A 288,358-nucleotide genomic window follows, 5' to 3' on the forward strand; every position below is an offset into this window, starting at 1 on the left:
ACCCTCCCGCCAGATTTCCCAGTCATTGCCAACGTGAGCGTTGAAGTCCCCCAGCAGGACTATGGAGTCTGTAGGTGGGGCCCTGTCCAGAACCACACCCACCCTCTCCAAGAAAGTCAAATACTCTGAACTGCTATTTGGTGCATAAGCACACACAACAGTCAAAGTTTTCCTCTGTGTGACCTCTGTTTGACCTTCACCAGGATAAACTCCAACTGTATGGCAGCTAGCCGGGGGCTTGTGAGTATCCTCACACCGACCTGGTGTCTTTCACCCTGTGCAATTCCCGAGTAGGAGAGAGACCACCCTCTATCGAGGAGTTTGGTTCCAGGGCCAACACTGTGAGTAGAGGTGAGCCTAACTGTATCTAGTTGGTATCTCTCAGCCTCCCGCACCCGTTCCGGCTCCTTCCCCCCTAGTGAGGTTGCATTCCACGTGCCAAGAGCCAGTTTCTGCCGCGAGGAGCTATGACGCCACATGCCACTCTGCCCCCTCCTGCTGCCTGAAAAGCATTGCAGTTGACCCGTATGTTGGACCATGTGGGTAGTTGGCCCACATGTTCCCCCCACGTTACCTTTTCGGGCTGAGTCCGGCCGGGTTACGTGGGCTGCCAGGCCACCAGGTGCTCGCCTAGGAAGACTATCCCTAGGCCTGGCTCCAGGGGTAGGTCCCGGTGACCCTATTCTGGGCAGGGTAAACATTCTCTTGTCTATTTTTTTCATGGAGTTTTTTCATTGTGTTAGTCTGGATCTTCACTCCAGACCTGTTCACCTTGGGAGACCCGACGAGGAGCATACTTTTCCCGACGATATAGCTCTGGAGAGGGGGGTGGGGTGGCGCAGTGGGTTGGACCGGGCCCTGCTCTCCGCTGAGTCCGGGGTTCGAGTCCTGCTTGGGGTGCCTTGCGACGGACTGGCATCCCATCCTGGGTGTGTCCCCTCCCCATACAGCCCTTTGCCCTGTGTTGCTGGGTTAGGCTGCAGCTCTCCGCGACCCCGTATGGGACAAGCGGTTCAGACGATGTGTATGTGATGGAGATTCCTAGATTACGCAAGCCCTTCCGCCATGACAAGGCCCGATCCAGGAAGGGAGAACTACACTAATGAAAATGAATTTTGAATTAAATAAGAAATTGAATATCACATGAATCATGTATGTATGTGATGGAAATGTTTTCTGAAATGATTTATCCTGAATGGAATACATTGCTGGCAAAGGTAAAGAAGTTCACATCACTGTACATGTCAGCAAATGATTACATTAGTACCTTGTGATTTGTCCCAGTCCCCTGCTACTCACAAAGCTGGCAATCGCCTTGGCCTTATCTTCTCCTGCAACTGTGGCTTTCCTGTTCTCTCTGTTACTCCAGTGCATGTCTCCAATCAATTTTCATCTCCTTCCAACCATGCCTCATCACTAATCCCTCTCCTTCTTCTGCACCCATTGTCACCTTCCACTGTTACTTAAAATCTCTCGCCTTCCTGCCTTGCCTCTGCCACACTGTCCGCTATCCCTTCTGCAGCACAATTCTGAGATCTATCAACAGACAAAGCTACTAACATTTTCCTCTCTGTCTACCTTCATCTCTTGAATCTCTCTGTCCATTAACTTCCCGACCAGCTTGCCCTAATGCCACCCCATGGCTGACTGATACAGTACGTGCTAACAGAACCAAAATCTGGGCTGCAGAGTGACAATGGTGAAAATCCAAGACTCGCATGGACCAGGATGTCTAACAACTCTTAGCTACTTTTCACTCTGCTATCTTCTCAGCTGAAACAATCTTCTTCCACAACAAAATACAGTCTGCAACTAAAAAAACACAGACCCTTTGCCACCTTCTCATCCCTACTGTGTCTTCCACTGCCTCCTCCTCCTCCTTCTTTTCTCACTGTGGATGACTTTGCCTTGTTTTTAAGAGACGAAGTCAACGCAATTATGGACAAGTTCTCAGCATCACCTTGCCCTGTTCGCGCTAAACTTCCCTACGAAGTCACACTCTTCAAATTCAAGCCACTGTCAGAAGCTGAAATCTCCGACCTCCTGATATCACACAGAGCCACCACCTGCTCACTAGATCTGATCCCATCGACACTCCTACCGACTATCTCCCCGCAACTCTCCACTTTCATCCCCATGATCATCAACTCCTCACTCTCCTGTGGCTGCTTCCCATCTGCCTTCAAAACTGCCCTCATTTCATCTCTGGTAAAGAAACCCTGTCTGGGTCCTTACTCAGTCCAGAACTACAAGCCAGTCATAATCCTCTCTTTTACTTCTAAAACTCTAGAACGGGCCACCTGTGATTAAATCTGAATTCCTTACCCAGAACCATCTCCTCAAAGGATATCAGTCTGGATTCAATCTTGGTAACTCCACCAAGACAGCATTCCTGGCAGTGTCTGATGCTCTCTCCTTGACTAGAGTGGCCTCCCTCTCCTTGGTCCTCAGCCTCGTTTTCCTGTCTGCAGCATTCGACACTGTCAACCATTGGATTCTACTTTCCTGTCTTGGTCAGCTTGGGATCAAAGAAACAGCACTAAGATGGATCGAGTCCTATCTATCTGACAGATGCTATCAAGTGGTCTGGTGGGGCTCTTGTTCTTCTCCTTAGCCTTTCTCAACTGGTGCCCCACAGGGCTCAGTACAGGGCCCTCTACTCTTCTCAATCTACACCTCTTCCCTTAGCCCTGTCATCACCTCCCATGGATTCAACTACCACTGCTACACCGATGATAGCCAGCTCTTTCTCTCATTTCTACCTGAAGCATCAGACATTTCCATACACATCGCTGCCTGCCTGTTGGACATCTCTGCATGGATGTCTGATCACCACCTATAACTCAACCTCTCCAAAACAGAGATCCTAAACCTTCCAGCTGACCTATCTTCCCATCATGATCTCTTGATCAAAATGGACAACTCACTCATTCTGCCTACCTCCTCAGCTAAGAGTCTGGGAGTGATGATTGACTCATGTCTATCTTTCTGTCGGCACATTGAAGCCACAACCCAGACTTGCAGATACATCCTGCATAATATCTGCAGGATCTGTACTTACCTCACAAAAGACTCTGCGCAACTACAGGCAGTCCCCAGGTTATGAGCAACTTACGTACAACCTGGAGTTACGAACCACCCCCCATGAAGGCTGCTATATTAAAAATTCCAGTTACATACAATGATACGTAATAACAAACACACACTTTTTTGCGACATGCATCAAAACATTGTGCGTCTACAGCAGTTCGTCAGTTTGTGGGCATGTGAGCCTAAGGTAGGACAAGGACTTAGTTCTTTTCAGTCAGACTGTCACACCCACAACCTCACACCAAACATCTCCACCTGTTCGAAATCAGAACAGTGAGGTATAAAGAAGCTGCACCTGCACACCCTGGTTGCAGAATCTCATTTGAGAAACCCATCTCTCCAGCGCTCTTGAGTGAACCCACAGCAACATACCCATCCTTCCAAGTCTCTCGTTCTCCTCAATCCCTCAGTCCCGCTCCTAATGTCCACTGCTCCCAACACTTGCATCGCCTCCATAACTACCACTTTGGATTCTCTCCAAGACCTACGTTTGTACATCAACTGACCCAAGCCTGTCCCCGACCACAAATCTCACCTGCTCCCTTGTGTACTGACAATAAAGATCCCGCAACTGCTACACACACATACCTCAGTCTCCTGCCTGCTCAGTATGACATGGACTACGTTGCTGTTAATAGTGTCTTGTGTGTGTTACTGTATTTTGCTTAAAGCCAAATACAGTAACACACATGAAAATGGTCATGGTTGAAACTAACGTGGACATAATAAAGCAATTGGAAAAAGATAAAATGCCAACAAAAATGGGAAAAGCAAGCAAAGTTTTTTTTTAATGTTTTTCATATCTACATACACACACACACACACACACACACACACACACACACACACACACATTCTCTCTCTCTCCATCTCCTCTCTCTCTCTGTTATAAATACTGTAGTAACATTTATTATTATTATCTCTTTCTATGTCTCTCTATCATAAATAAGTTATATTTATTATCCTGTAGGGGGGTGCAGTGAAGCAGTGGGTTGGACCAGGTCCTGCTCTCTGGTGGGTCTGGGGTCCAAAGCCCATTTGAGGTGCCTTGCGACAGCCTGGCGTCCCATCCTGGGTGTATCCCCTCCTCCTTGAGCCTTACGCCCTGTGTTTCCAGGTTAGGCTCTGGTTCCCCGTGACTCCGTATGGGATGAGCAGTTCAGACAGTGTGTATTTGTGTGTTATTATCTTGTCCTGAGTGTGTCCCCTCCCCCTCCAGCCTTGCACCCTGTGATGCTGGGTGAGGCTCTGGTTTGCCACAACCCCACTTGGGACAAGTAGTTTCAGACAATTTGTGTGTGTTATCATTATTATCTCACACACACACACACACACACACACACACACACACACACACACACACACACGTTTTCAGAACCGCTTGTCCCAGACGGGGTCGGGGGGAACCGGAACCTACTCCAGCAACACAGGGCATAAGGCCGGAGGGGGAGGGGACACACCCAGGACGGGACGCCAGTCCGTCGCAAGGCACCCCAAGCAGGACTCGAACCCTGGACCCACTGGAGAGCAGGACCCAGTCCAACCCACTGCGCCACCGCACCCCCCTCATTATTATCATTACATTCTTATTATTATTATTATTATTACTGTATTGTTATATTAAAGATGTTTAAGTTTGTCCGGAAGGGTTTCTTAAATGTTTTTTATGCATGGAAAGGTACATGATATACTATATTCTAAGACAAATGTTTGACTAATTGATGTTATAACTGTTCTGGCTTACGTACAAATCTGACTTAAAGACAGAATTAGGAACGGAACTCGTTCATAACCCGGGGACTGCCTGTACTTATCCAGGCCATGGTTCCTGCTACTGCCATCAAACCTCTACAGCTGATACAGAATGCTGCTGCATGAGTTCTGTTTGACTTGCCATGTATCTCCCTTACTCATTTCTCTGGACTGGCTTCCTATAGTTGCACACATCAAATTTAAGACCCTGGTTATGGCTATCAATGCCATAATGCATCAATAGAACTGCTCCCAGCTATTTACAAAACTTGATCATCTGCTACACCCCAGCTAGACTGCTACCCTTTTCCAGATCTGTCCATTTGATAGTCCCATGCATGAAAGGTAAAACACGGAGGTTCTCGGTTCTGGCTCCGTTGTGCTGGAACAACGTCCCCCTTTCACTCATAATTGCTGAATCTTTGTACACATTTAAACGTCTTAAAAATTACCTCTTCCAAACTCACTTTGCCCATAATCTCTTAAGTTCATGTAAAATAGAAATGTCTAGTCAATCAGGAATCGTGGATATTCAGATAAAGTTTGATGCAACTTCTCGTGTGATAAACATTGGTTCATATGGTGGAAAGAAACAAACTAAATACACTTAAGAATCACGTGTCTGCATCTATGTCTCTCTTTCTGCTGATGTAATGTACACATTGCATTTTCCATGGGACGCAACATTATTACAGTATTTCTGTTTACGGAACTAGTTTACCCATCGGACTTTCTGACAGAATGATTTACTAGTAAAGATCATTTAAAAAATGCAGTGAAAAACAGCTGCAATGTGCTAATTTATTTTAATATAATTATGCTAGTGTTTTAAAATTTATGTAAAAGTGATATATATTGTATATTCCCCACAGCGAATAGCATATTGCTACTGTATAGACCCCATACAGGAAATATCCTCTGATTAGTCTTTAAAAAACTTGTAATGTTCTCACAGGAGCTATGTTGCCTGGGGCTATATGCCCCTGGTAGGGTCTCCCAAGGCAAACAGGTCCTGGGTGACAGACGAGACAAAGCGCGGTTCAAAATCCCCTTATGACTATTAAATCAAGGATCTCGTTCACCCCGCCCGGTATGGGGTCACCGGGGCCCCACCCTGGAGACAGGCCTGGCAGGGGGGCTTGCATGCGAACGCCTGGTGGCCAGGTCTATGCCCACAGGGCCTGGCCGGGCTTAGCCCAAAGCCAAGACGGGCTCACCACCTGCCGGAGAGGACATAAGGGGCCGGTGCGTTGTGATTTGGACAGTGGTCGAGGCCGAGTGCCCGGCCGACCCAAACCTCGGGCGCCAACTCTGGCTTTTGGGACTTGGAATCTCACCTCACTGGCAGGGAAGGAGCCTGAGCTAGTGCAGAAGGTTGAGAGATACCGTCTAGATATAGTCGGGCTCACTTCCACTCACAGCTTGGGTTCTGGAACCACTCTTCTCGACCAAGGGTGGACTCTCCACTATTCTGGCGTTGCCCAGGGTGAGAGGCGGCGGGCGGGCGTGAGCTTATTAATAGCCCCCCAGTTCAGCCGCCATGTGTTGGAGTCTACCCCGGTGAATGAGAGGGTCGTCTCCCTACGCCGTCGGGTCAGGGAACGGTCTCTCACTGTCGTTTGTGCTTATGCGCCTAGCGGCAGTGTAGAGTACCCGGCCTTTTTAGAGTCCCTGGGGGGCGTGCTGGAAAGCGCTCCCACTGGGGACTCTGTCGTTCTACTGGGGGACTTTAACGCCCACGTGGGCAGCAACAGTGATACCTGGAGGGGCGTGATTGGGAGGAACGGCCTCCCTGATCTGAACCCGAGCGGTGAGTTGTTATTGGATTTCTGTGCTAGTCGCGGTTTATCCATAACGAACACCATGTTCATGCATAAGGGTGTCCATCAGTGCACTTGGCACCAGGACACCCTAGGTCGGAGGTCGATGATCGACTTTGTAGTCGTTTCTTCTGATCTTCGGCCATATGTCTTGGACACTCGGGTGAAGAGAGGGGCTGAGCTGTCAACTGATCACCACCTGGTGGTGAGTTGGATTCGATGGCAGGGGAAAAAGCTGGACAGACCTGGCAGGCCCAAACGCATAGTGAGGGTCTGTTGGGAACGTTTGGCGGAGGCCCCTGTCAGAGAGGTCTTCAACTCCCACCTCCGACAGAGCTTCAACCAGGTCCCGAGGGAGACTGGGGACATTGAGTCCGAATGGACTATGTTCCACACCTCCATTGTCGGGGCGGCGGTTCGGAGCTGCGGCCATAAAGTTTCCGGTGCCTGTCACGGCAGCAATCCCCGAACACGGTGGTGGACACCGGAGGTAAGGGATGCTGTCAAGCTGAAGAAGGAGTTCTATCGGGCCTGGCTGGCTCATGGGACTCCTGAAGCAGCTGACGGGTACCGGCGGGCCAGACGGAGCGCGGTTCTGGCAGTCGCCGCGGCAAAAACTCGGGCCTGGGAGGAGTTCGGTGAGGCCATGGAGGAAGACTTTCGGTCGGCCTCAAAGAGATTCTGGCAAACCGTCTGGCGACTCGGAGGGGGGAAGCAGTGTTCCGCCAACACTGTTTACAGTGGAAGTGGTGTGCTGCTGACCTCAACTGAGGATGTCCTCGGGCGATGGAAGGAGTACTTTGAGGATCTCCTCAATCCCTCCGACACACCTTCCGTAGAGGAAGCTGAGGCCAGGGACTCGGAGGGAGCTGAGGCCATTACCCTGGCTGAAGTTGCTGAGGTAGTCAAAAAACTCCTCGGTGGCAAGGCTCCAGGGGTGGATGAGATCCACCCCGAGTTTCTCAAGTCTCTGGATGTTGTGGGGCTGTCTTGGCTGACACGCCTCTGCAGCATTGCGTGGAGCTCGGGAACGGTACCTCTGGACTGGCAGACCGGGGTGGTAGTCCCTCTTTTTAAGAAGGGGGACCGGAGATTGTGTTCCAACTATAGAGGGATCACACTGCTTAGCCTCCCTGGAAAAGTCTATGCCGGGGTACTGGAGAGAAGAATCCGACTGATAGTCGAACCTCGGATCCAGGAGAAGCAATGCGGTTTTCGCCCTGGCCGTAGAACACTGGACCAGCTCTATACCCTCACTAGGGTGCTGGAGGGTTCGTGGGAGTTTGCCTAACCAGTCCATATGTGTTTTGTGGACCTGGAGAAGGCATTCGACCGTGTCCCTCGTGGCATCCTGTGGGGGGTACTTCGGGATTATGGGGTTCGGGGCTCGTTGCTACGGGCTGTTCGTTCCCTGTATGACCGGAGTAGGAGCTTGGTTCGCATTGCCGGCAGTAAGTCAGACCTGTTCCCGGTGCATGTTGGACTCCGCCAGGGCTGCCCTTTGTCACCGATTCTGTTCATTATCTTTATGGACAGAATTTCTAGGCGCAGTCAGGGAACGGAGGGTGTCTGTTTTGGTGGTCGCGAGATCTCGTCTCTGCTTTTTGCGGACGATGTGGTCCTGTTGGCTTCATCAAGTCAAGACTTACAGCGTGCACTGGAGAGGTTTGCAGCCGAGTGCGAAGCGGCGGGGATGAGAATCAGCACCTCCAAATCCGAGACCATGGTCCTCAGTCGGAAAAAGGTGGATTGCCCCCTCCGGGTTAGGGGGGAGTTGCTCCCTCAAGTGGAGGAGTTTAAGTATCTCGGGGTCTTGTTCACGAGTGAGGGAAAAATGGAGCGGGAGGTTGACGGACGGATCGGTGCGGCGTCCACAGTAATGCAGTCATTGTACCGGTCTGTTGTGGTGAAGAAGGAGCTGAATCGTAAGGCGAAGCTCTCAATTTACCGGTCGATCTACATTTCTACCCTCACCTATGGTCATGAACTCTGGATCATGACCGAAAGAATGAGATCGTGGATACAAGCGGCAGAAATGAGTTTCCTCCACAGAGTGGCTGGGCGCACCCTTAGGGATAGGGTGAGGAGCTCAGTCACCTGGGAGGAGCTCGGAGTAGAGCCGCTGCTCCTCTGCATCGAGAGGAGCCAGTTGAGGTGGCTCGGGCATCTGTTCCGGATGCCTCCTGGACGCCTCCCTGGGGAGGTGTTCCGGGCATGTCCCACTGGGAGGAGGCCTCGGGGCAGACCCAGGACATGTTGGAGAGACTACGTCTCCCAGCTGGCCTGGGAACGCCTTGGGGTTCCCCCAGAGGAGCTGGAGGAGGTTTGCGGGGAGAGGGAGGTCTGGGGGGCTCTGCTTAGACTACTACCCCCGCGACCCGGTCCCGGATAAGCAGAGGAAGATGGATGGATGGATAGATGTTCTCACAGGAAGACAAGGCACAGCACATAGAAACAGTTCCTATGATAACAGCTGTTAAGCATTGTTTTTCAATCAATGCACACCTCGGTGCATGTAGGAATCACCTTCTTCTGTCCCACAACTTTTATTTAATATTAACAAGGTAAAAAGCAACTTCCAATGAACCTTATGTAATGTTATCAGCCCACACACCTTTTTCACCAGGGTAACTTACTAGATACACTACATACAATGGGTCATTCAGGCATACATCAGTGGAACACTCTCTATCACTCACACATTATGGGTGAACTTGGACAGCATATCTTTGGACTGTAGGAGGAAACCCATACAGATATGAGAAGAACATACAAACTCCACACAGACCAAGTAGGGATTGAACACACATCCTCTTGTACCACTCAGGCACTGTGAGACAGCAGCACTACTCACTGCGCCACCATGCCATCCAGATGCAATGAATACAAATGAATAAATACAATGTAAAGTGAATGGCTTTATATTTGTGTGTCAGTTGAACACACAAATACACACACACACACACATTTTCCGAACCGCTTGTCCCATATGGGGTCACAGGGAACCGGAGCCTACCCGGCAACACAGGGCGTAAGGCCAGAGGGGGAGGGGACACACCCAGGACGGGAACACACAAATAGTTTTTTTTAATGAAATTTTGCATAAATTTAAGGATTAGTCTCAATAATACTTGCTTCATTAAAATACAGCTTAGAAACACTCACAATAACAGCCTGAACTGGAACGGAGTAATATACAATAAATGTAAGCATCACAAGGTACTTTAGTGTCTTCCTTGTCGAACATAAATAAAAAGTTTCAATATGCTGCACTACAGTCAAGCAAATTCAACCTTTTTAGCGTAGGGTTCCCCTAATTTGGACCAAATTCATACCATTCTCCTTGTCACACAGAGGTAGCAACACTAGTTGCATACACCGAAAAAAAAGTCGTTACAGAGGCCTGCTTACACTGGATTTTGGCAGTTTTAGACATTTCCATTTTCTTTTTTGACTGTTTTTATTTCTTTATTTTTTTGGAACTTTCAGATGATCAGCTAATGTTATGACTGTGATTCTGCTGAAATGGCCATGGGATTTTTAGCATTTATTTAAAAACCTGGACAATTGACCTAGTTGTTTTTCTTGCTGTATTTATTTATTCATTATTTATTTATTGGTAACCGGGGGCGCGGTGGTGCAGTGGGTTGGACCGGGTCCTGCTCTCTGGTGGGTCTGGGGTTCGAATCCTGCTTGGGGTGCCTTGCGACGGACTGGCGTCCTGTTCTGGGTATGTCCCCTCCCCCTCTGGCCTTATGCCCTGAGTTGCCGGGTTAGGCTCCGGTTCCCCGTGACCCCGTATGGGACTAGAGGTTTGGAAAGTGTGTGTGTATTTATTTAGCATTTTGTCTGGACCTTTTGTCACAGTCACCATTACTAAGGGCAGTTGTCCACTCTTGTTTTGCTTTGATGACCTTTTTCGGTTGCTTATCAACAACTAGATTTTTTCTAAAGCAAAAGCATGTAGTAATTTCATTCTTTAATGCATGATTAAGTTGCTAATTAAAATCATTAACCTAAAGAATAATATGGTCACTACAGTCCATTGTTTAAACCTTTTGGAATAGTAGTGTTAGTAATAGCTATTGCTCTTATTTGGTAACTTTTCTTCTGCATTTATTCATTTAGCTGATGCTTTTATTTCTAGAGGGACTTGCAATATTAAGGTTACAATTATTTACCCAGTTGGGTAATTCTTTTCACTGGAGCAATTTAGGGTATGTACCTCACACAAGGGTACTATAGCCGAAGGTTACAGCAGCTGTAACTCCTAAGCTACCAGCTATCCCTTCTACCTCCTGCTGTTGTTCTCTAAGTATGCAAACACTTCCTTTTGCAATGAGGATACTGATCATATTCAAAACTGAATTTATTATTGTACCCATCTGGCCACAAATAATACAGTGCATTTAGACCCCTTCACCATTTTCACATTTTTTTTGCAGCCTTCTTTTCAGTTGATCATCTCTGAGATGTTTTTACACCTTGTTTGGAGTCCACCTGTAGTAAATTCAATTGATTGGACATGATTTGGAAAGGAACACATTTGTCTATAGTGAATGAATAAATGTAATCATGACAGAGTAGGAAGCCCAGATGGAGGTGTGCTGATGCAGTGCTGTCATCTACTGGCTGCTTGCAGTATAGTGATGATTCCTCCTTTGTTTGGACCCTTACACAACAGGAGTGATTTATGGTACCTGATGGTTGACACTCTTATTTTTATAAGCATTCCATTCTTGTTGACATCCTCTGGGAGGAAAACCATATGGGGCACCCCCTGCAGACCAGAACATGAAAGCTCTTGACATTTTTAACCATTCCTAACTGTGGCCCCTACAATTCATCAGTTCAGCAAAATCATAGACTTACTGGTCTAGGGCCAGATGGCTGGCTGTCTTGGAAGTGATCAAACACATTTCTTCTCCTTTTCCCCTCTTTTGTAAGTATAAGCTCTGACACTCAGTTTGGCCTTGCCTTGCTTTAGTGGAAATATGCTGCTGGATATTTTTAGCCAGGTGGTTATGGCTCTAAGCAGGAGCACATCTAAATCAGGCAGTAGTCATTGTCCACTCCCATGGTACACTATATATACCCTGACTTTACTCGCACTATCATTAGCCATGCCTCTACCACATACTCAAACCAGTCATGTGGTTTAAACTGGCTGTGCCTGTACCAGCTGCCAGTCTGTTTTTAATTTGTGGACTAGTAATACCCAAACAAACCAGTACACTTCTATTGACATTTGGGAGCACTATTGCCAATACCTGCACAAATATTTGGTAGTTCCTACTATTTCACGTTGGAACGAGGGTCAATAGCAATCAGAAGAATGCGGGGGCTTTTGAAATTCACATATTTAAATGAACAAGCAACATTATTGCACAGTCAGTGTTCAGAATAATACTTTTGTGTCTTATTTCAATCTGACAAAAAGTTTATATGATTTCATGTGTAGGTGGTCCCTGATTTACAGTGGGGTTACGTTCCTTGAAACCCATTGTAGGTCGAAAGTATTGGACGTTGAAAATACATTTAATACACGCACACATTGTCTGAAACCACTTGTCCCCAGCAGGGTTGCAGTGAGCCGGAGTCTAACCTGGCAACACAGGGTGTAAGGCTAGAGGGGAGGGGATACACCCAGGACGAGACACCAGTCTGTCACAAGGCACCTCAAGCAGGACTCGAACCCCAGACCACGCCACCACGTTTAATACATATAACCTACCAAACATCATAGCCTAGCGTACGTGCGATGCCCATTATAGGTTTACTGCCTTCATGCTGGGCAATTATCTTGAGTTTCTCCTCAAGAGTAATTGCCCTCCTCTTCTTCCCACCAGTAGCAGGAGACATAGATGGGCGTTTTGTAGACATGATGGATGCACAAAACACAACGTAGATAGAGAGGGGTATCTGTATAGAGACTGCGTGACAGATTAGGAGATGCACATTGCTGCCGCTGCCTAGCATTGCCAGAGTATTGCATATTGCTTGCCTGGGAAAAAAAATCTAAATTCTAAGTACAGTTTCTATGAAATTTCTATTGCCAGCTCACCATCGTAAGTTGAAGAGCATCTGTATAGAAATATTTTAAATATATAATAAGACAATAATAGATACTTACTTGGATCTGGTCCTGACTGTTCTTCTTTAAGTCTACAAGTGACTTTTTCCCAAATCAATTTTTATTGTCTTGACATTTATCTGTAATTTTTTACAGCTGGACATTATGTTTAGATTTAGAACAAACATTGTTTACATGAGGAAAAATCTATCAAAGGAGACATATTGCACACTAACTGATATCCTTCAATGCCAGTGAACTACATATTTTAAAATGTGGAAAATTAATTTAAAGCTGTTCTGAAGTTTTGAACTTTTAACAATGGTCACAGCAGGTTCATAATCTGTTTGTGTTGTGTAAGTGATTTGCACTGATGTTTTGCTATCATTTGGTAGCGATAGAGTCCCAAGGTTGTCTTGGGGTGTAGAGTGGTATAAGGTTTTTGTACCAAGTTATGAACAGACAAGACAACAAACACGGTGCAAAAACCGGAATGTGTGTTTTATGTTTTGGTGACGGGCAGATAAAGTGTACAAAAATAAAGAGCCAACAAGCAAACCTTGCAAAAGTGGGCAGAAAGCAAAGGGTAATCAAAAATACAAAGAAAAAGCATTAGCAACCTAACTTTTATAGACACCGCAAACACGCTGACTAACTGATTGTCCTGAGGGAGGTCATGGCAAACTGGATCCTAACCCTGCAACACAGGGTGCAAGGCTGGAGGAGGCAGGGACACACTGTGGTGTCCGAAAAGGAAGGTACACCGTTCTTTGGAGGTTTCCCTGAAACAAAGCACTGGAACACTTGAAGTGTGCAAACAAAGAGTTTATTAAGAACAGTAGCTTGCGTCACAAACTCACTTCACACCGCGGAACCTCATCTGCATTCGCGCGAAAAAGCCCCCGTTATATATAGTGCCCCCAATAACGGTTCCCGCTTCTTTTAGGAACTAACCAATAACAATTATCCTTTGTCAGCTTAAACCCTACAGGCCGGCAGGAACCTTTTTACAAAACTCTCGAGGATTTGTTCTTGGTGTAAAACACCACAGCTCCTCCCCTGTAGCTTCCAATCTCTTACTACCCTTAAGAGAACAAAATATTTACAATCTTTATCAACCACCAACAGAACACCCAACACACAATTTTGTTTTTTTCTCTCTTTCTGTTGGTTACAGGTTGAAATTTCCATTATAACCGTGGTTCCATTATTACTCTTTACAAATTCAACCTTTGGGGAGCACGCCTGCTACGAACAGGACGAGCTTTCACAAAAACTTTCAGTGGGGAAGGACGGTGATGAGGATGATGCTGATGAGAGCGGCACTGCTTCAGGTGTTGACTGTGTCTCTGAATCAGTCGCAGCGCTTTCTGATATGACAATTTCACTGCCCCCCTTAACATCCATGTCAATCTCATCATAAACCCAGTTCCTTCCCTTGTCAGGAACATGACCATGTTCAACATTACCCCTGTCACACCTAGATTTACTACTCAGCATCTGATTCACATGTCTCTTTACACAGTTTCCATTCACATCAACCATGTAAGTGACTGGACCCAGCACTTTTGAAATGACACCATGCATCCATTTCTCCCCTCCCCTGTAATTTCTTACCAAAACGTGTTGCCCAACAGTAAAGGTCCTGACTCTACAGGGTTCCTCAGGTTTAGCGGGGCTCGCACAATTCAGAGCCTGTGAAGTGTGGCCTGATCAGAGACAATCGCGTACGAACTGATCTCTTGATGAATAACTCTGCTGGTGTCTTGTGAGTAGCACTATGAGGCGCGTTGCAGTAATTATACAAAAAATTAGCAACACAGTGTTGAAGTGTTTTACCCCCAACCGCTCTATTCTTTGCAAGTGCTCTTTTCAAACTCTGCACCAACCGTTCAGCCAACCCATTTGAGGCAGGATGATACGCAGGAGATTTAGTATGTTTTACCCCATTCAGCAGTAAGAATTGTTCAAATTCTTGGGACGTAAACTGGGGTCCATTATCAGTGACTACTTCCTGAGGAAGACCGTAAGCTGCAAATAAATGTCTCAGCACTTCGATCGTCTTTGCTGAAGTAGTTGATTGCATAGGAACAATCTCAAGCCATCTAGCATAAGCATCCATTACTACCAAAAAACTGCTGGTGATCCTCAGCAAAATCTAAGTGAATTTGCTCCCAGGGTCCCGATGACCATTTCCATGTATGTACAGGAACAGGAGCAGGCATGCTACGCTGTTGCTGACACACGTCACACTGACTAACTACATTTTCAATGTCCATATCAAGGGCAGGCCACCAAAAAAAACTTCTAGCCAACGATTTCATCTTTACCATACCCCAATGACTGTCATGAAGTTCTGCCAGTAATCTGTCATGCAATTTTTCAGGTATTACTACACAATACCCCCAAAGAAGACAACCATTTTCCACAGAAAGTTCAAATTTCTTGGAAAAGTATGGCTTTAGTACTTCTTCAGATATATGCTTTGACCACCCACACATTACATGTTCCTTAACCCTTTTGAGCACAGGGTCAGCCTCCGTTTCTTGGGCTATTTCGTTCGCAGTGACAGGTAATTCTTCGAGATAAGACACCCTATACACTGGATTAGACCTAATGGCATTATCATCGTTCATAGGTAACCTCGACAAGGCATCAGCATTTCCATGCTGTTCTGATCTCTTGTACTGGATTTCATACTTGTATGCAGACAAGATCAAAGACCATCTTTGCATTCTAGCTGCAGCGAGAGTAGGTATCCCTGTTTTAGGACCTAGAATTTTCAGCAGCGGCTTATGATCTGTTACTAAGGTAAACAGTCTTCCAAACAGATAATCATGGAATTTCATTACTCCAAATACCAATCCTAAAGCCTCTTTTTCGATTTGCGAGTAGTTGCGCTCAGTTTTTGTCAGCATCCTTGAAGCAAATGCAATAGGCCTCTCACCACCATCACGCATTCTGTGGGAGAGTACCGCACCCACTCCTACAGGAGATGCATCACACGCTAAGACTAAAGGTAACTCAGCGTTGAAATGAATCAGAACTTGATGGGACATTAAATGTCTTTTTGCATTCTCAAAAGCTGCCTGACATTTCTTTGACCATTCCCAGTTCACATCTTTATGCAACAACTCTGTCATGGGCTGTATGATGGTGGAAAGATTAGGAATGAACTTGCCATAATAATTTAACAACGCTAAGAAAGACCTGAGTTCTGTCACATTTGTGGGAACAGCAGCCCTTTCTATGGCATCAGTCTTTTCTTTCATGGGGTGAATACCCTCCATATCAATGACATGCCCTAAGTAGGATACGCTGCTTTGGAAAAAAGAGCATTTTTCTCATCTGACTGAGATTATATGCTTGCAATCTCTTTAAAACTCCTTATAAAGCTGTCATGTGCTTTTCCGTATCACTTCCTGTGATCAAGATAACATATTACACCATCCATGCCCTGTAGTACTTGATCCATAACTTTCTGAAAAATGGCTGGAGCACTAGCAACCCCATAAGGTAGCCTATTATAGGTATACAACCCTTTTGGTGTATTTATGGTAAGGTATCTTTTGGAGCTTTCCTCTAGTGGTACTTGTTGATAAGCTTGAGACAAATCTAATTTAGTGAATCTCTGACCTCCTGACAACTTAGCAAACAAATCCTGTGTTCGAGGTAAAGGATGCTGCTCTACTTCCAACCAAGGGTTAATAGTAACCTTGTAGTCACCACATATCCTTACACTATTGTCCTTTTTGGGAATACACACAATGGGTGCTGCCCATTCACTAACTGACAGGAGAGATTACACCTTCTGCTTCTAGAACTCCTTTTCAACACTATCCCTCAAAGCATAGGGCACAGTGCGTGGCTTGCAAAATTTTGGCACCGCCTCTTTCACTACATGGAGTTTAGCACTGATTCCCTTAAGCATCCCTAAATTTGGTTGAAACACAGAAGAATCTGTCACACAACTGCTCCACGGTCTCACTAGTCACTTTGTTTATGCGTGACCAATCCAGATTCAGGTGACTAATCCAGTCTCTACCCATTAGAGAAGGCCCATTACCTTTTACAACCATCAAGTCCAGCATGTGTGTTTGGTCCTTACTTTTCACCCTCACTGTGATTTTACCCTTAAGCTCTAAGGACTCTTTACTGTATGTTTTCAAAACACAGTTAGCTGGAGCTAGTTTTACCTTGTAAAATCTACGGTGGTACAATTTCTCTGAAATGACAGAAACAGCTGCCCCCGTATCTACCTCCATTTTCACTCGCACATTATTAATTCGGACATAAACACAGTAAGGCTTGTTTACTTTGTGCACATTCGCGCCAATAGCAAACAATTCTGTCCCTTGTATGTCACTTTCTTTGGGACCATCACGGACTCGTGACTCCGTAGTGCGGGCAAGTCCGGCTTCCTATAGCTGGAGTGCGTGGTAATCTCCTCCTCCGTGTCCGCGCTCGTCGTGTGCGATGCAATCCGACCGATGCACAGAGTTCGTTGCTCCTCGCGGTTAGCGGCGATTTCGTACAGCGAAACGTGGTCCTGCAACGTGGCGGCATCCAGGTACTTCGTCCACTTCCACTTGGCTTGCTTGGCCGCGTCAGCTTGCCCTTCCGAACGCGTTCGGCAGGCTCGCGCAACATGTCCCCTTTTTCCACACACGTGGCAATTAACATCTTTGAACCTGCAAGCATCGGGCTTGTGCCCCTTACCGTTACATCTGTAGCACAGTTTTACAATGGCATCTTTTGCCTTCGTGGAACCCTTCTTTTCCACTAGTCCGTCGTGTTTTAAAAGTCTTTTGGAAAAACTGTTGCGAACTCTTAAAGTTTAAAGTCACTTCAAACGCCAGCCCCATTTCTATTGCAAGTGCAAGGGGTACGTCTTTAGAATGTGCTGCATTTATTTAACAGACGCGGTCTCTGAGCTCAGCACTTCACGCCACACACGAATCTATCGCGTAAAGCCTCATCTAAAAACTGTCCAAACTTGCACGTCGCTGACAATTTTCTCAAATTCGCAACGTACTCACTTATCGATTCGCCATCCAGTTCCTGGAGTGAAACTTGCATCTCTCCGCGATGAAATTTGTCCGGGGGACATAGTGGTTTTTCAGCAGCGCAATCAGCTCCGTTAAAGTCTTTTGCGCTGGTTTTAAGAGTGTGCATAAGTCCACATAGCATGCGGACGGGAGTCCAACACGGACGCGTGTTGCTATTACGTCCGAACACGGACGAAACGTAAAATGACCTCACGTGCAGGGTGATGTTAAAAAGTGCACTGTGCGTACTGTAAGGCACTCGGTGGAAATGAAACAGGAAACACACACGATGTTCGAACTACGGTGAACAGTGAAACGCTAGTCTGTGAGTATGACCACAACCTCGAGACGTGACGAAATACCGGACTGGAATACTGGACCAGGACTGGAGAACAAGAGGCAGGAACTGACAGGACGGGCACTCGGGACTGGAACATGAACACCTAGAAAACAGACTGAGGAGACTAGTACTCGCCAGGAGAGCGCAATGGAACCGCTTATTAAGAATCCACAATCGCTTCTGCTCCGCTGGCTCCTTTTATACCTCCGTGTCTTATGAGACTGTGAGCTGATACGTGGCTGTTCCCTAGCGGCAGTGAGTGGCGCCGCCTCTGACCAGGAGGGGCAGTGACCCTGTGGGACGTGACAACATCACATCAGATGAGCTGCAATCCAAATAAGCTAGATATATAAGAGTGGTGGAGAACTTGGTTTTTATGGAACGCAAGGTGAGGTGGTTCTTCCAGCTGAGCTTTTAAAACCAAACTGGCGATGACTTAAGTTCAGAGTTTGTTTCTGATAGTTAAATGGAGAAGGATATACACACACACACACATTTTCAGAACCGCTTGTCCCTTACGGGGTCACGGGGAACCGGAGCCTACCCGGCAACACAGGGCGTAAGGCCGGAGGGGGAAGGGGACACACCCAGGACGGGACGCCAGTCCGCCGCAAGGCACCCCAAGCGGGACTTGAACCCCAGACCCACCGGAGAGCAGGACTGCGGTTCAACCCACTACACCACTGCACCCCCCTCGAGAAGGATATAATACATGACAAAACTTAAACCAAGGCTTTTATATGTTAGCATGGCAGATCGATTTAGGGGCAATAACATGTACACAGAAAGGAAAACCTATCAAAAGCCTGCCATCTACTGGAGAGGACATAGACTTTTAACTTGGTGTTTGGCAGGGCTCTTCAGCTGGCTGCCCACAGGCCAGATCCACCCAGTAAATAATTCTTGTCCCAGTCCTTTAGCTGATTTTGAACATCCATCTATCATCAACCACCACTTGTCCCAAGCAGGGTCACGGTGAGCAAGAGCCTTACCTGGCAACACAGGGTGCAAGGCTAAGGGTGGAGGGGACACACCCAGGACAGGACACCAGTCTGTCACAAGGCACCCCAAGGAGGGCTTGAACCCCAAACCCACCACACAGTAGGCATCAGTTGCACCACCACACCACCTCTGAGTCTGAATATTTAAAACTGAAATGCATTTATCGCCACAATGGAAAAAAAAAAAAAAAAACTGGATCTGGCCAAAAATTCTATATAACCAATTTTTTAAACATTAAATTGGATACACACACACACACACACACATTTTCAGAACCGCTTATCCCAGTTGGGGTCACGGTGAGCCAGAGCCTAACCTGGCAACACAGGGCGTAAGGCTGGAGGGGGAGAGGACACACCCAGGACAGGACGCCAGTCTGTCGCAAGGCACCCCAAGCAGGACTCGAACCTCAGACCTACCAGAGAGCAGGACCTGGTCCAACCCACTGCGCCACCGCGCCCCCTTTCTAAATTGGATATTATATACCATATACTTTGCTTATTTTTAAAATAATTTTGTTTCAATTTTATTTTAAAAATGCCATTAGATGTCCAAAAGTCTAACGCATTTTACCCTTCTTCCTGTAAAGACGTTTGGAATCAATTTTCCTATATTTATCTGATGCTTTTCTCCAAAGCAACCTACAATGTTTGGTACTTAGATTATTTATCCATTTATACAACTGGATAATTTTACAGGAGCATTTTAGGGTAAGTACCTTACCCAAGTGTTGAAGCAGGCATCCCTTGGACGGATCAAGATCGCTTGACAGATCTAGATTTTGCCGACGACGTGGCCCTGCTCGCTGAAGACAAAACCCAGCTCTAAAACGCAACCGAGAGACTCAGCCACGAAGCCAGTAAGATTGGCCTGCGTATCAGCTCGGAAAAATCAAAGATCATGAAGACCGGACCCGTAGGCGTGCCAGCCAACATCACTATTGACGCGACACGACTGGAGACAGTAGAGAAATTCACCTACTTGGGGAGCATTGTTTGTCAAGATGGTGACGCCGAGACTGATGTCCGGTGCCGGATCGGGAAAGCTTCGACCGTGTTCCGTTGCCTCCAGCACATCTGGACATCAGCTTTAATCTCCCTCAAGATTAAGTTACGACTATACGCCTCCATTATCGTCCCGACCGCAATCTACTCATGCGAAACTTGGAAGCTAACGACGAACACTGTTCACAGGATAACGCATTCCACCAACGATGTCTCCGGCGGATTCTCAAGATCCGGTACATCGACCGCATTACCAACAAAGAAGTCTTGCGCTGGGGAAATTGCAGCAGCCTTCAAGTTACAATCACGCAACGACGACTCAGGCTAGCCGGGCATATTTTACGAATGCAACAACATCGCATTCCCCAGGTGGCAATGCACTGGTGCCCCCTGGGGGCCAGGCGTGGCCGGGGCCGTCCCCACACCACCTGGCGTCGAACTTTCATCAACGATCTTAAGTTTGCTGGCGTATCCTGGAACGAAGCGGAAGTGCTGGCAGAGGACCGGCAGAGGTGGAGAGATTTCGTCGCCCAATGTGCCCACCAGCAAGGGAGGATCTAAGACTAAGAAGACCTTACCCAAGGGTACTATAACTGAAGAGGGCATTTGAACATGCAACCTGGCATCATTCCCAATGGCAGCAACTCTAACCACCATGCCACCAGTCACGTAGGGGACAGTTTAGACCTAGCTTTATCCCACCATGTGTATTCCTTTAGTCTTGGATGTTTACATCCCCATATATCAATAAATTCATTGCCTACCCATCTGTGTGCCAGAGGGGGAGGCTTGAGCAGAGAGAGGGCATCAATTCATCATCCTATCAAATTTGTATTAAAATCTCCCCCTAAAATAATTTCTATATCCTAAAGCCTGGGCTTTATGTCATTAATCTCTTCTTTAGCTTCAGTATATTTGCTCATTATTGGAACATTTCTGTATTAATATTTCTCATTGTTGGAAGCATATATATTCTCCAACAAGAATAGTTTCCCTTCAAGAGTCACAACAATAATTATTAAGCTGCCTGTCTGGTAGACTTCGTTGTTAATAACTTTATCATTAAATTTACCCTTTAATATTGCAATTCCACCAGAATGAGTGTTGCTCAAGAGGGGCATGCTGTGATGGACTGGTGTCTCATGCTGGGTGTGTCCCCTCCCCCTCCGGCCTTACGCCCTGTGTTGCCGGGTAGGCTCCAGTTCCCAGCGACCCCGTATGGGACAAGCGGTTCAGAAAATGTGTGTGTGTGTGTGTGTGTGTGTGTGTGTATTGCAATTCCACCAGAATGAGTGCTGCTCAAGAGGGGCATGCTGTGATGGACTGGTGTCCCATGCTGGGTGTGTCCCCTCCCCCTCCAGCCCTGCGCCCTGCATTTCCGGGTTAGGCTTCAGCTTGCCGTGATCCCACTTGGACAAGTGGTTTCAGACTGTGTGTGGGTGTGTGTGAGATTGCGGCTCTTATTTCTACAGTAGGTGTCCATTTTGTTTTCTTTTTTGGTTTTCCCCTCCCTTGACATGGATTTTGAGTCACACCTGTCCATCATTCTCAGTCCAGGAGTGATGGACCTGATTCGCTGGACCAGGAAAGGTGGGAGTACACCAGCTATTGAACAGACGTTTCCTGGAGGCCATTTAGAAGCTTGTTCATTGATTTACAAACTCAAAAACTACAGAAGTGTGATTTTGACAGTGTTCTTAGGCTTTTTGTTTGTAGTTTGATAATTTTTGTTTTTCTTTGTTTGTGTTGTGGCACACAGTACTCTCAGTTTGGATGGGGAGAAGAAGGACTCACAGACAACATTAATTTCAATCATTTTGTTAGAACACCGGCATACAGGGAAACAATGCTCTCAGTCCAAGGACCTCGTTTCCTCAAGGACCTGCGCTACAAACCAGCCTACTTAGCTCCCCCAGGCTTTTTCTTTCCTTCCCACTGGCAAATACGGTGACCCCATCTTTTTCCATAAAAGTGCCCCAGTGGCTGAACACTACACTTTATTTACAATTTACCCATAATCTAACTATTTTCATTAAACACATTTTCTGCTCGAATTCGCAGTAACGCGGGTCGTTCCATTCTCTGCTGTCAAAAAGAATAACAGCGTCCCTGCTGCTGTCTGCCCAAATATCCCAGTATTCGCCGCTGTCTCAAACTTGCCTCCGGTCGAGAGTGCAGGTCTTGGATGCTCAGCACTGGTTGCTGAGGTGGGGACAATCGAAAGAGCCAGCCACGGCGGCGCGCTTGGGGGCTAAGGCGGCCATCCACATCCCTGTCCACCTGCACAGCTCTTTTCCACGTACCTGGCACATACCAGGCTTAGTGACACCCATGCCATGATGTGGTTTTTGCCGTCTGCTTTGTGATCCCCGCAGCTGACCGGCTTTCACGGGAACGCCGAGTCCACTCTCCGCAGCCGCTCTATACTATAGTTATGCTGCCCCAACTCCGCCGTCGGAGGCAAACACCCCTCTTGCTTGCCTGGCCACCTCGCCTCACCTCTCGTTTCTCGGCCACTTTGGCGGAGGACCCGGTCAGACCAACCTGCTTACCGCTCACGCCTCCGCCCCCTTGCAGCACGCAGCACTACTGGCGTGAGACCGGTTGCTTCCTGTTGCTTTTGCAGTGCTACATTTTACTCTGTCACATCGCCCTCTTTTAAGAAGGCTCTTCAGGGCTTGAAACAAACAGGCTGGGTGCTTTTTTATCAGGAAAGCGATGAAATCTTCATTCGCGGGCGAACTCGTGCTCGGTTCGGTCACCTCTGCTATGAATCATGCTATGCTATGATGCCCTGTCTGTCTATTTTTGAGGTGCGCTGTTCCGCGTCATGTAGCACGTCGTCCAACCTCCTCAGGAAAATGTCGCGCCCAGCGGGGCAACTTTCCTCAGCGGCGGTTCACTGCCTCTTTCTGCCGCTCCTACCGTGGGCGCAAGGAGATCCTCCCACTCGACCTGCTCGCTTGTCTTCAGTGGCATCTCACAGCTATTCTCCGCCGTCTTCACCACTGCATGCCATGCACTTCCCTAGGCCCCCCTGGACACCGTGCTCCACAACAGCTCCTCTGCGGCCTCGACCTCCACCTTCGCAAGCTGTTCTTTCAGCGGACACCGTTCTTCCATCATGCTGGCTTCTGTCCTCGCACCGATTTCCTCTTCGGTTTTCCACAGCTCTAAAACCCAGCCTTTCATCATCCTGCCCCATCCCACTCTAACACTAATGTGACATGCAACACTTAGAGCTGAGATGGGGTGAAGAAGGACATACAAGTAGTGCTCATTTCAAACATTTTATTGGAACACTAGCACCCAGGAAAATAATGCTTTCAGTCCAAGGACCCTAATTCTTCAATGATCTACACTTTTTTTTTTTTTCTTTTTCGCATCAGAATGGATCACCAACCCACCCAAGGGTGTTTGGCTCCACACACCGTCTTACTCGACAAGAATAAGTTTCTCCATTCATCATTTCCGATAATTAAAATCTTTATTCAATAAATAAATCCTAAAAACTGTCATGCAAACACACACATGCATTTTCAGAACCACTTATCCCATACAGGGTCACAGGGAACCGGAGCCTACCCGGCAACACATGGCATAGGGTCGGAGGGGACACACCCAGGACAGGATGCCAGTCCATCGCAAAGCACCCCAAGCAGGACTTGAACCCCAGACCCACCAGACAGCAGGACTGTGGTCCAACCCACTGCACCACCACATTCCCTGTCATGCAAACAATAAAATTTAAAATACTAAAATCAATAAGACCAACTAATATAAGAACCTCATGGCAGAACCTTGCTTTAAAACACTAAAAGACATACCCCAAGGCTTAAAACCATACCTAATAAATAATTAAAGGAAAACTTACCTGCTAACATTTACTGCTCAAGATGGGTGGTCCCCTGGCCTGTTCCCAGAGTTACCATATACCTTATCTACACTTTAAACCAACCTTCTCAACATGCTTTGGACCATCAGGTTTTTTTTTTTTGCTTTTCCATTGGCAAACATAATTTTCCCCAGAAGTTGAACTCTCACACACACACACACACACACACACACACACACACACAGTCTGAACTGCTTGTTCCATACAGGGTCACAGGGAGCCAGACCCTAACCCAGGGCATGGAGGGGGCACACTCACAACAGGACACCAGTCCAATCACAAGGCACCCCCCGCAGGACTCAAACCCCAGACCCACCGAAGAGCAAGACACAGTCCAACCCACTGTACCACCACACCCTCCACCTAGTTGAACACTTTATTTACAATTTACTGATAATCCAATAATTTACATTAGACAGATTTCCCACTCAAACTCTCAGTAACACGGGTTGTTACATTATCACCTTCATACTACTTATACACTTGTTTGGTTATTTGTTGGTTTTCTTTCTTTACATAAAGTGAAAGTATAGTGTTCTGTTGTTAGTAAGGTGAAAGAAGACTTTGTTTTGGGTTTTGACCCCTTTTTGCTTCCAATTCCAGGTTAGAAAGTGACTTGTCTATAAGCAATGTGGGGGGGGGGGCAGTCTGGGAGCATGGGGACACGGTGGGCTTGGCCGGGTCATGCTCTCTGGTGACTCTGGGGTTCAAGTCCTGCTTGGGGTGCCTTGTAATAGACTGGTGTCCCAACCTGGGTGTGTGTGGTGTTTTACACCAAGAACGAATCCTCGAGAGTTTTGTAAAAGAAAAGTTCCTGCCGGCCTGTAGGGTTTAAGCTGACAAAGGATAATTGTTATTGGTTAGTTCCTAAAAGAAGCGGGAACCGTTACTGGGGGCACTATATATAACGGGGGCTTTTTCGCGCGAACGCAGATGAGGTTCCGCGGTGTGAAGTGAGTTTGTGACGCAAGCTACTGTTCTTAATAAACTCTTTGTTTGCACACTTCAAGTGTTCCAGTGCTTTGTTTCAGGGAAACCTCCAAAGAACGGTGTACCTTCCTTTTCGGACACCACAGTTTTGGCGACGAGGATGGGATGTTTTACCGTAAAGAAACAGAGTTATGAGTAACTCTGGTGAAGCCTGGGACAGAGATACTAGTAGTGTGGAAGAGTGACGACGGACAGAGCTGGTAGAAAATGGCTTTTGGGAAGCCCGAGGATTTCCACTTCGACGAAAGTGAGGAACAATTCGATGCTTATTTGGAAAGGCTCGAGCAGTATTTTGCGGCAAATGGATTGGGAGAAACCGAAGAAAAGACAAAAGCAGTATTTCTGACGATTGTGGGGAAAACGAAAAGGACTCATAGTCTGCTAATCATGTCTTTGGCAGTTAGGGCCAGATACTAACCCCTTCCACCACAGAGAAGGTGTCCTTGTAACAAATTTCTATAATTAAACTTAATTTAGTACTGCAAATGACATGCTTGAAAGAGCACAAAAAAGAAAGCTACACATTATTTTTGCATTTTACTCTTTTCAGAAAAAAAAAGCTTTACAGAATGCCCCTTAATGTGAAACTTTTTTTTAACTTAAGTGTAATAAGTTCTATTAAGAGTCTGAACAAGTGGACAGCAGATAGCATGGCTTACCCACAGTGCTTGAGCATAGGTTCAAATCCAGCTCTGTCTGCTACAGCTATTCCCACAATGTGTGCATTTCTTCCAGTTGCTCTAGTTTCCTCCTATAGTCTGAAAATGTGTTTAAAAATTGCAGGAAAGGATGTGCACTACATAATTAAAATAAAGGAATCTTTACTTTGAAATTAAGGGAATAGTTACTGTGTGGCTAGAACTAATTGTCAAATTAAAACAGGACTGGATGTTTTTTCCATTTCTCTTTTAAGTCACTGATGAAAACTTGGACTCCTGTTTTCTTTGCCTGCAGTTTAAAAATGTAAATACTTACTTTGAACATTTATTTATATTATGTTCTGTATATTTTAGAAGATGAAGCCTCTGGTCTGACTTGTGGGGTGTGACTAATATGCATGGGCACCAAATGCACTCCAGCTTTTGGCTATATAAAAATAGTTTCAGTTGTCTTTTTGTTTGGTGAACTGCTTTAACTTTCTTCAGCTGTCTCAACAGGACACACCAGTGTTACCAGCTCTCTGTCCAGAGCGAGTATCGGACCTGGGATATCGAGGGATTTGAAAAGGTGTAACTCAGGTAATTTACCTCACAATGTGGCACTAATGAAGAATTATATTCATAAATGCTGATATGTTTAACAGAGACAGTCTTGGGCCTATTCTGCATTTAAAATTTTTGCATTGTATTGCTTTATTAAACTACTGTTTTGTACTTTTATCTGTGTGATAAACTACAAAATGTGTTATGGAAAATGCCATGTAAGCTGTGGTATTTTAACATGTTGAAAGTCTTCTCGCTGTGCTGAGACGCATAGCAGACGTAATATAGCATATTGTGCTTTGAAGTTTTATTTTAGCAGACTCCTTTGTTCAAGATACTGATAGCAAAGCACATTTAAAAGTGAAGATGGTATTTTGTGTGAATATAGTGCGGTGACTGTTCAATCAGTGATGTGCCTGCTAGCTGGGTATTGTAAAGCCACAAAACAAATGCATTTCTCAGTTTAAATGTCAGTGCTTTAGGGTATGACTTGCTCCATACTGCATGTATATAACTCATGTATACTGTAAGTTTACATAGCGCTCATATCTCAAATGAAGCTGGTTGAGCATGTGACATTAAAACACTCAACCAGCTCCTTCTTAGTAACATACTCAGTTCCCAGGTCTCCTGAGAGCAGTAGTGAAAACGAGGCTGAATGAGGCAGGCAACAAGATCGTGCCTTTACTCTTCTCTACTTTAAGAACTTTTTACAAAGTTTTCCTCCATCTTAATGTATAAAAAAAATCCTTAATTTAAATCTTCACTTTTTGAAAATGTTATTGCTATTAGTTTCAATTAACAAAATGATTTCCCTAACTACGTTATTGGATGTGGTAGTACACGTTCAATGAACATGTTTCGTTTCGTTTCATTTAATTTAGTTTTAGAGAGCGCTTTCCTCAGAGTGCTAAACGAAGGGATAAGATTCATGAATGAAGGGATTTCTTTCATGTTATACAAACATTTGGTCATAGCAAGTATAAAAGTTGGTGAGGTACTACTGTTTCCATGTGTATTCATTGGGCAGTTTATTGTTGCATTCAGAGGTCAACAGATTGTACCATATGCTTAACAAGAGAGTGGCATGTGTTGTATCTGTGTTCAAGTGAGCAGAAATGCCCCCACATGGGTTATTTCTGGAATATAACATGAGCTTAATGAAAATTATTACTCATGGGAGTAAAAGAATGAGGATTATTAAAGATAAAGCTGTTTGTGTGCATGGTGACTTCAGCTCTTGTTTGTATTCTAAGCTACATACAATGACTTGGCCACCAGCTGAATAATTTTGCTGGAGCTGGGTACCTTGGGATACTGTAGCAGGAGTGAAGATTGAAATCTAAATTCTTCCATTGCCAGATGACATCTTAAACTACTACAGTATGTATTGCCTATGAAACTTAGCTTAAAACAGTCAGAGGGGGTCTCCAAAATGCATAGTCCACAACCCCTTTTTTGAGCAGCCTCCCTTTTGGCAGTTTTTAAACTCCTGCTCTCAATGATGAGTCTGGAAGCTGAGCTGGAGCAGCTGGCTGAAATTGGTAAAGTACACACCTCTCAAGCCACACCACTCAAGCACCTGTGAAGGTGGCCTAGTCTGAATCTTTTTTTTTATGAATTTTACTGTTTAAAATAACCTCATTACATAATTAAAGATTGGTGGATGGTACCAATTTTTTTCTGGAAAATGTATAAAATGGAATTTTGGTGTCTTTCAATGAAATTTTTAGTTCTGCTGTGCACTTAGCTTGAACAAAAAATGGAATGGGCTGAGGTTAAACAGGATGTTAGGCACATGGCATGCGTGTGCGTCAATCAGCCACAACATTAAAACCACTGACAGGTGAAGTGAATAATGTTGGTTATCTTGTTAAAATGGCACCTGGGAAGGGGTGGGATATATTAGGCAGTCAGTTCTTGAATTTGATGTTGAAAGCAAAAATTGGCAAGCATAAGGATCTGAGTGACAAGGGCCAAATTGCGATGGCTAGATGACTAGGTCAGCGCATCTCCCAAACAGCAGGTCTTACGGGGTCTTCCTGGTATGCAATGGTTAGTACCTACCAAAAGTGGTCTAAGGAAGGACAATCAGTGACAGTCATGAACACCCAAGGCTCACTGATGTTCTTGGAGTAAAGGCTAGCCTGTCTGGTTCGATCCCACAAAACAGCTACTGTAGCACAAATTGCTGAGAACCTTAATGCTGACCATGATAGAAAGGTGTCAGAACAGTGCATCGCAGCTTGCAGCATATGGGGCTGCGTAGTCACAGACCGGTCAGAGTACCCATGCTGACCCCTGTCCACCACAGAAAGCGCCTACAATGGAAGAAGGTGGCCTGGTCTGATGAATGCTATCTTCCCCCAGGTAAATGATGCATGCGCAACAGGATGCACTATGGGAAGAAAGCAAGCCAGGAGAGGCAGTGTGACGCTTTGGGCAATGTTCTGCTGGGAAACCTTGGGTCCTAGCAGTCATGTTGATGTTACTTTAACATGTACCCCCTACCTAAAGATTGTTGCAGACCATGTATACCCCTTCATGGTAATGGTATTCCCTGATGGCAGTGGAGTCTTTCAACAGCATAATGCACCTTGCCACACTGCAGAAATTGTGAAGGAATGGTTTAAGGATTATGAGAGTTAAGGTGATGAATTGGCCTCCAAATTCCTTAGCTCTCAATCCGAGTATCTGTGGGATGTGCTGGAAAAACAAGTCCGATCCATGGAAGCCTCACCTCGCAGCTTGCAGGACTTAAAGAATCTGCTGCTAACGTCTTGGTGCCAAATACCACAGGACACCTTCAGATGTCTTGTGGAGTCCATGCCTCAACAGGTCAGAGCTGTTTTGGCAGCATGAGGGGGACCTTCACAATATTAGGCAGGTGGTTTTAATGTTGTGGCTGATACATGTACCATCTCAGCTACAAATGTAGTGGCTTTAGCAATTTTCCATGGGCCCCGACATTTATTTGTCAAATTCATTCTGCTTCCTGTCTACAGTCTGGCTTGGGGAATATGTGATTAATCAGATTTAGTTTGTAATCCACACTCGCGTCAGTATTTCCCTTCATATCCCTGCAGAACTCAAGAACGATGAACAGGAGCAACCAGAGGATTTTGTGCCAAAACATCATAATAGCCTTTGTGGCCTGGACACCTCCCACCCATACTATGATGTGGCACATCACGACATTCTCCAAATCACAGGTGAACCTTGGAGTTGCGTACCTTGTCTTTCATAAGAAATCATTGTAGTCAGTACTTCAAAATTCCTACGTCCATGTAGGCATGCATACTGCAGAGGTGCATTTTATTATTAGACATTGATAAAATTTGAAAATGGGGCCAGAGTTACATCAAGTAGATGACTGCTCAGTCTGGTCATAGGGGAATGGGAAGGATTGACACCAGTGATTAATTTCTCCAGAGAATGACAACTTTGGTAGGAAACTGATCATTTTCAGCTGCTGCTGCATTCCTCCATCCCACCAGCTCAAGCATCAACAGTTGCTGGAGTGAGTAAAACATGTTTTACCTATTTGCTTTCAGCTTCCTCAGAGGAGTTGAAGTGATAGTGTTAGGTAAATGTACAGTGGTGCCTGAAGGTTTGTGAACCGTTAAATTCTTATTCTAGAGAATAAATGACCTGACGTGATCAGATTTTTGCGCAAATTTGAAAACTAGCTAAAAAGAACTGACAAATGAGACAAAAACATACTTCAACAAATAAACACCATTGTTACCCTCCCCTGTTTTCATGGTTGATTGGTTTTCCAAGGCATGCAGTCTTGTTCCTCTCCCCAAGCTGCCTACAGCGCTGGAGACCGCAGAACTGCTGTTCAATCAGGTTTGCTTCTAGGGCTCCCAGAAGATGTCATTTCCGACCAGGGAAGTGAACTGGGGTCCCAGGTTTGGAAGGACATCCGAAAACAGAGTGCAGAGACATGGTGAACCATGCAGGACCACCTCCAGCACTGCACACGCAGGCATAACAAGCTGACGCCAGCATCTGCTCTCCTTTTTGCCAGGTTAGCGAGTGTGACCACCCAGGGTCTCCAGTTGAAACTGCCAACCAAAAAAATCATCCCTAGGTACATCCCTTGGCTAGAATGACCAAGCCAAGATCCTGTGGGACTTCTAGATCTAGACTGACAAACTGGTAATGGCTAACCAACCGGACATGGTAGTGGACAAACGGAGGAAGAAAGCCGTAGTGATAGATGTCGCCATCCCAAGCGATGGCAACATCAGAAAGAAAGAACATGAGAAGCTTGAGAAATACCAAGGACTGAGAGGAGCTAGAAAAAATGTGGAAGGTGAAGGCAACAGTGGTCCCCATGGTAATCGGAACACTTGGGGCTGTGACCCTTAAGCTGGGAGAGTGGCTCCAGCAGATCCCGGAAACATCCGAGATCGCTCCAGAAGAGCGCGGTCCTAGGATCAGCTAAGATACTGCGCAGAACCCTCAAGCTCCCAGGCCTCTGGTAGAGGACCCGAGCTTGAAGGAGTAAGACCGCCCGCAAAAAGGGGGGTGAGTGGGGAATTTTTTAATCTTGCTCTTTCTCCAAGCAGTATGGCTTTAAAGTGCTCAGAGACTGGGATACTGATTTGTAAAGTGTTGTAAACTTTTTTTTTTCCCTCTGATCTTTTGATTTAGCTTTTATCTTGCTACAAAACAATGCTGCTTTGACTTGTTGAGCAATGCTTTACAGATAATTTGTAAAGGTTGCCAAATTCAATGTCTGTCATCAAATATCCCTATAGCAATAATGGCATTTTCTAGAACTTATGTAATGAACTAGAATATCCACATATAACAAATTGTAAATTTGTTCAAGAAACAAGAATTCTTGAATTGCACTTCCCATGTGTGGACAGTTGCATTTGCCTTAATCTTCTCTCAGCAGCAAACTGGAGTTAAACTTTGTCAAAACCAGAAACTGGTTACAACGCAAATTCACTTGTAACACGGCATGAAAGTTTGGACGTCACCTTCCACGTTATATTTGGTCTAAAGTGTACTTGGGAGTATTAGTGACCATGGGCCAAAAATGGCACAACTGTGCTCCATTGTTGATTGCATTTGGTAATGGAATTAAGAAATGTTGGTCTACCAGAATATGTATGGAATAGTGGTCCGTTTCTTTAACAGGTTAACCTATGGAGACATCCACATTCCTGCTGTCATTCTGAAGACATTCCTGGGGGAGTTGCCCCACCCCCTGCTTTCCTTTACAGGCTGTGTGTGTGGTGTGCGCGCACACAATTTTCTGAAGCTGTTTGTCCCAAGTGGGTTGCAGCAAGCTGGAGCCTAACCTGGCAATGCAGGGCTGGAGGGGGGAGGGGACACACCCAGGACAGGGCACCAGTCCATCAGAAGGCACCCCAAGCAGGACTTGCACCCCAGACCCATGAGCAGGGGGTGATGTATGCATCCAGGTGTGTGTGTGTGTGTGTCTCTCTCTCTCTCTCTCTCTCTCTCTCCTACTACCTACAATGATTTACCCATTTATATAGATGAATAAGGGGGTGCGGTGGTGCAGTGGGTTGGACCACAGTCCTGCTCTCCGGTGGGTCTGGGGTTCGAGTCCCGCTTGGGGTGCCTTGTGATGGACTGGCGTCCCGTCCTGGGTGTGTCCCCTCCCCCTCCGGCCTTACGCCCTGTGTTGCCGGGTAGGCTCCGGTTCCCCCGCGACCCTGTATGGGACAAGCGGTTCTGAAAATGTGTGTGTGTGTGTATAGATGAATAACTTATAGAAACTTAAGGAAAGTACCTTGCTCCAAGATACTATAGCAATGTGTGAGGTTCAAACTGATGCCCATTAGAGCCAAAGGCAGCAGATCTAACCAGTACTCTAGCACCACCCTTGAAGTGTGGAGGTGATATCAGCAGCTCAGTGTTTGTTTGAGGTGGACAAAAAATAGCTTTAGCTGCTCTTTAATGAAATGATTTGGGATTTGACAAAGGAAAACTTCAGCTGGTGGTTTTTCAGATATGTATGCATTTTGGCTATAGTGCAAAGTTGTTGGAAATGATGCTCAGTAGATCACTCATCCTGTGCACAACTGATCTCTTCATTATCAAGAGAAACCAGAACTAGTGAGAAAGAAAACTGCTCTGGGTTCTCTGACCATTATGTGGAAGAAAGAGGAAGTAGCAGGTGTAATGTACTTTTGTATTGTTTTCTAAGATTAATGCTACTTTTAGATTAAAAAAATCTGCTAAATGATTAATGTGACTAACTGCAGAGTAACTTAGTGTTTTTTTTTTCCTTGTTTTTACAATCTTTCTAAAATGTACTCTTCAGTAATTTCTTACAGTAAGGATCTCAAACATTTCATAATCAAAACACTTCATGTCAGGCTGGAATCAAACGTTGATAGTTATTGTAGCAGTAGTAAGATGAAGCTTCGTGTTCATGTCCTCCGGCAATACAGTAAAGGTTGATAGTTGCAGCACGTGGATGTTATGTAGTGTTTTAGTGATATTTGGGAAAGTTGGGTTTTGGGGTTTCGGGTAGGCTGCGAACATTTTATTTTAAAATAATTGGAAATAAGCGCTCAGTATCAATTCAATATCTTATGTTTTCTGAAATGGATTAGTTTTGGGAATCGAGGGATATTGTCATGCCATCGAGTCAACACAGAACACCTGGGGCATGGCACAGACGGCTGCATAAAAGGCAGCGTCAGACAAGGAGCTGACACAGAACCTTGTTCAGCCTTGTTACGGCGAGATCCTAGCGACCATTCACCCCTTTCCTGACCCCTTAGTCCTCTCCCAGTCCCGTTACCCTGCTCCTTGAACCTCTGTCTCCTTTGATCAGCGACCTCTTGCCTGTATACCAACCTTGCTTTGGGATTGCCCCTTTACTGACGTCTGTGCCTCGAAGACCTTTCCGTCTGTCCTCTGACAAATTCTCCTGGATTTCCCATAATAAAGCCCTCATTCCGCTCCGCACTTGGGTCCAACAAGTGTTGCAATGCAAACACTCTATTGCCAACATGTATTTTATTGTTTATCAAAGAAATTCATACAAAACATGAGACTAAATTTTACCAGTCACCAACTTCTGTTACTGATGTTTAATGCAAGAACAAAAACTACAGGGGCATATGTAAGACAAACTTTCCTAACACATGAGCTGGTGGGCAGGTTATTTTTAATTATAAAGGAAAAACACCATTTTAACAGTCCCAAAGCACATCCTTTTAATTTCTTCAATGCTAACTTCTCTCTGCTTGCCACATCAATAGCAAAAAAGCACTGCAGGCCACTTCAGAATGCATAAGTGGCAAACATAATAGTTAAAATGTTTCTTTCCTTGTTATTTCTTCATTGATAGAATATACTTTTTCTTGTTCAGTGTAATGTCAAGTAAAATAGATCTGTATAATGACTGCACAGTTTCTTCCGGAGATTTATGAAAATGGTTGAAGGAGTCTGGAACATATTTGATTCACAAAGGGCACGTATGACTATTTTGTGTTGCAATTTTTACATCCACCTTCTCGTCCTAGTTTCCAGAGCAGGGCCTGCAAGTGTCCCTACAGAGGCTATTTTCTGTGAGACAGATTCAAGGGCTGAGACATTGATTCAGGTAGTCAAATGATATGTAGTGGATTTTGTATACATTCTGATAAGCAGGTTTATGTCTACCTTTCTAAATCTGAAATAATGAATTTCAAAGGAGTCCATTCAGTCTTTTGCATGAGAAGACACTAGATTGCTGACCCCTAGCCACAGTAACACTAAACCTGGATGGGAAAACTTTTTATAAATTTTATTTTATGGAATGTTTTTCAAATTTAAATTCAATAACTTATCCACAACAATTTTATCTTTAAACTTTCACATAAAGGTAACATTAAATGCCTTCTTTTCCACACAGCTTGTCTAATTTGTATGAGTAATTCTGTGACCCAGCATTGGATTAAAGCAGTTGTAGATAATGAATATGTATCTAAAATTTTAGACATGGTAATTTGATATGAAAGAGCTGACATAATGCAAAAAAAAAAAAAGATGCAAAAAAGGCCAGATTTTTCAAAGAACACAATAGTAATAGTGCTGCCTGATTAAGGACTGGAAAAGGTCTAACTGCTATATATTTTTCAATTGTCACCATTTTACTTGTTCTTCCAGTTCTGTTTTTTGGGAAAAAGTGCATCATCAAATATTTTGACAAGGAAGTAGACCATTTAGAATTCTTTGAATTCAATTTGAGTAAAATCTAGATGTTTCTCAACAGAATTTTGAAAGGCTAAACAAAAGGAAGGCCAAGGCAAATAAAAATTCCTAAGAAAATGCAGTAAATCAATGTCAGTTTATGCAGACTCCCCAAAAGAAAATCCTTTTGCATGCCTATGAAAATAGGTGCACTCTTTCTACGTAATTCAAAAGTTGTCTTCAAAGCGGCTATCTGCCATTGAAGTAGAGAAGGGAAGGATCCGTGATTTATTTTTGTCCCAGCAAATAACTGGATTTTGATTTTAGCTGAATGTGTTGTCCACACCGAAAATGGCCTTTTAGAGAGCAAACACAATGTGTGTTCATGAATATGTAAGATGAGATCAAAATGCTCAGAGATGAGCACAACTGCAGGTATTTATATGCTCGAGGTGGTGGGAATGGCAAAGCAGAGTCGTCGTCCGCCCCCCACCAATATTTCCTTTTCTGATTTTATTTTGTGTAAAATATGCCCTTAAGTCAAGATCATGCAATGTGTCTTACATGGTAACAACTAGATATGTATGTACCTGGAATTATCCACACTCAATTCACTGTTCATTCACAGTTTTAATTCAAGGCTGCTCCATTTTCTCCTGTTTATGTAACTTAGATTTGTAGTTGAATGCATGTACATATATTTTTATTCTTTTTGATCTCAACAGGGTTACTGCATTAAAAATTCTCTTCTGAATAACTAAAGATTTAAGTAACACACACACACACACACACACACACACACACAGTCTGAAGCCCCTTGTCCCAAGGGGGGTCGTGGCAAGCCAGAATCTAACCTGGCAACACAGGGCGGAAGGCTGGAGGGGGAGGGGACATACCCAGGCCGGGACACCAGTCCATCACAAGGCATCCCAAGTGGGACTCAAAGCCCAGACCCACCGGAAAGCAGGCCCTAGCCAAACCTGCCGCGCCACCGCACCCCCCTGTTTTAAGTAACTGTCCGCTAGAAATATTCCTTGTTGCCAGACTGGTTTAAAGCACATTACTGCCAGCTGTAACGGTCAAATGAAATACACAGAGCAAGAGAAAAAATCCTTGGCATAGTAGGAAGACAAACTGTAGAAATTGGCATGTTTTGACAAAAAAAAAAAAAAAAAAACTATCCCTTTGAAACAGATACTCCAAGTCCTTTGTTTGGTCTATATGATAAAATAAATATCAGAGAAACCCCAGGACTTTAATTTCTACTTGAAGCAGTGTTCATTTGTACTGTCTAGCAAATAAAAACTTTCATCAGTAAAATCACAAGTTGCATGGAAAATCTCAAGAGAAGAAGAAAAAAAAAAAAAAAAAAAAAACTGTTCAGACTGAAGCCAAACCAAAAGTATGAAAGGTGAGTTCCCAGTACAAAAATGTATTAGTTCTTGGCATTTTTTTTTCTACTGATGAAAGAAAGAAAATGAGAATACACATCTAAAAAGATGAAGATGAAGATGGATGCTGAAAATGTCTGCTTTTAAGTCTAAACTGCAAACAATGAAGATGAAAAATAAAAAATTCAAAACCAGTATTAGGAATTTAATATCTGTACAGCAACCCCTTTTCAAATACTTAATTTTGTATTATTGACAAGCATCAGCAGGAAAATACTATATTTTACTAAAAATGCTAAATTCTGTAGTCATTTTAAATACTTCTTTCAATTTCAACTATATTAATACTGAAAAAAAGTTATTCTGTATTTTTTTGGAAAGCTTGTAAGATGTACAGGTTACATACAACACTGAAAACCTTTCCCTCTCCCATTTTGACCTGAATTGATATGGCAAACACTTTTCATAAAGTAAGAACTACATGTACTGATATGCATGAAATTCTTTTTGATCTTATTTTTCATTATTCATTTATGTCTACTGCTACTACTATTTGCTAGTGTTGTCCCTCCCTATATTCAACAACATTATTAATGTTTCAAAGAACATACCTCAATGTACAGACCTCTTGCTTCTGTGGATCTGTGACACACATTTGATCTTTTTTCATTAAAATTCATAAATACATTAAGGCCAAGAACAATAAATATAGTAAAAAAAATCTCAAGCACTGAAGGTATTGGGTTTAAAAAAATATTTGCTGAAAACCTTGTGTGGGATATATTCTCCCACCACAGCTCTTAAAAAACCATACCAACTGAATGTTTAGTTTTTAAATGAATACATTTTGATATCACAGATGTGTTTTGTTAAAAAGTCTATAGCTGAAGCAGGGTATGGCCAGAGATTTGGCAGAAGGAGGCCGCTTGGCTCAAAGGTGCACAGGATGGAGATGAGACCTGGGGCGGAGTCAGTTGTTGTCCTCGGTCTGGGCAACACTCTTCTGAAACACCATGGAGGTTCCAGCATGGGCAACTGTTACTGTACTGCTGGGCTTGATCCATGGTAGTGAGAGTAAGGAGGCTCCTGTAGTTGTGGTTGCCGTCATGGTGACCTGGATCATCTGGTCCCGCTGGATCAGGCAAATCAGAGCCTTTAGCCGGTCCAGTGAGGCCCTCGTCTCCTTCTGCTTGCCCAGAAGGCTGCTCTTCATATCCATGCATTTCTGTGCCATAGAAATGAATTTGTGTGTTTTTCTGAAACAGTTCAAATGCAAACTAACTACTTAACATTTAAATTTTCTCAGATTTTAAGTAAGATGCAATTAAAGTTGGCAAGGTTGTAAAAAAATAGATATGAAAAATTGACTGCTAAAAGAGTTGGAGCCAAACAGGTGCAGTAATGTGACCAAAGTTGGGTACTGACCTAGGATGTTGTGGACTACACTTTGTGTGTGAATAGGTTAAAACTAATTTTGTGAATGGCTTAGAGATGTTCATATGATAAAAATTGTTGGTTCACAATACACAGGTAAAGTCACTAAGTGGGGTGGGGGGGACTGCTGTGAACAGCCTGGAATACCGTAAGTGACTCGCTGAGCTTCTGGTCCTGTTGTTCCAGCAGGGCACACTCTTTTTTCAGCTCACTGTTTCTCCTTATCAGCTTCTTCTTTTCCTCCTCTCTCACTGCAAAGCACAAGTCCGTCAAAACAACTGACAGAACCTCTGTACAGCCTTCTCTCCAATGACCCACCACCAAGTGTGTAGATAGAACGTCCCACAAAGTTACTTTTAAATGTGTTTCTTCTTTGAGTTCAACCCACTCACATGAGCAAGAAACTTTTAAATGCATGTATAAAGTACGGTACTGTATGTTTTTTTTAATTACAGTCAAGATGGGGTCTCGCTAAAGGGCAATTACATTAAAAAAAAAAATGTTTAAACTTGTATGATTATGAAAACCAAGTACAGCACAAAGTTTAATAGTCCCTTACCTCTCTTGTGTGTCACGTAAGACTGGACAAAATTCTGTGGCCAGGACAAGTTGTCTTTGTTCAGAACCTAATATGGGGAAAAAAAAAAAAACAATAAATTGGACTTCATACTAATGTTCAAAATCTGTTCAAAAGCATTCTTAATCTTTGGGAAATGGTAAAATTTATTGTTCTGAAACAGATTGTACTAATACTAGTCACGTGGAACCGAGGACGTGGGAACGACTGGACCCAAGTGCAGGATGATGTGTCAGAAACCAAGGGGTCAGGTTAGTTCTCGTTGTCGGGGACGGGCGAAAAGTCAGTCGATCAGCAGTCAGAGTGGGAGCGAAGATCCATGGACGAAGTCCGGAGACGAGGCGAATGGTCAGAAGCCGGGGAACGAAGAAAAGGAACTGGGAACGAAGGCAATTGGGACAAGAACACTAAGGAGTACAGTTGTCTCAATTAGATCCGGCGATTGTGAAAGAGCTGAATGGGTGACCAGCAGCTGGGGCATTATGTAGCCAGTGGAGCAGCCAGGGGCACATCTTGACACGAACATATTCCTTGCCTTCAGGGACGTCGGCCGCACTGGTTTCTGCTATTTGGGCCCTCTGGTGGTCTTGCATGAACTGCCAACGCACGGGAGCCACAAAGAAGGTGTCAGGCAGGATGGTCTTGGATGAGTCTGGGGTCGGGTCCTTGTCGTACAGCCGGGACAGAGCGTCAGCTTTTGTGTTCTTGGAGACAGAGGCAATATGAGAGAGTGAACCAGAACCTGGTAAAGAAAAGAGTCCAATGGGCTTGTCAAAGGTTGAGATGACGGGCTGCCCTCAGGTACTCCCGGTTCTGGTGGTCCATAAAGATCAAGAACAGGTGAATGGCTCCCTCTAACCAGTGTCTCCACTCCTTTAAAGCCAGCTTGATGGCTAGCAATTCCCTGTTACTGATGTTGTAATTGTGCTCAGCAGGCAAAAGCTTATGCGACAGAACCACCCCTACACCCACAGTCGAGGCATCCACCTCGACAACAAAAGGCAGCAACGGATCGGGGCAGTCATAAAACACTGCTTGAGGTTCTGGAATGCCTCAAGGGCTTCTGGCTGCCAGGTGAGCCGGGACTCTTTACCCTTGAGGAGAGAGGTGAGGGGAGCAGCAAGGCTACTAAAACCATGTATATACCGGCGGTAAAAGTTTTCAAATCCCAAAAACTGCTGCAGAGCTTTCATGGAGGTCGGGCAGGGCCAATCTAGCACCGCCTGGACCTTAGCCAGGTCCAACGCTACACCATCTGGACTAAGGATGAAACCGAGAAAAGCCACATGCTCTTGGTGAAAAAGGCATTTCTTACCTTAAATAAGGAGACCGTTGTCTAATAAGTGGCCAACCACCTGTCTCACGTGTGCCACATGCTCGGTCATATAACGCGAGAACACCAGGATGTCGTCAAGGTAAACAAGAACACACTTATTCACTAAATCCCCCAGCACATGATTTACAAAGGCCTGGAATACAGAGGGACCATTAGCTAGACACCGAAAGGCACGACCAGGTATTCACAGTAGCCCAGGATGGTCCTAAATGCTGTCTTCAATTCGTCCCCCTCCCTTATACGGATTACTGTAGATTATATGTGCTGCGCTGGTCTAATTCAGTAAAAACCTGTGCACTGTGGACCTGTTCTAGCACGGCTGTGATTAATGGTAAGGGATGAGGGTATTTTACAGTGATCTCGCTGAGACCTCTGTAGTCAATACAGGGGTGCAGGCCACCATCCTTTTTCCCCACAAAGACAAAGCCTGCCGAGGCTGGTGAGGTAGATGGCCTAATGATACCCAAGGATAGGGCCTCAGTCATATATTCTTCCACGGCTTTCTGCCCTGTTAGGGACAGTGGGTAAACCTGGTCCATTGGATGGGAAGTTCCCACAGATGTTGTGGAGGTAGGGCAGACACGTGTGATTTGCTAAAGGTCTCCGCTGGGTCTGTATATTCCTCTGGCACAGTCAGAGGCTGTGTGAACTCAGGGCTCTCAATCAATGTAACTCAACAGGATAGGGACAGGCAAGAGGAGGCGCACTGCTCTCCCCATGAAATCAACTCCTTAGAACTCCAGGAAAACAAGGTCATGTTTAGCCAGCCAGGTGTACACCAGAATGACTGGCGAGGCAGGAGATGCAATAAGAAAAAAAGAGAGCGTTTCCCTATGGCATGCCCTATTTGGAGCTCAATCCCCTGTGTGCAAGACTCCACCACGCCCTTCCTTAGTGGCTGACCATCAAGTGGGTTAATGCGTAACTTAACGTCACAGCTTCGTGTGGGAATGCCGCATGACCTCGCAAAAGCTATGTCCATGAACCTAGTCGCTGCTCCAGAGTCTATAAACGCACGCTTGACTATATGGTGGGCACTTCCCTCTCAGGACAGAACAATGAGAACAGTGAGTTGTGGGGCTGGAGGAAGGGGGTCACTCACCCAATGGTGGGTACAGGAGGCTCTGGTGGAGGGGTGCTCCAAACAGGTTGCTAGAAAGTGGCTGGAACCACCGCAGTAGAGGCAAAGACCCTTTTGGAGACATCGCTGTCTTTTGGTTGGGGTCAGGTGTCCTTGACCGACCCACAGGGGCCTTGGGGTTTCCCTTGTGGCTGGCTTGGGATATTGCAGATGCTCATGGGCCAGATTGTCCAGGTTGATAGCCTGCTGTATGAAGTGGTTCAAAATACAGTCTTTCCTTCGGGAGATGAGCTGAGGATTTGTTGGTGGAGCAAGGGTGACCTCTGGTGACAATTCAGAGTCTGGCAGTGAAGCTTGCGCCGTCTCAGCTCTCAGATCTGTTTCCAAATGCAACGAACATTGGAATTTCTGCAGAGTGCTTTTTAGGTGTTTGATCTCTCCTGGGTCCAAGTTTAAGGTGGAATCTTCTGTCACGCAGAACCAAGGACATGGGAATAGCTGAACCCAAGTGCAGGATCGTTTGTCAGAAACTGAGGGGTCAGGCAAGTTCTCGTTGCTCGATCGGCAGTTAGAGTGGGAGTGAAGATCCATGGACGTAGTCAGGAGACATGGCAAACGGTTAGAAGCCAGGGAACGAAGAACAGGAACTGGGAGTGGGAGTGGGAGTGGGAGTGGGAGTGGGAGTGGGAGTGGGAGTGGGAGTGGGAGTGGGCTGTGAATGCTAAGGAGGACAGTTATCTCATTGAGATCCCATGAGTGTGATGGAACTGAGGAGGGTGTTTTAAAGCTGAGTGTTCTAATTGTCATGAGGCGCTTGATCGTCTTTAGGTGCTGTTGATTGTGGTGTGGGCGTGGACGTGAAACTACTATTTCCACTAATACTAATACAACATTTTATTATGTCATATGCACTGGTCTGTTGTTGCAGATTGGAGTTACGAATTGTTAAAGGCACAAATATTTCTTGGTTATTAACATATTTGTAATTGCATTTTCTTCACCGTTCAATTTTTAAAAAATTTCTGTCTGTTCCAAAGTGAAAATTATCGGCCTTTCCACTTGCAATCATCAGTTGGGAGCAACATGCACTCAGACAAAAGCCAAAATAAAATAAAAAAAAAGAACACTCAAAGTTATCATCTGTCCTGTATAAATGGGTAAGTAATTGTATGTAGCTGTCACAGATGTAGACTCCTACCCCACAGTTCATGTCTGACATTGTGGAGACCTCAGGAGACATGATGCAAAGTTCACATCTGACATCATTAGTTGTTCAGTGTACAATACAGTGTTAATATGAATCCTTACTGTACCTTGTTAACTTTATTTCCAGAAGTTCAACACCTTACTCCTGTCTTGCTTAGTCTTTACATTAACTACCAGTACTCAAGTGTTTTCATTTAACTCTCCACCCGGGCCCACTGTCAGCACTGGTTTTACAACATGTATGTATGTATGTATGTGTTTATTTCCATGGATGATAGTAACTCAGTATAAAAACCCAAGTTGCCTTGGAAAAAACACACACACACACACACACACACACACACACACACACACTGTCTGAAACCACTTGTCCCAAGGGGGGTCGCAGCAAACCGGAGCCTAACCCGGCAACGCAGGACACAGGGCTGGAGGGGGGGAGGGGACACACCCAGGACAGGATGCCAGTCTGTCGCAAGGCACCCCAAGCAGGACTTGAACTCAAAGACCCAGCAGAGAGCAGGACCTGGTCAAACCCGCTGCACCACCACACCCCCCTTGGAAAAAAGTTTCAGGTAAATAATGGTTAATAACAATACCTTTCAGACTCTGATGATTTGTTTAATTAGCCAACTGCCTAATTGATAGAATCTAATTTTCTTTTCACAAACATTAACGGTTACAAGAGGCCCCTAATTTACAAACACAATAAAAATGGGAAGTTTGTTCCAGTTAAATTCCAGTGGTTGTGATTTGTTTTGTCTGTAACTTTGTGAAAGTGTTTCGAGTTTGTTTTCAGGATAGAAGAACAGATAAGAACCAACTGTACTGTACTGTTCTGGTTAGAAAGGACACAGAGCTTTTTACATTTACATTACATTTATTCATTTAGCAGACAGTTTTCTCCAAAGCGACATGCATCACAGAGAAATACAAATTGTGCATTACATAGGAGAAAGAGAGACATAGTTGCAGACATGTGTAAGAGTAATTTTTGTTTCTTTCCACTTTATAGACAGATGTCCATTGCACTAGTAGGTGCATAAAACTCAGAATAGACTATTCCTGATTACCTTCCTACAAACATTTTTTAAAGGTACACAGACATTTATCTACAATACAAGAATAGTGGCTGTGTAAAGGCTTATCTGGGCATGATCATAAAGTTATGGTGCATGAACATTACACCATACATGAGCCTGAGAGATCATGGGCAAAGTCCAGAAGAGGTGAGTTTTCAGACCCTTCTTAAATGTGGAGAGTTTCAGCAGTTCTGAGTGAGAGGGGGAGGTCATTCCACCACAACAGAGCCAGAACCAAGAACCATTGTGCTTTAGGCCCTTTCGTGTGCAGGACCACCAAGTGGGCAGAACTAGATGAGCGAAGCAGTCTGGTTGGGGTGTACTGGTTGATCAAGTTTTGTAAATATCTAGGAGCAGTTCTGTTGATGCACTTGTAGGCAATAACCAGGGTTTTAAATTTGACAAGAGCAGCTATAGGAAGCCAGTGCAGAGAAAGGAGTAGAGGAGATACATGGGAACGCTTTGGCAAGTCAAACACAACTCATGCAGCAACATTCTGTATCAGCTGCAGAGGTCTGATGGCAGTAGCGGGAAGGCCACACGAGAGAGTTGCAGTAGTCCAGACAGGATGTCACCATGGCCTGGACAAGTAGTTGGGCAGAGTCAGTTGTGAGGTAAGGACAGATCCTGCAGATATTATGCAGGATGTATCTGCAGGTCCAGATTGTGGCTTCACAGTGCTGAGAGAAAGATAGACTTGAGTCAGTCATCACTCCCAAACTCTTAGCCGAGGAGGTAGGCAAAATAAGTGAGTTGTCCAGTTTAATTGATAGATCATGACAAGTGGTCAGGCCAGCTGGGAGGTGAAGAATCTCTGTTTTGGAGAGGTTGAGTTGGAGATCAGACATCCATGCAGAGATGTCTGACAGGCAGGCAGCAATGCGTGTAGAAATGTCTGATGCTCTAGGAGGAAAGGAACGGATGAGCTGGTTATCATCAGCGTGGCAGTGGTATTTGAATCCATGGGAGGCTATGACTGGGCCGAGAGAGGAGGTGTAGATCAAGAAGAGAAGAGGACCCAGTACTGAGCCTTGCGGAACACCAGTTAAGAGAGGCAGAGGAGAAGAACGAGAGCTCTGCCAGACCACTTGACTGGGTCTGTCAGATAGGTAGGACTCAAACCATCTTAGTGTAGTTCCTTTGATCACAAGCTGACTTTACCTAGTGTTAACAAACTAGTGACACACTAGTGAACAGAACAGCAAGCCTTTGCTGTAACTTCTTTTTATAAAGTGGATATGGAGTTCATATAAAATGAAACTGACATCCTTTGGTAGAAAAATTTGATAGCACACAAGTGAAGTTTATGTGGATATGTAGCAAGTATATCCTTTAGGTTAGATAACCACACACTGCTGGTTGTAACAGGAGGGAGTGGTGTCAAAAAGGACCTAAGTGCGGAAGCACTATCCAGCTTTACTGTAAAATGTATTAACAGCATTTGAAAGAAACATTCGGCATTAAATAGCTATGAATGCCCAAAAAATTCAAAGAAATACATTTATCTGATATTTTTTCTCTAAAGTGACTTACAGTGTTAAACTACTTACCACTATTTATCCATTTATACAGCAATTCACACACACACACACACACACACACACACACATCACATCACCTGAACCGCTTATCCCATAGGGGGTCGCGGGGAACCGGAGCCTCCCCGGCAACACAGGGCGTAAGGCTGGAGGGGGAGGGGACACACCCAGGACGGGGCACCAGTCAGCCGCAAGGCACCCCAAGCAGGACTTGAACCCCAGACCCACCGGAGAGCAGGACCTGGTCCAACCCACTGCTCCACAGCGCCCCCCTACAGCAATTCAGTTCAATTCAATTAATGGAGCAATTCACAGTAAATTCTATGCTCAAATATTATTACAGCAATAGGTGAGATTTGAATTATAAGCCACTCTGAGTTTGACATGAAGCTCATGTCCACCTGGCAGCTCAGGCATCACCATTACCCACTGTTCTCATATGTCCCCAAATATTAATTTATCTTTGTTTAACTTTTCTAGAGCTGAGTTCTAACATTTGTGTAATCTCAACTCTCTCGTAGTCAATATTGTGATTAGCAGATGCTTTTCACCACAGTGACACACACATCACCTGAACTGCTTGTCCCATACGGGGTCGCAGGGAGCCCAATCCGGCAACACAGGGTGTAAGACTGGAGGGGAAGGGGACACACCCCGGACGGGACGCCAGTCCGTCACAAGGCACCCCAAGCAGGACTTGAACCCCAGACCCACCTGATAACTTTGCAGAATTTAGTAAAAAGGCATTTTACAGTCACCATTTCATCTGAAACACATCTCAGGACTGTGGGAGGAAACCCACAAGACCATGGGGGCAACACTGCAAACTTCAAACAGACTAGAAAGGGATCAAAGACATATGCAATTTGATGCAATTTGCACAACCCAGGTGTGGTAAAGCACTCGCTACACAAATTGCTCCGCCTCACATCAAATAATATGAATTCTGGCATTTTCATTTCAGTAATATTTCACAGTTTTTTTCAAACAGTATTTACTTGCTATTTACACATTAGCAAAACACAAAGACATTTTTCTTACCACAGTCAATATACTTAACTAGTAAATTGGAAGCAAGTTCCCAAATTACAATCAGAGTCATAATTCAATAAAACTATCAAACTTACATAAACATGTTATCAGTTTTACCATTATTTATAAATGTAAATAATGTTGGGGCAAAACACAAACAAAAAACTGACTGGTCAAGAATAAATGATATTGACTGAAATCCACAGAGGACAGGTGACAGTAAGGAGCTATTGCTACTTGTCTTTTGAGGCTGCAGAGTAGAAATGATTTTTAAGAATAGAAAATTATATACATATACACACACACACACACACACACTGTCTGAACCACTTGTCCCCTACAGGGTCGCAGGGAGCAGGAGCCTAACCCAGCAACATAGGGCATAAGGCTGGAGGGGGAAGGGACACACCCAGGACAGGACGCCAGTCCATTGCAAGGCACCCCAAGTGGGACTCGAACCCCAGACCCACCGGAGAGCAGGACCTGGTTCAACCCACTGCTGCCACACCCCCCTCGAGAGCAAATTAAAAAAAGTTAAATGTTGAAAATTCTTAAGTAACAAAAAAGGGTATAGAAATGTAGCAAACATTTTTTTTCCCTTTACAAATGTACTTTAGCCACAGTAAAAAGAATCAATGCTAAAAATTCTGAAAAGGACTACTTTTCAAGAAATTTACTTAAGCGAAAGTAACAATTTTTTAATTTACTCCAGTACTACCCCACATCTGGCAGTAAGTAACTGACAAATTCCTAGGTCAGTGATTCTTATGTAAGAAACACATTAAAATAACTGCCATCTCCATGATACAGGATACTGAATCTCAATCTTCACAAACTAATGCCTGCTTTACCCAAGGTCCTACCTTCTTTTGGCATTTGGGGCACATCCAGGAACCCTTAGGGGGCACTTTGAGTGCAGGATGGAGGCAGTCAAGATGGTAGGTGCGTGGACATTTATGGCAGGACAGCAGCTCTCCATCTTCTTTGCACACAACACAGCGTTCATCATGCTCCAGTTCGTCCTGTCACATGGAGTGCACAGCATGGTCACTGTTATGCCATACAGTCCTGTCACTCCATACGGCACTGTCACAACACATGGTGCACTGTAGCCCCCTGCTTCACTCCAAGCCCACATACACAAGTAGCGCTGCTGACAGAAACAGCCAAATGGGCAGGCTCAAGGTTCAATGAGCATTGGAGTCTAGTATAAGCGCACCGGTATGATTTAATAACATGTAGACATAGTGTAACAGCAATGCAAATGTATCACTAGCAGTGTTTTCTAGCCCCCTGCCTTAGTTGGCATTTAGTGTTAGTTGGTTTCAGCTATCATGTTATAGCATATAATCAAAATAGTTTGTATCCTTAAATATGCAAGCTATGAGCTGCTTATGAATGACAATCGACAACTGCCACCTGCCAATGGGAAGATGATTAAGCAGTCAAATTAAATGTAGAGGGTTAGTTTCCCTGAAACTACACAATTTTGATCACAACTAATTCATCCCATGGGGATTCATCTCATCTGAATTTTACCCAACCAATTGGGCAGTTCAAAGACTGAATTTGCAGATGTATATGTTTGCCTCAGTTCTGGAAGGCACCTTTCAAGATGAGAGGGAAAGCATCAACTTCTATGTTCACAATTCTGTGCCACTGATGTTATGAAAAGGCCTGTCTGCCTCCTTACAGTGCCTCCAAGACCTGAGCATTTTCTACACCCATGGTGAAGAACTTCAGATTCCCCAATAAAAGAGACCTTTATCAAAAGTAGCTGTGGCTGCAACTAGAGGAAAATAAAATTTGCAATGAAAGGGCAGAAATACAAAATTATTTATTTCATTTACACAAAGAACAGTAGATATTTTATGATATTTAAGCATTCTTACTGAAATGGCTATAAGCTAAAAATGAATCCTGGGAGCAAGACAGCAGGTGGCAGTTAGTGAAATGAACATGAAAAGGAAAGGAGCCATAGAGCGTACTCTAGTACAGTCTGCATTAAATTTACACTTAAAAGTAATAGTAAGGAATGCCAAATACAACAAAAACATATTTTCCAATTTTCCATGTTTTTATCCTAAATGTGTCATATATTTTCTCCCATGCTGGTCAGAAAGAATGCAGTTATTTAATAACTGTAAATATTAGGCAATACATAAATGTGAAATTTGAATAGGTTTTTTTTTCCAAGTGTATAAACTTTAATAAGTAGTTTTACATATAATAAACAGTGTGACATATATTGTTTCATATATTTAATGAATTAATTTATATTAACAAATATTTCATACATTAACCAATGATTTTGTTGTGTTTTTTTTTTTTTAAATTAAATGCTCAAAAATGTATCATTCCACAATATTTTCTTCAAAATTGGGTGGCAAGGTGGCACAGTGAGTACCACTGCTGTCTCATTGCCTGGGTGACACTAGAGGATGTGGGCTTGATCCCCAATTAGTCTGTGTGGAGATTGCACTTTCTCCCCATGCCTGCGTAGGCCCCTCTGGGTGCTCTGTTTTTCTCCCACAGTCCAAAGACATGCTGTTCAGGTGGATTGGTGACTCTAAAAGTCACCAACAGTATGTGTGTGTGTGTGAGAGAGAGTAATAAGGAGAAAGTGTGTTTCACTGATGTATGCCAGACTGACTCATTGTAAGTAGTGTATCTACCATTGTAAGTCATTCTGGATGAATAAGGTGTGGGCTGATAGTATTCACTGGAAATTTCTTTGGAAAAAAGGGTCTGCTAAATGAATAAATGTAAATGTAAAATATACTGTTAATTTATAACCATTTGGATAAGGCACAAGAATAAAAATGCAGACCTACAATCACTGTGGAATACCACCTAAATCTAATACTACATTGTTAAGTTTTCCCATCTAACTCTGACACACAACTGTGTTGTTATGATTCGCACACACACAAATGCACACACAATCACTGTCAGGCTAAAGACAAGTTACATACCTTCCAGCACAAATCCTCAGTATCTAGCATGTGAATAGGGAGCAGAAAATATGTTAGTAGCTTGCTACACATTCATACAGCCAAATCTGCTGTAGGGTTAGAGGGAAAGTCATCAGCTGCCTCGTGTACCTACAAAAGCTGCAGCATTAGTGCAGAGTACCAGTTCTGGTTTGCAATTTGCAACCAAAGCATTACAGGCCCCCTCACTTGCCTCAGTTTATAACTACTGCACCTCAGTTATTTATTTTATTACTTCATTCAAATATATCATTGCCAAATATTAATCCAGTTTGCGCAATTTTGCACATCTGTTGCAGTATTTCGCCCAACAGACTTGACAATTCATCTAAAGACTTTTTTGTGCAGAGGACTAGAAATGCTCAGCATAGCCAATATCAGATGCGTATAACAGTCAATCTGCTATTCAGCTATGATGTACCAATAAGATTACATACTTAAGGATAAAATACTTCACCTCTTGTTGACAGGAAGAGTGGGTTATTCAGGTAATTAGATGTATGTCGCTTGCGCTGAAAAAAAGAAAAAAACAACAGAAAGGTGGCATCAACAATCCCTTCTGGAGTGAAACAACTCCTAGGAGGCACTCACATACACGTCCATCATATTACACTGAGAAAGAATAACTTTTACAATCCACTGCACCCAGAATTCACCTCAGGTTCAAACTGGCCACTGTATGCTGGGTTGGCAGTGCTTCGTCTCTTCCTCTCCTGCCTTTTGCTCTGGATTTCTGCAATGTCACATGATTACAAGGCTCGATCATGGTGATGTTAAAAGCCATTGAAGCTCTTCAACCAGTCATTGGAACAGTAACAACACAAATTTTTAAGCAAATTACTCTCATACTGCACAAATAATTGAAAAGTGTATAGCCCCCTCAGGCGTGCATTGGTAAATTTCTGTGTCACACTAGCCATGTGAGGCAAGCATAAAGTGAACACAAATTGGCCTATGTTTCCTTGAGTTGGTAAAATGGCTGTAGTTCTCTTTTCCATGGTTTTTCATAGCAAAACCTATGGTCAGCAAGGGGCTTGTGGATGCTGTTGAAATCAGGTAAATAGCATTGTACTTTACTCACGTAATGCCACCGAAAAATGGATGAAAACATTTTTGTTTAACCTCTTTTTCCAATATAGCAACAATGTCTTTGTTATTTGTTAACTGGTTATAACTTGTTAACTTAGAATTGTTTCTTAATCTAGAATGCCCAGGAGGGGTGGGTAGCCACTGGCCCTTGGTCCCCCAGAGGTTTTTTTTAATCCCTCGATTTTCAGTTTGGAGTTTTTGTTCCTTTCCTCCGTGGCCAGTAGGCATATTTATAGCTCTATATAAGTACTGTATTATTATAGTTAATAGTCAACTGTCTTCTTTGTTTCCTATCTGATGTATTTGTTTTTTCTTGCCTTATGCCTGTGTTAAAGCATTCTGTGTCACTGTGTGAGAAGAGCACTCTATAAAAATAAAATGAATTGAACTGAACTGAATTTCAGCAAATATTATATAGAAAATACCAGTAAGGAAGAAATAAGCTGGGAAGGACCACGGATTTTGTCCCTATGGATACAGCACTCACCTTCTAAATGATCTGTGGTGACAAGGCCAAGAGCAACCATGAAGGCAATTTTCTGTAAGGAGGGGAGTGACACTAGTTAGACACTGAATACTGAGGAAAAATGATACTAGGCAAAGCTCTTGGAGAGGTCTGACATAATATAGGAGTATAGGACTCCAGGAGGTATCCTGTGATGAGCTAACTACAAACAGCTTTATTTAACCTTAATCAAGTCATGGAGAAGGACTACTGTCAACACCTCTGTAGTTGATTCACCTCAGTCTCCCAAACATATTGCTTGCTTCGGGTGGTGGAGCCATACAAGAGCATTCAGCAGGTCGCTGAGAGTTCATTGTGATAGGGAATCAGATTGATTACATTCAAGACAGGTTCTGAATATTCAGGTTTGCTTTGTTAAACCATACATTCCATTTACTTAATACAGGTAATATTATTAGTGTTCTAACAGATGCCACAGTTTTTCTTCACAATTATAAATTAAGATCAACATTAAAAATTTGAGGGAAAATACAATCAGTTGCCTCATATTGAAAAATGCAGGCATCATAAAGAGGGCACTTTGCTGCAAAATACCAGGTTGGGAGAAAGTTGAGAAAAGATCTGCTAGTTGTAGTTAAGTGGATGACTGGATCTGATTTCACAGACCTTGTGAAATCACATTAAACTTTTCTTTTAGTATACTCTGATTTATCAAATAAACCCCTTTTTTACTTTTTTTACTGTAGTTTTACTTATAAAATTATATACTAGAGTGAAGGTTATTTAATGACAAAGGTTGACATTTACATGTCCTGTACATCTTCAAAAAGCATTGCTGATTTGTCTCTCTTTGTAAGCCTAACAAGTCAAAGAAAGCAAGGGTAGTTGCTACTCAAAGAAAGTAGTCAAAGAAAATAATCTACCAGCAAGGAGTAAATGTACCTGACTCACCTCCACTTCTTCTTTTTTCTTCTCAACTGGAAGGGCAGGGGGAGTCATGGGCTCCTTGGTGGGGCCTTCTGCCAGCGGGCCTGGTGACTTCTGTGGGCTGCCAGTGGCCTGGGGCTGGATTATTATCACCTGGAGAAAACAGTACCACATTACAGGCAGCCAGAGTCTCCAATAGAAAATTATATGTATATATATATATGTGTAGCCTTAGTTACACAGTTGAAAAATAATGTAAATGATATATCACATACTTGTGTATTAAGCACACACACACATTTTCTGAACCACTTGTCCCAAACAGGGTCGCAGGGAGCCGGAGCCTACCCGGCAACACAGGGCGTAAGGCTGGAGGGGGACGGAGCACACCCAGGATGGGACGCCAGTCCATCGCAAGGCACCCCAAGCGGGACTTGAACCCCAGACCCACTGGAGAGCAGGACCTGGTCCAACCCACTGCGCCCCCCTAGATTATATATATATATATATATATAATATATATATATATCGATAAGAGATCAACTACTTCTGCTTGGAGAAGTAGACAGAGAGGATGAAAAGGTATTTGCCCCTTTCCAATTTTCTCTATTTTTGCTACTTCATGACATTTTGTTCAGTTCTTGAGCCTGAGACAGAAAAGATTACATCAGTATTAACTACTTTCTTTGGTGTGTCAATGCTGTGCTTATCTTATTAAAAATTATGTTAACTGTATGTGTTAAATTAATGTATCACTCAGGCCTGGAAGAAATACATTGAAATTGTGTCAATCTTCTTGACTACACTGACTGCAAGTCTGTTCAAAACTGCCTAATGAGAAGTCTACAGAAACAGTTGTTGTAAACTAAGACACCCAATGAGATTGTCTAGTGGGTACAGTAGTTTCCGTAAAAGGGAACTAACAATTTAGTATAGAAGCTTTACATTTAAGGGACCACAATGCAAATACTGAAATGAAAAGACAAACTAAATTAGAAAATCAGAGTAAGCCTTGAGTAAATCGACCAATGTCAACTATGAATGCTGGCTTGGCACTGACCTTGTTGTCAGTGCTGAACAACAGCGGCTGCACCTTAACAGCCTCACTGGCAGCAGAAATGATAGCATAGGCTACACCTCCACCACTGATAGCAGTGGAGACAGCAGGGGGTTGGGCCATGCTAACGGAAGTGGCCTGACCATTATGCAGCTCCACGGGGCCAGTAGTGTTGTTAGTGGTAGGCAGGGCTGACCCCTGACTCTTGGCACTGACTGCAGCTGGGGTTTTCTCTAGCTTGGTTAGCTTGCCGGAAACCTGTTCCTGGCCAGGAATGTGGGGAAGGCTGTCTGGGATCAATGTCTTTGGCCTAACCTAGGGATGGAGAAAAAGATGACACCACTGCAACAGCACACAGACAGGCAGAAGGCACTTTCATGGTAAAAGGCACAGTCATTTAACCTGAACTTCTAAGTACTTATACAGTAGTCCAGTAAAGACCTGTATAGTAGTCCCCTGTTTAAAAACTTGAGACTAAAAGTTGGTTCATCAAGAGAAAAAGTTTACAAATGGATTTGACATGGAGTGGGCCAGGGTTTCATCATCAGTTCTATGGCTGCTACTCATCACACGCAAAATCACATGCAAAAATGATAGCATTGGAGAAAATGACTGCCAACAGCTCTGTTGGCAAAATGCAAGTACAACCTGGATGAGACACATCAGTTTTTTTTTTTTTATTTTTAAAAACATTTTTTTATAATATTTGTAACAAAAAATTATTTCCACCTTTTAGTTTACTTTTCATTCATTCATTCTTAATTGTACTAATGCAGTGTGTAGCATGGAAAGGAAGGAGATAATAGATGGAGGTAATCTGAATCATGGAAGAAATATTGTGTAAAGAAATAAAGTTGACATGATCACTGTCTGTGTCTTTCACTCACATGTTTGATGTTACATGATCTTCATTTTATCACAAGATTAAGACTTAAATTACACTAGTGTAAGGGTACTCACATTGTAAGGACTGCTTAAATTATTTAAACAACTGAGTTAACAGTTACCTGTTCGTAATTAATTTCTACAAGTTAATATTAAGGGGTAGCAGAGAATGTAGTGGCTAGAGCCAATGCCTTGCAATCAAAGGACTCAGGTTTGAATCTTGCTCCTGCTGTAGTACCCTTGAACAAAGTACTTACCCTGAATTGTCCCAGTAAACACTGTCTGGCTGTATAAATAGGTAAATAATTTTAAGTATATTAAGTATAAGAATTTAAATAGTATAAGTATTATAATTTGCTTTTAAGAAAAGTATCAGCTAAATGATAAATCTATGATTTGTTACTGGCTGAGTGTCTATGTGGGTAAAAGGAAATATATCATTTATTTTGCATAAACATATAAATTAACTGCTAGTGTTCATTGTTTCTAGAGTAATTTAAAGGTCAATGCACCAGTAATAACCCAGGCAAAAGTGATGTAGTGCTGAATAATAAGCTGCTTACATTATAAAGGATGTACTGTATAGTCTTCATGAGTCAATGGAGTAGTTTTTCATTCTATGATACCCCACTAGATAAGGGATTAGTGTACTTTATTTTAAAAACCACTGCTTTTGGAAAGAATATGAATATGTCATTTGGATCCAGGACAAACTGCCAATGTCATATAGTGGTATCATAAAAAGGTTTAAGGCTAATTGAGACATTGAGTGCAAAGATAACAGATGTTTCAACATATATACCAAAATATGGCCACCACTACTACTAGATTATCTCCATAAACATTTAATTGACATGCTGGAGGGAGTGAAGAATGCGTGAGATGAAGATCCAGACAGGCCTGAGTAAGTGGAAATGGAGGTGTGAAATTATTACAGTGAGAAGGAAAGGAAGAGGAGGTGACTACTATAAGATTACCATGATGAACGAGATGTTCCATGCTGAGCTGGGGATCCAAGATACCATTTAGTAACAATATCATTATTACTTGTTAAACTGGCTTACAATTGTTACTTAATCTAGAATGCCCAGGAAGGGTGGGAAACCACTGGCCCGTGGAACCCCAGAAGTTTTTTTTCTCCCTCAATTTTCAGTTGGGAGTTTTTGTTCCTTTCCCCAGTGGCCAGTAGGCATCCTTATAGCTCTATAAAAGTACTTTATTATGGTAGCCATTAGTCAACTGTTTTCTTTGTTTGTATCTGTTTTTCTTGCATTATGCCTGCGTTAAAGCATTCTGTTTCACTGCGTGAGAAGAGCGCTCTATAAAAATAAACTGAATTGAATTGAATTATAATTTTATTACCTAATTTCTTCTGATCCTGAGTACATGAGTTATTCAGCCTGCAGATGTGTGTCAGTGTGCATAGGTTATGTGAAGAACAGCATGAGTACGTGTGTCAACCAGAGGTACCTGAGGTAGAACGGTAGGGGCCTGCCCTACCAGTCGATGCATGGAGCTGATGTGAGGCACCTTGATGGGCACCGCTGTGAGGGTCCCCAGGACCTATGCGAGGGACAACAAAAACCAAAAAAATGTTGAGTGCCTTCTTACTGAAAAAATTCAACATAAAGACTGCTTTCATCAAGTGGGGAAGCTCTGTCTTAAAACAGAACAACAAAACATAAATATAGTTCTGTGAATGTTGATCATAACTCACAGTGATGCTTCACACATTCTCTACCTTCACTATTTTGAAAAATACAATCCAGAAAGAACCTACTGTTATTATAATACAACCCCAATTCAAAAAAAATTGGGACAGTATGGAAAATGCTAATGAAAACAAAAATGAGTGATTTGTAAATTTACTTTGACTTGTATTCAAACAAAAGCAGTATTAAGACAAGGTATTACATGTTTTACCTGATCAGTTGCATTGTTTTCTGAAGATACACATTTATTCTGAAATTGATTTCTGCAACACAGTCCAAAAAAGTTGGGACAGGGGAAGTTTAGGACTAATAATGTGACAAGCTGAAATAACAAGGTGCTGTGAAACAGGTCATGTTAAACAGATGAAGCAATCATGTTACAGTATTTAAGGAGCCTCCAAAAAAGGCCTAGTCCTTCAAAAGCAAGGATGGGTCAAAGCTCACCAATTTATGAACAGATGAGTCAGCGAAAAATCCAGCACTTTGAGAACAACTTTCCCCAAAGACAAATCAGTAGGATTTTGGGCATTTCACCCTCTACAGTGCACAATATAATGAAAAGATTCAAGGAATTCCGTCAAATCTTGGTGCTTAAAGGGCAAGGCTAACAACCACTTCCGAATGCATATGAGTTCCGATCCCTCAGACGTCACTGTTTTAAAAACTGTCGTGTCTGTAATGATATTATGACATGGGCTTGGGAATACCGCAGTAAACCTTTGTCAGTCACCACCATTTGCTGCTACATCCACAGGTACAAGTTACGGACACACACACACACACACACACACACACACACACACACACACACACACACACACACACACACACACACACACACAGAAGCTGCTTATCCCAAGTGGGGTTGCAGCAAGCTGGGGCCTAACCTGGCAACACAGGGTGCAGCACTGGGGGGAGGGGACACACTCAGGATGGGATGCCAGAGTCACCCCAAGTGGGACTCAGACCCACCAGAAAGCAGGCACAGGCTCATCTGAGATGGACAGTAGCACAGTGGAATCATGTTTTGTGGGCCGCTGAGTCAACATTTCAAATAGTTTTTTGTAAAGACAGCAGTCGTATTCTCTGGGCAAAAGAGGAAAAGGACCATCCAAGCTGTAATCAGCTTCAGGTCCAAAATTCAACATCTGTCATGATATGGGGATGTGTTAGTGCCCATGCCATGGGTAATTTGCACTTCTGAGAGGGCACCATTAATGTAGAAAGATATATACAAATTTAGGAGCAACATATGCTGCCATCCAGATGCCATTTTTTTCGGAGACATCCCTGCATTTTCCAGCAGGACGATACCAAACCGCATTCTGCCTGGATTACAAGTGCATGACTGTGTAAGCAAAGAGTGTGGGTACTAGACTGGCCGGCCTGCAGTCCTGACCTGTCTCCGATTGAAAATGTGTGGTGCATTATGAAGTGCAAAATATTGCAACAAAGGCCCTGTACAATTACACAGCTGAAGACCTGCATAATGGATAAATGGCAGGAAATTCTGCTTGCTAAACTTAACCAACTGGTGTTTTCAGTGCCCAAATGCTTAAGTGTTATTAAAGCACATGGTGACATTACACAGTGGTAAACACTCGACTGTCCCAACTTGTTTGGAACGTGTTGCAGACATCAAAAAACAATGCAACTGATCAAGTAAAACATGAAAATACCTTCTCTTTATACTATTTTTGTTTGAAACATTATTTACAAAATCACCCCTTTTTGTTTCTATTCTATCCAGAATCAGAAAAATTTTACAAATCACTCCTTTTTGTTTCTATTAGCATTTTCCATACTGTCTCAACATTTTAGTAATTCGAGTTGTATCATTGAGGGGTTTGTGTACACTGAAATGTGTCATTTAAATGCTTTCTTTGGTTAACTGAAAATACAATTCTTTCATAATTTAGAAAAAGCAATATTTTTCCTATACATAGTTTGAAGATAATGTACAGTATCAAGAATTAAGCAGCGGAAGGGAGGAAAGACCTCTAACTCTTTCTTTGAAAAGCTTGCCAGACCCTTAAGTATCTTAAAGCAAGCGATTAAAATGGTCAGGGCTATTTAGATGCTATTTGTCACATTTTGCAGGCATTTAAGGCTCTCATTGTCCTCTCAGTGTACCCAGCATCTTACACTGGGGACCTCAAAACATGTAAATGGGTCTGCTGCAGAAACTGAATATGGGATACAATCTAAAAGGGAAGTTAACACTTTATATCTTCTAGTAAATTACTATGTGTCATGGCTGCCAAGGTGCGACGGACCCAAGCGCAGTTGCACAGGCTCACAGAATGCAGAAGCCAAGTAGGGACAGACTGAAGCGAGAGCTGAGGGACAAGCAGGAGGTCTTTGAGGAGTAAACGTTTTTTCTAGGAGGATCCAAAGGTCGTGGTCAGGAGGCAGGCGAGAGTCAGGGAGCCAGGGAAACACAGAGATGGGGTAGGCAAACGCAGGAAGAGGGAACTCGAGAAACTCGTAGGAAACACTAGGCATGAATGCAGTGGTGTGCTCAAAGAGGTTCCGTAACTGGAGGTGGCTGGATGCCATGCTTTTATGCACCTGTGCTCTGATCCGCTACAGGTGCGACAGCTCCGTGCGGAGGCATGACATTACGATTCACCTTTGAATACAAAAACTTCTTTATCTTAAAGATTTTGCATTGCACTGTTGAGGTTGACTGCATACTAAAATGTCTGTGTTGCAATTAAATGATTAAAAGCCTGTCTTTTCAAGAACAAAAAATAAATACTGGTTCAATATAATGAATATAGTGAAATTCAAAAATTATTGATTTTTATCAAGCTTATATTGGTAACATTTACTGTAAATTCAACTTCATAGAATATCTTGCATTTCTCCTAGAACAGATTGAACCACTTAAATGACACTTTCAAAACAACAGCCAACGTTTATTAATTTGGGTGTCAAAATGCTTGAAATATCTCTAATGGTTTAAGGTCTTCAAATCCAAACATAAGCATTAGAAGGTCAGTGATACATATTGATTCATTATATTTCTTTTTTCTTCTGTAGTATGTTTTTAATTTCAGAAGGGGTGCGGTGGCATGGCGGGTTTGGCCGGGTCCTACTCTCCGGTGGATCTGGAGTTTGAGTCCCGCTTGGGGTGCCCTGTGATGGACTGGCATCCCATCCTGGGTGTGTCCCCTCCTCCTCCAGCCTTGTGTCCTGTGTTGCCAGGTTAGGTTCCGGTTTGCCGCGACCCCACTTGGAAGAAGCTGTTTAAGACAATGTGTGTGTTTCTAATTTCTATTTTATTTGTAATTAGTTATTTTTTTTTATCTACTATTTGTATGTACCACAGACAGTTGGAAAAGTATTTCACTGCATGTTGTACTAAGTATGATTGTGTATGTGACAAGTAAAATTTGAATTTGAATTTCACGCAGTAAGGAACTGAGTAAGAAACTCGACATCTAGTCATTCAGATAGAGTAAATATATATCTTTCCCAGAATACCTTGGCAAGTCTGAATGTTTTTTGGTTAGACTGTCCTTGGACAATGGCAAGGAGGTCTGATGTGACCCACTACCTAACTCTTCTGAACCATAGTTTTAACTTTCAGAGAAATGCAAAAAATAAAATCTTACACTTGCATTTGTCTCATTCAAAGGAAATATCTTCAAGGTGGTATGCTGTGAGAAATATCACATGCTTGTATTCTTCAACCCCCATGCACAATGATCTAAAAACAGGCTGTACAATAAACACAGTAAAAAGTGTTTATTGTATCGAGTCAGTTTTTTCACTCCCTGCCCCCCTTTCTCCTCAAACCTGTTTGAAAGTGACAGTAAACCAGTTTGTAAACTTACAAACACAACCGGGACTGAAAGTTTGATCATCAATAAAATTGTTTGTAAATCCAACAAAATCGCAATCAATGAAAGTGTAATAAAACAGACATACTATCACTGGCTTCTGGCATGGCTGGCTCAGGTTCCCTATCATGGAGCCTACAAAACATGTCACCTTCTGTAGGTGGCACAATAACACAGCGAGTAGCGCTGCTGTCTCACAGTGACTGAGTCATGTGAGAGGACGTGGATTTGAACGCGTTCAGTTTGTGTGGAGTTTGCTTGGTCTTCCTGTGTCTGTGGGGGTTTCCTCCCACAGTCCAAAGACATGCAGTTCAGGTTCACACATAGTGTGTGTGTGACAGAGAGAGTATGTTCCACTAATGTATGGACGAGTGACCCATTGTAAGTAGTGTATCTAGCAGTGTAAGTCACCTTGGTGAATAAGATGTGTGTATCCACTGGAAGTTGCACTGGAAAAAAGCATCTGCTAAATAAAGAAATGTAATGTAAATGTAGTATTCCTGGAACCTGGCTGCTAAAAGAGAGTAAATAGTAACTGGGTAAAAACCAGGGACCATTGTGCCTGGCTTGGGCTGAGGCTGAGATAATAACACAGCCCCCACCCCAACCATGGAGGAATTTACCATCCATCCATCCATCTTCCTCCGCTTATCCGGGACCGGGTTGCGGCGGCAGTAGTCCGAGCAGAGCCCCCCAGACTTCCCTCTCCCCGCAAACCTCCTCCAGCTCCTCTGGGGGAACCCCAAGGCGTTCCCAGGCCAGCTGGGAGACGTAGTCTCTCCAACGTGTCCTGGGTCTGCCCCGGGGCCTCCTCCCAGTGGGACATGGCCGGAACACCTCCCCAGGGAGGCGTCAGGAGGCATCCGGAACAGATGCCCGAGCCACCTCAACTGGCTCCTCTCGATGCAGAGGAGCAGCGGCTCTACTCTAAGCTCCTCCCGGGTGACTGAGCTCCTCACCCTATCCCTAAGGGTGCGCCCAGCCACTCTGCGGAGGAAACTCATTTCTGCCACTTGTATCCGCGATCTCATTCTTTCGGTCATGATCCAGAGTTCATGACCATAGGTAAGGGTAGGAACGTAGATTGACCGGTAAATTGAGAGCTTCGCCTTACGACTCAGCTCCTTCTTCACCACAACAGACCGGTACAATGACCGCATTACTGCGGACGCCGCACCGATCCGTCTGTCAACCTGCCGCTCCATTTTTCCCTCACTCGTGAACAAGACCCCGAGATACTTAAACTCCTCCACTTGAAGGAGGAGCTCCCCCCTAACCCGGAGGGGGCAATCCACCTTTTTCCGACTGAGAACCATGGCCTCGGATTTGGTCTCATCCCCGCCGCTTCGCACTCGGCTGCAAACCTCTCCAGTGCACGCTGTAAGTCTTGATTCGATGAAGCCAACAGGACCACATCGTCTACAAAAAGCAGAGACGAGATCCTGCGGCCGCCAAAACAGACACCCTCCGTTCCCTGGCTGCACCTAGAAATTCTGTCCATAAAGATAATGAACAGAATCGGTGACAAAGGGCAGCCCTGGCGGAGTCCAACGTGCACCGGGAACAGGTCTGACTTACTGCCGGCAATGCGAACCAAGCTCCTGCTCCGGTCATACAGGGAACGAGCAGCTCGTAGCAGCAAGCCCTGAACCCCAGAATCCCGAAGTACCTCCCACAGGATGTCACGAGGGAGACGGTCGAATGCCTTCTCCAGGTCCACAAAACACATATGGACTGGTTGGGCAAACTCCCATGAACCCTCCAACAGCCTAGTGAGGGTATAGAGCTGGTCCAGTGTTCCACGGCCAGGGCGAAAACCGCATTGCTCCTCCTGGATCTGAGGTTCAACTATCAGTCGGATTCTCCTCTCCAGTACCCTGGCATAGACTTTCCCAGGGAGGCTAAGGAGTGTGATCCCCCTATAGCTGGAACACAATCTCCGGTCCCCCTTCTTAAAAAGACGGACCACCACCCCAGTCTGCCTGTCCCCGAACTTCACGCGATGCTGTAGAGGTGTGTCAGCCAAGACAGCCCCACAACATCCAGAGACTTGAGAAACTCGGGGCGGATCTCATCCACCCCGGAGCCTTGCCACCGAGGAGTTTTTTGACTACCTCAGCAACTTCAGCCAGGGTAATGGACAAGTCTCCCTCCGAGTCCCCGGCCTCAGCTTCCTCTGTGGAAGGTGTGTCGGAGGGATTGAGGAGATCCTCAAAGTACTTCTTCCACCGCCCGAGGACATCCTCAGTTGAGGTCAGCAGCACACCACTTCCACTGTAAACAGTGTTGGCGGAACACTGCTTCCTCCCTCCGAGTTGCCGGACGGTTTGCCAGAATCTCTTTGAGGCCGACCGAAAGTCTTCCTCCATAGCCTCACCGAACTCCTCCCAGGCCCGAGTTTTTGCCGCGGCGACTGCCAGAGCCGCGCTCCGTCTGGCCCGCCGGTACCCGTCAGCTGCTTCAGGAGTCCCATGAGCCAGCCAGGCCCGATAGAACTCCTTCTTCAGCTTGACGGCATCCCTTACCTCCGGTGTCCACCACCGTGTTCGGGGATTGCTGCCGCGACAGGCGCCGTAAACTTTATGGCTGCAGCTCTGAACCGCCGCCCCGACAATGGAGGTGTGGAACATAGTCCATTCGGACTCAATGTCCCCAGTCTCCCTCGGGACCTGGTTGAAGCTCTGTCGGAGGTGGGAGTTGAAGACCTCTCTGACAGGGGCCTCCGCCAAACGTTCCCAACAGACCCTCACTATGCGTTTGGGCCTGCCAGGTCTGTCCAGCTTTTTCCCCCGCCATCGAATCCAACTCACCACCAGGTGGTGATCAGTTGACAGCTCAGCCCCTCTCTTCACCCGGGTGTCCAAGACATATGGCCGAAGATCAGAAGAAACGACTACAAAGTCGATCATCGACCTCCGACCTAGGGTGTCCTGGTGCCAAGTGCACTGATGGACACCCTTATGCATGAACATGGTGTTCGTTATGGATAAATCGCAACTAGCACAGAAATCCAATAACAACTCACCGCTCGGGTTCAGATCAGGGAGGCCGTTCCTCCCAATCACGCCCCTCCAGGTATCACTGTTGCTGCCCATGTGGGCGTTAAAGTCCCCCAGTAGAACGACAGAGTCCCCAGTGGGAGCGCTTTCCAGCACGCCCCCCAGGGACTCTAAAAAGGCCGGGTACTCTACACTGCCGCTAGGCGCATAAGCACAAACGACAGTGAGAGACCGTTCCCTGACCCGACGGCGTAGGGAGACGACCCTCTCATTCACCGGGGTAGACTCCAACACATGGCGGCTGAACTGGGGGGCTATTAATAAGCCCACGCCCGCCCGCCGCCTTTCACCCTGGGCAACACCAGAATAGTGGAGAGTCCACCCTTGGTCGAGAAGAGCGGCTCCGGAACCCAAGCTGTGAGTGGAAGTGAGCCCGACTATATCTAGACGGTATCTCTCAACCTCCTGCACTAGCTCAGGATCCTTCCCCGCCAGTGATGTGACATTCCAAGTCCCAAAAACCAGAGTTGGCGCCCGAGGTTTGGTTCAGCTGGGCACTCGGCCCCGACCACTGCCCAAATCACAACGCACCGGCCCCTTATGTCCTCTCCGGCAGGTGGTGAGCCCACCGAAGAGCGGCTCCACGTCTTGGCTTTGGGCTAAGCCTGGCCAGGCCCCGTGGGCATAGACCTGGCCACCAGGCGCTCGCATGCGAGCCCCCCCCCCAGGCCTGGCTCCAGGGTGGGGCCCCGGTGACCCCATACCGGGCGGGGTGAACGAGATCCTTGATTTAATAGTCATAAGGGGATTTTGAACCACACTTTGTCTCGTCTGTCACCCAGGACCTGCTTGCCTTAGGAGACCCTACCTGGGACATATAGCCCCAGGCAACATAGCTCTTGAGATCATTCAGGCACTCAAACCCCTCCACCTCGGTAAGGTGGCGGTTCGCGGAAGGGTGAAGGAATTTACTTTAACCACAAATGGTATATTAGGAACAGGATGTCTGAGGATCACAGCTGTGATAAATCTTTCTTTTAATTCTTTGAAAGCATTTAATGCTGCTATGGACCACAAGAGTTTTGTGCTCTTGCCCTTCAGTAAAGTGGTCCGGGGTACTGCCATGGTGATGAAGCCACACATGAAGCAATGATAAAAGTTAGCAAACCCTAAAATATGCTGAAATTCCTTCACCAATCGGTACTGAAGCCTATTCATCACTGCCTGAACTTTTCTTTCCATTTCCACCTTGTTTTTCCTTAAGACAAAAACCTAAAAAATTAATTTTTCTCCCTTGATATACAGGTTATTGCTAAGCAACCTCTGGAAGCAGGTCAATAGCACAATCCTATTAACAATGTGGGGTAAAGGAGCGGCTTTGGCCCTACGGAAAACCTCTGCTTGGTGTTGATATGGGAGTGAAATATTAAGGATCTGTTCCCCCTTGGGGCTTTCTACAGAGTTGGTTTGACATGGGATGAGCTAAGCAATTCTTCGCCCGCTGTGGTCCCCAGGGCACCAGTTCCCCTGTGCTCCACGACAATACTGGATCATGTTTAGCTAGCCAGGTGTACCCCAATATAATGAGGTTGTCTGGGGATGTAATTAAATAGAAATATGGATTTTATATGGCAGAGAGTTTCTTGCAACATGATTTGTTTCATCCTGTTTCATCATGGATTCTTTTACTGCCGTCCCCAAACGTTGCCCATCGAGTGTTTAAAATACCTAAAGTAGTAAAGTACTTAAAGTTCCTTGTCTTACGAATATCCAAGTTATGAATTTTCATAACCACACTTCATAACCCATGAGGAAGTGGGGGTGGGGGCACAGCATCTCCTATATAGCTATACAGGAACAATTTCATCTAGCATTTTTAATTATATAGCTATATCTTGAAACTTTTACAAAAATTACCCATCAAATAAAGCATAATTGATTATGCTTTTTGATCGAAAACTGAAAATAGCCAGATATCAAACGACATGTTTCTGTGCTTCCGCTACGCCCTCACCGCCGGAGCGACGAGGCACACCTGATGCCACTCACGGACAGACGCATAAAAGGCTGAGGAAGGCAAGGAGCTAGGGCAGAACTTTGCTCAACCTACTGACTAGCGACTCCAGACTCAACCTATTGCGCCCTCCTTCCTGCTCACTCCTTTGCCCTGTTTCCTGATCCCTCTCCTTGCCCCTTTGTGATCATTTTGGATTATCGACCTCTCACCTGTTTACTGACCTCGTCTTTTTGGATTCCCTTGTTACTGACACTCGCCCCTCGGAAACATTCGCCTGCCCTTCGACTATGACTTTGGATTTCCAAAATAAAAGCCCTGTGTACTCCACACTTGAGTCCAACCACTTCCTTCTGGAGCTCCAAAATGGCAGCTTCTCATAGCCACTTTTGTTGAAGTTTACAATGAGACATGGAGTTAGCATTTAAGGTGACATGCTTCTTCAATATATTCTCCACGTGCAATCCTAAATTACATTGCAACTCAACCTCTTTCGTTTCATTCTCATGCTGCCCATTGCACAGATGCAATACTTGAATTAACATAGCTTGGTCTTGTGTATATGTACAGCTGACCAATACACTGAATAGGTTGTAGGAAACCTGTGTTTTATTTTTTGTCACTTAAACGTAGCCTCATTTTGATGTTGCTCTTTGCTAAAAAAAGAAAATAAAATAAATTGGTATCCCATCCATAGTGTTTCCTGTTTCATGCCCAATGTTTCCGATATACGGGAACACTGAGACCCTGCACTGTATGAACTGTTCATAAAAATAGAATGCAGGCAAATTACATCTACAGTTATTCATTTAGCAGACGCTTTTCTCCAAAGCGACGCACATCTCATAGAAAATACAATTTGTGCATTACCTTAGAAGAAAGAGACATAGCTGCAGATGTATAATTCTTAATTACAGTTTGTTTCTTTCACCATATGCAAGTACCTGCATAAAACTTTACCAGAATATCACCAATTCCTAATCACCTTCATAGTATTTTTTTTTTTTTTTTTTTCCGATTCAACACACAAACGACTGCTTCTAGTAAACCATACAACTACATTGTGAGAATGCACGGCGGGATATAGCTCTAGCAACAAATACACTTACCATAACCACAATGAACTGCAGCAACAATCCTCTAACATGAAGTATAAAGCACAAGGGTTTTAGCTAATTAATAATTCGCTGTAGTTGTATCGGGTGTCTTTAACAGAATCAAACAGGCAAAAAAAAAAAAGGGAGGTTAAACTGTGTTATTTATATTTTACTGACTTTGATAGTGAGTGGATTTACAAACAATTCCAAGTTGCAAAGAGAGTTCTAGTCCTAAGTGTTTATAAGATAAGGTACAACTGTACATTTTCTCTACAAACTTCTGTTCAGTGTTGACTGTTGACCATGAATACAAGCAAAATTCATCTTTATTATAACCAGGTTTCTTGAATAACTACAGTCTCATTTCTATTCTGTTTGGGCATGTTTTGCTGTCAACTAATGCTGGTTTGCGTAGAAGAAGTGACATTAGCTTTGGAATATTTTTTTTGAAAATAGATGTGTGAAGAAAATTCGATTAAAAATAAACTGAAAAACAAAAATAAACTGAAAATTTGTAACTCAACTGTATGTAATATGACCACCCACTGTATATGTGATGTCTGGAAAACACTGCTGAAACCCCATGCTTATCCTTCCCTTAAGGCTAACTTAACATTTCAGTTGAGAGCCACCCTCCGCTATGTCTTAAAGTAACTCATGCTCATTCAAGGCTGATACCCCTAACTACATTATAAAAAAAAAAAAAACTGGGATATCACTGTTGGCACCTTTACCTTGTACAAGTAATCATAAACTTTCTGGTTCCTCTCTTCTCTTGTTTGTAAGGACCCATAAGGAGTTATCACTTAATGTTATGACCTATATTTCTTCCTCATTGCTACTTGTTTTACCACTAGATTTTAATGTCTCTGAACATAAAAACATAAAGAGATTTTCACAGATTTTTTTTCTTTGTAGCATTCAGTTTTCCAACTTAAATCCCCTCTGAGTCTATATTTCTCACAGTTTTGACTAGCTAGTTTATACTTTCTTTGCTACAGTTCCATTTCAAACATTGCAAGCTGAAAGTTACAAATGGAATTTGAGAGCAGTGCTGCTTTTGTTTCGCTGATATACTTTGACCTAGTATAGTGGGGTTTGAGACCAAGGCTAATAGATGGATCATATAGGATGGAACATACAGTTTAAAGGCTTTTAAAAATATTACCTGCTCCAAAATAGTATGCAAAATACCTTTTTTTCAGTAGCATATAAGCGCATTAGAAGAAAAAGACCAATAAAAAACATTTCTATGCGTTCTCACTTTCTGGGTGCTGGAAGCTATTGGGTAATTTGAATGGATCTGGATGTCGGGCCTCTGGAGTACCATCTTAGCAGCCTCTCACTGTTGAACAGGCCTGAAACATGTGGGCTTGACAAACAGAGCATACTGTCCTCAGTATAGTCTGGGGTTGGTGGTTGGAAGTGTCACAGCACCAGCAGCAGTCAGTACTGCTAAATGCTACATCATCCTTGTGGAGTTGCATTCAGCATCTGGTACAGGGAGAGGGGTGGCAGAGGACTTAAGATGTGAAAACCAACCCCAAGGTTGCAAGGCTGCACTGCTTGTATTTTGAGGAGGACTCTGCTGGGCACTTTAGTTGTAAAAATGGGTAGCAATTACAGAAAATGAAAGCCCTTTCAGCTTAAGAATTTTATCTTAGCTGTTGCCACGGAAACAGTTCTTCCTTAACCTTCTTTTCCATTATGTGATGAACCAAAGGCACACATACAGTCGAAAGTCTTCTGTGCTTGTCTTAGTAGAAAGAGATTAAAATGTTTCTATTTTTTGGATTTTTTTTTATACAGGAGTAAATGAAACTCAATCTTATCTATGAGAAAAGTGTTCTTGCTTATAGTTAGTATTATTCAGACATTGTGTTTCACAGGTTCACATAATTTGGCCTCCAATTCCAATGGAAATATGCTAATTCCACTAAATTGCTTTTCATTGTTGTGGAATATTAATTGCAATACTCCATAGTTGTAGAATAAATGTGAACTCCTCAGTGCATCAGTATGGTCTAGTCAGCTTAGTAAACTTTGTCTCTCACTAGCTTTTACTAGCTAGCATTACCAGCTTTTATGAGCTTTGAACTTTTTAAAGAAGTTTAAGAACTGTATGTGCAACCCAGCAAAAACTTCATTTGAAAGAGAGACAGGTATATATATATGTTGTCTCCCAACCTGACTAACTGACCGATGTACACAGGTCAGCGTTAAATTAATATGATGGGCCTGTAACAAAACAATTAGCTCCATGGTACCTTTTACCTGCCACTCTCAATGTGATGCATTGGTGGGTGTGTATTTAGTGCTTCTTCAACTAACAGAGTAGACCAGACTGTCACCTCAAGTTTGGTTAACATATTGTACCTGATGAAAAAGAGAAGTAAGGATTTCTTTTCTAATGTGCATAGTCGCTCCACTGAGTGAACTGATATACAACAGCAAACTAATGGCTAAATTTCTATAAAAGCATGAATTGACATGTTTACTCTGTCATGCCCTCCACTTCCGTGCAACGGAATACCTGCTACTGATCACCAGATGCGCACATAAAAGGGGAGCTTGAAGCGCAGCAAGATGCGGAACCTCCGTTCAGCCTTGCTACTCGACTTTCTCTCATTGCCTTGATTACCTCTCCTGATCTCCCTTCTTTCCTTGTTCTTGCTCCCTGACCCGTCTCCTGAACCTTCGCCTCCTCCTCGTGTCCCTCAACCCACTGCGTGCTGTTTGACTTAGGGCTCTTGGATTCTTCCTGTACGACGTTTGCTCCTCGGTCAACCTCACTTGTTCCTCTGACAACGATTTTCGGATTTTCCTCAGTGAAGTACACCTATGCTCTGCACTTGGGTCTGTTTCATTTCCCAGACAGAATCATGACATACTCCCAGGGTGGTCCCCATATCATCACATAAACCGTTTTCGTGAAGGGACAAGCGGTTCTGAAAATGTGTGTGTGTGTGTGTGTGTGTGAATAGGGCTGTCTTAGTAGAGATATTGTATGTGATAATTAGAACAGAGGTAAATGCCATAAAAACTTCAGGTTCTGTGGTTTCTTGACTCTGAAAACACGTTTGTGTGTTCTGCTGAAACAGAATTACAGCCCCAATTCCAAAACAGTTGGGACAGTATGGAAAATTCTAATAAAAACAAAAAGGAGTGATTTGAAAATTTACTTTGACTTGTATTCAAACAAAAACAGTATAAAGACAAGGTATTTTATATTTTACCTGATCAGCTGCATTGTTTTTTGAAGATATACACACACACACACACACATTTTCAGAACCGCTTTGTCCCTTACGGGGTCACGGGGAACCGGAGCCTACCCGGCAACACAGGGCGTAAGGCCAGAGGGGGAAGGGGACACACCCAGGACGGGACGCCAGTCCGCCGCAAGGCACCCCAAGCGGGACTTGAACCCCAGACCCACCGGAGAGCAGGACTGCGGTCCAACCCACTGCGCCACCGCACCCCCTCTTGAAGATATACATTTATTCTGAAATTGAAGTCTGCAACACTTTCTACAAAAGTTGGGATAGTCGAGTGTTTACCACTGTGAAACGTCACTATGTCTGTAATAACACTTATTAAGCATTTAGGCACTGAAAACACCAGTTGGTTAAATTTAACAAGTGGAATTTTCCACCATTCATCCATTATGCAGATCTTCAGCTATGCAATTATACAAGGCCTTTGTTGCTGTATTTTGCACTTCATAATGCGCTACCCATTCTCAATTGCAGACAGGTCAGGACTGCAGGCAGATCAATCTAATACCCACACTCTTACACATTCTCGTACTTGTAATCCAGGTAGAATGTGGTTTGGGGCTGCTCTGCTGGAAAATGCAGGGATGTCCCTTAAAAAGACAGCACCTAGATGGCAGCATATGTTTCTCCAAAATTTGTACATATTTTTCTGCATTACAGGTGTCCTCACAGGTGTGCAAGTTACCCATGGCATGGGCACTAACACACCCCCATATCATGACAGACATTACATTTTGGACCTATTGCTGATAACAGCTTTGGTGGTCTTTTTCCTCTTTGGCCTGGAGAACATGACGGAATTTTTTTTCCAAAAACGGTTTGAAATGTTGACTCATCGAATCACAAAACACAATTCCACTATGCTACTGTCCATCTCAGATGAGACTGAGCCCAGAGAAGTCAGCGGCGCTTCTGGACAATGTTAATGTATGGCTTCTGCTTTGCATAGTAAAGCCTTAACTTGCATCTCTGGATGCAGCTGCAAATGGTGGCGACTGGCAAAGGTTTACCGCAGTATTCCCGAGCCCCTGTCATGATATGCATTATAGACACATGACAGTTTTTAAAACAGTGATGTCTGAGGGATCGGAACTCATACGCATTCGGAAGTGGTTTTTGGCCTTGCCCTTTATGCACCGAGATTTGACCGAATTCCTTGAATCTTTTCATTATATTCTGCACTGTAAAGGGTTAAATGCCCAAAATCCTACCAATTTGTCTTTGGGGAAAATTGTTCTCAAAGTGCTGGATTATCTGCTGATGCATCTGTTGAGAAATACGTGAGCTTTTACCCATCCTTGCTCTTGAAGGACTAGGCCTTTTTTGGAGGATCCTTATATACTGTAAAATGATTGCCTCATCTGTTTAACATTACTTGTTTCACATCATCTTGTTATTTCAACTTGACACATTAATAGTCCTAAACTTCCCATCCCAATGTTTTTGGAGTGTGTTGCAAACATCAATTTCAGAATAAACATATATCTTCAAAAAACAATGCAACTGTTCAGGTAAAACATGAAATATCCTGTCTTTATACAGTTTTTGTTTGAATACAAGTCAAAGTAAATTTTTTTTGGTTGTCACACTTTATAATGTGAACTGCTGCATACTGAAACAATGAAGAATTGCAAATCAGTTAATTATTTTGAGATCCCCATGATTGTTGTCCAAAACACGAGGGGCTTGATCCAAAATGTCGTAGTCCTGATCCAGGGAATGAAGTTCAAAATCCGAAGGGTCTTTTTCCAAATAGCAGGGGGCTTGATGCGAATGCTGGTGGCGTGGGTGTCAGCTCAAGTTGTACTTCAGGTCGTGGTCCAAAATAAAACTCTCGAAAACTGAAGAGTTGGATGAAGTTCAGTAATCATAATGCTAAGGGGTGTAGTTGTGGTCTGAGGAACGAGGGTCAAGATTCGAAGGATCTTATCCAAAAGGTTGTTGTCGAAGGAATGATGTTCTTAATCCATGAAGCAGGGAGCAATGAACAAGGAGTGAGGAAGAGTGTGTTCTCCCAAAAAGGTTCTGCAACTTGTTGTGGTCAGAGCTTATACTATAACATTGTTTTTAAATGCAGCACACCTGTGTGTAATGAACTTATATGTGGCTAGAGCCACGCCCACAGTGATCTTCTGGGGTATGGGGTTAATCGGGTTTTATATAAATTACTCCATGAAATCTGCCCACTAAAGACTCTTGTAGTGGCACAATTTAAGATGAATAAAGATTATAAATGCACTTTTTGTGAAAGCTGCCTTGAAACTACACACACACATTTTCAGAACCGCTTGTCCCTTATGGGGTCACGGGGAACCGGAGCCTACCCGGCAACACAGGGCGTAAGGCCGGAGGGGGAAGGGGACACACCCAGGACAGGACGCCAGTCTGCCGCAAGGCACCCCAAGCGGGACTTGAACCCCAGACCCACCGGAGAGCAGGACTGCGGTCCAACCCACTGCGCCCCAACCCACTGCGCCACCGCACCCCCTGCCTTCAAGCTATCCAACATATATTTTGGTTATGTCTCCTGGTGGTCTCCTGTCTCAAGGTCTTTTGATTGAACTGCAATCTTTGATTAAAAAAGAGGCAATATAAATTTTAAAGAAATGGATAATGATACTTTAATGCCATTGAAAATATTTTTTTTTAAAAAAACTGCTGTATCTGACTTAATTATGATATTGGTATGTTGGTGTGTACAGAAAATAAAATGGTCAAGGAAGCATTCTGTCTTTGAATACTTTAAATTAAAAGCAATGTTCTATTTGCAAGTAATTTCAAATTGTAAAGGTATGAAGGCTAGGTGTACTTTTTCATTTGCTCTTTTAAATCTGTTTATGTATGTGTTGTAATATGTTGAACACTGGCTCCTCTGGTTACAATCAAAATTAGCACTGGAAGTCTGTTCATAATTTGATTTGTTCATAAATACTAAATCTGTTTTAACACCAATCTTAATACTATATGGATTCCTTGTTTTCTCTGTAAAGGGTTTTGTAAAAAAAACAAAAACAAAAAACAAAAAATAACTTTTGAGCACCCATCCATCTTCCATCCCGCTTGTCCTAATAGGGTCGTGGTGGCAGCAAGGAGAGCAGAGAGGCCCAGCCGCGCCTGCCCCCCGCAACTTCCTCCAGCTCAGCCTGGGGGATCCCCAGCCATTCCCAGGCCAACTGTGAGATATATTCCCTCCAGCGGGTCTTGGGCCGACCTCAGGGCGTCGTGCTAGTTGGCCGTGCCCAGAATACCTCCAAAGGGAGGCGCCCAGGGGGCATCCTTATCAGATGCCCAAACCACCTCAACTGGCTCCTCTCAATGTGGAGGAGTAGCGGCTCTACTCTGAGCTCCTTCCAGATGTACAAACTCCTTACCCTGTCACGGAGAGTGAGTCCCAACACCCTGCGGAGAAAACTCATTTCGGCCGCTTGTATCCATGATCTTATTCTTTTGGTCATTACCCAAAGTTCATGACCACAGGTGAGGGTAGGGACATAGATCGACCGGTAAATGGAGAGCTTCACCTTATAGCTCAGCTCCCCCTTCACCAATACAGTCCAGTACAGAGACCGCATTACTGCTACTGCTGCTCCCAGTCTGCGGCTGATCTCAGGCTCCCTTCTCCCCCCACCCGCGAACAAGACCCCAAGATACTTGAACTCCTCCACCTGGGGCAAATTCCCTCCCCTTACCTGGAGGGGGCATGAAATCCTTTTTCGTGAGAGAACCATAGACTCAGACTTTGAGGTGCTGATCCTCATCCCAACCGCTTCACACTCGGCTGCAAACCGTTCCGGTGTGTGTTGGAGGCAACCTTGTGATGGTGCCAAAAGGACAACATCATCTGCAAAAAGCAGAGATGTCACCTTCCAACTCCCACACAGAATGCCCTCCTGGCCTCGATGGCGTCTTGATATCCTGTCCATGAAAACCACAAACAGGAGTCGAGACAAGACACAACCTTGGCGGAGTCCAACGTCCACATTGAACAGGCTTGACTTAATGCAGAGTATGCGGACACAGCTTTCGCTCCGTATGTACAGAGACCGAATGGCCCACAGTAATGGCCCCAGTACCCCATACTCCCTAAGCACCTCCCACTGAATTTCCCGGGGAACACAGTCATAGGCCTTCTCCAAGTCCACAAAACACATGTAGACTGGATTAGCGAACTCCCATGCCCCTTCAATTATCTGTGAGAGAGTGAAAAGCTAGTCCACTGTTCCACGGCCAGGGCGGAATCCGCATTGTTTCTCTTCAATCTGAGGTTCAACTATCGGTCGGAGCCTCCTCTCCAGCACCCCGGCATAGACTTCCCCAGGGAAGCTGAGAAGTGTGATACCCCAATAGTTGGCACACACTCTCCGGTCCCCTTTCTTAAAGATAGGGACCACCACCCCAGTTTGCCAGTCCAAAGGCACTGTCCCTGAGGTCCATGCAACATTGCAGAGGTGTGTCAACCATGACAGCCCTGCAACATCTAGGGCCTTAAGCAGTTCCGGGCAGATCTCATCCATCCCTGATGCTTTGCCACTGTGGAGCTTACCAACTACCTCAGTGACTTCCACCAGGGAACAGCCCGAAATCCTCAGGCCGTGACTCCTGTAAGGGAGGCATATCACTTGGGTTTAAGAGTTCTTTAAAGTGCTCCTTCCACCTCCCGACAATGTCCTCATCAGAGGGCAGAGTTTCTCCACTCCTGCTAAACACAGCCAGAGCGAAACTCCTCCGACCCCTTCTGAGCTATTGGGTGGTTCTCCAGAACCTATTCATAGCAGACCAATAGTCGTTTTCCATGGCCTCTCCAAACTCCTTCCATGCCCTGGATTTTGCTTCTGCAACTGCAGCCGCTGCTGCCTTTTTCGCCTGCCAGTACCTGTCTGCTGAGTCAGGGGTTCCCAAAGCCAACCAGTCCCTAAAGGTCTCTTTCTTCAGCTTGACAGCTTCCCTCACCACTGGTGTCCACCAGCAGGTTCTCGGGTTGCCGCCCTGGCTGGCACCAACAAGCTTTTGGCCACAACTATGCCTGGCTGCTTCCACAATGGAGGTTTTGAACAGGTTCCATTCAGACTCCATGTCCCCTACCTCCTCCGGGACATGGGAGAAGCTCTCCCAGAGGTGCGAGTTAAAATCATTCCGGACAAGGTCCTCCGACAGTTGTTCCCAGCACACCCTCGTTAAACATCTGGGCCTACAGGGTCTGTCCATCAGTTTTCCCCGCCATCTGATCCAACTCACCACCAGATGGTGATTGATTGACAGCTCAGCACCTCTCTTCACCCGAGTGTCCAGAAAATGTGGCCTCAAGTCAGATGAAACGATTACAAAGTCGATCATTGACCTTTGGCCCAAGGAGCTCTGGTACCAAGTACACTTATGAACATCCTTGTGTTCGAGCATGGTGTTTGTTATGGACAAACCATGGCTAGCACAGGAGTCCAATAACATTTCACCATTCAGGTTCAGATCGGGCAAGCTGTTCTTCCTAATCACCCACCGCCAGATTTCCCAGTCATTGCTGACGTGAGCATTAAAAAGTCCCCCAGCAGGACTATGGAGTCTGTAGGTGGGGCCCTGTCCAGAACCCCACCCACCCTGTCCAAGAAGGCCGAATACTCTGAACTGCTGTTTGGTGCATAAGCACACACAACAGTCAAAGTTTTCCTCTCTGCGACCTTAAGTCGCATTGAGGCGACCCTCTCGTCCACCGGGACAAACTCAAACTGTATGGCAGCCAGCCGGGGGCATGTGAGTATCCTCACACCGCCTGGCGCCTCTCACCTCATGCAACTCCTGAGTAGGAGAGGAACCACCCCTATCGAGGAGTTTGGTTCTTCTTTCAGTGGAGGTGAGCCCAACTATATCCAGTTGGTATTTCTCAACCTCCCGCACCAGTTCAGGCTCCTTACCCCCCCCCCCCCCCCCCATGAGGTAACATTCCACGTACCAAGAGCCAGTTTCTGTCACGAGGGGCCACGGCGCTATGTGCCACCCTGCCCCCTCCCGCTGCCTGGTATACATTGCATCCGACCTCAATGTTGGACGTTGCAGGTAGTGGGCCCACATGCCTCCCCTACCATGCCTTTTCGGGCTCAGCCTGGCCGGATTACGTGGGCTGCCCGGCCACCAGGCGCTCGCCTAGGAACACTACCTCCAAGCCTGGATCCGGGGGTAGGTCCCGGTGACCCTATTCCAGGCAGGGTAAATGATCTTCTGTTCCCATTTTCCATAGGGGTTTTTCGGATCGTGTTAGTCTGGATCTTCACTCCAGACCTGTTCGCCTTGGGAGACCCTACCAGGAGCATACTGCTCCCGACGACATAGCTCTGGAGATCCCTAGATCACGCAAGCCCTTCCGCCACGCCAAGGCCCCGATCCAGGAAGGGATTTTGAGCAGTATGAAAATTACAACTACGCTGATTGAAAATAAAAATACATTGTCTTGACAAACCTTTACTAAATCCCAACTGCTGACCATCATTTGCAGTGTTCTTCATCTTCTGGTATCCTACAACTTTATTATCTACACATTCGATGAATTCTTAAAAATACCAACATCTTGTAGTTTATTTACAGATTCTTTGAAAGTCTTGGATATAAATTTTGCCTCAAAAAAAGTATATAGGTGGAGCAGATCAAAAGGTATACTTCCCATGACAGGAATAAAAGACAGACACATTCACGGCTAACACTTAAATAGGAGGAGTTTCATTATGTTTTATCAGTAGACTTTACTAATATCTGAACTGTGGGAATATGGTCACTTTTCTCAGGGTCCACAAAGTGCTTTGGCTTTGCAAAAAGTAAACATCACACTGCGAGAATCTGTAGTGGTGCACCTATGTTACCTGTGACTGGGGCAGCTCGGTGGCTCTCCTGCCCAAAGAAAGGCTACTTGACGCCACTTTGTTTGCCATTTGGAGGTTGACGGGGGCAGCCTGCAGCGGCTCACTGCTCACTGCCTTTTGTCCATTAATGTGTGCAGTCACCATGGAGACAGGAGTCTTCGCCGGTACAACAGAGAAGGCGATGTTTTGGGTGGGCTGCTTGATGAGAGAGATGGGCTTGGCACTCCCCACAGGACAGCCCCGCAAAGCCAGTTTCTGTAGAAGGCATAAAAAGAGTTAAACGGCTGTAAAGATTACAATGGTAATACAAACAAGCGTTGGATCGAGCAACGTGCTGTAGGACTGGAGAGTTAACCTTTGAAGAACTAGTGGGAAGCTCTTCTAAAGGCTGCAGACTAACACTGCTGCTGGTGTAATTTACTGCATATTAAGGGATAACGTTGCTATGCAAGTAGTATAGTTAACAGCATATCATTAGTAATATGACCCATGCCCTGCTCCATGGTAAACAGGTTTCAGCGCAGCCTGGTTTTCACCACTATGCAGAAGCCCACAGGTTACAAAGCATCATCGTCATGCCCCACACACACACACACACACACACACACACACACACACACACACATTCATGTGTCCCCAAGTTTCTCCAAGCTAAGTATAGTTTGCTTTCTCACTGCCCTGACTTACACAATCAGACAGACTAAAAAAAAGAACATTCTAGATATTTGATATCCCATTCTCCTGTCTGTCCTTATTTCTTTCGATCTTTCATGGCCTTCTGAGAATAGGTGAGGGAGGGCCTTTCATTTTCAAACGTGTATTGAGATTTTGTTCCTCTCTCTGTATATTTTTCTGAGGTTGTACTGAAATAACCGGCCACAAACATTCAGAATTCAAACATTAAAAAATTAATCAAAGAGGTTCCCAGAGGAATCACGGAAACTGTGCATCTGAGGTTTAAATCTAAAACAAGTAACCTGCTTGAACAACCATTCAAACAACTCTTTGATATGAATCATATAGTGCTGGAATTCATTGCTGTACAGTATTATTTCATCTATCAGGCATCTTCTAAATAAGCACTCACGCATGAACATGTTCTTTGAACAACTGTTTGAGAAAAAAGAAACAATCCTGACTGAATAAATGGCTACATTATAACTTTATGACAGCATTCTGAAGAAAAACCCACTGGGATAAAGAACTGGTCACCTGCAGCTGGGTAAAGTGAGTGTTTGAGTGTTAGGTCTAGTGCGCAGGGAAGCTGATTACTGGCGCTTCATCATTAGAGAGCAATAACAAGCTGGAGAGGGTGGGAGAGTGAGGGAGGTGCATTCAAGATTAATTCTGAGGCTTCTTGCCAGGACAATGAGAATTTAATCAGAAAGCATACCATTTCTCAGGCGAGCTTTTTGAGATCTTGGAAATGGAAGGGCAATAGGAAGGGTTCTGGAGGATGACTTCCATGAACAAAGGAACAAATTTATGGAATCACAGTTAAGAAGGAGGAGAGAGATAAGGGGGTGGGTTTTTGAGACTGGGGTAGGTCTCCATGGAAACTGAAGTATTAGTTTCAAGCGTACAGATTGTGTCAAGGATTTGGGTGTCCTGTTGGATGGAAAGCTGCCATTTGTATCTCAAGTAAATGCTTTGACTAAGTCGTGCTTCCTTCAGTTAAGAAACATAGCTAAACTACGGCAATTCCAATGTAGACAGGATGCTGAGAAAATGGTTCATGCTTTTGTTTCAAGGAGGCTGGGCTATTGTAATGCTTTATTATCAGTTGTCCACACCAGACTGTATCCAGGCTACAATTGGTACAAAATGCTGCTGCGAGAATTGTTACTAGAACTAGGAAATATGACCATATAACACTAGTACTTAAACAATTTCATTGGCTCCCAGTCACATTTAGAGTTGATTATAAAATCCTGTTTTTGACCTATAAGGCAGTACATGGCATTGATCCAGCTTATCTTTGTGAGATCATTGATTCTTATATCCCAGGACGATATCTTTGTTAATTGGATGCAGGTTACCTTAAAGTACCTGTAATCAATAAGACCCAAGAAGGAGGTTATGCCTTTAGTTATAGAGCACCTAAACTGTGGAATAGTCTACCAGTTATTGTCAGAAATGTCCCGTCTGTCTCTGTCTTCAAATCCAGTTTAAAGACTTACATGTTTTCTCAGGAATTCCACCCTGAAATGTAATTTCACTTGCCTGTGTTTCTTATTACCACCTCTATACCAATGCAAATTATATTTACTTGTTTAAGTTACAAATAACTGACTAGTTCTTCGTGTTGAGCATTGTCTCCCTACATAAGACCTGCCAGCAGTCACAGATGCACCCCCATGCCGAATGAAGATGATGACCAACTGCCATGATGGACGAGACATACCATGCCGAGCTGGGGATTCAAGCTACTATACAGCAACAATAACATTATTACTTACAATTGGCTTAGAATAGTTACTTAATCTAGAAAGCCCAGGAGCGATGGGCAGCCACTGGCCCTAGGACCCCCAGAGGTTTTTTTCTCCCTCGATTTTCAGTAGGGAGTTTTTGTTCCTTTCCTCCATGGCCAGTAGGCATACTTATAGCTCCATAAAAGCTTTATATTATGACAGTCAGTAGTCAAAAGTTTTTTTCTTTATCTGATGTATTTGTTTTTTTTGCCATATGCCTGTGTTAAAGTGCACTGTGTCACTGCATGAGAAGAGTGCAATATAAAAAGAAATTGAATTGAAGTCTTGCTTTGTGTCAAAATCTATTCTGATCAGCAGGCAATTTTCTTTGAATGGAAGAAATGTAAATGTAAATGTAAGAAATACAAGCAAACAACTCTGAGGTGTCATTAGGAGCTACTGCACATTATAGTTTACTGTGAATTTTAACTGAATTCTAGCATTACATTCCTGCCTCTGCTCATTTTTCTCTTCAAAGAGAAACTAGAATGCAAAACTTTATATTTCAATAAGGGTTATAAGATTTGCAAATTAATGTGCAGGCAAATTTTTCTTTATAGACTTTTTTTTTCATAACCTCTAAAGAAATACTGTAAGTAGAAGACTTACTATGAATAAATGCAGTAAGCTGGATATTGTTACACCCCCCTCAGCACAACAAGGAGCACCTGTGGTTGATCAAGGAACAGGTGCATAAAATAGAGACGCCAAGCACACACAGACATGGAACCTTGCTCAGTGTAGATACTCACCTGCATACCTTGCCTTTGCTTTCCTGACTTCCCTGAGCCCTCGCCCACGTCCTCAACCTCAACCTCAACCTCATCCTCTTCCTCGTTTCCCCGACCCCTCTCCTGTATCTCCACAACTTCCTGGTTTACCACGACTCCTTGTCTGTCTTCGGATTACGTCTCTCGGATTCTCCCTTTCACCTTTGTTCGCACATTGGTGACCTTTTGCCTGTTTTTAGACCATGTTTCCTGGATTGCCCCCTGAAAGCCCTTCCTGTGCTCCACACCTGGGTCCAACGCTCCTGCCCTGGGGAAATTCCGTGACAGGTATGAAATAAAATGAGTTTTTAAACACCATGTGTAGTGATGGGCAAAAATAAATTTACTCAATGAATGCATCCCTGTGCGATTACAAATCTGCAGAACTAATTAAAATTAATCAAAATAATAAATAGTAAACCCAAAGTATACAGGTGAAGCCATGTGAAAACTACAGTGGAAAGAAAAATTTCTGAGCCAGTTATAATTGTGCTAATGGCTGAATGCTGTAAGAAAAATGAGCACTAAAGCAAAAGGCAATTTTGGAGTGAATGGGAACTCTGTTTCCCTATTATTTATATGTTCTCTGATAAGGTCCTCTGTAGCCCCATTGTTTCAGAGGATCAAAGTTATGCACAGGCAGCAAAATCACTGGCCATTGGCTGGGCTACAGGGCTGCTAGTGGTTGAAGCTCAGGGTTCCTCTGATGATCTCAAAGGTCACCCATTATTATAAGCTTAATTTTGGCATGGATGGCGCTTCCCTCCACCTTTCCACCACAGACAGAGAGAGAGAAATTGGGCCAGCAGTATTGTGGCAAGCCAGTACACAGCAATTAAATGCACCCAGACATAACAGCTGAATGGGACTGCCTTAATTAAACTTGCTTCAATAGTATATACAGCTTCTGTGTAGTTTTTATGAGTGTGGGTGATCAATAACACTATAAGGACAGAATAAGGACTTACAAGTCCTTCTTTATTTTAAGCAATTTATATTTTTATTATGGTTACATCCAAGAGGGGCGTGGTGGTGCAGCGGGTTTGGCCGGGGCCTGCTCTCTGGTGGGTCTGGGATTTGAGTCCTGCTTGGGGTGCCTTGCGACGGACTGGCATCCCATCCTGGGTGTGTCGCCTCCCCCTCCAGCCTTACGCCCTATGTTGCCGGGTTAGGCTCCAGGTCTCCGCGACCCTGCTTGGGACGAGTGGCTTCAGCTAATGTGTGCGTGTATGTGCACGTATGTGTAGTTACATCCAAGACCTTTACATAACTTAACCTTTAAATAATAAATCAATAAGCTGTACTGTTAAGCTTAGTTCAATAATGCTGATAAAGATAACTGAAAAATGACAGAATAACATCCAGATGTGACACAAACACGGACGTATTTTACTTTAACATCCGGACACGAAAGAATATAGTGAGAATTAAAATGCAGAGTGCAAAAGTGCTCAGTGCAGATTAACAACTTCAGTGCACGAGTGATACTGTCACGTTCTCCGCATCTGGCACATCTGCGACACCTGCCGTTCCCTGATGGGAACGACTATAAAGAGGGAAGCCGAGGAAGCCCAGATGCGGAACCTTGTTTTGCCTCCTTGTTTCCCTGCGAACCGTTACTGAGAGACCCATTCCGACTTCGACCCTTTGCCTGTTTCTTCCTGACCACGTTCTTTGCCTAGCCCTTTCTACGACGTTTGCTGATCGCCTGACCCTCGCTTGCCCCTCGACTACGATTATGGATTCTGATTCGGCTTCCGTGCACGTTGATCCGAACACTCTGCACTTGAGTCCGTCCGCGCTACGCGCAACCGTGACAGAAGGTTCCGCCCACTACCAGGACTCAGCAGAGTACGCGCAACTGCGTACAGCGCTCACCAAGCAAAGCGAGTTTTTGGGAACGCATTCCCAGTCGTTGCAGCGCATAGAAGAAAAGGTCGACGGATTAATCCAGGTCCTCCAAACCGGAGGTATTCTCAACCCCGCCTTCCAGGGTGCACCCGCGACTCCTGCTGAGCCTGTCCCGCCCACACCCCCCGAGGCTTCGGGGACGGTCACAAGGATCGCAACCCCAGAGAGGTATGACAGTTCGCCCGATCAATGTCAGGACTTTCTGATGCAGTGCGAGTTGGTTTTTGAGTGTTCTCCGCGCATGTATCAGACTGACGCAGCTAAGATCGCTTTTGTCCTGTCGTTGTTAACCGGTCCAGCCTGGGCATGGGCCGCCGCTGGGTGGCGCACTCACTCTAGAACTACCTATGACATTTTCCGCGAGAAGTTCGAAGCGGTTTTTGACCACCCGCACGCGGGACGCGCGGCGGGTAATTATCTCATGCGTCTCACCCAGGGGAGTAGAAGCGTGGCTGAGTATGCTCTTGAGTTCAGACCCCTCGCGGTCAAGAGTGGCTGGAACTCCCCTGCCCTCCTCACCTGCTTCTTCGAAGGGCTGAATCCCCGGATCCAGGACGAGCTCACGTACAGGGGTGAGGAGGGGGACTTCGACCGGTTTGTGGAGACAGCCATCGCCATCGACAATCTTGGCAGGAGTCGACAACCCCTGGGGACCAGCCCAGCGGAGGACCGGCTCAAGAAAGAAGAAAGGAGACGGCGCCAGGTGGGGAGACTGTGTCTCTATTGTGAGTCCCCGGAGCATCTCCGTGCGGCGTGCCGCGAGCGACCACCTCAGGGGACCTCCACGGAAACGAAGGCGAGCCCAGGGGAGCACCGGGGACAGCTACGTCTACCGGTGAGTCTTTCCTGGGGGGCAAGCCGGGTGCAGATGAACGTCCTCATAGATTCCGGAGCCGCGGGCTGTTTCATGGATGTAGGCTTTGCCCAAGCGCACCATGTCCCTATTAAAACATGTGAAGTCACCCTGAGTGTGAAAGCCCTGGATGGTCAACCCCTGGGTGATGGGGTGGTTGATTCCCGGACGGCACCTCTCGTGCTCGAAACAAGCGTGTGTCACCACGAGAAACTCACCTTCTTTCTGATCCGAGCTCCAGACACCCCTGTCATTTTAGGTTACCCCTGGTTGGCATGACATGACCCCGTCTTTAGGTGGAGTACCAAGGAGCTGGTTTCTTGGGGAGGATCCTGTCACGCATCCTGCCTCACGCTTCCTTGCCGGGCCACGTCGGTGGAAGGGGTAGAGGGCCTTTCCCCGCCGGTCATACCCCCGGACTATGAGGATCTACGAGAGGTCTTCAGCAAGGTCCGCACCACTGAACTGCCTCCTCACCGGTCCTGGGACTGTGCTATCGACCTCTTGCCAGGTACCACACCATCTCGGGGCCGAGTGTACCCCCTGTCGTTACCGGAACAACGGGCCATGCAGGAGTACATCAGGGAGGCCCTCGAAGCTGGTCTGATCCGGCCGTCAACGTCACCAGCAGCGGCGGGGTTCTTCTTTATCGGTAAGAAGGACGGGGGGCCGTGCATAGATTACCGAGGGTTGAACGCCATAACGGTCAAGTACCCGCACCGCTTACCGTTGATTACCTCGGCTCTGGAGGGGATCCATGGATCGACCTGGTTCTCGAAATTAGACCTCCGCAGTGCATATAACCTCATCCGGATCCGTGAGGGGGATGAATGGAAGACGGCCTTCTCCACTTCACTAGGTCACTATGAGTACAGGGTCATGCCCTTTGGTCTAGCTAATGCCCCCTCAGTTTTCCAGGCCTTTCTCAACCATGTGTTGTGCGATTTCCTTCATCACTGCGTCATCGTCTACCTGGACGATATACTGATCTACTCGAAGACCCGAGAGCAGCATATCCAACAGGTCCGGGCGGTCCTCAGGCGGCTCCTACAACATCGATTGTATGTGAAGGCAGAGAAGTGTGAATTCCACCAACGCCAAATCTCCTTCCTGGGCTACATCCTGAGCCAGGGGGGAGTTTCCATGGACCCCAGGAAGGTGGGTGCAGTATCCTCCTGGCCTCAACCTACCACGGTAAGGGCGTTCCAGTGCTTCCTTGGGTTTGCCAATTTCTATCGTCGATTCATACGTAATTTTAGCACAGTAGCCGCACCCCTTACCGCGTTAACAGCAAGCAAGGACCGAAGACTTCCTTGGGGGGCGGAGGCGGAGAAGGCTTTCCAGGAGTTAAAAACACGGTTCACCTCCGCCCCAGTGCTGAAACAGCCGGACCCTTCCTTGTCGTTTGTGGTGGAGGTCGACGCCTCCTCAGTAGGGGTGGGTGCAGTCCTGTCACAGCGGCAAGGGGACCCTCCCAAGTTGTACCCCTGTGCCATCTTCTCCAGGAAGATGACCCCTGCCGAACGGAATTACGACACTGGGAACAGGGAACTCCTTGCTATCAAGCTCGCGCTTGAGGAGTGGCGTCACTGGCTGGAGGGTGCGGTCCATCCCTTTGTGGTACTCACGGACCACCGCAATCTAGAGTACCTAGAGACCGCAAAACGGTTGAACTCCCGCCAGGCCCGATGGGCCCTCTTCTTCACCCGTTTTCGCTTTACTGTTTCTTATCGGCCAGGTTCCAAGAATGGGAAAGCTGATGCTTTATCGCGGGTTCATGACCCTGAACCACTGCCTCCCAACCCAGAGGAGATCCTACCCCAGGGATGCATGGTGGGTCCGGTCCACTGGCAACTCCTCCAGGACATCCAAGAAGCCCAGGACAGCGAACCAGAACCGCCCGGGAGGCCAACCGACTGTGTGTATGTCCCCAGTTCCTTCTGCGCAGCGGTGCTGAAATGGGCCCATGAGGCTCCAGAGGCCGGGCATCCCGGGATCCGCTGTACCTTATCCCTGGTCCAAGGACGGTTCTGGTGGCCCTCACTGTCCGACGACGTCAGGGACTTCGTCCAGGCCTGTGCCACCTGCACTCAGACCAGGACCCTGCCCGAAAAGGCAGTGGGTCTCCTACAACCCTTGCCTACGCCGACCCGACCGCTGTGCCACCATGGCACCGTAATTCCCTCAGTGAAATGTATTATTTGTCCCTTAGACTCAATCCCTACTAAATTATTTGAAGCTGCAATTTCTGTTCTTGCAGAATCTATTATTAACATCCTTAATAGCTGTTACTTAACAGTAATGTTGTGAACATTTAAAATTGCCATTATTAAACTTTTTGAATAAATCAGATCTTTACTGTAACGAACAATTAAATACATACATATTTCTAATCTGGTGTTATCAAATTTTAGAAAACATCGTAGCTTCTCAAATTGTTAAATGCCTTAATTATTACAATATATTTAGAGTTTCTGCAATGATCATAGCACTAAAACAGCCTTAACCCCTATTGTTAATGATATTCTTATCTGACGTTGGTCATGCCTTAGCCATGATGTTCAATTTAAATGCTGTATTTGATACTGTTGATCAGAAAATCTTACTCGGTAGACTTGAGCACCTGGTTGGACTAAAGGGAACTATTCTGAAATGGTTCTGTTCATTTTGCAGTTGTTCTCGATTGATTTGACATGTTACTCCAAGCTCAGGTCACTGCTCTCAAATCAATTAACACAGCCATCTGAACACTTTGTATTTGTCTTCAATAGATTGTAAATTTTTGTCGATCTCATATTACAGTTTTTCTCAATCGTTTTGACACATTTCTCCAAATGAATGTAATTGCTCTCAAAACAATTAACACAGCCAACTAAACATACTCTTACCTTGACCAGACAGTTCAATTCCACTGCATAAAGAAGTACTGCCTTTTCTTCTACTAATGCACACACACACACACACACACATTTTCTGAACCGCTTGTCCCACACAAGGTCGCAGGGAACCAGAGCCTACCTGGCAACTCAGGGTGTAAGGCCGGAGGGGGAGGGGACACACCCAGGACGGGGCACCAGTCCACCGCAAGGCACCCCAAGCAGGACTCGAACCCCAGACCCACCAGAGAGCAGGACCCAGACCAATCCACTGCGCCACTGCGCCCCCCACTTTGTACCAATGCATTTACTAAAATTAAATACTAACATCAAACGTACAACTGTGCGGTCTATTGATTGTATAACATAGTCTGATGTACACACACAAATACATGAATGCAAATACATGTTTATTGTGAAGTTCTCTACTGAGGAGTTCTGTTGTATAACAGAAGCTACTGCCTCAACATCTCCACAGGCCTCTTCCATTGCTTGAAGAAGACTGTAAGGGTTGCGATCATACACTTTCCATTTCCAACACGAGAAGAACTCCTCAACTGAATTCAGGAAGGGATAATGTGGTGGAAGGAACACCATCCTAAATGTGGGTGATGCTCAAACCACTCCCGCACCAGCGCCGAATGGTGGAATGGCACATTGTTCCAAACAGCTACAAAATTTCGATCAATTTGCTTCTGGTCAACCTGCGGGAAGAGGATTTCATTGAGGGAGTTCAAAAAAATTTGTATCCTTTTGGTGTTGTATGGCCCCAAGACAGCATTGTGTGCCACAACACCAGTAGTTGAAATTGCGGCAGACATGGTGATGTTGCCTCCCGCTGTCCAAGTACATTGACTGTGACATGATAGTCAATCACATTTCTCCCTCTTCTAATTATTTTGTTACAGTTTTTCTCGATCGATTTGACACGTTACTCCAAACTCCGGTCACTGCTCTCAAAACAATTAACACAGCCATCTGAACACTTCATTCATTGTCCTAAATAGATTGTAAGTTCTTGTCAATCTAATACTAGTTTCAAATGACATGTATACTATTCCCAAAACACTGTGCACAAAATTCTGCAATGTTTGCACAACAGTTCATACAGCCAACCAGAACTGTAATATATGAGGAAAAAAGCAATTGCATGACTTTCATTGGTTTAACACAAATCACAAACATTTATGTACCTTTTGCTAAACACAACAAGCAAAACTCTGTCATTTGTTCAATTCTCAGTTGCACAATATATGTTCTCAATGAGCCCCAAATTGATATCTGATGATTTAGTAATACACACAACACAGGAAATGCAAATTTCCAAATTGATTACACAGTTATCACAATTCCTACAGCTATAAAAGGGGAAAGGAAAAAAGACAAAGAATAAGAACAAGAATGAGAAGGGGAAAAGGAAGACATGTAAGAGTGAGAGGTGGTGGAGAGGGTAGAGGAAGACGAAGAGTGGAAGAGGTAGAAACAGATGAGGGGACAGGAGGTGAGGATGTAGGAAGAGGAGAAGAGGGAGGAGTAGAGGGAGAAGAGATGGGTAGAGTGGAGGGCAATGGTGTAGTGGAAAGAGCAAGAGAAGAAAATGTAACAAGACATGAACAGAGAGGAAGGGGGCAGCAGGGTGGAAGAGGAGGGAGGACAGGGAGAAGGACTGGGTACAGACGGGTTTCAAATGAAATGAGGGCCACCCTAATTGACCATGTCATAAATCATGGTCTCTCCTTCAGAGAAACTGGGCAGAGAGTTCAGCCCAACATAAACAGATCCACAGTGGCTTCAATTATCCGCACATTTCAGAGTGAAAACCGACAAGTAACCATACCATTGCACTCCTGTGGTTAGAATGTAGTACTCTAGTTCTCTGCTATAAATGTTTGTACTCATCCAAACATTCTTAAGAATAGAAGTTCAACAACATTCAGGTGGACGAACAAGACTCTTTTTAGCTGAACAAGAGCATGCCATTGTTGACATGGTGGTCCAGAACAACACCATCCGCCTCAAAGAAATCCAGCAAAGAATAATACAGGACAACCAAGTATTCCAGAATATTCAGCAACACAGTCTTGCCACAATTGATCGTGTTGTAAGGAGAAATGCCATCCGGATGAAGCAGCTACAGAAAGTGCCCTTTGAGAGGAACTCTATCAGAATGAAGGAGTTACGATTCCAGCTTGTTCAAGTACGTGTAAGCCACACAATTACTGCATTTTTACCGTAAATACAAAGATATTGTCTATATACTATTCCACTGTAAGTGGAAAAATTCAGGTGTCTCTGGGCATAGTGCTGTGTCAAAGTGGGAACCCAGACTGTTCTGCAACAGTTACAGTATAAACTTTGCAATCAATGGCATTACTTTAAAAAACACTAACTTATTGTACCTTCTGTTCTTACTCTAGAGGAGTTTGGATATGGATACCAGTGATACTCATTTTGAGTACCTGTATATTGATAAAGCTGGCTTCAATCTTAACAAAAAAAAGGAGAAGAGGGAGGAATGTGATTGGCCATCGTGCCACAGTCAATGTCCTTGGATAGCGGGGAGGGAACATCACCATGTCTGCCGCAATTTCAACTACTGGTGTTGTGGCACACAATGCTGTCTTGGGGCCATACAACACCGAAAGGATACAAATTTTTTTGAACTCCCTCAATGAAATCCTCTTTCCACAAGTTGACCTGAAGCAAATTGATCGAGATTTTGTTGTTGTTTGGGACAATGTGCCGTTCCACCATTCGGCGCTGGTGGAGGAGTGGTTTGAGCATCACCCACATTTCAGGATGGTGTTCCTTCCACCATATTCTCCTTTCCTGAATTCAACTGAGGAGTTCTTCTCTTGTTGGAGATGGAAAGTATATGATTGCAACCCTTACAGTCTTCTTCAAGCAATGGAAGAGGCCTGTGGAGATGTTGAAGCAGTAGCTTCTGTTATACAACAGAACTCCTCAGTAGAGAACTGTGGTGTTTTACACCAAGAACGAATCCTTGAGAGTTTTGTAAAAGAAAGGTTCCTGCCGGCCTGTAGGGTGTAAGCTGACAAAGGATAATTGTCATTGGTTAGTTCCTAAAAGAAGCGGGAACCGTTATTGGCGGCACTATATATAATGGGGGTGTTTTCGTGCAAAACAGGAGATGAGGTTCCGCGGTGTGAAGTGAGTTTGTGACGCGAGCTACTGTTCTTAATAAACTCTTTGTTTTGCACACTTCAAGTGTTCCAGTGCTTTGTTTCGGGGAAACCTCCAAAGAACGGTGTACCTTCCTTTTCGGACACCACAGTGTTGGCGACGAGGATGGGATGTTTTACCGTAAAGAAACAGAGTTATGAGTAACTCCGGTGAAGCCTGGGACAGACATACTAGTAGTGTGGAAGAGTGACGACGGACAGAGCTGGTCGAAAATGGCTTTTGGGAAGCCAGAGGATTTCCACTTTGACGAAAGCGAGGAACAATTCGATGCTTATTTGGAAAGGCTCGAGCAGTATTTTCTGGCAAATGGATTGAGAGACACCGAAGAAAAGACAAAAGCGGTATTTCTGACGATTGTGGGGAAAAGAACTCATAGTCTGCTAATGGACTTATGCACACCCTTAAAACCAGCGCAAAAGACTTTCAAGGAGCTGACTGAGCTGCTGAAAAACCACTACGTCCCCCGGACAAATTTCATCGCGGAGAGATGCAAGTTTCACTCCAGGAATCAACTGGATGGCGAATCGATAAGTGAGTACGTTGCGAATTTGAGAAAATTGTCAGCGACGTGCAAGTTTGGACAGTTTTTAGATGAGGCTTTACGCGATAGATTCGTGTGTGGCGTGAAAAGTGCTGAGCTCAGAGACTGTCTGTTAAATGCAGCACATTCTAAAGACGTAACCCTTGCACTTGCAATAGAAATGGGGCTGGCGTTTGAAGTGACTTTAAAGAGTTCGCAACAGTTTTCCCAAAAGACTTTTAAAACACACGGACTAGTGGAAAAGAAGGGTTCCACAAAGGCAAAAGATGCCATTGTGAAACTGTGCTACAGATGTAACGGTAAGGGGCACAAGCCCGATGCTTGCAGGTTCAAAGATGTTAATTGCCACGTGTGTGGAAAAAGGGGACATGTTGCGCGAGCCTGCCAAACGCGTTCGGAAGGGCAAGATGACGCCAAGCAAGCCAAGTTGAAGTGGACGAAGCACCTGGATGCCGCCACGTTGCAGGACCACGTTTCGCCGTATCCGAAATCGCCGCTAACCGCAAGGAGCAACGAACTCTGTGCATCGGTCGGATTGCATCGCACACGAGCGCGGACACGGAGGAGGAGATTACCACGCACTCCAGCTACAGGAAGCCGGACTTGCCCGCACCACTACTACGGAGTCATGAGTCAGTGATGGTCCCAAAGAAAGTGACATACAAGGGACAGAATTGTTTGCTATTGACGCGAATGTGCACAAAGTAAACAAGCCTTACTGTGTTTATGTCCGAATTAATAATGTGCGAGTGAAAATGGAGGTAGATACGGGGGCAGCTGTTTCTGTCATTTCAGAGAAATTGTACCACCGTAGATTTTACAAGGTAAAACTAGCTCCAGCTAACTGTGTTTTGAAAACATACAGTAAAGAGTCCTTAGAGCTTAAGGGTAAAATCACAGTGAGAGTGAAAAGTAAGGAACAAACACATATGCTAGACTTGATGGTTGTAAAAGGTAATGGGCCTTCTCTAATGGGTAGAGACTGGATTAATCACCTGAATCTGGATTGGTGACAGAACTTAGGTCTTTCTTAGTGTTGTTAAATTATTATGGCAAGTTCATTCCTAATCTTTCCACCCTCATACAGCCCATGACAGAGTTGTTGCATAAAGATGTGAACTGGGAATGGTCAAAGAAATGTCAGGCAGCTTTTGAGAACGCAAAAAGACATTTAATGTCCCATCAAGTTCTGATTCATTTCAACGCTGAGTTACCTTTAGTCTTAGCTTGTGATGCATCTCCTCTAGGAGTGGGTGCAGTACTCTCCCACAGAATGCATGATGGTGGTGAGAGGCCTATTGCATTTGCTTCAAGGATGCTGACAAAAACTGAGCACAATGACTCGCAAATCAAAAAAGAGGCTTTAGATTGGTATTTGGAGTAATGAAATTCCATGATTATCTGTTTGGAAGACAGTTTACCTTAGTAACAGATCATAAGCCGCTGCTGAAAATTCTAGGTCCTAAAACAGGGATACCTACTCTCGCTGCAGCTAGAATGCAAAGATGGTCTTTGATCTTGTCTGCATACAAGTATGAAATCCAGTACAAGAGATCAGAACAGCATGGAAATGCTGATGCCTTGTCGAGGTTACCCATGAACGATGATAATGCCATTAGGTCTAATCCAGTGTATAGGGTGTCTTATCTCGAAGAATTACCTGTCACTGTGAACGAAATAGCCCAAGAAACGGAGGCTGACCCTGTGCTCAAAAGGGTTAAGGAAGATGTAATGTGTGGGTGGCCAAAGCATATATCTGAAGAAGTACTAAAGCCATACTTTTCCAAGAAATTTGAACTTTCCGTGGAAAACAGTTGTCTTCTTTGGGGGTATCGTGTAGTAATACCTGAAAAATTGCATGACAGATTACTGGCAGAACTTCATGACAGTCATTGGGGTATGGTAAAGATGAAATCGTTGGCCAGAAGTTTTTTTTGGTGGCCTGCTCTTGATATGGACATTGAAAATGTAGTTAGTCAGTGTGACGTGTGTCAGCAACAGCGTAGCATGCCTGCTCCTGTTCCTGTACATACATGGAAATGGTCATCGGGACCCTGGGAGCGAATTCACTTAGATTTTGCTGAGGATCACCAGCAGTTGTTTTTGGTAGTAATGGATGCTTATGCTAGATGGCCTGAGATTGTTCCTATACAATCAACTACTTCAGCAAAGACGATCGAAGTGCTGAGACATTTATTTGCAGGTTATGGTCTTCCGCAGGAAGTAGTCACTGATAATGGACCCAAGTTTACGTCCCAAGAATTTGAACAATTCTTACTGCTGAATGGGGTAAAACATACTAAATCTCCTGCGTATCATCCTGCCTCAAATGGGTTGGCTGAACGGTTGGTGCAGAGTTTGAAAAGAGCACTTGCAAAGAATAGAGCGGTTGGGGGTAAAACACTTCAACACTGTGTTGCTAATTTTTTGTATAATTACTGCAACGCGCCTCATAGTGCTACTCACAAGACACCAGCAGAGTTATTCCTCAAGAGATCAGTTCGTACGCGATTGTCTCTGATCAGGCCACACTTTTCACAGGCTCTGAATTGTGCGAGCCCCGCTAAACCTGAGGAACCCTGTAGAGCCAGGACCTTTACTGTTGGGCAACACGTTTTGGTAAGAAATTACAGGGGAGGGGAGAAATGGATGCATGGTGTCATTTCAAAAGTGCTGGGTCCAGTCACTTACATGGTTGATGTGAATGGAAACTGTGTAAAGAGACATGTGAATCAGATGCTGAGTAGTAAATCTAGGTGTGACAGGGGTGATGTTGAACATGGTCATGTTCCTGACAAGGGAAGGAACTGGGTTTATGATGAGATTGACATGGATGTTAAGGGGGGCAGTGAAATTGTCATATCAGAAAGCGCTGCGACTGATTCAGAGACACAGTCAACACCTGAAGCAGTGCCGCTCTCATCAGCATCATCCTCATCACCGTCCTTCCCCACTGAAAGTGTTTTTGTGAAAGCTCGTCCTGTTCGTAGCAGGCGTGCTCCCCAAAGGTTGAATTTGTAAAGAGTAATAATGGAACCACGGTTATAATGGAAATTTCAACCTGTAACCAACAGAAAGAAAAAAAAAAACAAAATTGTGTGTTGGTTGTTCTGTTGGCGGTTGATAAGTATTGTAAATATTTTGTTCTCTTAAGGGTAGTAAGAGATTGGAAGCTACAGGGGAGGAGGCCTGTGGTGTTTTACACCAAGAACGAATCCTTGAGAGTTTTGTAAAAGAAAGGTTCCTGCCGGCCTGTAGGGTGTAAGTTGACAAAGGATAATTGTCATTGGTTAGTTCCTAAAGAAGTGGGAACCGTTATTGGCGGCAATATATATAACGGGGGTGTTTTCGTGCAAACAGGAGATGAGGTTCCGCGGTGTGAAGTGAGTTTGCGACGCGAGCTACTGTTCTTAATAAACTCTTTGTTTTGCACACTTCAAGTGTTCCAGTGCTTTGTTTCGGGGAAACCTCCAAAGAACGGTGTACCTTCCTTTTCGGACACCACAAGAGCTTCACAATAAACGTGTATTTGCATTCATGTACATGTGTGTGTACATCAGACTACGTTATGCAATCAATAGACCACACAATTGTACGTTTGATCTTAGTATTTAATTTTAGTAAATGCATTAGCAGAAGAAAAGGCAGTACTTCTTTATGCAGTGGAATTGAACTGTTTGGTCAAGGTAAGAGTGTGTTTAGTTGGCTATGTTAATTGTTTTGAGAGCAATTATATTCATTTGGAGAAATGTGTCAAAACGATTGTGAAAAACTGTAAGGTTGAAGCCAGCTTCATCAATATACTGGTACTCAAAATGAGTATCACTGCTATCCATATCCAAAATCCTCTAGAGTAAGAACACATGATACAATAAGTTAGTGTTTTTCAAAGTAATGCCACTGGTTGCAAAATTTATACTGTAACTGTTGCAGAACATTCTGGGTTCCCCCTTTGACACAGCACTATGCCCAGAGATGCCTGAATTTTTCCACTTACAGTGGAATAGTATATAGATAATATCTTTGTATTTACAGTAAAAGTGCAGTAATTGTGTGGCTTACACGTACTTGAACAAAATGGAATCGCAACTCCTTCACCCTGATAATGTTCCTCTCAAAAGGCACTTTGTATACCTGCTTCATCCAGGTGACATTTCTCCTTACAACACCATCAATTGAAGCAAGACAAGTATGCATTGTGTTAAACCAATGAAAGTCATGCAATTGCTTTTTTCCTCATATATTACAGTTCTGGTTGGCTGTATGAACTGTTGTGCAAACATTGCAGAATTTTGTGCACAGTGTTTTGGGAATAGTATACATGTCATCTGAAAGTAGTATGAGATAGACAAGTACTTACAATCTATTTCGGACAATGCATGAAGTGTTCAGATGGCTGTGTTAATTGTTTTGAGAGCAGTGACCGGAGTTTGGAGTAATGTGTCAAATCGATCGAGAAAAAACTGTAATTACAAATTACATGCATAGTTTTCTCAAAACACTGTGCACAAAATTCTTCAGTGTTTGCACAATAGTTCATACAGCCAACAAGAACTTTAATGTATCAGGAAAAAAGCAATTGCACCTTTTTTATTAGTTTAACACAAATGACAAAAATTTAAGTACCATTTTTCCAAACACAACAAACAAAACTCTCATTTGTTAAATTTTCATTTGCAGATGGTATGTTCTCAATGAGCCCCAAACTGATATCTGCTGATTTAGTAACACACACACACACACACACACACACACACACACACACTGTCTGAAACTGCTTGTCCAAAGCGGGGCCGCAGTGAAACAGAGCCTAATCCGGCAACACCGGGCGCAAGGCTGGAGGGAGAGGGTACAGCACACAACACAGGAAATGCAAATTTCCTAATTGTTTACACAGCTAGCACAATTACACCTATAAGAAGGGAAAAGAAAAAGACAATGAATAAGAAGGGGAAAAGGAAGAGGGGTAATTGTGAGAGGTGGTGGAGAGGGTAAAGAAAGGGTATTAATGAGAGGGAGAGTGAGACGAAGAGTGGAAAAGGTAGAAAGAGATGAGGGGAGAGGAGGAGAGAATGTAGGAAGAGGAGAAGGGGGTGGAATAGAGGGAGATAAGATGGGTAGAGTGGAGGCAATGGTGTAGTGGAAAGAGCAAGAGAAGAAAATGTAACAAGAGATGAGCAGAGCAGAAGGGGGCAGCAGGGTGGAAGGAGGGAGGAGAGGGAGAGGGTACAGACAGGTTTAAAATGAAATGAGGGCCACCCTAATTGACCATGCAATAAATCATGGTCTCTCCTTCAGATAGTGGGCAGAGAGTTCAGCCCAACATAAACAGATCCACAGTGGCTTCCATTAGCCGCACATTGCAGAGTGAAAACGAGTAAGTAACTATACCATTCTACTTCTGTAATTAGAGTCTAGTAGTCTACTTCTCTACTATAAATGTTCTTAGTTGTCGAAACATTTTTCAGACTGGAAGTTTGACAACATTCAGAAGGACAAACAAGACTCTTTTCAAATGAACAAAAACATGCATTGTTGAAATGGTCCAGAACAACACCATCCACTGCAAAGAAATTCGGCAAAGAATAATACAGGACAATCAACTATTCCATAATATTCACCAATACAGTCCTGCCCCAATTGATCGTGTTGTAAGGAGAAATGCCATCTGGATGAAGCAGGTACAGAAAGTGTCCTTTGAGAGGAACTCTATCAGAGTGAAAGAGCTGCAATTCCAGTTTGTTCAAGTACGTGTAAGCCACACAATTACTGCACTTTTTCTGTAAATACAAAGATGTTGTTTTCCTGGATGTTATGTGTACTGCATAATGAAGCGCTGCATTTTATTTTAGTAATGCCATCCATCCATTCATCCATCCATCCATCCATTTTCTTGCCCGCTTGTCCTAATAGGGTCGCGATGGCAACAGGGAGAGCAGAGAGGCCCAGCCGCCCCTGTCCGCAAGTTCCTTCAGCTCAGCCTGAGGGATCCCCAGCCGTTCCCAGGCTAACTGTGAAATACAATCCTTCCAGTGGGTCCTGGGCCGACCTCGGGGCCTCGTCCCTGTTGGTCTTGCCTGGTATACCTCCAAAGGGAGGCGACTAGGGAGCATCCTTATCAGATGCCCGAACCACCTCAACTGGCTCCTCTCAAAGTGGAGGAGTAGCGGCTCTACTCTGAGTTCCTCCCAGATGTCCGAACTCCTCACCCCATCATGGAGAGTGAGTCACAACACCCTGCGGAGAAAACTCATTTCAGCCACTTGTATCTGCGACCTAATTGTTTTGGTCATTTCCCAGAGTTCATGACCATAGGAGAGAGTAGGGACGTAGATCAACCGGTAAACAAAGAGCTTTGCCTTATGGCTCAGCTCCCCCATCACCACTATAGTCTGGTACAGCGACCACGTTGCTGCTGCTGCTGCTCCCAGTCTGCGGCCGATCTCATGCTCCTTTCTCCCCTCACTCATGAACAAGACTCATGAACAAAACCTCAAGATACTTGAATTCCTCCACCTGGGGCAAATTTTCTCCCCTTACTTGGAGGGGGCATGCCCTCCTTTTTCGTGAGAGAAACATGGACTCAGATTTTGAGGTGCTGATCCTCAACCCAGTTGCTTCGCACTTGGCTGCAAACTGTTCCAGTGCACGCTGGAAGCAACCATGTGACGGTGCCAAAAAGACACAACATCATCTGCAAAAAGCAGAGACATCTCCTTCCGACTCCCGCATAGAATGCCCTCCTGACCTCGGCTGCGCCTTAATATCCTGTCCATGAAAACCACAAATAGGAGTCGAGACAAGACACAACTTTAGTGGAGTCCAATACCCACATTGAACGGGCTCGGCTTAATGCCAAGTATGCGGACGCAGCTCTCGCTTCGTGTGTACAGAGATCGAATGGCCCACAGTAGTGGCCCCAGCATCCCATACTCCCGAAGCACCTCTCACAGAATTTCTTAGGGAACATGGTCATAGGCCTTGTACAAAACCACAAAACACATGTAGACTGGATTAGTGAACTCACATGCCCCCTCAATTATCTGTGATAGGGTAAAAAGCTGGTCCACTGTACCACGGCGAGGACGGAATCCGCATTGTTCCTCTTCAATCCAAGGTTCAACTAGCAGCCGGAGCCTCCTTTCCAGCACCCTGGCATAGACTTTCCCAGGAAGGCTGAGAAATGTGATACCCCGATAGTTGGCAGACACTCTCCGGTCCCCTTTCTTCAAGATAGGGACCACCACCCCACTTTGCCAATCCAAAGGCACTGTCCCCGAGGTCCACGTAAGATTGCAGAGGCGTGTCAGCCATGACAGCCCTACAACATCCAGGGCCTTAAGCAATTCCGGGCGAATCTCATCCACCCCCAGTGCTTTGCCAGTGTGGAGCTTTCAAACTACCTCAGTGACTTCCACCAGAGAAATTAATTCTGATAGCCTGGAAGCCTCTGGCCCTGACTCCCGTAAGGGAGGCATACCTCTCGGGTTTAAGAGTTCCTCACAGTGCTCCTTTCACCTCGCGACAATGTCCTCATTAGAGGTTAGAGTTTCTCCACTCTTGCTGAGCACAGCTTGAGCAAAGCTCCTCTGACCCTTCCTGAGCCACCAGATGTTTCTCCAGAACCTCCTTGAGGCCAACCAATAGTCATGTTTCATAGCCTCTCCAAACTCCTCCCATGCTCTGGATTTTGCTTTTGCAACCGCAGCCCTCTTTCTTGCCTGCCAGTACCTGTCTGCTGAGTCAGAAGTCCCCAGAGCCAACCAGACCCTAAAGGCCTCCTTCTTCAGCTTGACGGCTTCCCTCACCACCAGTGTCCACCGGCAGGTTCTTGGGTTGCCAGCATGACTGGTATCAACAAGCTTTTGGCCACAGCTGTGCCTGGCTGGTTCCGCAATGGAGATTTTGAACAGGGTCCATTCAGACCCCATGTCCTCTACCTCCTCCAGGACATGGGAGAAGCTCTCCCAGAAGTGCGAGTTAAAATCATTCTGGACAGGGTCCTCTGACAGTCGTTCCCAGCACACCCTCACTAAATGCTTAGGTCTACTGGGTCTGTCCATCAGTTTTCCCTGCCATCTGATCCAAGTCACCACCAGATGGTGATTAGTTGAGAGCTCAGCACCTCTCATTTACATTTAAATTTATTCATTTAGGAGATGCTTTTCTCCAAAGTGACTTCCAGTGAACTCTATGTAGTGTCAGTATCAGCCCAGGCCAGGCACAATGGGCCCTGATTTTTATCCAATTACTATTTACTGTCTCTTAGCAGCCAGGTTCCAGGAATACTACATTTACATTACATTTATTTGTTTAGCAGATGATTTTCTCCAATGCAACTTCCAGTGGATACTATGTAGTGTTATTAGCCCACACACCTTATTCATCAAGGTGAATTACACTGCTAGATACACTACATACAATGGGTCACTCATCCATACATCAGTGGAACACACTCTCTCTGTCACTCAAACACTATGGGGGAACCTGAACCTCTCTTCACTCGAGTGTACAGAAAATGTGGCCTGAAGTCAGATGAAATGACTATGAAGTTGATCATTAACCTGTGGCCCAAGGAGCTCTGGTACCAAGTACACTTATGAGCATCCTTGTGTTTGAACATGGTGTTTGTTATGGACAATTCATGGGTAGCACAAAAGTCCAATAACATTTCACCATTCGGGTTTAGATCGGGCAAGCCATTCTTCCTAATTACCTCCCTCCAGATTTCTTAGTCATTGCCAACGAGAGTATTGAAGTCCCCCAGCAGGACTATGGAGTCTGTAGCTGGGGCCCTGTCCAGAAACCCACCCACCCTCGCCAAGAAAGTTGAATACTCTGAACTGCTGTTTGGTGCATAAGCACACACAACAATCACAGTTTTCCTCTCTGCGACCTTAAATTGCATTGAGGCGACCCTCTCGTCCACCAGGATAAACTCCAACTGTAACGAGTTTGCTTTCAGAGCCAACACTGTGAGCAGAAGTGAGACCAACTATATCTAGTAATGCATTTATCCATCCATCCATCCATCTTCCTCCGCTTTTATCCGGGGCCGGGTCGCGGGGGCAGCAGTCCGAGCAGAGTACTCCAGACCTCCCTCTCCCCGCACACCTCCTCCAGTTCCTCTGGGGGAACCCCAAGGCGTTCCCAGGCCAGCCGGGAGACATAGTCTCTCCAACGTGTCCTGGGTCTGCCCCGAGGCCTCCTCCCAGTGGGACAAGCCCGGAGCACCTCCCCAGGGAGGCGTCCAGGAGGCATCCGGAACAGATGCCCGAGCCACCTCAACTGGCTCCTCTCGATGCGGAGGAGCAGCGGCTCTACTCCGAGCTCCTCCCGGGTGACTGAGCTCCTCACCCTATCCCTAAGGGTGCGCCCAGCCACTCTGCGGAGGAAACTCATTTCTGCCGCTTGTATCCGCGATCTCATTCTTTCGGTCATGATCCAGAGTTCATGACCATAGGTGAGGGTAGGAACGTAGATCGACCGGTAAATTGAGAGCTTCGCCTTACGACTCAGCTCCCTCTTCACCACAACAGACCGGTACAATGACCGCATTACTGCAGACGCCGCACCGATCCGTCTGTCGACCTGCCGCTCCATTTTTCCCTCACTCGTGAACAAGACCCCAAGATACTTAAACTCCTCCACTTGAGGGAGCAACTCCCCCCTAACCCGGAGGGAGCAATCCACCTTTTTCCGACTGAGAACCATGGCCTCGGATTTGGAGGTGCTGATTCTCATCCCCGCCGCTTCGCACTCGGCTGCAAACCTCCCCAGTGCACGCTGCAAGTCTTGACTTGATGAAGCCAACAGGACCACATCGTCCGCAAAAAGCAGAGACGAGATCTCGCGGCCACCAAAGCAGACACCCTCCGTTCCCTGACTGCGCCTAGAAATTCTGTCCATAAAAATAATGAACAGAATCGGTGACAAAGGGCAGCCCTGGCGGAGTCCAACATGCACCGGGAACAGGTCTGACTTACTGCCGGCAATGCGAACCAAGCTCCTGCTCTGGTCATACAGGGAACGAACAGCCCGTAGCAACGAGCCCCGAACCCCATAATCCCGAAGCACCCCCCACAGGATGCCACGAGGGACACGGTCGAATGCCTTCTCCAGGTCCACAAAACACATATGGACTGGTTGGGCAAACTCCCACGAACCCTCCAACACCCTAGTGAGGGTATAGAGCTGGTCCAGTGTTCCACGGCCAGGGCGAAAACCGCATTGCTCCTCCTGAATCCGAGGTTCGACTATCGGTCGGATTCTCCTTTCCAGTACCCTGGCATAGACTTTCCCAGGGAGGCTAAGGAGTGTGATCCCCCTGTAGTTGGAACACAATCTCCGGTCCCCCTTCTTAAAAAGAGGGACCACCACCCCGGTCTGCCAGTCCAGAGGCACCGTTCCCGAACTCCACGCGATGCTGCAGAGGCGTGTCAGCCAAGACAGCCCCACAACATCCAGAGACTTGAGAAACTCGGGGCGGATCTCATCCACCCCCGGAGCCTTGCCACCGAGGAGTTTTTTGACTACCTCAGCAACTTCAGCCAGGGTAATGGACGAGTCCCCCTCCGAGTCCCCAGCCTCAGCTTCCTCTACGGAAGGCGTGTCGGAGGGATTGAGGAGATCCTCAAAGTACTCCTTCCACCGCCCGAGAACATCCTCAGCTGATGTCAGCAGCGCACCACTTCCACTGTAAACAGTGTTCGTGGAACACCGCTTCCCCCCTCTGAGTCGCCGGACGGTTTGCCAGAATCTCTTTGAGGCCGACCGAAAGTCTTCCTCCATGGCCTCACCGAACTCCTCCCAAGCCCGAGTTTTTGCCGCGGCGACTGCCAGAGCCGCGCACCGTTTGGCCCGTCGGTACCCGTCAGCTGCTTCAGGAGTCCCATGAGCCAGCCAGGCCCGATAGAACTCCTTCTTCAGCTTGACGGCATCCCTTACTTCCGGTGTCCACCACCGTGTTCGGGGATTGCCGCCGCGACAGGCACCGGAGACCTTATGGCCGCAGCTCCGAACAGCCGCACCGACAATGGAGGAGCGGAACATAGTCCATTCGGACTCGATGTCCCCCACCTCCCTCGGGACCTGGTTGAAGCTCTGTCGGAGGTGGGAGTTGAAGACCTCTCTGACAGGGGCCTCCGCCAAACGTTCCCAACAGACCCTCACTATGCGTTTGGGCCTGCCAGGTCTGTCCAGCTTTTTCCCCCGCCATCGAATCCAACTCACCACCAGGTGGTGATCAGTTGACAGCTCAGCCCCTCTCTTCACCCGGGTGTCCAAGACATATGGCCGAAGGTCAGAAGAAACGACTACAAAGTCGATCATCGACCTCCGACCTAGGGTGTCCTGGTGCCAAGTGCACTGGTGGACACCCTTATGCATGAACATGGTGTTCGTTATGGATAAACCGCGACTAGCACAGAAATCCAATAACAACTCACCGCTCGGGTTCAGATCAGGGAGGCCGTTCCTCCCAATCACGCCCCTCCAGGTATCACTGTCGCTGCCCACGTGGGCGTTAAAGTCCCCCAGTAGAACGACAGAGTCCCCAGTGGGAGCGCTTTCCAGCACGCCCCCCAGGGACTCTAAAAAGGCCGGGTACTCTACACTGCCGCTAGGCGCATAAGCACAAACGACAGTGAGAGACCGTTCCCTGACCCGAAGGCGTAGGGAGATGACCCTCTCATTCACCGGGGTAGACTCCAACACATGGCGGCTGAACTGGGGGGCTATTAATAAGCCCACACCAGCCCGCCGCCTCTCACCTTGGGCAACGCCAGAATAGTGGAGAGTCCACCCTCGATCGAGTAGAGTGGTTCCAGAACCCAAGCTGTGAGTGGAAGTGAGCCCGACTATATCTAGACGGTATCTCTCAACTTCCCGCACCAGCTCAGGCTCCTTCCCCGCCAGTGAGGTGACATTCCAAGTCCCAAAAACCAGAGTTGGCGCCCGAGGTTCGGGTCGGCCGGGCACTCGGCCCCGACCACCGCCCAAATCACAACGCACCGGCCCCTTATGGTTTCTCCGGCAGGTGGTGAGCCCACCGAAGAGCGGCTCCACGTTGTGGCTTCGGGCTGAGCCCGGCCAGGCCCCGTGGGCATAGACCTGGCCACCAGGCGCTCGCATGCGAGCCCCCCCCCCAGGCCTGGCTCCAGGGTGGGGCCCCGGTGACCCCATACCGGGCGGGGTAAACGGACGCCTTGATTTTTTTGTCATAAGGGGTTTTTGAACCGCGCTTTGTCTCGTCTGTCATCCAGGACCTGTCTGCCATGGGAGAATGAATACTAACATTAAAACTACATGTGTGTTCTCGGTTGACTGTATAACATATTGCTATATTGCAGTGCACATATATATATTTTTACTTTCAGACAACTCATTGTTATACAACAGAACTCCTCAGTAGAGAACTTCATCATAAACGTGTATTTGCATTCATGTATTTGTGTATATACATCAGACTACGTTATACAATCAACAAAGCACACACTTGTACGTTTGATGTTAGTATTTATTTTTAGTAAATGCATTAGTAGAATAAAAGGCAGTACTTCATTATGCAGTGGAACTGAACTGTGTGGTCAAGGTAATAGTGTGTTTAGTTGGCTTGTTAATTGTTGTGAGAGCAATTACATTCATTTGGAGAAATGGGGCAAAACAAGTGAGAAAAACTGTAATACCCTTCCTCTACCCTCTCCATCACTTCTCACTCTTACACCTCTGAAGCAGGCCTTACAACCAAGTAAGTCGTCTTCAAGCAATGGAAGAGACCTGTGGAGATATTGAGGCAGACGCTTGTCAAGAATGGATTCAATATTCACTGTGTTTTTTTCCCACAATGCATGGCTCGCGAGAATATATGCTGTCATGTAGATGAAATTCTCTGGCCAGATGTAAATGAAAGGCATGATCAATAAAGTTCAGTGAGTGAAGTCAAAATATATATATATATAGTTTATTGATAATTACTTGTTGTATTTAATTTTTTTATAGTGTGATTTTAATATAGGGGGTGTGGTGGCGCGGTGGGTTGGACCGGGTCCTGCTCTCCAGTGGGTCTGGGGTTCGAGTCCCGCTTGGGGTGCCTTGTGGCGGACTGGCGTCCCGTCCTGGGTGTGTCCCCTCCCCCTCCGGCCTTACGCCCTGTGTTGCCGGGTAGGCTCCGGTTCCCCGTGACCCCATATGGGACAAGCGGCTCTGAAGATGTGTGTGTGTGTATATATATATATATATATACACTTTTTTTTCTTTCACAGAACTCATTGTTATACAACAAAACTCCCCGTTAAAGAACTTAACAATAAGCATGTATGTACTTCCTTTCTTCTGCTGCCTTTGGATCAAAAGGTCACAGGTTTTATCCCCATCTCTGGTTGTAGTATCCTCGAGCAACGTACTTACCCTGAATTGCTCCAGTAAAAAAATTACCCAGCTGTATAAATGGGTAAATAATTGTAAGCTTGTCACTGTAACCTGAACATTGTAAGTCTCTTTGGAGAAAAGCATCAGCTAAATGAATAGATGTAAATGTATTTTCATTCAAGTATTTGTGTCTACAACCGAATATGTTATATAATCAACAGAGAATACACTTGTAGTTTCGATTTAGTATTTATTTTTAATAACTGCATTACTAGAATAAAATTCAGTGCTTCATTATGCAGTAAAATTGAACTGTTTGGCCAAGATAAGTATGTTTAGTTGACTGTGTGAATTGGTTTGAGAGCAATTATATTAATTTGGAGAAATGTTTGATTGCATGATCCTGTCAGAACTGTCTGCAGACAATAAAGCCACTTAAATGCCAATCATAGTGACCTGGAGTTTGATTTTCTGGGTGCATGCACTGAGATACCATTTACAAGATGGCATCTTACATGATCCACTCCACTCAAGAAGGGTTTGGAGAAGAAAGTAAACTTACATTTTGATACAAAGAGATGTTTTGTATCAAAGTTGTATAGAGGTGGGCCTAGAGCTTTATCTTGGAAGATACCTGAAATGAAAGGGTAAGTTGCAATTGTGCTCACACAGAACTGATCTACTATTCATCCTCATGCTCAGGTTGCTGACTGGAATGGCTCCCACATATCAACTCCTTTGCCTGAGGCTGCGGGAAAATACTGATATTAAATTTCCATGAGGAATCCTAATGTCTGCACTACCAGGGCCTTTCAGCCAACCAAGGCCTAGTCCATTCAATGAAAGACTGAGGGTCTGCAGTTCAGACTGGTCTTGCAAAGTGGCGGCATCATCAATACAACTACCTGGCAGTTACAGCCCTTCATCTAATATGTTCTGTCACGTTGACATATTTCTTCAGTTCTACAGATGTATGAAAACATTCAATAGCAAAGACACAGCTTTTTAGAAGAGAAGTACTAGACAAGATCCAAGGATTGGATTGCCTCTACACCATAACTTCAAAGCCAAATCATTGTCCTCCGAAGAGTTGGAGATTGCACAGCTTTGGAGGCCTGCTGGCACAAAGGTGAATCACTCATAACAGCTGTTTCACTGAAAAAATGGTCTAAAGAACATATCTCTGGGTACCAGTTTACATTAAGTGTCATAGCTGGATTCCCCCAAAACAGGGCATTAGCATGAATTCTCCAAAAATGGCCACCTGCCACACCATCAACACAGTCGTGCAACACTCAGTAATGCATACCTTGTTTTCCCACCTCTTCTGGATTTTTTGTCTAGTTGCTTCAAAACAGATCTCAGGCCAATGACAAGAATGAGTGATGGAGGTTAAGAACAGCAACAAGTGATAGTGATGAACAGCTGCCTCACCAGCTGAGCCCTGTAGCACCAGTATGTTGCAGATGGGATCAGGCACTGATCACCAAGATAAACAGAGTGACTACTGATATGCAGCTGTGTTTTCATCTTATTGCTGGAAAGCCCAGGGCTGTGGTGAAGCTTAGGAAAGACTCTAGAGCAGGGGTGTCCAAAGTTTTTTTTGGTGAGGGCCAAATACAGAAAAATAAGCAAAGGCCCGGGCCACACACAAGAGGTGACATATTGACACATGATTACTGTGTGTATTTCTAACTCACCTATAATGTGAAGAACATTGCTCTCAGTGGGAGCAGTGATGCTGTCCTTTGGATTGAAGGATGGCTGGGATGTCAGGAGAAAGTTTGGTGGTTGAGACACGAAGGACTTCACAGAAATGGCTATCAGTCATTCTGGATCTCAGTCTGCTTTTGTTCTGATTTAACAGAGAAAATGTTTGTTCACATATGTATGTTGAGCCGAACAGGCTCATCATTCTTTTTGCGTGGCGTCTCATCAGAGGAAACTTGGCATGATCCAAACTCTGATAGAAGTCAGGGAGGGAGAGAAGCTAAATATTAAATATTTAGTAAAAAAGTAAATATTTTTCTTTGCTTAATTTTGTTTAGTGGAGAAGCACCTTTTCTGTGACTGGCTCCATCTAGTGTTGAAACTGAGAAGTGCAACAGAGTTGAGCTCAAGCGCCATGTGCGGGCCATATTCAATTATATTTTCAGAATTTGCTGCGGGCCAATAAAAACTGACCCGCGGGCCGCAGTTGGCCCGCGGGCCGTAGTTTGGACACCCCTGCTCTAGAGAGACATTTAAGAGCCTGATGTTATTCTTTTTTTCCACCCTCTTCTTTAACTATATCTTAATGACACCTCCAGAAAGCCAACAGATGGAAATGTTACAAGCCCAAACGATTGTTGTCTAACAAAGACAAATTTGTTCATAAAGGTGCATCCATACTATCTACTGGTACATCCCACTCGTTATGATGTATCATTTTTTCACATTTCAGCATGAAATACCATTTAATGAATGGTATTGTCCTCTTGTTGATTACTAGCTCAGTGGAGCGAGTATCAGTTACTAATGTGCTTAAACAAAAAATGTAGGGTCTCAGAACTCATCTACAGGTGGTCCCCAATTCACAATGGTTCGACATGATTTTTTTGACTTTACGATGGTGAGCTGGTGATAGACATTCAGTAGAAACCATATTTTGAATTTTGATTTTTTCCCGGGCAAGCGTTATGCAGAGCAATACTCTCTCACGATGCTGGGCAGTGTAAGCTATCCGCACCTCTGTTTTGCGGAACATAACCCCATTGTAAATCGGGGACCACCTGTATGTCAGGCTCATTTCTCCCGTATTTCCCCTTAGCGCTCGATAAATATATACATGTATGCTATCTGTTTAAAAATTTTAATAATTTAATTGATTAGTTATTTAATCATTATTGCTTATATTCAGCTACTCGTGTAATGTGTTCTGGATCATATGGTGGTAAGTGATGAATTGACTGTACACATGCATCAAATGTCTGCTATTTTTGTATTATTCTCAGAGATGAACATCGCTTTGGAGAAAAGCCTCTGTAAAATGAATAAATGTAAATGTGTCAGGCTAAACATACATTCGGAGATAAATGGGTTTGGAGCCGACTCTAGAGGAGTCAAAAGATGAGTTTGTGAGAAAGGTGGTGCCGTCAGTGAGGACAGGTAGAGGGTAGAACCCCAGAGATGCTGTTCAGAGCGCAAAAGGGGCGCTGATGTTGTTGGACGTGGTTGGGCACGTGCAGAGAGGGAAGGCAGGGTTTGGCTCTGGCCATTTGCAGCACTTGTGGAGTGCTGCCCCGGAGGCAGACAGACGGAGGTTGGTTGTTGAGCAGGTCCAAGGGCAGGAAGAGGAGGTGAGGCGTGCAAAGGCATTCGCATTGGTGAAGCAGGGTCAGTGGGTGAACTGAGAAGGTGTGTAGAGGAGGAAGTTGCACTGGCAAGATGTCTGCGCAATGGAGGCAAATCGTCTTAAGTTTATTGTTGGAGTGACTTATAACGTGCTACCAGCGCCACAGAATGTTAAGCAATGGGCAGGTGGTGATGGTTCTTGTAAGTTGTGTGGCGGTGTGGCAATGCTGAGGCACATTTTGTCAGCGTGTAAGGTTAGTTTGGGGCAGGGGCGATATACTTGGCGCCATAATCAAGTTCTTAGATGTTTAGCAGGTGTGTTTGAGAGTAAGCGGCAGGTTGTGAATTCTCTGCCTGTTGGCAGTTTAACTAGAGCAGTTGGTTTTGTGCGGGCAGGAGACAGTAGCACTATGCAAGGGCAGACGTGCCCTGGTAGGTAGGGTAACGCACAGGACTTGCATTGGCTCCCGGTCTCTTATAGAGTTGATTATAAAATCCTACTTTTGACCTATAAGGCAATACATGGCATTGCTCCGACTTACCTTTGTGAGATCATTAATCTTTATATCCCAGGACGATATCTCCGTTGATTAGATGCAAGTTACCTTAAAGTGCCTGCGATCAATAAGACCTCAGTAGGAGGTCGCGCCTTTAGTTATAGAGCACCTAAACTGTGGAATAGTCTACCAGTTACTGTCAGAAATGCCCCGTCTGTTTCTGTTTTCAAATCCCGACTTAAGACTTACATGTTCACTCAGGCATTCCACCTCGTAATGTAATTCAACCTGCCTTGGTTATTTATTTTATCACCTTTACAAAAATGCATTTTAAATTTACTTAAGTAACAAATTACTAACTCTGTCCTATCTTCTCGTTGAGCACTACCTCGCTACATAAGACCTGAGGAGGCTGGCCAGTGGTGACAGACGAATCCCATGCTGACAGAGGATGATGTCCATCTGCCGTGACGATCGAGACGTTCCATGCCGAGTCGGGGATCCAAGATACCATTCACCAACATTATAATTACTTGTTAAACACTGGGTTACAAATTGTTATTTTCTAGAATGCCCAGGAGGGGTGGGCTACCACTGGCCCGTGGACCCCCAGAGGTTTTTTTCTCCCTCAACTTTCAGTTGGGAGTTTTTGTTCCTTTCCCCAGTGGCCAGTAGGTATACTTATAGCTCTATAATAAGTTCTTCATTATGGTAGCCATTATGGTAGCCAGACCGTCTTCTTTGTTTGTATCTGTTTTTCTTGCTTTATGTCTGTGTTAAAGCGCTCTGTGTCACTGCGTGAGAAGAGCGCTCTTTAAAAAATAAAATAATAATAATAATAATAACAGGACTGGAAGCTGTTGGCTGATGTGGGCAAGTAGCTCCAGGTTCTGCAGGTAATTGCTGTTACTTCACTGCATCCAGATATGGTGCTATATTCGGTGGGTGAGCGTACTATGTACTTTGTAGAGTTAACAGTGCAGTTCAAGGATGCTGTTTTACACCCCACACCCATTCTGACTTTCTCTCCATGCATCCACCAACACCTCCAGCAACCCCACTCTACCCCCCTCCTACACTTTGGGTTTGTGAAGAGGAGGTGCATCGGGTCTTCAGGAAACAGAAGACAAGGAAAGCACCAGGCCCAGACGGTGTTTCATCAGCCTGTCTAAAAACCTGTGCTGACCAGCTGGCCCCTATCTTTACACAGATCTTCAACAGATCACTGGAGCTGTGCAAAGTACCTTCCTGCTTCAAATGCTCCACCATCATCTCCATTCCAAAGAAACCCAAAATCACAGGACTTAATGACTACAGACCTGTCGCCTTAACGTCTGTGGTCATGAAGTAATTTGAAAGACTGGTTTTGGCCTACCTGAAGGACATTACTGGACCCTTACTGGACCCCCTGCAGTTTGCTTATCAGGCAAACAGGTCTGTAGATGATGCAGCAACATCTGGACAAACCAGGGACTTATCTGAAGATCCTTTTTGTGGACTTCAGCTCGGCCTTCAACACCATCATCCCACACTTCCTCCTGTCCAAATTAACCCAAATCTTTGTGCCCACCTCCATCTGTCGGTGGATCACCAACTTCCTGATGGACAGGCAGCAGATAGTGAGGCTGGGAAAATTCCCATCCAAGACTCGCACAATCAGTACTGGCGCCCCCCTGGGATGTGTGCTCTCTCCACTGCTCTTCTCCCTGTACACCAACGACTGCACTGCAAAAGACCCCTCTGTCAAGCTCCTGAAGTTCGCAGACACCACACTCATCGGCCTCATCCAGGATGGCGATGAGTCTGCTTACAGACAGGAGGTTAAAGAGCTGGCTGTCTGGTGCAGTCATAACAACCTGGAGCTGAACACTCTCAAAACAGTTGAGATGATTGTGGACTTTAGGAGAAACACCTCAGCATTTTCCCCACTCACCATTGTACTGTTCTCCCTGCGTGTTGTGCACACCCAGTACGTTAACGCAGTTTAACAGCAAGCCAAACTCGATTCTCACGAGCCAGGATTATGAGCGTCTTGCTCCTTTATTGTCTCCAAATGTGAAAATGCGAATGAAACTATAATAAACAGAAACAGTAAAGGAAACTTAGTCTAATTACAACAATCGTCATAATAACTAGTTAAATCGTTTGCCGATAGCACACTTAGCATGACACAGCGCGAACTCACACACGCATTTTACAAGACAATAACGTGGAGTTACGGCTGAATAAACAGAGTTTACATTACAAAGGTCAAACTTAAAAGCACGTAAACATTTTAGCCAATGTCTGCAAGAACTTCACAACTTACAGTTATTGCTTCCACGGGCGTAGGAAAGCACACAGAACTCAAGACGCTTCCACTATGCCTATTGCGACAGTAGCGCATCATGGAAATAGCGCATGTGCACAAATTGCGTATAACTTACGGAAATAAAGGTTCCGCTCAACAAAGCAATTAATCACATGAACTAAACAAATCTGCGGGCAGAACACTCCCCGTCTGGCATGACTAATGCCACTAAATTTAAGCTGTTTTCTCTCTGTCCTTTTCAATCCCGTTCTTCCCAGTCATTTTCCAGCAGGAGGACGACGTCGGAGATGGGCCGCAGGTAAGTCTTCGAGGTGCCCTGAGATGACGTCCGTACTTCAACTGTGCGGACCTTTCCATCGCTGCTTGGAGAGGTTGACGTGACCAGAGCCATTGGCCACTCATTCCTAGGCGCTTGACTTTGGTGTAACAGCACAATGTCCCCAGGTTGCAGGTTCCGATGCGTTCTGTGCCACTTGCGTCTTGAATGGAGCGTGCTTAGGTATTCGTTTCTCCAACGGCCCCAGAATTCATTCGCAAGCGCTTGCACTTGCCTCCACTGGCCTTTCAGGAGATCTTTTCCAGTGAAGATTCCTGGTGGAGCATGTAGGCCTGGCTTTGAGTTAGGAGCATGGCAGGGGATAGCAGAACTGGTGAGGAGGGATCCGATGAGATGGGGACCAGCGGCCTTGCGTTGATTATTGCGGAGGTCTCTGCCATCAGGGTACACAGAACCTCATGTGTCAGGTGAGTGCGTTTGTTTTGTAAAAGCATAGAGTCTAATATTCTGCGTGTCACTCCAATCATACGCTCCCACACTCCCCCCATGTGGGAGGCGTGCGGGGGATTGAACTTCCATGTGCAGCCGTTGCTGTGGAGATACTTCAGGATGCTGGTCTGCCTCTCATCAAGACACCCCATGCCCAGTTCCGCGCTGGCAGCGACGAAGTTAGTCCCCCTGTCTGACCTAAGCTGCTTTGCGGGGCCTCTAACTGCAAAGAATCTCCGCAATGCATTGATACAGCTGGTGGCATCCATAGACTCTATAACTTCGATGTGTACTCCCCTGGTACTCATACATGTGAACAGAATGGCCCACCTTTTGCTTTGCGCTGCACCTCCACGAGTGCGTCGAGTGACCACCGACCATGGTCCAAATATGTCCAGCCCCACGTACGTGAAGGGTGGAGATGTGTTGAGCCGCTCCGGAGGGAGGTCAGCCATCTTTTGCACTTCTACCTTCCCCCTGAGCTTTCGGCATATTACACAGCGATGAAGGATAGAACTCACCAGCCTCTTGCCAGCAACAATCCACAGTCCAGCCGCTCTGATGGCCCCTTCTGTGAACTGACGCCCCTGGTGTTTCACTTCCATGTGATGGTGTTTCACAAGCAGCTTGGTAACATGGCTATTCTTTGAGAGGATGATTGGGTTTTTTACCTCTGATTCAAGGGAAGCATGTCTGAGACGCCCTCCGACCCTCAGGAGGCCATCACTGATGTAGGGGTCAAGGGTCAGGATTGGACTTGAATTAGGGACTTCTGTGTTTGCTTGAAGAGCAGCATATTCGTTCGGATATGTGTCTCTTTGAACAGACTCTAGTATGAGCCTCCTGGCTGCTTCGAGTTCTCCAGGAGTGCGAGGCCTGCTAAATTGATGCCATCCTTTACACATGTGCTGCGATGTGTCGGTGGAGCCTGACTTGTGGGAACGTGCCTGATGTATCAAGAGGGAAACAGCTCTCAACAAGGAGTTCCATGTGGAAAAATGCTGGAATCTTTCAGAGCCAAGTCGCTTAGCTTCAATGTGGGTAGCGAGAGCCGTTACTTGCGGTCTGACGTCCACGTCCATTTCAGGGTCTATCAGTTCAAAGTGCTCGTGCTTCTCTGGCTTTGGAGGCTTATAGAGGAAGTCAGGTCCCTTGAACCACATTGTGTTCATGAGCTGTGATGCAGCCACAGATCTGGTGGCTAAGTCGGCTGGGTTCTCTTCTGAAGGGACGTAATGCCACTGCTCAGGGGACGTTGACTGGCGTATGCGATTCACGCGATTGTGTACGTAGACAAAGAATCGCTTTGAGTCATTACAGATGTATCCGAGGACCACCCTGCTGTCGCAGTAGAATTGTACAGCGTCCGGCTTGTGGTCCAGTTCGTCTAAGATCAGCTCCGCTATCTCAACCGCCAGGACGGCCCCACAAAGCTCAAGGCGTGGGATTGTGGGCTCCGGCTGCGGTGATAGTTTTGCCTTTCCCAGGACAAATCCAACTTCATAACGGCCATCTTCAGTGACAGCTCTTAGATAAGCTACTGCCCCTATGGCCCAGTTTGAGGCATCGGAAAAAAGACACAGTTCCGTGTACATAGGTCTTGAGAGTGACTTGGGTATATAGCAGCGAGGCACGTGGAGGCTGCTTAGCTCCTCGAGTGATGATTTCCACACTTCCCATTTGCTCATCTTTTCATCTGGCAGAGGAGCATCCCAATCCTGAACTCCCCTGGACAGCTCCCGCAACAGCAATCTGCCTCTGATCGTCACTGGTGCTGCCAGACCCAAGGGGTCAAAGATGCTGTTGACGACTGATAGCACCCCACGACGGGTGTAAGGCTTGTCAGTGACAGCTACTTTAAAGGTGAACATATCTGTGCTGATGTCCCAGCATAGGCCTAGGCTCCTTTGGGCAGGCAGAGTCTCATCATCTAGACCCAGGTCTTGGATGCCTGAGGCCAGTTCTTCTGGTTTGAAGGCTTTCATCACAGTGATGCTGTTTGATGCGATTTTGTGCAGCTTCAGGTTAGACTCTGCAAGTGATGCACAAGTACGCTTCAGTAGGTCTATAGCTGTAGACTCTGTAGGAAGGGATATGAGCCCATCGTCCACATAGAAGTGTCTTTCAACAAAGTGCCTTGTGTCAGCTCCATACTTTGGTTCTCCTTTCTGAGCAGCTCGCCGCAGACCGTAGATAGCAACCACCGGGGATGGGCTATTGCCAAAGACATGCACTCGCATGCAATATTCTTCTATCTCTTTGGATAGGTCATTGTCTTTATGCCACAGGAATCTCAGGTAGTCTCTGTGGTCGTGCTTTACCAGGAATCCATAAAACATCTGTTGGATATCAGCAGTGACTGCGATGAGATCCTTCCTAAACCGTAACAGCACACCCAGGAGAGTATTGTTCAGATCGGGGCCTGTAAGCAGCACTGAGTTGAGGGAGACACCGTGTTGTTGGGCGCTTGAGTCAAACACGACTCGTATCTGCCCTGGCTTCTGCGGATGGTACACCCCGAAAATGGGCAGGTACCAACATTCTTGCTTCTCATGGATGGGCGGTGCCTTCTCTGCATGTTTGTTCTCGAAGAGCTTTTCCATGAAGGAGGAAAACTGTTGCTTCATCTCCGCGTTTTTGCTCAGAGTGCGTCTTAAAGACCTAAGGCGGGACAGTGCTTGCTCTCTGTTGTTCGGGAGTGGGGGACGAGGTGACTTGAACGGTAAGGGAGCTACCCAATTGTTCTTTTCATCCTGATGGACTTCTTTCTCCATAATCTTTAGAAAGATCTCATCCTCGAAGGACATGGCACATTTGTTGTCATTGTCTGTACGCTGAAAGACCATAAGCCCGAGCTTGTCTTCAGGTTGCATAGGGTTTGACGTGGATGTAGAGAGACCATACCTGCGCTCCCCGCCGTAGCACGGTTTTTCCTTTACCCTGATGCTGTTATGACAAGGAGTGAGGAGAGACGGGCGTCCGTTCTGTAGGATGTGGGTTCTGAAGACACTCAGAGTTGGTTTATGAGCATTGTCAATACACACGTCACCTACAATTACCCAGCCTAAGTCTAGACGCTGAGCAAAGGGTGCATTATGTGGTCCATTGAGTTGCTCTCGCACCTTGTGCACACGTATCATGTCTCTCCCTAGCAGGATCATCATCTGCGCGTCAGGATCTAGCTTGGGAATGTGGAGAGCAACGTGCCTTAGGTGAGCGTGTGCGAGAGCGACCTCTGGAGTTAGAATCTCAGATCTATTGGTCATTATCTCATTGCACTCAATGAGTGGTGGAAGGTCCATGCACACACCTCCATTCACTGCTTCAATTTGAAAGCCTACCGCCTTTCTTCCAGTCATCTCCGTGGTGCCTGCGCATGTCTTCATCAGGTATGGTGACAGGTTGCTCTCAACCCGGAACAGGTGGAAAAATTCAGAGCAGGCCAGTGAGCGGTTACTCTGATCGTCAATGATGACATACATTTTGATGGAGTGCTCCGGTTGACCCCGGGGGAAGACACGCACCAGGCACACCTTTGAGCAGGACCGCGTGAGGCTGCCCTTTCCACAGACCTTGGTGCATCGTGATGTCACCTCGAGTGGAGGACTGCCTCGTGCTTCTGCGTCTGGTTCTAGAGTGGTCGGTGAAGCAGGAGGTTGGGAGGTGAGAGGGTGCATTACAGAGCAGTGTCTTTCGCTCTCACACTCGCCGCATTTCAAAGTCGCTTGACAATCCTTGGCCTGGTGCCTTGGAGAGCAGCACTTAAAACAGCGTTTGTGTTCCTTTAGGATGCTTTTCCGTTCCTGCAATGTTTTCATTCTGAATAACCTACATTTTTCCAAAGGATGAGTTTTCTTGTGCACAGGACAGTATCGGGCTAGATCATTGTCTCTTCTCTCAGCCTCTGTAGTGCTTGTGGAGTCTGCGTCAACTGTGGCAGACACGTCTGTCTTTTGCACAGATATAGCAGTCTTGAATCCGTTGTGCTTTGACTGAGTTCTCTCACCTTTGTTATAAGACTGACCGCTGCCAGACAAGATGAAACTTGGGTCATTTCTGGCCTTAGCCTGGTCATAGACAAAGTCAACAAAAAATGAAAAAGGAGGAAAAGTTACTCTGTGCTGTTCCTTGTATAGTGAGCCGGTGAAGAGCCATTTGTCTTGCAGGGCTGGAGGCAACTTTTCCACTATGGGCTTTATCCCACGAGGAGTATCGAGGTAGGCCAGGCCAGGAAGATAGCCATCATTTTTAGCTGCGAGCAGCTCCATGAGAAGATCGCTGAGCTCTCTCAGTTTTGTGTTGTCCTTAGCCGACAGACGGGGGAAGCTATCCAATCTTTTAAATAGGGCATTTTCCACTATTTCTGGTGTAGCATAGCATTCCCGAAGTCTTTCCCAGGACAGATGGAGGGCAGCTCTGGGGTCAGTAACGTAAACAGCGCGGATCCTTTTCACATGCTCAGATGACTCTTTACCCAGCCATTTCACGAGAAGGTCCAACTCTTCACTATATGTGAGCCCTAAGCCCTGTGTCGCGTTGAGGAATGAGGACTGCCATGCTCTGAAGTTCTCTGGCGTGTCATCGAATTTGGAGAGACCAGTGGTCACTAATTCTCTGCGTGCTAGGAACTTGGCAAAGTCTAACATGGTTGAAGTGTTAGCATGAGAAGGATGCTGACCATGTTCTCTGCGTGGGTAATCCGATGGTCGTGAAGTAAGTATGCGTTCAGTTGCACATGCGTGCTGATCTGCTGAGGGTCTGAAGAGATTGAGCGGAGGCTTCTCCTCTGCAGCTACAGGTGTTGTTTGCTGAGTATCATTGTTCGCAGCGTGCCGGATTTCATCGTGATGCGATAAAGCAGGAGTCTGAGTACTGACCTGTGACCGGCACCGCACATATTCTTCCGTGCGCTGCTGAATCACTTGTGGCGAGACAGCGCTCCTCACACTTTGCATGTCACCATTTCCCATAGCTGCGGCTGCTTCTAAGATTTCAGCGTTTACTCGCGCAGCTTCCGCTTCCTTTTCAATCTCCAACGCTTCTAATTCTAGATCTAGCCTAGCTCTCTGCTTTTTTATTTCTAGCTGTCTTTTAGCATAAGCCACCTTGGTAAGAGCTGCTTCAGCTGAGGCTCTAGCCTTGGCAGCAGCCTCCATGATAGATGACTCGGAAGAAGATGAGCGCTTAGAGCTCGCTCTTGATGCTGCATGGACTGAAGAGTTAGGTGAAGATGGACGCTGCATGCTTGCGTTCTTGTATTTTTTCCCGGCACCCACCGCTGGTGTAACTTTTCACTGTACTGTTCTCCCTGCGTGTTGTGCACACCCAGTACGTTAACGCAGTTTAACAGCAAGCCAAACTCGATTCTCACGAGCCAGGATTATGAGCGTCTTGCTCCTTTATTGTCTCCAAATGTGAAAATGCGAATGAAACTATAATAAACAGAAACAGTAAAGGAAACTTAGTCTAATTACAACAATCGTCATAATAACTAGTTAAATCGTTTGCCGATAGCACACTTAGCATGACACAGCGCGAACTCACACACGCATTTTACAAGACAATAACGTGGAGTTACGGCTGAATAAACAGAGTTTACATTACAAAGGTCAAACTTAAAAGCACGTAAACATTTTAGCCAATGTCTGCAAGAACTTCACAACTTACAGTTATTGCTTCCACGGGCGTAGGAAAGCACACAGAACTCAAGACGCTTCCACTATGCCTATTGCGACAGTAGCGCATCATGGAAATAGCGCATGTGCACAAATTGCGTATAACTTACGGAAATAAAGGTTCCGCTCAACAAAGCAATTAATCACATGAACTAAACAAATCTGCGGGCAGAACAACCATCATGAACAGCACTGTGGCAAGAGTGGAGTCATTCAGGTTCCTGGGCACCACCATCTCACAGGACCTGAAGTGGGAGTTCCACATAGACTCCATTGTGAAGAAGGCCCAGCAGAGGTTGTACTTCCTTTGCCAGCTGAGGAAGTTCAACCTGCCACAGAGGCTGCTGATGCAATTCTACTCTGCAGTCATCCAGTCTGTCCTCTGCACCTCTATAACTGTCTGGTTCTGCTCAGCTACAAAATCAGACCTCAGAAGATTACAGCAGATAGTCCAGACGGCTAGAGGAATCATCGCCCCCCCTCCAAGAATTGTACTCGTACAGAGTGAGTAAAAGGGCTGGCAAAATCATCCTAGACCCTTCACACCCAGGCCACTTCCTCTTTGAACTTTTGCTGTCTGGCCGGTGCTACACAGCACTGAGCACCAGGACAGCCAGGCACAGGAAAAGTTTCTTTCCTCAGGTCATCTACCTCATGAACAGCTAAATGTAGGGAGTAAACTGGTGCAATAAACAATGCTATTTATATTTATTTTTCACATCATATCTGTTCTTTACTTTCCCTTGCATTGTATATAACATACCTGTACAAATATATAATGTCTAGTGTCTATTTTGTATATTGTATACTTTATACTTTATATATATATTTTTTTATCTTTTATTAGCCCACTCTACTTTTATTATCTATGTCTTGTCACTGTCATTCTGTCTGTGCTGTGGAAGTTTCTGTCACCAAGACAAATTCCTTGTATGTGTAAACATACTTGGCAATAAAGCTCATTCATTCATTCATTCATTCTATTGAGAAGGCTTACGAGCGGAAACTGTTAAAGTATGCTGATCTGGTGGCAGAGGCAAGGGACTGTGGTTGGCGGGCTCATGTGAGGCCAGTAGAAGCTGTAGAGGGTTTGTGGCTACATCAGCTACAGTATTGTTGGGGGAGTTTGATATTAGAGGCCGCTCGTTAAAGGTGGCGAAGGAGCTGTCTGAGGCAGCTGAAAAGGCTGTGGCTGTGGCTGTGGCTGTGGCTGTGGCTGTGGCTGTGGCTGTGGCTGTGGCTGTGGCTGTGAAGAGAGCAAGGTAGTTGGGGTTAGAGGCTGGAGGGAGGAGTGTGATGGTGGAAAATTAGTGGCAGGTTATGAGTAATGGGAGGCAGCTGGTGCTAATTAAGGAGGTGTGGCCTTGTTAAGTAGGCTAGTTTAAATTTGTGGAGTGGGACATTTCCAGTTGGTTGGGTGGCTGGTATGAAGATAAGGTCAGAAGGTATGTATAGAGCTGTGGTTTAGCTGGTAGAGTTAGTGGGGTTGTGGTAGTTGTTGAGGGTGAAGGGTATCGAACACACACACGTGCACACGTGCACACGTGCACACGTGCACACGTGCACACGTGCACACGTGCACACGTGCACACGTGCACACGTGCACACGTGCACACGTGCACACGTGCACACGTGCACACGTGCACACGTGCACACGTGCACGTGGAGGGGGTGCGTCTGGATGCTGGATTGCACTGTTGAGCCTTCTGGAGGTGTTGTTGGCCTAATTCAATGAAACACCAATGAAGGAGGTGCCCATTTGATAACCTGAATGAAATATTCATGTTGGTGCCTGGCTGGTGTGGTGTGGTTTGGTTTGGTTGGTGAGTTAGGCTTGGTCTGGTGATTTGGCATTGTGGGGGTTGGTTGATGGTTTTTTTGTGTTGGTGGTTAGCTTTGGTTTGGTGGTGGATCAGATGTGGTTTGTTGGTTTGGTTTTGTTTGTGGGTGTGGTTTGTTGGTTTTGTTTGTGTGGGTTAGACTTGGTTTGGTTTTGCTGGTGGTATGGGTGGATGGTTCTGAGTTGATGTGTTAGACCTGGTCTGTGTGGTTAGTTGGTTAATTTTTGTGTTGTGGGAGTAGGCTTCGTTGGTTTTTGTTGGTGGTTGTGACTTGGTCTCTAGGTTTGGCTTTGTTGGATGTGGTTTGGTGGTTGGTTATTGTTAGTGGGTTGGCTGGATGGCTGGTTTGGGTTAGGCTTGCTTTAGGTGTTTTGTTGGTGGGTGTGGCTTGGTGTTTTCTATTGGTTGGTTAGGCTTAAATTGGTTATTTGTTGGTGGGTTAAATTTGGTTTATTTTTTTGCCTAACCTGGCAACACAGCCTTGCGAACTGTGTTACTGTATTTGGCTTTCATTTTTTTTTTTTTTTGTTTTTACCCTCCTTACCATAGCACCAAAGTGAAAATGTGATGCAAGTGATGATGGCGATGCACTCAAGAAAAGTGAAATGGTCACGATTGAAACTAAAGTGGAAATAATGAAGCGATCAGAAAAAGGTGAAATGCCAACAAACATTGGAAAAGCAACCATTAAAATTTCTTTAATGTTTTGCATGCTCTCTCTCTCGCGCTCTCTCTCTCTCTCGCGCTCTCTCTCTCTCTCTCGCGCTCTCTCTCGCGCTCTCTCTCTCTCTCTCGCGCTCTCTCTCTCTCTCTCGCGCTCTCTCTCGCGCTCTCTCTCTCTCTCTCGCGCTCTCTCTCTCTCGCTCTCTCGCTCTCTCGCGCTCTCTCTCTCTCTCTCAATTATAACTACTGTGGTTGTCACAACATGTGGGGGTGCGGTGGCGCAGTGGGTTGGACCAGGTCCTGCTCTCCAGTGGGTCTGGGGTTCGAGTCCCGCTTGGGGTGCCTTGCGATGGACTGGCGTCCTGTTCTCGGTGTGTCCCCTCCCCCTCTGGCCTTACGCCCTGTGTTGCCGGGTAGGCTCTGGTTCCCCGTGACCCTGTCTGGAGCAAGCGGTTCAGAAAGCGTGTGTGTGGTTGTCACAACCATGCCCGCACCTCAACCTGCAGCTTAAATCGGAGAACTTGAATATAAAAGACTCCTTCGGAGTTGTAGAATCTCACTCAAGACAACTGCCCCCCTGCATTCTCAGACCCACCTTGCTTTGCTTTTCCAAGTCCTGTCCCTCATTGTTCCTCAGTCCCACTACATGTCTCTAACAACTGCCTGGCTTGTCCCACGACCATGATTTTGGATCCTCACCTCTTCAGTTTGCTGATCGACCGACCATTCGCCCGTCCCCGACCACGAGAACAAGTCTAGTCCTTTGATTCTGAATAAACGATCCTGCACTTGGGTCCAGCCTCTTCCGTGTCCTCTGTTCATCATGACAGTAGTAACATTTATTATCTCTTTCTATGTCTCTCTATTAGAAATACTGTAGTTTTATTATTATATCATTACATTGTATTACTGTATTGTGTTGGCAGAAGATGTTTTAGTGTATCCAGAAGTGTTTCTTTAATGTTTTTTTTGCATAGAAAGGTACACGATATGCTATATACTAAGACAAATATTTGACTGACATTAGATACGCACCATACCTAACTGTTCCGACTTACATCAAAATCTGATTTAAAGACAGATCGAGGAACAGAACTCTTTCGTAATCCAGGGACTGCCTGTACAATACATTTTTATGCACGAAAAAGATATATTTCTTATAATTTAATTTTTGTTAGAAAATATTTATCTCCAATCTAAAGTATTAAAAAAGGTACCATGAATTATGCGTGAGTGTAAATTTTTATTTTTTTTTTTATATCTGCATAAACATTAACAAACACAATGTGTACAATCACTTTTCTCGAGCGGGGTAACACTCATGCATAATTTAAGGTACCATTTTACTTCTAAAATGTAAAATGGTGCTCATCTAACTTGCAAAAGTTAGTATGGAATCTGATATTTTACATGTGTTTGGCTTATGTTCTGACTGGCTGATCTTCTCAGTGTACCCTTACAGGAAGTTGGTTAAGAAGGAAACATAGTGTCAGTGTACGTTGTGGAATAAAGTGACTTAAAGTGGATAAAAATAAAATTGAAAAAGTGAACAAAATAAATACTTGCTCCAAGGGTAAACTTACCAGCAATATGTCATATTAATGAATGTCTCATTTTTTTTATGGAATATATCTCCATAAATTACTATAGCTTTGATGTAAATTTAAAAAAAAAAAGACCCGGCTATATGAAGGATGTAGGCATATGGGGGATTAAATTCTGGTTTAAAACCAATACATTTTACCAGCAAATGCAGGTAATGTCATACACATTACAAAAAACAACCTTTATATTTTCACTTAAGAAGAAACACATACCAATGGTGACACTATCATATGATATTTATTATTGCAAAAACAGCAACTATTCCTATGACATGTAAATAAAACTTGAGATTTAAGATTACCAGCAAGCATGTCAAACTCCAGTGAAATAAAAATCTAATTCACCATTTTTTAAGATAAACCAGCATGAGAATATAGTAATAAACAAACAAAACCAGTTTTAATAACACAAGTGAATGCTTCAATAAAATTATCCTCCCAACATGGAGCATACAGTTCTTAATAAGGTTCTTCAAGAAAGTTGCACATACTAAAAGGTGAAAAGTAATGTTATTTGAAGAACACAGCTTACCATGAAGCATAGTAAATTGCTAAAATACAATAAATAAAAGTTCAGAAATTTTCATATCTATGCTTTCATTTTTATTTTAGTTGTACAGGATATTTCAGTTTTTCATATTTTTGTAGGCAAAAACACAATCCCAGCATATACAGAAGTGATTTCCATTTGTAGTCACTAAATGTCGCATGGTTAGTGACTAAAGTTGCATCCTTTGGATCCATTGTTGGTTCAAATCTCACTTACTGCTGCAGTACCCTTGAGCAAGGTATTTACCCTAAAATGCTCAAATTAAAGTTACCCATATGGCTAAATAATGGCAAGCAGCTACTGTAAACAATCCCTCTGGAAAACTGCATCAGCTACATGAATAAATGTGACTTGGGAAAAGCTTAATTTTAATCTAACTTCATATTCTAAGGATACCCCTTGCATTAAACATCTCAGAGTTTGTCCCTCTGAAGTAATTTGTGACTTCACCTTGTTCCGGACTCACTTCGACCATGATGTGTCATGTTCATGTAATGTGGAAATGTTCATGCGCTGTAACTTTGAGATCAGGCCTGTTCAACAACGGATAATCCTTTATGCAGCTTCTCCTGTAATGTAACAAATGCTCCATATAAATAAACAAACAAACAAACTAGGAGGGTATCGTTGATATTCGGATAGTTTTATACAGCTACGTGTGTGATGTACATTGATTCATATGGTTGAAAGAAACTATATTTGAGAATCAAGCGTCTGCATCTACAGTAAGTGTCTCCTTCTGCTATTTTAATGTGCACATTGTATTTTCTATGAGATGTACGTCACGTTTGAGAAAAGCATCTGGTAAATGAATAAGTCAAAGCTCTGTCAAGCTGCCCCCAACAATACAAATGGGGAAAAAAAAACCATGACTGGTTAGTTGTCATGTCCATGCCCACACCACAATCGGCACCTAACACCAATCAAGCACCTGACTGAATGCTCACCTTTAAAAGACCCTCCCCTCAGCTCCCATACACTCGCGGAATGTCATTTGAGACAACCGTCTTCCTGTGCTATTCTATGCTCTTTCTCATTCCTTGCTTCCTGTATCCATTCTCCAGCTTTCGACCTTTCGCTTCATCCCCTGACCACATCCTTGGATCCTCGCTCTCACTCTGACCACCGATCGACCGACTCTTTGCTGGTCCCCGACAACGAGAACTTGCCTGACCTCTTGATTCCTGATGAACGATCCTACGATCCTGCACTTGGGTCCAGCCGTCCTGGCGTCCTCGGTTTCGCGTGACATTAGTGCTCAATTTATGTCGTCTCGTGCAGTGAAAATTAGAATTTGTGTCGTTGTTAATGAGATAACATTTATTTTTTACAGGACATCACTCAGCCTCCCCCCAACACACACACAGCGGCATAGACAATAGAATTTGGGCTCATTCATTTGTGCTGGTTTGTGCCATTTAAACCGCGACTCAGAATCTCTTATGTTTTCAGATATAAACGATTATATGACACGTTATGTCAGCCCACTGCATCAAGTTGGTCCCTCTACAGAAGATGAAAACATGTTTCGCTAGTGCTGCTTGTCCAAACCATGATTCCATATCTTTTGGTTTTGATAGGCTGTTAGCATAGTGACGTCACCACCCCCACAACACCGTGGACAGCTGAATTCGGGCTCATTCATTTGTGCTGCCATTCATTGTGCCGTGGACGGGAGTGAGCTGCCGCCGAAAGCGGGTGTTTGTATCTGGGGAAGTGCCCGTGAACCCACGGAGGAGAGCTTTCCTGGAGATGCCGGATGACACGCTAGATAGCGTGGAACAGTGTGCACATGTACTCTGTTTACGCACAGACACACAGGGTTTCCCAGCGGACATGAGCGAACAAGAGATCACCCACATTAGATGTCGCCACTTTGGGGAAGAATGCCCCAAGGTTGTCTGAAGCGCCTTCAAGCTGGCCCTGGAGAGGGGTGACGCAGCAGAGCAAGCAACAACAGCGCCCCGAAAGCAGGGCTGTTGTCGCTTGCTCTGCTATGTCGCCCCTCTTCTGTCACTATAACTGTATCAACACAAAATACAATAGAATTTATAGTATTTATGGTAGGTATGGAATAAAATAATTTAATAATTTTCAAATGTTCTTGTGGTACCCATTAAATGAGATGGCAGGCCGCAGGTTGGACATCCCTCTATATGACTTCTGAAAACAAGTATTCTTCATTTTTATTTTCCACTTCTCAGCTGTTCTCTTGGTGAGTACACATGAAAGGCCAACATGGAAAGGAAACATCTTATCCCATGATAACCAGAGAAAAAGGGGAAAGGACACAGGATAAGATGTTTCCTTCTTTTTAAAAAGACTTGCTAGGTTGCTTCTCTGAGACATGTCAATACTCCAACAAGGTTTAGCATAAGGCAGAGCCATTTGTAAGAGGCTTGCATACTACAATTTTTAAAACTTTGGAATTAAAAAGCTAAGATTAATATAACGGAATTACAGATACAAAAGCATTGTAAGATTAACATAAAACTGTCTCAACACTGCTGTGGTCCAGTCACACCAAAAGCTACATTGTGAGATGTTGTATTGTAAGGCTGCCTTCTGAACACCACTAAAAAGACAAAAATGCATACTCTGGAACACTATAGTTATGTTGGACACACTGTATCATGAGAATGTTTCAATACATAAAGGCAAATGGATGAACACGATAATGAAGAAAAACACCTTCCATGATGAACAAGACGTATCTATGTGAACTGGGGCATTAAGTTAACACTCACCTACAATAATATTATTAGTTGTAAATTTACTTAAGTCTTTTTTTTAACTGAGAATGCCCAGGAGGAGTGGCCAGCCAATGGCACTTGAACCCCCAGAGTTTTTTTTTTCTCCACTGACTTTCAATTGGGAGTTTTTTGCTCATTTCCTCCATGGTCAGTAGGCATACTTACAGCTTTAATAACTGCATAGATAATGTAGTACTCTAGTATGTAGCCAACTATCTTATTTGTCTCATCTCTTTGTTCAGCGATCTGTGTCACTGTGTGAGAAGAGCGCTTTAAAAAATAAATTGAATTGAACTGAATTGAATTGTAGTACCCTTGAGCAAGGTACTTACCATGATAAACTGCTCCTTTAAAAATTACCCAGCTGTATAAATGGGTAAAATAATTGTAAATACCTTAACACTGTAAGTGGCTTTGAAGAAAAATGTCAGCTAAATTACAGTTTTTCTTGATCGATTTGATACATCACTCCAAACTCAGGTTACTCCTCTCAAAACAATTAACACAGCCATCTGAACACTTTGTAATTGTTCTAAATAGATTGTAAATTCTTATCAATCTCATACTAACTACAAATTACATGCATAATTTTCTCTAAACGCTGTGCAGAAAATTCTTCAGTGTTTGCACAATAGTTCATACAGCCAACCAGAACTGTAATATATCATGGAAAAAAAGCAACTATCTTTTTTATTGGTTTAACACAAATCACAAACATTTATGTACCATTTTTCCAAACACAACAAACAAAACTCTGCCATTTGTTAAATACTCAGTTACACATGGTATGTACTCAATGAGCCCCAAATTGATATCTGCTGATTTAGTAATACACACAACACAGTTATAATTCCTACAGCTATTAAAGGGGAAAATAAGAATAAGAATGAGAAGAAAAGGAAGAGGTGTAACAGTGAGAGGTGGTGGAGAGGGTAGAGGAAGACGAAGAGTGGAAGAGCTAGAGAGAGATGAGGGGAGAGGAGGCGAACATGTAAGAAGAGGAGAAGAGGGAGGAATAGAGGGAGAAGAGATGGGTAGAGTGGAGGGCAATAGTGAAATGGAAAGAGCAAGAGAAGAAAATGTAACAAGACATGAGCAGAGAGGAAGGGGGCAGCAGGGTGGAAGAGGAGGGAGGACAGGGAGAAGGACTGGGTACAGACGGGTTTCAAATGAAATGAGGGCCACCCTAATTGACCATGTAATAAATCATGGTCTCTCCTTCAGAGAAGCTAGGCAGAGAGTTCAGACCAACATAAACAGATCCCCAGTGACTTCAATTATCCGCACATTTCAGAGTGAAAACTGATAAGTAACCATACTATTGTACTGCTATAGGTAGACTCTAGTACTCTAGTTCTCTGCTATAAATGTTTGTACTCATCCAGACATTCTTCAGAATGGAAGTTTGACAACATTCAGGTGGACGAACAAGACTTTTTTTAGCTGAACAAGAGCATGCCATTGTTGACATGGTGGTCTAGAACAACACCATCCGCCTCAAAGAAATCCAGCAAAGAATAATACAGGACAACCAAGTATTCCAGAATATTCAGCAACGCAGTCTTGCCACAATTGATCGTGTTGTAAGGAGAAATGCCATCTGGATGAAGCAGCTACAGAAAGTGCCCTTTGAGAGGAACTCTATCAGAGTGAAGGAGTTACGATTCCAGCTTGTTCAAGTACGTGTAAGCCACACACTTACTGCACTTTTACCATAAATATAAAGATATTGTTTTCCTGGATGTTATATGTCTATATACTATTCCACTCTAAGTGGAAAAATTCAGGCATCTCTGGGCATAGTGCTGTGTCAAAGTGGGAACCCAGACTGTTACAGTATCAATTTTGCAATCAATACCATTACTTTAAAAAACACTAACTTATTGTACCTTGTGTTCTTTTTACTCCAGAGAATTTTGGAGTTGGATAGCAGTGCTACTCATGTTGAGTCCCTGTATATTGATAAAGCTGGCTTCAATCTTAAAAAAAAAAAAAAAAAAAAAAAAAAAAAAAAAAAAAAAAAAAAAAAAAAAAGAAGAGGGAGGAATGTAACTGGCTAACTCCCTCAACGAAATCCTCTTTCCGTAGGTTGACCAGAAGCAAATGGACCCAAATTTTGTAGTTCTTTGGGATAATGTTCCATGCATTTGTGGTTTGAGCATCACCCACTTTTCAGGAAGATGTTCCACCATATTCTCCTTTCCTGAATCCAACTGAGGAGTTGTTCTCCTGTTGGAGATGGAAAGTGTATGATTGCATGATCAATAAAGTTCAGTGACTGCAGTAAATATATATTTTTTCTTTCAAAACTCGTTATACAACAAAACTCCTCAGTAGAGAACTTTAGAATAAACGTGTATTTTCATTCATGTATTTGTGTGTCTACATCTGAATATGTATACAATCAACACAGAACACATTTGTAGTTTTGATGTATTTATTTTTAATAAATGCATTACTAGAATAAAAGGCAGTGCTTCATTATGCAGTAAAATTGAACTGTTTGGCCAAGATAAGTGTGTTTAGCTGGCTGTGTTAATTGTTTTGAGAGTAATTATATTAATTTGGAGAAATGTGTCAAATCGATTGAGTAAAAGTAATAAATGTAAATGTATACTTGGGGTGCATCCTGTGCAGGACAGGGCCCCATTACATTTCAGAGCAGGCACACACACACAAACTGTGGGCAATTCAGAGCATCCAATTCAATTTATTTTTATAAAGCACTCTTCTTGCGCAGGGACACAGAGCACTTGAACAAAGGCTGTTAAGAAATACAAAAATACGAAAACAAATACAACAAAGACGCTTGATGACAGACTAGCATAATACATTATCAATATATTTATCAAAGTTATAAGTATGCCTACTGGCCACGGAGGAAAGGAACAAAAAGCTCCTAACAGAGTCAAGGGAGAAAAAAACCCCAGCAGCAGTCCACCCTTCCAGGGCATTCTAGATTAAACATTTACATTTATTTATTTAGCAGATTCTCTCCAAAGAACTCTATGTAGTGTTATCATCCCACACACCTTATTCACCAAGGTGACTTACACTGCTACTGGTGACTCACTATTTACAATGGGTCACTCATCCATACATCAATGGAACACACTAGGGGGGAACCTGAACAGCATCTCTTTAGACTGTGGGAGGAAACCAGAGAACCCAAAGGAAACCCACACAGGGAGAACATGCAAACTCTCCACAGACTGAGCAGGGAGCAAACCCACATCTTCTCACACCACTCAGGCACTGTGAGACAGCAGTGCTACTCGCTGTGCCACCATGCTGCCCACAATATTTCTGAGTCAGGTTACAACTAATAGAATTGTTGCTGTATGATAACTCGATTTCCCAGTTCACCTACGTACGTCTCGTCCATCATGGCGGTCGGTCATCAACTTCAGTCAGTATGGGGTGCTTATGTGACGGCCAGCCAGCCTGTTAGTAATTTATAACTTAACGAAATTAGACAGTTTAATGCATTTTAATACAGAGGTGCGAAAAACAAACATAACCAAGTGGAATTACATTTGTTTGTGAAATGCCCGAGTGAACATGTAAATCTTTGGTCTGGATTTAAAGACTGAAACAGATGGGGCATTTCTGACATTAACTGGTGGACTATTCCACATTTTAGGTGGTCTATGACTAAAGGTGCACCCTCTTACTGAGGTGTTATTGATCATGAGTACTTTAAGGTAACCCGTATCCAATGAATTAAGATATTGTCTTGGAATGCAAGAATCAATAATCTCACAAAGTTAAGTCAGAGTAATGCCATGTACTGCCTCATAGGTCAGAAGTAGGATTTCAAAATCAACTGTAAGTGTAACTGAGCCAATACATTTTAGTAACGGTGTTCAGTACTTCCTAGTCTAGTGACAATTCTCACAGCAGCATGTTGTACCAACTGTAGCCTAGATACAGTCTGGTATGGACACCCGCTAATAAAAGATTACAATTGTCCAGTCTACTTAAGACAAAAGCATGAACCAGTTTCTCAGCATCTAACCTACATAGGAATCACCTTAATCTAGGAAGCATGACCTAGTCAAAGCGTTAACATGAGACACAAATGACAGCTTTTTATCCAACAAGACATCCAAATCCTTAACACAATTTGTATCCTTGAAGCTTATACCATTTGTGGTAAAGACTGGTGTGATTGTGTCAAGCTTTGGTGTCACAACCCACCATAAGTACCTCTTTCTTACAGAGGATTAGAGATAAAAAAAAATGTTTACTCATCCATAGATTTATATCGGTAAAACAATTAGCTAAAGACACCACATGTCATGGGTCATCAGGTAAAATAACTCAAGGAAAACAACCATAGCTGACAGGTTGTGTGAGTTTGGATGATTCTCCTTGAGTGTGCAGCATGCAGACATACATGAGAGAAGGCAGTGACAAGCCTCTTCTGTTTCTCCTTTGCATAGATAACCACACAAGCGGCTTTCATGAGTTGGACTTTATTCAATGGCACTTCCACACACAAGATATACTGAAGAACAACAACATAACTCTGGTCACTAAGGTGATTGGCATGTTTCACCTCCCACCAACTGCCCCTTAAGCCATTTACTCTACGCCATGGTATTTTTAGAAAGAAGCCTACCTGTGCTATATCGCTGTACAGACACACTGATGGAAGGTACCCCAGCAGTCAATACTAAAAACAAGCACAAGAGAATAAGGCCAAACTCAAGACCTTGGACTCATAAAAATGTCCCCACCCATGTTAAATTGGCAAAACAGCACAAAGATTCTTTATTTTCATGAAAGAACTTAACTAAAGGGGGATGCGCTGGTGCGGTGGCACAGCGGGCTTGGCTGGGCCCTGCTCTCTGGTAGGCTTGGGGTTTGAGTCCTGCTAGGGGTTCCTTGCGATGGACTGGCATCCTGTCCTGAGTGTTTCCCCTCCCCCTCCTGCCTTGTGCCCTGTGTTGCCGGGTTACGTTCCAGTTCACTGTGACCCTGCTCGGGACAAGCGGTTTTAGTCAGTGTTGTGTGAACTTAAACAGTTCTCAGCTTTTGCAAAAAAGTCAAGCTATTCAAATAGCTAATAATTTTAGACTCCTTGTTAATAAACAAAGCAAACAGAAAAGCAACCACAATCTGAAAAGTCCCAAAAAGATAAAAGGTTAATGCCAGTCACTGTAGGTCTTCACTGTTCTGCACAAGTCAGCCCAAGGGCTTCTATTTGTTTGCTCCAAAACTACAGACCCCTCCCAACACCCCAAAATTGTCTAGGACACCACAGATATTATGTGAGTGTGAGCTTCTGTTGTTTAACAGGGGAGCTGGATTGAAATGTCTGAAGTGTCATTGTTTTTAAGTTTAAGTTTATTGATTTTTATTACAACAGGGCAAATCAGCCAGCCACAGGGTAACTATACAAGAGGGAGTTTGTTCTCCAAAACAACTGTTTAAATCATGTTTATATCCCTACTAGATAAGAATGAAAATTTTAACAGCAGGTGTTGGACTGATAGCCAACGCTTTTCAGTGGCACTTGAACACCTCTTTTTGCTTTTATGTAGGGAATTCCCCCATTTTTAGAAAGGTATTTACAAATCAGTCTTCCCAGATCAAATCACTAAACACACACACACACTTTCTGAACCGCTTATCCCATATGGGGTCGCGGGGAACCAGAGCTTAACCTGGCAACTCAAGGCATAAGGCTGGAGGGGGAGGGGACACACCCAGGACAGGACGCCAGTCCGTCGCAAGGCACCCCAAGCGGGACTCAAACCCCAGACCCACCGGAAAGCAGGACCCGGTCCAACCCACTGCACCACCGCGCACCCCTCAAATCACTAAACACACACACACACACACACACTTTCAGAACCGCTCATCCCATACGGGGTCACGGGGGAACCGGAGCCTACCCGGTAACACAGGGCGTAAGGCCGGAGGGGCAGGGGACACACCCAGGACGGGACACCAGTCCGTCACAAGGCACCCCAAGCGGGACTCGAACCCCAGACCCACCGGAGAGCGGGACTGTGGTCCAACCCACTGCGCCACCGCACCCCCTCGCAATCACTAAACATTAGTGGTTATATACAAAAATAGAAATTCAATCAATTTTAATTTGATTCCATGTATTTAAATTAGAGGCCAATATTTAACTTCATTAATGCATGCAAATTAATTTTCTTTTGTATTTGCTATGAAAAACAACGGGAATGTAAACAAATACACAAGTACCAATGACCAATTAAAAGAAATGTGTGGACAAATGTGTCAAAGAGACATGTTTCATTATTCGTGGCGTTTTGAATGGTGTCCTCAGGCATCATTATACTAAATGTCAGGCTTTGCCCAAGTGGTCAAGGAAGATGGTGCGTGTAAAAACTTGTGAGAGCAGCAGAATATGTGCATATTTCTGAGTACCTGCATGAATCTTTATGCATTTTGCTATTTGTCTGTGTGTGTTTGTGAGTATATGTACTTGTACATAGTATACAGGTAGTCCTTGACTTATGGAGTGCATTTCCAACAACCTTCTCATAAATTGACTTTGACTGAAGACAAAAAGCCCCTTATACTGTATTATATAAACAATAAGGATACAGAAACAAACATGCATGAATGCTAAGTTCCATAACAGCTTTGAATAGTATTGTATATACTCAGATATTTCTTTCACCAATTTAACACATTCATCTAAAAAATATTCATGCATAATAATACATTACAGTATTATAATTAATAGGGTGACAGTGAGTACAGCTACAGTCTCACAGAGAGTACAATGACTGTACTATAGGTGTCCGAGTGTGCGTGTGGCTACCCTCTCATGGACTGGTGTCCCATCCAGGATGTACACCTCCTCAGCCTTGCACCCAGTGATTCAGGGATAGGCTTGGACCCCTGCAACACTGACCAGGGCAAGTGGTTAATAAAAATTGACAGATGGATTACAATAATTCACTGAGCTACTATTTTCAGTTTAATGTCTGTCTGCTTTTTTTCTGCACCTCTACAACACTTTTTTCAAAATAAAAATGTAACTTGATTGAAATAACACTATATACATAATTATGAAATAAAAATGATTAAATATACTATTATTATTATTATTATTATTAATACATCCTGGACAGCGCGCTACATCTGCCGGGCTTCCAGCTGTTCAGAGTGGATCGCAACGCGGAATCAGCGGGGAAATCACGTGGCGGTGGGACATGCTTCTACATCAACGAAAGGTGGTGTACAGATGTGACAGCGTTGAAGATGATGTGCTGTCCCGACCTAGAAGCGCTCTTCATCAACTGTAAGCCTTTCTACTCGCCGCGGGAGTTTTCCTCGTTCATCCTCGTAAATGTTTACATTCCACCGCAAGCGTGCATGAACGCAGCGCTGCAACAGCTGGGCGACCAGATCACAGACACAGAGCAACAACACCCGGACTCTGTTATAATTATTCTCGGGGACTTTAATAAAGCAAATCTCTCCCGTGAACTGCCAAAATACAGACAGCATATTACATGTCCCACCAGAGATAGTAATATACTGGACCACTGCTACACCACAGTAAAGGATGCATATCACTCTGTTCCACGGGCAGCTTTGGGGCTCTCTGATCACTGCCTGGTTCATCTTATACTGACCTACAGGCAGAAACTGAAATCAGCTAAACCTGTAATAAGAACTGTTAAAAGATGGACTGGGGAAGCAGAGCAGGACTTACAAGCCTGCTTCGAGTGCACTGATTGGAGTGTTTTTGAGGCTGCTGCTACTGATCTGGATGAGCTAACAGACTCTGTAACATCATATATCAGTTTCTGTGAGGATATGCGCATCCCTACCAGGACTCGTTTAACATACAACAATGACAAACCGTGGTTCACTGCAAAACTCAGACAGCTTCGTCAGGCCGAAGAAGACGCCTACAAGAACGGGGAGTCTTGTATAAACAGGTCAAAAACACACTGGCAAAAGAGATCAGAGTGGCTAAGAGAAACTACTCTGAAAAGCTGGAGCATGGAGCAATTCAAGGTTAGCACTGTGTTCAATGGCACTACAGCAGGAAGTGAATGTAGGTCTTTTGGGCCCAACGACATCACCTTGAATCACTACACTCCCTGCTGACTTGCTTATTATTTCATGAAGTAAGTGAAATGTTTATATTTGTTCATTTAGCTGGCACTGAAGTTCAAAGTGACTTGAGCCATTTAAACAGCTCAATAATTTTTCATGGAGCATTCATTCAAAATACACAGGAAAAGATGTTATACCCCGTGTGTATTTTTCAACGGCTGTACACAAGGACCCAGTCCAACCACCAACCTGAAGCCACAGAGAACAACACCTAGCATAGGCAACATACATCTTCATGCCCTGAAATCAAGATGCTTAACTGACCTAACCCACCCACACCACACCCACCAACACAAAACACCAAACCACACCCACCAACAAAACACCTAAAGCAAGCCTAACCCAACAAACCAGCCATCCAGCCAACCCACAAACAATAACCAACCACCAAACCACATCCAACAAAGCCAAACCTAGAGACCAAGTCACAACCACCAACAAAAACCAACGAAGCCTACTCCCACAACACAAAAATTAACCAACTAACCACACAGACCAGGTCTAACACATCAACTCAGAACCATCCACCCATACCACCAGCAAAACCAAACCAAGTCTAACCCACACAAACAAAACCAACAAACCACACCCACAAACAAAACCAAACCAACAAACCACATCTGATCCACCACCAAACCAAAGCTAAAGCTAACCACCAACACAAAAAAACACCATCAACCTACCCCAACAAAGCCAAATCATCAGACCAAGCTTAACTCACCGAACAAACCAAACCACACCAGCCGGGCACCAACACGAATATTTCATTGAGGTTATCAAGTGGGCACCTCCCTTCGTCGGTGTTTCGTTGAGTTAGGCCCACGACACCTCCGGAAGGCTCAACAGTGCAATCCGGCATCCCAGACGCAACCTCACTAACTCAACCAGTTAAACCACAGCTCTATACATACCTTCTAACCTTACCTCCACACATGCCACCAAACCAACTGCTAATCCACCACTCCACAAATTTAAACTACCCTACTTAACAAGGCCACACTTCCTTAATTATCACCACCTGCCACTCATTTTCCACCATCACACACCTCCCTCCAGCCTGTAACACCAACTACCCTGCTCTCTTTTCAACCACAACCACCCACTTGCCTTCTCAGCTGCCTCAGACAGTTCCTTCATCGCCGCCTTTAACGAGCGGCCTCTAATATCGAACTCCCCCAACAATACTGTAGCTGATTTAGCCACAAACCCTCTAACACCAACCTCTTCCGGCCTCAGATGAGCCACGGTCTCTTGCGTCTGTCACCAGATCAGCATACTTTAGCAGTTTCTGCTTGTATGCCTCCCCAATAGCATCCTCGAATGGCACAGTTAACTCTACAAAGTACACAGTACGCTCATCCTTCGAATATAACACCATGTATGACCGCAGTGAAGTAACAGCAATGACCTGCAGAACCTGGAGCTGCTTGTCCACACCAGCCAACAGCTTCCAGTCCCGTGCATTACCCCACCTTCCAGGGCACGTCTGCCTTTGCATAGTACGACTCTCTCCTGCCCGCACAAAACCAATTGCTCTAGCTCAGTGGTCTCCAACATGGTGCCCGCGGGCACCTGGTAGCCCGCGCATGTAGTCTGTGAGTCGCCCGCCAAGCACATTCTATAAATAGGCTCAATTTTAATTATTGATTTTAGTTTTTTTTTATTATACTTACAAAAAATGAAAAAGTGTTAACATTCCATATAACATTAAAACATCATATAAAATCATCATTTAAAAAATTTAAATACTTAGAAGTTTACGCTACGCAGTTATTAACGTGTGTAGCGTACGTTTCTCATAGGCTATTCTGTGAGTTGAGGCGGTAGTGAGCTGACGGCATAAACAAGGTGAAATCAACTATAACAAAAAAACACACACACACACACACACACTTTCTGAACCGCTTTTCCTATACAGGGTCGCGAGGAACCGGAGCCTAACCCGGCAACACAGGGCGCAAGGCTGGAGGGGACACACCTAGGCTGGGACGCCAGTCCATCGCAAGGCACCCCAAGCGGGACTCAAACCCCAGACCCACCAGAGAGCAGGACCCGGTCCAACCCACTGCGCCACCACGCACCCCAACAAAAAAACAACAAAGGATTAATTATGGCTGATGGTGCACCAGGTCCTGCAAAAAAACAAAAAGACTTATTACTTTGATGAGGAGTGGGAGACGGAATTTCTCGTCACAAAGACAAAAGTGTATGCCTCATCTGGGGCTAGCATCGCGGTATCCAAGAGGCACAACGCGGAGAGATATTTCACCACAATCCACAAGACCTTTCAATAGCAGTTTGTTATCCACCAGGTACATCACTTAGAAAAGAAAAAGTTAACGAGTTGAAAGCAACATTTTAAGCAGGCAGCAATCATTTCTTACCAGAGCTGCTAAGAAGTCACAGGCTGCAACCAAAGCTTCATTTAGGGTTGATCATTTTTTGACAAAACACAAAAAATCGTTCTCGGATGGTGAACTTGTCGGGAGCAATTAATCCACAAACACACTGTTTAAAGATCACAAGCACTGCGATAAAATCATGTCTGCACTCTCCGATGTTCAACTCGGGGCGAACACAATCGCAAGACAAGTCACTGCTATGTCAGCGAACGTAGCGAAGCAACTGAAGAAAGACTTAGGTTTGTGCAAACGGTTTTCCATCCAGTGTGATGAGTCTGTAGGGAAATGTGTTCAGTGCAATGTGAAAGAAAAAATTATAAATGTACATATTTCAATAAATTTTCTTGGAATATTTTCCAGGATTGATTGTTTAATAAAAAAATATTAAAACAGCTTGTGAGAAAGCATTAATATTTTTTATGCCAGGATATGAAGATATTTTATTATCCCTTTGACATAATGTTGTTAATTCAAAGTTAAAAAAGCACCATTGTGTTTATATTTATTATATTTATAACAATTTATATATTTTTTGAGTATATCAAACAAGTTGCCCTCTAGACTATTTTATCCCTTCAGGGAGCCCTCACTCACAAAAGGTTGGAGACCCCTGCTCTAGCTAAACTGCCAACAGGCAGAGAATTCACAACTTGCTGCTTACTCTCAAACACACCTGCTAAACATCTAAGAAGTTGATTATGATGCTAAATATAGCGCCCCTGCCCCAAACTAACCTTACACCCTGACAAAATGTGCCTCAGCATTGCCACACCACCACACAACCTACAAGAACCATCGCCACCTGCCCATTGCTTAACATTCTGTCGTGTTGGTAGCACGTCATAAGTCGCTCCAACAATAAATTTAAGGCGACTCGCCTCCATTGCCCATACATCTTGCCAGAGTAACTTCCTTCTCTGCACACCTTCCCAGTTCACCCACTGACCCTGCTTCACCAATGCGACCACCTTTGCACGCCTCACCCCCTCTTCCTGCCCTCGGACCTGCTCAACAACCAACCACCGTCTGTCTGCCTCCAGGGCAGGACTCCACAAGTGCCACAAATGGCCAGAGCCAAACCCTGCCTTCCCTTTCTGCACGTGCCCAACCACGTCCAAGAACATCAGCACCCCTTTTGTGCTCTGAACTGCATCTCTTGGGTTCCACCTCCTACCTGTCCTCACTGACGGCACCACCTTTCTCACAAACTCATCTTTTGACTCCGCTAGAGTCAGCTCCAAACCCACCTTTGCACACTTGTACTCCTCCACAAAACTTAATACCGGGAGCTCCAACATGCCCTTACCATATAGCGCTACACTACTCAAACAGCGTGGCACTCCCAGCCATCTCCTTATTGCCGTGCTAATAATCCGCTCAAGCTTCTCATCCCCCGGACAGAAAACTCATATACCGTAAGTGGCTACCTAACACGTGGCAAGAGGCCAAACTGCAAGCACCACAACTTTAATTTCCCAGGGAAGAGGGACGCATCAATGCTCTTTATGCCTTCCACAACCACCTCCCTGAGTACAACAACCTGCTCCTTATCACTTAACACAGAACTATACCATCTACCAAAACTCTTAACTGGCTTCTCCAGAAGAGAAGGAATTACTTCCTCATCGATACAAAAGTTCTTCTGTATCACCCTCCCACCAACAATTGAGAGACTCCTCGATTTACTTGGCTTTGCCCACTTCAAGTTATCGTTGAGCTTAGACAGCAAACAACGCATACAAGGAGCCGTAGTCGTAACGGTCGTCATGTCATCCATAAATGCTCTAATAGGACATAGGCGCGTCCTATCCTGCAGCCTCTCACCACCAACAACCCATCTGGAAGCCCTTATAATAACTTCCATTGCCATTGTGAAAGCCAATGGCGAAATTGTACATCCAGCCATGATCCCAACCTGCAACTGATGCCAAGATGTTGTATAGCTTTCCGTACTAAAACAAAACTGAATATCCACAAAGTAGGCTTTCACCAGCCTCATAATATTTCCAGGAACCTTAAAAAACCTGAATGCCTCCCACAGCAAACTGTGTGCAACCGACCCATAAGCATTTGCTAAATCCAAGAACACCAACCGGAGATTTCTTTTCTCCTTCTTGGCAAACTGAATCTGATGCAAATCATACTGGTGTGCTCCAAGCACCCTGAGCATCCCAGAAGCCCTGCTTTCCGCACGGAGGTATCAATCAGCCTGTTGGCTTTCACGTATGCTACCAACCTCCTTGCCACAACACTTAAGAAAATCTTCCCTTCAACATTCAGTAGGCCAATAGCCCTAAACTGGCCTACCCCAACAGCCTCCTTTTCCTTAGGAATAAAAATTCCACCTGCTCTCCGCCATGACTTGGGAATTACCCCTTCTTCCACACAACAGCCATCAATCTCCACAGAAATTTTAGTACGAAATTTACAGAGCACATTTAAACACCCGGTATGGTACCCCGTTTGGGCCAGGTGCCGAAGAGGCCCTTGTCCGCTGCACTACATCTGACACCTCTCCCCACCTCGGGGGGCACACATCCATTTCCCACTTTACCTCCCCTATAAGGGGGATGTCTACCGGCAACTCTAGTCCACCATCATGCTCTTCACCAGAGTACACCTCACGCAGATAACCATCTAGCTCCTGCTTCTCTACCCTTAACGTCCCAGGCTTCTCCTTACCAAACAGAGCCTTCACAAACTTAAAAGGATCTCTGAAAACCGCCACCCTGGCCCGCTCTTTATTCTTCCTCCTCCTAAGAGCCTCCGCCCTTCTAAATACAGCCAGTCTACCTTTTATACCTGCCTGCAAGACACAAATACCCTCCCTTTCCCCCTCCTTAGCTTGTCTCCATCGCCTTTTAAGCTGCCTTCTCTCCAGAACAAGCCTCTCTATTTCTACCTGCCGCCTTGGCTTCACAACACACAGCTACTCCTTCCTCCTCGCCTGCATTATCCCAAATCGCTCTACCCTATAGCTGTAAATAACTTCCACCAATCTATCCAACTTACTCTCTGCTGACCTCTTCACCTTACTCAAAATACCAACTAAATCATTATCTACAGTATCCCATACCCCAGCTTCTCTACCTGCTGGCCACTTAACCTTTGGCTGTTGCCCCCGTGATTTTTTCTTCCCCAGTTTAACACCTCCTGTATGCACAACCTCACCTGCCTGCCTTTCACCAACCTGCAACCCAGTGCCCAGTACTCCTTCCTCTACTGATATCCTGCGGACTTTGGTGTGAAACCTGCCGCTGGACTTCAACCAACTGACTTGAGCTACTTCTCAAGAAGTACTGATCAATGCGGGGCCCCTGCCCTCCCACAGTCAGGCACCTCCTCCTTCACTGGTGAATCCTCAGGCCTCTCACCAATGTCACCTTCCTCCACCCACAGACACAAATCTGCAACTGCCTTATAAGCATTATAAGACAAGTGTCTTGCTCAGGGGTACTAGAGCAGAAAACAGGATTCAGACCTGCAACTTTTGATGAGAAAGTGGCAGCTCTAACCACTACACCCCCTTGGGACAGCAGGTGGTATAGTGGTTAGAGCTGCTGCCTTTGGACCCAACAGTCACAAGTTTGTATTTCATCTCTGGCTGATGTACCCTTGAACAAGGTCTCTCCACACACACACACACACACCCTCAGGACAGGACACCAATCCATCACAAGGCACCCCAAGCAGGATTCAAACCCCAAACCTGCCAAAGAGCAGGCACAGGCCAAACTGCCACACCACTGCAGCCCCCCTCTTTGAGCAAAAGTGCTTACTTATCCAGAAGTGCTCAAAAAAAGTTAACAAAAAAAGAAATCCCAGCTGTAGAAATGGGTAAATAATTGTATATCTTGAAATTGTAAATCGCTTTGGAGAAAAGTATTAGTAAGTATAAAAAGTATAGTATCGATAATTCTAAAGTTGAGCACAATGTTGTGCATGCTTCTTTTGAAAAAACAATGTTAGTTCAAAAACACAGCTGTACATTCTGTTTATTGGCACTGAACTCAGAGTGACTTGGTATCTGTCACTGTGGTATAGACTGCCTGAAAACAATGGCTCTCCTGTGCAACTGCAATGAAGTCCACACTGTTGGAAAGTGATTCTGCCAGCAGCAGCCTCAAGTCTGTTTGTCATATTGACTTGACTGTGTAGCAAAGAATAAACACTAAAATTCACCCAGGGTGCCACCACAAACAGTGCTGACTGGGTTGACTGCCACACTCATAACCGGCTCACACTTTCCCTGGCCCAAACACAGAATGTTTCGTACTCCTAGCTCCTTTGGTCTCAGAACACAAATTTAACTTTACTTAGGAACTCCCCTATTAAGCCAGCAAAAAAAAAAAACAACTAGAGAACAAATCACAAACAGTAGGCAAACACCTTTTTGCAGTCATTTTAAGACGTGGCCATTATAGACCCTGAATTTACAGTCTTTTAGCATCAAATACAGACCTGACATTTTGGTCTGCAGATCATTCCCCTTCTTATAAAATTTTATAGGAACTGAGAATATGTAAAAACATATTAAAGTAAATAACTAGAGAAAGTGACTTACACAAAACCATGTTTTGGCTGAGCAGGTGCGTGTTTACATGGACATACACACATCTGTATGTTTGTTTGCATAAGGTGCTGTAACGATCTGGCTAATGAGTTAGCCCAGATCCTCACGTGGATTCCAAAGAAAGGTGTATAAACCCAGACGGACACAGAAAAAATGGAAGCTCTTCATTTAATATCTTGTAGGCAACTATGGATTACTTATATTTCACACAGCTGTCTTCACGATAAAATAAACAACATTAAAGTAAACTCCAAAACGTGCGAGGCACAAAATGTGTACACGGCCAAGTATATCAGCCTGCGCGTGCGCAGGAGAGAGAGGGGCTCGGTCTCCACCATAATACGTCATCATTACAGTGTGTGTAATATCCACAGTAAAAGTCATGATAGGTAGCTCTTACAGTGAATGAATTTACCTCTCTGCTGAACCATGCTGTTTAAACCCATATCTCTTCTATTAATAGCCTTACTGTCTCCTCTACAGTTATCGAGGAAAATACTTATGAACTATGCCATCTTCTGGCTACTCAGCTGTAACAGTGACAGAGACATCAGGAATGAACAGACTGCTTCCGCCCCAAATGTCAGAGCCAACTTACTAAACCTGAGAGATGGGTGCCGAGGAAAATGAAGTGTTGAATATATGGCCCATGTGTTGAACCAGTGCCCTATCTCTTCAGGAAAAACATGAATCGTATAATTGTTGCTCCAACAATACTTTGGGTTTCTCTTGACCTATTACAACAGCTCGAGAACATTTCTGCAGATTACCTTCTGTTATCTTTTCTGCGTTGGAAAAAAGCACCTGTGTCATAGCTACAGTACCTTGCAAAAGCCCTTTGAAAGTTAGCATCATTTTCTGAATTTCAAACAAAACATACATATATTCTTCTAATAAATATCTTTACTGTAAATCTAAGTTTATTTTCAAAGCCAATGGAAATAATGTCTCAAAAGATTTAATAAATACACACACACACCATCTGAAACCGCTTGTCCCATATGGGTTGTGGGGAGCCGGAGCCTAACCCAGCAACACAGGGCGGAAGGCTGGAGGGGGAGGGGATACACCCAGGACGGGACGCCAGTCCATTGCAAGGCACCCCAAGCGGGACTTGAACCCCAGATCCACCGGAGAGCAGGACCCGGTCAAACCCACCGCACCACCACACCCCCCACTAATAAATAAATAAATAAAGAAAGAAATAAAGAAATGAATGGACAAATGCTGTTTCAGAAGTATTCAGTCCACACACTTTAATATTAGGAGGTGTTTCATTTCCTTTCCTTTCCTTTTTCATTCAATTATGTCCAAATAAGAGAAATGCGTCTTACTTGGGAACAATTTGCTACTTTAAATTTTTGGAGCACAGGCATTTGAATACTTACTGTATTCAAATGGCACATTTCAGTTTTACACTTTACATCTGAAGACAAATAACTCATTTCCGCTTCTGAAATAGGCTGTTAGCGCGAAATAAGTCTCAGTAAAAATTGTGACGAGGAACATTCGTATCTTTAAAAATCCAGAAAATGGTGCTAATGTTCAAGGGGCCTGAATACTTTCACAAGGCACTGTGTATCAGCCACCTCCTCTCTTTTTTATGGGAGCTTAAGCCCATGTCACTTATTTCAGTTTGATATCTTCTCTTTTTGAATTTTTATAACAGCCACAGAACGTCCATGGCACAACTACAAATTAACAGTTTTCTGGCCAAAGATGACTCACAGGCCATCCACACTTGGGAACAGATTGCACTCCAACAACCTGTAGAGCCGATGCATGAGTATATTGTTCTAATAGGATGATTCAGGCTAGCATCTAGGTATACTTGTATGATTTACGTCATCTGTCTGGTTTAAAAAATGTTTCAACAAGATTTCCCTAATCTAGAATACTATAGCCTAATACAGTAACTCAATATCTGTCCTTTCATCAACAATAATGTGAATCACAAGTTCAGCTTTTTACCAATTTAAATGCTTACCTGTTGAATTATACATAAATACACACACACACTTTTTCAGAACCGCTTGTCCCATACGGGGTCACAGGGAACCGGAGCCTACCCGGTAACACAGGGCATAAAGCCGGAGGGGGAGGGGACACACCCAGGACGGGACGCCAGTCCGCCGCAAGGCACCCCAAGCGGGACTCGAACCCCAGACCCACCGGAGAGCAGGACTGTGGTCCAACCCATTGCGCCACCGCACCCCCTCTATACATAAATAATTGTGTGGAAATCAGATATGGTCCATAAACTGATATAAAAGGTGCTGAAGTGCCATAATAATACGTCTAGCATTCCCCCTATCGTCCCCTGATTGTAATATTTACAGAATTCATGAAAATCATTCTGATCAACTTTCTGTTCTATACATCTGATAATGTTAAGTCTGATAGTTCCTCTATAAAATTACCAGTAATTAATACATTAATAAATCCATTCAGACAGGTCTGGGGTCCAGTGTTTTATTAATCCTCTGGGGTCTGAACCGTACTGGGCAAAGGCTGGAATACTCTCAAAAAACACTGTGTTTTATTACATTTTTATAACTTCATCATGGGTTTCACGTATACTGGATGCCAAAATCAGCATGCAGCCACTTACATACACCAGGTGAATTAACTGTGATGCTAGATTAGTTTTTAGTACTTTGAAAAACCGTCGCATCAGTGTAGAATTTATAGAGAGTAATATGCTTTCCTAAACAACACCACGTAGGAAAATGTAGAGTGCACCCCATGTACCTCACATTTCAAATGTTTGGAAGCACCCAAAGTGCAGGTGTTATTGCCGCAAGGTGTAATACCAGATGGGTTTATTTAGGGGGTGTGGTGGCACAGGGGGTTTGGCCTGTGCCCGCTCTCTGGCGGGTCTAGGGATTCAAGTCCTGTTTGGAGTGCCTTGCGACGGACTGGCGTCCTGCCCTGGGTGTGTCCCCTCCAGCTTTGCGCCCTGTGTTGCCAGCCTAGGCTCCAGTTCACTGCGACCCTGCTTGGGACAAATGGCTTCAGACAGTGTGTGGGTTTGTTTACAGATTATTTTGTTTATGATTCAATGCTATGTTTTTAACAATGGTTCGCAAGGCAAAATATGAATTTTTTGGTGGTGCAGAGGAGAAAAAGCGAAAGAAACCAGATTTACAAATGGAAGTGAAAATAACAGAGCTGCATGCAAATCTAATACTGTATTGTCTTTATATTATTATATATTCATGATAATTCTATACTGTATGACTTTAACCTGAATAATGTTTGAAATTATTGAAAAATATAGCAAAGCCCTATTAGACAAAGTAACAATCATGCATGTTAATTATTTATATATCCTTGTGTTTTATATTATACAGTACAATGGCATTTGTGACTTATGACAAGGTCATCAGAAAAGAACATCGTCATAAGCAAGGACTACCTGTATTGTACAATGCCCCACGCAGTTATTAACCTCCCTTTCAGCACAGCCTATATTGGTTACTAAGAATGAATGACAAATCTCTAGAAACAGAAAAAAAAACATTAACAGACATGTACAACTTCTGTTTAACCCAAAAAGCAGTACAGTGCTTAACTTTAATTATAAAATTTTGTTATTATAAGTAGATTAATGCTGTACCTTTCAAACCTACTGAAAATGTGTTTCGGTGAAAAGTGTCAGCTCAGTGTAAATATGTAAAGTACGTAAATGTTGTCGTAACCATCGGGGGGAATTTTGTTGTCATTGCTAACCACATACAGTCCTAGGGGTTTATAAGCATTGAGTGGGGTGTGTATGTATTCTGTCACATTAAACTGCTGAAGTGCCATAAAGCATCTAAAGTGACATCCACAAGTCTGTCATTAATAACACTACAAACAGGGTGGTCTATTTCTACTACATAACTTGACAAAAGCAGATTACTTTTTTTTTTTTTTTTAAATCATAACACTTAGTGCATAATTGGAGTTTTTGGTCATTCCCTGCCCAGTTATGCAGGCTGGACAAAATGCTTCTAGTCAGATCCAGCCTTCTGGCCATATGTTCGACATCCCTGGTCTAGACAAAAGAACTGTCTAAGAAGAAGAAAGGAGACAACAGCATTTTTCTCTATGGACTTAATCATTTATTAAGATAACTCTATTATTATCAATTCATTTAGGTGACCCTTTTCTCTAAGAAAAAAAAAATCTTCTGCAAGAATGTTATTAAGCTTTTAAAAAGCTGGGCAATTTTTACTGGAGAAATTTAGGGTAAGCACCTTGCTCATGGGTAGAGCAGGGGCAGAGATTCAGACCCAGGTTCTTTCGACTGCAAAGTCATGGACCTAAGCACTATGCCAAATTAATGTTTTTAGTCAGTGAAGCAAATGATAAAAGAGATCTGAATTGATTTACTGTGGGCTTCAGTGCTGTGAAGTTTGAACTGAACTAGAAAGCTTTGATGTTTTTGTTTTGTTAGGCATTGTGAGAGCATATGTGAGAGTGATTTGCCCGGGCTTCAGCTTCACAAGATGAAGCTAATGGGAAAGAATGATTTCTGTAGGCTTCAGGGCTGAACAACACTCAGCATAACGAAGAAGGCCTTCATGTTGAACTTCATTCCTAGCTGCTCTGCCCACGACAAAATCTTGCAACCTGTCAAAACATCCATGGTATATTTGGAAGAGAAATAAGGCTTTTCCAGCTTCAGGTGCTTTTAAACAGTATAACTACTAGGGTGGATTTAGGAGCTTTAAAAATATGCCAGCTTACCCCATCAATGCAATAACCTGCAGTGTCCCTCCAAAAGCCCCATCCAAAATAAAAATGCAATCTTCTTACCATACTATTGCTATAAGAATTTATCAATCATTGGGATTTCAAAAAGTAATTGCTATCTTTCCCATTTGCACCACACTTCTTCCAGCTTTGTTCTACAGCCTTGGACATCAGGCATTATATTTCATTTGTTTTGTAGCTGTAATTTTATTGAACATTGTTTGTTCACGACAGTGCTGTGCTATTTCTCAAAGCAATGTTTGATTAAGGTGGATTTCCAGGGAATGTACCCTACCAAACCAAAGGACCATTTTAAAAACTATTTTAAGACAACAGTGATTTCAGCTATAGGGAGATCATCAGTGGATGCAGATTTCAGAGAAATACCAGGAGTAGAGGAAGCAGAATAACCCTGAGAATTCACCACAGTTTAGGATCATTTTGATCTCATCAACACCAACAAAATCCATGAATCTGTGTGTATTATGTTCTCCACTAAATTCATCAATGCATCTAGTTACACAGGAGGATGTGTGTCAGCACCGGAGAGAAGCTCAGTTAAGCCCTTGCCTCACTGCCTTTAAGACAAGGTTCTATATAAACTCATACTTGAAGAAACACTAGGTTAATGCACATGGATGTGATCAAAGTTTTCATCTACAGCTGATTAAAAAGTACAAACTTGGAGCTGTTTTTGTATTCTGGCAGGACAAGTCTGCCATCACATGAAAGAGTTTAATTGAAGGTTACGAAACAGCCTTGAAGCTCCCTGGAAGGTATGCAGAATGGGGATGTTTATTTTAGTGCCTCCTGGTTCACAGTAATGGAAAACCATGAGATGAGCATTCTGCAAACAACTGTGAAGGACTCTCACCATGTTCCAAGCTGCAGATGTGGGCTAAAAATAGGGAATTGAGCATTCACATGATACATTCATTTTGTGTCCATTACTCCCCAATAAGATGTCAGAATAGGCTGTAATCCAAGACAATTCCCTATGGCATCAACACAAATGAGGACAGGGTTCTGCACCTTCCAATTTGTGTACTTGTGTGCCCATCTGAGCACGACAGAACATGTAGGAAGAACATTATTTTTGAAGTGTTAAAAATTGTAGTGTTAAAGTGCTATATTCCTATTGGGCACATTATTCAAATGAAAAATTAACATTAAAACATATATTTATATACGACAAGCATATTTATTACAGATGCAGAATAACCACAGGAATCATTACACACACTATCTGAAACCACTTGTCCCGAGCAGGGTTGCGGTGAACCAGAGCCTAACCCGGAAATGCAGGGCGCAGGGCGGGATGGGGAGGGGACACATCCTAGACAGAACACATCCCGGACGTTCATGTATGTACATACTTGTGTGTGTGTCGTTCTGATTGGTTGTTGTTCTGTTTATACTCAGTGATCAAGAGGAGAATTCCGGGGAGTTCTGGGGGTGGCCCCTTAACCATGGGGCGCGGTAGGGGGGCTGGGAGTGACCCAAGGGGATTCTCCGGTGTTCGGTACCACTTGTATTGTCTGAAGTGTCTTTGTTAAGACTGCTGTCAAAAGACATGCACTCGTTCAATAAAGAGCACATTCCGTTTATCCTGACTCCTGAGCCAGTTTCTAGTAGCTCCATGGGGGGACGCTACAATACATTTATTATGTGTGTGTGCGCACTGCTCCTATTCCTGTTCCCATCTTTTTTCAACCACATATCAAAAGATTAATTTCCAAAAACAATACCAAATTAAATTCCAGTAGAGGTGACAAATCAACAATCATCTAACACTGATAAAAGTGGCCATATAAATTCATTCGAATTTTTGAAAATGCTATTCGTAATTTAATTAATTCAGAATACATGACTTTTATGTCACTTTTTTCTTATAGTGTGAGTAAAATGTACTCATATTCCTAATGTTAAGATTACTAGGTATTGTACTGATTATATGGTGGAACATTAACTTTTCTTAATTGACTCGGAGGGTATCAGGGATATGGAATATGGGATGTAGATATGAAAATGTGCTCCCTTTAATTTTTGCTACTATATAGAAATGTAGTAGTATTAGTGAAAAAAACACTTTCAACTGTTCAATACAAGCATCCCTCATATAACAAGTGTAATTAATTTCTGAAGATCTCAAAAAATAAATTCTTGCAGAAATAACTCTTCATTATTAATGATGTAAATGGGAAAAATACATAATGCATTCCTGTGCCACTGATGGGTCAGAATCAGAATCTGAATCAAAATAAGTTTTTTTTGGCCAAGTGTGCCGATCCACACAAGGAATTTGCTGTGGTTCTAGGTGCCTCCAATGTTTGCAGACAAACAAACAGCTGACACAGAATAACAGGTAAAATAAATAAGACTGCAACTGGAAGTGGATCCTGTGGCTGTGGATAGCTATGACATTTAAAGCACAGAAGGAGAACTGAGCTACGTAGTTAAGAGTGGAGCAAATTTTCCACTTTTTTAGATATCCTTTTTCTCTCACCATTTTCTTAATATTACACTTCTTTTACACTATCACTATTATTATGTTATTATTTTGCTGTTTACATAAAATATGACCTGGGTTTCAGGGCTCTGTATTTGTATTGGGGGGTTGGTGATGTCATAGTCTTTAAATAATAATAATATTTAAAAAGGAACAAATTCTAATTTTCACAATGTTACACGGGATACCTGCAGCATTAATGTAACATAAAGGATTTTATGCTGTTTGGGGGGTGGGATCTTCACAGAGCTTCAAGCAGCTCTTGTGTTTTGACTTAAAATTTGTCTTTGTGAAGTTTGTGCATAATATCACTGTGTTCGTCTGGGTTTTGTCTCACGGTCTGGTTTTATTCAGGAACTTTAAACTCTAAACTGCCTATAGTGCATTTATGTTTGCATGAGCATGAATACATCTGTGTGTGCATGCACATATAATGATAAAGAATGTATTCTGTTGTTTTACTGAAATAATTATTGTAAATTCTTTTGCAGTTATAACCTATACTGTGTATCTTTAGACTGTATTGTGAAATCCTTTGAGTAACAGTTTTTAAGCTATATCAAATAAAGATTATCATTACAACACTACTTAACAAGGCATTTCTAATAATTACTGTAATCACGGGTAATTCTCAAAGACCCTTTCTACTGTGCTATTTGTAAAGTATAATTCGCTTTAAAAGAATACTAAATAAAATCAGCCATTTTAATATTGCTCTCTGGGAGAATTCAAGGCACTTTATCAGATCAAGTTTTACTTATTTTGCTTCCTGTAAAATCCTAAGCAGACTTTGTCGAAAAGTAAAATAAAAACCCTTATAAATAGCATGCATGAACACTACAGTGTATAAAAGGGGCATTACTGTATTTCTTTCACAATTTTTTTTTGTTTTTTCCGCAAGCTTCAAAATGATTAATTTTAAAATAATATCCATAAACATGAACTGCTGTCAGCAAGCTGGGGCCTTGCCAGTTCGTCACAAGGCACCCCAAGCAGGACTCGAGCCCCAGACCTGCCAGAGAGCAGGACCCGGCCAAGCCCACTGCACCACCGGGCTCCCCTTCCCTGTGTCCCCCTCATCCTAAAACAATAATAATATAGAATTACAATCTTAGAATAAATACAGCACTCTATTTACAAAGAGGACACGATGGCACAGAGGGTGCCTTGCTGCTCGGCGAGTGTGGGGTTTGAGCCCTGTTCAAGGTGTGTGGAATTTGCATTTTGCTGTCCACTAGACATGCACAGGAGAAGGCAATGGCAAACCACTTACTTTCCTTCCTTGCCATGAAAACCATGTGGGTGGTTGCTATGAGTCAGAACTGACTCAATGGCACATACATACTATATTTTCATGCAGCACAATTACTTTCATTTTCATTTCTAAATCTATTGACTATGTTTTTTTTTTCTTTTCAGCACCATCACTCCCATTTTCACTTGCTAACTACTTTAAATAAAAAACAGCTTAAAGGCGCAGCGGGTTTGGACTGTGCCTGCTCTCTCATGGGTCTGGGGTTCGAGTCCCGCTTGGGGTGCCTTGCGATGGACTGGCGTCCCGTCCTGGGTGTGTCTCCTCCGCCTTCAGCCTTACACCCTGTGTTGCCGGGTTAGGCTTCGGCTCGCCGCAACCCCACTCGGGACAAGAGGTTTAAGTCAATGCGTGTGTGCAACTTAAAGGGGTGGCATGGTGGTACTGCGAGTAGCGCTGCTGTCTCACAGCACCTGGGTCTATGTGGAGTTTGCACGTTCTGCTCATGTCTACGTGTTTCTCCCACAGTCCAAAGTCATGCTGTTCACGTAGATTGGTGACTCCAAGTCACCCACAGTGTGTGAGTGACATAGAGAGTGCCTCACTGCTGTATGAATGAGTAACTCATTGTAACTAGTGTATCTAGCAGTGTAAGTCACCTTTGGTGAATAAGGTGTTGGCTGATAACACTACTTAGTGTTCACTGGAAGTTGCTTTGAAGAAAAGCATCTATTGAAAGCATCATTTATGTAAAATGAGGAACAACATTTTGTAAACAAAACAATGTTGAAACACAAGAACAATAACAAATAAGGCTGGCTTGCAGCACAGCACAACCAGCCACTGTTATCATACAGTAGAGGGAGCAGTTATGATTAGACCTTATGGCAAAATGTCAGTAATGCCTCTTGAAAATTAATACCTTTTGTCATGGTGCGGACCCAGAAGGAATTGGCGGACCCAAGTGCGGAGCAGAATGAGGGCTTTATTATGGGAAATCCAGGAGAGTTTGTCAGAGGACAGGCGGAAATGTCTTCAAAGCGCAGATGTCGGTAAAGGGGCAATCCATAAGCAAGGTCGGTATACAGGCGAGAGGTCGATGATCAAAGGAGACACAGAGGTTCAAGTAGCAGGATAAGAGGACTGGGAGAGGACTAAGGGATCAGGAAAGGGATGAATGGTCGCTAGGAGATCGTAGTGACAAGGCTGAACAAGGTTCCGCGTCAGCTCCTTGTCTGACGCTGCCTTTTATGCAGCCATCTGTGCCGTGCCCCAGGTGTTCCACATTGACTTGGTGGCATGGGCATGACAGTACCCCCCTACAGGAGTGGCCCCTGACGCTCGACAGTGGTTGGGAGGATGGCCCCATGGTCTGGGCATGGGCCGGTCCGGATGGTCCCTGTGGAAATCTGAGATGAGGTTAGGGTCGAGAATGTCCTGTGCTGCCGCCCAACTCCATTCTTCTGGCCTGTACCCTTCCCAATCCACCAATCCACCAGATACTGAAGGGCTCCACCACGACGCTGGGAATCCAGGAGTGCTCGAACAGCGTACGCCGGAGCGCCCCCATCCTGCAATGGCAGTGGAGTTGGCGCCGTCGGAGCGGGCTGGTGTAGGGAGGTGGCCATGGGTTTCAGAAAGGATACATGGGATGTGGGATGCGTGTGTAAATGCTGTGGCAACTGCAGGCGGTAAGAAACAGGGGTGACTCGATGGATGACATTGAACGGGCCAATGTATTTCACACTAAGCTTATTGGCCATGTACAGTCCTTGGAGACCCCGGGTAGACAGCCACACCCTCTGTCCAGGTGCTAAAGAGAGGGGACGTCTATGACGGTGTGCGTGCTGCTTGATTTGGGTCTGCCGCTTGAGTAGATGTCGCCACACTGCCTCCCACACCTCTCTACTGGTTCAGTAGCAGTGGTCCACCGCTGACACATCGCTGAAGCCAGGTTGCCAGGGAAACATTGGAGGCTGGTACCCTAGGACGCACTGGAAGGGGGACACACCTGTAGAGGTATGGGTAACTGTGTTATGCGCATATTCGGCCCAGGGAAGACACCGGCCCCACTGGTGCGGCCTTTCTAGACAGTAGCTTCTCAGAAACCGTCCAATGTCCTGTTGGAGCCTCTCCACCTGGCCATTGGCTTGAGGATGGTACCCGGAGGTCAGACTCACCAAGATCCTGAGTTTCATCCAAAAGGCATTCCAGACCCGGGAGGTGAACTGGGGCCCTCGGTCAGATATTATATCTTCGGGTAACCCATACCGGTAGAAGACATGGTGGAACAGCATTTCGGCAGTTTCCAGGGCCAACGCGAGCTTGAGCAGGGGAATTAAGTGACAACCCTTGGAGAACCGGTCTATGACCGTAAGGATGGTGGTCTTACCTTCGGATGGGGGTAGGTCCACCAGAAAATCCAAAGCCATGTGGGTCCATGGCCGTTGAGGCACTGGTAGTGGTTCCAGGAGTCCTGCTGGTTTCTGTGTCGAGACCTTGAACTGGGCGCAGGTTGGACAAGCCCGAACATAGTCTTGCACATCCTTGGTTAGAGATGGACACCAGTATTGCTGCTGTATCTTGGCCTGGGTCTTCCCAAATCCAGGATGGCCCGCAGCAGGATGGTCATGGGCCCATTGGAGGAGCTCGGTTCACAGACCTGGAGGAACATATTGTTTCCCGGAGGGCTTCCCTGGGGGTTCTGGGTTCGAAACTTGTGCTTGAGCTAGGTCGCAGGAGAATGGGAGACACGAAACAGGTGCAGGGCAGGATGCAGTCTGGGTCAGGGTCACACAGCTTCTCTTCATGAAGTAGGGACAGGGCATCGGTCTTGGCGTTCTTAGGACCAGGTCTATAAGACACAGTGAAATTAAAACGAGAAAAAAACAGCGCCCACCTGGCCTGCCAGGGATTGAGGCGTTGAGCCGACTGTATGTATTCCAGGTACTTGTGGTCGGTTAGCACCAAAAAAGGGTGCTTGGCTCCCTCCAACCAGTGTCGCCATTCTTCTAGGGGCAATTTCACAGCCAGCAGCTCACGGTTCCCGATGTCATAATTTTTTTCTGCTGCGGACAACTTCCTGGCAAAATAAGCACAGGGATACATCTTTCCGGGCTCACCTTGTCTCTGGGAGAGGACAGCGCTGACCCCCGATTCGGAGGCATTCACCTCCACAACGAAGGGTAATTCTGGGTCCAGTTAGTGCAGGATGGGTGCCGTGGTGAACTTGTCCTTGAGGGTGTCAAATGCCCTTTGCGCATCAGGTGTCCACGGGAGTTAGGGTGCCTTGTTTGCCGTTAGTTCCGTCAGCAGGGCTGCTAGTGAGCTAAAGTTTCTGACGAATTGGCGATAGAAATTCGTGAACCCCAGGAATTCCTGGAGTGCCTTCGTGGTGGTTGGGCGAGGCCATTGCTGGATGGTCTGTACTTTACCTGGGTCCATGGCGATGCCGTTCTGGGTGAGGATAAAGCCTAGGAACGAGATCTGCTTTTTGTGAAACTCACACTTCTCCAGTTTAAGAAAGAGGGGATTCTGCAGCAACCTTTGCAGCACCTGTCAGACTGCACGGATGTGCTGTTGCAAGGTGGGGGAATAAATCAAAATGTCATCTAGGTAAACGAGGACACCATTGCAGATCAGGTCCCTGAGAACATGATTAACAAAAGCCTGAAAAACACTTGGGGCATTAGCAAGACCAAAGGGCATGAACTGATACTCATAATGACCCAGAGTGGTACTGAAAGCCATCTTCCACTTGTCACCGTTTCGAATTCAGATGAGGTTATATGCATTCCTGAGGTCTAATTTCGTGAACCATTGTGTGCGTTGAATGTGTTTGAGGGCAGTGGTGATCAATGGTAAGGGGTGTGGATATTTTACAGTGATGCAATTCAAGCCTCGATAGTTGATGCAGGGCCGGAACCCTCCATCTTTCTTTTCAATAAAGAAAAACCCCGCAGATGCAGGAGACGTGGACGGGCGTATGTATCCGGCTGCTACAGCCTCTGAAATGTACTGCCGAAGAGCCATTTGTTCTGGTCGGGACAGCGGATAAATCCTGCTTCGAGGCGGTGTAGTACCTGGGAGGAGGTCGATTGCACAGTCCCAAGGCCGATGGGGTGGTAGCTCTGCTGCTTGTTCGTTGCTGAATACTCTGGCAAGGTCTTTGTATTTGAGAGGGATTGTCACCTATGGGTCAGAGTCTGAGCATTCTATTGAGGTGCCTCGACATGGGAGTTGCAGACACGCCCCCTCATACTGGGGCCCCCAAGAAACCAATTCTCCCGTACTCCACTGAAAAACAGGGTCATGGCATAAGAGCCAAGGGAACCCTAGAATCATCGGAACCTCAGGTGCGGTAATCAAGTAAAACTGCATAATCTCTTGACGGCAGACCCCTACACCGACTGAAACCGGTTCAGTCTGGTGGTCCACGTCGCCGCTCCGTAGGGGCTGGCCATCTAGTGCTTTCAACTTGAACCGCATTTTACAATCCTGTATGGGAATGCGGTGGGTGTTGGCAAAACTCCAGTCCATGAAGTACCCCGCCGCCCCTGAGTCAACCAAGGAGTAAGCCCTCACCTTCCCTGAATCCCAAGATATAACTATGGGTACAGTCAGGCGATTACAACAGAGGGTCCCACTTACCTTGGCGTCAGGGCGGACAGGGCACTGGACACGGAGGTGACCGGAGTTGCCGCAGTAGAGACACAGCTGTCCTTTCAACCTTCGTTGGCGTTCTGCCTTGCTCAGGCATCTGTGTCCCAGCTGCATTGCTTCACGTTCCTCCTGGACGGGACATGAGCATTCTGGAATAGGCTTAAGGCAGGGATCCCGGGGTCGGGTCAGATTATCCAGGGAGACTGCAGCTTCTATGAAACGGTCCAAGTTCCATCCTTCTCCTCGGAACACCAGTTCTTTGCGGATGCAGGGATTCAGACCGCAACGAAAACGGGCCAGCAATTCTGATTGGCCCCAACCACTGCGCTCCGCCAGTGTGCGGAACTCCAGGGAGTAATCTGACACAGAGCAGTTACCTTGTTGGAGGTCCAGCAGGTGTTCGCTCACAGTCTCATCCTGGTGCGGAAGCCCGAACACGGAGGTTTACCGGTTCTTGAACTGCGCATAGGTGCAGTGCGCATTGCTATCCCAGGCAGCGATGGCCAACTCCAACACTCTGCCCGTGAGCAGGGAGAGGAGATAGGTGATCCGGCTCCGATCTGTGCTATAAACATGGGGCAGACTAGAGAAGATGATTTCACATTGTAAAATAAAGCCAGCACAGCGGGCCGAGGTACCATCAAAACGGATCGGGGGAGCAAGTTGAGACCGTGCAGCTGAGATGGCGTGGTGTTCAGCGAGTCAGGTGCCACAGCAGAGGTTGCACGAGTCGGTACAGCAGGCACGAGCACTCCTGGCGTATCAGCGCGCTTACCACACCATTGTAGGAGGAGACAAGGTTGTAGAGCGTCCGTTCCAGCTCTTCCAGGCACACTTCGCGGGAATCTAACACCGCCTGTAGCCGATTCAGCTCCGCTGGATCCGTGGGTAAGGCGGAGCCTTCTGTCATGATGCGGACCCGGAAGGAAGTGGTGGACCCAAGCGCACAGCGGAATGAGGGCTTTATTATGGGAAATCCAGGAGAATTCGTCAGAGTACAGGCGGAAAGGTCTTCGAGGCGCAGACGTTGGTAAAGGGGCAATCCAAAACAAGGCCGGTATACAGGCGAGAGGTCGACGATCAAAGGAGACACAGAGGTTCAAGGAGTAGGGTAACGGGACTGGGAGAGGAGTAAGGAATCAGGAAAGGGTTGAATGGTCGCTAGGAGATCGCAGTAACAAGGCTGAAAAAGGTTCCAAGCCAGCTCCTTGTCTGACGCTGCCTTTTATGCAGCCGTCTGTGCTATGCCCCAGGTGTTCCGCGTTGACTCGGCGGCGTGGGCGTGACACCTTTCTTTGCTATCTGCCTCGATCCCTCCAGCTATAATACCTTTTTGTTAAAGCTTCTCTGACAAAACATAAAAATTAGCCTCTAAGAACACTTTTTTCTTATATTTTCCTACTCAAATTGACAAAAAACACTTCAAAACATATTGTGGTGTCAGCAACAGGAGTGGCAACACTCCCATAAATCAGCACTGCTGCTGTGGATGCAAACAGTTGTTGGGCAACCACTGTGAGGACTTATGTGAAATTAATAACTCCCATGTTGTTCTGTAGTGCAAGATCTTTTGGCTGGTTGTGTGCGTGCCTTGTGTGTTCTGTTTTCTAATGATGTGGAGGTGCAATAACACTCGTGTTTTGACACTTCTATCTCCTCTCAGAGCAAAAAAACTGTAAATAATAATTTTAACTATCATTATTATTAACAGCTTCCTGTATAAAAATTTACCAAGACTATACTTGCTAAACACTTTCAAAATAGGTGTAAAAGCGTTATCAACAGAAGCAAAAAATGTGACCACTTCTTGAAATAGAAAAAACCTCAAACAAAATGAAAAGTGGTACATCTATTTTAAAGTCACAGAGAGTGTTTTGAAATATTTTTAAATCAGCCTTTGAAGTTGTAAATATTAAATAAAAAAGATAATTTCATGTAAAGATTGAATTAGTATTTAGGGTGAATTTAGTATATTACTGTTAGTATTTAGGGTGTACAAATGTCTGTTTAACTTCCGAATACCCATTTACATTTATTCATTTAGTAGACGCTTTCATACATCTTAGAGAAAAATACAAAGAATACAATACATCAAAAGAAGATGAGATTTGGATGTAGATACATGATTCTACAGGAAACAGACACATGATTCTACAGCCAATGTGTCACATTCTCCCATATGAACCAGTATACATCATACAAGTAGCATTACACTCCACTTCTACTGTACAAAATATGACAGACACACAAACACACACACACAGTGTCTGAAACTGCTTGTCTCGAGTGGGGTCATGGTGAGCCGGAGCCTAACCCGGCAACACAGGGCGCAAGGCTGGAGAGGGAGGGGACACATCCAGAACGGACGCCAGTCTGTTGCAAGGCACCCCATGCAGGACTCGAACCCCAGACCCACGAGAGAGGGGGACCCAGCCAAACCTGCTGCACCCCTGCGCCCCCCTGCTACAAAATATAAACTAACCTAAATTTCAGATACACTGTTTTTGGTATAAAGAAAAGGAGGAAGAAAGGAGATGCTGTGGTCCCTCTGTGAAAGAACTTCAAAAGTTGTTAGGTTTGCACGTAAGTGACAATTTCTGCCCCTCCACCCCAAAACTACTGGTACTGCAGTATATGTAAACCGCACCTAATTTCCTCTTCCTGTCTCTATACTTTAACCCCCTTTTCCTTTAGAAGTTGTACTGTCCCGTGGCACACAAGTGTGAAACCCCTTCCCGTCAGGAAATGTATAAATGAGCCATGCGCCCTTTGTTCGTGGAGAATGAGCTCAAAGTTGAAGCTGCATTCTTCCAACGCACTGATATACTGAATCACTGCAAATAAAGGGAATCTATTCGCAGCCAAAGTATATCAGTTAAATTCCACAACACCTCCCATTCTGAGACAACAAAAAAAGATATTTTAGTCCATTCACAAACATAGAATAAGGTCAAACTGGCATTGCTGAACACACACACACTAGCTGAAACTGCTTGTCCCAAGTGGGGTCACGGCGAACCAGAGCCTAACTCGGCAACACAGGCCGCAAGGCTGGAGGGGGAGGGGACACACCTAGGATAGGCATTGCTAAACATTGCCCAAATAATAAAATACATTTTTATTGCATTTTGGGCAAAGATTTTTGTTCTACCATGTTGGTCAGTCAAGCATCAGTTGTGTCTGACCTACCAAAGTGCTCCCATGGATCCCCCTTCCTCATCTCTCTTCATTGGATTCCTATAGCTCCCCTCATCAAATTTTACACTGGGTACAGCCTACAAAAACAACCAAAGATCTACTCCCAGGTGTCTACTAGATTTAATCACTTGCTTCACCAAAAACCAGACTACACTCCTCTTCTGGCAAAGCAGGAAGCCTTGGAATACAGTGGGAAAAGAGTGTACATCTTCCCTGACCTTACTGTGATGTCTTCAAACAGCAGGAGTAGTACAACTCCATTAGGAGGAGATGCAAGGCACACAACATAAGATATGGATTTCGAATCCCTACTAAGGTCATTGTGACTGTGGGAGAAGAGGAAACTAACAGCTTCAACATGCCCAACAAGGCTGAGAAATACCTTGCTGAGGTCGTAGAAAGTTGGTTGATGTGATAAATTGGACAGTGTTGGTGTGAGGATTAAAGTATTGTACTCAATCTGGGCTTTTTCACTGAGATTACAAAGGAGAATTCATTTTATAAGCTTTATGCAGAGCAAATGGAGAGAGATGGTGTTTTGTTGCATAGATAGCAGAATGTTATGTAGCTTCAAAATTGAGTTTGCTAGCAGAGTGAATGTGGATCAGGAAGTGCCCCTGTCAGGAGCGCATACTGTTTGGGAAATACTTGGGATGGAGGGTTGGGGGTCTGTACAGTTCTGTTGTTTAGGGAATGGCGAAGGTGTTGTTGTAATTTAGGGTTATGGAAAGGCCTTCTGGTAGGCAGTTTTTTCATGTCAGATACCGATTATTTTCTTTTGTTTGCAAGACGAATGACTCGTCTGGAACAGGCACATGGGGACATGAATGAACAATCCGGTAAAAAGTGGGAAAGTTTTTGCACAGCTCAAGAGGATGCATACAACAGTTATATTTTTACAGGAGATACATGTGAAACAAACATGGCAGATTAATCTTAAACCCTTGTGGGCCACTCAGGTGTACCAAGCCAACTTCACGACCAAGGTAAGGGGAGTTGCCATCATAGCAAAAAAATTCTGTACTCTTTTTTAACGATACTATCTTGGATCTGAATGGCAGGTATCTGATTGTGTGCCGTGAGATAAATTCAGTTCCTGTGATTTTAGTCAACCTGTGTGGCAAAACCGTTACCGTTATTTATTGTTATTGTTATTAGCATTACTCATTGTCATTGTTTTTGTTTATAGTCTGTGGAGAAGCATTCAAGAAGAATTTCATGACACTTGTACACGGTACTTGTACCTATGAAAATGAACTTGAAACTTGAATTGAAAACTTTTATGACCTTTCCTATTTTAGAAGCTGTTTCTGTTTAGGGGGGGTGTGATGGTGCAGTGGGTTGGACTGGGTCCTGCTCTCCGGTGGGTCTGGGGTTCAAGTCACACTTGGGGTGCCTTGCAACAGACTGGCATCCTGTCTTGGGTGTGTCCCCTCCCCATCCAGCCTTATGCCCTGTGTTGCCGGGTTAGGCTCCAGCTCCCTGTGACCCCAAATGGGACAAGCGGTTCAGAAAGTGTGTGTGTGTGTGTGTGTTTCTGTTTATGATTATGCCTGACTTTACACAGTTGCACATCATTACAAAACCAAATGACTCTAGTGTCTCTAACTGTGATTCAGTTTTGGATGCACAGCCTACCCGCATTACATCAGTTAAATCCGCAAATGTAATTGTAATTGTAACTGGACTAAGAGTCTGGGAGTGATAACTGACTGAAGTCCATCTATCTTTCAACACATCTAAGCCACAACCCGGTCATGCAGATACTGTACATCCTGCATAATATTCATAGGATATGTCCCTACCTTAAAAGTGACTCTGCCCAACTACTTGTCCAGGCCATAGTGACATCCCGTCTGGACTACTGCAACTCTCTCCTGTGTGGCCTTCCTGCTACTGCCATCAAACCTCTGCAGCTGATACAGAATGCTGCTGCACGAGTTGTGTTTGATTTGCCAAAGGTTCCCATGTATCTCTTCTAGTCATTTCTTTGCACTGGCTCCCTACAGCTGCCCAGATCAAATTGAAGACCCTGGTTATGGCCTACAAATGCATCAACAGAACTGCTCCCAGCTATTTACAAGACTTGATGAACTGCTACACCCCAGCCAGACCCCTTCGCTTGTCTACTTCTGCTCGCTTGGTGGTCCCGCGCACAAAAAGTAAAGCACAGAGGTTCTCTGTTCTGGCTCTGTTGTGGTGGAATGACCTCCCCCTCTCACTCAGAACTGCAGAAACTGTCTACATTCAAGAAGTGTTTGAAAACTCACCTTTTCCGGACTCACTTCGCCCAACATCTCTCCAGCTCATGTATGGTGTAAATGTTAATGCACTCTAACGTTATGATCATCCCCAGATAAGCCTTTACACAGTCGCTACTCCAGCATTGTATGTAAATGTTCGTGTACCTTATAAAAAAAAAGTTAGGAAGGTTATCAGTATTCATCTGTCCTGCGTTTTACGCACCTACTCGAACGATGAACATCAGTACATCAAGTTGAAAGTAACAAACTAGGTTTAATTAAGAATGACATGTCTGCAGCTATGTCTCTTTCTCTTAACATAATGCACAAATTTGTATGTTTGCTAAGATGTACGTCAGTTTGGAGAAAAGCGTCTGCTAAATGAATAAATGTAAATGTAAACTGTAACTGTAATGAGGAACTTTGATGGATGTTTGGCGTCTTCTGCACCCAGCCAAACGTGACTACTCTTTTCACTCATTTTTCCATAAGTCGTATTCTAAAATAGATTTTTTTTCTAATAGACACTAAATTGATGCAAATGGCAATCTCTAATCAATACCACGATAAGATCCTGTCAAACCACGCCCTTTTTCACTTAGCCTAAAACCACCTTCACCACGGGAAGATATGTCTGGATTTGATAACATCTTCCTAGACAGAACATTCTGCAACTTGATGTCAGAGAAAATATCACTGTTTCCGACCAAGAATGACAAGGGTGGTTTGAAAGACTCTGTACTAACAAATTACTAACTCTGTTCTTTCTTCTTGTTGAGCATTGTCTCCCTGCATATGACTTGAGGAGGCCGGCCGGTGGTCACAGACGCATCCCATGCTGACTGAAGAAGATGACCAACTGCCATAATGGACAAGCTGTACCATGCTGAGCTGGGAATTCAAGATACCATATAGCAACAATATCAGTATTACTTGTTAACTGTCTTAGAATTGTTACTTAATCTAGAATGCCCAGGAGGGGTGGGCAGCCACTGGCCCTTGGACCCCCAGAGATTTTTCTCCCTCAAATTTTAGGATGGGAGTTTTTCTTCCTTTCCTCCGCGGCCAGTAGGCATACTTATAGCTCTATAAAAGCATTATATTATGATAGTCTGTAGTCAACTTTCTTCTTTGTTTCTCTATTGGATGTCTCTGTTTTTCTTGCCTTACACCTGTGTTAAAGCACTCTGTGTCACTGCATGAGATGAGCGCTCTATAAAAATAAATTGAATTGAATTGAAATCAATGAAGGCAGTAGTCAAGAGTGTCATCTCATACCAAATAGGAGAAAACAAACAAGATATGGCAAGAGTGAATGAACCTGACAGTCTAATCATGGAGATAGAGACAAACTCAGGGTTAAAAACTTGTCCAGTTATTCTTAAGAATTCTGTAGCACTAAAATGTTAGTACAGCTGTTTTCTCACTAAGAAAGTCACCAAATGACTCACCCAGATTAAACAGAGACAGTTTTTGCTTGGGGATAAGCCCATAAATTAACTCGACAGTTAAAACAAACCTAAGCATCCCAGGCCAAGTGTTATTTTCAATGTGAGGCAAAGGGCAAAATGTGGGCAGATCAAAAGGAAATATTGATCTTAATGCAACTGATATTTTTCTATTAGGTCTGTCTTTCCATATTACAAAGTGAGGTAGTGGAAACATTAGAGGTCAAAATCCCCCTGGAGGAAAACGTTTTAAATCACAACTACCCAACAACAAAGCAGCAGACCCTAATGGCTTCAATGAATAATTTTTTAAAAAGTTCAGTAATTTACTTTACTCCTTAATTCCTTGGATGACATATTCAACAGCTCAGTCCAGTTTTCCCCCAGCAACATATAAAGCCAGCATAGCCTTTATCCCCACACCAGGAAGGGACCTGACTCAGCTTTCCTAATATCGTCCTGTCACTCTTATCCCTATTCAGACAAAAACTGTTAACAAAATGTTTGCTAACAGGCTGGAAGATCAGAAATGTTCAGTGATAAATGATCAGACTGGCTTTATACCTAAGAGACACATATATTTTCAATCTGAGATGCTTATTTCACAACGAGGCAGGGCGTCCACAGCGCAGAGTTGAACACCAACAGCCGAGACAGCGCCTAAGGAACAATGGAGTCCCTGTTTGATGTAAGTTCTATCCTGAACGTTCTGTCAGATGGCATACCTACATGTTGTGTATCATGTAATATGTACTACTTAGATGCACCTTCTGGTGTTATTGAAAATTTCATCTGCTTGGAAGGCCTGACAAATAATGACTTGGTGTGTAAAGTCCCCAATTTAGAAGGGTGGATTAAAAATTTGATTTCTATTCAAAAGACGGAAAGCTGTTTGGACTCCCAGTGCCTCAGTGGTGTTGAACTCGGCTTCGACACTTACAGGCCCCAGTACAGTTAATAGGAAGCGGGTACCTCGGACCACTCTCATGACCACCATTAGGAGCAAGTTTAGTAAAGCTAAGCCTAAGCCACGGGTTTCTGGTTCTGGTTTTTCCCATCAAAACCCTAAGCAGATATTCGGCTCTTAGCAGTTTGTCTGCCGAGGTTGGAAATAATAATAATAATAAGAAGAAGAAGAAGAAGAAAATTGTGCTTATTTTGGGAGATTTGGCTGATCGAAATGTTAAGATTTGGGAGCTTGGGAATAAAAGTGTAAAATTTAAGTGTTTACCACACATGTGTGTCTGACATCAAGGCTTGTGTCAGGTCTCTGGCCGATAATGCGTTGTCAACTCTTATGGTACACGTTGGTGGTAATGAAATTTGTTAGATCCTTCACCTCCCAGGTCTCCTGTCTTCCTGTTGCAAACTCTCTATCAAACCATACAACTCACTCATTTTACCTACCTCCTCAGCTAAGAGTCTTGGAGTGATGACCGACTCAAGTTTATCGTTCTCTCAGCATTGAAGCCACAACCCGGACCTATAAATACATCCAGCACAACATCCGCAGGATCCGTCCTTATCTCACAACAGACTCTGCCCAACTACTTGTCCAGGCCATAGTGATGTCCCGTCTGGACTACAGCAACTTTCTCTTGTGTGGCCTTCCCATTACTGCCATCAAACCTCTGCAGCTGATACAGAACACTGCTGCACGAGTTGTGTTTGACTTGCCGAAGTGTTCCCGCATATCTCCTCTCCTCGTCTCTCTGCATTGGCTTCCTATGACCGCCCGGATCAAATTTAATACCCTGGTTATAGCATACAAATGCATCAATGGAACTGTTCCTAGCTATCTAGAAAGCTTGATCATCCACTACACCCCAACCAGACTGCTATGCTCCTCCACATCTGCCCACTTGGTGTCCCATGGACAAAACTGCCAAAAGCATGATGGTTCTCAGTTGTGGCCCTGTTGTGGTGGAACAACCTCCTCCTCTCACTCAAAACTGCTGAATCTTTGGCCACATTTAAAAAAGGTCTTAAAACTCACCTCTTCTGGCCTCACTTGACCATGATCTACTAAGTTCTTGTAATGTGTAGATGTTCTTGGAACTATAACTTTGAGATAATGCCTGTTAAACAATGGATAAACCTTTGCACAACTACTCCTGTAATGTAACATAAATGTTTTAAAAAAAATTACTTGGATGGAATCGTCGATATCCGGTTAAAGTTTTATACAGCTACTCGTGTGTTGTACATCGATTAATATGATGGTAAGAAACTAACTGCACTTAATCACGCGCCTGCATTTAAGTCAGTCATCTTCAGAGCCGCTCGTCCCATATGGGGTTGCGGGGAACCGGAGCCTACCCGGCAACACAGGGCGTAAGGCCGGAGGGGGAGGGGACACACCCAGGACGGGACGCCAGTCCGTCGCAAGGTACCCCAAGCGGGACTTGAACCCCAGACCCACCGGACAGCAGGACTGTGGTCCAACCCACTGCGCCACCGCACCCCCTCCTGCATTTAAGTCTCTCTGCTAATGTATTGCACACATTCTATCTTCTATGAGATGTACGTCGCTGTGGAGAAAAGCATCTGCTAAATGAATAAATGTAAATGTATATAAATGTTATCAGCAGTCTGAGGTGTTAAACAGCCACTTTATTTCTATGTTTAATAAAGTCAGAAGGAACTGTGATAAGCTCATAGTTTCTAGTCCTTTGCCTAGACTGTTCTTGGGGGACATAGTGTACACTAGAATGGTGTCCTTTAATGGGTGGTTCAAGACGTGGTGCCAACATACTCACATACCAACCAACCCAACCAATGTCAACAACCACTTATTCTGACAGGGTCGCGGCAAGCTGGAGTCCATCCCAGAACACAAGGTTCAAGGCTGAAGGGGGAGGGTAAACACCCTGGATGGGATGCCAGTCCATCACAGGGCACCCCAAGCAGTACTCAAAGCCCAGACTTACCACACAGCAGGCACCAGCCAAACCCACTGCGCCACCACACCCCACTGTACTCACATATCATACATTAACAACTGGGATGATGTCTGGGACGGGCCCAAGATTTTCAGGTGTGATGGTGTACTTCCCAACTGGAAGGCTTCATTTGTACTGTCCCAGAACTTGGCCTGCAAACTGCAGGACTGACTCAGCCAGGGGTCATCTTCTTTAGCTCTTTTGGGTATTGACAGATCTGCTATTTGTTCTGGTATCAGTAGTCAGTTCTCATGTGATGGGGTTTCTTGTGCCATGTTCAGAGTGAGCCTCAATACTATAAATAAAAGCGGTAATTTCAGCCAAAAAATACAAACTACTATAAGAACACAGCATTTAACCACACATAGTTAAAAGGAGTACTTGCGCCGGAAACCTAAAATATACTTACATTTATTTAGCAGACACTTTTCTCCAAAGCAGCTTCCAATGAAGTCTATGTAGTGTTATCAGCCCACAGACCTTATTCACCAAGGTGACTTACACTGCTAGAGACACCGCTTACAATGGGCTACTCATCCATGCATCAGTGAGACACACTTCTTGTGTGTCACTCACACACTATGGGGAACCTGGACTGTGGGAGGAAACCCACACAGACAGAGAGAACATGCAAACTCTGCACAAACTGAATGGGGATCAAACCCACGTCCTGTTACACCACCACAGCACTGTGAGATAGCAGTGCTACTTGCTGTGCCATTGTACTTCCATTAAGGTTCAAGATTCAAGAGTTTATTTTCATGTGTACAGTAAAGAGTTCATTACACCATACAATGAAATTCTTACTCTGTGAATACTCTCAGCAGCCTATGACATAAATTGTAAGAGCATAGGGAAAGAAAAAGACAAGGCGTAAATCACAAATTACAAAAATTACTATTAGTGCAAAAAAAAAAAAAATCACAAATTTACAAAAATTACTATTAGTGCAAAAATCCAAGAAACAAAGTTATATATGTATATAAAGTGTGCAGTATGCAATGTAAACATGGAAGTTGTACATGTGCAAAGTCCTGAAGAGGTAGACTGGGTCAATTCGCAGTTGAAAGGGGGTGTGTATTTGTGTGCGCAAGGTATGCGGAGGTAGTCTGTGGTCTCTGATGTTATTGGCATTGTGAATGTGTATGTGTGTGTAGGAGGGATGGGGGGTAGTTGACACCTCTCAGGCTCAGAGGGTAATCTGTGTCCGCTGTGATGGGTGGAGAGGCAGTGGATGGGTGTCGTACACAAGCCTGATGGCCTGTGGGTAAAAATAGTTTTTCAGCATTGAAGTTCTGGCTTTAACACTCCTGTAGCATCTGCTTGATGGTAAGGGTGTGAAAAGGCTGTGAAGGGGGTGACTATTGTCCTTGATGATGTTAATGGCTCTCCTGATGGTTCTGGCCTGGCCTGGTACAGACTCTCCAGTGATGTAAGGACGTTCATGTCTCTCTTAAGTTCTGTTGGTTTTACTCCAGTTCTTAATGGTCAAACTCATTCCCGTAATCATACATGCAACCTCAACATAACTTACGGCGTAGATGTTCATAATGTAAATATTATTCCTTTAAGCCAGACTATTTCCAATCATTACTTCTTAACCTTTGATCTATACTTGCTGGTCTCATTTGACAACAGTAAGACCAAAATCGTGAGATATATTGATGAAAACAGTACTGCTAAATTTATCGATTACATGAGTAAATCTGATTTTGGAACGAGTGCAGATATAGATCGTAATTCTGTAGTGAAATACACCTTAGATTCTGGAGCTCCATCAAAAACTAAACTTATTCTAATTATATTAAACCCGTTATGGTTCAACAAATCAACTCAAGTTATAAAGTTAGACTGTTGAAAATTAAAGTGTAAATGGCATTCAACTAAACTGCACATTTATTATTAAGTCTGGTCTGAGTGTCTAAAAAAATTCAGAAAAGCACTTTTTAATGCCAGATCCAATACTAGACGAAGTTAATTGATGAAAATCGGAATAATCCTCATTTTTTAATACCATCGCTAACTTCACTGGTAAACACCAAGATACAAAATGCAATTCTGCTTCTATTACTAACGACAAATGTATGTTGTTTTTTTCATAATAAATTACAGAATGACCAGGCATCCATCGTACCCTCTGCTTCTGTCCAGGTCAGTGTAAGGGGTTCTGGTGATGATAATATTAGATGCTGTCCACACCGTTTCAGTAGCTTTGACTTAATTACTAAATTAATGAATTAATTAATAAATTAATAAATTTGACTTAATTACTTAATACTGGGGGGGCGCGGTGGCGCAGCGGGTTGGACCGGGTCCTGCTCTCCGGTGGGTCTGGGGTTCGAGTCCCGCTTGGGGTGCCTTGCGACGGACTGGCGTCCCATCCTGGGTGTGTCCCCTCCCCCTCTGGCCTTGCGCCCTGTGTTGCCGGGTAGGCTCCGGTTCCCCGCGACCCCGTCTGGGACAAGCGGTTCTGAAAATGTGTGTGTGTGTACTTAATACTGTGCTAAATTGCTCAATGAATAAGACCATAGTTATAGACCGAAATCTAAAACCAGGGTCTAAAATTTGATTGACAGCGGAGGTTTTGAAGGTTGATACCTCCAACGAATCCTCAAGAGTCCGCTTGCTGGTAACAACATGTAAGTAACAGAAAAATAAGAGAATGGATAGGCATTACTCCTCCGTGAACCGCCACCTTACCGTGGTGGAGGGGTTTGAGTGCCTGAATGAGTCCAGGAGCTATGTTGTCTGGGGCTATATGCCCCTGGTAGGGTCTCCCATGGCAGACAGGTCCTGGATGACAGACGAGACAAAGCGCGGTTCAAAAACCCCTTATGAAGGAAAACTCAAGGCTTTCGTTTACCCCGCCTGGTATGGGGTCACCGGGGCCCCACCCTGGAGCCAGGCCTGGGGGGGGGGGGCTCGCATGCGAGCGCCTGGTGGCCAGGTCTATGCCCACGGGGCCTGGCCGGGCTCAGCCCGAAGCCATGACATGGAGCCGCTCTTCGGTGGGCTCACCACCTGCCGGAGAAACCGTAAGGGGCCGGTGCATTGTGATTTGGGCGGTGGTCGGGGCCGAGTGCCCGGCCGACCCAAACCTCGGGCGCCAACTCTGGTTTTTGGGACTTGGAATGTCACCTCACTGGCAGGGAAGGAGCCTGAGCTGGTGCGGGAAGTTGAGAGATACTGTCTCGATATAGTCGGGCTCACTTCCACTCACAGCTTGGGTTCTGGAACCACTCTCCTCGATCGAGGGTGGACTCTCCACTATTCTGGTGTTGCCGAAGGTGAGAGGTGGCGGGCTGGTGTGGACTTATTAATAGCCCCCCAGTTCAGCCGCCATGTGTTGGAGTCTACCCCGGTGAATGAGAGGGTCGTCTCCCTACGCCTTCGGGTCAGGGAACGGTCTCTCATTGTCGTTTGTGCTTATGCGCCTAGCGGCAGTGTAGAGTACCCGGCCTTTTTAGAGTCCCTGGGGGGCGTGCTGGAAAGCGCTCCCACTGGGGACTCTGTCGTTCTACTGGGGGACTTGAACGCCCACGTGGGCAGCGACAGTGATACCTGGAGGGGCGTGATTGGGAGGAACGGCCTCCCTGATCTGAACCCGAGCGGTGAGTTGTTATTGGATTTCTGTGCTAGTCGCGGTTTATCCATAACGAACACCATGTTCATGCATAAGGGTGTCCATCAGTGCACTTGGCACCAGGACACCCTAGGTCGGAGGTCAATGATCGACTTTGTAGTCGTTTCTTCTGACCTTCGGCCATATGTCTTGGACACCCGGGTGAAGAGAGGGGCTGAGCTGTCAACTGATCACCACCTGGTGGTGAGTTGGATTCGATGGCGGGGGAAAAAGCTGGACAGACCTGGCAGGCCCAAACGCATAGTGAGGGTCTGTTGGGAACGTTTGGCGGAGGCCCCTGTCAGAGAGGTCTTCAACTCCCACCTCCGACAGAGCTTCAACCAGGTCCCGAGGGAGGTGGGGGACATTGAGTCTGAATGGACTATGTTCCGCGCCTTCATTGTCGGGGCGGCGGTTCGGAGCTGCGGCCATAAGGTCTCCGGCGCCTGTCGCGGCGGCAATCCCCGAACATGGTGGTAGACACCGGAAGTAAGGGATGCCGTCAAGCTGAAGAAGGAGTTCTATTGGGCCTGGCTGGCTCATGGGACTCCTGAAGCAGCTGACAGGTACCGACGGGCCAGACGGAGCGCGGCTCTGGCAGTCGCCACGGCAAAAACTCGGGCTTGGGAGGAGTTCGGTGAGGCCATGGAGGAAGACTTTCGGTCGGCCTCAAAGAGATTCTGGCAAACCGTCCGGCGACTCAGAGGGGGGAAGCGGTGTTCCACGAACACTGTTTACAGTGGAAGTGGTGCGCTGCTGACCTCAGCTGAGGATGTTCTCGGGCGGCGGAAGGAGTACTTTGAGGATCTCCTCAATCCCTCCGATTCGCCTTCCGTAGAGGAAGCTGAGGCCAGGGACTCGGAGGGGGACTCGTCCATTACCCTGGCTGAAGTTGCTGAGGTAGTCAAAAAACTCCTCGGTGGCAAGGCTCCGGGGGTGGATGAGATCCGCCCCGAGTTTCTCAAGTCTCTGGATGTTGTGGGGCTGTCTTGGCTGACACGCCTCTGCAGCATTGCGTGGAGTTCGGGAACGGTGCCTCTGGACTGGCAGACTGGGGTGGTGGTCCCTCTTTTTAAGAAGGGGGACCGGAGATTGTGTTCCAACTACAGGGGGATCACACTCCTTAGCCTCCCTGGGAAAGTCTATGCCAGGGTACTGGAAAGAAGAATCCGACCGATAGTCGAACCTCGGATTCAGGAGGAGCAATGCGGTTTTCACCCTGGCCGTGGAACACTGGACCAGCTCTATACCCTCACTAGGGTGCTGGAGGGTTCATGGGAGTTTGCCCAACCAGTCCATATGTGTTTTGTGGACCTGGAGAAGGCATTCGACCGTGTTCCTCGTGGCATCCTGTGGGGGGTACTTCGGGATTATGGGGTTCGGGGCTTGTTGCTACGGGCTGTTCGTTCCCTGTATGACCGGGGCAGGAGCTTGGTTCGCATTGCCGGCAGTAAGTCAGACCTGTTCCCGGTGCATGTTGGACTCCACCAGGGCTGCCCTTTGTCACCGATTCTGTTCATTATTTTTATGGACAGAATTTCTAGGCGCAGTCAGGGAACGGAGGGTGTCTGTTTTGGTGGCCGCGAGATCTCGTCTCTGCTTTTTGCGGACGATGTGGTCCTGTTGGCTTCATCAAGTCAAGACTTGCAGCGTGCACTGGGGAGGTTTGCAGCCGAGTGCGAAGCGGCGGGGATGAGAATCAGCACCTCCAAATCCGAGGCCATGGTCCTCAGTCGGAAAAAGGTGGATTGCTCCCTCCGGGTTAGGGGGGAGTTGCTCCCTCAAGTGGAGGAGTTTAAGTATCTCGGGGTCTTGTTCACGAGTGAGGGAAAAATGGAGCGGCAGGTTGACAGGCGGATCGGTGCGGCGTCTGCAGTAATGCGGTCATTGTACCGGTCTGTTGTGGTGAAGAGGGAGCTGAGTCGTAAGGCGAAGCTCTCAATTTACCGGTCGATCTACGTTCCTACCCTCACCTATGGTCATGAACTCTGGATCATGACCGAAAGAATGAGATCGCGGATACAAGCGGCAGAAATGAGTTTCCTCCGCAGAGTGGCTGGGCGCACCCTTAGGGATAGGGTGAGGAGCTCAGTCACCCGGGAGGAGCTCGGAGTAGAGCCGCTGCTCCTCCGCATCGAGAGGAGCCAGTTGAGGTGGCTCGGGCATCTGTTCCGGATGCCTCCTGGACGCCTCCCTGGGGAGGTGTTCCGGGCATGTCCCACTGGGAGGAGGCCTCGGGGCAGACCCAGGACACGTTGGAGAGACTATGTCTCCCGGCTGGCCTGGGAACGCCTTGGGGTTCCCCCAGAGGAACTGGAGGAGGTGTGCGGGGAGAGGGAAGTCTGGAAGACTCTGCTCGGACTGCTGCCCCCGCGACCCGGCCCCGGATAAAAGCAGAGGAAGATGGATGGATGGATGGATAGGCATTAACATCACAACAGACGAAACCAAACAGAGACGCTGGAGATGGCTGGGCCACGTACTGTGCATGAATGTGACCAGACACCCCTATATAAGACTCAGATTGGCACAACACGGGAAGCGAAAGAGAGGCAGACCCCTGGGCACCTGGAGAAGGACAGTAGAAGAAGAATGAAGTACCTCATTATTTAATGGCTGTGTTCCAAACACTTTTAAAGTCACTGTTATTAGACTCCTGCAACATTAATCGGATCATGATTGTAATAACCCAAGTATATATGTGACTAGTATATACATGAGTAGTCTACCACACACACACACACACATACACACACACACATTTTCAGAACCGCTCATCCCATACGGGGTCACGGAGCCTACCCGGTAACACAGGACGTAAGGCCGGAGGGGGACACACCCAGGACGGGACGCCAGTCCATCGCAAGGCACCCCAAGCAGGACTCGAACCCCAGACCCACCGGATAGCAGGACTGCAGTCCAACCCACTGCGCCACCGCACCCCCTTAGTAGTCTACCATTTTTATCCAAAGTTTTAGAAAGATCATAGCTTCCCAAATATCTTAACCATTATAATACATTTGAAAAACTTCAGTCTGTTTCTGCCAGTTGTTAATATTTTCATCTCCTCTGATGCTGGTCATATCTCTGTTGTTACGTTATTGGACTTGAGTGTGGCGTTTGATACTGTTGACCATAGCATCCAATTGAGTAGACTTGAAAACCTTGTGGGAGGTGTGGTGATGCAGCAGGTTTGGCCAGGGCCTTCTTTTCGGGGGGGTCTGGGGTTCGAGCCCTCCTTGGGGTGCCTTGTGACAGACTGGCATCCTGTCTGGGGTGCCCCCCCTAGGGGGGCAGCCTTGCACCCTGTGTTGCCGGGTTAGGCTCCGGTTCACTGCTACCCCTCTTGGGACAAGCAGTTTTGGATTGGGTGTGAAAACCTTGTTGGACCAAGGGGTACTGTTCTGAAGTCGTTCCATTTGTATTTAGCTAAGCATAAACAATTGGTATTGAAATCTGATGAGTGCACCCCTTCCTTCTCATCTGTGGTTCGATATGGTGTGTCTCTGTGTTGGATCCATTATTGTTCTCATTCTATATGTTACCACCAAGTGATATTATTCGTAAGCATAATGTTAGTTTCCACTTATCAGAATCAGAATCAGAACGAGCTTTATTGCCAAGTATGTTCACACATACAAGGAATTTGTCTTGGTGACAGGAACTACCACAGCACAGACAGAATGACAGTGACAAGACACAGATGAGAAGATAGAGTATGTGAGCAAGGGATAAAAAATATTTAAAAAATATAAAGTACCCAATATACAAAAATAGTACAAAAATAGTCGCTAGATACAAATGCAAGGGAGTGTAAGAGAAATGTGATAAATAGTTATAAATATAAATAGCATTATGTATTGCACGGTTTACTCTCTAGGGGAGAGATTTAGGTGTTCATGAGGTAGATGGCCTGAGGAAAGAAACTTTTCTTATGCCTGGCTGTCCTGGTGCACAGTGCTCTGTAGCGCCGGCCAGATGGCAAGGGTTCGAAGAGGAAGTGGCGTGGATGTGAGGGGTCTAGAATGATTTTGCTCGCCCTTTTACTGACTCTGGACGAGTGCAGTTCTTGGAGAGCTGGGGGGGATGTGCCGATGATTCTTCCAGCAGTCCAAACTATCCGCTGCAGTCTTCTGATGTCTGACTTCATAGCTGAGCCGAAGCAGACAGTTATAGAGGTGCAGAGGACGGACTCAATGACTGCAGAGTAGAATTGCAGCAGTAGCTCCTGTGGCAGGTTGAACTTCCTCAGCTGACGAAGGAAGTACAACCTCTGCTGGGCCTTCTTCACAATGGAGTCTATGTGGGGCTCCCACTTCAGGTCCTGTGAGATGGTGGTGCCCAGGAACCTGAATGACTCCACTGTTGCCACAGTGCTGTTCATGATGGTGAGTGGGGATAATGCTGAGGTGTTTCTCCTGAAGTCTACGATCATCTCCACCGTTTTGAGCGTGTTCAGCTCCAGGTTGTTATGACTGCACCAGACAGCCAGCTCTTGGACCTCCTGTCTATAGGCAGACTCGTCGCCATTCCGGATGAGGCCGATGAGTGTGGTGTCGTCTGCAAACTTCAGGAGTTTGACAGAGGGGTCCTTCGCGGTGCAGTCGTTGGTGTACAGGGAGAAGAGCAGTGGGGAGAGCACACATCCCAGGGGGGCTCCAGTACTGATTGTGCGAGTTTCGGATGAGAATTTTCCCAGCCTCACTATCTGCTGCCTGTCTGTCAGAAAGTTGGTGATCCACTGACAGATGGAGGTGGGCACGGAGAGTTGGGTTAATTTGGACAGGAGGAGGTGTGGGATGATGGTGTTGAAGGCTGAGCTGAAGTCCACGAACAGGATTCTCGCATAAGTCCCTGGTTTGTCCAGATGTTGCAGAATGTAGTGCAGTCCCATGTTGACTGCATCATCCACAGACCTGTTTGCTCATTAAGCAAACTGCAGGGGGTCCAGCAAGGGTCCAGTGATGTCTTTCAGGTAGTCCAACACCAGTTTTTCAAGCGACTTCATGACCACAGATGTTAAGGCGACAGGTCTGTAGTCATTAAGTCCTGTGATTTTGGGTTTCTTTGGGATGGGGATGATGGTGGAGCATTTGAAGCAGGAAGGAACTTCGCACATCTCCAGTGATCTGTTGAAGATCTTTGTGAAGATAGGGGCCAGCTGGTCAGCACAGGTTTTTAGGCAGGCCGGTGAGACACCGTCTGGGCCTGGTGCTTTCCTTGTCTTCTGTTTGATGAAGACCCGACGCACCTCCTCTTCGCAGATCAAAGGTACAGGAGGGGGGGAGGTGGGGGTTACTTGAGTTGTTAAGTGATTGGTGGAGAGAGGGTCTGAATGGGTGTAGGGTGTGAGACAGGGTTTATCAAACCTGCAATAAAACTCATTCAAATCGTCGGCTAGTTGTTGAGTTGACACGGTGCCGGGGGGTGGTGTCTTGTAATTTGTGATGTCTTTCATGCCTTTCCACACCGACGCAGGATCGTTGGCTGAAAACTGTTTCTTCAGCTTTTCAGAGTAGTTTCTCTTAGCCACTCTGATCTCCTTTGCCATAGTGTTTTTGGCCTGTTTATACAAGACTCCGTCCCCGTTCTTGTAGGCGTCTTCTTTGGCCTGACGAAGCTGTTTGAGCTTTGCAGTGAACCACGGTTTGTCATTGTTGTATGTTAAACGAGTCCTGGTAGGGATGCACATATCCTCGCAGAAACTGACGTATGATGTTACAGAGTCTGTGAGCTCATCCAGATCGCTAGCAGCAGCCTCAAAAACACTCCAGTCAGTGCACTCGAAGCAGGCTTGTAAGTCCTGCTCTGCTTCCCCAGTCCATCTTTTAACAGTCCTTATTACAGGTTTAGCTGATTTCAGTTTCTGCCTGTAGGTCGGTATAAGATGAACCAGGCAGTGATCAGAGAGCCCCAAAGCTGCCCGTGGAACAGAGTGATATGCATCCTTTACTGTGGTGTAGCAGTGGTCCAAAATATTACTGTCTCTGGTGGGACATGTAATATGCTGTCTGTATTTTGGCAGTTCACGGGAGAGATTTGCTTTATTAAAGTCACCGAGAATGATTATAACAGAGTCCGGGTGTTGTTGCTCTGTGTCAGTGATCTGGTCGCCCAGCTGTTGCAGCGCTGCGTTCACGCACGCTTGCGGTGGAATGTAAACACTTACGAGGATGAACGAGGAAAACTCCCGCGGCGAGTAGAAAGGCTTGCAGTTGATGAAGAGCGCTTCTAGGTCGGGACAGCACATCTTCTTCAACGCTGTTACATCTGTACACCACCTTTCGTTGATGTAGAAGCATGTCCCACCGCCACGTGATTTCCCCGCTGATTCCGCGTCGCGATCCGCTCTGAACAGCTGGAAGCCCGGCAGATGTAGCGCGCTGTCCGGAATGGCTTCATTCAGCCAGGTTTCCGTGAAGCACAGAGCAGCAGAGTTGAAAAAGTCCTTGTTTCTTTGGGACAGGAGGAAAAGTTCGTCCATTTTGTTGGGTAAGGAGCGGAGGTTCGCCAGATGGATACTAGGCAGCGCTGTTCTAAAGCCGCGCTTTCGGAGCTTGACAAGCGCGCCGGCTCGCTTTCCGCGCTTGCGCGTCTTGGAGCGCTTGGAGCGCTTGAGCAGCGCTGCTGCACCTCCGACTACAATGTCCAGCAAAACGTCAGAATAGTCGAAAACCGGTAAAATGTCGGGTGGTGTGTACTGCCGAATGTTCAGCAGTTCTTCCCTGGTAAAGCTGATTGTCGGAGTATAACTAAAGACAGGGCAAACTAACAAAAACAGTAAAACAACTGTGGAGCTCCACACCGAACTCCACACCTACTTATGTGCTGATGACACTCAACTATATGTTTCATTTAAGCCTGATGACCCATCACATGTGGTGTCTTCAGCAAATTGTTTTACCAAAATAAAATTATGAATGAGTAATAATTTTTGATCTCTGAATGCCAATAAAACAGAGGTACTTGAGTCCATGGTGATGCGGAAACTGTTGACACAGTCACACTAATCTTCCATATCTCCAATGGTGTAAGCTTCAGTTGTACAAAGGGTGTTAAAGATGGGGGATGCGGTGGCGCAGTGGGTTGGACTAGGTCCTCCTCTCTGGGGGGTCTGGGGTTTGAGTCCTGCTTGGGGTGCCTTGCGGTGGACTGGTGTCCTGTCCTGGTTGTGTCCCCTCTGGCCCTATGCCCTTAGTTGCCAGGTAAGCTCTGGTTCCTCACAAGTGTGTGTGTGTTAAAGATGTTGATTTTGTTGGACAGAAAACTGTCCTTTGCGTCTCACCTGGCAACACTGACTAGGTTGCGCTTCCTTCAGTTGACACATATAGCACAATTAAAGCGAGACCTATACAGACAAGATGCTGAGATATTGGTTCATGCTTTTGTTTCAAGTAGGCTTGACTTTGTAATGCTTTTTTATTGGGCCGGTCGTACCAGACTGTATCCAGGTTACAGTTGGTACAAAATGTGTCTGTGGGAATTGCTACTAGAACTAGGAAGTATGACCATACAACACCAGTACTGAAATCGTTTCATTACCTCCCAGTTATGCTTAGAGTTTATTATAAAATCCTTCTTCTGACCTATCAGGCAGTAAATAGCATTACTCTGGCTTACCTATGTGAGATTAATTATACTTATATTCCAAGATGGTGTCTTTGTTTATTGGATGCGGGTTACCTTAAAGTACCTATGATCAGTAAGATCTCAGAAGGAGGGCATGCCTTTAGCTATAGAGCAACTAAACTCTGGAATAGTATATCAGTGACTGTCAGGATCGCCCCATCTGTCTCAGCCTTTAAATCCAAGCTAAAGACATGTTCACTTGGGCATATCACTAAGCAGTACTATACATTGCTTAGACTTAGCCTGTGCAGCTGGGCACATTGGGTAGCAAGCACTCTCCAATGATTTCGACAGGCGGCTATATTTTGTATATCTGTAAGTTGGAGCCCTTCCAAGGCCAAATCTGCCTTAAAGGTGCTTTGCCAAGTTTTTTGGGTCGGCCTCTTTTCCTCACTCCTTCTGATGGTGTCCAGGTCATTGCCGTCAAAGGGTGCCGATGGTCCATCATTCGCGACACGTGTCCTGCCAGCTGTAGTTGACACTCTGCCACTATTTCAGATAGCGGCCGTGCGCCAGTCCATGTTTTGATTTCTTTGTTGGTGACACGATCCAGGTACATTACCTGTAAGATTTTTCAAAGACATCTCTGGTGGAACACATCTAGCTTGTGGGCTGTTTTCACAGTGTTCCTCCACGTTTCGCTGGCATATATGGCTGTTGGTAACGTGATGGACAAGTCTAGCCGAAGTGTCAGTGGAGTGGTGATGTTTGATGCAGCCCAGACACTGCGCATACATTAGAAAATGGCCACAGCTTTCCCGAGCCATTGGAAGAAGTCATGCTCAACATCGCCATCTGCTGTAATCACGCTACCTAGGTAGGTGAAGCGCTCAACTGTTTCAATCACCTCATCAGCAACTTTCAGCGGTGGGTGGGTAGCTGTATTGTCACCAATTTTCATCAGCTTCGTCTTCTCTGCGCTGATTCTCAGACCAACCTTGTATGCCGTTTCTTCCAGTTTAGTAGTCAATTTCTGCAGATCTTCTTGGTTCTCAACCAGAAGGGCAATGTCATCAGCAAAATCGAGGTCTGTCAGCTGATTTTGATCTTTCCATAGAATTCCCAGGTACTCTGTGTCCACTGCTTGCCTCATCACGAAGTCCACCAGGAACTTCTGCATTCCATGATGTTTCCTTTCTTCGGCAACTTGACGATGAAATCATGAAATCAACTTCACATGTTCCGGCAAAGCTCTGATGACATCAACGAGTTTACGGAAGCGGTTGTGGGATTCATCAGGAAAGTAGCAGATGATACAATGAACAAAACAATCATCAGAATGTTTCCTAACCAGAAGCCGTGGGTGGACAAAACCATCCGCAACGCTCTGAGATCTCGCACCGCTGCCTGCAACATGGGGCTTGCTACCGGGAACATGGAGGAGTACAAGGCTGCGTCCTATAACGTGCGCAGAGTGGTGAAGGAGGCAAAGCAGCGCTATGGGAGGAAACTAGAGTCACAGTTCCAGAATAGCGACTCTAGAAGCCTATGGCAGGGACTAAGAACAATTACGGACTATAAAGCACCATCTTCCAGAATGGTGAATGCAGACGCTTCTCTGGCAGACGAGCTAAACACTTTCTACGCTCGCTTCGAAGCTGCAGCTAACGGCGCTAACAGTGCTGTCAGCGCTAAAGGCGCCAATGGTGCTAACAGCGCTGCCGTTGCTGAAGGCACTAATGGGGCTATCAGCGCTGGTGGTGCTAACAGTGCAATTGCCAGTTTGCATGCGGACAATGCCAGGGCAGATAATGCTTTCACCATCTCAGAGCATGAAGTGAGGAGGGCATTCAGGAGGGCGAATACCAGGAAGGCAGCAGGACCAGACGACATCTCAGGTCGGGTCCTAAGAGCCTGCGTGGACCAGCTAGCACCGGTGTTCACCGAGATATTCAACCTCTCACTGGAGCGGTCGGCAATCCCCACATGCTTCAAGCAGTCCACCATTGTCCCTGTCCTGAAGAAACCACAGCCTGCCTGCCTCAACGACTATCGTCCAGTAGCCCTGACTTCAGTTGTGATGAAGTGCTTTGAGAGACTGGTCAGAGACTTCATCACCTCTTCATTACCTGACACACTGGACCCACTTCAATTTGCATACCGTTCCAACCGTTCCACAGAGGACGCCATCGCGTACCTCCTTCACACAGCACTGAGTCATCTGGACACCAGGAAGGGAAATTATGTTAAAATGCTGTTTGTTGACTACAGCTCAGCATTTAACACCATAATCCCCTCCAAACTCACCACCAAGTTGGAGGACCTGGGACTGAGCTCATCTCTGTGCCAGTGGATCTCCAACTTTCTCACAGACAGACCACAAGCAGATCGGGTGGGCAGACATGTCTCACCCACCCTCACTCTCAACACTGGAGTCCCACAGGGTTGTGTTCTGAGCCCCCTGCTGTACTCATTGTACACATATGACTGCGTGGCCACTTCCAACTCCATCGCCATAATCAAATTTGCTGATGACACTGTTGTGATGAGCCTGATCTCTGACAACAACAAGAAGGCCTACCTGGAGGAAAAAACACGCCTGGAGCACTGGTGCCAGGAAAACAACCTCCTCATGAACGTCAGTAAAACTAAGGAGTTGATTGTGGACTTCAGCACAAAGCAGGAGACGAGCTACCAACCCCTCATGATCAATGGGACTCCAGTGGAGAGAGTGGACAGTTTCCGGTACCTGGGTGTTTACATCACGCAGGACTTGTCATGGTCCTGTCATGTTAACACCTTGGTGAAGAAGGCCCGGCAGCGTCTCTACCACCTTAGACACCTGAGAGACTTCAGACTGCTCTCTAAGGTGCTAAGGAACTTTTACACTTGCACCATTGAGAGTATCCTGACAGGAAGCATCACAGCCTGGTTTGGGAACAGCACCCAGCAGGACAGACGGGCTCTACAGAGGGTGATGCGTTCAGCTGAACGTACCATCCGAATGGAGCTCCCTGATCTGCAGTCTATCTACAGCAAGCGGTGCTGGAACAAGGCCAGGAAAATAGCGAAAGACCTCAGCCATCCAAGCAACGGACTCTTCTCTCTGTTGCAGTCAGGGAAGCGTTTCCGCTCCCTAAAGGCCAACACAGAGAGGATGAAGAGGAGCTTCTTCCCTCAACCAATACAACACCAAGGACTAAAAACCAGTCACCTCCAGAAACCACTCCACCTCTGCTATTCCATTTCATATATACAAACTCAAACTGAAGTACCTGCGCGATCTTGCACATTACATTGCACTGTTGCACACCATATTGCACTACATCTTATGCCGCACACATTTTTATAATTCATTGCACAACTGTTTACAGATATTTATATATTTTGCTCTTACATATGCATAAATACATTGTATATTTTTATTTTTTAGATTTTAATACCTGTTATTTGTCCTTTTAGATTGTTATGTTGGACAGCTGTATAAAGCATTTTACTGCACGTCGTACTGTGTATGGTTGAGTATGTGACAAATAAAATTTGAATTTGAATTTGATGACTCCTTGCCTCCATTCTTCAGGGACACGTTTCTTCCCAGCATCTATTTACGAACTGGTTCAATACATACTCTGTCTAAGCCAGTCCCAAGCCCGGTTGGAAAAGTGAGGAGGGTTGGGCGTTGGTGGTTTTTACAGGATCGGGTTGCTAGCTCACCGCTAAAGAAACAGCAAGCAAAAAAGGCAAAGACTATACACTGAAGAAACAGAAAATTCTGTTCCAGCATTGGTACATTTACTTGAAACTTTCAGTTCATTTTCAGGGTTAGTGAACTGGGAGAAAAGGAAATGAATCCATTCATACCTAACATATCATTTCTGAATACTGTCGGGTTCAAAATTGTACATAGATCGTTCAAATATCTAGGTATTGTCAGTACAAGTAAACTGGAAGTACTGCTCAAAGGAAAGTGGTAAAAGAAAATGAAGCAACTTAATCAAAATCAAGAATTGTGGAGGACTTCGTCCATGGTAGGGAGGATTAATGTAGTGAAAATGGTGATATTTCCTTAATTTTCATATCTGTTCCAAACCATTCCATCTTTTACACCACAAAAATCCTTGAAGACATTACACTCAATGATAATGTAATATGTATGGGATTGTAAAGCTGTTAGAATATCAAAGAGCACCTATGCAAACCAAGTAGTGAAGGAGGGTTTGGCCTTCCAAATTTTAAATATTGGGCAGCTAATCTGAAAAATTTTTTCCTGGAGGAAGACAAAGTTCCCAGATAATTCTGAAAATATCCCTGAAAGGATTTTGATTGAACAAACCATTTATAGGAATATGTCATTGGCTCCCTTACTTAATAGCCTAATAAAGTTAGATACGACTTTATACAGCAAAGTAATGTTGTCATACAGAATTCTCATAAGATATGGTCCTTGGTATTTATTTGGACAGCACAGCATGTAATAATCATGCATTCCCTGCTGCCTCAGAAGACAAGGTTTTTTTTTTGAGTGGGAACAGAATAACAATAAAAGACCTCTACACCGACAGCAGGTTCTCATGTTTTGAACAACTTAAACCTAAACATGCATTATCACCTTCTAATTTTAGGGATAATTACAAATTAAGGACTGCATAAGTACATTTATTACTAAGTTTGACTGTTTTCAGATGCACTGAATATTTTACAGGATCAATAAGCATAAAGATTTGGATGGCGCAGCAGTTTCTTTTTTCTTAAACATATTGGAGGATGTGGATACAAATGGAGACAAACATAAGCAGGAGCAGGGGAAATAATTATGTAGAGAAATATCAAGAGAAGCTTGGGAGGAAGGTGTGGAGAATATATGTAAGTTCTCTGTCAGTGCAGGCCACAATGTTATTCAGTTCAAAGTTCTGCATAGGATCTATTATTTTGAATTCAAGTTACACAAAATATATCCAGTGTGACATCCGGACATGAACTGAACATGGACGTGTTTTGCTGTACATTTACATTTATTCATTTAGCAGACACTTTTCTCCAAAGTGATGTACATCTCAATGTAATCAACATACTGTACATCTCATGGACATCTTGACAAATATCAACATACATCTGTAATGCCCAGACACAAACATAAAACGCAATGATCTCAAAACCAGAGTGTATATACCAATGCACAGTGCAAACCAAGAGATAAAGTGCATGGATCACACAGAGGACAGGGAATAAGACAGACATATAGTGTTCTTACATTAACAGTCCTGGTTCTAAATTCTGAGATACCCCACTCCAAGGTAGAACAAAGCACAACCATTATTTTTCATATCTTTGACCTTCATCATTCATGGGTTGGATGGTTGTGTAAAAGAAAATTTTTGTGAAAGTTAAAAAATAGTCTCTTTTTGATACCTACCCTTATCGGGCTGAGGCGGCCACACAGACTTGTTTTGAAGGTGGTGCCCACAAAGAAGCCAATACAAACATCCTTCTAATGCATGGGCAAAGATAAAAATCATCCTGTAGGTTGGCAGAAACATTTTCTATATCTAACAATTTGAGAAAAAAAAAAATATTGGTGAAGAAAAATACCCTTAGTCGGTATCTTTTCTATTGGAAAAAACTGCATGTAGAAGTATTATATCTTTTCTTTGGCAAAATGTAACATTTGCACAACTTTATTGGTGTAAACAGTTCTAGACAAAAAAATGAGTGCCCATGAATTAGGATAAAACTACTTGGAGCCCCTTTGGCTCTTTATAGTTTGGGGTAGTTGCGTATCTCATAATTGTGCATGCCTACTGCCTTATGTAATCTTAAGTATAGTGACTAAAACCTATGACTGCTGTAACTGTGTCTGCAAATGAATCAATGAAGAACATTGACACGGTCTTGTTAATTTCATTGGCTGCCTATCTCTTCCATCAAGTCAGTGTAACCAAAAGCTTTATTTTATTGAAGATTATTTATAAAACTTCCAGCATACTAGCACATCATTGTTACACAGGTATCAATGCATTGTTTCGTTATCCTCTTTCACCCATTTGGATATGTTTATTTGTCTGCATGACATTTTAAAATTAATTAAGATTCATTGCTGCACTGCTGAGAAACTTGGAGATATGTGCCAGAGTTTGCCTGTCTGTCATACATTAATTAGATGAGATTCCACTAGTAGTCTGTATAAAATTGGAAAGAACACAGCATTCACCAAGCTAGAAAAGAATGTAGAGGATCTCAAGGATTTGAAAAAATCTTGGATTGTCTGGATCCCTTGAGGAAGCACTCCCTGTGGCCAGGAAATTTGCCCTCCTCTTATATGGGAACAAGAGAAGAAATACTGAAACACTAGATGAACTCAGATACTGTATGCCCTTGCATCAACAGCAGACACTTTTGCAAGCAATCTGTTACTGACAGAAGATCCATTTGCACACCATTTTCAACAAGACATGTACCACACAGGAGTTTGGTGACACAGCCATCTTGCAAATTCTCTTCTGTGGAATCCAGCTGGAAAAGGTTGGAAACTGAATGATGATAACTACCTGGAGCCTGTGATGTATTACAAGGATGCAGCACCCACAAAATTCAGAGCCCTGACAGAATTGACCTGCATGGAAGAACAGTGCACGGAAAGTAAATGTGCCAATGTATGTCACTAGGTTTGCGGTGTACAGTTTTATGCATGAGCTTAACACATTTAACCAGGTGTTTAAGATGATACTTAATAACAGCAATTCTATTGTTAATAATTCTTATTTTTATTCTTTTGTTTTGCCAAAACATATATCTCAAGACCCACAGTGTTTATTTCAGACAAGCAGAAAGCTGTTAAGAGCAATTTGTAAGGTAATACTGCTATACCAACATGACAATGCAGCCACCCTAGGCTGTCTAAGGGCGGGTGTTAAAAAGAGGCTATTTTTTGACTTTTGCGTAAATTTTGTTTTACATAACCATCCAATCCATTTATGATAAACATCAAAGATATGCAAAATAATGGTTATGCTTGGTTCTACCTTGGGGTGGGGCATGTCGAAATTTCTGGTCCTGGCCAGAGGACTGTAAGTAAAACTGTGTTGCATGAATGGAGTTAATACAAAGAGACACGACAGCGACAGGGTGAGTACACAGGGCCTGGACAGGTTCACGAAAGACTGGTGTAGACAGGACAAGAGCTCGTGACTGGAACAGAAACACATGAACACTAACTGGAGGAACAAGTCAGTGAACAGGAACTGCTAGAGAAATGCAGGGAAAGTACTAAAGGGCTGATCAAGGATGTGCAAACTTCTGATATATATTACATTTACATTACATTTATTCATTTAGTAGATGCTTTTCTCCAAAGCGACGTACATTTCAGAAAATACAATTTGTACATTACATTAGGAGAGAGAAACAGTTGCAGACGTGATTCTTAAAGAGTTAGTCTGTTTATTTCCACCATATGCACCAATCACAAAAGCAGCTGCATAAAACTCAGAATAAACAATTCCCGATCACCTTCCTATAATATATTTTTTATTTTTTAAGGTACACAAACACACACTTTCGGAACTGCTTGTCCCATACGGGGTCGCGGGGAACCGGAGCCTAACCCGGCAACACAGGGTGTAAGGCCGGAGGGGGAGGGGACACACCCAGGACGGGACGCCAGTCCGTTGCAAGGCACCCCAAGCGGGACTCGAACCCCAGACCCACTGGAGAGCAGGACCTGGTCCAACCCACTGCGCCACCACACCCGGTACACAAACATTTATGTACAATACAAGAGTAGTGACTGTATAAAGCCTTATCTGGGCATGATAATAGAGTTATGGTGCATGAACATTTACACCTTACATGAACTTAAGAGATCATGGGTGAAGTGAGTTGGAAGAGGGGAGTTTTCAAACCCCTTTCAAATGTGGACAGAGATTCAGCAGCTCTTAGTGAGAGGGTAAGAACTTTCAATCATAACAGAGCCAGAACCAAGAACCTCCGTGCTGTACCTTTCGTAAATGAGAACACCAAGCGAGCAGATGTGGAAGAGCGTAGTGGTCTGGTTGGGATGTAGCGGTTGATCAAGTCTTGTAGATAGCTGGGAGCAGTTCTATTGATGCTTTTGTAGGCCATAACCAGGGTCTTAAATTTGATCCGGGCAGCTATAGGAAGCCAGTGCAGAGAAACAAGTAAAGGACATGTATGGGAAAACTTTGGCAAGTCAACAACTCATGCAGCAGCGTTCTGTATCAGCTGCAGAGGTTTGATGGCAGTAGTGAGAAGGCCAGACAGGAGAGAGTTGCAGTAGTCCAGACGGGATGTCACCATGGCCTGGACAAGTAGTTGGGCAATCTCTCTCTTTTTTTTTTTTTTAAACTCCCTTTTAAAGAATCTTTAGATTCTTAAAATAAAAAAAAAAGAGTATAGGGAGTAAAAAGAGTAACATTTATTTACACCTTTCATGGGCAAAGTATTGCTGATGAAATACAATCATATTTATAAGGTTTATCACTGCACAGTGTGGCAGAAAAGGAATGTTCTTTTCCAATGCATTGTTTATGCTTGAGAAGGGCTGGGACACTATCCAGTTGATGCCTTTGGAAAAAGCACGAGGGCATAATGGATTTCCAGTGGAATTTTCTAAGAAATTCTGGTCCAACCAATGCCCTGCAATTAATAACATGCTCAAAGGCCACATCTCTCACTTTCCGAATACAGCTTCAATTAGTTTAATTTTAATGAAAGAAAAAAATCAGAATCCTGTCCCTATTAGTGTATGTTCTACTAGTTTGCTGGATTTTAAAATTGATCACATGCTTATCAGTTAATACAAACAGCTTACTGTCAAAATTTCCATGTTGGAATATGGGGTTAACAAGGCTGCCCCCCTACCTCTTTACTATTCACACTTACAATTGAACCTTTGGAAGAAACTATTAGGAGCAATTTTGAACATATGCTGTAGAAGAGCAGGATTTCTCTGTATGCTGATGATGTGCTTTTTAGCTAAAAAATCTTGAAATATCAGTTTTGAGAGTTTCATAACACAGTCAAGTTTCAGGTTAGAAAATCAGTCTCTCTAAATCTCTGGCTATGCATCTGAATTCATCTATTCATCCAATTTGTGTTTCCCTTTTAAACTGGCAAACTCTGGCTTTAGACATCTAGGAATATTGCCTGTCTGAACCACGTGTCCAATATTGGGTCGGGGGGAGCCAGAGCCTAACCTGGCAACACAGGGCATAAGGCTGAGGGGGAAGGGGAAACACCCAGGATGGGACACCAGTCCATCAGAAGGCACCCCAAGAGTGACTCGAGCCCCAGACCCACCCGAGAGCAGGACCTGGTCCAAATCACTGCACCACCTCACCCCCCCATCTAGTAATAATATCTAGGAATTTAGACACAACTATTCACCACTTGTACAGAACATTTAAGATTTAAATTAATTTTAATGTTAACATTAATTTAACATTTTGTAGAATTAATTTTGTCTGGGTTAATGTTTTACCTTGTCTGAAACAGCTATTTCAAAATGTAATGTGTTCCTTTTTTTTTTTTTTTAATTGAACACCCAGGTTTCTAGATTTAATTAGAACAAAATACTCAGAATTCAGTGGGGGGTTGGAGAAGGTCCTGCTCTCCAGTGGGTCTGGGGTTCGAGTCCCGCTTAGGGTGCCTTGCGACGGACTGGCGTCCCGTCCTGGGTGTGTCCCCTCCCCCTCCGGCCCTACGCCCTGTGTTACCGGGTAGGCTCCGTGACCCCGTATGGGACGAGCGGTTCCGAAAATGTGTGTGTACTCAGAATTCGATTTTTTCTAATCTTTATTCATTTAGATGACATTTAACCCCAAAGCAACATACAACACTGAAGTATCAACAATTATTTGCCCATTTTTAAAGATAGTTTGTTTTCATTTGAGCAATTTGAAGACTCCTGCTGAAGAGTACTTTCACAATACATGGGATTTGAACCTGCAACTCTTGAGAGCCAAAGGCAACAGTCACTGAGATATTAGCCACCTCTGGCAATCTGCTCCACTTACATTCACACTTATTTATTTCGTAGATACGTTTCTCCAAAGTGACTTCCAATGAACTCTTTTGTAGTGTTATCAGCTCACACACTTTATTACCCTAGGTGACTTATACTGCTGGATACACTCCTTACAATGTGTTACTCATCTATACATCAGTTGAACACACTCTCTGTGAGTCATACACTATGGGTGAACCTGAAGAGCATGTCTTTGGACTGAGGGAAAAAACCAGAGCACCCGGAGGAAACCCACGCAGACACAAAGAGAACATGCAGACTCCACGCAGACTGAGCGGGAATTGAACCTATGCCCTCTCACACCACCCTGGTGCTATGACAAAGTGGCACTACCTGCTGTGCCGCTCACTTAAACTCCCCAAACTTTGTCCACTCAGAAACATGGGTGGGGCTTCTGTACCAGAGTTTAACTACATTTATTTGTTTAGCAGACATTTTTCTCCAAAGCAACTTCCAATGAACTCTATGTAATGTTATCAGCCCACACACCTTATACCTCAAGGTGACATACAACGCTAGATACGCTACTTTTAAAGGGTCACTCATTCATACATCAGTGAAACACACTCTCTCTGTCACTCACACACTATGGGTGAACCTAAACAGCATGTCTTTGGAGTAGGGGAGGAAACCCACACAGACACAGGGAGAACATGCAAACTCCACGCAGACTGAGCAGGGACCAAACCCACGTCCTCTCACACCCCCCAGGCCCTGTGAGATGGCAGTGCTACTCACTGTGCCACCGTGCCACCATGCCACCCTACTGAGAATCAGAATCAGAATCAGAATCAGAATCAGAATCAGAACGAGCTTTATTGCCAAGTATGTTCGCACATACAAGGAATTTGTCTTGGTGACAGGAACTACCACAGCACAGACAGAATGACAATGACAAGACACAGATGAGAAGATAGAGTATGTGAGCAAGGGATAAAAAATATTTAAAAATATAAAGTACCGAATATACATAAAATAGTACAAAAATAGTCGCTAGATACAAATGCAAGGGAGTGTAAGAGAGATGTGATAAATAGTTATAAATATAAATAGCATTATGTATTGCACGGTTTACTCTCTAGGGGAGAGATTTAGGTGTTCATGAGGTAGATGGCCTGAGGAAAGAAACTTTTCTTATGCCTGGCTGTCCTGGTGCACAGTGCTCTGTAGCGCCGGCCAGATGGCAAGGGTTCGAAGAGGAAGTGGCGTGGATGTGAGGGGTCTAGAATGATTTTGCTCGCCCTTTTACTGACTCTGGACGAGTGCAGTTCTTGGAGAGCTGGGGGGGATGTGCCGATGATTCTTCCAGCAGTCCGAACTATCCGCTGCAGTCTTCTGATGTCTGACTTCGTAGCTGAGCCGAACCAGACAGTTATAGAGGTGCAGAGGATGGACTCGATGACTGCGGAGTAGAACTGCATCAGTAGCTCCTGTGGCATGTTGAACTTCCTCAGCTGGCGAAGGAAGTACAACCTCTGCTGGGCCTTCTTCACAATGGAGTCTATGTGGGGCTCCCACTTCAGGTCCTGTGAGATGGTGGTGCCCAGGAACCTGAATGACTCCACTGTTGCCACAGTGCTGTTCATGATGGTGAGTGGGGATAATGCTGAGGTGTTTCTCCTGAAGTCTACGATCATCTCCACTGTTTTGAGCGTGTTCAGCTCCAGGTTGTTATGACTGCACCAGACAGCCAGCTCTTGGACCTCCTGTCTATAGGCAGACTCGTCGCCATTCCGGATGAGGCCGATGAGTGTGGTGTCGTCTGCAAACTTCAGGAGTTTGACAGACGGGTCTTTTGCGGTGCAGTCGTTGGTGTACAGGGAGAAGAGCAGTGGGGAGAGCACACATCCCTGGGGGGCTCCAGTACTGATTGTGCGAGTTTCGGATGAGAATTTTCCCAGCCTCACTATCTGCTGCCTGTCTGTCAGAAAGTTGGTGATCCACTGACAGATGGAGGTGGGCACGGAGAGTTGGGTTAATTTGGACAGGAGGAGGTGTGGGATGATGGTGTTGAAGGCTGAGCTGAAGTCCACGAACAGGATTCTCGCATAAGTCCCTGGTTTGTCCAGGTGTTGCAGAATGTAGTGCAGTCCCATGTTGACAGCATCATCCACAGACCTGTTTGCTCGGTAAGCAAACTGCAGGGGGTCCAGCAAGGGTCCAGTGATGTCTTTCAGGTAGTCCAACACCAGTTTTTCAAGTGACTTCATGACCACAGATGTTAAGGCGACAGGTCTGTAGTCATTAAGTCCTGTGGTCTTGGGTTTCTTTGGGATGGGGATGATGGTGGAGCGTTTGAAGCAGGAAGGAACTTCGCACATCTCCAGTGATCTGTTGAAGATCTTTGTGAAGATAGGGGCCAGCTGGTCAGCACAGGTTTTTAGGCAGGCCGGTGAGACACCGTCTGGGCCTGGTGCTTTCCTTGTCTTCTGTTTGATGAAGACCCGATGCACCTCCTCTTCGCAGATCAAAGGTACAGGAGGGGGGGAGGTGGGGGTTACTTGAGTTGTTAAGTGATTGGTGGAGAGAGGGTCTGAATGGGTGTAGGGTGTGAGGCAGGGTTTATCAAACCTGCAATAAAACTCATTCAAATCGTCGGCTAGTTGTTGAGTTGACACGGTGCCGGGGGGTGGTGTCTTGTAATTTGTGATGTCTTTCATGCCTTTCCACACTGACGCAGGATCGTTGGCTGAAAACTGTTTCTTCAGCTTTTCAGAGTAGTTTCTCTTAGCCACTCTGATCTCCTTTGCCAGTGTGTTTTTGGCCTGTTTATACAAGACTCTGTCCCCGTTCTTGTAGGCGTCTTCTTTGGCCTGACGAAGCTGTCTGAGTTTTGCAGTGAACCACGGTTTGTCATTGTTGTATGTTAAACGAGTCCTGGTAGGGATGCACATATCCTCGCAGAAACTGACATATGATGTTACAGAGTCTGTGAGCTCATCCAGATCGCTAGCAGCAGCCTCAAAAACACTCCAGTCAGTGCACTCGAAGCAGGCTTGTAAGTCCTGCTCTGCTTCCCCAGTCCATCTTTTAACAGTTCTTATTACAGGTTTAGCTGATTTCAGTTTCTGCCTGTAGGTCGGTATAAGATGAACCAGGCAGTGATCAGAGAGCCCCAAAGCTGCCCGTGGAACAGAGTGGTATGCATCCTTTACTGTGGTGTAGCAGTGGTCCAAAATATTACTGTCTCTGGTGGGACATGTAATATGCTGTCTGTATTTTGGCAGTTCACGGGAGAGATTTGCTTTATTAAAGTCCCCGAGAATGATTATAACAGAGTCCGGGTGTTGTTGCTCTGTGTCAGTGATCTGGTCGCCCAGCTGTTGCAGCGCTGCGTTCACGGACGCTTGCGGTGGAATGTAAACACTTACGAGGATGAAGGAGGAAAACTCCCGCGGCGAGTAGAAGGGCTTGCAGTTGATGAAGAGCGCTTCCAGGTCGGGACAGCACATCTTCTTCAACGCTGTCACATCTGTACACCACCTTTCGTTGATGTAGAAGCATGTCCCACCGCCACGTGATTTCCCCGCTGATTCCGCGTCGCGATCCGCTCTGAACAGCTGGAAGCCCTGCAGATGTAGCGCGCTGTCCGGGATGGCTTCATTCAGCCAGGTTTCCGTGAAGCACAGAGCAGCAGAGTTGAAAAAGTCCTTGTTTCTTTGGGACAGGAGGAAAAGTTCGTCCATTTTGTTGGGTAAGGAGCGGAGGTTCGCCAGATGGATACTAGGCAGCGCTGTTCTAAAGCCGCGCTTTCGGAGCTTGACAAGCGCGCCGGCTCGCTTTCCGCGCTTGCGCGTCTTGGAGCGCTTGGAGCGCTTGAGCAGCGCCGCTGCACCTCCGACTACAATGTCCAGCAAAACGTCAGAAAAGTCGAAAACCGGTAAAATGTCGGGTGGTGTGTACTGCCGAATGTTCAGCAGTTCTTCCCTGGTAAAACTGATTGTCGGAGTATAACTAAAGACAGGGCAAACTAACAAAAACAGTAAAACAACTGTGGAGCTCCACACCGAGGCGGCCATCCGCGGCGCCATCGTGTAACCGAGTCGTGTAACTGAGTATCACAAATTAAACTAATCACTAATTGGTTCTAGGCTAGACCAGATTTTATGTGGGTGAGTGTGGAGTCTGCTTCATGCTACGTAAGACTGATAAGATGTTTGCCTTTCATTCCGAAATTCCTTGAAATCTCATCTTAATCCAAAGTTTTGATCAAATTCAACACTTCTGCTGTGGAGAAACTTATTTAACTGGCACTTTTCTCTAAAGCAATTTTCAATTGTTCACCCATTTATACAGCTGGGTAATTCTTACTATATTATTTTTAGGGTAAGTATCTTGCTCAAGAGTATTACAGCTGGAGGTGAGCCTCCAAACTGTGACCTTGGGATCCAAAGAAACCAGTTCTAACTACTGCACTACGAGCTGCCCCTTGTTATTAGCTTCTTTCACCCTCAACGGAGACCTCCCCACAACTATTTGTCAAATTTGGCTCCAGAAATGGTTGACTAAAGGGGTACTGGATATATCATTTTTATTCACAGATCAAAAATGTTGAGTACCAATTTTCTGAGAAGTCTTCTTCTACAGACTTCTGCAAATACCTGCAACTACAACATTTTCTTGTAGCCCAAAAAGAGAAGAAACTTTGAACAGAATTTACTAAAGTTTATAAACAGCTCATGACACCAAACTCCAGAGGCATGATCTGAAGCATTATAGAGGCATTATACCACTGTTTTCTCAAGTGCCAGAACTGGTTCCAATGATGCATTGATGGAAACCTGGGAACAGGACCTTCACTTGTCTCAGAGATTAAGAAAGGTCACCTTAATGTGCTTAAGTCTTCCTTGCCCGCATCTTCCTATGCATCCAGGAACATAAGCTCATTCACAGAATCGATCTCACTCCATTGCACCTTCACAGGAGTTTTCCAGGGATATCTCAGTTTTGAAGGCAAGGCCTCTCTTGTCACTTTCATACATTTATTCTGGGAATGTGGTAAGATACAAGTTAAACTGGATCTGGATTCACACAATCATTCAAAAGTGGGGCACGGTGGTGTGGTGTGTTGACCCGGGTCCTGCTCTCGGCTAGGTCTGGGGTTCAAGTCCCGCTTGAGGTGCCTTGCGACAGACTGGCGCCCCATCCTGGGTGTGTCCCCTCCCCTCCAGCCTTATGCCTTGTGTTGCCGGGTTAGGCTCCGGCTCCCCGCATCCCCGTATGGGACAAGCGGTTCAGACAATCATTCAAAAGACCTTTGATTAAAAAATGTCTCAATTTATTCTTGTGACACAACCCAAATTCTTATTTTGATGATGTTATGGTAAGAGGGTTAATAATTTTATTCACTTGGCAAGGAAATGCATTTTAATTTTGTGGTCCCCCCAAGAAGTTCACTCTGTAAATACACGGATGATGTAAGTGTTTAAATTGGCAATAGATTTACATGACAACTATTTCTGAAAATGTTTGGATACCCTTTCTAAAGTCAAGGCACAATTAATATTAGTTTCAATGGAAAAAGTTATATTAGTAACTTTTAAAATAATAAAAGTTATTTTCTGCCAAAATATCACCAGATCTCACACAGTAACTTCAATAATTAATATTAGTTATAACAACACAACATAGCAATTTCATAAATTTAATCCATTATACTATGACTTTTGTCATTATGAATACTGTACGTGTGTCTATGTTAATATACCTTCAGTGCGTATGTTTAGTAATTTTTCACAATTTGTTCAGTAATTCAGTAACTAGTGCAGTGTATATTAGCTCATATGGTGGTATGTAACAAATTGATTGTACTCAAGAATCACGTGTCTGCATCCAAATCTCTCATCTCCTTCTGTTGATGTTCTAGTGTGATGTGAAAGTTAATATTTTCTGTAAATGTATGCTGTACCCTGGCTTCATGTTGTGTGACTGCTTAACGCAATGGGAAACAAGACGCAAAAGAAAAGAACAAAGGGGGCAAATTGTTCGGAGCAGATCACTTTTGCATTGGATACGGGAAGTTTCGAGAGTATTGTCATGCCTTATGATGACCAATGTCTGAGCTTACACATATAAGAAGGCAACGCAAACCGATCAGGGAGACATCCAGCTGTCCAGAGCTCTCCCATTGGCCAAAGGTGTCGTGAAAAGTCTCTACGTGTCTGAATGTTTTGTGCGGATTTCCTGCGACTGACTGGTCCCAGGGGAAGAAAGATACATTTTTCCACAACATGCACTTTTCGTATTTTCTCTGAGATGTACATTGCTTTGGAGAAAAGCATTTGCTAAATGAATAGCGCAAACATTCTTGCGCTCAGCTCTTCTGAGTTCCTACATACAGTACACTTCATTGCTTACCACCACATCATACACAGATGTAATATTCAGTGTTTATGTATTAATTCAGCCTTTAATGCAGAAAACAAAACAGTAAAGACAAAAGAAACGTACAAAGACAATGGAAATGAAATAGCACTCACTGAACTAACTGACATGGCGTCTCACAGTACCAGGGCTGCACGACTCTACACGAGTGCGATCTCCACTCAGACTGTGGGGACTTCACATGTTCACAGTGGTTTCCTCCCAAAGACATGTCTCATGTGAACTAGTGACTCTAAATTGTGTTTGTGTGTTTCCCCTTCCTTCTGATATTTTTAAACACTTGTTTAAGCCATGATGCATTAAAGAGTTGGAAAAATAGCAGAAGAGAGCGATGCCAACCAAACATGTACCCACACTGCAGTACATGTACCTCACAGATGAGAATAAAGAAGCCTTTGAAAAATGAAACGGGCTGCTTTTGACATAGCTGTGACTGCCCCCACTGCTTTTTGCGATTGCAAAATTTTTGCATAAATAAGAAAGTGGTATTAAATGTTGTTTCTAAATGCAAATTTTTGTAAGTTAAATGTTAATATCTCAGGGGATGACCATAATAGTTATTGACTGTTACTCCTTCTGTTTTACATTTACGTTTATTCACTTAGACGCAGTTCGCCAAAGCGACTTACAATGGATACTATGTAGTGTTACTAGCCCACATACCTTATTCATCAAGGTGACTTACACTGCTAGATACACTACTTACAATGGGTAACTCATCCATGCATCAGTGAAACACACTCTCTCTGTGTCACATTATGGGGGAACCTGAACAGCATGTCTTTGGACTGTAGGAGGAAACCTACACAGACACGGGGAGAACATGCAAACTCCACACAGACTGAGCGGGAATAAAACCCGCGTTCTTTCGCACCACCCAGGTGCTGAGAGACAGGAACGCTACTAGCTGTGCCACTGTGCCGCCCTGTCTTAATATGTTCATGTGATTTTCCTTATATTGGGCATCATTCAGGGAATTTTGGGGGAAATTTGGGATGGGGTTGGAAAAAATGTAATGAATAATGGAATAAGTAATTTCATTGTCCAGTTTTTTGATATTTGGTTGGTTTTGAAGAACAAATTAGGAAAAGTTAAGTCGTAAGCGTATAATGTACGCTTGTGTATAGCGATTCTAGGTAGGGGACAGGCAGGACCTCTGTTTGGGGTGAGTTGTCCTTTTTCGTTCTTGAGACCTGCTTTCCTCATGCCTTTGTTCCACCCATGAGCCCACCTACTGCCTACACCAGGCCATAATACTTTCGTAAGCTGGTAAAGCAATTTTTCAATACTGAGGACCCCATTATGTGAGGAATGGGTGTAACAGCAGGCTAATTTTCAGATTTCTATTTTTATTTTGACTTTGTAAAAGTTTGTCACTGGTTTTTAACTATAGTTAAAGAATGGTAAGCAGATTAGACAATGGATGGATGGATGGATCAACTGGTAACTAAAATTGAGAAGTCGCCTGAAGCATACTGAAACTTTGCCCAGTGAACTACTACTGCTGAAAACTCCTTCACTGTGAACATTATAGGACAGAATAACTCCAAACCATAACCATGAAGAAATATTTCAAAATTGATATAAAAAACATGGTTGTGTAGTGGTTAGAGATGCTGCCTTTAGACCCAAAAGATGCAAATAAATAATTTGGGTAAAAAACTAATGTAAATGACAGCTTATTTGGGATCTCCATACACCTCTACATATCAGAAGAGTATTGAATATGACCACAATTTTGGATTAAGATTCCATTAAATGTAAAGAATGGTTCCTGGTGTAACGAGAAGCAGATGTACCACAGGGACAAGTCAAATTACTGTAAGCATTTTTCACAATAGATGTATAGCTTTTTCAAAGGTTGGTATCAAAATACAGCACAGTCTCTCTTATGCATCTCTACCCAAAATTAAACACAAGTATATGAGACCAACATATTTTCTTTTTTTTTTTAAACTTGACAGGTCAGGTTTCAGCATAGGATAACAGGATATAATACTAAATTGTACTCAAGAGATACACCGATCAGCCACAACATTAAAACCACTGACAGGTGCAGTGGATAACTGATTATCTTGTTACAAGGGCACCTGTCAAGGGATGGGATGTATTAGGCAGGAAGTGAAGTCAGTTTTTGAATTCTATGTGTTGTAAGTAGGAAAAATGAGCAAACGTAAGGATCTGAACAACTTTGACAAGGGCCAAATTGTGATGGCTACACGACTGGGTCAGAGCATCTCCAAAACAGCAGGTCTTGTGGGGTGTTCCCGGTATGCAGTGCTAAGTACCTACCAAAAGTGGTTCAAGAAAGGACAATTGGCGAACCAGCGACAGGGTCACGGGCACCCAAGGCTCACTGATGTGCATGGGGAGCGAAGGCTAGCCCGTCTGGTCAAATCCACAGAAGAGTTACTGTAGCTGAAAACCTTAATGCCGACCATGATAGAAAAGTGTCAGAATACAGTGCATCGCAGCTTGTGGCATATGGGACTGTGTAGCCACAGACCGGTCAGAGTACCCATGCTAACCCCTGTCCACCGCCAGAAGCACCTCCAATACATTTACATTACATTTATTTACATATTTAGCAGATGCTTTCTCCACAGCGACTTCCAATGGATACTACGTAGTGTGTGGGCTGGTAACACCTTATTCACCAAGGTGACTTACACAGCTAAATACACTAGCATGTTCTCTCTCTGTGACTCAAACAATAGCAGCGTGAGCGTCAGAACTAGACCATGGAGCAATGGAAGAAGGTGGCCTGGTCTGATGAATCACGTTTTCTTTTAGATCATGTGGATGGCTGGGTGTGTGTGCGTCGTTTACCTGGGGAAAAGATTGCAGCAGGATGCACTATAGAAAGAAGGTAAGGTGGCAAAGGCAGTGTGATGCTCTGGGCAATGTTCTGCTGGGAAACCTTGGGTCCTGGCATTCATGTGGATATTACTTTAACACGTACCACCTACCTAAAGACTGTTGTAGACCACGTACACCCCTTCATGGCAACGGTATTCCCTCATGGCTGTGGCCTCTTTCAGCAGGATAATGGACCCTGCCATACTGAAGAAAATGTTCAGGAATGGTTTGAGGAACATGACAAAAAGATCAGGGTGTTGATTTGGCCTCCAAATTCCCCAGATCTTAATTCGATCAAGCGTCTGTCGGATGTGCTGGAAAAACAAGTCCGATCCATGGAGGTCCCACCTCGCAACTTACAGGACTTAAAGAATCTGCTGCTAATGCCTTGGTGCCAGATACCACAGGACACCTTCAGAGGTCTTATGGAGTCCATGCCTTGACAGGTCAGAGAACAAGGGGGGGACCTACACAATATTAGGCAGGTGGGTTTAATGTTGTGGCTGTTCGGTGTATAGTTCCAGTTCAGGATGTTTCTGTTGTGTTTTTTTTTAATAAACATACCATTTTACTGCGCGATTTATTCTGCTACAGTCTTTCAGTGAAAGAAAAATAAAACACTGCATTGTCTAGTACTGTCAATACAACAGCAAACTGGGTATTTCAGTAACAGGTTTCTTCCATAACTCTTGCCTTTTTCTCTTGTTAGCATCATTATTTTCCTAAGCAAAATTCCTGATATAATGCTGTGTGAAATGCACAGACGGTTTGACTTTCTTCATAAAATGTACAAGCTTTTGTCATCTCCAAAATACACAGAAAAAGCCACCAACAATGATGGGTGCATACCACAATGAAAAAGCTTGTGCTCTTTCAGCATGCTTTGGCACAGTTTTCCTGACAACCCACCATGAGCATAAGCATCCCACCTAAAGTGGCTATCTTTACCACCCACCTCCACCAAACGCTTGCCATCAGTAGAAAACTCTCAGCAGTCTTTCAGTTGTCACAGTTTCTGACATTTGGTAAAGAATGTCAATTTTCTTTCATGACAGAGTATCGATGAACCGTTCAGGGACAATGCACCTAGCTGCAGCCTGTTCATACTGAGGACTAGTAGTTCACCTCCCACTACAGAGACATTCCTCTCACAACAAAAACACTGTGTGTTTATGAATTTCAATGGCTTTCCTTTCCACAAACAATAGTTAACAACACCCTTCTCTGATACGCTCTATGATGTTATACTAATATAAGGAAACCCTGACCAGACCACTCACAAGCTGTATGAGCATGGTTACAGGTCTATTCACTGGATACATATTCAGCAGACCATCCTGATGTCATAGCTGTTAAACATAAAATTATTTTTTCATTTAGCAAATGCTGTTTCTCCAAGATGAATTACAATGGTATCATTTGTATATTAGCTACTTATAATTATTTACCCTTTTATACAGTTGAGTGTTTTTTTTTTTTTTATTGGGACGAGCAGTTCAGAAAATGTGTGTGAACCAGTTCAAAGTAAGTACCTTGCACAATAGCACTAAAGTAGGTAGTAACTGTAACTGGTAAATAGAAACTATAATAGTACAGTACTACAGGATTCAACCCAGGTCTCTGCCATCTTTCTGTATAAAATGTAGCTCATACTTGGCTGCATATAAGCAAGGTGGTAGCCCAAAAAAGCTCCATGGCACATATTACATACCTGAATCATGCTTTAGACAAGAGGAACAAATTCCTGAGCTTCAACTGAATGTTGTGTCCCTTTTCAGATTACTTACTTTTTAATACACACACACATTTTCAGAACCGCTTGTCCCATACAGGGTCACGGGGGAACCGGAGCCTACCCGGCAACACAGGGCGTAAGGCCGGAGGGGGAGGGGACACACCCAGGACGGGACGCCAGTCCGCCGCAAGGCACCCCAAGCGGGATTTGAACCCCAGACCCACTGGAGAGCAGGACTGTGGTCCAACCCACTGCGCCACCGCACCCCCTTTACTTTTTAATAATCCCATTAATATTGTAAAAATAGTAACTGGTGCCTAATAGTCTTTCATGTGTGTAAAGTCTTGTTCAACTTCAAAGAACACTTGGAATATGTGAATGTAGCATGTTTATGACAACTTTTTCATAAGTGTTCACTCTGGGGAGTGAAGGTAGGATTGACCTACTCCTTGTCTACCAGGGCTGTCAGCATGTCTTTAGACTGTGGGAAGAAACCATAATACCAAGAGAAAACCCACACAGACAAAGGGAGAACATGCAAACTCCACAAAAACTGGGCAGGGATCGAACCCATGTCCCCTTGCACCACACAGGCACCGTGAGACAGGATTGCTACTCGCTGTGCTGCCACACTCACTTAAGTTATGAGTATATGGGTTTAGTGTGCTACATTAAAGACAAAAGCACAACTACTTAGAATGAAAAATAAAATAATAGATGGAACTTCATTATTCTTTCAAGGCCAGATTCCTTCCCTTCGAAACCATAAGCAATAAAGCAGAGATCCCCCAAAGGAAGCTATGGCAGAGTGCTGAAACAGCCCCGTTAATTAAATAGGAAACTTTCAAAGGCCTTCCAGTAGTGATTAAAAAGATTCTGCCAACAAAGGATGACACGTGTGGCCGGTGGCAGAAGGAAACAAAAGGAGTTTTATCATCCTGGGATGTTTCCAAAGACCTAATGTGGATCTTTAGTGATGTGTAAATGCCTTCTAGCTGCCCCACTTACTTCCCTCTTCCTCTATGCTCTATCTTGCCAGTAGGCCCAGAGACCTGTGTCAGAGCCTGAGATGTCGAGGTGGAACCCAGCTGCATCTGTTCACCTTCCACTGAAAAGTCCTGGCAACTATAGAACCGAGTTTTCCCGATTAGGCCCAGGGGCTGCCTTTTTCAGTAAGATGGAGGCAAAGAACTGGCCCTGCATTGTCCAGGACCGAACAGACGGGGAAGCTGTTGGCAGACAGAGATCTGGAGCTGTAAACACACAGTCATATCCAAACACAGACACATAGAACCCCAAACAGCAAAGAGGCTAAGTATCCCCCAGAATATTTTAAACTTCATTAAAGCCATATTCAGAAGTATTAGCATAACTGACGACGTGGACGATCAATTTAATCTTGTAACAAGCCTTTTCCAGTTTACCTCACACTTACTAGAACCAAGATTTAATTATATTAAGACAAGCAATTGCAAATGACACAAATAACATTACATGGGCTGCCCACACATTACCTGGTGGCCAGGCAGCCCACGTAACCCGGCTGGGCTCAGCCCGAAAAGGCATCGTGGGGGGCCATGTAGGCTCACCACCTGCAAGGTCCAACATGGGGGTCCAGGTGCACTATGTACCAGGCAGCAGGAGGGGGTGGGGTGGCTCATGGTGTCACAGCCCCTCGCGAGAAAAACTGGCTCTTGGTACGTGGAATGTTACCTCATTGGGGTGGAAGGAGCCGGAACTGGTGGGGGAGGTTGAGAAACACCAACTGGATATAGTTGAGCTCACCTCCACTCACAGTGTTGGCTCTGGAACCAAACTCCTCGATAGGGGGTGGTCTCTCTCCTACTCAGGAGTTGCACAGGGTGAGAGGCACCGGGCGGGTGTGGGGATACTCACGAGCCCCCGGCTGGCTGCCATACAGTCCAAACGCGTCCCGGTAGACGAGAGGGTCACCTCAATGCGACTTAGGGTCGCAGAGAGGAAAACTTTGACTGTTGTGTGCGCTTATGCACCAAACAGCAGTTCAGAGTATTCAGCCTTCTTAGAGAGGGTGGGGTTCTGGACAGGGCCCCACCTACAGACTCCATAGTCCTGCTAAGGGACTTCAACGCTCACGTTGGCAATGACTTGGAAATCTGATGGGGGGTGATTGGGAAGAACAGCTTGCCCGACCTGAACCCAAATGGTGAAATGTTATTGGACTTTTGTTCTAGCCATAGTTTGTCCATAACAAACACCATGCTCGAACACAAGGATGCTCATAAGTGTACTTGGTACCAGAGCTCCTTGGGCCAAAGGTCAATGATCGACTTTGTAGTCGTTTCATCTGACTTGAGGCCACATGTTCCGGACACTCAAGTGAAGAGAGGTACTGAGCTGTCAATCGATCACCATCTGGTGGTGACTTGGATCAGATGGTGGGGAAAACTGATGGACAGACCTGTTAGGGTTAAGCGTTTATGAGGGTGTGCTGGGAACGACTGTCGGAGGACCCTGTCCAGAATGATTTTAACCTGTACCTCCAGGAGAGCTTCTCCCATGTCCTGGAGGAGGTAGGGGACACGGAATCTGAATGGACCCTGTTCAAAGCCTCCATTGTGGAATCAGCCAGACACAACTGTGGCCAAAAGCTTGCTGGTGCCAGTCATGGCGGCAACCCAGGAACCCGCTGGTGGACACCGGTGGTGAGGGAAGCCGTCAAGCTGAAGAAGCAGGCCTTTAGGGCCTGGTTGGCTCTGGGGACTCCTGACTCAGCAGACAGGTACCGGTAGGCGAAAAAGGCAGCAGCGGCTGCGGTTGCAGAAGCAAAATCCAGGGCACGTGAGGAGATTGGAGAGGCCATGGAAAACGACTCTCGGTCGGCTTCAAAGAGGTTCTGGAGAACCATCCGGCAGCTCAGAAGGGGTCGGAGGAGTTTCGCTCCGGCTGTGTTTAGCAGGAGTAGAGAAACTCTGCCCTCTGATGAGGACATTGTTGGGAGGTGGAAGGAAACTCTTAAACCCAAGTGATACGCCTCCCTTACAGGAGTCACGGCCTGAGGCTTTCAGGCTGTCAGAGTCCATTTCCCTGGTGGAAGCCACTGAGGTAGTTGGTAAGCTCCACAGTGGCAAAGCAAAGGGGGTGGATGAGATCTGCCCGGAATTGCTTAATGCCCTGGATGTCGCAGAGCTGTCATGGTTGACACACCTCTGCAATGTTGCATGGACCTTGGGGACAGTGCCTTTGGATTGGTAAACTGGGGTGGTGGTCCCTATCTCTAAGAAAGGGGACCAGAGAGTGTGTACCAACTATCGGGGTATCACACTTCTCAGCCTTCCTGGGAAAGTCTATGCCGGGGTGCTGGAGAGGAGGCTCCGGCTGATAGTTGAACCTCAGATTGAAGAGAAACAATGCGGATTCCGCCCTCGCCGTGGAACAGTGGACCATTTCTTTACCCTCTCACAGATAATTGAGGGGGCATGGGAGTTCGCTAATCCAGTCTACATGTGTTTTGTGGACTTGGAGAAGGCCTATGACCGTGTCTCCCGGGAAATTCTGTAGGAGGTGCTTAGGGAGAATTGGGTACTGGGACTACTACTGAGGGCCATTCGGTCTCTGTACACATGGAGCGAAAGCTGTGTTCGCATACTCGGCATTAAATCAAGCCCATTCAATGTGGGTGTTGGACTCCACCAAGGCAGTACCTTGTCTCCACTCCTGTTTGTGGTTTTCATGGACTGACTGCGCCTTGATATCCTATCTACCGGTCCATCTACGTCCCTGCCCTCACCTATGGTCATCAACTTTGGGTGATGACCAAAAGAATAAGATCGCGGATACAAGCGGCCAAAATGAGTATTCTCCGCAGGGTGACTCACTCTCCATGACAGGGTGAGGAGTTCGGACATCCGGGAGGAACTCAGAGTAGAGCCGCTACTCCTCCACATTGAGAGGAACCAGTTGAAGTGGTTCGGGCATCTAATAAGGATGCCCCCTCAGCACCTCCCTTTGGAGGTATACCGAGCACGGCCAACTGGGACGAGGCCCCGAGGTCGGCCCAGGACCCACTGGAGGGATTATATCTCAAAGTTGGCCTGGGAAGGGCTGGGGATCCCCCAGACTGAGCTGGAAGAAGTTGCGGGGGACAGGGGCGGCTGGGCCTCTCTGCTCTCCCTGCTGCCACCGTGACCCTATTAGGACAAGCGAATGGAAGATGGATGGATGGACGGACGGACAAACAACATTAGCATCTCACAATGATAGAGCAAAAAGGAAATATCTGTATGGTGGGATATAACTAGTACCAAAATGACAACCAAGTAAATTACAAAAACAACATTGAGCTTTATACAACCTTTATGTTTCTGACAAAAGTATGACAGAACACCTGTAGAAACTGTAATTTAATGTAAATTAAGGCACAGCTGGTAGTGTAGAGGTTAGCACTAGTGCCTTTAGATCAAAGGTCGCAGGTTTAATTCCCACCTCCAGCTGTAGTACGCTTGAGCAAGGTACTAATTCTAAAATTGCTCCAGTAAATTTACCCAGCTGTATAAATGGGTAAATAATTATAAATACTTCAACACTGTAAGCTGCTTTGGAGAAAAGTGTCAATTAAATGAGTTGATCTAATGTAGAAGAAGTGATGTTTGTTCCTGGTCTTCCAACATGTATTGAGATGTCAACTGACCTCCTGTGCAGATTTATGAACCAAATGGAAAAATTCCCTTCTTCCCATTCTACTCTTTTGGAACTAAATGCAGAAGGAAAAGTGAGGACCTGGATTTATTCTGATCTCCAAAAGACAAAGACACACAGACAAACCATCTAACAGGCCATAATGAGCAGCCCTAGGACATTTACATTTATTTAGGAGATGCTTTTCTCCAAATCGACTTCCAACAAACTCTATGTAGCGTTATAAGTTTACAAACCTTATTCACAAAGGTGACTTACACTGCTAGATACACTGCTTGCAATGGGTTACTCATCAATACATCGGTGGAACATGCTCTCCGTCACTCACACACTACGGGTGAACCTGAACAACATGTCTTTGGATTGCGGGAGGAAACCATAGCACCCAGAGAAAACCCACACAGACACAGGGAGAACATGCAAACTCCACACAAACTGAGCTGGGATCAATCCCACGCTCTCTTGCACCACCCAGGTACTGTAAGACAGCAGCGCTACTCACTGGACCACTGTGCTTCTGTGCCACCCACACCCATAGGAGATTAAGTCATTACAAGGAGTACTACCAGGATGGGGGGAATCTGACCTGCTGCAATAGTCAACTTTTGAAGCCTAGGTAGAGTATATGTAGGTAAGAAATCCTCTGTGGTTAATGTACTATGAAGAGTACTCTATGCATCATTCCAGTAAGTGCCTATCCCAAACAGGGTGATAAGTGAACCTGAGCCTATACTGCACGCATTGGAAACAGAACTGAGGAGAGGTACATCCTGGACAGAATGCCAGTCCATTCCAGGGTAGCAACACATGCACACACTCATTCCCCCATTACAGACAATCACCAAGCCACCTGAACATGTATTTGGAATGTGAAAGGAAACCTACACAGACAGCGTGAACATACAATTCACCACCCAGGTGCTGTGGAGCAGGCATCAAACCCACATTCTCTCACACCACACTACTCACTGCACCACTGTTGTGAGTAGTACTACCTGAGCTAAATACAGCTCCATTACAAATGTAAGAATATCTTGAAGGTTAGAGGAAATTATCGAAACCCACTGCTTAAAACAAAAACAAGCTTTTCAGATCTTCGCAGAAGTTCAGCAAATAAGTAGATGTCAGATTCCACTAGTGTGTGCAACCAAAACTGACTTATAAAATCAACTTTGACCCCCTGAAAACACAAGTGTTCCCAAAGCTGATTTAGTTTACTTAAGGCTTCACAATATGACTCACTATGCCTTCCTGAGTTGGAAAATTAAAGTTTTCAGCTGTTTTTTGCAGGGTGGGGGGTACACTTTTAAACCAGACTCTCTTTGCAAAAGTTTTTACTACTCCCAGTTGAAAATGGCTTACCCAACAAATTGTCTTCTTCCACATGGCATTCAAAGTGAACACCTCCCCCATCACCAGCTGGGTTCACTGGTCCTATAGCCCAAAGGACAAGGAGCCAAATTACAAAATAGGACATACTGTAATGAAGCAGACATCCTTCAACTGTCATCTAATGACAAAAGGAGAAGGGTCAACACTAACAGAGTTTCTTCCCATGGCCTCAGTTTTCAACCTGTTTACAATGTTGACTTCATGTTTTTTTTACAGGTCAAACAATCATAACTAGCGTGTGGCCACACAATGTAGCTGGGCTGGTCAGTATTAAAACTAATGAACCTTCTTCCATATACACACTATCTATGAAGGTGAGAGTAGTAATTATAGCAAATACACCAAGCAAAGAGATGGAATTATGGCTTAGGCATGTTTGGTCACTATCTACAGCCATTTGCACCTTCAATGCACACGTGTATTCTTATGACCCTTCACCCATCTGATAAAGACCAGTTCTTTCCCTCCAGCCCTCCATTTCCAACACTTGACATATTTGTTATCACCCAATATGTTTCGTCGCTCTCTAGAATCATTACCATCTTCTAAGCAGAAAAACGACATGTATTCCTATGCTTCTTCACCTGTCTGATATCCCCTTAGTTCTCACTGCCCTTCTGTTTAGCATATCTGTATCTCCCATTTCTCTTGGCACACCTGTATGGCATATTTGTATCCCCCACCCTCAATAAGTCCACACCAATGCAGGCCCACAGAGACCTATGGCTGATGCCATCAGCTCTGTAGTTAAATGTTTATTTACCTAAACTGGGTTATGTTTTTTCTGTCGACCACCCTACATCTTCAGTTATCTTCAGACTATTAACAGAGTTGAATGGTGCAGTTGGAAGGGGACGGATTTTGACAAATACATGCTGCTTGTAATCTAGACAAAACGAGCATAAGCAGAGAATAAACAACATAATGGGGAAGAAATTGGCAAATTTAAATATATAAATCCATCTAAGTTGTCCTTGCGAAGAAAGTGAGCCACAAAACCACAACTTCAGTTCAGCATGCCTATTACCTACAATAAAACTAGGCTCTCAGGTATGAATGTGTAAATAACACAGAACTATTAAACACATAAAAGGCTATGTTCAGCATGGTTCCTCGGGGCACTCAGAGGCTACATTTATCTGATGCTATTCTCTAAAGAAGCTTACAATGTTAAGTTACAATTATTTATCCACTTATACAGCTTGGTAATTCTACTGGAGCAATTCAGGGTATGCACCTTCCTCAAGGGGAATATAGATGGAGAGGGGATTTAAACCTGTCACCTTTGGGTTCAATGTCAGCAGCTTTAACCACTGCACTATCAGCTAGCCTATCAGAGAAACATGAGGAAAGAGCAGAGGTAGGTGTAAGTGTTTTAATGCCATGTGTGAAAAACACATTATGAAGAAAAAAGACCAAGCAGAGCTGCCTTTGAAATTCACACAGGTCAGATTCATGCAGAAAAATTAAAGAAAAATGTGCAGATCTATCACAGTTCACCACAACTTTGACATTTTGAGAAAGTCTTTGCAATGCTGCTGCAGGTCCTGCCTATTCTTTTGTAATGATTGGCACCAGTAATGTTAGGTACTGTTGTTCATTATTACCACAAACAAAAGACAAAAACTTTGATTTTGAGTAAAATCTGTGGTCTCTTTCTGTACAAGTTCAAACAACTCTCTTAAACAATACATGCAAATATCTTAAAAGTGCAATACTGAACAACTTTCAAAGAGATGGCAATATTTAGTGTATGCTGTCTTTACAAAATAAGAAAGTGTAATTGCCATCAAGTCCAACAGGGAAAACACTGGACTAATCAGGCTAAGAAAAACAGAAGACAAATCAAGCTAAAGTATAATACATTGTCTGTCTCAAGGAACCTTACTGCCACAAAATTATGTAATTTTCAGTGTGCACACACACAAATGTTCACATATTGAAAAAATAGCATCTAGACTGTTAAACAGAAGTTCTATGTACCCCAAAACCACTGCCAAATATGCTGATTTCTTTCAAAAAATCTGCAAACCATATAATACATATTTTTCAGTACTGCAGTTTTTGTTTCCAAACCCATGGAATTCCCACTCCTACAGCAGTGCCCTTGGTATTTGGTGCTTTCTCATTCCTTATGTATTTATAGTGTTTTTGATTAACATTTACATTTATTTAGCAAATGCTTTTCTCCAAAGTGACTTCCAATGAACTGTATGAAGTGTTATCGGCCCACACACCTTAACGAAGTGAATTCTTCAGGAGTTCTAGCCCCAGTAAATGCATACACAAATGTTAACATGATTAAAAACTAAAAAGGTTACAATTTGCTGCAGTGCATAAAGGAGAAGAAATGTGGAATGTGAGCTTTTACTGCCACTGGTTTACATTCAATGAGTGAACATGGCCTATGCTGTGCTGCGCTGACTCGCATTTTCTGTGTCTCTCTGCACCTTCCCTCCCCCTTCTCCGAAAACAGCATCAAAGCAATCAAAATGGTAATGCTGAGCATGAATGGGGCCCATCCCCCACCCACCCCCTCCGCAACATGGAGAGAGAAGTGCGGCACCCCTTACAGCACAAAATGGAAGCTTCCACTATCAAACGGGAGAGCTCTGTGAAAAACACAGCAGCAAACGCACCACATGAAACAGTCAGCCGAAAAAATACACAACAAAAATGAATAGGTATATAAATATTTATAAATAAACATGAGCATATTTATTGCCCTCTAAGAAAAATCCTCGGCCTTAAGAAAAAAGGAAAAAAATACTGAAGCGCAGTTCCAAGTGTCGAAAACTGAATTCTGAAAGAAACACCATGGATTGAAGTTAACGGGAGTCCGTAATCTTCGGTGTGATTGACCAACAACAACCAGCAGTAAATGTCGTCGATTTTTTTCTGGTTCTAACCCATTATTGTTCCAGGAACGTGGGAACTTTGTTTCACCCGGCATCATGTTTGTGGTGCTGAAAGACAGCGATTCTACACTAAACCATACTAAAACAACTTCTGTGTGCATGTTTTTACTGAATAATGTAAATAACAAAAAAAAAATAAAAAAATACAGCGGAAGCTAAATTTAAATCTAGTGGGAGATGATAAAAAGGGAAAAGTGTTCAGCTGAATTCGAATTATTAAACATCGTCGCGTCACGTGACCACAAAGACACGAGTGCTTGTGACAATAAAGTAACAATAAGTCCGTATAAAACATAAAAATGAATGTTCACGTTCTGAGATAAATCGTATTTATAGTTTTACCTGTTTCAACTGTGTTTAGTATGCAAAAAGTACTAACAGCTAGACACTTAACAAGCTCCCCAGAAACATGTCGACCCACTCAAAATGGACGCTAATATTGTAACATGAACGTTTTCGTTACGTGCAGCTACTCCGTGATGGGAAATAAACTACAAAATTATCTTACAAAGCGCTATCGCCATGGATGGAATCTTACTTGCTTGTTTGCGAAAAGGCTGTTATTCTCGTTTGATTTTCACGCTCTTTTTATGATCTCTTCTTATCATCTATAATCTTAGAACCGAAAAAAACACAATTTGAATTCAGCGAAAATGATGAGACTGAGTCGCAGGACTTTGTTTGTGTAAGAAACACAGTTAAGTGACGTTTCCCTGCAAAGTCACACTAAGGACAAAGCAATGGAGCCGAATGCGTGGACAGGAAGATGAAGGGGACATGCAGCCTCAAAGTTTCTCACTTGCCAATGCAAGTACAGCTGTCTTTTTTTCCAACACCGTATCATGACAACACTTCACCAACATCACTGATTTACCTGTGGGTCCTGCTTCATCTGTGCAACTAGTTTCTAAACGGGAACAGAATGAGAGGGAAAAAAGAATTAAAAAAGTGATTTTCAAGTTGGTGTGCCAGGGAGAAACAAAGCGCGCACCCCCCCCCCCCTCGCCGCCACCACCACCACCACACACTCAAACCCTACCAGTCCTTGCACCTCATAAATATTCAGGTCTCGTGCAGACCACCAAACATAGCCGCCGCATTACTGCCTGAAAGCCTCCGATTCTTCCCAAACACGCACGAAACCCCTAAACTCCTGCATAAAGTAAAGCAGAAATGTTTCACAAAACATCACCTTTTTACCGTCGCCGCACAATGAAAAGAGACAGTAAAGATCACCCACTTATTTCTTGTGAACAACCGATCACGTTTGATCCCATCACATTTTTCCTCTCCCATCACAGCTTTAAAAGGACAACTATGGGATGCAAATAAGGTTTTGTCGTTTACCTGATGGCACTGGATTTCTACTTTCAGCGTCTCTTGTAGGCCTTGCAATTCCATGTTCCTACTTTCAGATTACTTTTCTATCACTTTCGAAGCAAACGACGCGAAGTTTCTTGATAATAAAGAGTATTTTTAAGCAGCAATAACAATCGAAAGAAGAACTCAGTCTCCAAAGCAAGTTCTTGTTTCTTTGCTGCCAATGGGACTCATCACTCACTTTACGCCGATGAACAAAGTGCTCCAAAGACGCCGGAAAAAATCAGCACTTGGACAGATCCACTTCTACAAGAGCATCACGGTCGCTTATTCAATCAAAGAGGTCATTAGATTTTTTTATCGCTATTACTTTGTTGAAAACGAGGGACTATATTTTGTCCAAGTGCGCGGCTTGGTTTCACTGTGCCTCTGGAAAAGTCGTGGTTCGGCTGTCAACGCTAATTCGGAAGTTCCCGGATGGAGCAGTGAGAGACGAGTAGAACTCTCTCCTTTGTGATCTCTCCCCCCCCTCGCTGTAACACACATATAAGCACACACTACCAGTCATGCGCGCTTTCACACAAATGCAAAGGTGACTGACTCATCAACATTATAGAGAAAAGACTAAGAAACTCGAAGGGTGTTAAAATACAGCAATGCATCCTACATTACATATTTACTTAGAGATGATATTCCACGTTTTTGTTTCAGTTTTTGATTTGCTCAACACATATACTTTATACATTAATGTGTGTTTTTTTTTAATCATTCAGACTCAAGTTTAAATTATCTTACAAAAATATTATTTTACACCCAAACATGACAAGACTTGGAATTTAAAAATATATATTTCTTTAATCTGGGGGCACGGTGGCGCAGCGGGTTTGACTGGGTCCTGCTCTTGGCTGGGTCTGGGGTTCGAATGCTGCTTAGTGCCTTGCGACAGACTGGCATCCCCTCCTGGGTGTGTCCCCTCCCTTTCTAGCCTTACGCCTTGTGTGTTGCCGGGTTAGGCTCCGGCTTGACGCGACCCCACTTGGGACGAGCGGTTTCAGACAATGTGCATGTATGTGTATTTCTTTAATTATTCGTCATAAAATACTGATCACAAATGCAGTCGAAGAAATTGCCTTTTTTTTAGTGTTTGTTTTTTTACATTTATTTATTTAGCAGGGGTTTTTCTCTAAAGCGACTTCCAATGAACTCTATGTGGTGTTGTTACACTACTTACAATGGATCACTCATCCATACACCAGTGTAACACACTCTCTCTGTCACTCACACACTATGGGTGAACTTGAACAGCATCTCTTTTGACTGTGGCAGGAAACCAGAGCATCCAGAGAAAACCCACACAGACACAGAGAGAACATGCAAACTCCATGTTTGTTTGTTGTACATCCTTGTTGTAAAAACATCAGTTGCAAACACATATGTTACTTTGACTGCATTGACATTATTGTTTTGTTTTACAATTGTTCTATTCAATCTAGTAACATATGTAAATATATATAGTCAAACACATTTTTGGTAACTGATGTGGTGTCTCATCATGCTAACTGCAAGTCTCTATGCGTATTTATGTTGTCCCAGACCTAAGGTGATCAAATCATATGCCTGGTTTTGCTGACAAGACTATTAAACTTCTGATTTTTTGTATGAAAGCTGAAATTGGCTAGAAGCTGACAAACACTGGATATGATTAAAGGACAAATTGTTCAACAACCACGAGCATCAGGATAGGGGGTTGTGGATGTCATGACTGCAGGGAGGTGAAAACCCCCATGTCCACCAGAGGCACCACTAACAGCTATGCAACTAACCCAAGACACTAGTTTTCAATTAACCTCACAACCAGTTCTCTGTTCTAAAAAGTGGGTAAAAATACATCACCAGTTGCAAATCAGCTCTTTGCTGTTTTCCGCTGTGATTTTATAATGATGCCTGTGCACTCACCGGTTCCTCCGGTTAATGTTCCAGTCCCGAGCTCCCCCTGTTTACGCCAGTCCTTCGTGATCCTGTTCAGGTCCTGTGTACCCCGTTAATGTCCCATATCTTTGTATTAACTGAGCTCACGCAACACAGTTTCACTTACTGTAAAAACACTTTGTGTGTCTATCCATGTCTTTAGTGTCACCCTTGCACTTCATCTCTGGGTTTGCACTATGCAGTTGTATATACACCCTGCTGTTAAAATCATTGCGAGACATGACATGTCTGTGTCCTTACAGCAAGACAGGTCCATGTTTGTTTCACGTCCAGACGTCACCATGGAGATGGATTGTTTTTCAGTCACTTAATGTTTGAAATTAAAAATATTATTTTTTAGGGCATTTTTAATTAACATTTCATCTAAAGTTTTTACGGAACACAACCATCAAATAAACTAAGTGACACAGTATTTGGGATGTTACTGACTGTGACTTAGTTAGTGGCAAAGGCGACTTTGAATGTACAGAAATTGAGTTTCAGACAGATTCCAGTTCTTCATAATTTGAGGAGGTAAATATTCACTGCTCAAAAAAATTAAAGGAACACTTTGAAAACACATCAGATCACATCAGATCTTAATGGGGAAAAATCATGCTGGATTGTCAGCGTAGGGTCTGACAATGGGTCCAAGGATTTCATCCCGATACCTAATGGCAGTCAGGGTGCCATTGTCTAGCCTGTAGAGGTCTGTGCGTCCCTCCATGGATACGCCTCCCAGACCATCACTGACCCACCACCAAACCGGTCATGCTGAACGATGTTACAGGCAGCATAACGTTCTCCACGGCTTCTCCAGACCCTTTCACGTCTGTCACATGTGCTCAGGGTGAACCTGCTCTCATCTGTAAAAAGCACAGGGCACTAGTGGCAGACCTGCCAATTCTGGTGTTCCATGGCAAATGCCAATAGAGCTCCACGATGCCGGGCAGTGAGCACAGGGCCTACTAGAGGAGGTCGGGGCCTCAAGCCACCCCCATGAAGTCTGTTTCTGATTGTTTGGTCAGAGACATTCACACCAGTGGCCTGCTGGAGGTCATTTTTTAGGGCTCTGGCAGTGCTCATCCTGTTCTTCCTTGCACAAAGGAGCAGATACCGGTCCTACTGATGGGTTAAGGACCTTCTACAACCCTGTCCAGCTCTCCTAGAGTAACTGCCTGTCTCCTGGAATCTCCTCCATGCTCTTGAGACTGTGCTGGGAGACACAGCAAACCTTCTGGCAATGGCATGTATTGATGTGCCATCCTGGAGGAGTTGGATTGCCTGTGCAACCTCTGTAGGGTCCAGGTATTGCCTCATGCTACCAGTAGTGATACTGACCCTAGCCAAATGCAAAACCAGTGAAAAACAGTCAGAAAAGATGAGGAGGGAAAAAATGTCAGTGGCCTCCACCTGTAAAACCATTGCTGTTTTGGGGGTCGTCTCATTGTTGCCCCTCTAGTGCAGCTGTTGTTAATTTCATTAACACCAAAGCAACAGAAACTGATTAACAACCCCCTCTGCTACTTAACTGACCAGATCAATATCCCAGGAGTTTAATTGACTTGATGCTATACTCTGATTAAAAAGTGTTCCTTTAATTTTTTTGAGCAGTGTATATGTAAATGACAGTATGTAGGAAGTTTATTTGAGCATGTTCATTTATTCATGGTTTTAATATAAAATATCTGCTGTATTTGTGTCATGCCTTCCACCTCAGTAACGAGCAACACCTGCAGCTGATCAGGGTCCAGGCACATAAAAGGACAGCCTGGACTGCAGGAAGTTGCTGCTCCTTGCCCATGACTTCTTGGTTTGCCTCGACTTGTTTCCTGTTTATGGGACTACGACTCTCGGATTTGACCTTCGGATTCCAGTCACAGATCGGTGGCCATTTTGTCTGTTTTCCTGACCATGTCCACTGGATTGCCCCTTGACTTCACTTCCTGTGTTCCGCGCTTGGGTCCTACGCATCTGCCCCAGGGAAACTCCATGACAGAAGGTAGCGCCTGTACTACGGACCCTGTGGAGCTGAACCAGCTGCAGGCAGACCTGGATTCCCATGAAGCGCACCTCGACCAGTTGGAACAGATGCTCCACCACCTCATCTCTTCCTACAACAACCTGGTAGTTGCGCTAAGCACTCCAGGCAAGCCCGCGCCACCTGCATCAACCCGTGCAGCCGCTGCTGCGTTGTCACCGCCACCTGAACGCAACCCATGGCTTGCAGCGCCAATAAGGTACGATGGAACACCTTCCAAGTGTGCAGGGTTTTTGATGCAGTGCGAGCTCGTCTTTTCAAGTCAGCCACATTTATAACGCTCTGATCAGAACCGGATTTCCTACCTGATCTCTCTTCTGAGCGGGTGCATGTTGGATTGGGCCACAGCCATCTGGGAGAGTTGCTCCCAGTGTACTTTTAAAGATTTCAAAGCCCGCTTCATGGCTGTGTTTGGGGTCCCCTCCGCTGCTCAGGATACTAAGGAGTGTCTCTTCCACCTGAGGCAAGGGGACTGTTCTGCGGCAGAATATGCGGTGGATTTCTGGATTCTAGCCGCATGCAGGGGTTGGGGTCCGAAAGCCCTACTGGCCTGTTTCCGGCGCAATCTGAATCCAAGGCTGAGAAAGGAGCTGGTATTCCGGGGATAGAAATGGACGCTTGATCAGTTTATCCAAACCGCCATCACCATAGACAACCTCGCCCAGGACCGTGAATCCAGTATGAAACCCAGTACGGTAACACATGCCCTGCAACAGACGAACCCTGAAACCATTATAGTTAGCACATGGCCGCTTAACCGTGGAGGAACGACAGCGGAGACTACGGAGCTGCCTGTGTCTCTACTGCAGGGACCCCGGATATCTCTGCGTCGACTGCCCAGTAAGACCCAAGCCCCAAGTGAGTGGAATCCTCAAATGTAACTGTCTTACGGTTCCCATAATTCTGTCCTGGGGCAGCACGACGGTGGAGACCCAGGCATTGGTGGATTCTGGTGCCGCAGGCTGCTTTATGGACATCTCATTCGCCAAGAAGCACCAGGTCCCCAGGCATCAGTGTAAGATCTGGATGAGGGTAAGTGCCGTGGATGGACAGCTGTTGGGAAAGGGAATTGTTGATGTCCAGACCAACCGGTGCGTCTGGCCGTGGGGGTGTGCCATAAGGAAGATGTACGGTTCTATCTGCTTGCTTCTCCTGAGGACCGGATCATTCTTGGTTTCCCGTGGCTCTCCCTGCATGACCCTATATTTAAATGGAGCACAGGCGAACTGGTGTCCTGGGGGTCTCAATGTCAGGGAAAATGTTTCTCTCCCATGCCGGGACACGTCTGTTGAGTGTTCAGAATTGCCCCTACAGGTCGACATTCCCTCTGAGTACCAGGACCTGGCCGAGGTGTTCAGCAAGAAGCAAGCCGCAGCCCTTCCTCCACACTGGCCATGGGACTGCGCTACTGATCTCCTCCCAGGGACGACACCTCCCCGTGGCCGGATCTACCCCCGTTCATACCTGAACAGCAGGCCATGCAGCGCTACATCATGGAGGCCCTTTCTGCAGGTATAATACGCCCTTCCACCTCACCAGCTGCAGCCGGCTTGTTTTTCATGGAAAAGAAAGATGGGGGGCCTCCGCCCCTGCATAGATTATCGAGGTTTGAACAACATCACAGTAAAGTACCCTCACCCCATGCATTTGATCACCGAAGCACTTGAACAATGACATCAAGCGAACATCAAGCATAATTATACATGATGGCGCCGCGGATGGCCGCCTCGGTGTGGAGCTCCACAGTTGTTTTAATGTTTTTGTTAGTTTGCCCTGTCTTTAGTTATACTCCGACAATCAGCTTTACCAGGGAAGAACTGCTGAACATTCGGCAGTACACACCACCCGACATTTTACCGGTTTTCGACTATTCTAACGTTTTGCTGGACATTGTAGTCGGAGGTGCAGCGGCGCTGCTCAAGCGCTCCAAGCGCTCCAAGACGCGCAAGCGCGGAAAGCGAGCCGGCGCGCTTGTCAAGCTCCGAAAGCGCGGCTTTAGAACAGCGCTGCCTAGTATCCATCTGGCGAACCTCCGCTCCTTACCCAACAAAATGGACGAACTTTTCCTCCTGTCCCAAAGAAACAAGGACTTTTTAAACTCTGCTGCTCTGTGCTTCACGGAAACCTGGCTGAATGAAGCCATTCCGGACAGCGCGCTACAGCTGCCGGGCTTCCAGCTGTTCAGAGCGGATCGCGACGCGGAATCAGCGGGGAAATCACGTGGCGGTGGGACATGCTTCTACATCAACGAAAGGTGGTGTACAGATGTGACAGCGTTGAAGAAGATGTGCTGTCCAGACCTAGAAGCGCTCTTCACCAACTGCAAACCTTTCCACTCGCCGCGGGAGTTTTCCTCGTTCATCCTCGTAAGTGTTTACATTCCACCGCAAGCGTGCATGAACGCAGCGCTGCAACAGCTGGGCGACCAGATCACTGACACAGAGCAACAACACCCGGACTCTGTTATAATCATTCTCGGGGACTTTAATAAAGCAAATCTCTCCCGTGAACTGCCAAAATACAGACAGCATATTACATGTCCCACCAGAGATAGTAATATTTTGGACCACTGCTACACCACAGTAAAGGATGCATATCACTCTGTTCCACGGGCAGCTTTGGGGCTCTCTGATCACTGCCTGGTTCATCTTATACCGACCTACAGGCAGAAACTGAAATCAGCTAAACCTGTAATAAGAACTGTTAAAAGATGGACTGGGGAAGCAGAGCAGGACTTACAAGCCTGCTTCGAGTGCACTGACTGGAGTGTTTTTGAGGCTGCTGCTAGCGATCTGGATGAGCTCACAGACTCTGTAACATCATACGTCAGTTTCTGCGAGGATATGTGCATCCCTACCAGGACTCGTTTAACATACAACAATGACAAACCGTGGTTCACTGCAAAACTCAGACAGCTTCGTCAGGCCAAAGAAGACGCCTACAAGAACGGGGACAGAGTCTTGTATAAACAGGCCAAAAACACTATGGCAAAGGAGATCAGAGTGGCTAAGAGAAACTACTCTGAAAAGCTGAAGAAAGTTTTCAGCCAACGATCCTGCGTCGGTGTGGAAAGGCCTGAAAGACATCACAAATTACAAGACACCACCCCCCGGCACCGTGTCAACTCAACAACTAGCCGACGATTTGAATGAGTTTTATTGCAGGTTTGATAAACCCTGCCTCACACCCTACACCCATTCAGACCCTCTCTCCACCAATCACTTAACAACTCAAGTAACCCCCACCTCCCCCCCTCCTGTACCTTTGATCTGCGAAGAGGAGGTGCGTCGGGTCTTCATCAAACAGAAGACAAGGAAAGCACCAGGCCCAGACGGTGTCTCACCGGCCTGCCTAAAAACCTGTGCTGACCAGCTGGCCCCTATCTTCACAAAGATCTTCAACAGATCACTGGAGATGTGCGAAGTTCCTTCCTGCTTCAAACGCTCCACCATCATCCCCATCCCAAAGAAACCCAAGACCACAGGACTTAATGACTACAGACCTGTCGCCTTAACATCTGTGGTCATGAAGTCACTTGAAAAACTGGTGTTGGACTACCTGAAAGACATCACTGGACCCTTGCTGGACCCCCTGCAGTTTGCTTAACGAGCAAACAGGTCTGTGGATGATGCAGTCAACATGGGACTGCACTACATTCTGCAACATCTGGACAAACCAGGGACTTATGCGAGAATCCTGTTCGTGGACTTCAGCTCAGCCTTCAACACCATCATCCCACACCTCCTCCTGTCCAAATTAACCCAACTCTCTGTGCCCACCTCCATCTGTCAGTGGATCACCAACTTTCTGACAGACAGGCAGCAGATAGTGAGGCTGGGAAAATTCTCATCCGAAACTCGCACAATCAGTACTGGAGCCCCCCAGGGATGTGTGCTCTCCCCACTGCTCTTCTCCCTGTACACCAACGACTGCACCGCGAAAGACCCCTCTGTCAAACTCCTGAAGTTTGCAGACGACACCACACTCATCGGCCTCATCCGGAATGGCGACGAGTCTGCCTATAGACAGGAGGTCCAAGAGCTGGCTGTCTGGTGCAGTCATAACACCCTGCAGCTGAACACGCTCAAAACAGTGGAGATGATCGTAGACTTCAGGACAAACACCTCAGCATTATCCCCACTCACCATCATGAACAGCACTGTGGCAACAGTGGAGTCATTCAGGTTCCTGGGCACCACCATCTCACAGGACCTGAACTGGGAGCCCCACATAGACTCCATCGTGAAGAAGGCCCAGCAGAGGTTGTACTTCCTTCGTCAGCTGAGGAAGTTCAACCTGCCACAGGAGCTACTGCTGCAATTCTACTCTGCAGTCATTGAGTCCGTCCTCTGCACCTCTATAACTGTCTGCTTCGGCTCAGCTATGAAGTCAGACATCAGAAGACTGCAGCGGATAGTTCGGACTGCTGGAAGAATCATCGGCACATCCCCCCCAGCTCTCCAAGAACTGCACTCGTCCAGAGTCAGTAAAAGGGCGAGCAAAATCATTCTAGACCCCTCACATCCAGGCCACTTCCTCTTCGAACCCTTGCCATCTGGCCGGCGCTACAGAGCACTGTGCACCAGGACAGCCAGGCATAAGAAAAGTTTCTTTCCTCAGGCCATCTACCTCATGAACACCTAAATCTCTCCCCTAGAGAGTAAACCGTGCAATACATAATGCTATTTATATTTATAACTATTTATCACATTTCTCTTACACTCCCTTGCATTTGTATCTAGCGACTATTTTTGTACTATTTTTGTATATTGGGTACTTTATATTTTTTAAATATTTTTTATCCCTTGCTCACATACTCTATCTTCTCATCTGTGTCTTGTCACTGTCATTCTGTCTGTGCTGTGGTAGTTCCTGTCACCAAGACAAATTCCTTGTATGTGCGAACATACTTGGCAATAAAGCTCGTTCTGATTCTGATTCTGAATAGTTCACAAAGCACGATTTACGTAGCGCCTACAACCTCATCCGCATCCGGGAAGGGGACAAATGGAAAACCGCATTCAGCACCTCCCTAGGTCATTATGAGTACTTGGTAATGCCGTTGGGTCTTTCTAATGCCCCCAGTGTATTCCAGGCCTATGTTAATCACATCCTTGGAGATCTCATCAATAGAGGGGTTTTGGTCTACCTAGATGATATCCTCATCTACTCCCCATCCTTAAAATCACATATTGAGCTGGTGCGCCAGGTGCTATGCCGGTTATTACAGCATTGACTCTTCATTAAGGCAGAAAAATGCCTCTTTCATCAACAGCAGATCTCGTTTTTGGGGTTCATGCTTAGTAACGGGATCGCTATGGATCCGGACAAGGTTAAAGCGGTTCTCCAGCGGCCCCAACCTTCCACTGTGAAAGCCCTCCAATGCTTTCTCGGGTTTGCCAACTTCTATCGCCATTTTAATAGGGCTTTCAGCACCCTGGCTGCTCCTTTAACTGCCTTAACCTCCTCCAAGGTAGCACGGCTCAGCTGGACAGAGGAGGCACAAGGAGTCTTTGAGGCCCTGAAAAGTAGGTTAATCTCAGCCTCTATCCTCCACCACCCAGATCCAGACAAACCGTTTGTGGTGGAGGTAGATGCATTGGAGACCGGAGTAGGAGCTGTGCTGTCCCAACGGCTGGGAGATCCCCCGAAACTATATCCATGTGTTTTTTTTTTTTTTTTATTTATTTATTTATTTATTCTAAGAAACTTTCCCAGGCAGAAAAGAACTATGACATCGGCGACTGGGAACCGCTGGCCATGAAATTAGCGTTGGAGGAATAGAAACATTGGCTGGAGGGGGCCCGACACCCATTTGTCGTCCTAAGAAATTGGAATACCTACAAACAGCCAGACGACTCAACCCCCGACAAGTCAGGTGGGCCCTCTTATTCATGTGTTTTCATTTCACTGTAACCTACCGTCCTGGCAGCAAAAACACCAAGGCCGATGCTTTATCCCATCTGTACGAATGGGAACCTGCCAAACGAGACCCAGGCTTTATCCTACCCCGGACCTGCTTTGTCGCTCCTGTTCAATGGGACTTCTTTCAAGAACTCGCCCAGGCGACCGAACCAGAACCACCAGGTAAACCCTCTGGAAAGCAATATGTTCCCCCACAGATGAGAGCCACCATCCTGCAATAGGCCGATGACCATCCCGCCTCAGGACATCCCGGATTTAGCAAGACCCAGATGCTCCTACAGAAACATTTCTGGTGGCCCTCGATGACTGAGGACACCCAAGACTACATTCGAGCATGTCGGAGCCGCACCAGGCCAAGCCCTTGAACCAACAACCTGCTGGACTTCTGGAACCCCTGCCAGTGCCCAATCGCCCCTGGTCACACATTGCCCTGGATTTCTTGGTTGATTTACCTAACTCAGATGGTATGACCACCATCATGACTGTGGTTGACCGATTCTCTAAGGCCTGCCAGTTGATACCCCTCCACAGACTCCCTACAGCACTGGAAACCGCAGAACTTCTGTTTCTCCATGTATTTCGCCTATTCAGACTACCAGAAGACAGTGTCTGACCGTGGACCACAGTTCACCTCCCGGCTGTGGAACGCCTTCTGGCGAAAGTTGGGGGTATCTGTAAGTTTAACGTCAGGGTACCATCCGCAGGCGAATGGACAGGTGGAATGGTTACAGCAGGACATAAGCTGGTTCCTGCGCAGTTATTGTACCAAGCAACCACGACAGTGGGTGCAATGCTTACCATGGGCCGAATACGCACATAATTCTATGCCTCAGGCCTCCACAGGATGTTCTCCATTCTAGTGCGTATTGGGCTATCAAGCCCCTTTGTTTCCTTGGCAACCAGGCTCCAGCGACATTCCAGCAATAGACAACTGGTACCTGTCCAGTGCAAAGGTATGGCAAACTGTCCAACGAAACTTACTGCACAGCCAGGCCCAAATGAAACGGCAGGCAAACCGCCAAAGGTGTCCGCTCTCCTTCTTGCCCAAACAGAGGGTCTGGCTGACCACGAGGGGTCTCCATGGGGCATACATGTCCAAGAAACTCAGCCCCCCGTACATTGGTCCCTTCAAGGTCCTATGCCACATCACTCCAGTCTCCTACCGCCTCCAGTTGCCACATCACCTACGGATCCACCCAATGTTCCACGTATCTTTCCTTCCATCCTGCGCTACGTCCTTACATCAGCCGCTTCTGGACTCACCACCTCCGCTGCCCCTGCCGAACGGGGATGGCCCCGCTTACAGAGTGCGGGCCCTGCTGGACTCCCATCGGCAGGGTGGCATCTTGCAGTACTTGAGCGACTGGGAGGGCTACGGGCCGGAGGAACAGTGCTGGGTGGCCGCTTGTGATGTCCTGGACACTGAGCTGATCACCGAGTTCCACCCTGACCGCCCCATGCCTCGACCCTGAGGGCACCCGCCAGGTCCTCACAGAGCGGCAAGGGCCGCTTGTGGAGGAGGGGGTACTGTCATGCCCTCCACCTCAGTAACGAGCAACAGCTGCAGCTGATCAGGGTCCGGGCACATAGAAAGAACAGCCCGGACTGCAGGAAGTTGCGGAACCTTGTTCAGCCTCGCTACTCACGCGCGGTGCTCACTCTTGCATAAACCTCCTGCTCCTCGTCTATGACTTCCTGGTTTGTCGCGACTCCTTGCCTGTTTATGGGACTACGACTCTCGGATTTGACCTTCGGATTCCCTTCACAGATCGGTGACCATTTTGTCTGTTTTCCTGACCATGTCCACTGGATTGCCCCTTGACTTCACTTCCTGTACTCGGCGCTTGGGTCCGACGCATCCGCGCCAGGGGAACTCCATGACAATTTGCATATAAGCACAGAGGAAACCTCCTTACATCAATTTCTAATATTTCGTAGAGGTTGCTATTTCTTAATACATAACTCAGCACCACAGTTAAACTCAGCATTTGTAGCTGTAGTATAGTTTGTATAACAACTTCGGTTAGATTTTAGAGTAACAGAAAATGGTACAACTGTGTATTCATTCAGGTGTTTAAAGCTTTGTAGCAATTATCAGGTTTAAACCAGTAATTGCCTAGTATATGAAACTATATCAATTTTATTAAGTAAATTCCTCTTATCTAATGTTAGTTAGCAGCAGACCACAGAATTTTGTCTAAACAAATATATCATAAGCTTTTTTTGTTGGTTTTCTAAACAGCACAGGGTTACAGCATGCCTATAGTACACACAGAAACTGCAAATATATCCACATACTGTCATGCAGAATAGAGAACACAGAGGAGGCTGGACCCAAGGGCAGGGTCGTTTATTCAGTATTAAGGGATCAGACTTGTTCTCATGGTCAGGGACAGGCGAATGGTTGGTCAATCGCCGAACAGAAGCAAGGAGCTCAAGTTGTGGTCAGGGGACAAGGCAAATAGTCATTTACCAGAGGGATGTGGAGCGGGACTGGGGAACAATGAGGAACAAGATGTGGGATATTTAAAGCAAGTTGTATAAAATGCTAAAATCATACCCCTGGAGTTTTTTATTGTAAAAAGCTGGTTTTCAGGTTTTGCTAATTCTGCCTGCAATCTGTTCTCCTTTTTAAGGACTGTAATAAAAGGGGTTGTAGATCTCTTGTCACCGTCTCCCCCTGGAAGGCAGACGTCAGACCCAAGTGCAGAACACAGGATGGTTTTCTTAAGGGAAATCCTAAACTCGTCATCAAAACAAAGGCAAGGGTCACCGAGGCGCCAACGTAAGCTAAGGGGAGATCCGAAAGGTGTAATCCATAAAGACAGGCCGAGGAAATTCAGGGAGTCATAGAACAAAGGAGAAGGGTTCGAGGACAAGGAAATGGGGAACGGGGTGAGGAAGAGAGCAAGACACCAAATACACCACACAGGCAAGTAGCACAGCTGGGCTGAGGTTCCACATCTTTCTGCGCTCCAAGCTCCCTTTTATGTGCGTGTCTGGTGATCAGTCGCAGGTGTTTCCTGTTGCACGGAGGTGGAGGGCGTGACATCTCTGTAGAAGTCTATTTAGTAGGTTGTAATTACTTTTAGAAGGTTGAAACTCACCTTTCACTGATCTGCAAATAAAAATGAAATGTCCAACAGCCATTTCTGAAGCTGATTTGGCAAATAGTTGGAGGTAATCTGGGTTGAAAGAAATGCACCATAATGATAAACTGTTCGGGATCCCCGGGTCTCTTAACATCTTTCCCAAATAGACCAGTGTTGAATATGACATAATAGATAAGATGTTAAATGTCAATGGAAGAGAGATCTTAACCATCTCAGGTGGCATGAAGCAAACTGCATAACAGCCCACAGAGAGTCTGGTCTAGGCTGGAACCAATTAGTTTAATTTGTGCTTCCCAAAATTAAAATCTCATTTTGTACACAAGCCCCACCCTTGTCTTTTGGTTGATAGGCTGTATAATCTCATTTTTAGCCTTTTATGGTTCTAAACTCTTGTTTCACAAGTAACTGGATAGGTAAGACAATAGGTATGACAACCAAGGTAAAACATTAATTTGAACAATGTCAGTTATGCCAAATGTTGAAGTGAGTAAAAAGGTCAACAAAACCAGATCCTCTAATCTTCTTAGAGGTGGGAAGTTGGTGTTTAAAAAGCTATTAAGATTGAGAGTAGCAAAAATACTATAACATCCCCCTCATGGAGCTACTGGAGACAGCATTCTAGGAAAATGCAGTATTGAATGCATATATCTCCGTATTAGCAGTCTTGACAATGACACCACAGACCAAACAAGACGGACTGGTGAACACTCAAGAGTTCCCCCAGATTACTCTGAGCCCTCCTACTCCACACAGTGGTTAGAGGGTCACCCCTTGAACCTCCCATTAGTCCCCTGTGGCAGACTAAGCATCAGCAATATAACAGTCAATCAGAAAGGAACACAGGACTATGTACAGGAATAGACACAAACACCAACTATTTACATTAATTCACACCAGCCCCCCTCATTGCCGCTACAATACAAGGTACCTAAAACCAGAGTTTGCCTATTGAAAGGAGAAACAAAGTGGAATTAAGTTGGGTATTCAACTGTATGGCCAGAAATAGAGATTAATTTTATACCCTGAAAGTACTATAGTAGAACATCATCTTTAGTGCTGCTGGGACTCAAGTAAAACGATAGATTGTCAGCATGGAAACAAATGCAATGGTCCTCTTTACCTACCCTAATACCGTCTCTCTTGATTGCTCCTAACGGCTTCTGCCAAATGTTCAATCATAACTATGAACAGTAAGGGGGAAAAGGGGCAGCCTTCCTGGCACCATCTTCCAGCAGCTGGTAATGTAGAGGTTAGCACTGCTGCCTTTGGACCCAAAGGTTGCAGGTCTGAGCCTAACCTCCAGTTGTATTATTCTTGAAAAAGGTACTTACCTTAAATTGAAGTTAAAAAAAAAAATGACCAAGCTGTGTAAACAGTTAAGTACCTTAACATTGTAAGTTTGCTTTGGAGAAAAGCATCAGCTAAATGAATAAATATGAAGTGTGACAGAAGGCCATACGTTAACTTGCAGAAAGGGTTTTGAACATGTTTTATTTGACTGATAACATTATTACCCATCTTAAGTCTGGGTGGCACAGCGAGTAGTGTTGCGGGCTCACAACCCATGCATGGTGCAAGAAAACATGGGTTTGATTTCCCTACTCAGACTGTGTGGATGTTCTCCTTGTGTTTCCACCCACAGTCCAAAGACATGCTGATCAGGTTGGCTGGTGACTTGTAAGTCACCTGTAGTGTGAGTGTTTCACTGGTGTGTGGATGAGTGATTCATTGTAAGTCATTGTCATTCATTGCATCTCACAGTGTAAGTCACCTTGGTTGAATAATGTGTAGCTTGAGTACACTAGTGTTCTTTGGAAGTCACTTTGCAGAAAAGCATCTGCTAAATGGATAGACTTACATTTGCACCAATCAGCCACAACATTAAAACCACTGATAGGTGAAGTGATTATCTCCCTACAATGGCACCTGTCAAGGGGCGGAATATATTAGGCAGGAAGTGAACAGTCAGTTTTTGAATTGTATGTGTTGGAAGCAGGAAAAATGGGCCAGCGTAAGGACCTGAGCGACTTTGACATGAGCCAAATTGTCATGGCTAGCTGACTGAGTCAGAGCATCTCCAAAACAGCAGGTCTTGTTGGGTGTTCCCGGTATGCAGTGGTTAGTACCTACCAAAAGTGGTCCAAGGAAGGACAACCAGTGAACCGGCAAAAGAGTTATGGATGCCCAAGGCTCACTGATGTGTATGGAGAGTGAAGGCTAGCCCGTTTGGTCCGATCCACAGCAAAGCTACTGTAGCACAAATTGCTGAAAATCTTAATGCTGACCATGATAGAAAGGTGTCAGGCAGACTATTCAGAGTGCCCATGCTCATCCATGAGCGTTACAAAGGCAAAAAAAAACCTCTGCTTACTGCCACACCTTCCCTAAGTGAGTGCGATTACAAATTGATTAGAAACGGGTAGGGAGTGGCTCACGAAAGGTGTGCCATCTGGCCAACAAACAAGGATGAACTCATACAGTCATATTCAAGCAACCTGCCCTGAAAGGTAATGACAACACAAGCGCCACTGCTGTCGATTCATTGCCATATCCTGAAGAGTTTCTAGCCATTTACACTGTAAGTCTTTGGGACCCCATCCTGGAAGTCGCGAGCTGCCTACTTTTCCAAGGTTCTTTGCAGAACTTTTCATTCCACGTAGCCATGTAATTTTCTGTCCTCTTTGAGTTCTTTTCCATTCGGGATTTGGAATTGAGAAGAGCACTCACCTTGGCAGGCACGTCTGCTTCATACGCAGAACGTGCCCCAGCCAGCGTAGTCTACTGAGCTCTATGCTGCTAGAAACCGCACTTTCGTCAACATTTCTGCCAAGAGTGCATCTTCTCACTTCTTTGTTGCTGATTCTGTCATTCCAACCAATTTTAGCTAACTGGCACAGGCACCAGTGATCGAAAACTTCCAGGCAGCGAGAATCTTCATCACGAATTGCCCATGTTTCTGATCCATAAAGTAGGATGGCTTGAACCACGGTGTTATAAATGCAGCCTTTCACTTGCAGTGAGACATCCTTACTGCGCCAAAGATGTCTAAGACCGGCGAACGCCACTCTGGCCTTGGCGATGCAGGCACTGATTTCCTTTTCAACTGATCCATCATTTGTGACGCAGCTGCCAAGGTAGGTGAATACGTTTACGATGTCGCCAACTCGACATCGTAAACGTATTCACCTACCTTGGCAGCTTCCAGTTCCAGTCTTGAAGCATAACTTTGCACTTAGAGGGTGCAAATCGCATTCCGTAGCGAAGAACAGCCTTTCCAAGATTGTCAAGCATTGTTTGAGCACTCTCAGCTGACTCAAATAAGTAAATGATGTCGTCCGCGTACTCTAGATCACACAACCTTTGACCTAGTGCCCATGCTGACCCCTGTCCACCACCGAAAGTCCTACAATAGGCACATGAGCGTCAGAACTGGACCAGAGAGCAATGGAAGAAGGTGGCCTGGTCTGATGAATCACTTTTCCTTTTAGATCATGTGGACAGCTGGGTGCGCTTGTATCATTTACCTAGGGAAAAGACGGCAGCAGAATGCACTATGGCAAGAAGGCAAGTGAGCGGAGGCAGTGTGATGCTCCAGCTAATGTTCTGCTGGGAAACCTTGGGTCCTGGCATTCATGTGGATGTTACTTTGACACATACCACCTACCTAAAGATTGTTGCAGACCATGTACACCCCTTCATGGCAAGGGTATTCCCTGATGACAGTGGCCTCTTTCAGCAGGATAATGGACCCTGCCACGCTGAAGAATGTTCAGGAATGGTTTGAGGAACATGACAAAGAGTTCAAGATGTCGACTTGGCCTCCAAATTCCCCAGATCTCAATCTGATCCAGCATCTGTGGGATATGCTGGAAAAACAAGTCCGATCCATGGAGGCCCCACTTCGCGACTTACAGAATTAAAGGATCTGTTGCTAATGTCTTGGTGCCAGATACCACAGGACACCTTCAGAGGCTCTTGTGAAGTCCACGCCTCAATGGGTCAGAGCTGTTTTGGCTGCACGAGGGGGACTTACACACTATTAGGCAGGTGGGTTTAATGTTGTGCCTGAGCAGTGTTTATTTAGTCAAGACTGCATGTCAACTCCATTGTTCACTCCCAAATATCTTTTCATATTTGACCAGGTGTCAGGCATGAGGCCCGGAGACAGGTAAGTGGTGGACCCAATCACAGGTAGGTTTTATTCTTTGCAACCAGGTCCGAGGGATAAGACACGATCAAGGTCAGGAGCAGGCGAAAGTCTTTCCGGGCGCTAACATCACTGTGCAGGCAATCTAAAACTCGGTGGTCAAACGGAGAACAGGCAAGGGTCAAAACACAAGAACAGGCAAGACACAAAGACGCTGAGACTGCAAGGGTACAAGGTGATTGCAAGAATCCGCGTCTGATGTGTGAACACGGAGCTCCTTTTATCCTGGGTCTTCCTAATTGGTCACAGGTGTTCCCGGTTTGCTTGTTCCCGTGGGTTTGACAGTACCCCCCCCCCCCCCCCCCACGGACGGCTCCTGCCACCCGTTGAGGCCGAGGCGGACTTCCCCGAGGCCAAGGTGCTGGGCAATCCGGGTGTCCTTGGTGAAAAGAGGCGATCAGGTCCGGATCCAGGACATCCTTTGTCAGTACCTAACTGCACTCCTCCGAGCTGTACTCCTCCCAATCGACCAGATACTGTAGGCAGCCACGATGTCACCGGGAATCCAGGAGCTCCTTGACTTGGTATGCTGGGGTCCCCTCCGGCTACACTGGTGGGGGTGGCTCCGACGTCCTCGGGGCCTGAAGGTGTGATACTTTATACGGTTTGAGTAGGGACACATGGAACGACAGATGGACCCGGCGAGACGGGGGCAAGCAGTAAGTGACAGGAGTTACTTGGCGGACAATCCGATAAGGGCCTATGAAGCGGGGGCTGAGCTTAGGGGACAGGAGACGTATTTTCAGGTTTCGGGTGGACAGCCAGACCTACTTGCCAGGATGAATGGAGACTGATCATCGGTGACGTTCTGCCTGATGTTTGCACTTGCGTGTGCTACAGCGTAGCCGGGCTGTGACCGTCCTCCAGGTCTCTTCGTTGTTCCGGTACCATTCATCGACGTCCGGGATCTTGGTACATGCCGGATGCGAGGGAAAAAGGGAAGGGTGATACCCTAGGACACATTGAAAAGGAGTGAGTGCAGTAGAGGAATGCGGCAAGGAGATATGTGTGTATTCCGCCCAGGGCAGATATTGAGCCCACTGGTGCTGCTTTTGGCTGCAGTAAGACAGAAGGTACCGTCTTAGGTCTTGGTGCAGCCTTTCGACCTGGCTATTCACCTGTGGATGATACCCTGATGTAAGGCTCACCGCAACCCCCAGTTTCCGCCAGAGGGCCTTCCAGAGCTGTGAGGTGAACTGTGGGTCTCGATCAGAGACAATGTCCTCCAGAAGGCCATACAGGCGAAACACGTGTTGGAACAGGGCCTCAGAGGTCTCCAGTGCCAATGGGAGTTACGGCAAGGGTATCAGACAACAGGCCTTGGAAAATCTCTCGAGAACAGTGAGTATGATGGTGTTACCTGGTAACCAGGGTAGATCTACCAGGAAATCAATTGACACATGCGACCAGGGCCGAGCTGGGACGGGTAGAGGCTCCAACAGACCGTCAGGCTTCTGATTGGGGGTCCTGGCTTGGGCACACGTCTCACAGGCATTGATGTACTCCTGCACATCCTTCTCCATGGAGAGCGGCCAATAGTAGCCTTGGAGAAGGGACAGGGTCTGTCGGGCACCCGGATGTCCTGCTGCTGGGGAGTCGTGCGCCCACTGTAGGAGGGAAGGTCGGAGCCTGACGGGGACATATTCCTTACCCTCCGGTTGATCTGGTGGTCCGGGATCGTCCTCACGGGCTGCCTGGAGCTTCTGGTGGAGATGCCATTTAACCAGAGCCACCACCCATTGCTGTGATAAGATTGTGGGGTCCGGAACTTTTCCATGCATCCTCTTTCACAGCCTCTTCTCTCACCCCATAAGAGGGCTGTGAGTGGGGTGACCACTGAGCTGAACCCCCTAATGATCTGTTGGTAGAAAATAGCAAACCCCAGGAACCGCTGCAGGGACTTCACAGATGTGGGCTGAGGCCAGTCGAGAACTGCCGACACCTTCCTTGGGTCCATTGCCACCCCCTCCGTGCTCAATATAAAGCCAAGGAAGGCCACCTGTTTCTGGTGAAACAAACACTTCTCCCCTTTTATATACAGACAGCTCTCCAGAAGCCGGGTCAATACCTGTCTGACCAGATGGATATGTTGTTCCATGGTGTGAGAATAGATCAGTATGTCATCCAGGTACACGATGACCCCCTGATTCACGAGGTCCCCCAATACATGGTTCACATTGGCCTGGAACATGGACGGTGTATTTGCCAGCCTCAATGGCATGACTAAATACTCATAATGGCCTAGTGAAGTACTGAATGCGGTCTTCCACTCATCACCCTCCCGGATACGGATCAGATTATAAGCACTGTGCGGGTTTAATTTGGTGAACACTCGGACCCCGTGGACCTGCTCCAGCGAAGCGGTGATAAGTGGCAAGGGTTGTGGGTATTTCACCGTAACCGCATTGAGTCCCCAATAATCAATACAAGACCATAGTCCTCCATCCTTCTTCACCACAAAAAAAGAACCTGGTGGATGCGGGAGAGGTGTATGGCCAAATGAAACCGGAAGCTAAGGCTTCCTTGACATAGTCTTGGAGTGCCTGTTGTTCGGGAAGGGACAGGGGATATATACGGCCTCTCGGCAGAGATGCGCCTGGCAGTAAATCAATAGCGCAGTTCCACGGCCTATGCGGTGGTAGGACGGTCACCTTGCTCTTACTGAAGACCTCTGCCAGGTCCTGATACTCCCTGAGGACAACAAAGGAATCGGGTGTGTCAGGGCTCTCAACAGAAGTGGCCCGGCAGGGTAGGACCAGACACACAGTAGCACACTGCAGTCCCCAGGCTACTAATTCCCTCTTGCTCCATGAAAAAACAGGGTCATGTTTTGTTAGCCAGGTGAACCCCCCCAAAAAAAAGAAAAAAAAAAAAAAACTTACTGGCATCTCTGGCGATTTGATCAAATAAAACGCAAGATCCTCGGTGTGACAAGCCCCGACTCAGACCCGCAATGGTACGGTCTGTTTCTCCACTATGCCCGTGCCCAGCAGCTGACCGTCCAGGGCCTTGATTCGGTGAACGACTTCACATTCACATATTAGTATGCAATGGAGCTGTACAAAAGCTAAATCCATAAAACAACTCGCAGCCCCTGAATCAATCAATGTACGGGTTTGTATTTGGGAGGAACCCCAGCTTACCTCCACTGACACCATTAGTTGGGAGTCGGTACAGAGGACGGCACTCACCTTGGCTCTGTGCCGAGGCTGGCTGGGGGGGCCGCACAGGGCAGATGGCTCGGTAATGTCCAGCTCCTCCACAGTACAGACACAACTGGCCCCAGATCTGCTGCATTTGCTCCTCAGGGGAGAGGTGTCCCTGGCCCAGCTGCATTGGTTCCGGGGCTTCTGATGGTGTCACCGTCTCTGATGGGGGCAGCCATGGACGAAGCAGATGCTTCCAAGCGAGGTTGTCCACCAGTATGGCATTCTGAATGAAGCGGTCCAGTCCTCCCCGCGGTACACTAGCTCTGCCTGAATCCGGGGGTGCAGCCCACAGCGGAAAGAGGCCAGAAATACCATCTGGCCCCAGCTGCTCTTCTCAGCCAGCGTCCAAAACTCTAGGTAGTAGGCAGGTACGGTCTGGTTCCCCTGTTGGATCACTATCAAATGGTCGCTGGTGGCACACTCCAACAATGGGTGGTCAAACACCACCTGAAATTGCTCGAGGAAGCGCACATAAGTGGTGGTCTCCTTCTTATACCACGCCACCGTGGCCCAGTCTAACGCGGGTTCTGTCAGTAGTGAAATCATGTACGTAATGCGGCTTCTGTCTGACTGATAAATCTGCGGCTGGCTCGCGAACACCAGCACGCATTGAAGAATAAACCCCCAGCATTTTTTGGGCACCCCATCTTACCTCTCAGGTGTGGCCAGTTGGGGTCTGTCGCTGGTGCAGCTGGGGCGCTTGCTGATGACGCAAGGACGGCTGCAACGGCAGCCATGGGTGTTTGCATGACAGCTGGCGGAGGCACTGGCACAGCGGCTTCGGGCTCTGGAGTTGCTGGCCTCAGGTTCTAAAGCATTTCTAGAATCTTCTGCAGAGTCTGCTCATGCCATCCGAGCATCACTCCCTGCACGGACACCGCCTTTTGTAGGTGTTCCAGATTCACTGGGTCCATGTTGATTGGCGGATACTTCTGTCAGGCACGAGGTCCGGAGAAGGGTGAGTGGTGGACCAAGTTGCGGGTAGGTTTTATTCTTTGCAACCAGGTTCGAGGGACAAGACACAATCAAGGTTAGGAACAGGCAAGGGTCTTTCCAGGCATTAATGTCACTATGCAGGCAATCCAAAACTCGGTGGTCAAACGGAGAACAGGCAAGGCGCAAAGACACTGAGACTGCAAGGGCGCAAGGCAATTGCAAGAATCCACATTTGATGTGTGAACATGGAGGTCCTTTTATCCTGGGTCTTCCTAATTGGTGGCAGGTGTTTGCTTGTTCCCGAGGGCGTGACACCAGGTGCTTGCCTTCATCAATGAAGTTTGCAATATTTAAGGCACAATGTCCATTATCTGAGTTGAGATTCACTTTAACAAATACTTTCAGCAAGTTTAATAACTTTCAAACAGTCTCAAGCCTGTGTGCCAAAGTTTTAGCTACAGTTTTTTAGATACTGTATACTGTAACGACTCGTGTTACTGAGAGTCTGAGCGTGTGGTGTGAAAAATTTTTGTTCAAGTGTGGTGTGAAAATATGTTCAAGTAGTTAATATTTTCAAGTGATTAATATATTCTAATGTGACGTAAGAGTGGAGATGTTCAGAAAATGTATGCTGTCTGTTTAATGCAATGGAAACATGTTGCTAGGGAAAATGAAACGCAAAGAAAGTTAAACTTTTAGGATGCGTCCCGACACATTTTTTAAACGGGGAGAAATTGTTCAGAGTAAAGATCGCTTTTGCATTGGATGCAAGGGAAGTTTCGAAAGTGTTGCCATGCCTTACAATGATGTATGTATAAGCTTGTAAATAAAAGGAGGCAACACAAACCAGCATTTGAGGTTCTCCCATTGGCTGATGTTGTCATTAAAAGTCCGTATGTGTCTGAGTGTTTTGTATGGATCTCCTGCAGCTGATCGGTTCCAGAAAAGAAAATTTAATTTCTTTCACGCTGTGGAAATCGGCAACAGGAACAAGGTCCAGAACATCACGCGTGGCCACCCAACTCCGTTCCTCCAGGCCATAGCCCTCCCAGTCTACTAAGTACTGCAGGGACCCCTGCCATCGACGGGAATTCAGGAGCGCCCTGACGGCATAGGCTGGTGCTCCATCAACCTCAATGGCCTCGGCTGGCAGGTTCGGTGCGACTTCACCTGAGGCTTGTAGAACAGAAGTCCCACAGAGCTTGAGAAGGGAAATGTAGAAGGTGACATGAACCCACAAGTGCAGCAGGAATTGGAGCTTGTAGGACATAGGTATGACCTGACAGAGAACCTTAAAGGGGCTGGTGAAACTGGGGCTGAGCTTCTTGGACGGGAAGTGCAGCCTCAGGTCCCAGGTGGACAGCAACACTCTCTGCCGCAGATTGAAACAGAGTGTGCACCGGCGGTGGTCTGTCTGTTTTTAGCAGCGGGTGCTACACTGGATGTGAGTTCTGATGGCACGTCACGCCTCCCCACTACCCTGGTGCCAGGCATTGACCGCTGGTATGTTGCTCGGGCTGGGGCATGAAGGAAACAGAGCAGGCTGGTAGCCTAGAACACTTTGGAACGGTGACATACTTGTAGCAGAGTTGGCCAGGGCGTTGTCAGTATAATCGGCTCAGAGCAAGTATTTGGTTCACTAGTGTTGAACCCCTTATGACAAAAAAATCAAGGCGTCCGTTTACCCCGCCCGGTATGGGGTCACCGGGGCCCCACCCTGGAGCCAGGCCTGGGGGGGGGGGCTCGCATGCGAGCGCCTGGTGGCCAGGTCTATGCCCACGGGGCCTGGCCGGGCTCAGCCCGAAGCCACAACGTGGAGCCGCTCTTCGGTGGGCTCACCACCTGCCGGAGAAACCATAAGGGGCCGGTGCGTTGTGATTTGGGCGGTGGTCGGGGCCGAGTGCCCGGCCGACCCAAACCTCGGGCGCCAACTCTGGTTTTTGGGACTTGGAATGTCACCTCACTGGCGGGGAAGGAGCCTGAGCTGGTGCGGGAAGTTGAGAGATACCGTCTAGATATAGTCGGGCTCACTTCCACTCACAGCTTGGGTTCTGGAACCACTCTACTCGATCGAGGGTGGACTCTCCACTATTCTGGCGTTGCCCAAGGTGAGAGGCGGCGGGCTGGTGTGGGCTTATTAATAGCCCCCCAGTTCAGCCGCCATGTGTTGGAGTCTACCCCGGTGAATGAGAGGGTCATCTCCCTACGCCTTCGGGTCAGGGAACGGTCTCTCACTGTCGTTTGTGCTTATGCGCCTAGTGGCAGTGTAGAGTACCCGGCCTTTTTAGAGTCCCTGGGGGGCGTGCTGGAAAGCGCTCCCACTGGGGACTCTGTCGTTCTACTGGGGGACTTTAACGCCCACGTGGGCAGCGACAGTGATACCTGGAGGGGCGTGATTGGGAGGAATGGCCTCCCTGATCTGAACCCGAGCGGTGAGTTGTTATTGGATTTCTGTGCTAGTCGCGGTTTATCCATAACGAACACCATGTTCATGCATAAGGGTGTCCACCAGTGCACTTGGCACCAGGACACCCTAGGTCGGAGGTCGATGATCGACTTTGTAGTCGTTTCTTCTGACCTTCGGCCATATGTCTTGGACACTCGGGCGAAGAGAGGGGCTGAGCTGTCAACTGATCACCACCTGGTGGTGAGTTGGATTCGATGGCGGGGGAAAAAGCTGGACAGACCTGGCAGGCCCAAACGCATAGTGAGGGTCTGTTGGGAACGTTTGGCGGAGGCCCCTGTCAGAGAGGTCTTCAACTCCCACCTCCGACAGAGCTTCAACCAGGTCCCGAGGGAGGTGGGGGACATTGAGTCTGAATGGACTATGTTCCGCTCCTCCATTGTCGGTGCGGCTGTTCGGAGCTGCGGCCATAAGGTCTCCGGTGCCTGTCGCGGCGGCAATCCCCGAACACGGTGGTGGACACCGGAAGTAAGGGATGCCGTCAAGCTGAAGAAGGAGTTCTATCGGGCCTGGCTGGCTCATGGGACTCCTGAAGCAGCTGACGGGTACCGACGGGCCAAACGGAGCGCGGCTCTGGCAGTCGCCGCGGCAAAAACTCGGGCTTGGGAGGAGTTCGGTGAGGCCATGGAGGAAGACTTTCGGTCGGCCTCAAAGAGATTCTGGCAAACCGTCCGGCGACTCAGAGGGGGGAAGCGGTGTTCCACGAACACTGTTTACAGTGGAAGTGGTGCGCTGCTGACCTCAGCTGAGGATGTTCTCGGGCGGCGGAAGGAGTACTTTGAGGATCTCCTCAATCCCTCCGACACGCCTTCCGTAGAGGAAGCTGAGGCTGGGGACTCGGAGGGGGACTCGTCCATTACCCTGGCTGAAGTTGCTGAGGTAGTCAAAAAACTCCTCGGTGGCAAGGCTCCGGGGGTGGATGAGATCCGCCCCGAGTTTCTCAAGTCTCTGGATGTTGTGGGGCTGTCTTGGCTGACACGCCTCTGCAGCATCGCGTGGAGTTCGGGAACGGTGCCTCTGGACTGGCAGACCGGGGTGGTGGTCCCTCTTTTTAAGAAGGGGGACCGGAGATTGTGTTCCAACTACAGGGGGATCACACTCCTTAGCCTCCCTGGGAAAGTCTATGCCAGGGTACTGGAAAGGAGAATCCGACCGATAGTCGAACCTCGGATTCAGGAGGAGCAATGCGGTTTTCGCCCTGGCCATGGAACACTGGACCAGCTCTATACCCTCACTAGGGTGTTGGAGGGTTCGTGGGAGTTTGCCCAACCAGTCCATATGTGTTTTGTGGACCTGGAGAAGGCATTCGACCGTGTCCCTCGTGGCATCCTGTGGGGGGTGCTTCGGGATTATGGGGTTCGGGGCTCGTTGCTACGGGCTGTTCGTTCCCTGTATGACCGGAGCAGGAGCTTGGTTCGCATTGCCGGCAGTAAGTCAGACCTGTTCCCGGTGCATGTTGGACTCCGCCAGGGCTGCCCTTTGTCACCGATTCTGTTCATTATTTTTATGGACAGAATTTCTAGGCGCAGTCAGGGAACGGAGGGTGTCTGTTTTGGTGGCCGCGAGATCTCGTCTCTGCTTTTTGCGGACGATGTGGTCCTGTTGGCTTCATCAAGTCAAGACTTGCAGCGTGCACTGGGGAGGTTTGCAGCCGAGTGCGAAGCGGCGGGGATGAGAATCAGCACCTCCAAATCCGAGGCCATGGTTCTCAGTCGGAAAAAGGTGGATTGCTCCCTCCAGGTTAGGGGGGAGTTGCTCCCTCAAGTGGAGGAGTTTAAGTATCTTGGGGTCTTGTTCACGAGTGAGGGAAAAATGGAGCGGCAGGTCGACAGACGGATCGGTGCGGCGTCTGCAGTAATGCGGTCATTGTACCGGTCTGTTGTGGTGAAGAGGGAGCTGAGTCGTAAGGCGAAGCTCTCAATTTACCGGTCGATCTACGTTCCTACCCTCACCTATGGTCATGAACTCTGGATCATGACTGAAAGAATGAGATCGCGGATACAAGCGGCAGAAATGAGTTTCCTCCGCAGAGTGGCTGGGCGCACCCTTAGGGATAGGGTGAGGAGCTCAGTCACCCGGGAGGAGCTCGGAGTAGAGCCGCTGCTCCTCCGCATCGAGAGGAGCCAGTTGAGGTGGCTCGGGCATCTGTTCCGGATGCCTCCTGGACGCCTCCCTGGGGAGGTGCTCCGGGCTTGTCCCACTGGGAGGAGGCCTCGGGGCAGACCCAGGACACGTTGGAGAGACTATGTCTCCCGGCTGGCCTGGGAACGCCTTGGGGTTCCCCCAGAGGAACTGGAGGAGGTGTGCGGGGAGAGGGAGGTCTGGAGTACTCTGCTCGGACTGCTGCCCCCGCGACCCGGCCCCGGATAAAAGCGGAGGAAGATGGATGGATGGATGGATGGATGGATAGTGTTGTCACTGGGCACAGTAGCTGCGGAGGAAGTGACCCGATGTCCTGCTGTAGCCGATCCATCTGCCCGTTGGAATGGGGGTGGTAGTCTGCGGTGAGGCTCACCGAGACCCTTAGCTTATTCCAGAATGCTTCCCACACCCGCCTGATGAACTCAGGGACCTGGTCCAACACAATGTCCTTCAGTAGGCCATAAAGGTGGAATACCTGTTGGAATAGCGCCTCTGCTGTCTCCAGGGCTGTGGATAACTGTGGCAGGGGGATCAGACAGCAAGCCTTGGAAAACCAGTCAATGAAGATTTTTATCATGGTCTTACCCTTCAAAGGAGGGAGGTCCATCAAGAAGTCCCAGCGGGTTCCTGGGTTGGAGTCCAGGCCTTGGAGCAGGTTGTGCAGGCCCCCATGTACTCCTGGATGTTCTCTCGCATGGAGAGCCACCAGAGGAGGGGGAGAGTGTCCGGCAGGCTCCAGGTAACTTATGAACTCACTGTAAGAGTGTTGGTTGCATTCTCACTGGCACATACTCCTTACCTTCTGGTGCATTTGGCAGACCGGGCTTGGCTGCCTGTGCATCCTGGAGATCGTAGAAGAAATGCCAGCGTTCTGGGGCTACAACACAGTTCTTGGGTAGGATCAGCTCCGGGATTTCAACCACCTGCGCCACCACGCTCCTGTGCCCCTAATGCTCTGTGATACTAAATACTTCATTGCAAAATGGGGGCACACACACACAAGTCTGTTACTGTCACGTCCACGCCCACAACTCAAATCGACAGCACCTGACTCCAGTTCAGCACCTACCCTTTAAAAGACACTCCGCAACTCCCAGACTTTTGCGGAATCTCATCAGGGACAACCGCTCTTTCTCATGACTCTTCGTTCACGTCCTCCGGTTTCTGACTCTTTGCTTCGTTTCCCGACCACGCCCAAGGATCCTCGTTCCTGTCCTGTTTGCCATTCGACCGACCCTTCGCTAAGTCCCCTGACCTCGCCCATGGATCTTCGCTCTGACCCTGACCGCCGATCGATCGACCCTTCGCCTGTCCCCGACACCGAGAACTTGCCTCATCCCTCATCTCTGGACGAATGACGCTGCACTTGGGTCCAGCCATCCCAAACCCCTATGTTTCTGTGACAGTTACAAAGGAAAGTGTGGTATACATTCTACAACGTTGTAAACAGAGTATCAACAAACACATATCCACTTTTTCATAACGATTTTCTTAATCCAACTCTTCGTCAGTAGATATTTTGTATGTTCCGCTTTTTAATAAATATTTCAGTGGTGTCAGTTTTCCATTATTTTCAGTACCTTATTGCTCATTTAATGTGACACTGTTAGGAGTGTGCTCTATTAAAATAAATTAAATTTAATCTGTTAGTTTATTTTTCTACTTAATCCTTATATTTGGGCAGCTCTTGGGGTATGCTTACTATTTCATTTCTTTATATTCACCTGGAATGACTCTGGACCTTGCATTTTTTTCAACAGATGAGCAACAGAGGTACTATGCAGTCTTGGCAGTTACAGTTTGGCTCACAGACCTTTAGTCTCCATACCCACTGTTTTCTAGTTATATTCACCTGTTTTATTCTGGGTATACATGACTCCTACCTGATCATAATGGCAAGTCTGGACTATCCGAAAATGTCAAGTTGTTTGAATTCATTAGCATTGTATTTACTTTTTTTTTTGCATAAAAGCTTAAACTAATAAACATTGAAATTAGAATGTATGGATGTTTTGTTTGTGAGGATTTCTTAAGTGAAAAATCTAGAAGGGGCAGCAAACTTCACATACACTGCGTTCAGAAATTATTCAGATCCCTTCACTTTTCTTACATTTTTTTGTTGCAGCCTTATGCTAAAATTGTTTAAATTCTTTTTTCCCTCATCAGTTTGCACTCAATACCCCATAACCACAAAGTGAAAACCGAATTTTAGAAATTTTTGCAAATTAAGTATTCAGACCCTTTGTTATAACCTGTGAAATCTAGGTCAGGTGCATCCCATTTCTCTTGATCATCTGAGATTTCTACACCTTGTTTAGAGTCTACCTGTGGTAAATTCAATGGATTGGACATGATTTGAAAAGAGATACACCTGTCTACATAAGGTCCCACAAATGACAATCTGTATTGCTCAAAAGCCAAGTGATGAGGTCAAAGGAGTTACTAGCAGGGCCTACAGACAGGAGTGTGTTGAGGCAGGCTACAAAACAAATTCTGCAGCATTGAAGGTTCCAAAGAGCACAGTGGCCTCCACAATCCTTAAATAGAAGAAGTTTGGAACTATGATTCATCCTAGAGCTGGCCACTCAGCCAAACCGAACAACTGGGGGAGAAGGGCCTTAGTAAGAGAAGTGACAAAGAACAAGACAGAGATGGTCACTCTGGCTGAGCTCTAGAGATTCTGTATGGAGAAGGGAGGAACTTCCAGAGGAACAACCATCACTGCAACACCAGCGATTTGGACTTCATGGCAGAGTGGAAAGATGGAAACTTCTTCTCAGTAAAAGACACATGAAAGCCTACCATAAAGGACTCTCAGACTGTGAGAAACAAGATTCTCTGGTCTGATGAAACCAAGACAGAACTGCTTGGCTTCAGTTCTAAACATTATGTCTGGTGGAAACCAGCCACTGCTAATCACCTGTACAATACCCTCCCAATGATAAAGCATTGTGGTGACAGCATCATGCTATGGGACTGTTTTTTAGTGGCAGGGATTGGGACTAGTCAGCATCAAGGGAAAGTTGGATGGAGTAATCCTTAGTGAAAACCTTCTCCAGAGCACTCTGGACCCCAGACTTAGTCAAAGGTTCACGTTCCAACAATGCAATAATAAAATGCAGTTTAGTTGAATGCCATTTACACTCTAATTTAAGACATTCTAACTCTATAACACGTGTTGATTTGTTGAGCTCCAGAATCTAAGGTGAATTTCACCACAGAATTATATTCAAAAGCCATTTGAGCTATATTTGCTCTTGTTCCAAAATCAGATTTGGTCATGTAATCAATATATTTAGCGGTACTATTTTGATCAATATGTTTCATGATTCTGGTCTTATTATCGTCAAACAACACCGGTATAGATCAAAAGTTAAGAAGTAATGATTGTTAATAGTCTGGTTTAAAGGAATAATATTTACTTTATGAACATCTCTGCCACAACTTATTATGAGGTCGAGCATATGGTACGGGAATGAATGGGACTGTTAACAACTTGAGTAATCTGTCTGGAGCGACTTAGGGAGGTGCAATGGTGCAGCAGGCTTGGGTGGGTCCTGTTCTCTGGTGGATTTGGGGTTCAAGTCCTGCTTGGGGTGCCTTGTGATGGACTGGTATCCCATCCTGGGTCTGTCCCCCCCCCCCCCCCCGCCAACCCTTGCACCGTACGTTGCGGGGCAAGGCTCCAGCTTGCTGTGACCCTGTTCAGGCCAAGCAATTTCAGTGTGGGTGTGTGTATGTATTATTATTTCCTAGCTCAACAGACAAACTGCTTAGGACCAAATATCTACTTTGACTTTGGGCAGGAGAAGCAGGAACCCAGACTGCACACACAACAATTTTGTTGGTCTAGCATGGTGATTAGAGTTGTTACCTTACTAGCTGAAGGTCGTGAGGTTGAATCCCCACTCCTGCTGCAGTACCCTGAAGCAAGATACTTAGACTAAATTGCTCCAGTCCTCTATTTCATGTTGTTCTGAACAAACTGTAAAAACAATTTTGCTTGAATGCATTTTCTTCTGATTATTAATACTATTTGTTATTTATAACTATCATTGTTTTATAATGATAAATACAGCATAAGAAAACATGACTCAAGTATACAAGTGTGCACATTTCAGTAAACTGCATTTGAGGTTTTGGTTCCAAGAAATAAATTGATTTCTGATGTTTGGCATGTGTTGTCAGAAAACAGAGATGGTGATGAGATTTACAGAGTTTATTGACAACAATTGATTGAAAGCATTTGTGATCAGGAACTTGATAGGTTTTTTAAATTATTTTGTGGCTTGCAATTCTTAAGTGCAGTATAGTTAATTTTTGGACAAACCTTGAATAAAGCTAGTTATAATGTGCTGGTAAAACTGATTTTTCCTCACCATTTTAATGCTGCTTATCTGTGACCTAGGACAACAGATATCAATTTTGTTGTGTATTTATAAACATACAGCAGCACCAAGGAGTTGGCGCATGTGCATTGCGCTAAGCCTTATGTGAGCTGTGTGTGTAGAAATAAAGTTGATGCCTTCTGTTCCACTGAACCTCGTGCGAACCTGCTTGCTTCACGTATTGCGGACATAACAAGTTTCTGGCAAATATCTATACTGTCCTTTATCACACTCCCCTCAGCGCAACAAGGACCACCTGCGGCAGCTCAGGGAGCGATCACATAAAAGACGCTCCAGAGCACACACAGGCGCGGAACCTTGCTCCCTCGCCTGTCTCTTGGATTCTGTTTGCATATCGGTGACCCTTTGCCTGTTTTCTGACAATGTCTACTGAACCGCCGCATGACCAAGCTTCCTGTGCTCCGCATTTGGGTCCGACGCAACCGCGCCGGGGAACAGCATGACATCCTTGACCCTAAGGAGCCCTTTTATTTGTGCTCAGCCCAACCAGATTTCTAGGTCTTCTGAATCTCAGATGTGCTGCATTTGAAGAAGCAGAATATCCAGTACACATTTTTTTACTGTTGTAATGTACCACTGAAGAAGGTCTATGGATTGTCAATGTCCCTTAGCCTTGCACTCAGTGCTTCTGGGATATGCTGCAGTTTACCGTGACCCTGCTCAGGACAAGCAGTTACTGGAATTGGATGGATGGATGGATGGATGGATATCTGGTATTTGGAATACGTGATGTCTATTTGTTTTTGATGTATAACAGTATAATGAATGTGTTTGTTTCAAATTCAAGCTTCCTCGGTGAAGAAAAACACTTTATTTTGGACAGTAGTATACGTATATTATAGATGAACAATCTAAAAATGAGATACTAAAGAGGATTGAAATGTGGTTCAGAACAGGACAGCAGAAATATAAGGTGAAAATCCACAGAGAGACACATCAAATGTGTCTTGGCTTTCCTTGCTAATTAATGACCATTGTTACATGGCTAGGGGGGCGCGGTGGCGCAGTGGGTTGGACCGGGTCCTGCTTTCCAGTGGGTCTGGGGTTTGAGTCCCGCTTGGGGTGCCTTGCGGCGGACTGGCGTCCTGTCCTGGGTGTGTACCCTCCCCCTCCGGCCTTGCGCCCTGTGTTACCGGGTTAGGCTCCAGTTCCCTGCGACCCTGTATGGGACAAGCGGTTCCGAAAATGTATGTGTGTGTGTTATATGGCTATAGGGATGAAAGTAAAGGAGTTTTAAAGCATTTAAAAGGTTCAAACCAAAAAATGATCCCAGGAAGAAGACAGGCAAAGCCCTTGCTTTAACTAATGGCTACTAGAAGGTGGAAAATGATGGTGTGTCTATCTAACCCCTTTCCAATAGTTTTTTGTTACCTTGATATTTGGTGAGATTGTTGTTCACTAGGGTGGTATGGTGAAATAGTGAGAGGGCTACTGACTCACAGTGTATGGATGGTGGGTTTGATCCCTGCTTAGTCTGTCTGAAGTTTGCATGTTCTCCTTCTGTGTGGGTTTCCTCTAACAATCTAACAACATCTGAGTTGGTGACACTAAATTTTGTGTGCGTTTGTGTATGGCTACCCGACGATCCCGTCCAGGGTGTACCTTCTCTCAGCCTTGTGCCCAATGCTTTTGGGATAGGCTCTGGTTCACTGTGACTTTACTGAAGATAAGCAGTTATTGAAATTGGATGGATGTTGTTCACTAATAAAAATCCATTGTTTTATCCATTTTTATGTACTTCAGTGTTATCAACATTATTATTCTTAACTGCTTTATGAAACATCAACATTTTACTATTGTTGTTGGAGATTCTATTCAGTGTGCTCTCATGTTGGTGAAGTATCGATCACATGACCTTTGTTGTGCGTGATGTGTTCTGATGAAGCACGTATGTAAATAAATGTTCTCCCCTTCCGGTTTAAGCAAACCGATGGTGTGAGCGTGTACTTTGTTACCTCCATTAAGTATAATCTATTTACCACTTCTCAAACGCAGAGATGGCTGCGCCAACAGGTTATGGGCCCAGGAGAGAAGTAGGTAATAGACTGAGTAGACTGTGTTTCGACGGAGACGAAAAGAATTACGAACTTAGGGAGACAAAGTTTTTGGGGCGCCTGCGTTTGCTGGGACTGAAAGAGACCATATTGAAAGTCCCCACACCGAGCGATAGAGACAGCGCAGACGAAGATGAGATTGACGACACTGATAAAAATGAAGAAGTTTACGCGGAATTGATCCAGTTTTTGGATGATAAAAGTCTTTCCCTTATAATGAGAGAAGCCGCAGATGACGGAAGAAAGGCGCTGCAAATACTGAGGGGCTACTATGCAGGAAAAGGGAAGCCGCGAATTATTAACCTGTACACAGAATTAACATCCCTTCAGAAAACTGCAAAGGAAAGTGTTACGGATTACATTATTCGGGCAGAAACAGCCATTACCGCTCTGAGGAATGCTGAGGAGACGCTCACTGATGGACTGTTGATTGCAATGATTCTTAAAGGTTTGCCAGAATCATTTAAACCATTCGCAGTTCATGTAACAGAGAGTGATGAAACTATGACTTTTGCAGAATTTAAGACAAAGCTTAGAAGTTTTGAAAACACTGAAAAGTATGCTAGGTCAAATGACGACAACGTTATGAAAGCGAGTGGTGCAGCTTCTGAGAGAAGAGGAGGGAGAGAGAAAAACGCAGACCCTTATAATATTACATGTTATAATTGCGGTCAAAAAGGACATAAAGCCTGGAGATGTCCAAATGAACGTCGTAAAAGTCAAACACAGTGGTGTAGCTATTGCAAAAGCTCAACACACAAAGACGCATCTTGCAGACGCAAAAGAAGGGACGACGTAAAACAAGCGACGCATGAAGAGGACGCAGATAAACATGCATTTGTCTTCAAAACGTGTGATTATCAACTAGACGGGCTGAAACATAAAGGGCTAATGGTTGACACGGGAGCAACATCACACATAATTACCGACATCGGAAAGTTTAAGAAATTTGACCAGACTTTCCAAATGGGCAAACATTTCATTGAGCTTGCGGACGGGACAAGAGCGAGTGGCGTTGCGCTGAAGAGAGGTGACGCGGAGATATGTTTGATTGACAGTGAAGGAAAGCAAGTGAGCACAACGCTAAAGAAAGCACTGTACATTCCTTCATATCCACAAGACATATTCTCTGTCAAAGCAGCGACTGCCAACGGGGCTTCTGTTCGTTTTCGACAAGGACATGACGAGCTCATCCACAAGGATGGCACGAGATTTGAAATAAAAGAGTATAATAGACTGTACTATCTAAACACTATAGATAAGGGAGGAGATTATTGTAACGGCTGTTACGACATTCAAACTTGGCACGAAATCCTCGGCCACTGCAACTATGATGATGTTTCCAAGTTGCCAGATATTGTGGAAGGAATGGAAATCAAAGGAAAGATTGACAAGTCCAAACTGCACTGTGAAGTCTGCACACAAGGCAAATTTGCGCAAAGCAGGAACAGAGAACCCGATGCACGTGCCAAAGTCCCACTTGAACTTGTGCACACAGACTTGGCTGGTCCTATTCAACCAGAGGCTAAAGACGGTCACAGGTATGCACTTGTATTTGTTGATGATTTCTCAGGCAGAATATTTGTTTACTTCCTGAAAGCGGAAAGTGACACTGTAAAGGCTACGGGAAAATTCCTAGCAGACACTGCTCCTTATGGTACTGTAAAGTGCATTAGGTCAGATAATGGCACTGAATTCACAGCAACAGATTTTCGGTCATTGCTAAGCAAAAATCGCATTAAACATGAGACCTCTGCACCGTATTCACCCCACCAAAACGGTACTGCTGAAAGAAGTTGGCGAACATTGTTTGAAATGGCCAGATGCATGCTCATTGAGAGTAAATTACCAAAAGAGTTATGGACTTACGCTGTGATGACTGCTGCAGTAATTCGCAACAGATGCATTAATAACAGAGTGAAGCAGACTCCATACTACATGTTGACAGGAAGAAAACCGGATCTTTCAAAGATGAGAATTTTTGGATCCATGTGCTATGCATACAAACACAACAGAAAGAAGCTAGATTCACATTGTGAGAAGGGAATATTTGTTGGGTATGACAAGAATAGCCCTTCATACCTAGTGTATTACACAGACACTGGAAGAGTCCTTAAACACAGGCTTGTCAAATTTCATTTCAGAACCGCTTGTCCCTTACGGGGTCACGGGGAACCGGAGCCTACCCAGCAACACAGGGCGTAAGGCCGGAGGGGGAAGGGGACACACCCAGGACGGGACGCCAGTCTGTCACAAGGCACCCCAAGCGGGATTCAAACCCCAGACCCACCGGAGAGCAGGACTGTGGTCCAACCCACTGCGCCACCGCACCCCCGCTTGTCAAATTCTTCAAGAAATGTGCTGTCGAGCAGCAAACTCAAACTGACCCACAAATACCAGATGAGGATGTTTATGGGGGAAGTTGTTTGCCATCTAAGGTAACAACAAACATCACTGAACAGAGTTCAGGGAAGTCTCAAGATAGTGGAGGCAAAATAGAACTTCAAAATGATGATCAGACTGAAAATATTCAGAATAGATGCAACCCCAAAAGGAACAGGAAAGCTCCCCAATACTTATCCGACTACGTAACTGATATTGAAGATGATGATCAGATACTTACTAATATTGACTACTGTTACAGAATGTGTAATGTACCACAAACCTTCAAGGAAGCCATGAGTTCAACCAAATCACAGATCTGGATTAAAGCCATGGAAGAAGATATGGATTCTCTAAAAGAAAATGGAACTTTTACATTGATGGCTCTACCCGAAGGCAAACATGCAGTGGGGGGTAGATGGGTCTATGCAATCAAGAACAATGCAGATAACAATGAAACGTATAAGGCTAGATATGTTGCTAAGGGTTATAGTCAAGTAATGGGAAGAGACTATAAGGAAACTTTTTCTCCGACAGCAAATATCACATCAGTTCGTGTCTTGATGCAAATGGCAGCACAATATGACCTTGTTCTACATCAGATGGATGTGAAAACGGCTTACTTACATGCTCCAATTGATTGTGAGATCTATGTGGAACAGCCAGAAGGTTTTGAGGTAAAATCGGATACTGGTGAAAAACTTGTCTGTAAACTGAACAAGTCATTGTATGGTCTGAAACAGTCAGGTAGAAACTGGAATAAGGTACTGGATGATTACCTGAGTAAAAATGACTTTATGCAAAATCCTGCAGACTCTTGTGTCTACAGCAGACAAACTGGAAAAGAGAGAGTGATGCTAATAATCTGGGTTGATGATCTGATTATTGCTTCTAGTACCAACGAGTTACTAAATGATGTGAAAAGGATGCTGACAGCTAAATTCAAGATGAAAGACCTTGGTAAATTGAAACATTTTCTAGGCATTGATTTTGAGCAAATGGATGGAGTTGTGAAAATGAATCAAAAGGGGTACATCTTAAAAATACTGGAAAGGTTCAACATGTCGAATAGTAAGTCCAGGTCGACCCCATGTGAACAAAAGCTAGAGTATAACGGTGATGGAAACTCTGTAAACCACACAAAGTATCGTGAAGCAGTAGGTAGTTTGATCTATCTAATGACATGTACTAGACCAGATCTTAGTTGGGCTGTGAGTAAATTGTCTCAATCTATGTCAAAACCAAATGAGCAACACTGGTGTACAGTGAAGCATGTGATGAGGTATCTGAAAGGTACAGTAAACCAAGAACTGACGTACAAGAAGAGTACCGAGAAGCTGAAACTTACGGCATACAGCTATGCTGACTGGGCATCAGATCCAAATGACAGACGAAGTACGACTGGATACTGTTTTAGTCTAACCAAAAATGGTCCCCTCATTTCCTGGAAGTCAAAGAAGCAGCCTACAGTTGCTTTGTCAACATGCGAAGCGGAATATATGGCACTGGCTGCGACCACACAAGAAAGTCTGTACCTTGTACAATTGATGAATGGACTGGAAAATGGATGTCAGTATGCACCGGTGAAAATCTTTGAGGATAACCAAGGTGCAATTGCTCTTTCCAAAAACCCTGTTTGTCGACAAAGATGTAAACACGTTGACGTTAGGTACCACTTTATTCGATCAGCAATTAGTGATGGTAAAATAACAATTGAGTACTGTCCAACAACAGAAATGGTTGCTGATGTGATGACTAAACCAATCACGAAGTATAAGAAAGAAAAGTTTGAAAGCTTTATGTTTGGGGCATAAATGTTGCTGATACAGGAATGTAACTGTGTGTTGTATTGTAATGGGCCTGTAGAGAATGAGAGCAAGTGGGGGTGTTGGAGATTCTATTCAGTGTGCTCTCATGTTGGTGAAGTATCGATCACATGACCTTTGTTGTGCGTGATGTGTTCTGATGAAGCACGTATGTAAATAAATGTTCTCCCCTTCCGGTTTAAGCAAACCGATGGTGTGAGCGTGTACTTTGTTACCTCCGTTAAGTATAATCTATTTACCACTTCTCAAACGCAGAGATGGCTGCGCCAACAATTGTTACTATTATTATTAGCACTATCATAGTAATTTACTTTGTGAGACTTAATTTTCTAGTATTACATCTACGGTGGTTACAATGGTTCTGCATTAAGTCAAATGCAACCATGTAATTATTGCATGCTAAGTAAATTACTGTATGTCATTAATATGTGATAAATATGAACTTTAACATTACTGCCAAACAGTATGGCAGAGACATGATGCAACAATAGATAGATTGATCGATCCTTCCAATAACCTTTGCTTCCAGAGCTAGAGGTAACCTTCCCTACAACAGTGTGTCAAACACGAGTAATGGCTCCTAATACAGCAGCTTTAATTTCATGTTTAAGAGGCTACCTCAAAACAGGAATGCCAAAGTCTGCTATTTTCAAGAGATAGTCTTCATGCCATTTCTTGTTGTACTGTACAATAGGGCTAGCCAGAAACTGTGAATGAAGCCAAGTTTCAAGTTTTATTGGTCACCTACACAACCATTAGTACTATATACGGTGAAATGCTTTTCTGACTGTCTGTGGTACAGATAAGGCAATAGAAATAAGTGGAAATTAGGAACATATTACAGGAATATGAGAAAATATATAATGATGAAAATAGTAAAGAATAAATAAATAATAAAATACAGTAGGATACTGTAGCGTCGGGACGGGAGTCCGACACGGTCACGCGTTGCTATACGTCCGAACACGGACGAAACGTAAAATGACCTCACGTGCAGGGTGATGTTAAAAGTGCACTGTGTGTACTGTAAGACACTTGGTTGGTGGAAGTGAAACAGGAAACACGAGACCAGGAAACACACACAGTGTTTGAACTACGGTGAACAGTGAAACGCTACTCTGTGAGTATGACCGCAACCCCGAGACGTGACGAAATACCGGACTGGAACGCTGGACCAGGACTAGAGAACAAGAGGCAGGAACTGACAGGACGGGCACTCTGGACTGGAACATGAACACTGAGGGAACAAAAGACTACTAATCGCTAAGACAGCACAATAGAACCGCTGATTAAGAATCCGCAATTGGTTCTGCTCCGCTGGCTCCTTTTATACCTCCGTGTGCTGTGCGACTGTGAGGTGATACGTGGGTGTTACCTAGCGGCACTGAGTGGCGCCGCCTCTGACCAGGAGGGGCAGTGACCCAGTGGGACGTGACAGATATAAATATGTGTAGTCCAGTATTAAAGGTTAACTATAAGTGCAATGTGTGCAATGTTGTGTGGGAGGATCTGAGCAATATTCGGCTCAATTAATGCTCCTTGTGCATGCAGTCCAGTCTCTGCTCCATGGTGTAATCCTGGTTAAGAGCTTGAATGGCCTGCAGGAAGAAGCTCCTCCTCATTCTCTGTGTTGGCCTTCAGGGAGTGAAAACAGTTCCCTGACCGCAACAGGGAGAAAAGTCTGTTGTTCGAGTGACTGAGGTCTTTCACTATCTTCCTGGCCTTGATCCAGCACCGCTTGCTGTAAATAGACTGCAGGTCAGGGAGCTCAGTGCATATGATGTGCTCAGCTGATCACACCACCCTCTGGAGAGCCTGCCTCTCCTGCTTGGTGCTGAATTAATAGCTGCTCAAGAGCACAAGGTAAAGTTGTGCCCAAGCCTCAGCTACTGGCCACTGAACAATAAGACAGTATAACTGTCATGCCACCAAACTCCAACTAAAAGGTTAATACATGTTACATATTAAAGAATGAAATGAATAAATGTAAATGTAAGTGATGCATTACAAATAAATACTGCACTATTGAAAAATTAAATCATTATAAACCATTTTTCCCCTGAACATAATAACATTGTCATGTCTGGTTCCGGAAGGAAGCGGCAAACCCAAGTGCAGAGCGGTATACATGGTGTATTTGGGGAAATCCAAGAGAGGAGGCCAAAGAACAGGCGTTTAGTCTTTGAGGTGCGAACATCATTACAGGGAGAATCCAAAAGGCGAGGTCGGTACACAGGCAAGAGGTCGATGATCATAAAGAGGTACTGGATCGTGAGAACAAAGGACGGGATCTGGGAAGGCGTTAGGGAACAGGAATTAGCTAGGAGGTCGCAAACAAGAAGGCTGAACAAGGTTCCGCATCAGCTGCTGGTCTGATGCAGCCTTTTATGCCCCAGTCTGTGCTGCATCCCAGGTGTTCCATGTCGGCTCGGAGGTGTGGGCGTGGCAAACATGAAATTATATAATCTCAAATTATTGTAATTTTACATTTACATTTACATTTATTCATTTAACAGATGCTTTTGTCCAAAGCGACATACATCTCAGCAAAAATACAATTTGTGCATTACATTAAGATAAAGAGACATGGCTGCAGACATGTGACTCTTAAGTAAAGCTAGTTTTTTACCTTCCACTTGATGCACTGATGTTCATTGCTCGAGTAGGTGCATAAAACGCAGGATAGACGAATCCTGATAACCTCCTACCTTTTTTTTTGTAATAAGATACACACACAATCACATAGAATGCCGGAGTAGCGGCTATATAAAGGCTTATCTGTGTATGCTCATGAAGTTATGCTGCATGAATATTTATTCCATACACGAGCTGGAGAGATCTTGGGCGAAATGGGTCCGGAAAAGGTGAGTCTTCAGACCCTTCTTGAATGTAGACAGAGTTTCCTCAGTTCTGAGTGAGAGGGGAAGGCCGTTCCAGCACAACGGAGCCAGAACCAAGAACCTCTGTGCTTTAGCTTTTGTGCGTGGGACCACCAAGCGAGCAGAAGTAGACGAGCGAAGTGGTCTGGCTGGGGTGTAGCAGTTCATCAAGTGTTTTCAAATTTTCTCAGGAAAATCTTGACAAACAAAGACTGTCCCACATTAAAGCAAGTAGTCTCCTCAGCAGGTCCTCTCAGGAACATGAATCTTGGACAAGAACCTTGTTAACATGAGCAAGAATGAAAATTGAGATAGACCTAAGATACTACACATTGATCTTAGACGACAAGCGATAACAAGGAGACCTAAGATTGAGCCCTGAAAACAATATAACTTACAGGACTGGGAATGGTATTCTCACCAAAAATAGTGAAAGCAAATATATGTCATCTCATGCCCACCCAGTTGGCAGCTGCATACAGGTATCCCGGCATTCCTCACAGCAGTGGCACGTGCAAAAACCAGGGCAAGAACCAAACACAAACAACTACAAAAAAATTTATTCTATTCTATTTACACATTTATTTAATTCTATTTACACATACATCTCCAGCAGAGGTACAATATCCTTGAAGAGTATGATTAGTGGAATGAGTTATTCTATAGTGCTCATCTGCTGTGTCTCACCAGTCTATAACTTGGAATATATTCACACACACACAGAAACCGCTTGCTCCAAGTGGGGTCATGGCAAACTGGATCCTAACCTGGTAACACAGGGCATAAGGCTGGAAGGAAAGAGGACATACCCAGGATGGGATGCCAGTCTGTCGCAGGGCACCCCAAGCGGGACTTGAACCCCAGACTCACCAGAGAGCAGGCACAGGCCAAACCCACAGCGCTGCTGCAACCCCCCCCCCCCCCCCGGAATATATATTTACATTAATTTATCTAGCAGACACTTTTCTCCAAAGCAATGTACATTTATACTGCTGTGGAAGAAAATCAAGACTGGATTCAAGCAGACAAAGACCTTCTTCAGACGACAGAGTCTGAACCACAGCTGTCAGTTTTGCATTGACATCGGCTGACAGGAGAACCCTCCTTTTTTCATCTGAGATCAGAGTGTCTCCCCGTGCTGCTTCAGTCTCTGCTTTTTATTCAGTTCAAACAGACAATCACATAGCATGCTTTACTAAGCAAGCATTATCTTGCTACGCTGCGTAATTTGCTCTAATACAATACATGTTACACTGACTATATGTATACTAAAACAATAACTATAAATGCGTCATTAACATTTCACCCCCACACTTCACATTCTACATATTGATTATTTCTGAGAACTTATACCTTACATTGACCACAATCTTAATTATTATTTTATATGCATGTTACAGTGTGCATTTGCATTGCAGAAATATCTCAGTGTTTTAAAAGTTTCAAATAGTTAAAGAGGATATGTCGTAGGCTCAGCCTCACATTACCCAATCTCTCAATCGTTACTTGAGCTGTGGAATGGGAAAGAAATCCTCAAAATTATATTTTGGGTTATATTTTGCGTTGGAGGTTCATTGCTGCTGTTCGTGGTGTTCGCCGTTTGACCGACCCTCCCTAAGTCCCCTGACCTCGCCTATGGATCTTCGCTCTGACCCTGTCTGCCGATCGACCGACCCTTCGCCTATCCCCGACACTGAGAACTTGCCTCATCCCTCATCTCTGGACGAACAATGCTGCACTTGGGTCCAGCCGTCCCAGGCCCCTATGTTTCATGTGACAGATGCATGTTCTCCGCATCATTTCTGTGTCCTGTAACAGGGAGTAGGCGTGACTCTGTAGTTTGATTAATCGCGTCTGTTTTGTTGTTTGTTTTGGTTGCCATTGTTGGAGTAGTTTCAGTTTCAATTAGGAATCTCAGCTGATAGGCATTAGCCCAGTTTAAATAGCGGCTAGTGATCTGTAGCGGCAGCCTCCTGGTGCAAAGACTCAGGGTGCAAAGACAAGGGAGTCTACCTGTGGGAGTCCACCAAGGAAGGCCACCAGCACATTTGTTCACAAGGTATCATGTGCCCAACATGTCGACCATCAATGTCTTCTACAGCAAGCAAGCCGTGCGACTTCGCCACCACCGGGGACCTGGGCACTCTCACTGCTACAGTAACCTGGTCTATCCTCATCTGTCCATCCCAAAACCTTCCATCTTGCTTTACTTTCTCCATGGGACTCTGGAACTGCCAGTCTGCTGTGAGAAAGGCTGACTTCATAACAGCCTACACCTCCCATCTCTCACTGGACCTCCTGGCCCTAACCGAAACCTGGATCACCCCAGACAACTTAGCTGGACCTGCATCACTCTCAACTAACTACTCCTTCTCTCACACCTCTCGTTCCTCTGGCAGAGGCACAGGCCTGCTCATCACTCCCCAGTGGGAATACTCTATTCTTCCTCTTCAACTGTATGATCTGTTCTCATTTGAATGGCATGCTGTCTCTATCACTGCCCCAATCACTCTTGTTGTGGTTGTTCTTTATCGCTTTCCTGGCCCTCTCGGCTGCTTCTTGGATGACCTTGACATCTTGTTGAGTTTTCTGCCAGGGGACAACACTCCGTTGATTCTCCTGGGTGTCTTCAACCTGCATGTCGATGACATTCATGCAAGCGACCTTCTGTTGCTCCTACAGTCCTTTGATCTCTCCCTGTCCCAATCCCTTGCTACTCATAAAGTGGGCAACTGTCTTGACCTTGTATTTTCTTGCAACTGTGGCTGTCCTGTCCTCTTTGTCACTCCACTGCATGTCTCTGACCACTTCTTCATTTCCTTTCAACCCTGCCTCACCACTAATTCCTCGCCTCTTTCTACACCCGTTGTCACCTTTCACCGCAACTTAAAGTCTCTCTCACCTTTCTGCTTTGTCTCTGGTACTCTGTCCGCTCTCCCTTGTGCTTCACAATTCTCAGATCTATCCACAGATGATGCCACTAACACTTTCCTCTCTGCCCTATCTTCCTCCCTTGACTCTCTCTGTCCTCGGTCTTCTAGACCAGCACGCCCCTGTCCAATACGTTACGTGCTAACAGGACCAAACTGCAGGCTGCAGAGCAAGATGGTGTAAATCCAAAACTCCTTCGGACCTGGACGCCTACCAGTCAGTCTTAGCTGCTTTTCAATCTGCTGTCTCTTCAGCTAAAACCTCCTTCTTCCACACCAAAATACAGTCTGCAGCTGAAAAACCACACAGACTCTTTGCCGGTGTCCCCCGCCACCTCCTCCTTCCTCTTCTTTCATTGCTGATGACATTGCTTTATTTTTCAGAGACAAAGTTAAAGCAATCACTGACAAGTAAGTTCTCAGCATCAACCTGCCTGGTTTGCGCTGGACCTCCCTACAAAGCCATTCTCTCCAAATTCAAGCCGCTCTCTGAATCAGAAATCTCTGACTTCGTGATACTGCGCAGAGCCACCACCTGCTTGCTTGACTTGATCCCATTGTCACTCCTACAGAACATTTCCCTGCAACTCTCCACCTTCATCTCTAAGATCATCAACTCCTCACTCTCCTCTGGCTGTTTCCCAGCTGCCTTCAAAACCGTAGCGTTCGCATGTATCTCCTCTACTCATTTCTCTGCACTTGCTTCCTATAGCTGCCCAAATCAAATTTAAGACCCTGGTTATTGTCTACAAATGTATCAATGGAACTGATCCCAGCTATTTACAGAACTTGATCAGCCGCTACACCCCAGCCAGACCCTTTCACTTGTCTACTTCTGCTCGCATGGTGGTCCCACACACAAAAGGTAAAGCATGGAGGTTCTTGGTTCTGGCTCTGTTGTGGCGGAACGACCTTCACCTCTCACTCAGAACTGCGGAAGCTCTGTCTACATTGAAGAAGGGTCTGAAAACTCACCTTTTCCGGACCCATTTCTCCCAAGATCTCTCCAGCTCGTGTACAGTGTAAATGTTCATGCACCTTAACTTCATGAGCATCACCAGATAAAGCCTTTAATCAGCCACTACTCTGGCATTGTATTTGCTTGCTTGTGTATCTTATAAAATTAATAAAAACAAAACAAAAAAAAATGGTAGGATGGTATCAGGATTTGTCTATCCTGTGCTTTATGCACCTACTTGAACGATGAACCTCAATGCAGCAAGTGGTAGGTTACAAACTAGGCTTACTTGAGAGTCACATGTCTGCAGCTATGTCTCTTTCTTTTAATGTAATGCATAAATTGTACTTTTGCTGAGATGTACGTCGCTTCGGACAAAAGCATATAAATCAATAAATGTAAATGTAAAATATGAAAATCCAATATCATGGCACCAAGGTGTGACCATTACCTTATCTAGATTCAATTTTTGGTTGAACCAAATTGGGAGGGGCTGTTCCTTACTTTCCAAAATTTATAGACCTGGCTGCGTGATAAAAAAAAATTTATCTGAGAATGACTCTATATGTATGCTTTTGTGGTCATGTTTCTACACATTGCCAGCCCACCAGCCAAATTCCTGAACTTCTCGATGGCCACGCCAGCGTTGGTTGCGGTCATCAAGACTTTGACAAAGTCAGATATAAAAGTCACAACAACTTTTTGAAAATTGTGGGATGTTCTGAAAAGCCTGAAGTTTATTTACATTTACATATATTACATATATATTACATTATATATAGGTGGCATGGTGGTACAGTGGCACTGCTGCCTCACAGTGCCTGGGTGGTGCGAGAGAACGAGGGTTTGATCTTTCCTCAGTCTGTGTGGTGTTTGCATGTTCTTTCATGTTTGCATGGGTTTCCCCCGGGTGCTCCAATTTCCTCCCACAGTCCAAAGACATGCTGTTCAGGTCCCCCATAGTGTGTGAGTGACACTGAGAGCGTGTGTTTCACTGTTGTATGGATGAGTGACCCATTGTAAGAAGTGTATCTAGCAGTGTAAGTCACCTTGGTGAATAAGGTGTGTGGGCTAGTAACACTACATAGTATCCATTGTAAGTCACTTTGGAGAAAAGCATCTGCTAAGTGAATAAATGTATACACACTTTTCTCCAAAGCGACGTACATCTCATAGAAAATACATTTTGTGTGTTACCCGAGGAGAAAGAGACATAGCTGCAGATCTGTGACTCTTAAGTACAGTTAGTTTGTTTCCTTGACCATATACACTGATGTTCATCACACAAGTAGCCGCATAAAACCAGAATATCACAGAGTCCTAAGATCCTTCCTAGTCATTTTTTACTTTTTTGTTAATTTTTTTTTAGAGACTTATAAACATTTATGTTACATTGCAGGAGTGGCTTTGTAAAGGATTGATCCAAGCATGATCATGAAGACGTATACCTTATGGGCATGAAGATTTATACCTTACATGAATTTAAGAGATTATGGGAAAAGTGAGTCCAGAAGAGATGAGTTTTAAGACCCTTTTTAAACGTGGACAAAGATTCAGCAGTTCTGAGTGAGAGGGAGAGGTTGTTCTACCACAACGAAGCCAGAACCAAGAACCTCCATGCCTTACCTTTTGTGCAAGGGACGACCAAGCAGGCAGATGTGGAACAGCGTAGCAGTCTGGCTGGCGTGTAGCGAATGATCAAGTCCTGTAGATAGCCGGGAGCAGTTCCATTGATGCATTTGTAGGCCTTAACCAGGGTCTTAAATTTGATCTATGGGAAGCCAGTATGGAGAAATGAGTAGAGGAGATACATGCATACGCTTCAGCCAGTCAAACAGAACTTGTGCAACAGCGTTCTGTATCAGCTGTAGCGGTTTGATGGCAGTAGCAGGAAGGCCAGACAAGTGAGAGTTGCAGTAGTCCAAACGGGATTTCACTATGGCCTGGACAAATAGTTGGGCAGAGTCGGTTGTGAAGTAAGGATGGATCCTTTGGATGTTATGGAGGATATATCTGCAGGACCGGGTTGTGGCCTTAGTGTGCTAAGTGAAAAATAGAATTCAATCAATCACCACTCCCAGACTCTCAGCCGAGGAGATAGGAAAAATGAGTGAGTTGTCCAGTTTGATCAAGAAATTATGACAGGAAGACAGGCCAGCTGGGAGGTATAAGATCTCTGTATTAGAGAGGATGAGTTGTAGGTGGTGATCAGATAAGAGCAGAAGACCCAGTACTGAGCCCTGCTGGACACCAGTTGAGAGAGGCAGAAGAGAAGAACGGGATAATAGAAAAGACCCTAAACTAAAAGTTACACAAATACTGTCACGCCCCCAACTGTGTGCCCAACCACCACACATGCACCAAATCATGGAGACCGGGTATAAATAAGCTGGCCAGACACTCTCAGACTGTGGAACATCATTAGAGCAACTGCATCTCCGTGCGATTTTCCTGTGGTCTCCCCTGTACTCTTCCTCACTCCCTCCTCCCTTTCCCCTGGACACGACTCCCCTGGTTCCTCAACTTCTTGCTCTTTTCCTCTCGACTCTGGCTCCCGAATGCTTCCTCAAATGATGAACGCCAATCAACCGACCCTCGTCTGTCCCCGACTATTCTCTTTCCTATCCCTCAATAAAGAAGCACCAGCAATTGAAACCTGTCTGTAGGCTCTTTCTTGGACCATGGAAAATACATAATAAACAAATTTTGTTCAAATTTCATGCATATCTATAATATCTTAAGCATTAACTAAATGGGCGATGAAACACACAAGGTATACAATATTTACTCATCAGTCCTATTGCAATAATGGGGGCATGGTGGTGCAGCGGGTTTGGCCTGTGCTTGCTCTTTGGTGGGTCTTGGGTTCAAGTCCTTCTTGGGGTGCCTTGGGACAGACTTGGCTCACATCCTGGGTGTGTCCCCTCCCCCTCTAGCCTTAGTCACTCATGACTAGTCATCCATTCACATGCTGAGGGCAATTTAGAGTCACCAGTTCACCTGAACTGCGGGTCTTTGCACCGTGGGAGGAAACTCACTCAAACATGGACAACATGCAAATTCCACACAGAGTGAGCAGAAATCAAACACATGTTTTCTCACACTACCAAGGCGCTGTGAGGTAACAGAGCTACTTGCTGCACTACAATGCTACTGTACTCAATATTTTACCTTTTCTTTACAGGGTATATTTTCCTACATACATTAAAATTTATATCTATATTTATTCATTTAGCAGATGCTTTTGTCCAAAGTGATGTTAATCTCAGAGACAAATACAAAGAGTGCATTATATCAACAGACTACCAATATACTGAATATCAGCTTGATATTGTCAAGTTTAATTTGTGGCTGGAGGGCGGGGTGGCACAGCGGGCTTGGCTGGGTCCTGCTCTTTGGTGGGCCTGGGGTTCGAGTCCTGCTTGGGGTGCCTTGCAATGGACTGCCGTCCCGTCCTGGGTGTGTCCCCTCCCCCTCCAGCTTTGCACCCTGCATTGCCAGGTTAGCTAACAAGCAGCTTCAGTGTGTGTGTGTGTGTGTTTAATGAGAAGTAGTCTTTCTCATCTGATATAGTACGTGTGCAATTATCAGTTCCATATGTTCATTTAGAGAAAATCATGCATCTAGTATAACAATGAAAGTAGTGAAAGTGAAAAAATAAGTGAACCTCAAGTTGCATTGGTTAAACAAAGTATGTAAGTTAATCATTTATTAATTTTAATAAGTAAAAAATAATATAATAAAGTTTATTTTAATATTTTAAACAAGAATGATAACCATCCCTGTAGGGTTCACATACTGTACTTTCAAGCAGCACTGCATCACCACATCCACCTAGTTTTTGTGAAAGAATAATGTATGCTGCCTGGACTGTGGAGGTCACATTCACATGGCTGTCTTGAGCCCACAGCTGTCAGACACTTGGCACCATTTTGTTTTTTTCCTTATGTCCCTATCCCTTGTGTTTTGTCTGTCTTCTGTGTCTGTCTTCTGTTTTCATACATATCCCATGTCCTCATACTAAGCGCCATGTTTTTGAAACTACTATCTTTGGTTTAATAACTAAAACATGTTATGGAAACATATGAATGTGACCAATGAGAAGTTGTTAGTAGCCTACAAGCACTTCAAATGTATTTAAGGAGTGTACTGTTTTTGTTTGGGGAGCCCTGCCTCCTCAGTATTGCTCTGAATGATGAATTACTGTCTAGTGATGTGCTGGAAAAAACTTACTTTACTTTTTTAGCTAAGTGATACTAAGCATTAATTGAATTCTCAACAGTTTCATGCAGTGGTTAATCTGTTATTTTTAGAGTTGGATTAATCAAGTATCACTTCTTACTTATTCTGTTCATTGTTCTGAAATTTGAAGGTGATATTTAAACTCAGGGGGTGCGGTGGCGCAGTGGGTTGGACCGCAGTCCTGCTCTCCGGTGGGTCTGGGGTTCGAGTCCCACTTGGGGTGCCTTGCGGCGGACTGGCGTCCCGTCCTGGGTGTGTCCCCTTCCCCCTCCGGCCTTACGCCCTGTGTTGCCGGGTAGGCTCCGGTTCCCCGTGACCCCGTAAGGGACAAGCGGTTCTGAAAATGTGTGTGTGTGTGTATTTAAACTCAGCCTGTTGATGTACTATGAAGTTCATAGACTATTGTATTTCAGTAATGCAATTATTTGGCTGAAGTTAACAGAGCAATATTCAAGTTCATCTACTGTTGTGCTGTTGTGACGGCCCATGGGGGTAATGCCCCTCCTGGCCAGAGGCGGCGCCACTCAGTGCCGCTAGTCAACTCCCACGTACCAGTTCACAGTCTCATAGGTCACGGAAGTATAAAAGGAATGAGTGTAGCAGGACCGATTGTGGATTCTTAATCAGCGGTTCCATTGTGTTCTCCTGGCGATCAGTAGTCTCTTGTTTCCTCAGTTTGTCTCATAGGTGTTTATGTTCCAGTCCCGAGTGCCTGTCCTGTCAGCTCCTGCCTCTTGTTCTCCAGACCTGGCCCAGTGTTCCAGTCTGGTATTTCATCACGTCTCTGAGTTCCAGTCATACTCACAGAGTAGCGTTTCACTGTTCACCTTAGTTCGAACACAATGTGTGTTTCCTTGTCCCGCGTTTCCTGTTTCACTTCCACCGAGTGCTTTTTGGTCTGCACCGTGCACTCCTAATATCACTCTGCAAGTGGGGTCATTCTACTTTTCATCCGTGTTCAGACGTAATAGCAACGCGCATCCGTGTCGGACTCCCATCCGGACGCTACAGCTGTCTTATGCCTGGTCACTGCCCATACTTACTTGTTGTGTTCTCGCATGCCCTGGGTTAGGGTTAGAGTTAGGGTTAGGTGGGTAAGAATCGAGTAAATGATTTCGGTATAGAAGCCGAACATGATGCAGAACTTTGGGAAGAACAATGAAGGACATTAAACTAAAAGGGCAAACAGAGATTTCATTGGTGTCTTAGATGACACTGTGAGCAGCAGCATCTCGATGGGAGAATGGAGTGAGGCAAGTTTAACATCCTAGGTGTTGCAACAAAAAATTAAATCTTCCTCAGTCTTTGATTCCTCAAACATACATAGTCACCCTTTTCACTGGTATGTTATTGCACAAAGCAGGCTGGATACCTGGGTGTGGACACAATTGCGAGAGCTTTAGTTGTGAAAGTACAAGGAACTAAGCAAGACTCGTGGTCAGGGACAGGCGTGGTTCAATCTGAGGCACAAACATTGTTCAGGAGGAAAATCCAAAGATGTGGTTGATGAAGTGAAGATCAATGCTGTGGGTGAATGGAAGTAGGGATAAGGAGACGGGTAAGGGAAACAAGGAGGGTGATGCAAGGAGAAGGACAGGTAAGGCGAGGTTAATGTTTGGTGAGTGCATGAGAGATGGTGGTCTCAAAGAGATTCCACAACTGGGGAGCGATGGAGTGGCTTCCTTTATACCCAGCTCTGCTAATTACGGCCAGGTGCTGGTGTCAGAAGTGAGGTAATGGGCGTGACAGTACCCCCCACCTCACTGGCGGCTCTTACTGCCCTGTGACCTTCAGAAGTGGGACAAGGCACCGGCCGGTCCAGATAGTCCCTATGAAAATCAGAAATGAATGAGGAATCAAGGATATCATGAGCTGGAACCCAGCAATGTTCCTCTGGTCCATACCCCTCTCAGTACACCAGGTAGTGCAGCCCCCGTGCCAATACTTGGACTCCAAGAGCGCATGAATGGTGTATGCTGGAGCCCCATCAACCTACAGTGGAGGGAGTGGCGTTGTACCCTGAGGAGCATGAAAGAGTGAGGTCCTTTAAGGCTTTAGCAGGGACATGTAGAAAGCTGGGCAAATGCACTTATGTGGGAACAGTTGCAACCAGGAGGTCACCGAGTTGAGATGCCTGAGGACCTTGAAGGGCCGTAAAAACTGTGGATTGAGTTTTTTTAGGCGGGAGCTTCAGTTTCATGTCCGTGATGGATAACCATATTCTCCGCCCAGGCTGGAAGAACAGGGTATGACAATGCTGGTCCGCCTGATGCTTGTACCAGCAGATGTGCTTCTGATCCATCTTCTATACCTCCTTGCTGCTCTGGAACCACATGTCCACAACAGGCACATAGCTGGGGCCAGAGTGCCATGGAAAAAGGAGAGGTTGGTACCCTAGGATGTGTTAAAATGGGGACAGTCCTGTGGACAAGTGGGACAGTGAGTTGCGCACGTATTCCACCCAGGGCAGAAAACGTGACCACTGGTGTTGCTTTTGACAGCAATAGCTCCTGAGAAAGCAGCCTAAGACCTGGTTGAGCAGCTCTACCTGGCCATTCGCATGGGGTAAGGCTGAATGATACCTCCAGATTGAGCCAGAAGGCCCTCCACACCCTAGACGTGAACTGGGGCCCCTGATGACAAAATATATCCTCTGGCAAGCCGTATAGGTGAAAGTCATGGTGGAACAATGTCTCCGCGGTCTCTAGAGGGGTAGGGAGTTGAGGCATGAGGATCCCTGGAAAAGCAGATGATGATTACAAGGATAATGGTGTTACCTTCAGAAGGAAGCAGCTCCGTTAAAAAGTCAACTGCCATGTGGGACCATGGCCTCAACGGCACCGGGAGTGGCTACAGTAAAACTACAGTTTTCTGGCTCGAGGTCTTGACTGGGCACATACTTTGCACACCTCCACATACTTCTGTACATTGTCTCGGATGGAAGGCCACCAGAACCTCCCTTGTAGTAGGAAGAAGGTCGTATGGCTACCTGGATGTCTTGCAGCTAGGAGTTGTGCATGCACTGGAGCCAAGGAGGCCTCAACCATATGGGAACATTATCTTTCCTGGCTGGCTTGTCAACTCGGCCTGGTTCCTCTTCCTGGGCTGTCTTGAGGTACAGCAGAAACTACCACTGCACAGGGGCAATGAAACATGAAGTGGGAAAGACATGTTCAGGGAATCATGATTGGGTCCTTGTCGTGTATCTGGGATAAGGCATCTGCTTTGGTGTTCTTTGAACCAGGCCGGTATGACACGGTGAACCAGAAACGGGTGAAGAAAAGTGGCCAGCGTGCTTAGTACAGCTAAGTCAGCAGGCTGTCAGCAAATATTTTATATTACGATGGTCCGTGAGAACGAAAAATGGATGAGTGGCCTGCTCCGGCCAATGCCTCCATTCCTCCAAGGCCAACTTAGTGGCCAGTAATTCCAGATTCCCTATATCATAGCTATGCTCAGCAGGCAACAGCTTATTTGAAAAATATACACCGGGTGGCGTTTTGGTGAGGTTCCCTGCCTTTGAGAGAGCACTGCCCAGACTCTGACAACCGAGGCTTCCACTTCCACCACAAATGGAAGTGTGGAGTCAGGGTGTTGGAGCATCGGGGCTGTTGTGAACCGTTTCTTCAGTTCCTGGAAGGTCTCTAGTGCCTTCTGAGACCATAGTAGCCAGATTCCTTTTCCCTGTAGCAGGGAAGTGAGGGGTGCTGCTTTGGAGCTGAAGCCCCAGATGAAACGGCGGTAAAAGCTGGCAAACCCCATAAACTGCTGCAGGGCCTTGACTTAGGTTGACCAAGGCTAGTCTAATACTGCCTAGACCTTCTTGGGGTACACGGTTACTCCATTTGGGCTCAGGATGAAACCCAGGACAAGGACTTGTGTCTGATGGAAGACGCACTCCCCCCCCTTTCACAAAGGTTGTTGGTGAGCAATCTCTGCAGCACATGATGGACATGCTGCACATCCTCCTCCATTGAACCTGAAAATTTCAAAATATCATCCAGATACACCAACACACATTTGTCTACCAGATCCCCCAATACATGATTGATGAAGACCTGAAAGACTGAGGGCACATTAGCTAGGCTGAAAGGTATGACAGTATAGTTGTAAAGACCCAAGGAAGCCCTAAACACGACAGTATAGTTGTAAAGACCCAAGGAAGCCCTAAACACAGTCTTCCACTCGTCCCTTTCCTTAATCTGAATTAAGTTGTATGTGCTTTGCACGTCCAGCTTTGTAAACACCTGTGCAGCATGAACCTGCTCCAGTGCCACAGTAATGAGGGGCAAGGGATGGAGATACTTTACGGTGATGGCATTGCGACCGTGATAGTCAATACATGGACATAGTCCCCCATCCTTTTCAAATTCAAAGTTCACCCCTGACTCAGAACCACATCGCAACACACTCACCAGAGAAATTTCCACATCACCTGCACTTCCACACTAGACCCACAAGGTGGAGACATAACCGCAAAACAGATAAACAAAAAATCCTCTAATAACACATGAGAATCTTGGGTCACCTGTCTCCCACAACTGGATACCCCATACACAAACACACACATATAAAATGCTTTTACACACCTTCCAGAAACACATCTTTTACTAGCAACACCCCACCACACATTTAAAACAAAAGGGACATGTTACAACCTGGAGAACACAGTGTAGTCAGAGCAACTGAAACACAATTGTGTATACGAAGCCCATAATTTTCCTCAACCTAATCTTAACCCTATATTTATCCCTAACACTAACCTTTATTCTAACCCTATGCTTATCTCTAACCCCTTCCTTATCGTAAAACCTAACTCAACTTTTACCTTTTACCTAACGTTAGCCACATCCTATACCTAGCCCTTTCCTATCCATATCCCTCACCATATTGCTAAACCTAACCCTATCCTTATCTGTATCCCTAACCTCATTAACCTCATCCCTAACCCTATCCTTATTCCAATCCCTAACTCTTTTGCCATCTTTCACCCTCACCCTATCTCTTATCCTAATCCTAAACTGTAAAGTGTTTCTGTATCTAACCTTAACCGTATCCTATCCCTTTCCTACCCCTACCCCTATCCTTATCCTTACACACATACACACATTGGTTGAAGCCGCTTGTCCTGAACGGGGTCGCGGCTAGCCAGAGCCTGTACCCTGGCAACACAAAGGGTAAGGCTGGAGGGGGAGGGGACACCGGTCCATCACAAGGCACCCGAAGCGGGACTTGAACCCCAGACCCACCAGAAAGCAGGACCTGGCCAAGCCTGCTGCACCACCGTGCCCCCTCCTTATCGTTAACTATATCCCTAAATTCACACACACACACACACACACACACACACACACACACACACACACACACACACACACACTTTCTGAACCGCTTGTCCCATACGGGGTTGCGGGGAACTGGAGTCTAACCCAGCAACTCAGGGCATAAGGCTGGAGGGGGAGGGGACACACCCAGGACTGGACGCCAGTCCATCGCAAGGCACCCCAAGTGGGACTCGAACCCCAGACCCACCAGAGAGCAGGACCTGGTCCAACCCACTGCGCCACCGCGCCACCGCGCCCCCCTCCCTAAATTCAATTCAATTTATTTTTATAGAGCACTCTTCTCACACAGTGACACAGAGCACTTTAACACAGGCATAAGGCAAGAAAAACAAATATATTAGATATGAAACAAAAAAGACAGTTGACTACTAACTATCATAACATAGCACTTTTATAGAGCTATAAGTATGCCTACTGGCCACGGAGGAAAGGAACAAAAACTCCCAACTGAAAATCGAGGGAGAAAAAACCTCTGGGGACCAAGGGTTAGTGCCTGCCCACCCCTCCTGGGCATTCTAGATTGAGTAAAAATTCTAAGACAGTTAACAAGTAATAATGGTATTGTTGCCATATGCTATCTTGAATCTCCAGCTCAGCATGGTATGTCTCGTCCATCATGGCAGTTGGTCATCATCTTTAGTCATCTTGGAATTCGTCTGTCACCACCTGCTGGCCTCCTCAAGTCTTATGTAGCAAGACAATGCTCAACAAGAAGAAAAAACACACACACACACACATTTTCAGAACCGCTTGTCCCATACGGGGTCACGGGGAACCGGAGCCTACCCGGTAACACAGGGCGTAAGGCCGGAGGGGGAGGGGACACACCCAGGACGGGACGCCAGTCCGTCGCAAGGCACCCCAAGCGGGACTCGAGCCCCAGACCCACCAGAGAGCAGGACTGCGGTCCAACCCACTGCGCCACCGCACCCCCCGAGAAGAAAAAACAGAGTTAGTAATTTGTTAGTAATTTGTAATTTAAACACGTCAATTTAATTTGCATTGGTATAGAGGTGGTAAAAACAAACACAGGCAAGAGGAATTACATTTCGAGGTGGAATGCATGAGTGAACATGTAAGTCTTTAATCTGAATTTGAAGACAGAAACAGACGGGGCATTTCTGACAGTAACTGGTAGAGTATTCCACACTTTAGGTGCTCTATAACTGAAGGTGCGACCTCCTACTTAGGTCTTATTGATCACAAGTAATTCAAGGTAACTGCATCCAATGAACGAAGATATTGTCCTGGGATATAAGAATCAATAACCTCACAAAGGTAAGCTGGAGCAATGCCATGTACTGCCTTATAGGTCAAAAGTAGGATTTTATTATCAACTCTAAATGCGACAATTCTTGCAACAGCACTTTGTACCAACCTTAGCCTGGATACAATCTGGCATGGACAACCCGACAATAAAGCATTACAATAGTCCAGCCTGCTTGAAACAAAAGCATGAACCCGTTTCTCAGCATCCTGTCTACATACGAATCACAGTAATTTAGCTATGTTTAAGTGAAGGAAGCATGACTTAGTCAAAGCATTTACTTGAGATAGAAATGACAGCTTTCTATCCAACAGGACACCCAAATCCTTGACACAATCTGTATGCTTGAAGCTAATACCATTTGTTGTAAAGATTGGCGTGATTATGTTGAGAGCTTTGGCATCACCACCCACCACTAGTACTTCTGTTTCACTGGCATTTAGAGAGAAAAAATTTTTACTCATCTATAACTGGTAAAACAATTAGCTAAAGACACCACATGTGATGGATCATCAGGCTTAAACGATACATATAGCCATGTGTCATCGGCATACGAATGGAAATTCACATTCTGTTTGCAAATAATGACACCTAATGGTAACATATACAGTGAGAACAGTAATGGCCCCAACACAGAACCCTGTGGCACACCATACTGAACTATAGTTGAGATGGAAGGGGTGTCATCATCAGATTTCAGTACAAATTGTTTAGAGTTAGCTAAATACGAGTCAAACCACTTCAGAACAGTACCCCTTAGTCCAACCAGGTTTTCAAGTCTAATCAGTAGGATACTATGGTCTATAGTATTGAATGCAGCACTCAAGTCCAAGTAACATAATGTAACGGCGCTAAGGGGAGTGATACCAGCGTCGTGTGAATAGTTGATATTAGTGTTCATGTGTACATAGTTGTGTGTGTCTTGTATTGATTGGTTGTCGTTTTATTTATGTTCAGTGTTTGACAGTGGGATTCTGGGGAGTTCCGGGGGTAACCCCTTAACCATGGGGCGCAGCAGGGGCGCTGGGGGTGACCCAGGGGATTCTCCAGTGTTTTGTATGTCTTGTACTGTCTGAAGTGTCTTTGTTAAGACTGCTGGTGAAAGACATGTACGCGCCTAATAAAGAGCACGTTCCTTTTACCCTGGCTTCCGAGCCACTTTCTAGTAGCTCTATGGGGGGATGCTACAATAAGAACAGAGATCTGACCAACATCAGAAGAGAAAGAGAGGAGAATATCATTAACAACACGTGAGTGCCGTTTCAGTGTTGTGACCAGTGTGGAAAGCAGACTGAAATTTTTGAGATATATTCTGATGATTAAGATATTTTACAGTTTGTGAAGCTACAACCTTTTCTAGAATTTTGGATAAAAATGGTAGATTCAAGATGGGTCTATAGTTACATGGGTTATTAAAATCCAGATCCGATTTCTTTAGCATGGGTCTAATAATTGCGATTTTAAAAGCTTTTGGAACACAGCCATTAAGTTACAACATATTAACAATATTGACAATAGGCTCTGCAAGCACGGAAACTGCAGCTTTCGGTAATTTAGTGGGGACTGGGTCTAAAGGACAGGTAGTACTTTTCATAGAGCGAATTAGCACGGTAATTTCCTCTACAGTTATTACGTCGAAGTTGCTGAAACGGAACAGGCAACAAATATTATCATCGTCAGAAGCGCTTACACTGGCTAAAACTGAATTAGAGTACACTATGGATTCACAGATATTCTCTAATTTATTATAGAAAAACTACATAAATTCATCATTAATAATGGAAGTAGAAATGCATTGTTTATCTTTGTGTTTACCAGTTAAGTAAGCAATGGTATTAAGCAGGAATTTTAGCAGTAATATTTTCATGCCGCACGATTTTGGTCTTACTGTGGTCAGACGGCACCGGCAGGTATCAAAGGTTAATAAGTAATGATCGGAAATAGTCTCGTTTAAAGGAATAATATTTACATGATTAACATCTACGCCGTAGGTTATGACGAGATTGAGCTTATGGTTATGGGAATGAGTAGAACCGTTAACAACTTGTGTAAAACCGACGGAGTTTAAGAGAGACATAAAACTACTAGTGGGAGTATCCGACGACATGTCTATATGAATATTGAAATCACCCATCAAGATTATTTTGTCATGAGTAATGACTAAATCAGTTATAAAGATACTAAATTCCACGAGAAAAGAGGAATACGGGCCAGGTGGATGGTAGATAAGGGATATAATTACACTCGGTTTTGACTTGAAATCCAGCTCTATTCCTAAATTTCTAAATCTATTCTTAACCCTAACCCTAATGATATCCTTAACTCTATCCTTATCACTAATCCTGAGTTTTATGCAGCTACTCATGTGATGAACATTGACGCGTATGGTAGAAAGAAACAAACTAATTGTACTTAAGAATCATACATCTGCAGCTATGTCTCTCTTTGTCATAATGTACTGCACAAATTGTATTGTCTGTGAGATGTGCGTTGCTTTGGAGAAAAGCGTCTGCTAAATGAATAAATGTAAATGTAAATTCAGGCAGCAGGAGTGGGCAGGGTGGCACGTGGCGTTGCGGCCCCTCGCGACAGAAACGGGCTCTTGGCATGTGGAATATAACCTCACTTGGGGGGAAGGAGCCAAAACTGGTGCCGGAGGTTGAGAGATACTAACTAGATATAGCTGGGCTCACCTCCACTCACAGTGTTGGCTCTGGAACCAAACTCCTCGATAGGGAATGGTCTCTCTCCTGCTCAGGAGTTGCACAGGGTGAGAGGTGCTTGCCGGGTGTGGGGATGCTTACAAGCCCCCAGCTGGCTGCCATACAGTTGGAATTTATCCTGGTGGATGAGGGGGTTGCCTCAATGCGACTTAAGGTCACAGAGAGGAAAACTTTGACTGTTGTGTGTGCTTATGCACCAAACAACAGTTCAGAGTATTAGACTTTCTTGGAGAGGGTGGGTGGGGTACTGGACAGGGCCCCACCTACAGACTTCATAGTCCTGCTGGGGGACTTCAACGCAAGGACTGGAGGGGGGTGACTGGGAAGAAGGACTTGCCCAATCTAAACCTAAATGGTGAAATGTTATTGGACTTCTGTGCTAGCCATAGTTTGTCCATAACAAACACCATGCTCAAACACAAGGATGCTCATAAGTGTACTTGGTACCAGAGCTCCTTGGGCCAAAGGTCAATGATTGACTTTGTAGTCGTTTCATCTGACCTGAGGCCACATGTTCTGGACACTCAGGTGAAGAGAGGTGCTGAGCTATCAACCGATCACTATCTGGTGGTGAGTTGGATCAGATGGTGGGGAAAACTGATGGAGAGACCCGGTAGACCTAAACGTTTAGTGAGGGTGTGCTGGGAACTACTGTTGGAGGACCCTGTCCTGAATAATTTTAACTCGCACGTCTGGGAGAGCTTCTCCCATGTCCTGGAGGAGGTAGGGGACATGGAGTCTTAATGGACCCTGTTCAAAACCTCCATTGTGGAAGCAGCCAGGCATGGCTGTGGCCAAAAGCTTTTTGGTGCCAGCAATGGCGGCAACCCAAGAACCCGCTGGTGAACACCTGTGGTGAGGGAAGCCGTCAAGCTGAAGGAGGAGGCCTTTAGGGCCTGGTTGACTCTGGGGACTCCTGACTCAGCAGACAGGCAACAGCAGGCAAAAAAGGTGGCAGCGGCTGCGGTTGTAGAAGCAACATCCAGAGCATGGGAGGAGTTTGGAGAGGCTATGGAAAATGACTATCAGGCAGCCTCAAAGAGGTTCTGGAGAACCACCCGGTGGCTCAGGAGGGGTCGGAGGACCTTTGCTCAAGCTGTGCTCAGCAAGAGTGGAGAAACTCTGATCTCTAATGCAGACATTGTCAGGAGGTGGAAGGACCACATTGAGGAACTCTTAAATCCGAGAGATATGCCTCCCTTACAGAAGTCAGGATCAGAGGCTTTTGGGCTATCACAGTCCATTTCCCTGCTAGAAGTCACTGAGGTAGTTGGAAAGCTCCACAGTGGGAAAGCACTGGGGGTGGATGAGATTCGTCCAGAATTGCTTAAGGCCCTGGATGTTGTAGGGCTGTCATGGCTGACACGGCTGACATGGCTGACACATTTCTGCAATGTTACATGGACCTTGGGGACGGTGCCTTTGGATTGGCAAACTGAGGTGGTGGTCCCTATCTTTAAGAGAGGGGACTGGAGAGTGTCTGACAACTATTGGGGTATCACACTTCTCAGCCTTCCTGGGAAAGTCTATGCCTGGGTGCTGGAAAGGAGGCCCGGCTGATAGTTGAACCTCAGATTGAAGAGGAACAATGTGGATTCCGCCCTGGCAGTAGAACAGTGACCAGCTTCTTACCCTCTCACATATAATTGAAGGGGCATGGGAGTTCACTAATCCAGTCTACATGTGTTTTGTGGTTTTGTAGAAGGCCTATGACCGTGTTCCCTGAGAAATTCTGTGGGAGGTGCTTAGGGAGTATGGGGTGCTGGGGCCACTACTGCGGGCCATTCGGTCTCTGTACACATGGATCGAAAGCTGTGTCCGCAAAGTCGGCATTAAGTCAAGCCCATTCAAGGTGAGTGTTGGACTCCGCCAAGGGTGTGTCTTGTCTCGCCTCCTGTTTGTGATTTTCATGGACAGGATATCAAGGCGAGCCAAGGTTAGGAGGGTATTCTATGTGGGAGTCGGAAGGTGAAGTCTCTTCTTTTTGCGGATGATGTTGTCCTTTTGGTACCGTCACATGGTTGCCTTCAACACGCACTGGAATGATTTGCAGCTGAGTGTGAAGCAGTTAGTATGAGGATCAGCACCTCAAAGTCTGAGTCCATGTTTCTCTCACGGAAAAGAATGGCATGCCACCTCCAGGTAAGGGGAGAGAATTTGCCCCAGGTGGAGGAGTTTAAGTATCTTGGGGTCTTGTTCATGAGCGAGGGGAGAAGGAAGCATGAGATTGGCTGCAGACTGGGAGCAGCGGCAGCAGTATTGCGGTCGCTCTACCGGACTGTAGTGGTGAAGGGGGAGCTGAGCCATAAGGTAAAGCTCTCTATTTACTGGTCAATCTACGTCCCTACCCTCACCTATGGTCATCAACTCTGCGTAATGACCAAAAGAATAAGATTGTGGATACAAGCAGCTGAAATGAGTTTTCTCTGCAGGGTGTAGGGACTCACGCTCTGTGACAGAGTGATGAGTTCGGACATCCGGGAGGAACTCAGAGTAGAGCCGCTTCTCCTCCACATTAAGAGGAGCCAGTTGAGGTGGTTCGGGCATCCGATAAGGATGCTCCCTGGTCGCCTCCCTTTGGAGGTATACCAGGCAAGGCCAACTGGGACGAGGCCCCCGAGGTCGGCCCAGGACCCACTGGAAGGATTATATTTTACAGTTAGCCTGGGAACGGCTGGGGATCCCTCAGGCTGAGCTGGAGGAACTTGCGGACAGGGGCAGCTGGGCCTCTCTGCTCTCCCTGTTGCCACCATGACCATAGAAGGACAAGCGGGCAAGAAAATGAATGGATGGATGGATGGATGGATGGATGGAATCAATCCTAACCCTTACTCTTAACCTAATCCTCAAATTGTCACTATTCTTATCCCTAACTCTATCAATAACCATTTTGTTATCCCTAACAATAAACCTAACCCTATCCTTATGCTTGAATTACATTTATTTATTTATTTAGCAGAAGCTTTTCTACAATGGGACTTCCATTTAACTACGAGACATATTATGCCGAGTTGGGAATTCAAGCCACCATTTAGCAACAATATCATTATTACTTGTAAACCGGCTTACCATTGTTACTTCATCTAGAATGCCCAGGAGGAGTAGGCAGCCACTGGTTATTGGACCCCCGGAGGTTTTTTCCCTCAATTTTTGGTTGAGAGTTTATGTTCCTTTACTCTGTGGCCGGTAGGCATATTTATAACCTACAACTGCGCCTGTATGCCTAAATGCCAGCAAGAGTTAGTGCATCCCTGCTTGTAAGGCTGTCCTTATCCCTAACCATAACCCTATCCCCAACCTTATCCCTATCCCTATTCCTAACCCTATCGTATCCCTTTTCCTAACCATAACCCTGTCCTTATCCTTATCACTATCCCAAATCCTATCCCTAACCCTCTCCAAATCCCTATCCTTATCCATAACCTTCACCCTATCCCTATTCCCATCGCTATCCATAACCCTATCCTTACCCCTAACCCTCACCCTATCTGTCCCTCTCCTTCATCCTCCTCTTGGCTAAGATTAAAGTGTAGTACCAGTGAATTTTAGCGGGGGGCACAGTGAAGCCTAATATAGGATTGTGTGTGGCTTGACTGCAGCTTTCTTGGGATGAAGTTCTGCTCCTTGGTAGAGATTTATTTTATTTTTGGGTAGGCCATGGAAGCTAATGTGTAAGGTTTTGGGTTACTTATTGGGCTATCTGTATTATCAAGGGCAGCCTCCGTCCTGCCGTCTATGTTGGGGCTGAGGGTACACAGAGAAGAACTGTAAAGACATGATGTGCTGGCGATGTTTAGAAAAGACCACCTGGCTGCCAGGGACTGTGTAGGTCCTCGCCGCTGTTCTCAGTGCAGAGGTCATCTCTTCCGCAGTTGCCTCCAGCATAGGCTGCCCAGTGATGGTAAGGTGCCAGGCAGTGTGGCATCGGCACAGGATGGCCCAAAGGCACCTCCATTGTCAATGGGCACTCGGGGTCAGAGGGGAGTGGTGGCAGAGACTGAGGTAATGGACAATTTTGTAGTGGCCAGTGCTGGTGGTTCCAATTTGACCAGCACTACTATAAGGCCGAAGACAATTCTCGCTCTCCTGAGGACACGAACTTGAACTTTTCAAGGGTGACCAGGAGGAAGAAGAGATGAAGGAGGGAGGCTGGACTAGTCACCGGTACTACACTGGGGGTGCCTGTTTTAATGGGCACCCCACAAAAAAGCCAAGGAGATTACCCCTCCTCCCCAGTTGAGCCAGAACATTAAGGTGTGTTGATTTTTCTCGAGTGGGGTCCCCTCCTAGGTAAACTTTTTCAAGTTCAAGTGAGATGTCTCACCTGGGGAGGAGGTGATGATTGTCTAGAAAGATTAATATTTGATTTCACACACACACACACACACACACACACACTGTCTGAAACCACCGCTCCTGACGAGCCGGAGCCTAACCCAGCAACACAGAGCGCAAGGCTGGAGGGGGAGAGGACATGCGCAGGACGAGTTGCCAGTCCACCGCAAAGTACCCCAAGGGGGACTCAAACCCCAGATCAGACAGAGAGCAGGCCCCAGCCAAAACCGCTGTGCCACCTATTTGATTTCAGTGGGATTTTATTGAATTTTAATATTTGTTGATGTTCAATACTTTTTAGAGTGTTGTAGTTTATTGATAATTACTTGTTGTATTTAATTTTTTTATAGTGTGATTTTAATATAGGGGGTGTGGTGGCGCGGTGGGTTGGACCGGGTCCTGCTCTCCAGTGGGTCTGGGGTTTGAGTTCCGCTTGGGGTGCCTTGTGGCGGACTGGCGTCCCGTCCTGGGTGTGTCCCCTCCCCCTCCGGCCTTACGCCCTGTGTTGCCGGGTAGGCTCCGGTTCCCCGTGACCCCGTATGGGACAAGCGGTTCCGAAAGTGTGTGTATGTGTGTGAGATTTTAATATGACATTGATCGCAGATACTGAAAGTCATGTGTACTTTACATTGCAGTCTGATGATTTTTTCAGTATTGTAATTGTTTTTGAACATGTGAGTTGTGGAGTTTTTGGCTGTCAGTTGATGAGTGTGTTGAATTAAGGTGAAGTTGTCATGATTGGTATCTATTGTTTTGACTGGTGTATATTGTTTACTTTTTGATTTTTTATTGAACTTTGTTGATATGGTCTTCTTTTTCAAGTATATTGAGCTGTGTGTTAATATTTCGTTTGCAAATGGTGAATTGTGTATTTGTAAAGCGTTTCTGTTTTTTAAGTGGAGTTTATAAAGGAAATTAAAAAAAAACCTAAACCCTGTCCTTGTCCATAACCCTAAAACTATCATTATACTTATCTCTAACCCTATCCCTTACTGTAACTCCATCCTTGTCCCTAATCCTAACCCTATTCCTAACCCCCAACCTTATCCATATCCCTATTTCTAACCCTAACCCTATTGCTATCCCTGTTCCTGAACCTATCCCTATCTCTGTATCTAGCCCTAACTCTTTTCCAAACCATAACCCTATCCCGATACCTAACCTTAACTGAATCCTAACCTGTTTTCTATCCCTAACCCTATACTTATCCCAATCCCTATCCCTAACCTTAACCATATCCTAATGCTGTATGTTTCCCTTTCTTGACCCTAACTCTAACCCTAACTCAATTGCTATCGCTAATCCTAACTGCAGTTATTAACCACTTTGCAGACCACAGACTGGACAGCCTAAACATTACAGGTCTAGAAGCTAACATCACCTGGTCCACCGGGGACAGGTGTAGAGCGGAATGAAAGTGGAGTCGCACGCTCTGCACATGAAATCCCAAAGGGCTCATGAAAGGTAAGGTAGACCAAGCAAGCACACACACACACACACACACAAAATACATCACCAAACACAATTCCACAAAACCCCCACAATCCTTAACTATAACCATTACCTTGACCCCAGCCCTCACCTTAATCATCACTTGACCCCTCCAGCCCTCACTTCGACCATCACCCTGACCCCAGCCCTCATCCTAACCCTGTCCCCAGACCACACACGATTCATACATTCTCATCTTAAAAAATCTCCCTTCCAAAGCCCACCCCTGATCCAGAACATAAACCTTCCCTTGATACATAAACCCCCAACCACTTCACAGCACACTCACCACTGAAATTTCCACCCCCCACATGCAATTCCACACTAATCCCACAAGGTGGAGACATAACCCCAAAATAAATAAACAGAAAAATCCTTTGAAAGCACATGGGAATTTTGGTCCATCTTTCTCCCACAACCGGATATCCCATACGCAAACATACACATAGACATACACAACGCTTTTACACACCTCCCAGCAACACTGCTTTTACTAACATCACTACACCACACAGAAACACATTTAAAGCAAAAGGGACATGTTACAACCTGGAGGAGAGCAGGGTGTTGCCAGAGAAACCGAAACACAACTGTGTATATGAAGCCCATAATTTTCCTCAGTCTAACCCTATCCTTACCTCTATATCTATCCCTCTCCCTATCCCTAACCCTATCCTTATCCCCAGTCCTAACCCTACCCCTAACCGTAATCCTATTCTTATCACGAACCCTACCCTATCCCCAACATTCGCCCTATCCCTATGCATTACCTTTATATTTATTCATTTAGCAGACGCTTTTCTCCAAAGCGATGTACATCTCAGCAAAAATACAATTTTTGCATTACATTAAGAGAAAGAGACATGGCTGCAGGTATGTGATTCTTAAGTAAACCTAGTTTGTTACTTTCCACTTGATGCATCGATGTTCATCGCTTGCGTAAGTGCATAAAACGCAGGATAGATGAATCCTGATAACCTCCTACAAAACTTTTTTTTATAATAAGGTACACAAACAAACATTCACATACAATACTGGAGTAGCGGCTGTGTAAAGGCTTATCTGGGGATGATCATGAAGTTATGTTGCATGAACATTTACACCATACATGAGCTGGAGAGATCTTGGGCAAAGTGGGTCCGGAAAAGGTGAGTTTTCAGACCCTTCTTGAATGTAGACAGAGTTTCTGCAAACCCTGTTCGAAACCCTATCTTTATCCATGACCCTCTCCAAATTCTTACCCTTATCCCTAATCCTCACCCTTACCCTAACCCTTATAGGAACCATAACCTCAGGGACAGGAGGACAATGCTCCAAGTCCATCTGTGACATTTAATTTGGAGGTAATTTATAACTTAATTGTTTTCTGCTCCCTTTAGTTTTCAGTTCCAGTCTGATAAATTAACTCAGCAACAGCAGCATATTTTACAGTATACCTTTGTCTTTTTACCACATGATGAAACATTTGAAACAGGTGTTAACTCATATTCTATCTATCTATTGTGACAGAAAATTTTCCCATTCCCATTTCAGTCGTAGGAGACCCTGAAAGAAATAAACCCAGACACACAAAGACTTTTCACAACAACATCAGCCAAAGAGAGAGCCCGGGAAATGGGATGTCTCCTCGATCAATCTTTATTGCCTGCTTTTACAGTTTTTCTCGATCGATTTGACACATTACTCCAAACTCTGGTCACTGCTCTCAAAACAATTAACACAGCCATCTGAACACTTCATTGTCCTAAACAGACTATAAGTTCTTGTCTATCTCATACTACTTTCAAATGACATGCATACTTTTCCCAAAACACTGTGCACAAAATTCTGCAATGTTTGCACAACAGTTCATACAGCCAACCAGAACTGTAATATAGGAGGAAAAAAGCAATTGCATGACTTTCATTGGTTTAACACAAATCACAAACATTTATGTACCATTTTGCTAACCACAACAAGCAAAACTCTCATTTGTTCAATGTTCAGTTGCACATGGTATGTTCTCAATGAGCCCCAAACTGATATCTGCTGATTTAGTAATACACACAACACAGGAAATGCAAATTTCCTAATTGATTACACAGTTATAACAATTCCTACAACTATAAAAGGGGAAAGGAAAAAAGACAAAGAATAACAACAAGAATGAGAAGGGGAAAAGGAAGACATGTAAGAGTGAGAGGTGGTGGAGAGGGTAGAGGAAGATGAAGAGTGGAAGAGGTAGAGGGAGATGAGGCGAGGATGTAGGAAGAGGAGAAGGGAGAGGAGTAGAGGGAGAAGAGATGGGTAGAGTGGAGGGCAATGGTGTAGTGGAAAGTGCAAGAGAAGAAAATGTAACAAGACATGAGCAGAGAGGAAGGGGACAGCAGAGTGGAAGAGAAGGGTGGAGAGGCAGAAGGACTGGGTACAGACGGGTTTCAAATGAAATGAGGGCCACCCTAATTGACCATGTCATAAATCATGGTCTCTCCTTCAGAGAAGCTGGGCAGAGAGTTCATCCCAACATAAACAGATCCCCAGTGACTTCAATTATCCACACATTTCAGAGTGAAAACTGATACCACTGCACTCCTATGGTTAGAATGTAGTACTCTAGTTCTCTGCTATAAATGTTCGTACTCATCCAAACATTCTTCAGAATAGAAGTTTGACCACATTCAGGTGGGCGAACAAGACTCTGTTCAATTGAACAACAGCATGCCATTGTTGACATGGTGGTCCAGAACACCACCATCTGCCTCAAAGCAAAGAAAAATACAGGACAACCAAGTATTCCAGACTATTCAGTGCAGTCTTGCCACAATTGATCATGTTGTAAGGAGAAATGCCATCCGGATGAAGCAGGTATACAAAGTGCCCTTTGAGAGGAACTCTATCAGAGTGAAGGAGTTGCGATTCCAGTTTGTTCAAGTACGTGTAAGCCACACACTTACTGCACTTTTACCGTAAATACAAAGATATTGTCTATATACTATTCCACTGCAAGTGGAAAAATTCAGGCATCTCTGGGCATAGTGTTGTGTTAAAGGGGGAACCCAGACTGTTCTGCAACAGTTACAGTATAAACTTTGAAATCAATGGAATTACTTTAAAAAACACTTATTGTACCTTCTGTTCTTACCCTAGATGATTTTGGAGTTGGATAGCGGTGCTACTCATTTTGAGTACCAGTATATTGATGAAGCTGGCTTCAATCTTAGCAAAAAAAGGAGAAGATGGAGGAATGTGACCTGCCATCGTGCCACAGTCAATGTCCTTGGACAGCAGGGAGGCAACATCACCATGTCTGCTGCAATTTCAGCTACTGGTGTTGTGGCACACAATGCTGTCTTGGGACCGTACAGCACCAAAAGGATACAAATTTTTTTGAACTCCCTCAATGAAATCCTCTTCCCGCAGGTTGACCAGAAGCAAATGGATCGAGATTTTGTAGTTGTTTGGGACAATATGCCATTCCACCATTCGGCACTGGTGCGGGAGTGGTTTGAGCATCACCCACATTCCAGGATGGTGTTCCTTCCACCACATTCTCCTTTCCTGAATTCAGTTGAGGAGTTGTTCTCCTGTTGGAATTGAAAGTGTATGATCACAACCCTTACAGTCTTCTTCAAGCAATGGAAGAGGCCTGTGGAGATGTTGAGGCATTAGCTTCTGTTATACAATAGAACTCCTCAGTAGAGAACTTCACGATAAGCGTGTATTTGCATTCATGTATATGTGTGTGTACATCAGACTATGTTATACAATCAATAAACCACACAATTGTACATTTGATGTTAGTATTTAATTTTAGTAAATGCATTAGTAGAAGAAAAGGCAGTACTTCTTTATGGAATGGAATTGAACTGTTTGGTCAAGGTAAGAGTGTGTTTAGTTGGCTGTGTTAATTGTTTTGAGAGCAATTACATTCATTTGGAAAAATGTTTCAAAACGATTGAGGAAAACTGTATTTGCCAAGCTCATGCATAATTCATTACAGGGTGTTACAACAGGTGTGTTCAATGCTTTCCTGCCTTTTTGCCTAATAACTTTCCACTTCTTTTGTTCTCAAAACCCCTCACCCTAAAACTGAAGCATCCAATCCCCATCATCTATCTTACCTTAAACTGACCTCGCTCCAGGCAAGGCAGGACCACCAGCCATTTATGAGATGCTCTTGGTGTCCACAGCTTGCCTTTATCAGATAACCTCTGACCTGGTGCCTGGTATAGCCTGCTTCTTACACATTCCACAGCACAGCCTTAAATCCAGCACAAAAATATTATTAAAAATCGCCTCATCTCCCTCTACCTCTTCCACTCTTCATCTTCCTCTACCCTCTCCACCACCTCTCACTCTTACATGTCTTCCTTTTCCCCTTCTCATTCTTGTTGTTATTCTTTGTCTTTTTTCCTTTCCCCTTTTATAGTTGTAGGAATTGTTATAACTGTGTAATCAATTAGGAAATTTGCATTTCCTGTGTTGTGTGTATTACTAAATCAGCAGATATCAGTTTGGGGCTCATTGAGAACATACCATGTGCAACTGAACATTGAACAAATGAGAGTTTTGCTTGTTGTGGTTAGCAAAATGGTACATAAATGTTTGTGATTTGTGTTAAACCGACGAAAGCCCTGCAATTGTTTCTTTTCCTGATATATTACAGTTCTGGTTGGCTGTATGAACTGTTGTGCAAACATTGCAGAATTTTGTGCACAGTGTAAGGGGGTGCGGTGGCGCAGTGGGTTGGACTGTAGTCCTACTCTCCGGTGGGTCTGGGGTTCGAGTCCCGCTTGGGGTGCCTTGTGATGGACTGGCGTCCCATCCTGGGTGTGTCCCTTTCCCCCTCTGGCCTTACGCCCTGTGTTGCCGGGTAGGCTCCGGTTCCCCGTGACCCCGTAAGGGACAAGCGGTTCTGAAAGTGTGTGTGTGTGTGTGTGTGTGTGTGTGTGTGTGTGTGTGTGTTTTGGGAAAAGTATGCATGTCATCTGAAAGTAGTATGAGATAGACAAGAACTTACAATCTATTTAGGACAATGAATGAAGTGTTCAGATGGCTGTGTTAATTGTTTTGAGAGCAGTGACCGGAGTTTGGAGTAATGTGTCAAATCGATCGAGAAAAACTGTATATGAGTAACATCCCACAGTTAATTTAGTTCTGCTCTTTATGCTGAGACCCCATTAAAGGTGAGTTCATTGCCTGCAATGTGTCATTATCCCAGGATCACAATTGCTCACACAGACATTGTGCTTTCTGTACCAGTCTGTGCTTTCTGTACCTGTCTTGTGGAAGAGTGGTAAAGAGGGGTGGAGTGGGGTATGAAGGGACGGTGCTGATGGCACGATGGAGGAGACAATCCTGCATGGTTCTGATGGATCCAGGGATAGGCAGATTATATCTCTCCCTTTTTCTCCGTTGTGCTCCCTTCAATGACAAGGTACAAAACTTAATGCATATCAATGAGAGTGGGAATGTCTCGCAATATGACCTTCCTCGTGGTCACACAGTTGAGGAGTAAAAGACAGGGAAACAACTGCAGCCCACAGCAGCATGCCCACCCCCTGCCTCAGCCAATAAGATAGAGAGCACGCACACCCGCCTCTGTGGTGATGCTAACCTGTCATTGCCACATCTGCAATCCAAGATTTTCTCCTCCGGTATTCACAGGACAGTAGATGAACATTAATATTGTGGCACGCAGCGCTGGGTTTGGAGAGGGTGAAGAAGAACACACAGGCAGTGTTCATTTCGAACATTTATTGGAACACCCCCACACAGTGAAATAATGCTCTCCATCCAAGGACCTGTTTTCCTCAAGGACCTTTACCTCAAGCTCTCTAGCACCTCCCAGGCTTTCTCCCTCTCCTGCTGGCAAACACAGTCATGCCATTATATTCTCTGTGAATCCCCCCAGCGGTTAAACACTTTATTCACATCTTACCCACAATTAACTTTTTACAATAGACCTGTTTTCCACTCAAACTCTCAGTAACACCGGTCGTTACAATATTAATGAAGCTCTGTATTTTCCAAGTGTATAGTGCAAGTTTATATTTCTGAAGTATTGTGCGTATGTCTTTAACGCAGTTGAGGCCTCTTTACACTCCAGTCAGTAGCTAATCAGTACTATATATTGTAGTACTTTTCTCAAGACACACCATTTCAGTATGCCCAACCTAAACGAGGGTTGATCATTCCAGTTTAATTGGCTGGTTGAATGCTTTAATTTCATATCCATTTAAGAGGATGTTTAAGTATGTTGTGGAGATACAGGCCTTATCAATAATCACTACATTTACGGAGGTCTAGGCAGAGTGCTCTCTGTCTCTGACTCGATGTTCTGAGTGCATTTTAAGTGTCTGCATTTGTGAAATATAAATCCATCTACTACTCAAAGATCAATTAAACTGTACAATGTGTACATATAAAAAAGTGCAAGCTTAGAAGTAACCCAGCGTTGCATTCGTATTGCAGTACGTGTTCTTGGGTGTTTCTGCTTGGCATATTTGTTTTGACTCATATTGTCATGGATCTGTGTTTTACCTATGTGTGCCACAACATTTCGCTATGTTGTTGCTGAAAAAAAAAAAACGGGTGGGTCATATACATCATTGTATTTTATTTATTATTTTGTGATTTAGTGCAGTTCAACAACAAAATCTATCATTTAGGGTCAACTGCAAAATATTTTTTTTTTTAAAAAATGCTGAAAAATGAGGAAAATAAACAGATGCATAGAATGATACCTGACAAATCCTGCCTAGAGGTGAATACAAATTAAATAAATAAACTGGCAGTGGCCCATTTATTGACAGCTTTTTCAATGAGAATTTATTTAACTTCTGTGCCTTTGATATATTTGTTGTAATAATACAGTGGGTCCTTAACATAACTCTGATAGTTTATTTGTAACACAGTTTCATAAATCCAACCAGTATGTCTCAATCACAATTTTCCTTCCCATTAATGACTATTTGTGTAAGTTAAGAAAACAAACACATAAATAGCAGAAAAATGAAATCTTTGAAAGTGCATTGCTTGAATCATTCACAACATTGATGACACAGGGGCCCAGTGCATATCCGTCCAAATATTGCAAAAGGAATAACATTATAGTAATTGTCAGAATTTTGTGTTCGTACTATGATGCCCACAGCAATCCTCCACATTCATTTTGGGGCAGCCAAAACCTGACAGCAAGTGCTCTTAATTCAAAATTGTGATTCAAATTTTTTTCATACTTCACTCCTAAGCCTTTTAGGAGCTGTCTGGTCAGTCGAACGCTCCTTTCCAGAGTCCCCTGACACAAAACAAGTCTTACGTACATTCTGAAAGGAAACACAGGCATCAGGAATAATACCCACAACTCTGATATAAGCTACGTGTGAACGCTCTAGCTGAAACAAGAGGCTTCTACACTGTCCCTTGAATACATGAATCAAATTAGCACACATTACAGAAAATGAATAAACACATTTTGTAAGTGGCACACACACCATCCCTGCAGTTCTAAAAAGAAAAATGTAGAGTATTCTGAACTTTTCGAGGGTGTCCAGGTATTTGTCTCAGTGAGTTTCCTCTGAGGTCAAACCTGCCAACTGCCATTAGATTCTGTAATGAGTCCTCTTACTGTCAAGGTGGTACTGGCTTCTTATTGTCCAAATGGTACTGAACTGTTCCCACAACTCTTTTAGTATTTGAAACATCTATCTATCTATCTATCTATCTATCTATCTATCAGGGTTACTGTGTGGTAGTTACAGATACTCTCAGAAACATTTAAAAAGAGAGAAACCAGTACAGCTGTCTCAAAAAGAGCATCCTGCAGGTGGCACATGGGAGCAACAGTCTTACACTTTTTCAGATAGTGATCTTCAACCCTGAAGACTTCTGGTTAATCTGTGGTGGATCATAAACTGTGTTATTACCCGGGGACAGCTAGTAGTGGTCACAGCTGCTGCTTTTGGATCCAAAGGTTGCTGGTTTGAATCTCACATTCTACTATAGTGCCCTTAACTGAGGTACTCACCCTAAATTGCTCCAGTTTTAAAAAAAAGAATTGCCCAGCTGCATAAAAGAGTAAACAGCTGTAGGTAGCTTAAAACTGTAAATTGCTCTGGAAAGAAGCATGGACTGAATGAATAAATGTAATGTCAATCTGTCACTCCAAAGGAATGTGGAACTATGATACTTGCTGGAACACAAAGCTGTTTTTAACTGCATTAGCTAAGAAACCAAGTAATGAAATGAAAACACATGCTTTCTGAACCGCTTGTTCCATACAGGATTGCGGGGAACCAGAGCCTAACCCGGCAACTCAGGGCATAGGGCTGGAGGGGGAGGGGACACCCCCAGGACTGGACGCCAGTCCATCACAAGGTACCCCAAGCAGGACTCGAACCCCAGACCCACCGGAGAGCAGGACCCGGTCCAACCCATTGCGCCACTGCACCCCCCATTGAAATGAAAACTTTCTAGGGAAACACTTTATCTTTTTGTCCACTAGGCCACGCTGTCTCTTACAAACTGGATAGTAGCATGTGCTGTGCCAGTGTGGCATGTTAGTGTGTCAGCCTGCGTGTCAGAGTTGGGAGGCTTCACAGTACCTCTCACTGATGCTATCTGATGGGCTATAAATGGCAATACGTACAGTCCGAACCCTGTGCTCTTGCAAGTCCCTGAACCTTATCGGTGAACAGCCATCTGGGAAAATGCAAGATGCTGTCAGCCTGAAAGATCCCACAATAGCAGGAGGCAGGATGAACTCTGCAGTTGTACCAGTGACTTTGTCTTATCAATTAATCCACACCTGCCTGTCTTATTATCTCTTCAACAAGATAAAAGAGGAAGGGCGATGTGGTTGGCCCATATTTGCAGGAGCAAGATGAACTCTTGAGGCTATGAAGATAATCCTTAGTGGCTTCAATTCAGTGTGACATTCTACTAGTCCAGTATACTCTTCTGGCTCTCCTGATGCTCTGCGTGTCCATCATCACTCAGTCAAGCTTGGCTGATAATCCTAGAGGTGGGCGTGCCCATGACTGTATTCTTGTATTCTACACAAAACGGGTTGAGTTGTTTCCCGAAAATACAATACAAGGTGATGGACTGTGTCCTTCTTTTTCTAATTTTGGCTGGACCTGCCACCTCCTTCAGGGTAAGCCTGACCATTCAGCTCGAGGACAACCACAGAGCTTCATATAACCAGCTGTATCTCCAGCCTCTAACCACAATTCTTATGTGCCACTAAGTGAATCTTTTATTGAAAAATTTATTACATTACCAAAAAGTTATCCAAAAAATGATCAAAATTGTGTGTTTCCTGCACAAACATAGCTGATCATTATTATGATCACACAGAGATATAGGTTTTTGTTCAACTAAAGTGCAGTTTGTTTATAAGTACAAGAGAACTAAGAGACACAGCAACATGGGGACGTAGTGAATGGAGAACTAGGTGAAACAACAAGAAAAAGGTTTGCAGGATGTGAATACACAATACAAAGGCTCACTCTTTGTCTGTGTCATGTTCCCCAAGGACGCCACTTGAGACCGGACTCAAGTGCAGGTGCTCGTTTATTGAAGGGCGAGGCAAAGAGAGGTCGAGATTCAAACGAGAGTCAGGCGAGGTGCAAACGTTATCCAGGAGGTCGGTAGGAGAAATCGGAAGTCAAGGGACGAGTGGTGGTCAGGGAGCCAGGGACGCGTACTAGGGATTTGGAATAGGGAATAGGGAATAGGGAATAGGGAAAGCAGGCAAGACAACAGAGTGCGGGTTTTGGGAAAGCGGTGCACAAAAAAGGTTCCGTGGTTTGTCTCCCCTCAAGCTGCTCCTTTTATTGCCTGTTAATGGTCATCAGCTGGTGCAGGGGCAGGTTGCGCTGTCTGAGGCGTGACAGTCTGGAATCATAAGGAAAGCTTTGAGAATCCACAGCTCAGCAATGGCTTTTCTTTCCTCTTAATGAAGTTCATGGGGGTGTTGCTCCTAGGGAACATGACAATCATTTAGAGCAGTGGTTCTCAACGGGGGGCCGTGGTGCACTAGAGGGTCAATGTAAACTTGTGAAATAATATTTGGGTTTTAACTTTGCTAGTAACCTGCAAATCAACTAAAGAGACTTCTCAAAAACTACTGTTGACTTTAAAAATAAACATATATTATTTATGCTTTTATTTCTCAATAATTTGTTTTTTAATGGAATAATAGGGAAGAGGAAAATGCCATTGATACAGAAAATTAAAATACCAAAAAAATTCAGCTATTTCCTAAATTCATTTCAGTTGAACAGTTCTTCAATGTCATGATTGCATAATTTACAGTACTACAGAATTACAGAAATTGAAATCAAAGAAATATTACAATAGTTACAAAATGGGAATGTTGTTTTTTTTCTGTTTTATTTACTTTGTTTATTTAACTTGCTGGTTCACTCTCAGGTGAAGAACTGCACATTTGTCTGCTAAATTAATGCTTGTTTGTTCTGCCCCAGACCATGCAAGTTTGATGAAGGTTGTTTGGAGTGTATTAGTTTTTTAACCAGGTTGCCATGTTGGACATAGTCATTATAGGGGATTTCACCTGCGAAAGGTCAGGAGAAGCAGAGTTTACCTGACCTACCTGGAAATAGAGTATTCTGAGGCACAAAGCAGAGGGAGGTAGCCTAGTGTGAGGCCCGCACTGCGATCTGTGTGTCTGTATGAAATGGCTTCATCTGCCAGAGATCTTCAGCTTAAAGGAAATTGCCACTCTGCCAGTGGACTTCAGCTGATATTTGCAAAAGTCACTTCAGGACAGCACTGTCCCGTTTAATTTCTTACTCAAAGTTCACCTACTGTTCTTGTTGGACATAATGATGACTAACAGGCTGAAAAAGGGAACTAAGAAGAAGAACTTGTGTTTTTCACATCTTGAACAAAAAATGTGTATTTTATAATATATAATACACACACACACTCTTTCTGAACCGCTTGTCCGATACGGGGTCGCAGGGAACCAGAGCCTAACCCGGCAACTCAGGGCATAGGGCTGGAGACACACCCAGGACAGGACGCCAGTCTGTCGCAAGGCACTCCAAGTGGGACTTGAACCCCAGACCCACGGGAGAGCAGGACCTGGTCCAACCCACTGAGCCACTGCGCCCCCCCAATCTATAATATATAATAGCTATAATAGATTTATTTATATTGTTCACCCTCCTGGGGGGGGCGCGGTGGCGCAGTGGGTTGGACCAGGGTCCTACTCTCCAGTGGGTCTGGGGTTCGAGTCCCACTGGGGGTGCCTTGCAATGGACTGGTGTCCCGTCCTGGGTGTGTCCCCTCCCCCTCCGGCCATACGCCCTGTGTTGCCGGGTAGGCTCCGGTTCCCCGTGACCCTGTATGGGACAAGCAGTTCTGAAAATGTGTGTGTGTGTGTGTGTGTGTGTGTGTGTGTGTGTGTGTGTGTGTGTGTGTGTGTGTAATGATGTAATGATGATAATGGTAATAAATATAACTACATTATTTATAACAGGGGGGGTGCGGTGGTGCAGTGGGTTGGACCGGGTCCTGCTCTCCAGTGGGTCTGGGGTTCGAGTCCCGCTTGGGGTGCCTTGCGACGGACTGGCGTCCTGTCCTGGGTGTGTCCCCTCCCCCTCCAGCCTTACGCCCTGTGTTGTCGGGTTAAGCTCCGGTTCCCCGCGACCCAGTATGGGACAAGCGGTTCAGAAAGTGTGTGTGTGTGTGTGTATTTATAACAGAGAGAGACATACAAACAGATAATAAATATTACTATTGTCATGATGAACAGAGGACACAGAGGAGGCTGGACCCAAGTGCAGAATTGTTCATTCAGAATCAAAGGACTAGACATGTTTTGTCGTCGGGGATGGGCGAATGATCGGTTGATCGAGGAGCTAACAGAGGCAAGGATCCAAAATTGTGGTTGAGGGACAAGGCGGGCAGTTGTTATGAAAAAGATGTGGAATGGGACTTAGGAATGATGAGGGACAGGACTTGGAAGAGCAAAGTGAGGCTGATTTGAAAATGCAGAGGGAACAGTTGTCTCAAGTGAGATTCTGCAACTGAGAAGAGGTTGAGAAGTGTCTTTTATAACTGAGTGTTGTCTCAGAGAGAGAGAGTGTGTGTGTGTGTGTGTGTGCAAAACATTAAAGAAATTAATCTTCACTGTTCCAATGTTCGTTGGCATTTCACTTTTCACTTTATTTTTTCAAATTAAGTTTCAGTTGTGATAATTTTCCTTTTCTTTGATGCATCACCATCACTTGTATAACATGTACGCTTTGGTGCTATGGTTAGGAGGGTAAAAACAAAAAAAATAAAGCAAAATAAAGTAACACACAAGCCATTGGTAACAGCAACGTGGTCCGACTGTTCTACCTCAGGCTCACATGCCCTGCCCATGAGCCAGCGAACCACTGTAGGCGTGTAATGTTTTGATGCGTGTGGCAAAGTAGCGCCCATTTGTTATTACGAATCATTGTATGTAACTTAAATTTTTAATATAATAGGCTTTACGGAGAGTGGTTCGTAACTACAGATTGTACATAAGTCGGACGTTCGTAACCCGGGGACTGCTTGCACACTGTTTCAGGATGACTACTCACAAACATTCATAGGAATACACCACTGTCATCATATTGGCAACAAGGAAAACAAAACATTTCAATATCACAACATTTTGTTTGTGGATCCATTGTTGGGCTATATTGCTACAAATAAGAGTTACCATTATTGAATGTTTGGTGACAAATTTGCTCACTGTTTCTGAAACCATGTGAATATGTAGTAGTGCAGGACTGGCATTATAGTACCTCATAAGAAGTGCCCACGCTTGCCTTGGGACTGGACCTCTATCATGGAGGTGTTCAATATGTGTTGGCAATTGTGGGGTGCAATGTAAGTTTATTTATCTGTTTTGGTTTCTGATTATGCAATATGTGTCAAATGAATGTCAGTGTATTCTATTTTTAAGGGTTTTATGTTTAGGCATTTTCATGATATGTACTCTTGGAAGCTTTAAAAATTGTACAGTCTACCAAGGGTGAGGCTTGTGATGTTTATGGAGGACCTGAGTACAACTAAGAAGTTAGGGACTGATATACTTTTATTTCGACCTTGAATAACATGTTCAATAAAGATATGAGAATGTACCATTTTGCATGTGCTATTTGTTCATTCATTCATTTAAGATACACAGGAAAAGATGTTATACCCCATGCGTATTTTTCAACGGCTCTACACATGGACCCAGTCCAACCACCAATCCAAAGCCACAGAGAACAACACCCAGCATAGCCACTTAACCTTTGACTTTTCCTTCCCCAGTTTAACCCCTCCTGTCTGCACAACCTCACCTGCCTGTCTTTCACCATCCTGCAACCCAGTGCCCAGTACTCCTTCCTCAGTGGCAAGGGTACTGATATCCTGCAGACTTTGGTGTGAAACCTTCCACTGGGCTTCAACCGACTGACTTGAGCTACTTCTCAAGAAGTAGTGATCAATGCAGGGCCCCTGCCCTCCCACATCCAGGCACCTCCTCCTTCCCTGGTGAATCCTCAGGCCTCTTACCGATGTCACCTTCCTCCACCCACAGACACAAATCTGAAACTGCCTTCCATCACCATTCAACCCAGTTCCCCCATGCACAGCTTGCTGCTCGTAGCCATAACCGTTCCGAGATCAAAAGCCGTAAAATCCACCTGTGAGCCTCATTTGCATCCAACTGGCTTCCACAGCCAGCGATGCTGCTGCCCTGAGTTGCTAGCCCACAGCAGCCCCAGATGGGGTCTGTTCCCTCCTGCCAGCTCTCTTTCCATGCTGTCACATGGCCTTTCCCCTGTTGTCAGCTGCTCTTTTCACAGCAGTCACTAGCTTAACTAGACAAGACATTCAAGATACACAGGAAAAGATGTTATACCCCGTGCGTAATTTTCAACCACACCCACTAATAAAATCAAACCAACAAACCAAGTCTAACCCACCAACACAAAAACCATGAATAAAACCACACCCACCAACAAAACCAAACCAACAAACCAAGTCAAGAAAGAACCAAACCAAGGCTAACCCACCAACACAAAAAAACCATCAACTAACCCCAACAAAGCCAAACCAATAGACCAAGCCTAACTCACCAACCAAACCAACAAACCACACCAGCTGGGTACTAACATGAGTATTTCATTGCGGTTATCAAGTGGGCACCTCCCTTTGTCGTTGTTTTGTTGAATTACACTCAACTCAGCTTTATAAACTGTATCTGTTGTTATAACTGTGATAAACATCAGAAAGCGTTTTTAAACATCAGAAAGCGATTATCAGAAATATCCAGATAATTCCAAAGCGTTCACTTTTTTCCTCATGGCTGTGTATTATCCTCTTTTTTAAAACTCTTTACATACCTGACCATAAGTGTGTCCTTCAAATATTCCATCTGATCTTTCTTTAAAGCCAACATTGTTTTGCAAAGATAGGGGCTAGTTGAGATTATTGCCTTATTCATAAATAATAACTTTCTTTACACTAACATTATGAGTGGTGTGGTGACTGGGAATACAAGTGCGAGTAATCAGAGGATGAGAGGTTTCACAGCTCTTGCTCTGCTCCAGGCCAGTCAGGTCACTACTCCCATTGGTACACCAGAGCCAGGGGTTAGACGTGGGCTTTACATCACCAATGGGGTAACATGTCCCTGGCCCTTCCCCTGCCCTGTAGGGCACAGGAGAACAGTTGATAAAGAAAAGAAGTGGAGATGTTGTAAAATCACCAGTGTCAGTGTGTTCAAAGCAGCTACTTCATGGGACTGCAAATAAAATGAAGCCTTTCAATAAAGCAATCATGCATAACTGCGAAAAAATATTGATTTCTTTGCTGCTGACCAATGGATCGAACTGAATTACATGTAAATATCCTTTTGTATAAATGTGCTTTTTTACTTAAAATGATGCACAGCGGCTTCATTCGTCCTTCCATTGAAGTGTTTGTAAGGGACCTGGCTGTAGCTCAAGATGAAGTAAATATCAAAGGGTTTGGTGACTCATATAGGGAGTTGAGATGTAGAGGAGGGCTCTTTCTTTTGGAATTAATCACATTTTACATGCACATTTCAGTTTTTCCACGGAAAACGCTCTTTGAGCCTCTGAAGAGAGCTAACACTGGGCCCTGAGGCTGCAAACATGTTGTTTATGGTAACTATCTATTGCTGAATCTCAGCACATTTACAGATTTAGTATGTTTTGGGAAAAGGTACATAATAAACAGCATTTCCTGAAGTTAGTGGAAAGAGTTCCACTTTTACATTTCAGTGATGGAAAAATATTACAAACTTCATATATACTCTTTCATTACAAAAAATGCAGTTGAAAAGTTGATTTGTTTTTGTCTGTCTCTAAAGCATAATATTAAAAAAAAAAACAGCTATTTCTGGTTTGCTTTGACAGATTTTTGATAACAGTTTCAAAGTTCAAAATTCACTATAACATGACGAGTTGCTCATTATGAGGCAAAAAGTCTGTACTGCGCACATCGAAAGGACAATTTTGTCAGATATGAACAATACACCAAGTAAATGGTCGTATTCATACAAATCATGCATGATCATACAAATTTTTATCACAGAAACATAATCTTCATAACATTGCATAATATGTAAGTACATTTTTGCAAAGCAATCAGCTAGACAACAACAACAAAAATATAATAATAATAATAATAATAATAATAAGAAGAAGAAGAAGAAGAAGAAGAAGAAGAAGAAGAAATTATTGTTATTATCCATCCATCACCAACAACAGCTTCTCCCAAGTGGGGTCACGGCAAGCCGGAGCCTTACCCGGCAACACAGGGCACAAGGTTGAGGCGGGAGGGGACACACCCGGGGGGGACATCAGTCTGCCTCAAGGCAACCCACCACACAGCTGGCACCAGCCAATGACCAGTGTTATATGAGGTACAAGTACTATATGATGTTTAATCATTGCAGATTGTTTTTAATTAATATAAAAATGCTTCAGAAAATACAAAAATAATGCAGCAATATATAAAACACCTTATCGTGGTGGAGGGGTTTGAGTGCCTGAATGAGTCCAGGAGCTATGTTGTCTGGGGCTACATGCCCCTGGTAGGGTCTCCCATGGCAGACAGGTCCTGGATGACAGACGAGACAAAGCGCGGTTCAAAAACCCCTTATGACAAAAAAATCAAGGCGTCCGTTTACCCCGCCCGGTATGGGGTCACCGGGGCCCCACCCTGGAGCCAGGCCTGGGGGGGGGGCTCGCACGCGAGCGCCTGGTGGCCAGGTCTATGCCCACGGGGCCTGGCCGGGCTCAGCCCGAAGCCACAACGTGGAGCCGCTCTTCGGTGGGCTCACCACCTGCCGGAGAAACCATAAGGGGCCGGTGCGTTGTGATTTGGGCGGTGGTCGGGGCCGAGTGCCCGGCCGACCCAAACCTCGGGCGCCAACTCTGGTTTTTGGGACTTGGAATGTCACCTCACTGGCGGGGAAGGAGCCTGAGCTGGTGCGGGAAGTTGAGAGATACCGTCTAGATATAGTCGGGCTCACTTCCACTCACAGCTTGGGTTCTGGAACCACTCTACTCGATCGAGGGTGGACTCTCCACTATTCTGGCGTTGCCCAAGGTGAGAGGCGGCGGGCTGGTGTGGGCTTATTAATAGCCCCCCAGTTCAGCCGCCATGTGTTGGAGTCTACCCCGGTGAATGAGAGGGTCATCTCCCTACGCCTTCGGGTCAGGGAACGGTCTCTCACTGTCGTTTGTGCTATGCGCCTAGCGGCAGTGTAGAGTACCCGGCCTTTTTAGAGTCCCTGGGGGGCGTGCTGGAAAGCGCTCCCACTGGGGACTCTGTCGTTTTACTGGGGGACTTTAACGCCCACGTGGGCAGCGACAGTGATACCTGGAGGGGCGTGATTGGGAGGAACGGCCTCCCTGATCTGAACCCGAGCGGTGAGTTGTTATTGGATTTCTGTGCTAGTCGCGGTTTATCCATAACGAACACCATGTTCATGCATAAGGGTGTCCACCAGTGCACTTGGCACCAGGACACCCTAGGTCGGAGGTCGATGATCGACTTTGTAGTCGTTTCTTCTGACCTTCGGCCATATGTCTTGGACACTCGGGTGAAGAGAGGGGCTGAGCTGTCAACTGATCACCACCTGGTGGTGAGTTGGATTCGATGGCGGGGGAAAAAGCTGGACAGACCTGGCAGGCCCAAACGCATAGTGAGGGTCTGTTGGGAACGTTTGGCGGAGGCCCCTGTCAGAGAGGTCTTCAACTCCCACCTCCGACAGAGCTTCAACCAGGTCCCGAGGGAGGTGGGGGACATTGAGTCTGAATGGACTATGTTCCGCTCCTCCATTGTCGGTGCGGCTGTTCGGAGCTGCGGCCATAAGGTCTCCGGTGCCTGTCGCGGCGGCAATCCCCGAACACGGTGGTGGACACCGGAAGTAAGGGATGCCGTCAAGCTGAAGAAGGAGTTCTATCGGGCCTGGCTGGCTCATGGGACTCCTGAAGCAGCTGACGGGTACCGACGGGCCAAACGGAGCGCGGCTCTGGCAGTCGCCGCGGCAAAAACTCGGGCTTGGGAGGAGTTCGGTGAGGCCATGGAGGAAGACTTTCGGTCGGCCTCAAAGAGATTCTGGCAAACCGTCCGGCGACTCAGAGGGGGGAAGCGGTGTTCCACGAACACTGTTTACAGTGGAAGTGGTGCGCTGCTGACCTCAGCTGAGGATGTTCTCGGGCGGTGGAAGGAGTACTTTGAGGATCTCCTCAATCCCTCCGACACGCCTTCCGTAGAGGAAGCTGAGGCTGGGGACTCGGAGGGGGACTCGTCCATTACCCTGGCTGAAGTTGCTGAGGTAGTCAAAAAACTCCTCGGTGGCAAGGCTCCGGGGGTGGATGAGATCCGCCCCGAGTTTCTCAAGTCTCTGGATGTTGTGGGGCTGTCTTGGCTGACACGCCTCTGCAGCATCGCGTGGAGTTCGGGAACGGTGCCTCTGGACTAGCAGACCGGGGTGGTGGTCCCTCTTTTTAAGAAGGGGGACCGGAGATTGTGTTCCAACTACAGGGGGATCACACTCCTTAGCCTCCCTGGGAAAGTCTATGCCAGGGTACTGGAAAGGAGAATCCGACCGATAGTCGAACCTCGGATTCAGGAGGAGCAATGCGGTTTTCGCCCTGGCCGTGGAACACTGGACCAGCTCTATACCCTCACTAGGGTGTTGGAGGGTTCGTGGGAGTTTGCCCAACCAGTCCATATGTGTTTTGTGGACCTGGAGAAGGCATTCGACCGTGTCCCTCGTGGCATCCTGTGGGGGGTGCTTCGGGATTATGGGGTTCGGGGCTCGTTGCTACGGGCTGTTCGTTCCCTGTATGACCGGAGCAGGAGCTTGGTTCGCATTGCCGGCAGTAAGTCAGACCTGTTCCCGGTGCATGTTGGACTCCGCCAGGGCTGCCCTTTGTCACCGATTCTGTTCATTATTTTTATGGACAGAATTTCTAGGCGCAGTCAGGGAACGGAGGGTGTCTGTTTTGGTGGCCGCGAGATCTCGTCTCTGCTTTTTGCGGACGATGTGGTCCTGTTGGCTTCATCAAGTCAAGACTTGCAGCGTGCACTGGGGAGGTTTGCAGCCGAGTGCGAAGCGGCGGGGATGAGAATCAGCACCTCCAATCCGAGGCCATGGTTCTCAGTCGGAAAAAGGTGGATTGCTCCCTCCGGGTTAGGGGGGAGTTGCTCCCTCAAGTGGAGGAGTTTAAGTATCTTGGGGTCTTGTTCACGAGTGAGGGAAAAATGGAGCGGCAGGTCGACAGACGGATCGGTGCGGCGTCTGCAGTAATGCGGTCATTGTACCGGTCTGTTGTGGTGAAGAGGGAGCTGAGTCGTAAGGCGAAGCTCTCAATTTACCGGTCGATCTACGTTCCTACCCTCACCTATGGTCATGAACTCTGGATCATGACCGAAAGAATGAGATCGCGGATACAAGCGGCAGAAATGAGTTTCCTCCGCAGAGTGGCTGGGCGCACCCTTAGGGATAGGGTGAGGAGCTCAGTCACCCGGGAGGAGCTCGGAGTAGAGCCGCTGCTCCTCCGCATCGAGAGGAGCCAGTTGAGGTGGCTCGGGCATCTGTTCCGGATGCCTCCTGGACGCCTCCCTGGGGAGGTGCTCCGGGCTTGTCCCACTGGGAGGAGGCCTCGGGGCAGACCCAGGACACGTTGGAGAGACTATGTCTCCCGGCTGGCCTGGGAACGCCTTGGGGTTCCCCCAGAGGAACTGGAGGAGGTGTGCGGGGAGAGGGAGGTCTGGAGTACTCTGCTCGGACTGCTGCCCCCGCGACCCGGCCCCGGATAAAAGCGGAGGAAGATGGATGGATGGATGGATATATAAAACACACACACACACACACACACACAATGTCTAAAACTATTTGTGCCAAGCAGGGCCGCAACAAATTGGAGTCTAGCTCAACAACACAAGGCGCAAGTCCGAAGGGGGAAGGGACATACCCAAGATGGGACACCAGTCCATTGCAAGGCACCCCCAGCAGTACTTCAGCCCCAGACCAGCCACACAGTGGGCCCCAAATAAACCTATCATGCCCCCTACATATAAAACAGGACATTTTAAATGTCTTTAGCTATTACATGATTTATATTATCTTGTTTATATTAATCTAAGCAGGTTTGGAGTAATTTATTGGCAGTGTCAGGAAGCACAATGCTCCTTTTCATTATAAGCCATTCACACACAACGTAGGCAGTATATTTGTCCCTGAAACTGCACATGGTTTCTTCGTATGTCACAAACAGTTAATTTTCCTAAAGATCCCATAGTTAAGAAATTATTAAAAATCTGTGCTGTTCCTCAGCTGAGAAAGGCTGCTGGCCAGGATGATGTATGTATCTAAATGCATGTTATATCAACAGAGTCAGCTCCATATGTAGTAACTTCTATCAACATTCAACTTATGCTTCTAGAGAACTGTTTTTTACAGTTTTTTTTGAGCTTGGCATTTATTTACCCATCCACTTATCCAGCCATCATTATTAAATGCTTCTCCATTTCAGGGTCTGGACTATATCCCACTTTTGGTTCTTTTAACATTAGCAAATGGGGAGGCCATATTAAGTTGAATCCACATAAGTAAACATCTAATTATAGCAAAAGTTTTATGCCACTGTCATCTGTTCCAGGGAAGATTAAAGGGCTTTGAAAATATGTGGTTGTGTTTACTGAATCACTGCAAAACTGATCATTATCTCTGTACATTTTGTGCATGAAAGCACCTACATACTGACACCCCGCTAAGACTATTGCCAGCAGTAATGGCTGTCATTATCCTGATCTGGAATTAATTTCTTCTGACAACTTCCCTTTATTTCTGTGGCTAGATTTACCGTAAATTTTCTCAGCTCAAAATTAAGAATATTTTGACATTTACAGTAATACTCCAAGAAAAAACATTTACAGTATGTTTTTGCAGTCCTATTTGTTATGTAAACATTTTGAAAATGCCCTAACACTTTTTAACCAGTTTTCAAAATATATTTGTGATATTAATGACTTCAGTGATCACTTCAATATGACCATGGTATGAAATCACGTTCTTGCCTTATTCATTAAGATGCACTGAAAGTGAAAGCGCATTGTTGGCTAAAGTGATCCGTCACCCAGCAACCACCTTGTTGCTTGGAAACAAAGTGTTCCTTATTTTCAGGGATCAGAGAAGCCTGTATTGTTTGAAGTCTTGTATTGTTTGAAACAGGAACAAATGGAGCAACGTAAATAGAAACAATCTAAGTATATGTATGGTGCAAGTGAAATGGCCACTACATGGTTCCTACAAAGCCACGCAAGGCATGCAGCGGCAGTGTTTCGTGTTCTTCCATAAGTTCCCAAGGACCATCTCATTGCAGCTCAACAAAAAGGTTTTAGTGAAATCATTAGTAACCAGTAATTTGCCATCAGCATGGAGTCTTATCATATTGAAGTCTTAGTGCAGAGATATGCTTCTGAAGCCATGCGATTAAATTCTCAAGTTAATCTTTGTGACCTGGGGTGATGATGAAGACAGTGAAAGCATAAAGGAGCAGGCATTGTGGAGAACATTAGTGATCTGCCTTACCTCTTCCATGGGCTCCCTACACCCTGGGATCTCATGTGAGAAGCAGTCTAGGAGAGGGTAAATAGAGATTGCAGCAGGCCCAACTAACCCCACCCCTCCTTGTGTTGGATACTGTTTATAGAGGACAGGTGCTGACTCTACACTTTACTTTGGAGGACGGGTCACTGTTTGGAGCGTGGGACAATAATGGCAATGGACTGTAAAAATGTTGAGAAGTGCATAAGTCAGAACATCGTAGGACAGAGTGACCTCATCGTCAAATTCTAGAGGAGAAGCCCACCTGAGGATCATACTGTGACACAAGATGCCAGAGACCTCAGGTGCATGCGCTTCTGTCGTTTATTGGTCCCTTGAGACAGACAGACAAACAGGGCACCAGATCACGAGGACGGAGAGGGAGGAGAGGGGGGGAACCAGAAACTGGTACAACGAGAGGAAGGCTTTGGGTGCGGTCAGGGTAGGGCGAGGACATCTCTGTCTCGTGCTCTGCGTGCGTGCTCTTGGCTTCCTTCCCCGTCTCTCTCTCTTTCACTTTCGGCCACAGGGTTAGAAATAGCATTCGTTATTAGGCCCAGAGAACGGGGGTGCGGTGGCGCAGTGGGTTGGACCGCAGTCCTACTCTCCGGTGGGTCTGGGGTTCGAGTCCTGCTTGGGGTGCCTTGAGACGGACTGGCGTCCCGTCCTGGGTGTGTCCCCTCCCCTTCCGGCCTTGCGCCCTGTGTTGCCGGGTAGGCTCCGGTTCCCCGTGACCCCGTAAGGGACGAGCGGTTCTGAAAATGTGTGTGTGTGTGTGTGTGTGTGTGTGTGTGTGTGTGTGTGTGTGTGTGTGTGTGTGTGTGTGTGTGTGTGTGTGTGTGTGTGTGTGTATTAGGCCCAGATGGGGGGTGTGGTGGCACGGTGGTGTGGTGGGTTTGACCAGGTCCTGCTCCCCTGTGGGTCTGGGGTTCAAGTCCTGCTTGGGGTGCCTTGCAACAGACTGGCGTCCCGTCCTGGGTGTATCCTCTCCCCCTCCGGCCCTACGCCCTGTGTTGCCGGGTAGGCTCTGGTTCCCTGCGACCCCGTATGGGACAAGCAGTTCAGAAAGTGTGTGTGTGTGTGTGTGTGTGTGTGTGTGTGTGTGTATTAGCCCCAGATGTAGCAAATCCTCTCCTCTGCCCTCATATGTCACACATACTCTTAGCTCAGCGTAGTATTTTTTGTGTATATTATAAGACACTACATCTTTTCCATAGCTAAAAATAAAAGCTTATGCAAAGAGTAAGAGAATTGATCCATGTTGTTTTCCAACACTGCTGTTTATTCATCTTCAATCAATTTGTTTATCACTGTTTTGGCTATTCTTATTAATCTTCTTGAAGCTCTTGACATGACTGGTGGGGCCATGAGGAACTGCATTAATTAAATATTAAATCTTAAATTCTGAAGTTCCTTATTTTAATGAAACTTGAAAAGATTAAATGAACTTTGGTTTTAGAAAAAAGTTACAACATCCATGCCTTTCAGATGGGAGTTTTTTTTAGTTGGCTTACAGCTTTAATAATTACATAGTTACTATAGTAATTTATTGTATACGCATGTATTTGTATTATGCTTCTGATCCTTTGTTCAGTGCTCTGTATCACTATGTGAGAACAGCACTCTATAAAAATAAATTGAATTAAAGAGAACTAAAAAGCCCTTCGTAATGGCACAAGCACCAGGTTATTAATATTCTCATTGAGTGTTGCTTTAGGTGGTGCAGTGGGTTGGACCAGGTCCTGCTCTCCGGTAGGTCTGGGGTTCAAGCCCTGCCTGGGGTGACTTGTGACGGACTGGCATCCCGTCCCGGGTGTGTCCCCTCCCCTCCATCCTTACCCCCAGAGTTGCCGGGTTAGGCTCCAGCTCCCCGTGACCCCATATGGGACAAGCGGTTCAGAAAGTGTGTGTGTGTTGCTTTACAACCTCACTTTGTTGCTCTATAGAATGCAACATTTCAGTCTCCTTATTTTTGTCTGATAATTTTGTAAATATTTATGTCTCTATTCATACAGAGGTTTCACATATTGGTTCAATGCTTTTTGTTACACAAAAATCTAGGGTCTTGTCTAGGATAACCCCCTGCCAACATCCACATAACGCTTTGTGTCAGCTTGTCTGTGCTGCTCTGTTCTCCTTATGTAAACACAGTGTACTGTGGATCAGGAAGGTCCAGTCCAACTGCTGACAAAAACAGATGCACTCTCGTTTAAAAGACTGCGGGATCCAGAAGAAAATTATGTTCAGTGTGATTCCCTCTGTGAGGAATAACTGATTTATCCATGCCTGAAATTTGTTTAAACAAGGAAGCATAGTTTGGTGATAAGCTGGCAAAGTTTAACTCCAGAGTTGAGGGCTGGTTTGAATCCAGCTTTGGTAAACTGCTCTGTACAAAATTTCTAATATTTTGCAATGGGAAAAATAGATGACAATGGATGTGAATAGCAAACACCTGTGCACTATACAGCTCAGGGGTTCAGGATACAGATTTCATGTAATATTGTTGAGCAAGGTAATGGACCACCTGGTGCTAATTTTTTCCCAAGCACTAGCTCCCTGCCTTACTCACTTCCGGCTCCCTGTACCCAGTCTCCCATGGTATTGATCGCTGCCTTGCTCCTTCAACTATGACCTTGCATCTTCCCTGGAACCATGTTTGCACCTTGCTTTGGACCTACACCAGTCCCCTACTATGAGTGTCACCTTGCTCATCATTGTTTGAGCCCCTAGGTCTTACCTCCAGCCTCCGTTGTAACAAGCATCTAAGCTACTGAATGAAAGAAGTTTACTTCTTGCAGTCCTCTCTCCTATATTCCTGCCATGTAATAAAAGTATAGATATTTCTTTGACAAACAAGAAGAATAAGAGTCTAGGAAGCAGAGTGCCTTCTGCAGCTGACACTGGCACCAAATTCCATGTGTAACTGTATTTTATTGTGTAAAATAATTTTAATAAATGGACCATGGATGGACTTTGAGGTAACTCATTAAATAGGCTAATCTCTCAGTATTCTGTATACATTGTGCAGTAAAAAAGCACTAAGTAAAAACTGTATGGTAAATTTAAATACTGCAATATGATAGTATTATGGCCATAGCAGGGTAGTGTGATTGCCTGAATGCAGGTAATTCTGGGACTCAGGTAATAACTTAGTCTAGAGCAGCTGAAGGTGGTTGGAATTCGGTTTCTGACAGGTTGTCACTCAGTTTCCAGTTTTGGTTACTGGTAATTTAATGGAGTACTGATTTGTTGAGGTGATCCTGACAGCTGGCATGGTCTCTTGGTCTGTGCATTGTTATAACTGTTCTGTTTCCCCTTTCATTTATTTGGAAAGTCAGGAGATATAAGATGTTCCCTGCAAGTCGGATTTGCCATGGCTGTCCTTTTATGTTTTCTGAATGTATTTTACTCATCACTATTTTGGGGTGGGGGGTGCGGTGGTGCAGTGGCTCAGTGGCTCAGTGGGTTGGACTGCAGTCCTACTCTCCGGTGGGTCTGGGGTTCGAGTCCTGCTT

The 288,358-nt window shown here is 45.2% G+C and overlaps 1 protein-coding gene across 1 annotated transcript; it reads right to left on the reverse strand.

Annotated features, from left to right (window-relative positions):
- Positions 1–36,209: 36,209 nt before the first annotated feature.
- LOC108936508 (PHD finger protein 21B-like) lies at positions 36,210–201,129 on the reverse strand. The gene is made up of 13 exons (XM_018755894.2): positions 200,898–201,129; positions 74,276–74,530; positions 53,953–54,045; positions 51,601–51,912; positions 50,565–50,693; positions 49,635–49,686; positions 48,715–48,791; positions 48,516–48,570; positions 48,041–48,063; positions 45,929–46,087; positions 37,776–37,842; positions 37,364–37,467; positions 36,210–37,007 (listed from the first exon to the last, which is right to left on the reverse strand). The coding sequence occupies exons 1-13, from the start codon at positions 200,949–200,951 to the stop codon at positions 36,753–36,755; spliced, it is 1,635 nt and encodes a 544-aa protein (XP_018611410.2). The 5' UTR covers positions 200,952–201,129; the 3' UTR covers positions 36,210–36,752.
- Positions 201,130–288,358: the final 87,229 nt, after the last annotated feature.

The sequence above is a fragment of the Scleropages formosus genome, chromosome 24, assembly GCF_900964775.1.
Source record: "Scleropages formosus chromosome 24, fSclFor1.1, whole genome shotgun sequence".
Classification (NCBI taxonomy): domain Eukaryota; kingdom Metazoa; phylum Chordata; class Actinopteri; order Osteoglossiformes; family Osteoglossidae; genus Scleropages; species Scleropages formosus.

Coding starts and splice junctions, on each gene's coding strand:
- LOC108936508 (XM_018755894.2), bottom strand. CDS start 200,951: ATGGAATTGCAAGGCCTACAAGAGACGCTGAAAGTAGAAATCCAGTGC. Junction 48,792..49,634: donor CACCACAGATCATTTAGAAG/GTGAGTGCTGTA, acceptor GTGACATTGCAG/AAATCCAGAGCAAAAGGCAG. Junction 48,064..48,515: donor ACTCTTCCTGTCAACAAGAG/GTGAAGTATTTT, acceptor TTCACATGCTAG/ATACTGAGGATTTGTGCTGG.